Source organism: Carcharhinus amblyrhynchos, chromosome 5 (genome assembly GCF_965287045.1).
Source record: "Carcharhinus amblyrhynchos chromosome 5, sCarAmb.v2.hapA, whole genome shotgun sequence".
NCBI classification, from domain to species: Eukaryota; Metazoa; Chordata; class Chondrichthyes; order Carcharhiniformes; family Carcharhinidae; genus Carcharhinus; species Carcharhinus amblyrhynchos.
In genome coordinates this window covers 36,409,674-36,698,031 of record NC_137328.1, presented here as the reverse complement: position 1 = coordinate 36,698,031, position 288,358 = coordinate 36,409,674, and the positions used below count along the sequence as shown (strand labels likewise).

The 288,358-nt window shown below is 41.8% G+C and overlaps 2 protein-coding genes across 4 annotated transcripts; one reads left to right on the top strand and one right to left on the bottom strand.

Annotated features, from left to right (window-relative positions):
• Window positions 1-19,766: 19,766 nt before the first annotated feature.
• On the top strand, window positions 19,767-22,710 carry LOC145343424 (interleukin-8-like). The gene is made up of 4 exons (XM_080189652.1): window positions 19,767-19,893; window positions 20,638-20,761; window positions 20,990-21,073; window positions 21,407-22,710. The coding sequence occupies exons 1-4, from the start codon at window positions 19,830-19,832 to the stop codon at window positions 21,420-21,422; spliced, it is 288 nt and encodes a 95-aa protein (XP_080045778.1). The 5' UTR covers window positions 19,767-19,829; the 3' UTR covers window positions 21,423-22,710.
• Window positions 22,711-54,262: 31,552 nt separating this feature from the next.
• On the bottom strand, window positions 54,263-271,669 carry LOC145342968 (E3 ubiquitin-protein ligase RNF38). Of its 3 annotated transcripts, XM_080188635.1 has the most exons (12): window positions 271,188-271,669; window positions 216,779-216,849; window positions 110,385-110,578; window positions 108,697-108,910; window positions 90,292-90,459; window positions 85,677-85,847; window positions 78,256-78,417; window positions 71,110-71,213; window positions 66,449-66,533; window positions 65,294-65,415; window positions 58,148-58,247; window positions 54,263-54,435 (listed from the first exon to the last, which is right to left on the bottom strand). In XM_080188635.1, exons 1-12 carry the CDS (start codon window positions 271,645-271,647, stop codon window positions 54,373-54,375), a joined length of 1,914 nt encoding a protein of 637 aa, XP_080044761.1. In that variant the 5' UTR covers window positions 271,648-271,669; the 3' UTR covers window positions 54,263-54,372. The 3 variants fall into 3 exon arrangements, with proteins under 3 accessions (XP_080044761.1, XP_080044762.1, XP_080044763.1); XM_080188636.1 differs by lacking the exon at window positions 78,256-78,417; XM_080188637.1 differs by lacking the exons at window positions 216,779-216,849; window positions 271,188-271,669 and adding an exon at window positions 198,317-198,438.
• Between the last annotated feature and the right edge of the window lie 16,689 nt (window positions 271,670-288,358).

The following is a 288,358-nucleotide window of genomic DNA, read 5'->3' as shown; positions in this document are numbered from 1 at the left end:
AGTACTCGAAGGGTTAGAATCCTTAAAAATTGGTAAGTTGCCAGATCCAGATGGATTGTTTCAGAGGCTGCTGAAGGAGATCAGGGAGAAGATAGCAAATACTCTGAAGATAATTTTCCAAACCTTAATAAACACAGCGGGGTACGTGAGGACTGGAGAAATGCAAACGTCATTCCATTGTTTAAAAAGGAATCAAAGGAAATGCCAAACAATTACAGGCTAGTTTGTTTTATGAGGAGAGGCTGAATAAACTGGGCTTGTACTCGTTAGAGTTTAGAAGAATGAGAGATCTCATTGAGACGTATAAGATGATGAATGGGATGGATAGGATAGAGGTGGAAAGACTCTTCCCGCTCAAAAAAGACAATAGGACTAGGGGGCACAGCCTCAAGATAAAAGGGGGGCGGTTTAGAACGGAGTTGAGGAGGAACTTCTTCACTCAAAGGGTGGTGAATCTCTGGAATTCTCTGCCCGTTGAGGTGGTGGAGGCTGCCTCGCTAAATATTTTTAAGACGCGGGTTGATGGGTTTTTGATAAGAGAGGGGATTAAGGGTTATGGGGAGAGGGCGGGAAAGTGGAACTGAGCAGTGACAGATCAGCCATGATCTTATTGAATGGTGGGGCAGGCTCGAAGGGCTGGATGGCCTACTCCTGCTCCTATTTCTTATGTTCTTATGTTCTTATGTTTTATATTGGTGGTGGGCAAATTTGTAGAATCAATCCTGAGAGATAGGATTAACTGTCATGTAAAAAGGCATGGACTAGGAAGGGACAGTCAGCATGGATTTGTTAAAGAAAGGACTTGCCTCAAAAACTTGACAAAGTGGCAAGTAGGGTTGATGAAGGTAGTGCAGTGGATGTTGTGTACATGGATTTTAGTGAGGCGTTTGACAAGGTCACACATGGCAAATTGGTGAAAAAAGGAAAAGTCAACAGATACAGGGTAAAGTGGCAGATTGGATTAAAAAGTCAGTTTTGGAACAGGAACCATAGGATAATCGTTGATGGATCCCCTTGTGAATGGAAAGTTCTTTCAAGTGATGTTCCACAGGGCTTGGTGCAAGGACTCTCGCTGTTGGTGTTGTATATTAATGATTTGGATATGAAGTTGGGAGGCATGGTTGGGAAATTTGCAGATGACACAAAAATTGGCCGAGTAGTGGATTGTGTAGCGTACAGCTATAATCTCCAAAATGATATAGATGGGTTGGTGGAATGGGTGGTAAAGTGGCAGATAGATTTTAACACCAAGCAGTGTGAAGTACTGCATTTAGGGAAGTCAAACAGTTATAGGAAATACACAATAAATGGAAATATACTAAGAGTGGTAGATGAGGGGTACAAGGGCACAGGTCCCTAAAGGCAGCAATCAAGGAAACAATTTTGCAAAGAAAGTTTATGGAATGCTCTCCTTCACTGGCAAAGGTTTGGAATAGAAAAGTAAGAATATAATGTTGGAATTGTATAACACTGGTGAGGGCACAACTGTGTGCAATTCTGGTCATCACATTACAGGAAGGATGTAATTGCTCTGGAGTGAGTGCAGAGGAGATTTACAGGCATGTTGCCAGGGCTAAAAAAGTGTAACAATGAGGCGAGATTGGAGAGGTTTGGGGTATTTTCCTTGGAACAAAGAAGGCTGAGGAGTCACTTGATTGAGGCGTACAATAAAGAGTGGATAGGATAAAATTGTTTCCTTGGTGGACAATTCCAGAACCAGGGGACATAGATTCAAGATAAGTGGCAGAAGATGTGGTGGGGACATGAGGAAGACTTTTCTTGCACAAAGGGTAGTGGATATCTGGAATTCACTGCCTGAGTTGGTGGTGGAAGCAGAGACCCGAAACTTTTAAAAAGTACCTGGATCGGCACTTTAAGTGTTGTAATCTATAAGGCTATGGGCCATGAAGGTTGGACTAGAAAGAGTGTCCTCAGGCTGATATGGAGAAAATGGGGCAAATAGCTTCCTTTTGTGCTGTAACTTTTCTTTTCTTTTATTCATCCATTTGTGGGACATGACTCTCACTGGCTGGCCAGCATTTATTGTCCTACCCTAGCTGCCCGAGGGCAGTTGAGAGTCAACCACATTGCTGTGAGTCTGGAGGCACATGTAGGTAAGGATGGCAAATTTCCTTTCCTAAAGGAAGTTAGTGAACCAGATGGGTTTTTACAATAATCAACATTGGTTTTACGGTTACTTAATTCCAGATTTTTTTATTGAATTCAACTTCCACCATCTGCCATGGTGGAATTCGAACCTAGGTCCCCAGAATGTTAGCTGAAGTTTCTGGATTAGTAGTCTAGCAATAATACCACTCGGCCATCACCTACCCATAACTCTTTGGTTTCTATGGTAATGATGAACGTGATATCCTTTGTTAGGTGGGGGTGAATCTTATGGCCTCCCAAAGAATCACCAAAGAACCAAGGATGGTACACCCCGGGAAGAGGTCTTTTGGCCCTCCGAGCCTGCACCGATCACGATTACCTATCTAGACCAACTGCTTATATCCCTCCATTTCCTGTTTGTTCATATGCCCATCAAGATAAGTCTTTAATGTGGCTAATGTAACTGCCTCAACCATCTCACCTGGCAATATATTTCAGACCCCCACCACCCTCTGTATAAAAAACTTTCCCTGAACATCTCCACTGAACCTTTCCCCCCTTGAACTTGTGTCCCTTTGTAATTGTCATGTAATTGTACCCCGGGAAAAAGCTTCCACTATCTATCTCTCTCATAGTTTTATAAACTTTAATCAGATCACTCCTCAGCCTCTGTCTTTCCTGGGAGAACAATTCCAGTTTATTCAATCGCTCCTCATATCTAATACCTTCCATACCAGGCAACACCATGGTAAATCTGTTCTCTCTCTCCAAAGACTCCACATCCATTTGGTAGTGTGGTGACCAGAATTGGGCACAGTATTCCAAAGGTGACCTAAGCGACATTTTAAATAACTGTAACATAATTTGCCAATTTTTATACTCAGTGCCCCATCCGATGAAGGCAAGCGTGCCATATACTTTCTTTACCACCTTTTCCACCTTTATTGCTATTTTTAAGGATCTGTGGACCTGTTCTCCCAGATCCCTCTGTGTCTATGCTCCTGGTTGTTCTGCCATTTACTTTATAGCTCCCACCCGAATTGGATCCACCAAAATGCATCATCTCACGTTTGTCCGGATTAAATTCCATCTGCTGTTTCTCTGCCCAATTTTCCCGTGTATTTATATCCTGCTGATTCTCTGACAATCTTCATCACTATCCGCAGCTCCCACTGGTAGATTTGAAGGCAGTGAGGCAGCTATAAAGCAGATGACCAGCACATTGCCTTTCCACGCATCCTTGATTTGTTCCCCATAGTACTGGGTGGGGTAAGGCACTAGCCTGCACATCTGCTCGAGGCCTTTGAGAACCTTACGTTCAAGTGAGGTCAAAGACCCACTCCACTGAAAGAGTATGTGTGGCCAGTGAAGGCGGGATGAAGGCAGCCAGCTCGGCAAGTTTCAATCTAAGCAAGTTGTGAATGAAGAGGGAGATCCTCCTCTGTTTTTTTGGGGGAGGGGGGTGGTAGGTTGGATTCAGTGGGGGGAGTGTCTGCTTTGAACCTTCTTCTTGGCTGTCAAAAACTGATCTCCCCACACCCTCCTGCTGTGGTCTCTGATCCCTCCCCATCCATAATGCATGGAATTATCTGAAAGTCTGGTATCCATGTTCTTCTTTCCTGGGAGCTGTGTGTCCTCCCAAGCAATGACCACCATTTGCATTTGGCACTGCTGGGCCAACTCAGCTGCTGCCCAATTGGATTGGCTGGCAGATCTTGCTGTACCTAAGGAGTGGATTTCCCACTCTCAAGTCATTCAGGCTGCCCCAGAGTATTATCAGATTTATCCAGAGTGTGGGGTAGGCCTGGAAATTCACCACTTGGACCTCTTGCCACTTGGGCAGCACGGTAGCACAATGGTTATCACTACTGCTTCACAGCTCCAGGGACCTGGGTTCGATTCCCAGCTTGGGTCACTGTCTGTGTGGATTTTGCACATTCTCCTCGTGTCTGTGTGGGTTTCCTCCGGGTGCTCCGGTTTCCCCCCACAGTCCAAAGATGTGCGGCTTAGGTTGATTGGCCATGCTAAAAATTGCCCTTAATGTCCTACAGTGCATGTGTTAGTGGGGTTAGCGGGTAAATATGTAGGGATATTGAGGTAGGGCCTGGGTGGGATTGTGGTTGCTGTAGACTCGATGGGCCGAATGACCTCTTTCTGTACTTTAGGGATCCTATGTTTCTATGATTCTCCATTCAGCTTGGAAAACATGGGGTAAGGGCAAATTGTCTAACAATCTGTGGCTATTTGTAATTTATGATGCTTCTCTGAAATCACAAAGTACTGCGTAGCTGCAAACTAAAACATTATGTGTATTAAAATACCCTGCCAAAGCAGGCTCATTTCCTGACTTGTTAAATTCCTGCAAGTTGAAGAAAACTGTCAAAAGGCTGAGTGAAGGAACTAATGAGTGGTTGTTCGAACAATGATTCATATATTGCGGACGTAAAAAAAAGTTTGCTGTTAGTTTGGCATTTGGTTTTCATAATTCAACATAACATTCTCAATCCCCCATCACCAAAATGTCCATTCAAGTGTGCATCCTATCCTGTGGTTTTGCTGAAAGATATTTTCTTTAAAATGTTGAAACACAAGCTATGACGCCTGTATGAGAAAAGACAACAGTCATTCAAAAGTGCCCCATATGTACAACAGGAGGAATTGATGTAATCTAAGCACTCCAATAAAGGCTATTCAGAAATCACTATCCAAGTCCCGGGTTACAAGGATGGTTTTTCAACTGATCTATTCTGTGGGAAGTTAAAAGTGAACAGATTATTTAACTGCTGAGGTCCATCTGCAGCATTCTGCAGGCAGATCAGACATTACCGAAGCCTCATATACTCATGCAAACAAAGTCCTTTAACATAAGTCGGACTCAGGGGCGGCACGGTAGCACAGTGCCTCACAGCGCCAAGGACCCGGGTTCGATTCCCGGGTAACAGCTTGGGTCACTGTCTGTGTGAAGTCTGCACATTCTCCCCGTGTCTGTGTGGGTTTCCTCCGGATGCTCCGGTTTCCTCTCACAATCTGAAAGGCGTGCTGGTTAGATGCATTGGCGATGCTAAATTCTCCCCCAGTGCACCGGAACAGGAGCCAGAATGTGGCGACTAGGGGACTTTCACAGTAACTTCATTGCAGTGTTAATGTAAACCTTATTTGTGACTAGTCAATAAATAAAAACTTTAAAATGGATGTGGTTTTGACCGGGGTCCAAGTGGGAACAAGAATCCAAGGGATGGACGTACAAAATGGAAGAGATACAAAGGAGACACGGTGGCATTAAGGAAAAGAGAAATGCAATGAGGTCTGCAGGGTGGAAGATATAAAGCAGGAAGAGGTGACAGGACAAAGTGGCTGAAAGACATGTGAGCAACAGAGAAACATGAGGGGCATATAGTGGGTAAAGGGGGAGGACAGGGAGAACTGGATTTGAAACAGAAAATGCTGGGAAATCAGAGGGTTGCCGGGGATGCGGTGTGATACTCACAGCCATAAAAACCTTTGTTCAGAAACCTCAAGGTTCGGACAGAAATTATGCTGCAGGATTCACTCCACTTTCTTTCACCAGAACTAACGTCCTTCTCTGCCAACTTCCGATTACTTCACCTGCTCCCACCAGCCCCCCCACCCCACCCTGTCCTGCAACAAACTCCATTCCCTAACTATTTCCTAACTATCGACTTCATCCATCTCCCTGGCAACACTCTGAGACTAAACCTGACTGCAGCCTTGTTGTCATAGATGACCCCAATTGCAGCTTCTGACTACATATTTGAGCCGTCACTTGTTTCCGCCTCTGTTACATTTCCTGACTGCCCAACTCTTCAGCTTGAAAAACTCTCCTGTATGTCTTCATTACCTCCAGACCTGTCTATTCTAATGCACTACTGGCTAGTTTCTCACACTCTGCTTCCCCGTAAACCTGAGGTCATCCAATTCTCTGCTGCCTCTGTCTCAACTTGCTTCAAGTCCCCTTCATCCTCCAGTGGCTTCTGGCCAAGCAACAGTTGGATTTTAAAATGTTCATCCTTGTTTTCAAATTCCTCCATGGCCTCAGCCCTTTTTATTTCTGTAATCTCCTCCAGCACCTCAACCCTCCAAGATACTGGTGTTCCTTTTGCTGTGGCCTCTAAAGCATCACTGGTTTTGATCGTGCTACCCATCAGGATCCGTACCTTCAGTGAGCTAGGCCCTGAGCTCCTGAATTTCCTCCCTCCTCACCGCCTCACTTTCCTCCTTGAACATACTAATGCAGCTCAATGTTATACTTTGTTTTCTAATGCTCATGTGAAACATCTTGGGACATTTATGCTACAAATACTATATTGCTGTTGTTATCTTTGTTGTCCCTACCCTCCCACCCTACCCATGCACTCCACTCCATCTTGTCCATTTACCTGTGATCTTGCTGTTAACCTGTTAATCAAGGGTGGGATTTTGGAAAATTCAGTCGGAGAAGCTGAAAAGGAAATGAGAGGGAGATGGTTCCCGCCAAAAATCCACCTGTCTAATGTCAACAAGATCACTTCTTCCATAATTCCTTTAAGGAACAATTGATAAAGAATGAATGAGAGTTTGGTTTAACCATGTCCATGAAGATGTATCTATGCCCCAATCCTATTCAGGTTCGGAGTCACTTGTCTCGTGTTTTCTGATTGTAGATTTTTCTTCATGCCAGAGCTCAGTGTGATCTGATTTCCACAATGTTACATGATTTTTTCACAACTTAATATTAAATATTCTCACAATGCGACACAGGCCCAATACACTGTCAGTGATCAATAAGGTTAATGCATATTAGAATTCCAATTTAAAGCCCATTGTGAATGCTATCAATTTCCTGCAAATTCCAGACAGGTTAAATAGTTCTCACAGTTTGTGTGTGACATGTTGCACAACAATCTGGCCTTTTGCTGCATGTGCTTTACGTCACTGCGATGAATCTTCATATCATAACTGTCTGAACTTATTTGTCTAGGAAATGCAGTTTGCTTTAGGATATTTGCTCTTCCACCAGCAACTCAGAGATTCAAAGAATGGTCATTTCTGTGTCCTTTTCTTCTCCCTTACCTTGATGGGATGCCACAGCAGCTTCTGTCTGGAAGAGAGTAATCCTGCATTAATATTGAGATTCCTTGAATCCACAATTTAAGATCACTCTGTTTCTGAGAAGTCCATAACAGTCGTGACAGATTAACTCATTTCTGCATTCTGCAAACACTGTGACAGGTAGGGAAAGTTGGCATGGTGACACAGTGTGGTTAGCACTGTTGCCTCACAGCTCCAGGGACCCAAGTTCGATTCCTGGCTTGGGACGTTCTCCCACAATCTGAAAGATGAGCTGGTTCGGTGCATTGGCCATGCTAAATTCTCCCTCAGTGTAACCCAAACAGGTGCCAGCAATAACTTTATTGCAGTGTTAATGTAAGCCTACTTGTGACACTAATAAATAAATTTAAAGTTGAGTAAGGTGAACCATGTTCACAGGAGTTTAAGGATGAGAAGTGATTGTGTTGAAACATATCAGGTTCTAGGGAGATTTGACAGGGTCAGTGGTGAGAAGACTTTTCATCTTATGGGGAATCTAAAACTGGAGATAGAGGGATAGAGATATAGGAATTTTCCCATCCCACCTGCCACGGGACAAGACAATGCAAAAGCCTGTCGACCTTGGGTGGGACGTTCTGGTCTTGGGGCAAGTGTAGCTGGAAAATCCCACCCATGGCTTGCCCATTAAAGAGTTGCCCATTTAAGATGAAAATGAAGAGGAATTTCTTCTCTGAGTGTTGTGAATCTTTGGAATTCTTGCTCTTAGAGGACTGAGGGATAAGTCATTGAATACGTTCAAGACTGAGCTAGACAGATTCTGGACTAATAGAGGAGTCAACAGGCTTGAGGAACAGGCAGGAAAGTGGAGTTAGAGCCAATCAAATCAGTCAAGATCTTATCGAATGGCCAAGCAGGCTCGAGAGGTGATATGCTCTTCTCCAAATTCAGATTTTCTGATGTTCTTAGGTGAAAATTCTGCTTCAGAACTTCCAAACAACCAATCATGTTAAGGAGCTTGACCTAGTGATGGCAGTAATTACACAACACAGGTTGTATAAACAGTCTATGAATCATATGGAAGAGACTGGGCTGGTATTTTGTCCAGATTGCCTGATGCAGGGGTAGCTGCTTTCTATGTGGAAATCAGTAGTAACTGAGAACCCACAGCTTAAAGTTAACGGAGCAGCCAGATACTGATTGTGAAGGGGAACTGGGCTGCATGCAGTGCACATTATATGTTCAGTCTGTTTACCTTTGAAAAAAATTAAGCGAATAAATAATGAAATAATGCAAGTCTTTTAAGATGCTGTGACCGTCGATCACTGTATATACGCAACGTTCCCACTTCTATCAGGAGCTCATCAAAAGCTGATGTTTATTACTGTGATTACTTTTATAATGCTGTAAACTGAAAACACTGCTTTACTGGAGTGACTTCACAGAGTTAACATCTCAACAGGCATTAACTGGAGACATTGTGATACTAAAACTGTATGTCCGCCAGGGGTTTCCATGGAGACCTGACTGATGGTGGCCAGTGATTGCGATAGGGGATATCAGACAGCAGATTAGTGCAGACAGCAAAGATGACCAACCTTCCCGATTAACACTGCATGCCAACAGGCAAAATCTGTGCCCAGAAGAACATAAGAACATAAGAGAAGTCAGTAAACTCACCTATGTTTCCGAGCTGGGCTCCATGGAACACAGTGTATGAGTATAGGGCAGGTTTGTGTTGGCCAGGTAAGCAGAACATGTGCATTCCTTTGGGTTACGTGCAGGGAAAAGGTGGCAAGCTTTCGTTATGTACAAGCCATCCAAGTTCTCGTGTTGATTCAAGTCTGTGCTGAAGGTCAAAATGAATGGAGTGCTGACAGCAACCTCTGGACCCATCCCTATGTTTGATTTTTGTGACCTATCTGCCTCAATGGGTTTTTTTGCAAGTTGTGACCAGGCATAATTCAGTGGAGCTTCTTCTGTGTTACCATGAAATCACAGACAGCACCGGGACATGGTTCTTTGCTTTCATGATTGGACTCTTCAAGACTGCTGCAAGAAGGAAATGTTGGGAATTCCTGCTTCCTTGTCACAGTTGTGGCAGCAAGGTGGCACAATGGTTGGCACTGCTACCTCACAGCGCCAGGGACCCTGGTTCGATTCCCAGCTTGGGTCAATGTCTGTGTGGAATCTACACATTTTCCCAGTGTCCGTGTGGGTTTCCTCTGGGTGCTCCGGTTTCCTTTCACTGTCTGAGAGATGTGCTGGTTGGGAGCATTGGCCATGGTAAATATTTCCTCAGTGTACCTGAACAGGCGATAGAGTGTGGCGACTAGGGGATTATCACAGTAACTTCATTGCAGTGTTAATATAAGCCTACTGGTGACACTAATAAATAAACTTTAAAACTGTCAGGGAGCTAAAATGGTAGATCAGAGGAACAAAGCAGGATAAAACTTTGTGATTCCACCCAGAGGGAGAGGTGAGATTTTCATACAGTTGTCAACTATCTAGAAATGCTAGGGATTTCCTCCAGCGGAGCTTCGTTACATTCTCTCCCTCTTCCAGAAGCTCTGTACATAGTTATCCCTCTCACCTAAATCCACCTGGCTTTCCCAACACCACTGTCTACAGCAAACATGACTTGCTCAAGCTGCTAATAGACTTTCAATGAATTTCATTGCATGAAGCATTTATCTTGAATCACACAGACTGATTCGGATGGAGGTCATTCTGTCCATCATATCTATGCTAGCTTCTTGGTAGAGCTTTCCAATTTGTCCCACCCCTCAGCAAGGGATTTCTTCCTTTTCAAAGTACTTATCTCTTCTGTATATTACTTTGATCAAGTTGCAAGCATCTTTTCAGGAATGCATTCCAAATCACAACTCATTATGAAGAGATGTTTTCTCATGCTGTCTTTGGCTCTTTTGTGAATCATCTCAGATCTGTGCTCTGTCTGAACTTGTGGTTCCCAACTCTTGCCAAGTAAAAGATTTCACAATGGGAAGCCATTTGGTTCAGGGCTATTAGTTTGATGAAATTGATGGAACATTCTTTGCTCCAATCCCTCCCTCACCTCTTTTTCCACTACATTGTATCAATGCCATTTCCTGTTCTCACCTCAAATTGGCAAATCAAATTTAATTAACTTTGCTTCTAATTTGTACCCTTCCCTCACCATCTCCAACCCTCCCTCTCTTCCTTGATTCTCATATCTTCATTTCCTGTCAATTTAATTAAGCTTTATCCCACCAATTTTCTGGGAGGATTCCAGTCTCCCAGTTGTTGAGCTGGAAAGTCATGAATTCAAACCCCATTCCTGGACTTGAGCACAAAAGTAAATCTAGGCTGACACTCCGGTACTGATGAAGCACTGCACTGCCAGAGGTTCTGTCTCCTGGACGGATGTTAAACTGAGGCATGGTCTGTCCTCTCGGGTGGATATAAAGACAGCCATGAGAATCTGGTGAACTGGTGCAACGACAATAACATCTCCCTCAATGCCAACAAAATGAAGGAGATAGTCATCGACTTCAGGAAGTGTAGTGGAGGACATGCCCCTATCTGCCTACGTGCAAATGGTTGAGAGCTTCAAGTTTTTAGCGTCCAAATCACCAACAAGTTGTCCTGATCCCTTCATGCCAACGCTATAATGAAGAAAGCCCATCATCACCTCTACTTTCTCAGGAGGCTAAGGAAATTTGGCATGTCTGCTATGACTCTTACCAACTTTTATAGATGCACCAAAGAAAGCATTCTTTCTGCTTGTACCACAGCTTGGTATGATTCCTGCTCTGTGTAAGACTGAGAAACTACAAACAGTCATGAACAAAGCCCAGTCCATCACACAAACCAGCCTCCCACCATTGACTCTGAATACAATTCCCATTGCCTCGGCAAAGCATCCAGCATAATTAAGGACTCTATGTACCACGGACATTCTTTCACCTCTTCTGTCAAAAAAAACACAAAAGTCTGAGGTCACATACCAACTGACTCAAGCTTCTTCCCTGCTGCTGTCAGACTTTTGAATGGACCTACCTCGCGCTAAACTGATCTTTCTCTACACCCTAGCTATGACTGTAAATGCTACATTCTGCACCATCTCCTTTCCTTCTCTATGAACAGTACGCTTTGTCTGTATAGTGTGCAAGAAACAATACTTTTTACTGTATACTAATACATATGACCATAATAAAATTAGATCAAGTCAAACCATGGTACTATTTTGAAGCAGATCAGGGCAGTGGGATCCGGTGTCTTGGTCAATATTTATCACATTGCTGTTTGTGGAAGATAGCTGTCACTGGCTGCCACTTTTCCTACATTACAGCAGTGACAAAACTTCAAAAATATCTCATTCATTAACTGTAAGGCACTAGGGGAGTCTGCTGGTTTGAAGGACACTATATAAATGCAAGTTTTTCTGTGGCATGTGTATTGACATTGCCATCTTCCATACCAGTGTTTCCAATATGTCTTTACTGCACCTCCCAAATGCGTCCCCTGTGTAAAGAAACTTATCTCATACATCTCCTTTAAACCTTGCCCCTTGCACCTTAAACCTATACCCCTAATAATTGACTCTTCCACCCTAGGAAAAAGCTTTTGACTATCCACTCTGTCCATGCCCCTCATAATCTTCAGACTTCTATCAGGTCTCCTCTCAACCTCTGTTGTTCCATCGAGAACAAACCAAGTTTCTCCAACCTCTCCTCATAGCGAATGCCCTCCATACCAGGCAACATCCTGGTAAATCTTTTCTGTACCCTCTCCAGAGCCTCCACATCTTTTTGGTAGTGTAGTGACCAGAATTGAACACTATATTCCAAGTGCTATATCCAACTAAGCTTCTACAAAGCTTCAACATGACTTGTCAATTTTTAAAATCAATATGCTGGCCAATGAAGGCAAGCATGCCGTGTACCTTCTTGACTACATTTGATAATTTAAAACTCCATAAATGATAATATAAAACTCCACACCTCGTCAGGCTCGGTTCGACAATAATCGATTTAACTCCAGTTATCTTTTATGACGTCGGGTCAATTTTCCATCAAACGTGAGGTGGGTAAATAATACCCACTCCACTGCAGAAAGGCTAACAACTTACTACGATTACACAAAGGACTTATACTCCTTTCCCACTGAAGCGGGCACGAAGGGAACAGCCTAACACTCATTTCCAACACACATTTTCCAGATAAGGTAGTTATGTTCCATTCATACTTATCTCGTATTTAACCAATCACTCCCTGCTGCACATAGCTTCTTCCCACATGGCAGTCAGTGACTGCCTTCAGTAAAATGATCAGCAGTCATTATTCTTTGTTCTACAAAACTTGTAATGGTCTGATTATGTCGACAATATACAATACTACAAAGCTCCCAAAGCACGCATCCACAACACTAAAAAAAACCCCTTTCCATCCTCACATTCCCCATCTGCGTTGCTACTTTTAGTGACCTGTGTATACACGGTATTCGCAGGTCACTAAGAGTATACCCAGACCTCTCTGCCTACCAATACTCTTAGGGGTTTTGCCTTTTACTATATATTTTGCATCTGTATTCGATCTTCCAAAATGCATTATCTCACATTTATTGGATGAATCTCCATCTGCCACCTCTCTGCCCAAGTCTCCAACTGACCTATATCCTACTGTATCCTCCGACAGTCCTCCTTGCTATCTGAAATTCCACCAATTCTGTGTTGTCTGCAAAATTACTAATCAAACCAGTTACATTTTCCCCCAAATCATTTATATATATTTCAAACAGCAAAGGTCCCAGCACTGATCCCTGAAGAATGCCACTAGTCACAGCCCTCCATTCAGAAACGTACCCTTCCTCTGCTAACCTCTGTCTTCTATGAGCGAGCTATTTCTTTATCCATCTTGCCAGCTCACCTCTGATCTCATGCGAGTTAACCTTCTGCACCAATCTGCCATGAGGGACCTTGTCAAAGGCCTTACTGAAGTCCATGTAGACAACACCCACTGCCCTGCCCTCAATCATCTTCATCACTTCCTCGAAAAACTCAATCAGGTTAATGAGACACAACCTCCCCTTCATGAAATCATGTTGCCTTTCACTAATACATCCACTTATTTCCAAGTGGGAATAAATCCTGTTTCAAAAGATATTCCTTGCATATTCATATGTTTATCTAAAATACCCTTAAACACCCCTTTCATATCTGCCTCTACCATCACCCCTGGCAGCTCATTCCAGACATCTACCATTCTGTGTAAAAAACTTGCCACTCACAGCTCCTTTGAATACTTTCCCTCTCACCTTAAGTGCATACTTTCTAGTATTAGATATTTCAATTCTGGGAAAAAGATTCTGACTATCAACTCTATCTATGCCTCTCATAATTTTATAGATTTCTATTAGGTCTCCCCTCAGCCTCTGCTGCTCTAGAGAAAACAACCCTAGTTTGTCCAGCTTCACCTTATAGCTTATATCCTCTAATTCAGTAAGTAACCTGGTAAACCTTTTCTACACCCTCTCCAAAGCCTCTATATTATTCCTGTAAGGTGGCGACCGGAATTGAACAGGTGTGGCCTAACCAAAGCCTTATAAACAACATGTCAAGCAACTTGACATCTTGATTCTTCTACTTGGGTGGCACAATGGCACAGTGGTTAGCACTACTGCCTCACAGCTCCAGAGATCTGGGTTCGATTCCCAACTTGGGTCACTGTCTGTGTGGAGCTTGTACGTTCTCCCTGTGTCTGTGTGAGCTTGCTCCAGTTTTTTTCCATTGTCTTAAGATGCATGGGTTAGGTTGGTTGGCCATGCTAAATTGCTCCTGAGTGTCAGGGGGATTAGCAGGTAAATACATTGTGTTAGGGGATAGGACCTGGGTGGGATTATTGTCAGTGCAGGTTTGATGGGCCAAATAGCCTCCTTCTGCACTGTAGGGATTCTACTGAACACAATGCCCCGACCAATAAAGGCAACCTTGCCTTACGCCTTCTTTACACCCTAATTACTTGTGTGGCCACTTTCAGGGAGCTATGACTCGAGCCCCAAGATCCCTCTGTGCATCAATGCTATTCAAGCACCTGAAACATTAACTCAAGATTTTTTCTCTCCTGATCTGCCCAGTATTTGCAACATTTTCTGCTCATATCTCTGCTCTGAAAAAAAATCCCAGCTTCTCCAATCTCTTCCCATAAGTAAATGGGAATTGATTCTATGTCATTTGTTAATTTTAAAATGGAGATATATAGATTTTTATTAAGTAATAAAGGGAAAGGCAGGGACATGGAGCTGTTCACAGATTAGCTGTGAGGAAAGGCGCAGCAGATCAAATGACTAACTCCTGTTCTGATTTTGCTACGTTTCTATAAGTGAGTTCCTTTATACCATTCTAGTGAATCACTTCTACACTGGAACTCCTTCCTAAAAGGTGGTGCCCAGAATTGAACATAATACTCCAACTGAAATCTAACCAGTGTTTTGGAAATGATTCTTGGCTTTTGTACTCTATTCCTTCATTAATAAACAAAGAATCTGATATTTTTAATGGCCTTCTCAACTTGTTGTGTCACCTCCTAAAGTGAATGTACAGAGCTCCACATTCCTTTGTTCCTGTGACTCCCTTCAAATTGTACCATTACTTTGTATTCTCATCTTCTGACCAAAATAGATTATTTCACGCTTCCTTGCGATATCTTTCACCTGCCACGTGTCTGTTCATTTTACCAGGCTTATACTATATGTCACAATTCTTCTCATTAATTACCATATTTCTGGGTTTGCAAGGAATTCAGCCATGTCTCTAATAGTTCCACACTGTGCTATACTGCCTTGTGAATGAGGGCATTCCTCCTCCTGTTAGCTACCTGTTCATCACCAATCCAGAACCATATGAATGAGCGATGCCAGTCTTACAAACTTTGCTGTGTCTAAATTTGACATCGATGTTGCAACTGAGTAGCCCCTACAGTTTTATTCTTTCGTTCCTTTCTAATGTTATGATACAATAAGTGGTTTCTGGGGTCACTGCAGAGGGCAGTTAAAAGTCAATCACATTGCTGTGGGTCTGGAGTCATGTATAGGTCAGACTGGGTAAGGATGACTGATTTCCATCCTTAAAGGATATTAACAAACCTGTTTGGTTTTCGCCACAGTTTTTCACAGCTTCTCCTGGTAGCAGTTTTTTAATTTCCAGATTGAAGTTTGTAAAACTGAGTTCCAGTCCTCAATGAATAGCCAGAATTTGCTGGAAAAACGATGGTGAATTCAGGCTTTTTGCTATTAGGATGGAACAAACCATGCAATTTCTGGGATGAAAAAGCTGTGCCATAAGGTGAGAATTGACATAAATTTCTGGATGATTTCCAACATTCTGCAATTACAGACCACTGGAGTCATAAAACACTCCAAGAGGTTGTTTGATTTTTTCCTGTAATGCATAATTGGGCTTTTGTGCTGCGTGGTGTTTACTAAAAGGTTGACTCAAGTTGCTGAAATAAAACTCAATCCTGGAGACCCAGAACAACTGAAACTATCGCGTCTCACCCTCTGCGGATGGAATGCTTCCCTGAAACATTTTATAAATATTTTAAAATTATTTTGTCTTTGGGCCTGGGTAATTTATTCCACCAGAGAGTGGGTGCAGACTCGATGGGCCAAATAGCCTCATTCTGCAATGTAGAGATTCTATGATTCCTTCTGTATTCCTCTTTCTGTGTCCAATTTGACATAAATTCTCCTGATATTCTTCTTCATCATTCCCCCCTCTTTCATTCTCTAGTTGTATGTTTTTTATGTGGAGTTATTGGCATTGGACTGGGGTAGGCACAGTAAGTAATCTCACAACACCAGGTTAAAGTCCAACAGGTTTATTTCATAGCACAAGCTTTCGCAGCACTGTTCCTTCATCAGCTGAGTTCTGATGAAGGGTAGCGCTCCGAAAGCTCATGCTACCAAATAAATCTATTGGCCCTTAATGTGATGTTGTGAGACTACTTACTATGTTTTTTTGTGAAAGAAGATAAACTTAATCACAATTCTTTGAGAACAGCTGAGGATCCAAAGATCCTCAGGAAGTTGCCTGGTATGGTGGGAAGGTCTTATAAGGAAAGGCTGAGGGACTTGAGGTTGATTTTGTTAGAAAGTAGAAGGTTAAGAGGTGACCTAATTGAAGCATACAAGATGATCAGAGGGTTAGATAGGATGGTTGTGAGAGCCTTTTTCATAAGAACATAAGAAATAGGAGCAGGAGTAGGCCATCTGGCCCCTCGAGCCTGCCCCGCCATTCAATAAGATCATGGCTGATCTGTCGTGGCTCAGTTCCACATTCCCGCCCTCTCCCCATAACCCTTAATCCCCTCTCTTATCAAAAACCCATCAACCCGCGTCTTAAAAATATTTAGCGAGGTAGCCCCCACCACTTCAACAGGCAGAGAATTCCAGAGATTCACCACCCTTTGAGTGAAGAAATTCTTCCTCAACTCCGTTCTAAACCGTCCCCCCCCTTTATCTTGAGGCTGTGCCCTCTTGTCCTACTGTCCTTTCTGAGCGGGAAGAGTCTCTCCACCTCTATCCTATCCATCCCATTCATCATCTTATACGTCTCGAGATCTCCCCTCATTCTTCTAAACTCTAACAAGTACAAGCCTAGTTTATTCAGCCTCTTCTCATAGCTCCACCCCCTCAACTCCGGCATCAGCCTAGTAAACCTCCTCTGCACTCCCTCCAAGGCCAAAATATCCTTGCGTAAGTACGGCGCCCAAAACTGCACATGGTACTCCAGCTGCGGCCTCACCAATGCCCTATATAGCCGCAGCAAGACCTCCCTACTTTTATATTCAATCCCCCTCGCAATGAAGGCCAACATCCCATTCGCCTTCCTGACCACCTGCTGCACCTGCAAGCTGGGTTTTTGCGACTGATGCACAAGGACCCCGAGGTCCCTCTGCACCATCGCACCATCCTCGGATGGTGATGGCTAACACAAGGGGACATAGCTTTAAATTAAGGGGTGATAATTAAAGGACGGATGTCAGAGGTAGGTTCTTTACTCAGAGGGTAGTAAGGACATGGAATGCCCTGCCTGCAGCAGTTGTGGACTCGCCAACTTTAAGGGTGTTCAAATGGTCAGTGGATAGGCATATGGATAACATTGGAATAGTTTAGGTTAGAGGGTCATTAGATTGGTTCCACTGGTCAGCGCAACATCGAGGGCCGAAGGGCCTGTATTGTGTTGTAATGTTCTATGTTCTATGTTCTATGGTTCCATTCTTCACCAAAGTCCATTGACCTTGAAGGACTGCTATGAATTAACATTTGCAGCTAATTATGGTGCTAAAACAGTGCAACCTAAAGGAGAATAAAATCAAACTAACAATGCAGACGTGCCAATCTGGTGATTTCTAGGTCAGTGGTTCCCAAGATGAGAGTCACAATCTGATGAGACATTGTGGTTGCGAGTTCTGCGACAGCAATGGGGGCTGAGTTTTTGACAACTGTAAGATCCAATAACTCAGTCTGTCCTCAAAGCCCATTTCTGCCAGAACCCCAGCAGAAAGAGGGGTTTTCACTTTTCTCAGGGTGAACGCAACAGTTTTAAATCCCCCCTTCCCCACCCCTGAGTTAACCATTCACTCACCAACCCACCCATTCAACAACTCTCCTAGCCTGAGCCTGCCCCCACCCTGCCTCAATTCTTACTCTGGGATCACATAAATTCTGAGGCATTAGAAAGAGAAAAGGTCTGGTCAACACTATTCTAGACCATGGTGAATGCTTCCTTGTTAGTGTCAAACCTCTTGTAACTCTTTAACTATCAGACCCAGACATCGCACTCTGGTATTTCAACTGTAACGTTATGGAGAGCATTTCAGGAAATCTGCTCAGTCACATAAATAATCCATATCATGGGAGAGCTGTAAATGACAGGTACAGATGTGATTAGACAAATAAGGTTGCATTGCTGGTCAGTATCCAGGTGGCTGGAACGCAGCCAATTTGACTTGGGACCCATGTTAATTTAACCACAGGGTTTCTGGTGAAATTAAATAAAGTCAAAATGCTGGAAAGACACAGCAAGTCTGGCAGCATCTGTAGAGAGGGAAACAGAGCCAAAGTTTCAAGTGCTTCTCTGAATCATACTGGCACAAAATGTTAGCTCTATTTCTGTCTCCATGAATGCTGCCAGACCAGCATTTTCTACTTTTATTTCAGATTTTTAGCCTCTGCTGTATTTTGCTTTTATAGAACATAGAGAAACTACAGCACAAACAGGCCCTTCGGCCCACAAGTTGCACCGATGATATCCATACCCACTAGGCTTATCTATAACCCTCAATTCCAATAAGTTCCATGTACTCATCCAGAAGTCTCTTGAAAGACCCTATCGAATTTGCCTCCACCACTACTGACAGCAGCTGATTCCACTCACCCACCACCCTCTGAGTGAAAAACCTACCCCTGACATCTCCTCTGTATCTACTCCCCAGCATCTTAAACCTGTGTTCTCTCATAGCAACCATTTCAGCCCTTGGAAAAAGCCTCTGAGAATCCACCCGATCAATACCTCTCAATATCTTATACACTTCTATCAGGTCACCTCTCATCTTCGCCTCTCCAGGGAGAAAAGACCGAGTTCCCTCAACCTATCCTCATAAGGCATGCCACCCAATCCAGGCAACATCCTTGTAAATCTCCTCTGCACCTTTTCAATAGCTTCCACATCCTTCCTGTAATGAGGTGGCCAGAACTGAGCACAGTACTCCAAGTGGGGTCTGACCAGGGTCTTATACAGCTGCAGCATTATCTCCCGACTCCTAAACTCAATCCCTCGATTGATGAAGGTCAGTATACCATACGCCTTCTTAACCACATCTAAACCATTTTTTATTTTGAGAGAATTGATCATGTTTCTGAACATTGCAACAACAACTTGACCAATTCTGCAAAGTTTAGCCTTGGCATTTTTGCATTTCAACCTGAATAATGTGTGCAGCCACCGGAGCAACAAATTCAAAATGTTAAAAGCAAATTACTGCAGATGCTGGAATCTGAAACCAAAAGAGAAACTGCTGGAAAATCTCAGCAGGTCTGGCAGCATCTGTAAGGAGAGAAAAGAGATGACCCTTTGTCAAAGCTAAAGAGCACAGAAAGTGGGAGATATTTATACAGCAGGGTGAGGGAATGAAAGATGAGTCATAGCCACAGAAACCAAGGTAAAGGGCTGCTAATGGTAGTCCACAGAGTGACTAAAAGGTGTGAAAGGCCAAATGGCAGAGAAACTGAAACCAGAGGGTAAGCTATGACAGATGAAGCTTTGGGGGGAAGGAGGGCATGGGTGGGAGAGAGGTAAAATGGAAAAAAAAAGAGGTAAGCGGAAGCAAAGGGGGACAAAAGGTAAGAAAGGGGGTATAAAATAAGCTTTGACAAAGGGTCATCTAGACTCAAAACATCAGCTCCTTCTTCTCCTTACAGATGCTGCCAGACCTGCTGAGGTTCAAGATGTTATTCTCTTAATGAACATCAGCAGTTTTTGATTATGTCTGTCCCGCCTTTTGGGATCCTGGCCAATGTGTGGAAATTCCGGCATTGCTAAACCTGCCAGGCTATAAATGAAACGTCTTCAGAGCAAAGGAGCAGAGGATCGGCAGAGTTGTGTTAATTAGCAGTCAAAAGAAGAAACAATGAACTGCAAAATGATCTTCATTGTATTAACCATCCTAATGTTTTCTGGACATTTGACAGATGGTAAGAGATTTTTTTTGTGCTTGTCAAATGTCCTAATCATTTAGTTTACTTGCCGAATCTTCCATTCTGTGCAATATTAGTTACATCTCACCCTGTTAAAGTCTGGAGGCTTGAAACTGTTGTTCTTACTGGTGTTGCCTCATTGATGACAATTAATTTGCACATTGAAACACTAAGATGTGTGTGCACCTAATTTGTAGGTGAGCGCAATCCCGCAGAAGCTTTGGAATCTCCTGTTTTCCTGCTGCTATCTGTCAGGGGTTCCCAAGATGTGAGTCATGACCTGATGAGACACTGGGGTCATGAACTCTTGTTCGCACTGCTGCCTCACAGCTCCAGGGACCCAGGTATAATTCCAGCCTCAGATGACCTGTCTGTTTGAATTGGATTTCCTCTGGGCGCTCTGGTTTCCTCTCACAGTCCTAAGATGTGCAGGTTAGGGTGGATTGGCTATGCTAAATTGCCCCTTAATGTCCCAAGATGTGTAGGTTAGGGAGAATTACCCATGGTAAATGTGTCGGATTACAGGGTTAGGGCAGAGGAGAGGATAAATGCTCCAGGTGCAGACTCGATGAACCAAATGGCCTCTTCCACACTGTTGGGATACCATGATTCTTAACAGTCAAATAGGTGTAAATGCTAATGTGTCATAATGTGGCAAAAGTTCTACAAAGGGCAGATTATGAAAATTACAGAATTATATACTAATATTTCATATTTATGTCTGTGCAACCCAACCCTTAGGTCTAGTGAGAATGGATCTGCGCTGCAAATGCATCAAAACTGTACTGAACTTTATCTCCCCAAAGCATATGAAGGACATCGAAATCATACCTCGTGGTCCACACTGTCCCAATGTTGAAATCATGTAAGTAACTCCAACAGGTATCACCTTTTCTTAAATGCACACGTGAAAGATATTTCATTTCACCCCTTAACATTCCTCGCCATGAATCGAAACAAAAGCAGAAAGAGTGACCACAAAATCTCTACTACGTTTTTCATAGCTTTTGGGAGAATAATTTGTGATCTTCAACTGCACCGTTCTCAGTCCTCTCAAACCATGGGACAAAACTAATCTTGCCTTTTTTTTCAGTGCAACTCTTACGAAAGGAAAAGAGGCCTGCTTGAATCCAGAGGCACCGTGGGTGAAAACGATGATAGAGAGGATTTTGAAAAGGTAACTAAATCTAACATGCTGTATTGCTTTTTTACTGGGGAGGTGCCAGTGTTGGATGGGAGTGGGCACAGTAGGAAGCGTCACAACACCAGGTTAAAGTCCAATAGGTTTATTTGGAATCACGAGCTTTTGGAATGTTGTTCCTTCATCAGGCGAGTGGGACTGAAGGAGCAGCGCTCCAAAAGCTTGTGATTCCAAATAAACCTGTTGGACTTTAACCTGGTGTTGTGAGACTTCTTACTTGTTCTTTGTCAGGGGCTTTGTATTTATAAAGTGTTCCGAAACTGAAAACCAGCAATTCACTGTTACAAACAAATTTATTTTTTTTCATAGAAAAGGAGGTCATTGAGAAAAAATGGACAAGTCTATTCAGAGCCAGTTAACAACGTCTGCTACATTTTCTTTGCCTCTGATGGTGATCTTGGTTGAGCCTTTCCAGATCACATTGCTCGAAATGGTCCCTGTTATTGGTAATAAAACTTGGCTGAAATTGATGAGCACTTAATTTCTCGTCTTGACAGGTCAAGCATTGTGAATAATTTACTTTTATCTGCAGCCCTCCCTACCCTGATTACTAGTGGGCACTTGTTCATAAGATCCTATGTTTTACCTACTATCCACCTGAGAGCTTGAGAAACCCTTTATATAATCAAAGTCCCTGGACTTCTTGGTATGGAAGGAATTGGTGAGAGGGATCACAGGGTCAGTACTGGTAGTGTATTCACATTGTTCACATTTGCAATAGTGCAAGTCCTGCCTGTGTCATTATGTTTTACCCAGACGTAAGAAACAGTAAAACAGGGAAATAAGAATACTGGTCTGAACCGCTCTTGCATACTTTAAAATGGAACACCAGTAAAACGGAGAAATAAGTTTTCTTCCTTCTGGGTTCATGTGTACTTTTAAAAATATTTGTTTTATCATTGAACTTTGCACCTCAGTTTCCAATAAAAAGATATATTTGTCAGTCAATGGACTTAGAATTACTTCACTGCAATGACACCATACTATGCACACTGAAAGTAATGGGTTATTGTATTGAAGGAGTTAGGATAACAATCACACTATTCATCCTACTTGAAGGTGATTTGTGTGTTTACATTATTCTCCATATTTAGATTAGTATTAATTTGCCAGTTGTAGTGGATTAGATTGGTGGAGGGTATTACGGACTTGTAGTCAGACCAGTCAGCTACTCTTTATTATATAGCATGAAAAGTGCAAATGATAATAGTTTACTCCTAAATATGAACAAGCTGTGATATTTAAAAATAAATCATATTGTCTCACCTAACTTACAAAGACTTTAATCATATGATCAGTGATTGTCGATAGCTCTGTTGTCTATCAGATTGAGTTACTGAATACTCCAATGAGTTGTCACTAGTGTACACACCGAACTCAATGGCACACATACGCAATCACATTTACTAACTGTGTGTGGGGGTATACATGTTCATTTATGTTATTCCAGTATATTTTAAAATGAGGAACTCCATATGTATTTAATGTTGTTTTATTGCATCAGGTACACGTTTATGATCCATGGTTGTGTGTGCTTTTGATTATTTGCTGTCATTCATAATAATTGTATTTACTTTCATTTTATGAATAAATGAGATATATTTATTACTTAATTTGTTGTTTCTATTTTTGGTGGTAATATTTGACTCTTATTGGGGTTCTCTAACAATAAGACCAGCTACAGCACACTGAAAATGAACAGACATGACATGAATGCCTTCTGACTTGTCAATGGTGACTCAGCTGAGTGGAGTTGACATTCTGATCCGCCCTTTTCTATTGCGCGACTTCTCTCTCTAGCAGTCTGACTGAATCAGTGTATCATTCTTTTGAACTATTGGATATTAATCATGATAATTGCTCCATCGCTCTGACTACACTTGGGCAATTTTCAGCAACAAGCGATTGTTTAATGGCCAACATTCAGGAGAGAAGTGGATGGGGGGTTTGGGAAAGGATGATACAATTTTGCAGATGAGTGCGCATTCTGTTCACTTTTATTGGAAATAAGTCTGCTTAGATATGTAAATCAGGATTTTACTCCAGTTGTAGAGCTGACTGCACAATGTTCATTTGGAGTCTGAAAATGATATTGTGCATCCCATCAGTCAGCGAGAAGCCTAACCAAGGCTCCTATCAGAATGAGATCCAAGCCCAAACAGGTTAAGACCTCCTTACATCAGGTCTGGGTCCGCTTTGGACAGAAGTTGAAAGTCAGTCCCAGCATCTCTACTAACCCAGTATAATCTGAACAGAGGAAAAAGAAGGTGCGTAAAGATAATGAAACAACTTTGACAGACAAGGGAATCAAGGGTTATGAGAAGCAGATAGGAAAGTGGAGTTGAGATTACAAGCAGATCAGTTATGACTATACCGAATGGTGACCAAATGGCTCCTGCTCCTAAATCCTATGTTCCAAGCACACCCGACCTGGTTCCGCACGCCAGAACCGGTCCCGAACACCTGACCAGATACCACACACCTCACCTGGTCCCCCACATCCAACCCGGTCCCAAACACCTGACCCAGTCCCAGACACCATTCACTACCCGGTGAATTCATCTTGAGGGAAGGTCAGAAAAGAAACAAAACCTGCAATTCACTCAGGAACAAAAAAGTCTCAATGTTCCTTTCAGTCTCTCAGAGCAGAATCGTGTGAATACATCCCCCCCGGAGCAGGAAACAAAGCAGGGCCGGGAATTGTGTGGGAAGCCAGAGGTCAGCTTCCTAATGGTGGGCTGAAAATATGGAACTATGTTACTGGTGGATTGACCAGTGAACCAAGCCCCCGACTCTAAGCGTCTGGAACCTATTAATCCGTTTTCAGGCTCATTCAAATGTAACAAGTGCCTTCAAATTCACGATTGCTTAACCACAGCAAAGTGAGGTACGCTCTGTGGTGGGTTTGATGTGAGTAGTCGCTGCTGTACCTCAAACAGCCTAGAGGAGACCCTGCAGTGTGACATCGCTGAACAGTGGGACCACCCATCGACAGTGCTCGGACAGTTGCGACTTTGGTATGAAGTGATAGCTGGGCCCAGGTGATGAGGTGTGCAGATGGTGCCAAAAAGCAGGTGAGGCCCTGGCTCTGTGTTTTAAACAGATTCTAGTTGGCCAGACTGAGCACTCTCGCTTTATAAAATCAGAATTGGACAGTTAAGGGGTGAGATTCTCCAGCCCCCCAAGCTGCATGTTTCCTGGCAGTGGAAGGCAGAGCGCTGTTTGCTAGTGGAGGGATTCTCTGATCCTGCCAATGTCAGTGGGATTTTCCACTGATGTCACTCCATGCTGCTGTGATATCCGTGGGACGGAGTGCACTGCTGGTGGGACTGGAGAATCCCGCTAGTGTGAGCAGCCAGAAAATTCCAGCCTTGATTTTTTTAAAGCCAGTCTGTCACTGTCATTTTCACCGAGTTGCTACGCTGCTGCCTCTGACCTTCGCAAGCTTCATGAGTGAAACTTCTTTCTTTTTGACTAGTCTGCCAGCAACCCAAAGCTGCTTGAAGGTCAACAGCAGCACAGCAACAATCATTGCTTGAAAAGTGATAAGTGAAATCACTGCAATTTTAGAATCATTCAGATGCTGTGCATGTTCATACATGAGAAAATAAGGAGGGAAGTTGGGGGAGGTTAGAATCAGTGTAAGGCATTCAAGGGAAGGTGTGGTAGGGGTTGGGGGGAGGTTGGAGTGGAGATTGGGGTAGGTTGGAGTGGGGGTTAGGGAAGGTGGAGTAGGGGTTGGGGGAAGGTTGGGATGGAGGCTGAGGTGGGGTTTGAGGAGAGGTTGGGTTCAGGTTTGGGGAGAGGTTGGGTTGCGGATTGAGGAGAGGTTAAGGTGGGGGTTGGGGGGAGGCTAATGACAGAATTGAATTGTTTAGTAAGTGTTGTGATTTCTTTGCTGCCACTTTTCTAATATCAATTGATTGCACAATGATTAATTATCCTTAGGTAATCAGCACTATGCCTTCAATTTCACCATTGCTGCAAACACTCTGCCTAGTACATGCAGGTGTAATGAGAGAAAGGCAAAACTGACATTTATACAGTATCTTTCACAATGTCCCAAATCACTTAAAAACCAATTAAGAATTTTTCAGTTGTAGTCACTGGTATTATGTAGATCATGTGATCAAATGGTGGAGCAGGCTCAAGGGGCCGAATGGCCTACTAATGTTTGTATGTTATTTTGAGAAGGACAAGATAGGTGGCCTTTGCCATCCCTAATTATTTTGCGATTAGAGAGTGGGATCAAGGCTAGAATTCTATTTGTTTTATTGCTGATGAAACTCATTATGAGTTGGATTTGTGAGGTGAAATTGCCAGGACAGGAATGGGTTATGGGCTCATAATCAATCAGTAGATCAGTACACTACACATGATTCTCACAAGTCTGTTTCACTGACTTCAACCTTGTTCTTTTTCTAAATAATGATTATCCCACTCTATCTTGGTGCTATTTATGAATTTTGTTGAGGTATTGAAATATTGTGATAAAACTGTGGTGAGAAGCATCAATTAGCAGAGACTTCAGAATTGCTGATCAAGAAAACACATACAATTGTTAACCCTCTGTCCTTGTCCTCTGGTCCTTAACACCTGTGTTGCACAGAGACACCTGAGGGATCCACTAGATCTTCACTGTCAGTGAGGAGCATGCTGTCCAATCATTCCACTGTGTTGCACAGGAGTCATTTGATCTTTCTACCCTGACACTTTTGATCAAATACAATCCAATTACACCCCTTGCATAAAACAATTATATTAAATAATATTATATCATACACCTAGGCAGAAAAAAAGTCTCATTCTACCCCTACAGAATGGACAAGATCTGGTAAAGTTTATCTGGGTGGCAAAAATTGAATCTTTCCCCCAATCTTGAATTTACTGTCTCCGTATCCACATGGTGTAATGTGCAGAACATGTTAATGAGCGCTGAGTCAGATACCAAAATCAATATTTTTGTCATTATAATCTACACAGTGTTATAAATAACTGAAGTTTAAAGTTTGCAATGCAGGTGGAGAAGGTAGTTAAGAAGGCATATGGCATGGGGTATTGAGTTTAAAAATTGGCAAGTCATGCTGCAGCTTTATAGAACCTTAGTTAAGCTGCACTTGGAATATAGTGTTCAATTCTGGTTGCCACACTACCAGAAGGATGTGGAGGCTTTGGGGAGGGTACAGAAAAGATTTACCAGGATGTTGCCTGGTATGGAGGGCATTAGCTATGGGGAGAGGTTGGAGAAACTTGGTTTGTTCTCACTGGAACGATGGAGGTTGAGGGGTGACCTGATAGAAGTCTAAACGTTACGAAAGGCATGGACAGAGTGGATAGTCAGAAGCTTTTCCCTATGGTGGAAGAGTCAATTACTAGGGGGCACAGGTTTAAAGTGCATGGGGGCAAGGTTTAAAGGAGATGTACGAGGTGCATTTTTTACACTGAGGGTGGTGGGTGCCTGGAACTCATTGCCAGGGGAGGTAGTGGAAGCAGATATGAAAGTGAGTCTTCAGGGATGTCTTGACAAATACTTGAATAGAATGGGAATAGGGGGATATGGTGCCTGGAAGGGTAGGGGTTTTAGTTAAGTTGGGCAGCGTGGTCGGGTCAGGCTTGGAGGGCCGAAGGGCCTGTTCCTGCGCTACAATTTTCTTTGTTTTGTTTTATTTAGTGGTGTCACAAAGAGGCTTACATTAACAGCACTGCAATGAAGTTACTGTGAAAATCCCTTAGTCGCCACACTCCAGTGTCTGTTCGGGAACACTGAGGAAGAGTTTAGTATAGCCAATTAACCTAGCTTGTACATCTTTTGGACTGTAGGGGGAAACTGGAGTGCCCATAGGAAACCCACGCAGACACTGGGGAAATGTGCAGACTCCATACAGTGACCCAAGCCAGGAATCAAACCCTGATCCCTAATGCTGAGGTAGCAGCGTTGTCAAATTAACAATATTGCCTAATGCTTGTAAAGTAAAATCTGTACTTTCTGGTTTGTTTAATAGGCATGGTATGATCATACGATCACTCCAATATATTGTTGCTGCTCTCAATATTAATGACCCAAGTTACATACATGTGAATATTTTTAACCAAATGCCAACAAGTGGATGTCATCATTTTATTAGGACTTTCCTATGATTGTTTGATGAATTGATTGATGAATCTTGAAAGATGTAAAAGGATGATGCACAATTGAGAGGACAAAGGAGGAATAAGGTACCCCAAAACAGGAGAAGCTCAGGGGCCTATGATTTCTATTTCCCTCCCAGGTGGGGAGGCTGTGGCAGCAGCTTCAGGGATCCAAGGATAGACGTTCCCTAAACCTTTTACTCAGGCAGCGAAATTAATTCTCCTTGTTTGCAGAGAATAAATTTCTTTCTGGGTGACCTTAAACATGGCACATGGATTTTCAACCCTGTAAGCTAATGGCAGCACAGCCAAATGACTTGCTTTGCTCCTCAGGCCAGAGTGAGAGTGCATGTAGCCAGTCATCCACCTACAAGTGAAAGTGCCATGCACTTCCAGTCTACCACTGCCAATCTTGTCACAACAGAAAGATTCCATCCTTAAAAATTAATCAACAACAATGATGCCTTGCTCAATGATTGAAGAGTTTACACTTACAGCCAGGAAATATTTTGCAGGAACTTGCATTGACTCCAGATTTACCATAATTATTCTCACTACTGAATAACAAAAGCATAAAACTTCAGTGTTTGCATTCATGTGATCTTGTGTAAAATTAAACATTTGTTCTCAATGAGTGTGATATTGAGATTCGCATTTAGCTTCATCTGCACAGGGCAGACGACAGTTGGTGTGGGATAATGGGTAAAGGTATCACGGGTCAATGGAATCCATAGTGGGCAAAGTGGCACTGGGAATTCTTTTCCAACAATTTGGTTTCCTGTTCAGTGCCCATTCTAATGAAGGGCTAATCCATTTAAAGAGCAGCGAGGCATCCCTCCCCACCCACTGTTAATACATAATCGCTCAATCAACATGACTAAATCAAATTACCTGCTCAATTACCTTATTGATGTTTGTAGGATCTTCATATGGTCAAATTGACTGTCATGTTTCAAAGAGTCAGCACAGACGTGATGGACTGATCGGTCTCTTTCTTAGATATAAATTACTCCCAGTCACCCAGATTGCTCACAAGGTTGGTTGACAACACAAGAATATATGACTAAGTTTAACATAGCTCACTATCAATGTGAGTATTTTTCCATTTTAAAAAAATCGATCCTATGATTTCAAGGTGTCAGATTATCTCACTGCCCCGAGTAAAATAAGGATGCTTAATGCCCTCTTTGTCTGGGGCCAGTTTAACCTGATCGTGTATGAGAACACACAAAATGGTTGACAGCTGTGCCTTATGATATCTGCACTGAAACTATGCCAGGTAGCAATTGAAAGCCTAGCTGGAATTTCTGACGTAGAGACCCGACTTCTTCAACACCAGTACCCCACAAGGCTGTGTTCTCAGCCCTCTACTATACTCCTTATATACCAATGACTGTATGGCCAAATTCCCCTCCAATTCAATTTTCAAGTTTGCTGACATTACCACTGTAGTAGACCAGATCTCAAACAATGATGAGACAGAGTACAGGAATGAGATAGAGAATCTGGTGAACTGGTGCGGCAACAATAATTGAGTGATTGAATGTCAACAAAATGAAGATTGTCATTGACTTTTTCAGGAAGCGTGAAGGAGAACATGCCCCTGTCCACATCAATGCGGACGAAGTAGAAAGGGTCGGGAGCTTCAAGATTTTAAGTGTCCAGATCACCAACAACCTGTCCTGGCTCCCCGCCCCCCCTGCCATGCTGACACTATAGTCAAGAAAGCCCACCAACGCCTTTACTTTCTCAGAAGACTAAAAAAATTTGGCATGTCAGTTACAACTCTCACCAACTTTTACATTTGCACCATAGAAAGCATTCTTTCTGGTTGTATTACAGCTTGGTATGGCTCCTGCTCTGCCCAAGACTGCAAGGAACTAGAGAAGATCGTGAATGTAGCCCAATTCATCATGCAAACCAGCCTCCCATCCATTGACTCTGTCTACACTTCCTGCTGCCTCTGCAATTAAGGATCCCACGCACCCCAGACATTCTCTCTTCCAAGTTCTTCCTTCGGGAAAAAGATACAAATGTCTGAGGTCACGCACCAACTGACTCAAGAATAGCTTCTTCCCTGCTGCAGTCAGACTTTTGAATGGACTTACCTTGCATTAAGTTGACCTTTCTCTGCACTCTGCTATATCTGTAACACTACATTCTGCACTACATCTCCTTTCCTTCTCTACGAATGGTACACTTTGTCTGTATAGCGCATAAGAAACAAAGCTTTCATTGTGTTAATGTGATAGTAAAAACTCAAATTAAATCAAAATTAGGAGCTGTCATGTTAATAATTTAAATCAGGTTACAATAACATAGAGTGAAATTATTTAGGTGGCGCGCTGGCACAATGGTTAGCACTGCTGCGTCACAGTGCCAGGGACCCAGGTTCGTTTCTGGCTTTGGGTCACTGTCTATGTGGAGTCTGCACATTCTCCTCATGTCTGTGTGCATTTTCTCTGGATGCTCCAGTTTCCTCCCACAGTCCAAAGATGTGGGGATTAGGTTGATTGACCATGCTAAATTGACCCTATTGTCAGGGGCATTAGCAAGGTAAATATGCGTGGTTACAGGGATAGGGCCTGGTTGGGATTGTGTCGGTGCAGACTTGATGGGCCGAATGGCCTCATTCTGCATTGTAGCGATTCTGTGATTCTATGATTAATAGTATACAGTCCATTAGTAACTATGAAGCTCATTAGCAGTAGTAAGACTGTTTAATAGCAGTATTTAATAGTAATGGCATGGCTACTCTGACCACTAGGGTACACATCCGTGCTAAATGGGAACTTCAGGACATTTCCTGGATAACCATTAGTGCAGAAGTGTTATCTCAGGCAGCAGCCTGAACTCTAGGTTTCAGAGCTTGAACAGTAGCTGGAGCCAGTGCGCTATATTCATGGAGGTTCAGATCTTCATGGATAGCACGTGTATAGATGTGGTCACCCTGCAGCTTCAGAGTGTGCAGGATAGACAGAGTCACAAAAAAGTAGACAGAGAGCCTATGGGTCCCCTCAGTGCATCCCACTCTACAACCAGTACTCAATTTCATTGTTCATTTTGGGAATGCAGCCAGATACAAGAACATAGCACAACTGATGACTCAGATGTAGACGGGGCATAAAGAAGACTGAAAGACCAATAGCAATAGAATTTATGGAGCTAGGTAGCAAATTAGCAAGCAGGACGCCAGAAGTAATAATCTCTGGTTTACTTCCCGTAATCACATGCAAGTGAATGTAGAAATAGGAGCAGATAGCATAGCTGAAAAAATGGTGCAGGAGGGAGGACTTTGTATTTCTGGGACATTGGAAGCAGCTCTGAGGGAGATGGGGTCTGGTCAGGCCAGGTGGATTTTAATTAAGCAGAATTGGGGCCAATTTCCTGGTGGAGAACTTTGCTAGTGCGACTGGGGAGGGTTTAAACTAACTTGGCAGGGTGCAGGAACTGGGAGGTAATATCAGAGAGGGGATTACCAAGATGTACCGAACACCAGGTGAAACCCCATGTACAGAATACCAGGAGAAACCCCATGAGTATGCAGCAGAGAGCTAAATCTTACCTGCCTCCCTCCTCAACCCCTTCCCCCCGACATATACCCTCACTCCCACTTTTTGCTCCCAGGCCACTTTCTCCGCTTTCTGTGGCTCGGGAGCAATCTGACATGGGCGCTCCAGCAGTGCTAAGCCCTGCCCACAGCACAAATCGGACTGGAGATGGCTGAGAGCGTATGGGGGTGCCTGAAAGCGGATTTCTAAATCAGATCTGTACTACACCCAGAATCAGCACTTAGAATGAAAATGGTAAAATCGGACCCTATATTCCAAGTGCAGCCTAACTAAGATTCTATGAACTAACTAAGATTCTATAAAGCTGCAACATGACTCAGATGAAGGCAAGCATGCTGTATGCTTCTTGACTACCTTCTCCACCTGCATTGCCACTATCAGTGATCTGTGTACCTGTATATTAATTTACTTATCAATACTCTTAAGAGTTCTGCCATTTACTGTATTTTTCCTATCTGTATTAGACCTTCCAAAATGCATTACATCACATTTGTCTGGATTAAATTCTATCTGCCACCTCTCCGCCCAGGTCTCCAAGATCTATATCCTGCTGTATCCTCTGATGGTCCTCATCGCTATCCACAAATCCACCAAGCTGTGTGTCGTCCACAAACTTACTAATCAAACCAGTTACATTTTCCTCCAAATCATTTATATATATTACAAACAGCAAAGGTCCACTGTTGATCCCTGAGGAATGCCACTTGTCACAGCACTCCATTCAGAAACGCACTCTTTCACTGCGATCCTCTTTCTTTGACTGAGCCAGTTTTGTGTCCAGCTTGCCAACTCACCTCTGATCCCATGCAACTTCACCTTCTACACCAGTCTGCCATGATGGATCTTGTCAAAGGCCTTACTGAAGTTCATGTATACAATATCCACTGCCCTACCTTTATCAATCATCTTTGTCACTTCTTCGAAAAACTCGATCAAGTTCGTGAGACACGACTTTCCCTTCACAAAACCATGCTGCCTCTCACTAATATGTCCACTTATTTCCAAGTGGGAATAAACCCTGTCTCGAAGAATCCTCCCCAATAACTTCCCTACCACTGATATAAGGCTCACCGGCCTGTAATTACCTGGATTATTCTTGCTACCCTTCTTAAACAAAGGAACAACATTGGCTAGTCTCCAATCCTCTGGAACCTCCCCTGCAGTCAGTGAGGATACAAAGATTTCTCGCAAGACCCCAGCAATTTCCTCCCTTGCCTCTCTCAGTATTCTGGGGTATATCCCATCAGACCCTGGGGATTTGTCTACCTTAATGTTTCTCAAGGACCTCCTCCTTTTTGATCTCAACATGACACAAACTATCTACACATCCTTTCCCAGACTCATCATTCACAAAGTCCTTTTCTTTGGTGAATACTGATGCAAAGTGCTCATTTAATACCTCGCCCAGTTTTTCTGGCTCCACACACAGATTCCCTTCCTTGTCCTTGAGTGGGCCAACGCTCTCCCTGGCTACCCTCTTGCTCTTTATATATGTATAAAACATGTGTTGTTTGTTAGTACAGAATCTGAGTATTGATGAAAAACGTCACATGTAGTTGAAGCTTTTTATCTTTCACTTAATTTGAAAGAATATAAAAAGTAAAGCAAACAACTTATACTTCATGATGAGCTCTCTTACCTGGCCATGCTAGTTGAGAAGTCTGCATTAGGGTTCTCTACTACCACAAGCTAATCTGCAATGTCAATATATATGTTGTGATTCTGACAGTTTCACACACTATTAGATTGGCTTTATTGGTAACCTCAGAACCTGAGCCCTGACCCATTTACTCACAGCACAAGCCTGATGCTGAAACAGAGAACATCAAAGTCATCCTGTGAGATAATGGCTATCCTGATCAGATCATTGCTTATAATATATCATGCATACTCATGGACAGATCTAAGGCATATCTTAGGTCTGTCCATTCCCTGTCTGCCTGGAAGGGTAAGATATCTCAAATATTTGAGCAACAGGTGAAGCTATCTGTTGCTACTATGCAATATGAGTAGTGTTTTCCATTAACAAGCCAAAAAGACAGTCTATCACACAAATGGCTAATGTAGTATATGAATTTCAGTGCCTTTATGTAGGCTGCATGTTCCAAATATTGCAAGTCCCTTCAGCTGTTCACAATGGACAAAGGGCAACCATACCAAACCAACTTGTGCTTACAAAATTCAAAAAACAAGAGTATCCAACATTAGATGTGATTCTACAATTGGACATCATTTCATAAACAACCTTAAGTTCACATAAGAATTACACTGACAGCTAATTTTAGGTAATCAGTTGGACTCACAGTGCATTCTAGAAGCTACATATAATGTCAATACACAGGATCCTGTTCTTTGTAGACAGAAAATGGGGCAGCAGGGTGGCACAGTAAATAGCGGGTTTGATTCTGGCCTCGGGTCACTGTCTGTATGGAGTCTGCACATTCTCCCTGTGTCCGTGTGGGTTTCCTCTAAGTGTTCCAGTTTCCTCCCACAGTCCAAAGATGTGTGTGGATTAGGTTGATTCGCCATGCTAAATTGATCCCATTGTCAGGGAATTTTCTGGGTAAATATCTGGGGTTATGGGAATGGGGCCTGGCTGAGATTGTGGTCGGTACAGACTCAATGGGCCAAATGGCCTCCTTCTACACTGTAGGGATTCTATGATTCTATGAATAAACATGTACACACATTGCATCTTTTTGAGCTAAACACCATACCATACTAGATACCTGGTTCATTCCCCTGGGCAATGCCTTGATCAATCAGAGTCAACCTCCCTGGTTTGAGTTCAGTAATGCTTAGCAGTTAACTGTAGCCACCAGTTAACTGGTGCGCATTCTCCATGGCAATACCTGTACAAATCAGACGTCATTTCTCAACTAATCAGCACTCTCTTCTCGTGAAGTATAATTTGTTGTTCCCTTTATACTTGGTGTTCTTGTGAATTGTCCTGATTAAATGAAAGTCAAAAAACGTCGACAATGTGTCTCTTTTTAAGCAATACTCAAGAAAAGTGTGTTTACCACAAAAGTCAGGTGGACAGTATAATCAAGAATCAGGCTGAAAATAGAAGATTCAGAGAGGAAGTGAATAGCAAATAAAGGAAACCAAGAGGGAATTCTTCTATATTTATATAAATAGTTAAAGAGTTTGTTAAATGGCCATCATTAATGAATGAATAGCAAGGAAACACAAATATGGGTCCCCCAAAAGACAATAATAATGATCTAACCCCGGCCCAAGGTGTCATCTTTAAATGGTAATTAGGCAATAATTCACAAGTTAGATGGATAGAATGGCAGAAAGCCAATCTGGACATTGTATAAAGTAAGGATTTGGAAGATTTTAAGGGTGAATCTGTCATCATGAAGAAAAGACAGAAAATAAAGTTTCATCAAGAGACAATAAGCCCAGTCAACATGAGATGGAGAAGTGGTATTCCATCATGAATGTGATCACTCACCACTACCCTTAGCTAATTTTGTGCTTACAGTGAAAAACTGAGAAGTCTGTGAATCTTGTAGAAACACCCTAGTACCTGTTTGGTTTAGTAGCTAGTTTGAGCTGGAAGTCCCTTCTCGATTTGTTCTCCCAACATAGTCTGTAATTGCAAATGACCCAAGTTTTACGATCAAATTAAAGCAAACACAAGTCCCTACAGAGGAATGAGGGTGAAAACTTCAGAGGCACCACCCGTAATTTTCCAATCTTCCTTACACATAGTGGCGGAGGACTGGGGAATTGAAAATGTTACTCCCTTGTGCAAAAAAAACTGTAAAGAGAAGCCCAGCAACAACAGACCAATTGGTTTAACTTGCGCGGTAGGGTGAGCTGGATATACAGAACACAATTTCAAAACTTGCAAGTGATGTAAAACTTGGAAGCACTGAACTTCGAGGAGAAATGTAGAACTTCAAAAAGACGTGTTGATGGAATGGACAAATAGCAGATCAAATTCACCGCAGAGAACTGTGGAGTAATTCATTTTGGTGGGAAGTACACGGGGAGGCAATATAAAATAAAGCGCACAATTCTAGAGTGAGCACAAGAGCAGAGAGACATGGGTGTTGTGAGAGAATCTACATTTTGGGAATTTTGTCTTTTATTGATGTGTAGTCATTTTAAGTTAGCAGCTAAGAGGGTGACCTTTGGTTGTCTAAAGGTTGTAACATTTAAGGTAGAATAACATACCAAGAGTTGATACATCCGACTTTGTCTCAGAACTGAAACTGAGCCGTGTTGGGAGATTTCATAGGACACAGATTAGTCCAGACACGAGAAGCCGAGGATGGACAGTGATAGCCAATATTTCAGTGGAGCTGAAGCTCAGAGAAGGCTATGGTAGGCAGTGTTGCTCAGGGATACCAGGCAGCTGAGGGGTTGTGACGCAGAAAAGCTCTGGAGCTGTTGTCAACTCAGTAAAGCTTAAGTGAAGCTGTCTCCTCCGCGAAACTGACAGTCGGGGCACAGAGAGGTCTGTGGTGGACAGTTTTTTCTGCTTGGCTCAGCTAGATGACTTAGATTGTTCAATGAGTAGATACTGTGCATTTGGTGCAGCCTTGTTAATCTTAGGAGAAGGGATTGAGCTACTGGGAAGTGGGCAGTTGTTGGGGAAGTTTAAGTGAGAGTCCTGTTCCCTGACCACTCACTGCAGGCAGAAGAAGCAAGTAGTTTCCAGTCTTTACATCCTTGAAGGAGAGGTGCTTAAATCCTCATGGGGAAGACAGAGTATAAAGGATGTTTGTGACTTGCAGTAATCACTGACATGTGTGTGGATTTCTGAGAAAATTCTTGGTACTTGTATTGGTTACATCTTCCATTTAATGTGCAGTTTGTGGGGTGCTCAACCACAATTTGTCTGTTATTTCCTATTTACCTTATATTAATTCTGGAGGTTAGAATACAATATATTTTATTAACTATTTGCTTTATTGACCCTTGTATATAGTAAAATTGATTTTGTTTGTTTAAAAATGATGGAATCTTGTGGTTTCATTCTCTTAATGAGTAACTGGGATTTCATATGTTATCTGTTTACAAAGCAACTGGTCCCTAACTGGATCCAAACAAAACTGCGGGTCCTTTTGGGGTCTGGAACAATATTGGGGGTTTGGTCTGAGATTGTAACAGTTCATATGTGCTGATGTCATTGGAAGTGACAGGACAGGTTGTGAGAATAGTTACTAAAGTATACACCATCTTGTGCTCTATTAATGAAGGCTTAGAGTACAAGAACAAGGAGTTTAAGTTAAGCTTAAATAAGCTTCAACTGGAGGATTACATTCAGTTCTGAGAGCCACACTTCAGAAAAAATATGAAGATAATGCAGAAAAAATTAATGAGAATTGTTCCTGGGATGTGGAATTTCAGTTAGGAAAATAGATTGGACATGTTGGGACTGTTTTCCTTGATTAAGAGAAGGTCGAGAAGAGATTTGATAATGGTATTTAAAATTATGAGTGCTCTGGATAGATTAGATAGGAAGAAATCATTCCTACAGGTGGAAGGATTGAGAACGAGGGGCACATATTTAAAGTAGTTGTCAAAAGAAGCAATGGAAATATGAGGAGAAATGTTTTCACACAACGAGTGGTTAAGATCTGACATGTGGTATCTGAAGATGTGGTGGAGGCAATTTCAATCGAGGCATTGAAGAAGGAAATTGGATTATTATCTGCGTAGGAAGAACGTGCAGGGTTATGGATAGAAGACAGGGGAGTGTCACTAGGTAAGTTGCTCATTCAGAGAACCAGCGCAGACAGAATGAGCTGATTGGCTTCCTTCTGTGCTGTCACAAATTTGTGTTCATTTGCCTTTCTACATAGAGTTATAGAATCCATACAATGCAGAAAGAGACCATTTGGCCCATTAAGCCTCACCGACAACAATCCCACCAGACCCTATCCTCACAATGCCAATTTAGCATGGCTAATCAACTTAATCTGCACATCTTTGGAATGTGGGAGAAACCGGAGCACCCAGAGGAAACCCACACCGACACGGGAAGAATGCGCAAACTTCACACAGACAGTAACCTGTGGCTGTAATTGAACCTGGGTCCTTGGTACTGTGAGGCTGCAATACTAACAACCACTGTGTCACTGTGACCAAAACATAATCATACAGCATGTAGGAACCAATTGAACAATCCAGCCATTTACACATGGCAAAGACAAAAATCATTTGGACCATGAACAATAACAACAACCACTTACATTTATATAGTGGAATTAAATGAGTAAGGGACTTCAAAGGAGCGTTATGAAACAAGATTTACCACCAAGCTATATAAGGAGATATTAGGAGAGATGAACAAAAGCTTGTTCACAGAAAGTTTTAAGGGCTACATTACAAGAGCTGGAAGAGATAGAGGAGCAAAGAGACGTAGAAAGGGAATCCAAAGATCGGGATGTAGACACTACAAACCATAAACACCAATAACATCACTCAGTAAATCCGAGATATACAAGAGACCACATCTGGTGGAATGCAATGCTTTGGTGTGTAAGGATTTGGGGGTAGGGCCTGCGTGGGATTATGGTCGGTGCACACTTGGTGGGTCAGATGGCCCCTTTCTGCATGTAGGGTTTCTATGATCCTATGTAAAGAAAAGCAGTACAATTGAGACTGCAAATTTCAGCTGCCTTATGTGCACTGTGATTACTTGTTGCCATCCCATGGAAGCATCAGGAATTGCAACCAATTCTTAGCTTTGCACACACTTTACAGCCTTGCTGGAGGGAGACCGGAAATTCCTGCCCGATGTCAACAGAAATTTCTGTTGTATGACCCTTACCTGCTCCAATGCTGTGGTAGGTGAGGTGGTGAAGTACTGGCCATAATGTTGCCTTTACTTGCCTTATTTTTTGGAATCCTAGCCTCTTCATACTTCTTTATTTTGGTAGATAAAATTTCCTGGAATCTAGGCTTCCTTATTTCAGCTTTAAGTATCTCCACAATTATCCTCAATGGCAGTGCCCCCAAGGCTGTGTCCTCACCCCTTACTATACTTATACACCTATAACTGTGTGGACAAATTTCTCTCCAACTCAATTTTCAAGTTTGCAGATGACACCAATATAGTGTGTCGGATCTCAAACAATGATGAGACAGAGTACAGGAAAGAGATAAAGGCTGTGATTCTCCCAAAGTTCTAAGTGTCGAATTCGCTGGAAAACTAGTGTAAGTCAGGATTGTGTTTTCAGTGGGAGTTCAAACTTGAATCTCCCACACTCTGTGCAATAGAGAGGTCACAATCAGGAATCTCATTAAAACCTCATGGACGGGACTGGAGGCTGACAGTTCTGGGCAGTTTGCTGGCCAGCCTGGGGCCCTCACAGTGTTGCCCCTCCACGGCCTGATTGTGGCCCCTGTCCATTCGCGGGCCAGCCCCAAACCTCCTCCCCCATCTTGGAGTGCTCCAGGTCAACTCCCTGCAGTGACGATTGCGCCCCCCCCCCCCACCCCAGGCTAAACCCTCCTCTAGGAGGCAAGACTCCCCCTTCTCCTCCGACAGACCCCCCCAACTGACCATTCCCATCCCCTCCCCCCTCGGCCACCTCTGATCATTGGCCTCCCTCCAGCCCCGAATGATCCCCGTACAGAGCGGCAGCTGGATCCCCCACTTCCACGGATCGCCCTCTAGACCCCGCCCCCAACTGGGCCCACCCCTTGGCACTGCCCCATGCCTGATGGGCAGTGCCAAAGTGCTCCCTAGGCATGGGCACTTTGCCCCTTGGGCAGTGCCAGCGGTACAGGCTGGCAGTACTAGGATGCTCATGCCCAGGGGGACCACCCCCACTGCCAGAGTGCTTGGGGGACCCCCCCGATTGTCCCCTCTTCACTCCAGCGGGGTTGTCCCGTTAGTTCCTTAGAAGTGGGGAGCTGGTCTGAATCACACTGCAGTGAAATTGTACTGATGGGGTGGGAGATGCTAGCAGGCCCGGAGAATTCAGTCCCAGGCCCGCTAATCACATTTAAACTGTATTTAAACACGATTTAAATAGCCGTGCCTCTTGGCTGATTTCAAGCACCACGCAGACACCACTGGAAATTCGGACCTGGAAGGTGCAATCGCGGTGTGAACACTCACGGGAATCCTGCAAATCAGCCGACACACGATTCTCCTGGCCTGCCGTGCTAATGGGATCTGGTGAAATGGTGCGATGAGAATAATCTCTCCCTCAATGTCAATAAAACGAAGGAGATATCATCAACTTCAGGAAGCTTGGTGGAGGACATGCCCCCGTATAGCAACAGTGATGAAGTGGAAATGGTCAAGAGCTTCAAGTTTCTAGGTGTTCAGACCACCAATAATCTGCCCTGGTTCCTCCACGCTGACGCCTCCACTTTCTCAGGAGGCTAATGAAATTCAGCATGTCCACTGCGACTCCCACTAATTTTTACAGATGCAGCATAGGAAGCATCCTTTATGGGTGTATCGCAGCTTGATAATGACTTCTGCTCTGATCATAGAACATAGAACATAGAACATTACAGCGCAGAACAGGCCCTTCGGCCCACAATGTTGCGCCGACCAGTCTTATTTTAAAAAAAAACATTGACCCACTAATCTAAACCAATCCCTTTTCGTCCATAAACCTATCCACCAATCTCTTAAACGCCCCCAAACTAGGCGCATTTACAACTGCAGCAGGCAGGGCATTCCAGTCCCTCACCACCCTCTGGGTAAAGAACCTGCCCCTGACATCCGTCCTATAACTACCCCCCCTTAATTTAAAGCCATGCCCCCTCGTGCTAGCTTTCTCCATCCGAGGAAACAGGCTATCACCATCCACCCTATCTAAACCTCTAATCATCTTATATGTTTCTATAAGATCCCCTCTTAGCCGCCTTCTTTCCAGCGAAAACAACCCCAAATCCCTCAGTCTCTCCTCATAGGACCTCCCCTGCATACCAGGCAACATCCTGGTAAACCTCCTCTGCACCCTCTCCAAAGCCTCCACATCCTTCCTGTAATGTGGGGACCAGAACTGCACACAGTACTCCAAGTGCGGCCGCACCAGAGTTGTGTACAGTTGCAACATGACGCTGCGACTCCTAAATTCAATCCCCCTACCAATAAACGCCAAGACACCGTACGCCTTCTTAACAACCTTATCTACTTGATTCCCAACTTTCAGGGATCTATGTACACATACACCTAGATCCCTCTGCTCCTCCACTCTATTCAAAGTCCTCCCGTTAGCCCTATACTCAACACATCTGTTATTCCTACCGAAATGGATTACCTCACACTTCTCCGCATTAAACTCCATCCGCCACCTCGCGGCCCAGCTCTGCAACCTGTCCAAGTCACCCTGCAAGACCACAAGGGACTACAAAGTGTTGTGTGTATTGCCCAGTCTATTATACAAAGTAGTCTCCCATTCATTGACAATAATAATCAAGTCAAATAAAAGATTCTCTCACAAAGGCTATTTTCACTTGTACAATATTACATTCCCCATTTTGTATCATTCTGTTGCTAAAACCATCATTCACTCCTTTGTCACTTCAAAATTCAACTGTTACGGTAATCTACCTTCCATGGGCTACTCACCTCATAATTCCCCAAATCCGCACAGCTCGCTTCTAATTCCTTTCTACAATCCATAAACAGGACTGCCAGGTAAAGCCTATTGTTTCAATCTGTTCCTAACCCACTGAACTTACTTCTTCCTACCTTGACTCCATTGTTTCTCTCCTTGCCCAGTCTCTCCACAACTACATCCGTGAGTCTTGTCACCCTCCATCTATTTACTAACTTATGATTTTCTGGCCCGAACATTCTCTTCTTCACAGTAGATTTTGAATCTCTCAATATGTCTGTACCGCACTAAGATAGCCTGAGGGCTCTCTGCTTCTTCCTTGAACAGAGAGAGGGCCAACCAGTTACCATTGACACCACCCTCTGCCTGGCTGAACTTGTTCCCTCATTGAACAATTTCTTTTATCCATCCACAGATTAAAGGTATTGCTATGGGTATGTGTGTAGGTCCTAGCTTTAGCTGTCTTTTTGTGGCTTAGGTGATCTAGTCCTACTCTGTGGAACTCTCTGTTCCTTGATCCAGTCCTACTCAAGGCCCCCTCCCCATCTTTTTTCCAATACATTGATAACTGCATTGCTGCTGTGTCCTGCTCTCACCCTGAATTTCTAAGTTACGTTTCCAATTTTTCCCTTCCCTCAATTTCACATGGTCCATCTCTGACCCTTACCTTTCTTTCCTGGCTTCTCTGCCTCAATTCTTGCAGTTGGCTATTTCCTGGAAAGAAGCAAGAGCTGGAGTTTGCAGCCTGATGCTTATGTCGGTGCCTGGAGAATGATTGACAGGATTTGGAACAGACATCCAGCTGCTCGGGATAAGGTCAGACTTTGTACAAAAAGGCCCAATCTAAGAAGCCCCGAGATGCCAGAGATATGTTTCCTTGTCTGAAGCGTTCAAGGCAAACCACCAAGAGCCACAAGCATACCAGCTCTCAATGTTGTTTCTTTGTTGCACTTCAAGGCACAGCGGTTAGCATTGCTGCACCACTGCACTAAGGATCCGGGTTCGATTTCCAGCTTGGGTCACTGTCTATGTGGAGTTTTGCACATTCTCCCTGTGTCTGCCTGGGTTTCCTCTGGCTGCTTCAGTTTGCTCCCACAACCCAAAGATGCACAGGTTAGGTGCATTGACTATGCTAAATTACCTCTTAGTGTCAGGGGCACTAGCTAGGGTAAATGCATGAGGTTATGGCAACAGGGCTTGGGTGGGATTGTGGTCAGTACAGACTCGATGGGCTGAATGGCCTCCTTCTACACTGTCAGATTCTATAAATCCAGATTGAAACCCAAAACTGTTCGCAAATAGTGTGGATAGGAGATAAAAAGAGAAGTTTGAGTTCATTACCTTTCATTCCTGCTGAACGCTGCCATTACTTCACAAACAAATTGGCAACACTACTGATTCAAGACAAGGTGAGCTTCTTAACAGTTTTCTGGTGTTTTGGAGGGTCAACAAAGTCATTCACATTATTTCTTCTGGATAAGCTTTTTTGATGAATATACTTGCACGTTTGGTGCCAGTGAAATGAAGGATCATTGAGCTGGAGCCTTTGTGTGCCTGAGTATTCTTTTCTACAAACCAGTGCTGAGTTCAAAAGACCCACTTTCACTGAAGCAAGATCCGTTTCTGGCAGTGTGAGATTTATGATTTTTAAGAATGGACGTGAATGTGTGTAAAAGGTGAATGGGGTCAGTAAAATTGTTGTTATTTTCAATCCCCTGCTGTTGACACAAGCTTGAGGGCTACCATTGTAGCATTATTGCTACTTGACTGCTTCCACAACCTATTATCAAATGTGTGATGAGGGTGCTGTAAATCCATAGTCTGACTGATAGCTCCAAGAAAGGATTGATAGTCTTTGTTGTGACACTATGAGGACAATGTTTTTATAAGGGATTATTTACTTCAAAAAGATTTAAATAGACTGACTAGGCTTTTGTCAATGAGAATTTTTCTTTTACACAGTGATGCCTGTGATTGATACTTAAAACTTAATTTCATCTCAGCATGGCTCCTGAGATGTGGTAAGAAGTCTCACAACACCAGTTTAAAGTCCAACAGGTTTATTTGGTAACAAACGCCACTAGCTTTTGGAGTGCTGCTTCTTCGTCAGGTGAGTGGGGAGTTCTGATCACAAACCGTGCATATAAAGGCACACAGTCAGTTTACAGAATACTGATTAGAATGCGAGTCTTTTACAGCTAGTCAACTCTTAAAAGATACAGACAATGTGAGTGGAGATAGCATTAAGCATAGGTTAAAGAGATGTGTATTGTCTCCAGACAGGACAGTAAGTGAGATGTTGCAAGCCCAGGCAATTCATAGGGGTTACAAATAGCGTGACATGAATCCAAGATCTCAGTTGAGGTTGTCCTCATATGTGCAGAACTTGGCTATCAGTCTCTGCTCAGTGACTCTGTGCTTCGTGTGCCATGAAAGCCGCCTTGGAGAATGTTTACTCGAAGATCAGAGGCCGAATGCCCGGTGACCGCTGAAGTGTTCGCCAACAGGAAGAGAACAGTGTTGCCTGATGATTGTTGAGCGGTGTTCATTCATCTGTTGTCTTGCGTGGAACAAGACTTCTTCACAGCACAGCACCTTCAACTGATGATATACACTAGATACATTGATGACAATTTCTTCCTTTGGACTCATGGTGAACAATCACTGAAACAACTAAATGATGACAACAACAAGTTCCATCCCATCATCAGACTCACCATGGACTACAGTCTGGAATCGGTTGCATTCTTGGACACATGCATTTCCATTAAGGACAGTCACCTCAAAACTTCACTGTACCACAAGTCCATGGATAACTTCACGATGCTCCACTTCTCCAGCTTCCACCCTAAACACATTAAAGAAGCTACCCCCTACGGACAAGCATCCATATACATAGGATCTGCTCAGATGAGGAGAATCACAAGACACCTCCAGACGCTGAAAGATACCCTCATAAGAACAGGATATGGTGCTCGACTCATCGATCGACAGTTCCGATGCACCACAGCAAAAATCGCACAACCTCTCAGAAGTCAAACACGGAACACAGTGGACAGAGTACCCTTCATCGTCCAGTACTTCCCCAGAGCAGAAAAGCTATGACATCTTCTCCGGAGTCTTCAACATGTCATTGATGAAGACGAAAATCTTGCAAAGGCCATCCCCGCACCCCACTTCTTGCCTTCAAACAACCGCATAACCATAAACAGACCATTGTTCACAGCAAACTACCCAGCCTTCAGGAGAACAGTGACCACAACACCACACAACCCTACCACAGCAACCTCTGCAAGACATGCCGGATCATCGACACAGATGTCATCATCTCACGTGAGAATACCATCCACCAGGTACACGGTACCTACTCTTGCAACTCAGCCATCATTGTCTACCTGATACACTGCAGGAAAGGATGTCCTGAGGCATGGTACATTGGGGAGACCATGCAAACGCTACGACAACGGATGAACGAACACGGCACGACAATCACCAGGCAACACTGTTCTCTTCCTGTTGGCGAACACTTCAGCAGTCACAGGCATTTTGCCTCTGATCTTAGGGTAAACGTTCTCCAAGGCAGCCTTCAAGGCACACGACAGCGGAGAGTCGCTGAGCAGAGACTGATAACCAAGTTCTGCACATGAGGATGGCCTCAACTGGGATATTAGATTCATGTCACCCTATTTGTAACTCCAATGACTTGGCTGGGCTTGCAATATCTCACTTACTGTCCTGTCTGGAGCCAATACATATCTCTTTAACCTATGCTTAATGCTATCTCCACTTACATTGTCTGCACCTTTAAGACTTGATTAACTTTAAAGACTCGCATTCTAATTAGTATTCTGTAAACTGAGTGTGTGCCTTTATATGCACTGTTTGTGATCAGAACTCCCCACTCACCTGACGAAGGGGCAGCGCTCCAAAAACTAGTTGTTGGACTTCAACCTGGTGTTGTGAGACTTTTTACTGTGTTGACGCCAGTCCAATGTCGGCATCTCCACATCCTGAGATCTGCCCATGGATACAAGATGAATTGGCATGGAGGATGTAAGAACAAAGGGTAGTGGTTGGGGTTATAGGTTGGCATGAATTGGCAATAAGTGCTTAAGGTCTATAAGGGATCATGGGGATGGGTAGCTTGGCATGGCTAGGGCATGAGTAGGTGAGGGGCGGGAGCTAGAGGACCTTTTAAAATATTCTTCCCCAGCACTTATAGCCTGTGGCTGCCTCCACATTTTACAGGGGACAGCAAGTCCAATGTCAGAATGGTCATTTGGGAATGTTTCCCCCAAAGAGGGTGCACAAAGATGGGAATTTTCTCAACTTCGCACACTTCCTCGGAACATTCGATCCAGGCCCCTGTATCCATTGGACATTATGATCTCTCAGATACTGCCACATACAAACTCCTGCTTTTTCAGAAGTCAGATTAAAAATAATGCAGAGTTGATGCTAGCTGTAAACCAACAAACTGATTTATTTTACATTACATGTATGAAAGAATGGAATGCAGTTTTTCAGCAATAAATCTACTTCTTCTCCCCCAAAGTACAGAGCTCTGCCTATAATAGTCTGAACTCTCAGATTAGCAGTTCTTGAGCTAACTCGCATTAATCTCCATTCTAAAGTGCACAAATATTCATTTCTCAGCTAGCAGGTCTCTCCTTAAATGACTAGACAGCACAATTTTGATGTGTCTATTTCAGACTGCTCATTCCAGAGAGAAAAAAAGAGAAAGACAGTGATAAAGACTATCCCCAACTCATGACATTGGAAATGACAGGTCCACCACACTGAGTTGAATGAAAATATAGTCTGCTTTTTGCTGCCCATAATGTGTCCCTATTATCATAAGGACACACAACAGCATAGTAATCGTTACTGGGCTAAAAATCTGTAGACATAAATTCAAAGCCCATTTTGATAATTGGGGAATTGAATTCAATTTATCTGGAATAAAAAGCTAGTACTGGTGACCATGAAACTATAGATTGCTGTTAACACTCATATGCCTCACTAACGATCTTCAAGTAAGGCATTTTTTAATTATATTAAGAGCAAGAGGATGACCACGGAGAGAGTGGGGCCCATGAGAAACCAATGGGGAATTCTGCATGTGGAGCCAGATGATGTGAACAAGATCTTAAATGAATGTATTTCTACTGTATTCACAAAGGAGAAAGACGTCTTAGCTGGAGATTTCAGTTGGGATGGTGAAGCTTTAAAGTACATTAAGATTAACATGGTGTTATTAGATGTTTTAATGTACAAAGGTGCATAAATCCTCAGGGCTGACACATCCCAGGTTGCCGGAAAGATGCCAGTGTTGCAGCTGTATTGAAACAGCTTGACTAGGGGTGTGACAAGTTTTGGAACACAAATCTTCAGTACCATTGCTGGAATAACATCAGCCTTTGCACTAACCAATGCTTTCTTTTTTTAATATTAGTTTATGGCATGTTGCTGGGCTAGCATTTATTGTCCATCCCTAATTTCTCTTGAATGTTTTGCTAGGCCATTTCAAAGGGTCATTTAAGAATCAACCACATTGCTGTGGGTCTGGAATCACATGTAGGCTAGACCAGGAAAGGATGGCTGATTTCCTTCTCTAAAGGACCAGATTTTTTTTTAAACAATAATTGACAATTGTTTCATGGTCATCATTAAGACTTTTAATTCCAGATATTAACTGAATTTAAATTTCACCTGTCATGGCAGCATTTGAACCATGGTTCCCATATATCCTGGGTCTCTGAATTAATAGTCCAATAAAAACACCATTGTGCCATTGCTTCCCCACTGACTGCTGATTGATATCATGTGGAGCTAATCAAATTGGCTTAAGACTAGCATCTGTTGCTGGAACAACTGAGGAGGCAGAGTTGGATCATCCACTTGGCATTTCTGGCTGAAGAATGTAGCAAATGCACCAGCCACATCTTTTGCATTGATGTCCTCAGCTCCCTCATTGAGGGTGGGATATTTGTGGAGCCTCTTCCTCCAGAGAAATATTTTAATTATCCACCACCATTCATAGCTGGATCTGGCAAGACTGCAGAGCTTAGATCTAATCTGTTGGTTATGAAATCACTTAAGTCTACCACATGTTGCTTATGTTTGGTACACCAGTCGTCCTGTGTTGTAACTTAACCACATTGACACCTCAGCTGGTGCTGCTCCTGGCTTGGCTTTTTGATTTGATTTATTATTGTCACATGTACTAACATACAGTGAAATGTATTGTTTCTTGCATGCTATACAAAGCATACCATTCATTTTTGATTTATTATTGTCACATGTACTAACATAGTGAAAAGTATTGTTTCTTGCATGTTATACAAAGCATAGAAAAGCAAACGAGAATGCAGGATGTGCAGAGTGTTACAGTCATAGCTAGGGTGTAGAGAAAGATCAATTTTATGCAAGGTAGGTCCATTCGAAGGTCTGGCAGCAGCAGGGAAGAAGCTGTTCTTGAGTCGGTTAGTATGTGACCTCAGACTTATGTATCTCTTTCCGGGCGGAAGAAGATGAAGGAGAGAATGTATGGGGTGCGTGAGGTTCTTAATTATACAGGCTGCTTTACCAAGGCAGCAGGAAATGCAGACAGAGTCAATGGATGAGAGGCTGATTTGTATAATGGATTGGGCTATGTTCACGATCTTTTGTAGTTTTTTTTGCGGTCGTGGGCAAAGCAGGAAATATACCAAGCTGTGATACATCCAGAAAGAGTGCTTTCCATGTTGCATCTGTAAAAGTTGGAGAGTCGTAGCTGACAGGCCAAATTTCCTTAGTCTCCTGAGAAGGTAGAGGTGTTGGTGGACTTTCTTAACTACAGTGTTGGCATGGGGGGACCAAGATAGGTTGTTGGTGATCTGGACACCTAAAAACTTGAAGCTCTTGACCCTTTCTACTTCATCCCTGTTGATGTAGACAGGGGCATGTTCTCCACAACGCTTCCTGTATTGTTGCCACACCAGTTCACCAGATTCTCTTTCTCATTCCTGTATTCCGCCTCATCATTGTTTGAGATAAGACAATACAGTGGTGTTGTCAGCAAACTTGAAAGTCGAACTGGAGGGGAATGTGGCCACACAGTCATGGGTGTATAAAGAGTATAGTAGGGGGCTGAGAACACAGCCGTTTGGGGTAACAGTATTGAGGATGATTGTGGAGGAGGTGTTGTTGCCTATCCTTATTGATTGTGGTCTGTGGGATAGGAAGTTCCGGATCCAGTCGCAGAGGGAGGGACCAATGCCCAGGCCACTGAGTTTGGAGATGAATTTTGTGGAATTAATGGTGTTGAAAGCTGAGCTGTAGTCAATAAATAGGAGTCTGACATAGGGGCCCTTGTTATCTAGGTGTTCCAGGATTGAGTGCAAAGCCAGGGATTTGGCATCTGCTGTGCATCTGTGGCGGTGGTAGGCAAACTGTAGTGGATTCAGGTAGGTTGCTTGATCATTTCAGGTCAATGACATTACTGTGGATCTGGAGTCACATCTAGGCCAGACCAGGCAAGAATAGCAGATTTCCATCCCTAATGGGCATTAGTGAACCAGATGGATTTTTACAGAAGTGAACATTGTTTTCATGGTCATCATTTCTAAACTCTTAATTACAGATTTTTACTGAATTCAAATACCACGACCTGCTATGGTGGGATTTGAACCATGGTTTCAAGAGCATTGCACCAGGTTAATGGATTACTAGTTCAGTGACAGGTATGCCACCTCTTGTAGAGAAACTGGTGTAGAATGGGCAGTATTCCCACAGAATTGTGATGCAATGTGCTTGAAAGGTGATTACAGAAGACTCTAAGACACTTACAAGTTTGTACAGGGTACCCATTAGCAATGTTTATTTACAAGTTACTTCTGTAATAATTTGATTCATTCTTGGGATGTGTGCATCGCTAGCAAGGTCTCTAGTTACCTGAGGAAGTGCTTTGTCTTCTCACTCCTTTCCAGACCCTGTGCCTCAGTGTAGCACTGTGTACATGTTACACTATTGGAGAAGCTGTCCTTTGGAACAGGAATTAAATAGAGGTGCTGTCTGCCCTCTCAGATGGAAGAAAGATACTCCATGGCTCTATTCAAAAAGAGGTGGTGTCCTAGCCAATGTTTATTCCTCAACCATCACTGAAACAGATATTCTGGTCATTTATTTAACTGAATCTTTGTTTAGTCTTACCTTGTGCTAATTGGCTGCCTTATTTCCTTACAATAGTGACTACACTTTAAAGTTCTTTATCGGTTGCAAAGCATTTTTGGATATCTGGATATTGCGAAAGGTGCTATTAGAAGGCAGTGTTGATAAAACTATGAAGGCAATTGAGTCAACCACATTGCTATTGGACTAGTGTCATATCCGTCAGACTGGATTTGGGTGACAGTTTTCCTTCTTGAAGGACACCAGTGAACCAGTTGTGTTTTACAACCAGCAGTTTCATGGTTACTTTTACTGGCATTAAATCTTCATTTCCATATTTTTTTTTTTGAACAGCAATCAAATTTTTGAAGCAATATGATGTGATTTAATCTTATGCTCACACCTTGGAGAACCTCCCTGTGCCCTTAAAATTCCATTTCCCTGCTCTTTCTACACAGCTCTACAAAATTCTCACTTTTTTTACAGAAATGCTCAGCTTGCCAAGCATTCTTGTTAGTCTTTGCAAAAGCTGCCAAACATTATCTCCATTTTGGCATTCCCTTCTCTGTCAGGCTGGTCCCCAGTACTTAAAATTAGCAGGCTTCCCAGAATTACATGATACCTCGAAGATAAATTCTGCACATCTGAATGCAGATTCTGCAGCAGGTCTGGTTGCAGAGGCATATTTAAACTTCCACGCTTGTATCTTAGCAAAAGTGTGACAATTAGTAATTTCTCTGCACAAATTTTAAGGAAGACACTTGAACTATAAGATTATAGTACTTCATGAGAAGGAAGACCACAACAGCAGAGATGAAACTGGAAATTATTTGGTTTGTAGCCAACCACCAGAAGCCAGCTTGCTTGCCTGTCAACAGTTCAAGTCTCCTGGCTTACAGGGGTTGATTCATCATCATTGGCAGAATTAGGAGTGACAGAATCAGCAAGGATGCAGAGAAGAGAGCTGGTTAAGTTTTAAAACTCAATTTGTCTATCTCTTCTCAAATGCTGGCAGCCATTATATGTCAACATTTTTATTTTTCTTTCATAATTCCATTTTCTTTCAATGCTATTGATGCTTCGCTAAATTGTTTGACTGTTGTGGATTGTTACCTGTTGGACCTGATCAGCTTCCATTGCTTTCATATCTTCTGTGAGCAGAAAATAACATGAAAAATCTATAGACATGTGGGATAAAAGACAGAAAATGATGGTTGAATGAGAAGGTCAACAGTCTGAGCAGCCAAGAACACAAATCAACTGAGCAAGTATACATCATACATTTATTAATGAACAACCCTCTCAACTCCAAAATTGGGCACAGGGATTAAAAATAAAAATTCATTGCACTACTTAGTAAAGCATTACTAGTAACTTTCATAAAAAATGTACAAATTTTGTTAAAAATTTATCAAGCCTTCAAATGATTTGGTTACAGATTTATAATACAACATTGAAAACTACTTGTCATGTTAAATGATACAATGCGTGAATGATTTAATGAAACACTCAGAAATGATGACAATATAATTAATTTGCTTCTTTTCTGATTCATTAGCAATTTTTAAATACATTTAAGTGGCAAAATGAGGTAACTGTATATGTACCAAAGAAAAATCCCACTCTAAAATGTCCATTAAGACCTAAAGATGACCCAGATTGTATATGCTTCAGAATTTGCTTCCCCTCAAAATTTCGACTGCTGCTGAAACATGAGCATTCCAGAATCCAATGTGACAGTGTTTACACATTGCACCAAACAATGCTGTATTCAGAACTAAACTTTAAAAAAGTGGATCAGTATGGCAAACATTGTTAAAATTTAGCAGTCTACTGTCAACACTCTTGGCATCTCAAAATAGTGACTAGAACCTGGGGTATCATTAGGTCTTAGTGATTTTTGTTTACAATTAACGTAAGTTTGAAACTATCCACCAAAAATTCATGCAAAACACAAAACGTTAAGTAGGACACAATCGGTAAACCCAATACTTGTGGGGTTGGCCAAGACACAACAAATCTTACTGTATGTTGTTGCTTCTCTTGCATCATACAGACTGTGGGATTAAATACATAAATGCGCATTACAGTTCATGGCAGTAATAGCTCAGCATGAATCCCCATTTCCACCCAAACAGCCCCAGTTGGGCAGAAGCAGTCACAGCCAGTACGGACTGCTTTGATACACATGCACATGTGCTTATTACTCACTGACCACAGAAAGCAAGGTCTGCACACATCTGCTCTAGAGTCTCCATGCAAACAACACAAGAAACATTTCAAAAGTGGTTAAGCATTAAGAGTGCAACAATTAACTTTGCCAATAACCAGACCTAACTGCCACTGTCCCTCCTCCGAGGCCCCAATTTACATCATCAACTAAGTTATATGACAGCTATTCCTCCCCCAAACAAAATTAAAATAAAACTCCAATCCTGCCTCACTTTAATTTCATCTTTCAAATTGGAGTTCTTAAATTATAATGACATAATGATAATAAACATTTCATGAAGAAGAGCCATGGTCTATTTACCAGAATAGGCAGCACTGCTTAACTTAAATATTATCATCCAGGTAATAGTGTATATGCATCTCAGTCTCAACATTATAGCTCGAGTACATTAAGCACAAGAACTGATTCACAGCTGTTTTGAAACGTTTTACGTGCGAGTAGTATTGCAGGGATAAAATTATATAATGCCTGTGTACATTCTGCCTTCTACGATGCATTCATTCTAGAAATGTCATTCTAATGCAACATGGTGTCATGGGGAAGGTGTGAGTTGTGATTTATTTGGTGCTACATAGAACAGTCACAAAAATGGAGGTACATCACCGATAACTGAAAGCGCGAACCTCAATTTAGTTTGCAAGAAGCATACAAGTTCTTTCGGTCAATATTCCATAACTATATTTTACAAGAACAGATATAACATTATCGATGTTATAACTTTTCTTTAAATGAATTCAACAAAGTCCCATAACTTAATTCAGAATTAATTGTGCATGTCCATATTACAATGCTAACAAATTCTAGGTTGCGTTGTAACAATCCAGTATTTCTAAAAGATTTGCACCATCAATTTCTTTCATGATTAGTAAATGTTGTGTTCCATAAATAATTTAACAATAAGAACAATTCACCCAGAATATATTAAACATTCGGAAATTCAGATCACACTAATTATTGTTTACAAATTTTTGTGCAATATTTAAAATCGTCAGCAATTTTTTTTGCGCATCTTGTTTCCATTCAAGAAGCTACACACATTCGGGCTTGATAAGGAAGTCATGACAAAAAATGCTCACTATGTACATAATAACCAGTGATTTTCTAGGCATCTATTTCTGCGTTTTTAATGTCTTAGGCAAATTTCTCAGTGTAAGTCTTTTAGAAACACTGGATTAAACCTTGTGATAAACAGCCTTCAACTCAGGATCAGCAGCAAGTGTGTGAAAAATTAACACTGGTTGGTAACATTTGGTGAATGTTGACAATGAAAAACATAAATCTAAACTATGTCTTCCTTTTCACTGTCTCTGTCAAATTCCAATGACTCCAATTTTATAGCATGTTTCAAAACAAGACTACCATACTGATAGTATTAGTCCATAATGAGAGTAGAGAAGAGAACTTGTGTCCACAGACACGATACATATTTAGTTATTACTAAAACTGAGGTGAAACTCCTGAAATCAATATCAGTTTCAGTCTTTTTTAAGAACATGCTTATAAAATGGGAAGTAACTCAGCGGGTTAGTGGAAGATTTGTTTCTGTTACGTGCCCAATTTAAGGAACAAGCAGTCGGAGGCCATGCCTGGCATGTGGCAGTAGTAGATGCTCAATCATCTCAATAAGCCAAATCAAAACAAATAAATCACCTGGTGCAGCTTTGACCATTAAATAATTACAAACATCATTAAGTTGTATCGTATAATGACAGTTTTCAAATCAACTGATTGCAATCACTGCTTCAATCAAATATTGGATTCAATTTTTACTAGCAAAATGTTAAAAAGTCGACAAGGCTAATCAATACAGATTTAAAGTTGACCACGGAGTAATTACAATTTCGGAGGAGGGAAATAAATATATTTTCTTCATTGCAAATCTGCATTACCTCTACTTTTCTTCAAATTTTTATTTTCAGCAATCAATCCCTACCCGCTATACTAAAAAAATAGTAATTTACTTTACAAAGTTTGCCTAGAATTGAATCAAATATCTGCTACAAGGAGCTCTTCAATCTGTTGATTAATGAACTTATCATCACATAATAGGCCTCTGCTTTAATAACTGCTCTGGGAAAAAAAATCTATGCAATGTTTTCTGACAAATTTTAAACAGAACCCTGCGTACTTCATTTTATGATTAAACTTTCTGTAAATGTAAATAATTTTTGGTCTCTAATTGCAGATATATGCAAGTAAATCATTGACCCTGATTTTACTGGCATGGCCGCTCGAGTCTCCTAAGATTGAGCCTGAAGCCAACAGGGAATGCCGATCTGTGAGCCTCGCCTGCCCTGATTTCAGGCAGCCGTGCTGGTAAAATCAGGGCCATAATATCTAAATGCAGTGAAAATTGATATTATAAAACCAAATATCAAAGAACCAAAAATTGAAAGTTATGTAGAATAAATATACATTTCATCAGAAGTACAACTTTTGAAAGGCTGAGTTGAAGGCTGGTTTAAAATTTAGATAGAATGCCTTCTTATACTGCTGTACTCGAACCAGACTGTTTAAAGAAAGCCAGAGTTGAATTTAGTGTTAGGATAGTGCATGACATGGAGATTAAGAACAAAGCATGAAACAGAATTCAATTTTTCAAGGTAGCAAAATAATTCAACAACCAAAGTTATGTTTTAAGGTGCTTATAGGACTTTGTTGCACACCTGAGGTCCCACATTATTAGACTGGCCAATAATATTTAGCCATAAATAATATTTTTATAGCACACCTAGCTTTCAAATCTGTCATTTTGCTTATATATGATCTCTGTTCCCTGTCTATCACAGGATAGCTAAGCAAAGCATTTCAGCCAATCATTGCTTTGGTTCTCTGGATAATAATACACTGTTTTACAAATCGGCACAATCTTCCACCCCTATTCATTTAGTTTTAGGTGTGTTATAAATATATGTTTTTCTAATTTGCCATTATAAAATACTGAGGGGCAACTGGCTGAAAAAAATTCATAATTGCTACACCCTTACCATACAGTGTGCAACTGCAAACAAAAAGAAAGAAACCAGTGTACAGTACTAGTACTGTATAAATAACACAGCTATACATTTCAGCATAATTAAGACTACAAACATACAACTTACAGCATGCCAGTACTTAAGTTTGTCTGAAAAAGTACATGGCTAAAATACTTGCACGCTTACAATCACTCTCACTCACAGTACCTGAAGGCTCTATAAGGTAGATTGCTAAAACGATTTAACTACTTTTATTACATACACATATATATATATACATACCTATATATGTTATATAGATATATATATATATACAAATAAAAAGCACACATGCTAAAAGATCACATCCATTGTAATCCTGCAGCAACACCTGGAATGATCACACAAAAACCAGGGAATGTTAGTGCACACACAAATTAAGCTGAAAAAAAATCTTTGGAGTTCCAATCACACTGTTAGTATAACAATCCCATAATTGTTTCAATGTGAAGACTATATAAGCTTTATAAGTCATTAAATCACACAGTGCAAAGGGAGGTCAAATGACTGCATCACATTATGACCCTTAATGTAAAGGGAAGGCTGGAAGCCACGATAGGTAAGTTCAATGGATAGTTCATTTATACGTAACAAAGAACACCCAATTTGTGCTTTTAGACTAGTTTCATTCTGAATCACGGTGAACTTCTGAAGCATCAGCTCGACAAATTGGACATGTACGATTTGCCTGAGGGGAAAGAAAAGAAAAATCATGTTTTGTATATCTATATATTTGGAAGAAACGAAATTCAAAGTGTATAAAAAAAATCACAACCATGATTAATTCTGAGAGTTCTGTTCCAAACATCATCATCTTAAATGGGTTCATCTTAACTGCATCACTACTTTATATAAAACATGAATAGATATTAATGATGCATATTACACACCTTTAATGTAGAATGGCCTGTGTATTGGGGTATGACGTGTAATAAACTGGTTAGACTACTGATTAAGCATTATAGCATTTTCTTTTATAAACATGTAAATCATAAACACAACATTTTTTCAGACTGGCAACTGGCAGTGGATTGCCACTCAGTGCCCAATTACTTATGTCAACTTTTTTTATGATGTTATCATGACCAACCTTCTGACTCTGGTTGGGCAAGATCCAAGTTATGCAGCAGGTCCCCGGAACCCAGCATCAAAGTGCAGAGGCCACAGCATCTGTTTTTTTAATGACACGAACTGCCATAACCAGGTAAGTTTAATTACAGGTTCATGGCAGACCAGAGAGAAGGTGTCTCAGGTAAGTGGACAGGATTTGGGGATTGGGAGGAGGTGGAAATTAGAATTTAGGAGTTTGGGGGATTTGAGGGTGAAGAGAAGAGAGGCTGGGGGGGGGGGGGAGTCGAAACAGAGGTGGATGGGGAGTAATAGAGGTCGGCAGAGTGGAACAGAGAGAGTCAAACCTCAGGGATGGGTGGGGGGGTGATGGGGAGCAGGGAGTCAAGCCTCAGAAGGTGGGGGGGCAAAGGTGGTCGGGCCTTGGGGCTGGTCAGGCCTCAGGGGAAGAATTCAATGCGGCCTTGGGGAATCTCGTAAGGGGGTGGTCAGAGTCAAGGGGACTCCCTTGGGTGTGCTGGGAAGTCCTGTGCATGGGTAAACAGGGGAGGGGACCAGCTCTGTACAATACCTAGATTTAGTTTGCAATTTCAATCACATTTTTGGATGCTTCCCAGTTTAGGGCAATTAGGAAGTTTATATTTCTGGGCAACTGCTGTGCAAATCTTACCTGTGAATGTCCAAGAATGGTCCCTCAGCACATCTTCCTCCATCACCCCCCTCTCACACACACACACACACACACAAAATCTGATGCTGGGGATCTTGGGAGTTATGGTACATTATCTCTTCCAAACATATTTACAATGCACTGTCCAATGTTATGATGTTTCATTTATCCCACTTTATTCTTTTATTTGAAATATTCTGGAACAGATTGGAGGACACTGATTAATTACCTCAGTTAGGTTTTTTTTTTAATTGAAATAACTGTCAATTGTCAAATTCTTAGAGCACAATTACATAGGATACAATTGTATAATTTGTGTGGTTAGAAAAAAAACTCAAAAGAATTTACAAAAATCTTCAACAGTCCAATTTCACCAAAACTAACAATTATGTACCAGGAGAAGGAAATAATTGGGGTAGGAAGTATTTGTTTTCCATCATCTTCTTCAGAAATGTTTTTATTAGGAATCACTGGAACAAGTACAACAAGGACAGATGTCTTACAGTTGATGATGCATGCAGAGAAATGCATAAATTACACTGGATACCAATGTCAATTGACTGTAGTCTAATAATTTCTCCATTATCACCTAGCTCTAAGTTGTGATGGTTATCTCTGTATCTCAACTTTTGCACACAGAACTTCTCATGAAATAGATACACAGCACATTTTGCTTTGCTATGCACAGTAAAGCTGAAGTAGAATTAGTACAAGTTCTCAATATGTTGTCAAGATCTTCAAGAAAGGATGCTGTATGTGACATGACAGAGATAAAAAAAAAGCATGTAAAGTTTCAGTGCTGTATTTTCTGGCCTTTTAGTTTGACACTGTGTGCTGGATATATCTGTTGGAGTTCTTGTTTAGAAGGCTGGGCACAAATAAAATCCCAGCAAAGTGATAGAGTCAGTGAGCCAGGTTTTGGAGCAGGCGCCTGGCTTAATAGGGAGATACTCAAGCCTAGAACTCAGAAACAGAAGGTTGCTTCCGTTGAGTGGATCTGTTGATAGTGTGATATACTTTTTTTTAAGATGGGTTCTATAATCAGATAAATCAAAGTGAGTTTTGATTATGATCACTCTTTGCCTATTTACTTGCTAGGTGTAAAATAGAGATTTAATGATTTTATTTAGGCTCACATAGACTGATAAACTGAAGTCAATCTATGAAATGATTGGAGAAGTGTATATAGAGGCATGTGTGAAAGATATGGGGATATGCAAAATTATCTTGGCTGGTTGCGCATTGACCCCCAATTTTTTTACTCACAATTTTCTTTGCTTACTGTATGTAAAACGGGCTGCTTTTTAAACTATTGCCTACTCAAGACTAAATTTCACCCTTCTGATATGCAGCTTGGATCACAATGGAATATAATTTTATCTCCTGAGCTATACTATTATATGACTAAATGTTATGCAATACAGGCACACCCCCAATGCAAGATACTTTTGTGAGTGACCAGCAACACTATACCAAGTTAATGTGCAAGGCAGACTCACAATTTGTAACAATGATGTACTGTCCTATTTCACCTCATTCTAAAAAGTGAAAAACAAATAAAAGTTGAGCAGACACAATTCACCCTGTAGGGATGAACTGGTTGGCTTTACAAAACTGTAAAAATATATCAAAAAGCATTTTAGAGCTAAAAATTAGTTTGCAGATCTTTTAAATTGAAAGAAAGTTTGAAAATCTTCAAGTACAATATTCTAACCATCAACTAGTTGTTTATTTTATTACTGAAAATACCTGCAGATTAATGTACCCTGTTTGTTTTTCCTGTATCATTTGAAAATCCTGAGGATGTGAAAGGCATCTCAGGAGCCAGGAGATTTTTCTAAATCTCAGTTTTTGTGCAATTATACTGTTTAAACAAAAAAGAAGCAAGCCGTGGAATGTGCAAACATAAGTGCAATTTTCTCCAATTTAAAATGTCTTTTGCCACAAACACTAAGTCAAATACCACAACTAACTAACGGAAATGGTTTTAAAATATTTTTAGTCCTAAAGGTCCTTTTTGTTCTGGAATATCTTTACATTTGTTATCTGTCAGAAAAAAATCTATTCACTGGAAAAGAAAACCTCTATTGCCTTTGACTTACTGAGGTAAAGTAAACTTTATTTATCAGCCACAAGTAAGGCTTACATTAACACTGCAATTAAGTTACTGTGAAATTTCCCTAGTCGCCACATTCTGGCAGCTGTTCGGGTCAATGCACCTAACCAGCACGTCTTTCAGACTGAGAGGGGAAACCGGAGCATCCGGAAGAAACCCATGCAGAAACGGGGAGAACGTGCAAACACCACACAGATAATGATCCAAGCTGGGAATTGAACCCAGGTCCTTGGCACTGTGAGGTAGCAGTGCTAACCACTGTGCCATCCCAGATGATAATGAGCAAGGCTTATTATTATTGCTGATTGAGGATTTCAGTTTTTGAATACTACAACACAAACACTGCCACAGTTAGAATAATTCAGATATATCTGTCAGAAACAAAGCATTGGCAGTTTTGTTATAGCACAAGCTGTAGTAAATAAAGAAAATCAATGCAATGCAAATATTTGCACTAGAAATGCTAAGAACAAATTATGAAAACATAGTGAGAGAAAGAGAGAGATGGATATCTGGTCAAAGTGTACAATTATAAATTAATTTTACCTTCAGCCATTTGTCGACACACTTGGCATGAAACTCATGGTTGCAGGGTAAGACTCTAAGTAATTGCCTTAACTCAAAATCACACATGCACACCACGCATCTGCATAAAATATAGAAAAAGGAGATAATTGCTGATTGAATTTTTGACATCAGATTATTAAGTGATGTGGAATTTTCAACTAACTGTGGACTGCAGATATTTGGCTAGTAAAAAGGTGGAACAGCCTCTTATAGCACTTCTTGTGGATCAGGAGAAGCAGCAATGCTCTCCCAGCTCTTCAAGAAAGCCATTAATCTTTCCTTTGCTGATTGTGGACTGCTTCCTTTCCCCCAACCTCTGGCCTTTCTTCATTATTTCTTTCTGCCCGCAAGGAGCCCTGATCTTTGGTCTTCTTCCCTCCTGATTATCTCTCTTCTTCCACCACCAGGCCCGATCTCTGGTTTTCCGTTCTCTTGACTGTCTCTTTGTTAAATTTGCAGGAATCCTGATTGCCTCTCTTCTGCCTTTACCTAGACCACAAACCTTCACTCTCTCAGGATAGTCTTTTCCTCCTATACAAGCTCTGGTCTCCAACATTCCCCACTCCAGATCAGTTTGCTTCTCCTGCAACCTACCAGCCCCAATTTCTGGCCTTACTCCTGCTCCAAATTGGCTCAGCTCCTATTCCTGGAGGTCTGATCTCTGGCAGAGTGCCTCTGTTTTCTTCACCCTTCCCAAGGCACAATCTTCTCTTCTCCCAAGCATCTGCCTTTTCCTTCCCTGCTCTGTTGAATGAGGGGATTCTGTTATTAAGTTTTTTTTAGGATCTCTGCAACTCCCGTCCACTTCTGCCTTTCCTTGCATCCTCCCCATAAATATCAGAAGTAATGAAGATTTTGCTTATTCAAAAAGATCTATTCTTTATAGAATTTCTTCATCAATTGTAATGTTCAGATGCACAAATAAACAAAAATCAGTTGGTTCACGGAGGTATGAGTTAACCTGCCATTTTATTCATCGAAGGGCTAAACATGGCTTGTACAGCCATGACAGGGCAAGTGTTTCATGACCTCTGTAAAGCATTATCTCTTTGTAGGTTCACTTCTTCTTTTGGTACATGTTTTACCTTCCTATGTGTAATTGAATGTTCCAATTGTTTGCATGAGTAATGATTTGGTTTGACAATATGAAATGACCTACTTCGATGCAATCGACTAATTATCAAATATTGGGAGCATATATTGATCTATACGTGAAACATTATCAAGTTATTAATAACAAGTAAACCCTTGCTGGTACCCCATACAATCCAAAAAAAGCATTGATCTTTATGTAAAATGGACACAATGCCTAGAAAAAAGATGAACTAAAATTTTCATTCCTGTCCACATGTGTAATAGCTAAAGTCTGCATTTTGTATACCAATGTACAGTTGATTTGTACCTTTAAAAAAAAAACCTACGCCATTCGAAACACCAAAAGTGACAAATGTAGAAACTTTATCTTCTAATAACACAACTTATTCAACATTAAAAATACATCCAGCTTACCAGGTGGAAAGCTAAAAAGAGCTGGCTAATGAGATAGTTGATGCATAGTGTTCACTTTCCAAAATTCAATAGATTCTATCAGATTGAAAAGTTGCAAATATAACTCCACTATTCAAGATGGGAGAGAGGCAGAAAACAGAAAACTCGAGGCCAGTTAGCTTAAATCTGTTGTGGGGAATTGATCAGTAAGGAGATAATAGCTGGGTACTTGGACAAAATCAAGGTAATTGGGAAGAGTCAGTAGATTTCTTTTTCATGTTTAGCCAATTTATTTGAGTTATTTGAAAGAGTAACATGTGCTATAGATAAAAGGGAGTCTGTAGAAGTGCTGCACTTGGATTTCCAGAAGGTATTTGATGAGGTATGCCCATGTGCCCCTCTGGCAGTGACAGAGGGACACATGGGCATACCACCTACCTCCTTGCTCCTGCTCTGAGTACATGGCACCACGTCAGGGTGTCACTGCCAGAGTGCAGTGCAATGTTGGCACTGGGGGGGTTCTGAGGGGTCTCCATCTGGGAATGTTTCTCTTGGTGAGGGGGTGTTGAGATTGGGACGCGTTTGAAAAGGTGGTCTGCACTTACTCCCTTTGAAGAAGTCAAAGCTGTCAATCAGGCTTGCAGTCAATGTCAGCGTTGCAGTTAGGAACAATGGAGGTATTTTAGAGGAGCACGAAGGAAAACATAAATAAACACAGCTGACTGGAGGCTGAGTAGAAATCTATTAAACTGTCAATGGAAGCCTCTTTCAAGGCACTGCACTTTCAAATTGACAGAGATCAAAGCTTTCCAATGGATAGAGAGAGTTTCAAAGGTTTCAGCTTGCTAGGAAGCCTAGGGACTTCAAAACCAAGCTCTGTGAATACATTGGAGCTGAGTGCACAACTGTGCAGAATGGAAACCTCCCCCTGAATCTCCTCTCCGTTCACCCAGATGAAACTGATATCTCCTCTCTGTCACAGGACGTCAAAACGGTCTGCTCAAACCTGCAGCTTCCGACAGGAAGAAGGGGAAATCTGTGCTGCAGAATGGAGTGTTGCAGTGATAGCAAAGACCTTCTGGGGACCAGGGGACATGGAGGTTAAAGTGACCAGGGCACTTCACATTTTTCACAAGAATGCAGATGTTGATCACAGGGCTGCATGAAATCACTATGTGGAGATGCCGGCGTTGGACTGGGGTAAACACAGTAAGAAGTCTCACAACACCAGGTTAAAGACCAATAGGTTTATTTGTAGCAAACACAATTAGCTTTCGGAACTGGCTGTTCCTTCGTCAGGTGAGTGGGAGTTCTGATCACAAACAGCGCATATAAAGACACAAACTCAATTTACATGATTAATCATTGTAATGTGATTTTTACAGCTAATCAAATCTTAAAGGTACAGACAATGTGAGTGGAGAGAGCATTAAGCACAGGTTAAAAAGATGTGTATTGTTTTCAGACAAGAAAGTAAGTGAAATTTTGCAAGTCCAGGCAAGTTGTGGGGGTTACAGATAGTGTGACATGAACCCAAGATCCCAGTTGAGGCTGTCCTCATGTGTGCAAAACTTGGCTATCAGTCTCTGCTCAGCAACTCTGCACTGTCGTGTGTCGTGAAGGCCGCCTCGGAGAACGCTTACCCGGAGATCAGAGGCCGAATGCCCGTGTCCGCTGAAATGTTCCCCAACAGGAAGCGAAGTCTTGCCTGGTGATTGTCTACCAGTATTCATTCATCTGTTGTCGTAGCGTCTGCATGGTCTCCCCAGTGTACCATGCCTCAGGACATCCTTTCCTGCAGCGTATCTGGTAGACAACATTGGCCGAGTTGCAAGACTATGCACCGTGTACCTGGTGGATGGTGTTTTCAACTGAGATGATGGCATCTGTGCCGATGATCTGGCACGTCTTGCAGAGGTTGCTGTGACAGGGTTGTGTGATGCCGTGGTCACTATTCTTCTGAAGACTCGGTAGTTTGCTGTAGACAATAGACTGTCTGAGGTTGTGCGGTTGTTTGAAGACAAGAAGTGGGGGTATGGGGATGGCCTTGGCGAGATGTTCGTCTTCATCAATGACATGTTGAAGGCGCTGAAGAAGATGTCGTAGCTTCTCCGCTGCAGGAAAGCACTGGACAACAAAGGGTACTCTGTTCTATGTGTCCCGTGTTTGTCTTCTGAGGAGGTCAGTGTAGTTTCTGGCTGTGGCACGTCGGAACTGTTGATCAATGAGTCGAGCGTTATAACCTGTTCTTACGAGGGCATCTTTTAGCGTCTGGAGGTGTCTGTTGCGATCCTTCTCAACTGAATAGATCCTGTGTATACGGAGGGCTTGTCCGTAAGGGATGGCTTCTTCAATGTGTTTAGGGTGGAAACTGGAGAAGTGGAGCATTGTGAGGTTATCCGTGGGCTTGCGGTACAGTGAGGTGCTGAGGTGACCGTCCTTAATGGAGATGCGTGTGTCCAAAAATGTAACCGATTCCAGAGAGTAGTCCATGGTGAGCCTGATGGTGGGATGGAACTTGTTGACCTCATCATATAGTTGTTGCAGTGATTCTTCACCATGAGTCCAAAGGAAGAAAACGTCATTGATGTATCTAGTGTATAGTATCGATTGAAGGTCCTGTGCGGTGAAGAAGTCATATTCAAACCTGTGCATGAAGATGTTGGATATTGAGGTGCGAATTTGGTCCCCATGGCTGTTCGGTGTGTCTGGATGAAGAACTGGTTGTTGAAGGTGAAGACATTGTGGTCCAGGATGAAGCAGATGAGTTGTAAAATTGCATCTGGAAACTGGCAGTTGTCGGCGTTGAGTACTGAGGCAGATGCAGCAATGCCATCGTTGTGGGGGATGCTGGTGTAGAGTGCCGAGCTTCCATTGTGAAGAGGAATGCTCCTGGTTCAACTGCTCCATGTGTGCTGAGTTTTTGTAGGAAGTCCGTAGTGTCGCGACAAAAGCTGAGGGTGCTTTGTACAATGGGTTTCAGGATGCCCTCGACGTAGCCAGAGGTTCTCGTACAGGGTTCCATGGCCCGATACGATGGGATGGCCAGGTGTGTTTGCGTTGTGTATCTTCGGGAGACAGTAGAGATCTCCAATGCGAGGAGTACATGGGATGAGGGCAGGGAGGGTGCTCTGAAGGTCCGGATCAAAGGTCTTGATCAGAGTGTTGAGTTGATGGGTGTGTTCTTTGGTCGGATCTGCAGGTAACTGTCTGTAGTGTTCCTCGTTATTCAGTTGTTGGTATACTTCTTTGCAGTAATCCGTTCTGTTCAGTATGACAATGGCCCCTCCTTTGTCTGCTGGTTTGATGACAATGATGCGGTTGGTCTTGAGAGCGCGGATGGCGTTGCGTTGTGCTTGGGTGATGTTCAGGCTGTTTTGTGAGCGCGGTTGATGAATCTGGTATTGACGCACCTCCTGATACCTTGTGCATACATGTCAAATCGAGGACAGCAGCTTTCCATAGGAGTCCAATTGGACTCCTTCCACTTTGGTGGCTGCACTGCGGATCTCTCCATCCGCCATTCTGGAACAGTGACCACAACACCACACAATCCTGCCACAGCAATGTCTGCAAGATGTGCCAGATCATTGACACGGATGCCATCATAGCACGTGAGTACATCGGGGAGACGACAACAGATGAATGAACACCGCTCAACAATCACCAGGCAAGACTGTTCTCTTCCTGTTGGCGAACACTTCAGCAGTCACGGGCATTCGGCCTCTGATCTTCGAGTAAGCATTCTCCATGGCGGCCTTCACAACATACGACAGCGCAGAGTCGCTGAGCAGATATGAGGATGGCCTCAACCGGGATCTTGGGTTCATGTCACACTATCTGTAACCCCCACGAGTTGCCTGAGCTTGCAAAATCTCACTAACTGTCCTGGCTGGAAACAATACACATAGCGTTAACCTGTGCTTAACCCTCCACTCACATAGTTTGTACCTTTAAGACTTGATTACCTGTAAAGACTCACATTCCAATCATTATTCATGTAAACTGAGTTTGTGTCTTTATATGCCCTGTTTGTGAACAGAACTCCCACCCACCTGATGAAGGAACAGCAGTTCCAAAAGCTAGTGGCGTTTATTACAAACAAACCTGTTGGACTTTAACCTGGTTTTGGTGAGACTTCTTACTGAAATCACTATGCCAGGGGTGATCTTCAGATTTGGATTTTTCAGGATTAGAAGGGGCAATCCAGCCATGAGACCCTCATCCCAGGGGACAGTGACAAGGTCAACTCCTTGCCCCCAGCCCAAGCTCACCCAATCTCAGGACCTTGAGGGACCTGGCAGTGGCAGATGGGCAAATGGCCACTAGACGCACCTCCTTGGCCCAAGGAGCCAAGCAGGGCTGTGGCATCATTGGCAGGGCAAAGGCATACGGCCTGAAGTCTGAGATGCGGGGAGGGGAGAAACCAGTGATTTGGGTGGTGGTGGTGGCTGAGGGGGCAGAAAGGGGAGGCTCTTTTCTGAAGAGTTGGTGGTGCTCCCCTGGACTCTAGCATGCCATATCCACATTAATGATGATTAACACCAAAGCCCGCCGGGTGCTGTCCCCGCTGGGGGCCGGGTGCATGGCGGAGGGGGGTCATGAATGGGCTGACAAACCTGACAATTGTGTTACAATTAGCAGGTTTGCATAATTATCGGATTGCTGCTCACTTTAGGTGGGAACCCAATCGGGGCGAGTCAGGTGGATCCCAATAGCCCTCAGGCCCAGCCGGAAATCTGATTTTAGCCTCACCGCCTGATTCAGCAAGCAATCAGGATCCCCGCCATCAGCAACCAGGGCCAATAAACTCCCCCCTCCACCGTGTGTAGTTTTGGTCTCCTTATTTAAGGAAGGATGTAAATAAATTGGAGGCTGTTCAGAGGAAGTTTACCAGATTGAGATCTGGAATGAATGAGTTATCTGATAAGGCACGGTTAAATAGAATGGGCTTGTTTCCACTAGAGTTTAGAAGAGTGAGCGGTGTTTTGATTGAGGCATGCAAGATCCTGAATGGTCTTGATAATGTGGATGCAGAAAGGATGTTTCCTCTTCTGGATGAGATCAGAACAGGGACACTTTTAAAAATAGGGGGCACCCTTTAAGAATTTCTTTTCTTTCAAAAATGTTTTCTGACTTTGGAACTCTACCTCAGAAAGTTAGGAATCATTGAATATTCTCAAAATGGAGGTAAATGATTCCCTTGCCTAACAAAAATCTAAGGCTATTGGGGTAGATGGAAATGTAGAACTTGAAGCACCAACATACCAGACATGATCTTATTGAATGGTGGAGCAGGCTCAAGGGGCTGAATGGTCTACTTCTGTTCCTATTATGTACATTCGCACATGGTATTCAACAAATTTACAATGATATAAAACAAAAGTTAGACTTTGCTTGTAAAACTATTTATTTTCAAACTGTTCAGAGCTATAGGTTTCCATTAGGTGCAATGACTTATGCAATTATCAAATGCTGAAATATAGGGCAGCCTGTTGTCTCTCCTGCTTTTGAAATATTGGTGTACGGATGACACGGGCACCAACAAAATATAAAAATGTGCTCACTTTAAAATCAAAGATGCTTACCTTTGCTGCATTCCAATCTTACTGCAAAATTTTAATCAGGTATACTTACAAGGTCTGCTCTGACTGGTGGTTGTTAGGGTTAAACCTATAGGATGGAAGTTGTTCAATGTCTGCTTTTGTAAGTCCTCGTGGTTTGGCCTCTCCCAGTCTTTCCGCCAGGTTAAGAAGTGCCTACATATTCAAAATATTCATTTTTAAAAATAATTTATTAAATGTAAATTTTTGCTAGCTTTCAGCACTCAACCAATGTTCTGATGTAATTACAGAATGTTTAACTGATGAAAATTGTTTTAACTATTTGTTCAGCATAAGTATGGTGATGAGTGAAAGATTAAATGACCTTCCACATGAAAGCATGGATATCCATAACCATTATAAAATCAATCTTACTGAATGTTAAACCTCTGCAAACATACTGCTTGATGCATGTATACTTCCTCCATTTATTTGCGAGAATAAATATGAGACACTGATAATCCTTTCCACCACATATTAGATAAGTTACTTCCAACTATAATTCCTATAAATGGAGATAATTATCATGACACTATTTTGCTAAGTTAACAAGCTCATTTGAGACTTTTATAGGAGAAATGAATAACCGAGGGTGATAGTATGGATCACTTACTATGCACTATTAACACAGATTTTGAACATCTGTTCATATCACAACAGAAATAGATATCAAATTCTGAACTTTCAGAATTACATGATTCTTCCAACTTCAATTATGTACAGGTTGTGGTTGTTTTTGAATTAATTTATTAAGGATGAAACATCCTGCTCTGTTGACTAAAAATGAAAGCTGGCTTTTGGAAGGTCTCCAATGCAAAGGCCATGATACTTAATTGACAAATATGTGGGCACCTTGTTCTAGAACCACAGGATTCTACCTCAGCAAGGTATAAATAAGGCCATGATCAGGTGTGTGGGGAACGTCTTGTGTTGTTCATTGCATCACTTGTCTGCTCTCTATTCAAAAGCCTGTTGCTGGGAAAATGTTAATAGCTGCCATTCCGTAATAAAAAGTTCTGTTTTGATTGTAGAATCACAGGAGGAGGCCATTCTGGCAAATATGTCTACGATGGGTAGTATAATCCAAAACTTACCACACCGCCCAGTGCATTACCCACACATCAAAGGGCTGACCTTACCAAAAAGATTCCAAATTTCCTTGGTCTCAGAATTCACATATTATACTAACCTCATAGTTTTCCACTTCACCATCTTCGACATCCAATTCCAAACTAAAAGCTGGTCCCACAGTGGGTGGTACTGGAAGCATTGATCTGCAAAGAACAATATCAGGTCATGAGTTTAAAATGATGTTAATAAAGGCTCCCCTTTACATCCAAGCAGGTTGCAAAAACAAAACAAAAATTGCCGGTTTATAACATCTACGCTTATAACATTCAATGTTAGAATATGGATACTATGTATAATCCACTGAAATATTTTAAACTTTACCATAAAAAGGACTTAGTGCTCAATGCATTAAACAAATCTTCACTTGGAGGTTCAATTGGTCTCAAGACACACTTGGTGCAAAAGGCTAGAGCAGCATTATGGTTAGTGTATTGGACTAGTGCTGCAGAGGTCAAGAGTTCAGATCTTTAGATCATTTCAGCTTGATTAGACTGACTGGAAAGAACCAGGGGCACAAGCTTAAACTACGTAAGGGTTATAAATTAGGCGATTTTATTTTTTCCCACAGAATAATGAGCCTCTGAAATACAATGCCAGTTGATGCCGTGTGTGCTGAATCTCTGTATGTTTTCTGTCTTCTAGAAAAAAAATCAGACTGATTCATAACTAGGCAGAGATTGCATCATGTGGAATCATAGAATCCCTATAGCGCAGAAGGCGGCCATTTGGTCCATCAAGCATGCACTGGCAACAATCCCACCCAAACCTTAGCCCCATAATCCCATGTATTTACCCCCATTAATTCCCCCTGACACAAAGGGGCAGTTTAGAATGGCCAATCTACCTAATCTGCACCTCTTTGGAATGTGGAAGGAAACTGGACCACCTGGAGGAAACACATGCAAACATGGGGAGAACATACAAACTCCATACAGTCACCCAAGGTTGGAATTAAACCCAGGTCTCTGGCGCTGTGAGACAGCAGTGCTAAACACTGTACCACCTTGCCACCCAGAGAGGCAAGTGATTTTTTACACATACAAGATTTGGTAATTGGTCGACTGCTTTCATGGTTATTCGCAAATTTTCATCAGGCAAGAAAACCTGGTCCACATGTAGCTTGAGCACACCACATGCTGTAAATTCTCAATAACATTCACCATCACCCCTTTGTCAAGGCAACTGAGGTTTGATAATAACTTTGGCTTTTCCCACAAGCAGAAAATAAAACATATCAGTTCATGTGAACACATGACTGCAGGCATAACTTAATAGTACAACATGGCAACCAGAACCACAAAAGCCACAAGGATGACTGGTGTTGGAAATAGATTGTTGCAGCAATGTATCAGTGTTCTTCAGAACTAAGAGTTAAGATACACTGTTCAAAAGAGAAAGCTTTGTTCTGCTTTGAAAATAAATACTTGACCTTGGTGTTTGAATTTCAGTCTGTGCCAAAATGGTAAAAGTTCCAATTCCAGTACTCTCAATATTCATGTAGAGAATCACAAAATTCACCAAAAGAAACAAATATAATCTAAAATTGCCAATAATTGTGACTTGTATACTGCGAGAAAGAAGGTTCAGTTCTGCTTTTTGCAGCTACAAGAACTAGGGTAAGGCTTCCTGAGGCAGCAGAGAGCACTACTTTTATTCCAGCTGTTGTCAAGATTCAAACCCTGTCTCCTAAGATCAAAGCTCTGCATGCTTTCAGGATTGCTCTGTTGGTGATCTTTTTGCAATTATAATTTAAAATGATATTTTATGGAGACAATTCTGACTATATTTTAGAATTTAAATGACAGACTTATCTTCACTAGTACTATGCAAACAGAGTTCCAATATTTCCTTTGTTCTCATGAGTGCTTTATAGGCACTTTGGCTTCACTTAGGATATTGCATCCAGTTTTAGTTCCTATGGTTGATGAAAGTGATACTTCAGGAATATGTTTAGAGGAGTCCCACAAGAATTTAAAACTCCTAATTTACCTGAATAAACTAAAACTGGTTTGTATATTTTAAAGAAACTTATAGAGCAGGGAAATATAATTGATGTGTTTAAGATAATGGAAAGAATTAGGCAACATTCATATCAATAGGCTGGATTTTCCAGCCCCATCTTGGCAGGAACTGTTGCAGGGGATTCGACAGCCCATTCAAAGGCCCACTGATGGGAACAGATGATCCTGTCGACTTGCGCAGCTGCAAAATCCCACCCATAGACTATTTAATTTAAACAAGACAGGGAGGACCAGGGGTCATTCATAGCTATAATGGGGTAGAATTAGCTGAGTGATTTTTCTATAGACCCATGGAACAAATTGCTAGCTCTATAGATTTGCTGAATGCTTCAAAAAGAGCCCAATCAATTCAAGACTTGGTGTTCAACATATCAGCAAAGTATTACATAATATAAATCATTCCCAAAGTTGTTTCATGGACTTGATTTTGTTGGCCTCAGGGAGTTGGAGAGGAGCTTTCCAAGTTTTGTTCTCATCAGGACAGTTAGTGAAATTTTGCAAGCCCAGGCAAGTCGTAGGGGGTTACAGATAGTGTGACATGAACCCAAGATCCCAGATGAGGCTGTCCTCATGTGTGCAGAACTCGGCTATCAGTTTCTGCTCAGAGATTCTGCGTTGTCATTGTAATTGCCTGTAAAGACTCGCATTCCAACCACTATTTTGTAAATTGAGTTTGTGTCTTTATATGCCCTATTTGTGAGCAGAACTCCCAGTCATCTGATGAAGGAGCAGTGCTCCAAAATCTTGTGACTTGTGCTACCAAATAAACCTGTTGGACTTTAATCTGGTGTTGTGCGACTTCTTACTCAGCTAATTTAAGACAGGAGCAGTATGGCGCATCGCAATATGCATTGGGCTAGGGAGCGGGAATGAAAAAGAAAGTTAGGATTTGAATTTCTGATTATTCAGTGGCTCCCAACAGAAAGTGGCCATCTGCAGATTTTCACTGAAAACAACATTACTGAAGAATGGTCACTCGGATGCATATTAAGGCCCAAATGGAAATTTAAAAAGTTGGTTCAAAAACAATGTTTCAGGTAAGTGCTTATACTACTTTTCTAGGGATGGAGAAAGGAAATTAGGGGAGAATAGACAGCTTTAATGAAAAATATTAAACTTTAGAGCCAAGAATGTATAAAATCAACTGGATAACTTCAAATTTATTTCAACATTCACTAGAGACACACAAAAGAAGATAAATTCCAGTACAAATTCTAGAACTAGGATACAAATCTGTGCTTTACCATTGCTACTATACTGCTGTATCATATAGCATAATAATAATAATTTATAAGTGCCAGCTGTGGCACAGTGAGATTACCCATGACTGAGTCTGAACACAATATAGGCTGCAAGTGTAACAGCACTGACAGAATCAATCTTTGCTGAAAGGTGTCGGGTATCATGTCAGGTGGACATGAGTGACCCCATGGCACTATTTCAAAGAGAAGGGAAGTTAATTGCATACTTACATGTTTATAATTCAGATCAAAAATATTGGATAATTAGTCCTACTCATAATTTAAAATTAGATCAGAAATCTGCAGCAGATCTCTGCTCAATTGTAAAAGGTGAGACAGTACATAGCTCTGGTGTGTAAACAGAGAATCATAGAATCCATGATTCTGGGAGGAAATCCATGCAGACATGGAGAGAATGTGCAAACTCCACAACAGACACCCAAGGCTGGAATTGAATGCGGATCCCTGGTGCTGTGAGGCAGCAGTGTTAACCACTGTGCCATCCCAAGGAAATTCTGTTTCTTCAGTACAGCAAGAAAGTGTCCACCACTTCAGGTCTTCCCGAACCAAATGAGGAAATTAAGCAGTAAAGGTCACAAAGATAATTTTAATAGTTGCAAGAAAAACTAGTGAGTATTGTGACTTAAGAGAACTACTGGTCCTCAATTTACAATAAAAATCTTGGCCCAAGGGGGATATACATCAAATGAAACAGAAAAAAAAGGAAGCATCTCCAGAACTTACAGGAGTAATAAAGGTTAAGAATAAAACTTGAACCACCAAATACATTTTCTTTCACTATACTAACACCCAATCTATCTACTTTCATGGCACAAATGCAGATGCTTTTAAAAGTTTATTTTTCCAGCACCAAGTGAGACAGCAGAAAGACAGTCCCTTTTGCAACATTTATTATTTGCAATCATAAGTATACACATTGCAAATTGGGAAATGGGCTCAAAATCCCAACATTTCTGGGGTTTGAATGCTTTGATAGTTCACTCAGTAAGTGAGTTATTGCGCCAAGCGCTCCATTTTGTAAGATTAGACCAATTTATACATGATAAATATATGAACTTTTGAGGTTATAATTGTTGATATCTGTCTGAACCATTTAATGGACAAAGACTTATTTGGATTTCTTGATCTCGCAATGTAACTGAAAGTTGGATAACACATTTTATGATATGCAAGTAATTACAAGATATCTATCATATACCCAATATACCAGGTGGTGATTGAAATGCTCTACTCATTTTCAACTTCTTGTAATTTTTTAAAGATTCTTTGTATTCTCTTCATTTCTTCCTTACTGTGATGGAGAGTTTGTACATTGGATGAACCTTTAAATGAATATGATGCAAAGTTTTCCATGTGTTATTTATTAAATAAATACTTAACTGTCCAGAGTACATTAATAGGTTGCATGTCACTTTCAAAACAATAAATTCACTTACAGAAAATATGGCAAGAAGCTAGGGTGATAAGGTGGAGGTGGTAAGGGCTGCTGCGAGCGATATCTGCGTCCTGTCAGTCTTCGAGGCATGAAATGAGGATATGGCTGTTCAGGAGCAAATAACAAGACAATAACATAATAAGTAGGAATTAAAATATTGTCCAACTGCAAATAATAACACCCAGACATTAACTCAACTATTTAATGAATAAAATAACTTCAGAGATAAGTATCATCAATAAAGTGTGCTTACTGGTAGATTATCTCCAAGTTTTTAAGAAGTCAGATTTATAAGACCCTGTACAACCTCTATTCATGCTGTTAAAGGTCAGTACACAGGTATTGAAAAATTGCCTGTAGATCCAATTGTTTTGTAAACTGAAAACTTAATAGAACAAGCTGTCCATACATCGTGCATTTACTTAGCATTTACTTCATGAATAAAATCTACCTTTGTGGCCTTTTTCAGAATTAAGCATCAATACCCATTTCCTGCTTACTGGGAAAGAGAATTGCAAAAATTAATGACCCTGTGAGAGAAAAAAAAATCCCTTATTGCTGTTTTAAATGAGATCCTATACTTTGGAAGTATGACTCCAGGAAAGGAAACATCCTCTCAGTGTCTGGCCTGTCAAGCACCCTCAGAATCTAGCACATTTCATTAAGATCACCTCTCATTCTTCCAATGAGTATAGGCCTAATCTGGTCAACCTTTTCTCGTTAAGATACAGCCCCCTTCCCAGGAGTCAGCCTGGAGTCACCTGAATAAGGTGACCAAAACTGTTTGAAGTTGTGAGCCAGAATCTTATCACCATTCATGCCGGTGGGATTTTCCCATCCTGCTGCAGTGAACAGAGATTTGGCTGGCTGCCAAATTCTCCGACCTCGCGGCAGCAGGAGCATGGCCTGAACTGCAGGTAAGATCGCGTTTGCTCTTACTAATGCTCTGGACAGTTGCAGCGAGACTTCCCTACTTTTTTATTTTGCATCCCTTGCAATTAAGATCAAGATTCCATTTGCTTTCCTAATTACTTGCATTCTAACTACATGCTAACTTTTGTGATTCATGTACAATGGCACCCAGATCCATCTTGTATCACAGCATTCTTTAGATTCTCTATTGAAATAATATTCGACTTTTCTATTTTTCTTGCCAAAGTAGGCAGTGTCACCTTTCATCACCTTCTGCCAATTTTCTGTTCTTAACCAATCCATATCGCTTTGCGGACTCTTTGCAACTCGCTTTCCTACCTATATTTGTATTATTAGCGAATTTGGCTTGAATAGAATCGATCCCTTCATCCAACTTGTTAATATAGATTGTTAGTAATTGAGGCCCCGACGTTGATCCCCAAAACAAGCCACTAGTTTACCATCTTCAAAATGATCCATTTATCCTGACTCTCCATTTCCTATTAGTCAGTCAGTGCTCTATACATGCTAATATATTATACCTAATGCTGTATGCTCTTATCATATGCAGTAATGTTTTATGTGGCACCTCATAGAATGCCTTTGGGAAAAAAATGCAACATCAACTGGTTCCTTTTATTACTTCCTCAAAGAACTCTAATAAAGAACTCTTTGACAAAACCATGTTGAATCTGCTGGTTACATTATGATTTTCTAAATGTATTGCTACCACCTCTTTAACAATGGATTCTAGAATTCTCCCAATGGCAGATATTAGTCTAATTAGCCTTTTGTTTATTGAACAGAGATATTATCTTTGCAGCTTTCAAGAACACAGGAAATGCATCCTCTATCCGTGCAGCTGCATCTCAAAGACCTTAGGATGCAGGCCATCAGGTAAATCAGTTTGATTAGCTTTTCCATTACTTTTTTCTTGTGATAATTATTCTTTTAAATTCCTCCCTCCCTTTTGTCTCTTGATTTTTTTTATGCTTGGGGTGCTTTTTGTGTCTCATCACCTAAACGACCAAAGCTCACTTTGGCTACATTTTCTGTATACTTTGTTGGAGCTTTTACTGTCTGCTTTTTATATATTTTGCTATTTATCTCTCATACTCCAATTTCTCCCTCTACTACATGCTTTGCTGGTTTCAAAAACATTCCCAATCTTCTGGTCTATAACTAATCCTTGCAGTATTGTACATCCATTATTTCAATTTGATAACACCCTTAACTTCCTTAGCCATGGATGATGCATCCCTGTGGTAGAGTTTTGTTTTGATCAATGGAACATATCTTTGTTGAGAATTATGAAATATCTCCCTGAATGTCTGCTATTGCTGCTCTACCTTTTAACCTATTTAACCAGTCTACTTTAGTCACTGCTATTTTCATATTTACCACAAAGGTACTTTGGGTCTTGTGCTGAAAATATTTTAAAATAATTATAATTTTAAGCTGTATTTTGTGTCCTGTTCTTTCTCCAATCCTCCCTATATTCGATAACAAATACTGGGCAATTATTGGTTATTCAATGTAGCCAGATGCTCCAAAATAATTTGCATATAACTCCAATACATAGGTACATAGATTAAAGATAGAATTGAAAATATGGGGTTCTGCCGCTTCTCTGTTAGGTAAGATGGCAGGTTAGTGTTGGATTACCATGCTGTAGAACAGATCTTCTGACCGACATTCCTCACAAGGAAACCTTTAAGCTAGCCATGGTGCCTCACAATTCTAACCCATGTTACAGGTGGCATGGTGGCACAGTGGTTAGCACTGCTGCCTCACAACCCCAGGGATCCAAGATCAATTCTGGCCTCAGGTGACTGTCTGTGAGGAGTTTGCACATTCTCCCCATGTCTGCATGGGTTTCCTCCAGGTACTCCGCTTTCCTCCCACAGTTCAAAGATGTGCAGCTTAGGTTGATTGGCCATGGTAACCTGCCCTTAGTGTCAGAGGAATTAGGACTGTAAATATGTGGGGTTACAGGGATGGGACTTGGGTGGGATTCTTGTCAGTGCAGACTCAATGGACCGAATGGCCTCCTTCTACGCTGTGTATTCTATGATATTAATAGAAATATAGTGTTTGACACTCCAGTGCAGCACGGAGAATGTGTTATATTGTTAAAGGTCCTGCCTGTCTTCTAAGGTGAATTGAAATGTTGCCGTAACATGATGTTTGAATAGTGGGTATTGTTCTAGCCAATATCACTAACAAATAACATCATTAACGAATGACCTGGCCATTTATCCCATTGTTTGACCTTGCTGTGCACAAGCTGGTTGTGGTGTTCGCCACACTGCAACAGTGACTATACTTGTAAAGTACTTAACTGACCATAAAACGCTTTGGGGTATCCTGAAGTAATGAAAGAAACTGCACAAATGCATGTCTTTCTAAGTTTTAGAAGTAGAGATTGAAGAAGAAATGAAATTCTGTTTTAGACTAGTTATGTTATTAATGTTGGAGAACACTTATTCTTTGACTTTCTAGTTGCTTTATTGATGTCTTGTTTTTCTTTAATGTCAAAAACTTGAGAAGTTCTGTGTCTTTAACTGATTTTAATAAACTGAAAATAATAAATCACTAAATAATATTTTGCACCCATTCTGTCTTTCAAACTCTTTAGTTTCTCTATTTTAAATTGCTGTTGTGGGCGTGTTTTAATTCCCTATGATCTCCAGTGCACCTGGCCTTATGATTGTGTCGAGTTACTTTGCCAATTATATTTAGCCACGTCAGCACAAGACTCTCCTCATTTGTGAAAGAAGCAGTGACTTGCAGTGCCTAATTCAAAAACATATGTGTCAATACTGTCAGGAGCCCACTTCAAACATTAATTATGACATCTCGATTCAGTCCACTATGGTCAGGTGGGCATGAAGCCTGCCCTGTCACTCAATTACTTCAGAGCACACAAGAGAGCAAACTACTCGCTTTTACTCTCATCTGCTGTCTCTGCAGAATGAGAAGGAATGGGTAGTGCATTCTGCTCAGTCAGAAAGCACAGGTCTGCACAGCATCAGACATCACCATATGCAATTCAGGAAAGCTCTCACCCAGATTCTGACACCTTGTGAGAAAAAAAATGATGTGCATGGAACAAAAAACAAATGATGCAGGGCTAGCAGAAATGGATACTGATCATGAGGAGGTCTGGAATGCTGTATGCTCTTCTTGAATTGTGTTGAAGAATTCATTGGTCTGCTATCCACTAGTAGGCAAATCCAAGGGATCACATCAGATAATTTCAATCTCAGCTTTGCCTAGTTGGCAGAACTTTCAGTTGAGTCTTAAGTTTGTGTATTCAAGTTCCATTGTAAGACTTGAACAAATATAGAAGATCTTTGGTACTATCTGCAGAGGCAATGTGTTGTTCTGATGTCTTGGTCCACAATCCCACTTTTACTATTATCATTAAAAGTAGATTACCTTATTGCTCATCTGATTTACTTTTGGAGGTCCAACAAATTGATTACTATATTTGCTTATACATAAAAAATCACTACTGCCACAATTAATTATTTGGTTACAAAATACTTTGAGATACACTGAATTCTTAAGTATATTAAGAAATATTTTCCAATACAATGTTTAAAAAAACTTCTAAAACATTATCTGATAGCGGCACTAAAGTGGCTTGCTTATTCTGTAATACAATACTTACTGAACCAGTTCAACATGAAATAGAAGTATTACATACATCATCTTCCTCATACTGAAAGATATAGTAGCCTCAGAGATAATAGCTCCAATAATATTTACTACCACTCTCTAAACCTGCCTTACCAAGCAAGTAATTTTCCTTATTCTCCAAAATATCTAAGCCATGAGTATCTACTTTGAGCATAATCTATGTTCAAAATTGTGCTAGTTTTCAGAAATGCTTTATTTGCTCATGTTTTTGCTTGAATTTGTTTGCATATCATATCTATCAGCAACTAATACTACTGGACAATGTTTCAGGAATTTAAGAAAAAATTGCATTAGAAAATATTCTGTATCTTAAGAAAAACATCTGGTGTAGTAACTTGGTGCATTTTTACTATTAGAATTAAAAACAAGTTATTCACAAAAATAAAGATTTGAATCAATATCTAATCTGTCACCTGTGAGTCAAGTGATTTTAAATAACTGAAAATAACTTTAAGAATCTATTCAGAATCATTTAATGGTACATTAGACTACAGCAGTCAGTTTCTTTGTAAGTTAAAAAGTACTTTTGAACCAATTCATCTCTTTGTGCCTAAAAGCAGCTCAATTTTAAGAGGCTTTTTTTCAAAGCCCCACAATTAGGCATCATTAGTGGCAGCTTGCAATACTGACAAATTCAATCTGGTTTTGTGGGCCAAGGTCAGCCTTTGAAAGAGTGCTAAAGAATATGGAAAGTCACTTTCCCTCGACCATTTTCACAGGTTTGATTGATTTCAGATGACTTGTGCGGAAAAGTCAGTACAACTTCGTGGAAACTCCTTATATTTTCAGTTTCTTGCACTAAAAAAAAGTACATTCTTCAATCTTCCGTAATGGATTTATGGAATTTGTTTTAAGATGCAAATATTTTCCTTTGATATTCTTCTTCCCTGCTCTGATTCAGCTTTTCACATAATTATGGAAGGTTATTTTTCTTCTTGCAGTGTTCAGCAAAGTGTTCCATAAATATCCTTTCTATCTCAAGCATCCATCCTCTTCAATAACAAAAAATCCTCATTCCAAACAACAGTATTAACTCGTCTATTTTAATTTAATGGTTTCATATATATATATATATAATGCTACAAAAATGAAAAGGATTAGATTTGGATGAATTTGTTTGTGCTTAAGTGTTTTTATAACTGTTCTGCCTGACTGTCATGATAAAATCTGCTTCTCCAGGAACATAAGATTAAAATCTACAATCCCAAGATTCTAGCTCTTGCAAACACAATGTCACCAAAGCCTGCAATGCCCCCGCACTTTTCAGATTAAACTCATTTCACACGATGACCTAATAAATTTTTTTTTGGTGATACTTGCAAATACAGATTGCTGAAAATATGAGAAATTTGATTTCGTCTGTTGATAGTGCTTGCCTGTTATTGTTTGGAATCTACCCTGCCCATTTAGTGAATTAAACAGGGTACTTGATTACTTCACATGCAATTGCAGAATATGTGAATCAATTTAATCTGCAAATTTAGCAGATAATAGTTACTTGAGCCCACCACAATATTCTGCCCTATGGATATGTATTTTATGTCTTTGATATATCATGCTGTTGAGATGTGTGAGCCTACAGACTTGTAGAAGAAAAATTTCAATGTCAAATAGGTATAGTTGTAATTAATTAACCCTCCTCCTTTTAATTATTCTTGCAAACAGTAGGAAATCTTCAGGTATAATTGACAATAAATGGAGATCACTATTTTTTCAGATAAAGCTAAGTAAAGGTTGAATTATGTATTTATTCATATCATAAATGAAGTATGATCACAATTAATAGAATATCATAAGTAAAAACAGAAAATGCTGGAAAAATCTTAGTGAGTCAAGCAGCATCTGGGGAGGGAGCATGATAGAGCTAGCAGTACAGGGCAATGACTCTTCTTCATAACCAGTGTCCCAGTATTTTCTGTTTTACCATTTTGCTTTTCAGGATTGGATTGTAAGATCTAACTCGATGCTTGGCGAAGTAAACTTAATTCTATTTTTGAAAATTTGAAGCAGTGATATCAGTGAATTCGTGTCACATCTAAATATATTATTTTGGATAAAACTATTCTTTATAAAATTTCCAATTTGCAGCTGGTATTGAACGAGAGGGATTTATTTTTGTTTCAAGTTTGCAAAATGTAAAACCGCACAATACCAAACCCAGTTTCATGCATATTAAATTTTAATCGCTATTCAGAGCATGTCAAATAATTCAATATTTGTGGATGGGCTAAATTAACTTGGTCTAGAGAGTTCTAGTGCATTAGGTGCAAGCACCACAACTCATCTTGGAAAACCATTCAAAGCCAACTACTTATAATAGCCCAAATCCATTCAATTACACGGATGTGGTAAATTCCAGTTAGTAGAATCAAGAATATTGGACTATTAGTATTTAAAGAAGAATGTAACAAGGAAAGACCTTCGAACACAAATATTCTTGATCTTTCAGTATGGGCAATTGCGGTTCACCCTGCAGCTGTACTCAAACACCCAAATGATAGATAAAGCAAAGAAACTGTTCAGTACTCACTACGCCAAAGGGCAGTTCTTGGTGCAGAGGGTCATGTGGCAGGAACTGGAGTGGTGCAGAAGGAGGAAGGGTAGGTGGGTGTGGTGACGGAGGATAAGTAAAACCACCAACAGGAAGATGTTCTCCCAATAACTCCACCTCATTCTCTATCCTTTGTAAAGGCTGACAAAAGATTTGGAGAATTAATTAAGCATCATTTCTATGGTTATCAGTCATTATGACATCCTGCCTGTTTGTCCAAGCATTTTTGGAACTGTATTTTTTTCTAATATTTAAAACCAAATAGGCAATTTAAAGAAATAATTAGGTTTTGATAATTCATAAAAATATTATGTTGTACACTTCCAAATTGGAAATTAAAAACTATCTGTGCTTTCAAGCTTTTGGAAAACATTAAATATCTCTAATCTGGCTCCCACTGCACCAAATAGCTTTCCTGCTAATATTTCAGGACTGTCAATTATGTATGTGCATTATCGTCTTTTCCCTTTCTCAAGGGTGGACCTTCTGCTAGCATTCTAAACAAAAACTAACAGCTTCAGTACATGTCCTCAGCACAAAGTGGCATCCAAAGAGAAGTCAGATGGTCAATAACTATTTCCAAATGAAATGTGTTGCACCCTCGTCACTATATCAAATATATGGGATTGAATCTTCACATCATTATTTCACAACATGCAATGCAGTCATGATGGAGATGCCTGCATTGGACTGGGGTAGGCACAGTAAGGAATCTCACAACATCAGGTTAAAGTCCAACAGGTATATTTGGAATCACAAGCTTTCAGAGTGCCACTCCTTCACCTACCTCTCCACTCACCTGACGAAGGAGCAACGCTCCGAAAGCTCATGATTCTAAATAAACCCGATGGACTTTAACCTGGTGTAATGAGACTTCTTACTATAATTAAAGGGGCAAGATGATCAACAACTTAAAAAACAGAATATGAAGGTCATAGAGATGTCCGAGAACAGATTAGCAGCTAATATAAAAACAGGACCCAAAAGTCTTTTATAAATAAATTGTACAAGTGTAGTCAATGAAAAGGTAGGCCTGATAAGGGACCTAAAAGAAGTTCTACTTGTGAAGGCAGAGATACTAAATGTGTATTTTTGAAAAATCTGTCTTCACTAGAGAACGGGGTGCTGTAAAGGAGGAAGTAGTTATATTGGATAAGGGTAAAAATGAAGAAAAGGTACTTAAAAAGTTGACAACACTCAACCTGCAACCTGATGGGACACATCCTAGATTACTGAAGGAAGTAAGGGTGTAAATTGCAGAAGTTTTGGTATCAAACTTTGCATCACCTTGAGATATGGAAGTGGTTCTGGAGGATTGCAAATGTCATATCCTGATTAATAAAGGGAAAAGGTACTAAATGAGTACTTTGATCTATCTTAACCAAGGAAGAAGATACTGCCGGAATCACAGTGAAGGTAATTAAGAAACTGAATAGGCTAAAAAATCTATAAAAAGGAGATACCAGAAAGGTTGCCTCTACTTAAAATTGGATAGGTCAAGAGGGCTGGATGGGATACACCCAAGGTACGCTATTGGGAAGTAAGGTTGGAAATTGCCAAAGTACTGGTCATTATCAATAGGTGGTGCCAGAGGACTGGAGATTTGCACAGGATAAACCCAGCAACCACAGTCAGTTTTACCTTGAGGTAAGAACATTTTCAGAAATGATAATCTGGGACAAAATTGGTCCCTTGGACGAGGCTGGGTTAGTTACAGAAAGCCAGCAAAGATTTATTAAATGCAAATCATGTCTAACTAACTAGAGTTTTTTGACGATGTAATAGAGAGGATTGATGAGGGTATTGCAGTTGATGTGGTGTATACGGCCTTCCAAATGACATTTGATAAAATGCCACAGAAAAGATTTCTCAGCAAAGAGGCACAATTGTGGCATGTTTAGTTTAGTGACAAGAAACAGGGATTTTTGCGACTAGAGAAAGGTATGCACTGGTAATCCCAAGGATCACGGATTTTCTGTCTCTACACAAAACCTGGAAGTACTGTAAATTGTGAGAAAGACAATGACAGACTTCAAAAGGACATAGATAAACTTTGAATAGGTATACACATGGTCGGTGAAATTTAATGTGGAGAAATGTGAAGTGATACGTTTTAGTGGAAAGGTGAGAGACAATGGGCAGGATTCTCTGGCTCCGCCACAGCGTGTTTCATGGCAGCAGGTGGCCGCCAGCTGTTGGGTGAGCAGTATGACCTTCAGGTCCTGCCGCTATCAATGGGATTTCCCACTGAATATACCCCTCTCTGCCAGGAAACATGCAGTGGGGATGTGCCATCAGCAGGATGGTGGGAAAATCCCATCCAATATAAATTAAACAGTACAATTTTGAAGTGGAAGCAGAAAGAGGGAGAGCTCTGGTGCAAGTATTCAAATCTTTGAAGGTGACAGGGATCCTGGGCCTCAGTAATAGACGCAGAATACAAAAACAAAGATATTATGGGAAACACTTATAAAAGATTGGTTAAGCCACTGCTTGAGTAGCGAATTCAATTCTAGGCACTAAACTTTAGTTAAGAATAAGAATGAGCAGCGACAGATCAGCCATGATCTTATTGAATGGCGGGGCAGGCTCGAAGGGCTGGATGGCCTACTCCTGCTCCTATTTCTTATGTTCTTATCAAGGTTTCAGAAAGGATGTAGAAGAGATTTACTAGAAAGGCAGCAGGGATGAGGCATTTCAGTTATGTGGGGAAAGTGGAGTAGCTTAATTGTTATCCTTAGAGCCGAGGAATCAAGTAGATTTGATAAGGGTGTTAAAAGTCATGAGCGGTTTTTATTAAAATTTTATTAAATACATAAGGAGCAATTATCTCCAGTGGTAGAAGAGCCAATTACCAGATGAGATGGATTTAAACTGGTTGGCAAAAAAAGGAGACATGAGGAAACATTTTCTCGTTATTCAAAGTTGTGTGGTCTTGCATCCACTACTTGAAAGGATGCAGAAGCACATTCAATTATAACTTTCAAATGGGAATTGGATAAATTCATGAAGGAAAAATGTTTATAGGGCTATGGAGAAGGAGCAGGGGAGTGGAACTAATTGTACAGCTCTACCAAGGTGTCAGTCCAGGCACAATGGGTTGAAAAGCCTTCTTCCACTATGTATTCATTATGTTACCTGTAATTCAATTGGTAGAATTCTCATCTCGGAGTCAGAAAGTTAAGCATAAAAATACAGGTTGATACTCCATTGCAGTACTGAGAGAATGATGCCAGAGCTGCTGTCTTTCAGAGCAGGTATTAAATTGGGATCCTGACTGCTCTCTCAGGCAGAGATAAAAGATCTCCAGGCAATATTCTGAAGAGCAGGGAGTCATCCTTAGTATCCTGGTCAATAAATGCCCCTCAATCTACACAAAAACACATTATCTGGTCACCACTTTGCGGTTATTTATGGGAGATTGCAGTGTAGAATTTGGCTGCCATGCCCTCTGCATTGCACAGTGTCTACACTTTAGAAGTGTTTGATTGGCTATAAAGCGTTTATGAACGTCCTGAGGTCATGAAAGGCACTGTAGATGCAAGTCTTTGTTCTATGATTCAAACCTTAGTTTAGTGAAATGTGATTAGATAGGATAGGCAAAGTGTAAACTGGAAGAAATATCCACTTGCTGTGGGTATATTACTTGGTCTGATAAACCATTATTAATTGAAATAATTGTCTAAAAATAACAACATATATATCTAAGTTGTCACAGTCAACAATTATTTAAAATGTCAAACATTGATAAGTTCAGGATTTCACAGATGTTATTCTGTTATGTTTTTTCTCAGATACTACACAGATTGAGAAGGAATTTGCAACCATTTTTGATCACAAAGTTACATTTAATAAACTTATATACTTTTGATATTTTATAAAGTCAAAATAAATTCAGGATTTATGGATAAACTAAGGTTTTTTTTCCTGAATGAATTAGGTCACAATGGAGACTTCTGCTTGCAAGGCAATATAAGATACTTGGCATCATATGCTTGAGCCCCTGATGTGAGCTAAAGCCAAGAGGCATTAAAAGTAAGCTGCTATAGAGATGTGTCAGAGCAACTGCACTTAAACCAAAGCATGATTTAAAACAAAAAGAATGGGTGATGAATGTGCCTAATGATGGGCATCCTCACTTCACTAATTTTTTTATAATGTAGTAGCGTATAAATTTCCATTATTTCTAAAAAGTGACATGGGCATTAGAAAATATTCACTTTATTTGGTCTGCAATCCTTCATTTAAATTTCCTTTATAGCTAAAACTGTAACTTTAAAGAACATGCTATTAGTTACTGATGACAAAACTGCTCTAATTTGAATTTTCCAATCCCATTAGTTGTTTTTATTATTCCTGCATGAGATTTGGGGCTCGCTGGTTAGACCAATATTTATTGCCTATTGCTAATTGCCCTTGAGAAGGCGGTAGTCAGCTGCCGTCTTATACCATTGCAGTTAATATGGTGACATATACAAATTGTAGATGGTACACATTGCAGCCACTGTGTCAACGGTGGAGGGAGTGAATCTTTGTGGATGGGGTGCCAATCAAGCAGCTCATTTGTCCTGGAGCTTCTTGAACGTTGTTGGAACTGTTCTCATCCAAGCAAGTGCAGAATATTCTATCACGGTCCTGACTTGTGCCTTGTAAATGGTGGGCAGGATTGGGAGAGTCAGGAGGTGAATTACTCGCCACAGGAATCTTAGCCTCAGACTCTACTTGTAATCATGTTATTTATATGGTTAGTTCAGTTTCGGGTCAATAGTATCCCCCAAGATGTTAACAGTAGAGGATTCAACGACGATAATGCAATTGAATATCGAGAGGCAATGGTTGGATTCTTTCTTCTTGCAGATGGTCACCGCCTGAAACTTGTGTGGTGCAAATGCTACTCGCCACTTATTAGGCCAAGACTAACAATCATCCAGATCTTGCTGCATTTTGACGTTGACTGCTTCAGTACCTAAGGAGTTGTGAACCATGCTGAACATTAGCAGTCATCATCAAACATCCCCACTTCTGACCTTATGATGGAAGAAAGTTCATTGATGAAGCAACTGAAGATGGTTGGGTCTAGGACACTACCTTGAGGAACTCTTGCAGTGATATCCTGGATCTGAGCTGATTGACCTCTAACAATCACAACCACTTTCTTCTGTGATACTCCCTTCCCCCATTGTGATGAGGTCAACATCACCAAAGCACTGCATTTCACTACCGTCATGAAGGAAGGCCAGCATTTTGGTCCTTTCCTTGCAGCAAGAAGCTGCTCTTGCAATTGAGCACATCTTCTATGTGGCACATGGGCACTGAGTGGAATCTGATTTGACAGATATTAGAGACGATTCTCCCAAAAAAATTTGAAGTGTCGAATTTGTGGGAAAACTAGAATAATTCACACTGGTTTTTCCAGCACAATCTCCCACACACTGTGCACTGCAGAGGCCACCAGTATGAATATCATTAAGTTTAAGGGAGCGGGGCACATTCCCCCCCAGGAGGCTGAAACCAGCAGGTCACTGCGCATGCTCAGTGGCCCTGAACTGTCAGTCTCTGATTTGCTGGCCAGCTCAATCAGTGGCCAGCCCAAGATCCTCACAGTACTGCCCCCCAATTCCCCAATGGCACGATCGCGGCCCCCCCCTCCATTCACGGGCCAGCCCTGAACCCCCCCATCCCAGCCCTGAATCCCCATTGCAGCCCATGCCCATCTCCAGCATTTCCCCCCCACCCCGACCCCAGTAGTAACAATCCCACCCACAGACATACCCTAACCTCCCCGACAGGCCAACCAGCTGACCACCCCTTCCCCCAGCCCGCCATGATCGCTAGTCTCCCTCCAATGCCGACCAGATCCCAATGCAAGGACCCTCCCCACCCCCATGAATTGTCCCTGGGCACTGCCCTCGCAGCCCCACTCCTCTTGGCACTGCCCCATGCCTGGTGGACAGTGCCAGGGTGATGTGGGAATGGGCATTTTGCTCTTTGGGCAGTGCCAGGGGGCAAGGCTGGCACTGCCAGAGGGCACCACCCTACCTCCGTGGGGCCCTGATTGCTCCAACTTCACTCCAGCAGGGTGGGGCTGTTAGTGGGGAGCTACTCTAAACCCCGCCAGAGTGAAATACTCCTGGCAGGGCTGGAGATGCTTGTGAGCCTGGAGAATTCAGTCCCGGGCCTGCTAATATGTATGCAAAATACTATTTAAATGCTAGCTGTGCCTCCCACATGATTTCTGGCAACGCCGCCAGAAATCTGGGCCTGAGAGACACAAACACAGCATGAATACCCACAGGAATCCTGCGTATTGGCTGATGTGCAATTCTTCCGGCCTGCTGCATTAATATTTTTAGCACTGCAGGATAGGAGAATCACCCCCGATAGTATTAGTCAAACACAAAATACCCAAACAATACTGGCCTTTTTACATTTGTGGGTTGCAGGCATCACTGGTTAAGTCCAACATTTACTGGTCAGCCCTTATTGCTCTTGTGGTGAGGTGCCTTCCTGAACTGCTACAGTCATGTGCTGAAGGTACTCCAGTAGCGCTTTTAGGGAGGGTGTTCTAGGGGTTTGAGTCAGTGACAATGAAGAAACAATTACATGTTTACACGGCAGGTTGGTGTTTGATTTGGCGGTTCCCTTGGAAGTGGTGATGCTCCCATGTATCACCTGTCCATGTCCTTTTGAGAAGAGATTGCATCATAGGAGGAGGCAATTGACATGTGGTGGATTAGTTGGATGAAATGGAGACGTTTGGGTCCTAAAACCTATGATCCTATAACTGGAGTGGCTTTTTGCATTTTTTAATGACCACAGGTAAAAGGTATGGCATAGGTCAGGGGAGGCAATGTCCTAGTGAGCTATCACTAGACTATTAATCCAGAAACTCAGCTATTGTTCTGGGTTTGAATCCCGCCATGGAAGATGGTGGAATTTGAATTCAATAAAAAAAATCTGGAATTGAGAATCTACTGATGACCATGAAACCATTGTCAATTGTCAGTGCATGTTATGCTTAGAGTTTGGTTATGTACAGACCTGGTTTGACTTCGAAGTTCCATCAATACAATACCCTATTAGTCAAGAGACAGTCAGAAAATGTGGAACTGCAGCTCTGAGACAGTCAGTGCCTTTCGTAAAAGGGGCAAGAGAAAGGAAAGGAACTGAAAATGCGGAAATTACGATATCCCTTTTGAAGTTTGGCACTTAATTTCATAGTGATATGAAAGAGATATTTGCTGAAATGTTACTACCAAATGCACTATCTTACCAGACACTTCAACGAAAATTTAGACCTCAAAAAGTCATATTTAAAAATGATAATTTTAAATTGGAGGCAGAAAAAAATACAACTGCTTAAACCCATCCAAAGTCATAAATGTTAAAATATTACTCACCGACCGCGACTGCTGTGTTTGGAAAGGAACGAACTGGCCCGGGGGTGGCACGTGAGGATGATGGTGGGGCGACAGATGTGGAGGATGCAATATAAAGGGATCGCTTGAGATTAAAGGAGGAAATGCAGCATATGAAACTGGCAAATGTTGTACAGAACATGCTTGGAGCATCTGGTGGGAAAAAAAAGCAACATCTCAAATTACCACTGTACTTGAATAGATATTATAGTTTAGGGATAAATTAGATTAATAATCCTCAACTTTTCATTATTTTCTACTCAACATTTCAGTTGAACAAGTGGGATCTTCAGGCAGACAGGGAATAATAACCAATCATACATGTTACTGGTGGAAAAGAGACAATAAACAAAATATAAATGTGCAAGTTAAATATAAAAATGGATGTAAAATGAACAGTCGCCATGTCTGGAAACTCTACCACATTAACTTTGAACAGCTCAACTTGATTTGGTAAAGAGTTAAGCCAGCACATCTGTTTGGTCAGATCCCATAATTACACCTGTTTGCCCTAAATCAACCTCCAGGCAAAAAAATAAGGTGAAGGCGTTAGTGTATGTGCTTGGCTTGTGGGGCTTGGAGAAACTCTATAAATTTAATAGCTCTCATTCAGTAATTCCAATCTTGACTGTACATTTTTGGTTCATTTTAAGTCGGTGAGCTGAGAGTATTGTGGACTTTAAAAACTTACATCGAAACAAATGAATGTAGGCCCAATCATTCCATGTCAGTGTTCACTCTTCAAATGAGCAAATAGTTCCAATCGCATTTTTCCTTCCTAATTCCCAGATCCCTTCATTCCTTTTCCCATCATCCAACTATCTAATTTCATATTGAATGTTGACATAGTTTCTGTCTTAACCATTAACCTTGGAAATAAATTTCACATCTTCATAACTTTCTTAAAAGAAGTCTTTCATTTCCTTTGTTCTAAATTGCTCACATTTCATATTGCATCTAATGCCCCTTGGTCCCAAGCCCTCTACCTACTCTCCGAGCTCTTTACCAAGTTTCATCCTTTCATTGCTCAAAGATTTATATCTTACTACGTATTACAGAAAAAAGCCTCAATTTTCAATCTTTCTTTGCATTTGTATTTCCTCATACCTGGCAGCATGTTGTTTTATTACAGCTTACCATAGTTGTATATTGGCTGATCATTATTGGCTGGATTTTCATGCAATCAGGGACACTCCATAGAGGGGTGAAAATGGTGAATAGGAACCTATTCCACTATCCCTGACCCCATTCCCAGGTTGAGCAATTTTTAGGAGTGCGCGTTAAGGATGCAGGTGGATTTGGGTTGCGAACCTGCACCTTGCATGACAGACTTAGCCAATCCAATTGTGGGATAGGTATGTCCTAGTGCTCTGCAATACTTCCATGGGGTTGGGACAGCTTTTCAAGAGTCATGGTTCACAGGTCCTCAGAGGTGTAGTGATGCACAGTCTACATGAGGGATCCTTTTGAAAAGTAAGTTCAGAAGATCCTCCTTATGCCCCCCAGGATATGACCCCATCACTCAGTCCCTATGGCTCTTTATGCCTACCCATGCCAAGGTATGCTGCCCTCCCAGGACCTACGGCCTCTCATGCAAAGCTCTGGCAGTTCCATGCTCACTCACCCACTACGTGCTGCATAGAACCAATGATTCCTTTGGTGACAATAGGATGTGTAAAATTTTTTTTTAAAGTCATTCATTAATAATTTTGCATTTTCTAAAAAAAAAAATTCCTTTTTAATTTGGGCCAATAGAAGTATCAATTATTCAGATCTTTAACTATCAATAGCTGATACTGCAAGTATTTGAAACCTCTTTATCATGTGTAAATAAACATTGTGAGATTAATAGAAAAGATCAGAGCCACAGCTCTCAATCAAGCAATTTTTTGGGTGGGGACTCAGGTGTTTTAGTGCTTTAATGGATTTCTGGGCTCTTAACCAAGCCTCATTATGCATCCTTAGTTTACTCCAGAAGTTTCCCTGCCACAGGTAATAACCTGGATTTAACAGTATCCCTTTTTAACGTAACACCACTATCCACTTTCTAATCTTCTGACACAGACATGATACATACATACTCAAAAAGAGCTTTGAAGCATAGCTTCTAGACTCTGCAATTTCCTCTCTCATCTCATGATACAGCCTACAGATTTTCACCATGTAATCTATCTCTAGATTAATTAATTTGTTATCTGTCAAAATATTGCTCACCTTACTTAACATCCTCTTCAATATCTTTCGTTTAGAAAAAAGATGCGAAAAACTTAACAAAAAAAACCTTTTGATCTTCTATCTTCTCAGCGGGTTGAACCAGAGTTGAGAGGGTTGAACTATGAGGACAGGCTGAATAAACTAGGCTTGTACTCGTTAGAGTTTAGAAGAATGAGGGGAGATCTCATTGAGACATATAAGATGATGAATGGGATGGATAGGATAGAGGTGGAGAGGCTCTACCCGCTCAGAAAGGACAGTAGGACTAGAGGGCACAGTCTCAAGATAAAGGGGGGGTGGTTTAGAACGGAGTTGAGGAGGAACTTCTTCACTCAAAGGGTGGTGAATCTCTGGAATTCTCTGCCCGTTTGGTGGAGGCTGCCTCGCTAAATATATTTAAGACGCGGGTTGATAGGTTTTTGATAGGCAAGGGGATTAACGGTTATGGGGAGAGGGCGGGAGTGTGGAACTGAGACACGACATATCAGCCATGATCTTATTGAATGGCGGGGCAGGCTCGAGGGGCTAGATGGCCTACTCCTGCTCCTATTTCTTATGTTCTTATGTCACAACCCCTCAACTTCCCGCAGCAATAGGGCAGAGATGCTTCACTGCCTTTTCTGATGTTTTCTAACATGTTTCGTCACACTCTGTCTTAGTTTTCCTTACCCCTAAACTTCTTTTTGCATTCTTATTCAACTGTTTTTATTATTATCCTTATAATCTTCATAGGCCCTCTTCCATTATAATTGGTTTCTAATCTCTGTTTTTCTATGACACCTTTAGTAGTTTTTTTCTTTTAATGGCGTAAACTAACTCTATACCTTTCCTGTAATTGCTGTAGAATAACAGTACGGAATGAAGAAATGCTGTTGCTCAAGATTGAAATTGATTGACATAAATAATCTTGAAACAAGTGCTGCTACTTAGAATAGAAGGATTTCAGGATCCAGCTGTTGACAAAGGGATGTTCTCCAAGCTTAGCCTCAAGCAATGACAAAAAGCCTTTATCTCAGATTGTGCAAGGAGGAGTAATTTGAGATCTAACCTGTCACTCATTATGAGAAAGAGCAAATATGCCATGACCTCATCATGAGGGCGTTGCGGGGGGGGGGGGTAAACATTGAAGGCAGATTAGATGTTTACAGCAAGTGGGGACTTGTCCATTGTATCATAACTGATTAGACATGTGGTTTCCTCTGATCAAAAGACTGCTTGAAGGCAGCAGATTGGACAGATCAATCCAGTTACCAGGAGCCAATCCAAACTCAATGCTGATGATTGTATAGACAAATAGTAGCTACAACTCAAATTACATGAAATGACAAAACCAATTAAACTCTTTAGCAAAATAACTTTATCTGGGCAATCATCTGTCCAATGCCAGTAAAAGCAAACGGTGCAGAAATCATCATTTATATTTAGCATCTCTTGATGCTAAGAGATTAGAACATTGCACATGCTGCATGTCCCTAGTTCACTGGACCACTGTAAATTACCACCCTCACCCTTTAACTTATGAGCTGGAACCATTACCAACGTGGACACTGATCTATGTTAGATCTATGTTATAGGGATTTTGACATATTTTAAAATGGAAGAGGTGTTATGGTAAGACAGTTCCAGAATTAATCACACAGATACCCAAGTATGTCAATTTTATCTCTCAAAATCTACAGAAAGCTCCTCCAGCTTTGTACCAGTCTGGCTCTGTAAGCATTGTTTAGAGCACATTGGAGCAGCAGTGGGTTGCCTGTGTCAGAGATGAGAAGAAAAATTGGTTGCACAGCCTTTATGGTTGGTGACTGCCAAAAGAAAAATAGTGATTATTTTAACTTTTTAAGAATCTCTGTCTTCTCCAGCCAGGCTTAAAATATAAAGAGGAGCACAGTAATGAATGCTGCTTTTGAAATCTAAATTCTGGGAACGGAGTCACTCCTTTCTCATTATATTGATAAGATGTTTGAGGAAACATATCAAATGTTGCTTTCACGTTATTAATCTTCAACTCAAGCCCTGCCAAAATATGGTTGGAAGTCACCAATTCTATTGGGAAATCCCGGAAATATCAGGGGACACCAGCCAGCAGAGCAATTCCCTGGTCACTATCACTGCTGGAAATTGAAATGTTGTGGGCTGAAAAAGTTGTCTCTCTCAAACTTCTCAATCTAAAGGAATTTAAATCTAGATTGCACAATTTTTAACCTATAGAATAATTGGCACAGAGCACTGATACGTTATAGCTCAAAGTATTGCTCTTCATTCAAATTATTAGAACTTGCATTTTGAATCAACGATTAAGAATATCCATAAAAATGTACACAGCGTACTTATTTAATTCCATTTCTGTGTTAATGGTGGGAGTGACAATGTTCATACTGACCGGTGGTGGTACACTGCACACAGGATAATGCTGCCCACTAAATACGACTGAGCACCCTGGAACTTGTTGTGTGTTACATGCTGGGATGTGCTGCCCTGTGCAAAGTGGGATCCCATGTGGTGCTACAGTAGTAACGGTATATGAAACCGGAACTGCGCCCTGATGAATCTGCATAAAAACACAAATAATAACTACATATTATTCAGAAACTGAGAAACAATCTATCATAGTTCAGTACTCTTAGCTCAAACATAAAAAGCTTCCTTCATTAATTTACCTAAAAAGACAGCATTTAAAAGGCGAACCTTACAGAAATACATGAAATCCATAATTATAGGTCTGGTTTTGAACAAGTGCGTTCACCAGAGTTTTCAAAAGTATCATGCTTTGAAATTATAGCTTTTGAGGCGTCCCACCACAGACAATTACGTGGCCAAGGCCTCATACACATCTTAGGAAATATCAAAATTGGCTCAAATAACAATTGGTTATTCGGTTAATTATAAATAAATCAAATTCAGCAGAAAGTATCTGTGACAAGTAAGTAACAAGTAAGAAAGTCAATCAAATCCTTTTTTTTTAAAGTTAACATGATAGTCTCCAAGAAGTAAATTGAAAAAGTTTCATCAGCTCTCTGATGACAGAAATGTGATGTCAGGAGCAGGATCTAGATCAAACTAGAATACAGTTTCATGAACCAAAAACTACAAGTGAACTGCCTTCGGTTTCCACTTTCTACCTCATCGTACACTGACTGAGGAAGGAAATGACTTTATACAATGAGGATTATACAATCACAAATCTATCCACAATATTGAATCTTAAGAACTCATTTGATTGATTACACGATAGATCTCTGAAATAGTTGTCCTCTTAGTCTCAAATCTCCCCGCCTTTTCTGCATACAATTAAAATAAAATTTTATCCACTCCCCTTTTAGAAACTATCATTGATTGTGCTTTTACCAAGGTTTCGGGGAGGTCATTCTATGTTGGTAAAAAACCAAAAATATCTCAACTTTCTGAATTAGGCAAAGTTCTGATTCCACATTGAAGTCCAGCAATTATCACTGAATAGCAGAAAGACAACAAAATTAAGTTTCATGGCAGTATTCCCCATGACCAAAGAGCCTGATAACACTCAGATTAAATATAATCTTATGCAAAAATACAAGAATATCATCAAAGATTCATATTGCTTGAACTGCACTGATGAATTATTTTCTTGTTTTTAACCACATAGAATCCTACAGTGCAGAAAGAGGCCATTCGGCCCATTGAGTCTCCACTGACCACAATCCCACCCAGTTCCTATCTCCATAACCCCATGCATTTACCCTAGCTAGTCCCCCTGACTTCAAGGGGCAATTTTGCATGGCCAATCCACCTAACCCGCACACCTTTGGAATGTGGGAGGAAACCAGAGCACCCAGAGGAAACCCACGCACATAGAGAGAAGTGCAAACTCCACACAGGCAGTGACCCAAGCCGGGAATCGAAATTGGATCCCTGGCGCTGTGAGGCAGCAGTCCTAACCACTGTGCCACCCATGAATTTTGTCAATCGAAGGGACTCATCAGCTGCCCTGGGAAGAGACTGGGGAGGGTCCATCTTACACCAGTCTATGCTGGACCCGAGGCATATTTGCTCCATGGGCTCACACTTATTAAGGTACAGACAGCCCAAACACATCTCAATTGTTAAGCTTATGAGAAACAGCCAATTACAAAGAACAAAGAACAACCCAGCACGGGACACAGGCCCTTCGGCCCAACGAGCCCGCGCTGCCATTTCAACAAAGCATTTTCCTACACCTACCCTGCCCCGTGCGTATGTGAATGGTACCCCTAATGTAGCCAGATCCAGGGGAGAATAGTGTAGGGTCAATTTGGTACACCAATCAGCCTAAGAGCACATCTTTGGGGTGTGGGAGGAAACCGGAGCACCCGGAGGAAACCCACGCAACCACAGGGAGAATGCGCAAACTCCCACAGACACAGGCCCAAATCCATGTATCTGCACAGCTAGCAGTGATAGTCACTGAGCTGTTGTGGTGCCCGTCTGCTGGTCCAGATTTAAGCACACACATTGGCACGAAGTACTAGGCTACTCTCGAAACATCCAAAAGCAGCCCATGCACGACCCACCGTGTGCATGCCCCTCGTTTGACAACAAGGTGGACCGACACCTGTGGATTAAAAGAGACAAAACATTAACATGTAATATTACATTTCCAGTGTTGTCCCGAGGCTCTGACCCTTTTTAATACCGTCTTCTATAACCCTCCATCCCTGTTTCACTCATGTGTCTAAGTAAACCTTAAACAAGTCCAACGTGCCTGCCTCCACCACCTTACTTGGTAGCACATTCCATACCCCCACGACCCTCTGCGTGAAAAACCTTCCTCTAGTATCCAAATTATACTTCTCCCCCCTCACCCTTAGATCGTGACCTCTCGTAATAGTTGTCCCCAATCTAGGGAAAAGCCTGCCACTGTTGACTCTATCTATTCCCTTCATTATTTTATACACATTAGTTTGCATTCAAATCTAAACACACATCATTGAAGTAAAAATAGTTTCCTGACTTCTATCTTTCACATGCTCACCCCATAATCCATCAAGTTTTTTTAAAATGACATTTTACTTATCATTTCAATAACTGTTTAACTGATCTTGTTATAAAATGTTAAGTGCAAAGGTAATTGCTTTTATGGCCTGACAATAATGAACAGAATGGGTTTATGAAATTAATTAGACTAGGATGAATTTAATGCCATATTACTCTTGAACTATAATAATTGTCTTCCTCAACAATTCAACGTCTGCAATTAAGATTTGCCATCACTCACTTCGGGAGCAGGCAGAGGCTGGGGAGTATTTACCCATGAACGCTCTCACTCTGTGCAGCTCATCTCACTCTGTTGAGACTTCAATCTCAACTGTCCTTTTCTACTGTCACCAGTAGCAGACAATTAACTACACAATGAATAAATAGGGTGGCATAGTGGTTTGCACTGCTGCCTCACATATCAGGGGACCCGGGTTCAATTCCTGGTTCGGGTCATGTCTGTGCAGAGTCTGCACATTCTCCCAGTCTCTGCATGGGATTCCTCCAGGTGCTCCAGTCTCTTCCCACAGTCTGAAAGGCTTGCTTGTTGGTGCATTGGCCATGCTAAATTCTCCCCCAGTGTAACCCGAACAGGCGCCGGAGTATGGTGACTAGTAGATTTTCACAGTAACTTCATTGCAGTGTTAATGTAAGGCTACTTGTGACACTAATAAATAAATTTAAATGTAAATTTTTTTAAACCTTGAAAAATATTTAAATAATGTTCTGAAGTGGTTGCAATAGTGCCCATTGGTTTACGTTTTGATTTTTGGCAAGACCCCAAGGGCTGGTGGGGTCTGGTTAGGGGTGCAGAGGTTTTGTTTAAAGAAGATCAAGTGTGAGATTCAAGACACTTGCTCAGTCAATAAAGTCACATATTTCCTCAGAGTTTAAACCAACAAAAATAAAGTCAATTATACAGGGTCAGAAAGATAAAATGATTTACAAGTAGTTATGAGGATGTGAATTAACTAGGCAGCTGTGGTTGAACACACCACACTACAAGTGGCTGATGCAACCAAGGTGGAGTCCATGGATTTCGTGAATGTAAGTAAATATTTTGAGTCACCCAATCTCACCGAAACTCTCTCTCACAAGGCATTCCCGTCTTCACCCTTCAAAAATCTAACTTGGAAATTCTCTTTAAGAGTTGCTCCCACTTGGACAGCATCAATGCCGGCCACCTCGTAGGGTTTTGTTCTTGTGTCTTTAGATTCCATTCTCCTGGATTCCTGATTAAATGCTGAAGCATCAATTCAAGTACAATTTCAGATCTTTGGCTTTGTTGAGTAGAATACTACTGCTCCAAAGGAGTGCTTCTGGCCCAACGTCACAAAGCACTGAGTCACCAACCTTTGGCTGCCTCCTTAGATCTTCAGGGTTTCTCCTGAGTCTTTTTCACTTCAAGTGTGATACCCACCATCCTTTTCTTATTTGGAGTCTTTATTTTACTGCTTTTCTTTCTACTCTTTGTTTGGGGTCTCTCCCTATCCCCTCTCCCTTTGAACATAAGAAACAGGAGCAGGAGTAGGCCATCTAGCCCTTCGAGCCTGCCCTGCCATTCAATAAAATCATGGCTGATCTGATAGTGGTTCAGTTCCACTTACCCACCTGCTCCCCATAGCCCTTAATTCCTTATTGATCAGAAAACTATCTACCTGTGACTTAAAACATATTCAACGAGGTAGCCTCCACTGCTTCAATGGGCAGAGAATTCCAGAGATTCACTACCCTCTGAGAGAAGAAGTTCCTCCTCAACTCTGTTCTAAACTGACTCCCCCTTATTTTGAGGCTGTGTTCTCTCGTTCTTGTTTCCTTTCTGTGGAAAGAATCTCTCTGCCTCTACCCTATCCAGCCCCTTCATTATCTTATATGTCTCTATAAGATCACCCCTCAGCCTTCTAAACTCCAACGACTACAGGCCCAATCTACTTAATCTCTCCTCATAAGCTAACCCCCTCATCTCCAGTATCAACCTGGTGAACCTTCTCTGTACTCCCTCCAAGGCCAATATATCCTTTTGCAAATAAGGGGACCAAAGTTGCACACAGTACTCTAGTTGCGGCCTCACCAGTACCTTGTACAATTGCAGTAAGACCTCCCTGCTTTTATATTCCATCCCCCTCAGGATAAAGGCCAACATCCCATTTGCCTTCTTGATCACCTGCTGCACCTGCGGACTTGAGTTTTTGCGATTCATGCACAAGGACCCCCAAGTCCCTCTGCACAGTAGCATGTTGTAATTCTTCACCGTTTAAGTAATAGTCCATTTTACTATTATTCCTTCCAAAGTGGATAACCTCTCACTTGCCAACGTTATAGTCCATCTGCCAGATCCTCGCCCACTCACTCAGCCTATCCAAATCTCTCTGCAGACTTTCCACGTCCTCCACGTAATTTGCTTTCCCACTCATCTTTGTGTCATCAACAAACTTTGTTACCCTACACTCGGTCCCCTCCTCCAGATTGTCTATGTATATGGTAAACAGTTGAGGCCCCAGCACCGATCCCTGCGGCACGCCACTAGTCACCAACTGCCAACCAGAAAAGCACTCATTTATTCCAACTCTCTGCTTCCTGTTAGATAGCCAATCCTCAATCCACGCTAACACTTTACCCCCAACTCTGTGTACCTTAATCGTCTGCAGCAACCTTTTGTGAGGCACCTTATCAAACACCTTCTGGAAATCCAAAAATACTACATCCACCGGTTCCCTTCTGTCAACCGCACTCGTTACATCTTCATAAAAATCCAGTAAATTCGTCAAATACGACTTTCCCTTCATGAATCCATGCTGCGTCTGCTTGATTGAACCATTCTTTTCCAGGTGTCCTGCTATTTCTTCTTTAATGATAGATTCCAGCATTTTCCCAACTACGGACATTAAGCTAACCGGCCTGTAGTTACCTGCCTATTGTCTACTTCCTTTTTACTTTAACCACTCTTTTCCTTTTCATATATTTGTAAAAACGTTTGCAATCAGTTTTTATATTTTGCGCTAGTTTAGTTTCATAACCTATCTTTATCGCTTTCTTAGTAGTTCTTTGTTGTTTTTTAAAGCTTTCCCAATCTTCTAATTCCCCACTAGTTTTGGCCACTTTGGGACCTGTCCTTGCCCCTGACTGGGACACTTGCCTTCTTGATAGCTCCCAGTCACCTGACCTGGGTTTTCATGCGTTTCCTTATGCACTGGATCTAAATAAAATGTAAAAATGCTGATCCTTGTATGTGTAGCCTGCTCCAGGTCTGTGCATGCACAAAAGCTCTGAGGTCCATCAGGGATTGAAGTTCTCGATCTTTGCACTCTCTAATAAGTTAAGTTTTGGTTTCATAACATTTCAGTTTAGACATTCCATCTCCTCCACTGAGGAGGAGGATGGGGAAACCATATATTTGGAAGGTGGAATAGAAGACAGTTACCTGTGCTAATTTTATCCAGTTTTTAATTTTCTCGGCTGGCATGAGGCCTGGGCAACCTTTACTTCAGCCTAATTAGCATGTGCTAAGGCTTAACTGTGCCTGAGTGTAATGCAATGGCAAGGTGGTCAGAGATAAGAATCTGCAGAAGGCCACCACAAGGGACCTCAGGAAACTATCCCCAAGAAAAGTTAAGTGGTTGAAAGGAAGGTCAGAAGACACCCCTGCTACCCAAAAAACAGCCTTAACAAAGATGAAAAGATTGAATTTATCTGGAACATTACAGAAGCCAATCCAACATCCTGCTAGATTTTGTTCATGAGACCAGCACTGGTCATCACAGCTACAACCAGTGGTTAAAACTGCATCAGGTTCAGAATTATGTCATCAGACCCAAATAATTAAGTATTGCTGAGGCTTCCAGTTGCCTGAAGAGACAACCTCACCCATCCTGGAATGTCCACTAAGTTCAAATGGCATAGGATAGTAACAAATTGGCAATGGTAAGTACACTCACATGATTTTCGAGCAGGAATGTTTCCTGTCAGCGTGATGCTACACCAGAGATTCTGAGGGGGCTGACCTCGCTACTGATACTGAGATGCATTTAAATTAATGCTAATAAGCGAGCAAGCAAGCAAGCTGTGTTCATGCCTGACAAGTTGATTTAAAACTGCCCCCTCTGCTGGATTACTGAGATCAAATATTTTCAGAGGACTTAAGAAAGATGTAGGGGGCGATCTTCCACCTTGTTCCACCCATTGTCCAGTGTGGCAAGGTGGTAAGATAGTGCATGAGGCATAAAGTCAGACGCCCGGAGCCAAACTGTTCGGTATCTTCCTAGCTCCTTTATATAGGTACAAACTGCTTCACACCCAAAATAAGTATGATTAGCACGAATTTAAATGCATCTCAATATCAGCAAAGTCAGCATACTATCACCCCGCTCCCACACCCTCTCGGAATCTCCCTATCTCACCAGCATGATGTCACGCTGGCAGGAATCCTGCTCAATAAAAATGCGGTTAGGTGCAGCAGTAGTGAGGGGTGAATACCAACCCCTGGAGTGTAGCAGAGGTTCTCAGCTGCTGCTGTAGGGTTGGGTGAGGGGCTTGCATTGTTGCAGAGGTTTGGGGGGGGTGGGGGGGGGGCTTGTGCCATTTTGGAGCTATTCAGGTTGGGACTCGTTTCCGGCTTGTGTCGCATGCATTCCGCCTGGCTGCCCAGTGACCCTTGAGGGTTGCTCCTGAGGGTGGTTCCCAGCCCCCCTGACACTGCCATGGTCACCCTGTCATCTGTCTGCCAGGCAGGCTCTGTGACTGACCGCTGACATTCCATCCCAGACCCACTAACAGTGACGGGCACCAGCTCTGCCAGCTGCTGCTCCAATCAAGAGGGCTCTGCAGCTGTAAAGAGGTCCTCACACTGCATGGACTCTGCATTGCTCCCTTTGATGGGAACCCAACCCATGACAGTACAAGGGTGCCCCTCCCCCATCTGTCTGAACTGTGTGCTGCTGCAGATTGTGTATCAGCAAGGAGATAGTGTGGCACTCGTACCATATGCTCACATACCTTGCACCTGGAGAGACCTGAGGGCACCTGCTCCTGGTGGCAGTGAGAGTCATGGCGGCCCTTATCTTTTACTCTACCGGGACCTTCCAGGCCACCTGCAGGACCTCTGTGGCACTCAATCTTCAATTCACAAGTGCGTACAGGAGGTGATGGATGTCCTGTTTAACTGTGCCCAGCAGGCCAGGCTGCAAGCTTCCCCACCATCACTTCCATACCCCATGTGCAAAGGGACATTGACAGCACGGGATGTGGTCAATTGGGTGGGGTACGTTGGGGCCATGCCTCGGCAGGCAGGGATTATGAAAGGGAGATGTCAGAGGGGGTGGAGAAAGGTGCTAGGGAATCAGGTGATGGGAGGCCACAGGGTATAAGGGAGTGGCTTCAACCTGGACATTGTGGGTGTGATAGACTGAACTGATGTCAGGATGGGATAGACACTCACCCTTGCAGTCCAAGTGAGGCTATTCATTGTGGCTCTGGCTGACGGTCCTCCATCCCATTGCGGTGGACACTGATCGCCACTGGTACCAACGCCTAGGCTGCACTGTTGGCCCAACCCTTGGCCTGCTGGCTGTCCCAAGCAAAAAAGATTGTCCTCCTCTCCACCGCAGCATCCACATCTGTCCCAGTTCCCCCTCAATGAGCCATGGGATGCTTTGTGGGGGCCAATATTCCTGGTGTGACTGACAGTGTATCCATCGTTAGTGTTTATCTGGAGCTCCTCCGCTGCTTAACAGCACTCAGCTGCGGTCAGTTTGGGCGAGTCACACGCCTGAAGTCTCCATTCCAGTGAGAATCGCATGGAGACATTTTCATCGCACTAAGTGTTGAATGATTGCAGTGCGGAGTGCACCAAAAAGATTGGTGCAATTTCCCCCCATCTTCAGACTTCTTTGACATGTGGACCGGAATTTTTTTTCTGTTCACATTAGTGGGATTTTTCTATCCTGATGCAGCAAATGGAGATTTGGCTTGTCACCAGAATCTCCATTTTTGCTTAATGGGAGCGTGACGTGAATGCCGATAAGATCGTGCCCTTAGAATCTTTCTGGGAAGATCGCCCACATAATTTCAGATTCAGTGGAAGCATCCTCAACCCAGCATTTCTATTATTCCAACTCCTTTTCTCTATCACTAAAATAACATAGATGAACTTAAGAAATTTGCTACCGACACTTCTGGGCCAGATTTCAGAGTTCTGATATCCACCAAGGAACCTTTTATTTAAAGCCTATGGTAAATTGTGAAAAGGTCTTTTAGATGTAGCCCAAGTACAGAGAGTTCCCAGTGTAAAGCACACGAAAAGAATATGAACAGGACCAGGTGTGGTTTTCCTCCTAGCTGTAATTTACCACAAAACCGATCACTCTCAGCAATGCAACTACTTAAGAATTGTTTGCAATAATAAAGTGATGAAGTAGCTCATTATTGACATCCTTAATGTAATAAGCAAGATAAAAAATAGCTTTACTTTGAAAGCTAAACCTAATTTCCCAAAGAGATGCCTTTGCAAGCAAGGTTTAAGACAGCAAACATGTTGGTTATTCCATGTTTTTTTTTAAAAGCAGAACTGTAACTATCCCAGTTCAGCAGCCAGACTGCATCACTACCTTCAAAGACAACCAGACTCTAGAAGAGGCTTTCATCCTGACTTCTACCATGTGGAAGTAAACCCCTTTGCTTTCACCTTTCAAAATCATGAGTGAATTTGGTCCTCCTGAGAACTTTAGTCGAAATAATCCTAATATTTTGAAAACCTTCACTTTGAAGATTTGCAAGGCCAAGTGAAAAGAGGTTTATCACCATAAATACAATTCATACAGACTTTACATTTCAGTTGCCTGGGTAATTTCATTCAAGTTGTTAGACCAGAATGTTTTACATGGCTGGTTAAAAATCTATGCAGTAAACCCAATTCATTTCTCAGGTTGGTGGATAATATAATTGGGAAGCTCTCTGCAATGTCCACATTCAAAAAAAGCTCACATTAATCATCTCCTGGTATATTAGATTTGACATTGGTATAACAATTGCATCCAGCTTGAAGTGACAAGTTCTACCTGTTCACTGACTATTAGGCTACATGGCACGAGCTAAGACAGGTTCAAACCAGCCCATGGTGGGAACAGATCAGAAGGCTGCATCCACTCCTTCAGGTGTTGAATTTCAAGAAAACCTGTGACAGAGATCAAGAACTCTCGCTCTATGCCTGTGCTTTTCTTAATCTGGAATTACTTGATTCTGGGACATGGAAGAATAGTGGAAGCTTTATTTCACATTCCTTGTCTTGATGGGAACAAAATTAACCAAAAAAATTGAACAAGAGGAAAGATAAAGATTCCATGACTCTGCTGTAACCCCATTGAACATCTAGTCTATTAAGTTATTCTAAACAAGTTATTCTTATGTACATAAGGCAGCGTTATATTAAAAACTCTAAACTGATAGCATGCTGAATCTGCTTCACAACTGAATTTCTGATTTCTGCAACATGGGAAGTGGCGCTGAGCAGAGACCAAACAGTTTCTTTTGGAGAGGCAGAAGGGAAATGGGAATTAGATTGGAGAAGCTAATGTTGAATATCTCTGCCAGCTGATGCAAAGTAATGGCTGAAATGTGAGAGATAATCCCCACCCTGTTGCTCACATTTACTACATGCCTTGGGGAGAATATAAAAAGGTATTCTGTTTTCTTAAAATAAATGCTGAACTACCTTGCTAAGAAAACCCTAAAATGAGTAAACACATACATTTTCTATCATTTTCACATTTTGTCTGTTATTTGATTGGATTGATTAAATGAATAAACATGCTATTATATTCAAACCATATGCTTCAAAAATTCACGGAATAAATAGAGAGTACACGAAAAGTAACGCCATCCCATTTTATCCTGCTGAGGACGATTGCTTAAATAATGTCATTAATTCACAAATTAGTGATGAAAATTTTTTCCAAAAGAATGATTAAAGTAGAATCACTTGTGGCTATTCCACCTATTGTACCAGTGCTTATAAATGCCTTTTAATCTTTTCATTTCAGACAGTTATTTACTTTCGTTAAAAATTTCATGGCTTCTGCTTTCATAACTGTTTTTGGCTGGACATTTTATGTTTTTACAAACCTCTACATGAGAAATAAACACTCCTAATCTTTCTCTTTGGGTGATATTAAATTTGTGCCCTCCAGTCAACTGGCCAATGGCGTCCAACAAGTCGATGAGATGTGTCTAATGCGTGGGTGAAGAGAGTTAGCATGCTTTGTGCTTATGTGTACATCTTTGCTTCTCATTGTTAGCTCATATCCACTGGCTAGCAGCAATGCAAAAGAGAAGTCGAATTGTGTAAATCTTTCCCCATCAGAACATAGCTTCTGCAACAGCAAGTCCTCAGCTCATGGTGACACACAAAAGCTGAGGCTCTCACACTAGGCTAAAGTTTTAGAGGAAGTCAGATAAAGTTTGGTCCCTAAACATGCAGTGTGCAAGCCCATTGGCATGTGGCCATGCCCTGGCACTCATGAACCAAATATCCCAGCTGTGGGTGAACACCTCCGCTGACGTGATGATACCTTGGTAGAGTTGAAGGAAGTAAACCCTGACAAAAAATCTGGAGTAGAAATCAAAAGTAAATTGATATCCACATGTGTAAATTTTCTGACAAATGTGTAAACTTTCTGCAATCAAGCCAGTGCCAAATGTAATGAATGCTGCACACCTTTGGACTCAACCAGCATCTACATAAAATTTGCCCAAGCTTGTGTCCTGAAAAGGATGCATTGGTTTTGCAGCACAACATGGGAGACTTCAGTTGCACAAATGATGAGCCCAGCTCAAATGGCACAGAGAACAATGCTACAGGCTGCCTCCAGTGATGAGAGGGACCATTGTGTCCCACTGGATCAGCCACTACCCTAACAATCAGGCAGCTTCTGACTAGAAAACTGCTGACCATCCACGATCTATCTGCTTCAATGGGTATTTGGAGTTCAAGAGTCTGCGCAACAAATGGATGGAATCCATTGCTTCAGGCAAACAAACAAGAAAGAAGTATGGCACAAACTCTGAGATTGATAAGCTTAAATGTCAGGTCCATGGTCACAGACTGACAGATAACTTGTCAATAACGCATGCAAGACAGCTGTGATCTTTTGGCTGAACATGAAAATAGCAATCCTCCTTGAAACCAAGCTTGTCGAGAAACATCACACGTTCATTTAGCAGAGGAAGATATTAGAGGAAACGTGTGAGCAAGGTATAAGCTTTATTGTTGGGAATTCAAGTTATCATTGATAGAATCTCTGACAAATGGTGAGGGTTTGGAACGTGTTCTCTTCATTCGCTTCTCAACTTACAGTGCCAGTAAATTCCATGAGCATTTATGCTCTGATGCTGTGTCCCATTACAGAGGTGAAAGACCAGTTCAATGAGGAGCTTGACACTGCTATAAATAGAATCCATAAGTCAGGACATCTTTATCTACTTGAGGATTTCAATGAATAAGTGAGCATGAATCATGACGTATGGCCCCCTCAAGCCTCACAGACTACAACACAGGAAAGATAAATGAGAATGGACATAATTGAGCTTTGCTGCCACTACGAACTTCAAGTAACATTTTTTCAGAAGAAAACACATCTCAAGGCACATTAGCGACATCCAACATCAGGGCATTGACATCGGCCGGATCCGATCATCACCAGGCATGGCTCTCTGAACAGCATTCGCATACAGTTACACAGTGCTGGCTGTGATGCAGATCACTCTGTAGTGCTCAAAAATGAGGATGCAATCCTTGAAGATTTTTTGTTCAAAAGAGAAATGCTGACTTCATATCAATGAAAGTCATTCTTGTTCCCTGGATAATCAGTTCCCTAACTTAAATGTGTAAGCATCTCTGGTATTCCCACAAAGTGCTGAAATGACATGGAATATACTTTGAGACACCATCTACAATACTGCTCTCCCAGTAAATGGGAAGCAAGATCGGAAAAATGCTGGCTGGTTCAACGTTAACATCACTGTGATGGAATCTGTCATTGGAGCCAAGTGGTCCCGCTTTCATTAATCATAAAAGGTCAGAGCAAGAATATTTCAAACGGCTCTTTTGCATTCAGAGTTAAGTGAAATAGACTGCTAGACAGTACCATAATGACTTCTGGTTCCAACTTCGCCATGATATGGATATGCCGACATTGGACTGGGGTAAACACAGTAAAAAGTCTGACAACACCAGGTTTAAGTCCAACCGATTTATTTGATAGTGAGTTTACTATCAACTAAATCGGTTGGACTTAAACCTGGTGTTGTCAGACTTTTTACTGTGTCCAACTTCGCCATGCAATCCTGATCTCCTTCAACATAGAGAATGTCAAGAGGCATGTGTGAAGGAATCAGAAGGACAACAAATCCTCCATTAAAGAAAATGGCTTCAATGATAATAAAGGCCGGGGGTGGGGGGGTCATCACTAGTTGCAATAAAAAGTTGGAGAAGGGGTGGAACACTACCTCAGAGCATGTTCTCAGAACAGTACAGTTAACTAAGGAAGCTCTATGCACCACAGCAAGCCTGCTGGTCAAGGCAGAGCCGGACAGCAAACCCACAGTACACTTAGCGAAGCTTGCCATGGGCAAAGCTCCAGGTGTTGATGTTATAGTGCTTGGACTCATCAAGCATGCAAAACTGGCAGAATCCTGCAGAATCTAAATAGGCTTCTCTGTTTCTGTAGAAGGGAGGAGGCAGTGCCCCACAATATGCATGATGCAAAGACAGTGACCCTGTACAAGAACAAGGCCAACCGCAGTGATTACAGTCAACTATCGAGGCAGCGCCCTGCTAAGCACCATGAGAAGAGTATCTGTCATATTGCAAATGCTGGCTGAATGCATCGATGCTTAAGCCCAGTGAGGTTTCAAACTGGAAAATTTAACATTGACAAGATCTTCTCAGTCTGGCAGCTGCAAGAGAACTGTCATGAACAAAGGAGACCACTCTACGTTGCCTTCATCGATCCTATCAAGGCATTCAACCATGTGAGCTGAACATAGAACATTACAGCGCAGTACAGGCTCTTCAGCCCTCGATGTTGCGCCAACCTGTGAAATGAATCTAAAGCCCATCTAACCTACACTATTTCAATATCATCCATATGTTTATCCAATGGCCATTTAAATGCCCTTAATGTTGGTGAGTCCAGTAGTGTTGCAGGCAGTTCCATACTCTTACTACTCTCTGGGTAAAGAACCTACCTCTGACGTCTGTCCTATATCTATCATCCCTCAATTTAAAGCAATGTCCACTCATGCTAGCCAACTCCATCTGAGGAAAAAGACTCTCATTGTCCACCCTATTTAATCCTCTGATCATCGTGTATGCCTCTATTAAGTCACCTCTGAACCTCCTTTTCTCTAACGGAAACAGCCTCAAGTCCCTCAGCCTTTCTTCATAAGACCTTCCCATCATACCAGGCAACATCCTGGTAAATCTCCTCTGTACCCTTTCCAAAGCTTCCACATCCTTCCTATAATGCGGCAACCAGAACTGTATGCAATACTCCAAGTGCGGCCGCACCAGAGTTTTATACAGCTGCAATGTGACATCGTGGCTCCGAAACTCAATCCCTCTACCAATAAAAGCTAACACACCATACGACTCTTAACAACCCTATCAATCTGGGTGCCAACATTCAGGGATCTATGCACATGGACACCGAGATCTCTCTGCTCACCCACACTACCAACTATCTTACTATTAGCCCAGTACTCTGCATTCCTGTTACTCCTTCCAAAGTGATTCACTTCACACTTTTCTGCATTAAACTCCATTTGCCACCTCTCAGCCCAGCTCTGCAGCTTATCTATGTCCCTCTGTAACCTGCAACATCCTTCTGTACTGTCCACAAATCCACCAACTTTAGCATCATCCACAAATTTACTAATCCATCCTTCTCCTCCCTCATCCAGGTCATTTATAAAAATGACAAAGGGCAGTGGCCCCAAAACAGATCCTTGCAGTACACCACTAGTAACTGAACTCCAGGATGAACATTTCCCATCAACCACCACTCTCTGTCTCCTTTCAGCTAGCCAATTTCTGATCCAAACCGCTAAATCACCCTCAATCCCATGCCTCCGTATGTTCTGCAAAAGCTTGCTGTGGGGAACATTATCAGACGCTTTACTGAAATCCATATATACATCAACTGCTTTACCCTCATCCACCTCTTTGATCACCTCTCAAAGAACTCAATAAGGTTTGTGAGGCACGACCTACCCGTCACAAAACCATGTTGACTATCCCTAATCAAATTATTCCTTTCTAGACGATTATAAATCCTTTCTCTTATAATCCTTTCCAAAACTTTGCCCACAGCAGAAGTAAGGCTCACTGGTCTATAATTACCGGGGTTCATTCATTTAGTACCTCTCCCATTTCTTTGGATTCCACGCACAACTTCCCACTACTGTCCTTGACTGGCCCTAATCTTACCATAGTCATTCCTTTATTCCTGACATACCTATAGAAAGCTTCAGGGTTTTCCTTGATCCTACCTGTCAAAGACTTGTCATGTCCCCTCCTGGCTCTCTCTTTAGGTCTTTCCTGGCTAACTTGTAACTCTCAAGTGCCCTGAGCCTTCATGTCTCACCTTTACATAAGTCTCCTTCTTCCTCTTCACAAGAGATCAAAGTTCTTTAGTAAACCATGGTTCCCTCACTCGACCACTTTCTCCCTGCTTGACAGGTACATACTTACCAAGGACACGCAGTAGCTGTTCCTTGAACAAGTTCCACATTCCAATTGTGCCCACCCTCTGCAGTTTCCTTTCACATCCTATGCATTCTAAATCTCGCCTAATCGCATCATAATTTCCTTCCCCCCAGCTATAACTCTTGCCCTGCAGTATATACCTATCCCTCTCCATCGCTAATGTAAACGTAACCGAATTGTGGTCACTACCACCAAAGTGTTCATCTGCCTCCAAATCTAATACCTGGCCTGGTTCATTACCCAGTACCAAATCCAACATGGCCTCGCCTCCTGTTGGCCTAGCTACATACTGTGTCAGGAAACCCTCCTGCATACATTGGCAAAAATTGACCCATCTAAAGTACTTGAACTATAGCTTTTCCAGTCATTTTTGTAAAGTTAAAGTCCTCCATAACAACTACCCTATTACTTTCGCTCCTATTTAGAATCATCTTTGCAATCCTTTCCTCTACATCTCCGGAACTTTTCAGAGGCCTATAGAAAACTCCCAACAGGGTGACCTCTCCTTTCCTGTTTCTAACCTCAGCCCATACTACCTCAGTAGGCAAGTCCTCAAACGTTCTTTCTGCCACTGTAATACTGTCCCTGACTAACAAAGCCACACCTCCCCCTCTTTTACCACCTTCCCTGATCTTACTGAAACATCTAAACCCCAGAACCTGCAACAACCATTCCTGTCCCTGCTCTATCCATGTCTCCGAAATGGCCACAACATCAAAGTCCCAGGTACCAACCCATGCTGCAAGTTCACCCACCTTATTCTAGAGGCTCCTGGCGTCAAAGTAGGCACACTTCAAACCACCTTCTTGCCTTTACATTCCTGTGACCTTGAAACCTTGTTGATAACCTCACTATTCTCAACCTCCTTGGAGCTACAATTCAAGTTCCCATTCCCCTGCTGAATTAGTTTAAACCCTTCTGAAGAGCATTAGCAAATACTCCCCCCAGGATATTGGTACCCCTTTGGTTCAGGTGTAGACCATCCTGTTTGTAGAGGTCCCACTTACCCCAGAATGACCCCCAATTATCCAAGTATCTGAATCCCTCCTTCTTGCATTATCCCTGTAGCCACATGTTCAACTGCTCTCTCTCTCTCTATTCCTCTCCTTGACTAGCACGTGGCACAGGTAACAAACCAGAGATAACGAATGTTTGTGCTAGCTCTAAGCTTCCACCCAAACTCCCTGAATTTCTACATTACATCCCCCATTCCTTTTCCTACCTATGTCTTTGGTGCCTCTGTGGATCATGACTTGGGGCTGGTCCCCCTCCCCCTTAAGGATCCCGAAAACATGATCTGAGACACCACGGACCCTGGCACCTGGGAGGCAACACACCAACTGCGAGTCTCTCTCGTTCCCACAGAATCTCCTATCTGTCCCGCTAACTACGGAGTCCCCAATGACTAATGCTCTACTCCTCTCCCTGCTTCCCGCTTCCCTTCTGAGCAACAGGGGCAGACACCTGTAAGTCGTCCCCCCAACAGTATCCAAAACGTTGCCTGCCAAAGCTGCTCAATGTGATCTCCTCTTTCTATGACAACATGATGAGTAATATCAGCTACATTATGGCAACGGAATCCTTTGAGATCGGAATCAATGTATGCATTGCCAAGCCAACAATGCCTGCACTACCTTGGCTACGTTCATCAGATGGTTGAAGGCCCTATCCCCAAAACCTTTAACCAAAAGCAAAATACTGCGGATGCTGGAATCTGAAACAAAAAAGAGAAAATCTCAGCAGGCCTGACAGCATCAGTGGGGAGAGAATAGAGCCAATGTTTCAAGTCTAGATGACCCTTCAAACAAAGGATCATCTAGACTCAAAATGTTGGCTCTATTTTCTCCCCAACAACCTTTAGTATGTTGAATTGGACACTGGGACACCATCTACTGGATGTCCATAACACCACAAGGACACCAGCAAGTGAGATCTGAAGACAGTGGATTTGACACTAACAACTGGGAGATAGTAATCTAGGTAGAAGGCTATGACTTCTGGAGGCTGACAGTTTGGAAGGGCATTGGAAGAGATGAGTAGAAAAAAATGTTCAGCTGGCCATGGAGAGGGCCCAGGAAAAAAAAACAGAAGTCAACAAATCCTACACCTGCTCAGTCCATAGTCTTCCTCAACAGTGAATGTATAGACTGCCAAGGGACAATGGGGCTCCTGATCCGCACCAGGCAATGTTTAACAAAGAGTTGGCCACCATGGCAAAAAAAAGTCTCATGAGGATGCCATTCTAGGCCAGTGCAAATAGCTTCCGAAAGTAACATGCCCAAAATGCACACAAGCTTCTAGCTGCTGTTTAATTATTTTTCAAAAAAATGAAGGTTTGTCTTAACTGCGAGTGTGTGTGTGTCTGTGCGCACATACATGAGGTCACATGTTTGTGGGGAGAGCATGATGCATGTGTCTGAACCTTTAATCCTCTACTTCTTTTGAAATTTAATCCTCTCATTTTTTTCCTTCCAAAATGCATCTGTCTTCACATTAATTTTCATGCAACATCTATCCGCCCAGCTTTCTGTGCTCCTCAAGTTGCTTAATGTCCACCGTAGTGAACCATATTCCCTAATTTACAAGTTTCCATAAACTCACACACTGATCTGTTGTGTTCATGGTTGCTAATAGAGTCAGGTGAAATGGGATTAGGGAGCAAGGGATAGATACATTTCAGACACTATTGATATATTCAGTTCTTATTTTATATACACAGACGCACACAGGGCATACAAATGAGCAGTGTGTTTTAATACTTGCCACGGTCTGTTTCATGTCTTAAGAAACTGGTGATCATTTATGATTTCCAAATCTATGTAACAGCTGCTGTCAATAGGAATATCCTTTCAAAAACACTTACTCAGCAGATTTGTTCTAGTTATGTTCTACTTGACCACTCAATACTAATGATTAAAGATAAGGATTTATTTGTGGTACAGGAGGTATTCACTAAGAGGCTTATAAAAGAGAAAGCTCATTATCGTCCTAAACCAAGAAACAAAACAAATGCTAATATATCTGAATCAATTTAGCTACCTGTTCATGGATGTCCACCACCACAGCATTCTGCTGTGGAGGGTGTGCAGCAGGGTGGAGCATGCGGGGAGATACATTCGGAGGGTGAAATGCTCTGGGCTCCTCTGCAGCTGGCTGTTGTCCATAAGGATGGTGGTGGTAGTTTTCGTCTTGGCTCACAGAACTATGTCTAGTCAGTCTTTCTCGTCTCCCTCGTTGACGCCTAACAGGAGGACTGTGCAAAAGCAGATCAGAACAGTTAATAGGACAAATATTTATAGTGCAGTGGAGTTGAACAATATCTGGTTTTGATTAGCAGCTTCATTGTTTGACCCATATTATCTACATTACAGGTTTTAACCTGCGATTTACCATATATTGCATGATCTTAACAAATTAATGTAATTAAATTCTTATTTTCAAACCTTAGTGTAAATAAAACCAATGACTGGTATCTTACACTGAATATTTATATAACATTTGAATCTCAAAAACATTTCTGAAAATTTAAGTCTAACAAAATCAACAAACGGTTACTAGGAACAAAGGAGCAAGAGTAAACCACTTGGCCTCTCAAGCCTGCTCCACTATTCAACTAGGTCATCTTCTACCTCCACCATTTTTCTGCATTGTCTCCATATCCCTTGATAGCTTTAATGTTGGGGAATCTATCAATCTCATGCTGTATACTTGGCATCAGGGCTGAGATTTGAGCCTTTGTTCATTTTGGAAAATGTTGGAAGCAAAACCAGTGTTTCACCACTTTATTTTTTTACTCTACTTCTTTCACTGCTACAATTAGCAAAGACAGTAATTTGTATCCCCCAAGTGTATTGGAATGTGTTATTTTTATCATGTTGCTAAAACAAGGTTTATATTTTTAGCTGAAACAGCATCTGCTTCATCATATGATTTGTCCAGTGAAGAATGTTTGGCTCCTGAAAAAAATACTCCGAGCATTGTTCATTGCATGAAGAAAACTACATAATGAAACTTATAACTTCAGCAAAAAATGCAAACTGCATTGTGAAAGAATAACACCTTCCCACCACACCTTGAGCAGGAACAAAAATTTATCATTGCTCTTTGAAGTCCATCTTCAAATAAACCAAATATTGCTGAATCTTTGCTTCCTTGCAATATCCAAATCATTAGGTGTATAAATTCCTCTATGTCTCTATCAATATGTCTGCCAGTGTGTTAGCATTAGGCTGCTTTATGCTCAGTTATGACAAGTGGCTAGTACATTCATTTTGAACTAGTTAAGCAGTGCTCTAAGAAAAGCACTTAGTGGAATTTTAGGCTTTAAATGATAGTGTACACCAAATAGCATTTTCTTCTAGTCCTGGTTCTAAAGAACATTAGGAAACATTTTCTTTAAATCCCTGAAGTATTTTCTTCTTTCTGCTTTATAGAACTGACATCTCACTCACCTTTGAAGATGAACAGTACCTATTAGAATTAGTGAAATATATGGAAGCACATTTTTCATTGGTGGTATCCTTTGGACTAAAAATTGTGACAATATTTTTTTAAAATGACACCACAGGTTCAAATGTTAACTTCAGTTTGACACATTTCAAACAGGTGTAATCCCATAAAATGCATTACAATATCATTTTTATTTGAAGAGCCAATGCAGCTTAAACACTGTAAAATTGCAATACATAGAGACCTCCTTAATGGGCATCTAATTTGCAACTATTTACCTTCTTCTGTTTCGTGCAGGTGTATTGCATCTTTCCCCTGAGAAATGATGTTGATTTGGTCGAGCTGAGGGAGGTCGCCTATTAGATGTCATCTCCCATGGTCGCATTGGTGGTGATGGGGCAGGAGATACTGCCGTATATTCAAAAAACGAATGAGAGAGGCGTTGGCGCTTGGGACTTGGGCTTTCTTCACTCTGCATCATCACAAAACAAAAACAATTCATTAATAATATTCTTTTCCACAAAGGCATATAATATGGTTCCTTACTAATCTGTAGAACATGGCCCTGCTCTGACCGAGTCAGTTTAATGAAAGTCTTCCCCAAACACTGGCCCGATTATTAAAGGAAGACAGGAACGGGAGGGGTGAACCATTGGCTGCAGGGAAATCCAAACATTTCAGGAAAGTGGCAGTCCTGTTAAATTTTACTGCAAAATTCTGCAGTATTCTGTTCCTTAAATGGTTAGATTGAAGGATATCAGATCAGAAAATCTGTGCTATAATTCAAAGAATTGAGGGGCATGTAGGAACAAAATGTATTATTTCACAGGTTTGAATCCACTGACTGAAATAGCAGATGCACAAAATTTGCAATGGCAAAATATGATTTGGCTCAACATTCTTGTTATGGCTTAGTGAACAGATCATACTTCAAGGAAGATGACAGGCTAACGGTTTCCATTTGTTTTGCCAAAACTGTTCCAGGATATTCACACTATTTTGTGCTTTATTGGGCTGAAGGAGGCCAAACTGTACGTAATTGGCAACATTTTCCAACTAGCAAGTGGCAATAGATACCTTATCCATTATTCCTCCCAGTTTTTGCCAAATAAAGCATCACTTAACCACTTCAAATATATGCAGTGCACTGCCTGACAGGCTTTTTAAACTTTTAACAATCCCAACCATCATAGGGCATTGTTTAGCCACATGCATGTGCTAGCTTTCCTCACATTTGCTCCTGATTTAATATGCTTGGCAGCCTTGAAACATCTTTCAAACGCCAATTCTCCTTGAAATTGCTCCAAATGTTTGGTTGTGTTACACAACTTTTATTTCCAAACTTCAGCTTACAAAATAAACTACCATGCAAGGCTTTAGAAATTCATGGCATGTTATTTTTCCTTCTGGGTTTATCTGCTTTTAGTTACATTTAGGAAAGATTAGAGAATTACAAAATGTGTACAATACTCAAAAGTGTGAGTTGTGCCTGGGTTTTCAGTTATGTTGTGATGAGTAAGGTAGCACCTAACGTAAATCTTGTTCTTTAAAAAAACATTGCAACATTGAGTTTAAGATGTTCCAAAGACCTCCGAACTTATTATTCAGCCCATCTCTAACTTTCAAATGGAACCTGACTGCGGTAAGAAAACATATATTGACAACTAAATCATTTTAAAGTATCTTTTCTCTTGGAGCTCATCTTAAACCATCCATGGTTTCTAAGATAAATTTTATCCTAAGTCCAGCCTCCTCTGCATTGGATTTAACAATACACTCCAAAGGGATTTTTCAGAGCTCATCTTTAATTGGCATTCTGTTTGCAAACAATGATTGGTAGGAGGCTGAGCTTGAAACGTGCTGGAAGGGCAAGTGGGAAAGATTATTTGGCTGGGGCAGATTACCACAAGATCATCAAGCATACAAAGGCTGAAATTACAGGTTTGCCAGGTGAGCCAGGAGGAAGCTCTCCTTGCCATCCTAGCTCACCAGCAATGGTGGAAAAGTACTTATCTGCTGAATCTGGCAGATACTGTTTCCTTTTGGTGCAAGGTTTCCTGATCCCTAGGATATGATGTGGGTATGCCGGCGTTGGACTGGTGTAAACACAGTAAAAAGTCTGACAACACCAGGTTTTAGTCCAACCGATTTATTTGATAATAGACTCACAAGCTTTCGGGGTTAGCCCCTTCGTCAGGTGAATGGAGGCCAGTCTGAGGCCAGAACTCTCCATTCACCTGACGAAGGGGCTAACCCCGAAAGCTTGTGAGTCTATTATCAAATAAATCGGTTGGACTAAAACCTGGTGTTGTCAGACTTTTTACTGTCCCTAGGATATGTGCAGTTGAGGCATTGAATCGAAGCTGCTGTCAAATTCTGAACTTTCCACTCACCTGACAAAGGAACAGTGTTCCGAAAGATTGTGGGTTTACTATCAAATAAACTTGTTGGATTTTAACCCGGTGTTGTAAGACTTCTTACTTTGTTTACCCCAGTCCAACGTCGGCATCTCCATGTCAAATTCTGAGGCACGGAGCCTTATTTAAATACAATAATTATTAACCTAACCCTCAAAAGCGGGTTGTTCACCAATCTGAAACTCATCCAAGTTGAACAAGGAGTGTTTATGGTAGGTTGGATTTTAACAGTTCAAACCTCCTTTCCCCCAGCATCATCTCATCCATCTAGATGAGATTAAAATTACCCCCAAATCTAAATCATACATCTGGGTCCCAAAAATGCAAGACTATTGGCAGGTGCCAGAAATCGGAAATAAAAATGGAAAGTATTAGAAATACTCAGCTGGTCTAGAAATGTGTGCAGAGAGAGATATGTGCGATTACAGGGATAGGGCCTGGGTGGGATTGTTCTTGGTGCAGGCTTGATGGGCTGAATGGCCTCCTCCTGCATCGCAGGTATTTTTTGAAACAAGTTAACATTTCAAGTCATTTACCTTTCATTAGAACTGAATTCAACTATTTCAGATCATGACGTTGCTCATATTTTTAATTGCTGATAATTTTAACCTGTCCTATTACAACACTATCCTAGTTGTAAATACAAAATCCAAAACTACCAGTAGTCTGAAATTTTTTGAACAGACCCACCCCACTCAGACTCACCCCTAACAGCACTGCAATAAATCATGAAATAGTGAATGTGATAGCCTTTCTGATTATTCTGGTGCCCTCCTTCTAAGTTGCATAGTATGACATCTAAATTACAGCATTTAGGAGGGGAAGGAGTCAAAGCTACTCTTATATGAGTAACAGCCTTTGGTTATTTCAGTGCGAAGACAGCAGGAAAAAGAGGGGGATGAATGAAGGGAAAAGTTAGCTAATTAGGTAGGAATCAATACTGGCTTAGGCATTCTAATGTTATTCCATATTCCAGCAAATTCTGAAATCAAGAAATGCTTTGACCCCAAGCATTTCAGACTTGAGAGGCTGCAGTTTACGCCTTTTTGCAGTGCCATGTCACACCTTTCGTCCTTGCACCATTTCTGTCTCTCACTATATCACAGACATTCCTTTATGTTCTTTTCACCCTCCCCCAGTTTTCCCAGTCTTTGTAGTTCCTTAAAACCCATTGTTGCATTTCTAATGTTTTCCAATTTTGATGAATGCCAACCGTAGTTCAAGCTGCAGCCGTCTCTTTGCAGAGGGAATAGAGCCAATGTTTCGAGTCAGATGACCCTCTGCCAGAGCACTGACGAAGAGTCATCCAGACTCGAAATGTCGGCTCAATTCTCTTTCCACAAATGATGTCAGACCTGCTAAAATTTTCCAGCATTTTCTGTTTTTGTTTTAAATTCCAGCATCCACAGTATTTTGCCTTTATTTTATGCAGCTGTAATTTTTTGTATTAGAGTTTATACTAGAGGTGAAGGGCACCCAAGATAATATTCCTTTTGATGTCAGCAATGGAAAAAATGCTCTCTTGATGGAGGAACTTGGGGTGGATTTGGCTGAGGGGAGGGGGCAGCAGAGTGTATTTGCATCAATGTTTACTTGTAGTATTTCAGGGTTTTTCTAATACATTTTCTGCTGTTGACCATTTTCAATAAGAAGTCTTACAACACCAGGTTAAAGTCCAACAGGTCTATTTGGTAGCAAAAGCCACTAGCTTTTGGAGCGCTACTCCTTCATTAGGTGAGTGGGATTTCAGTTCACAAATATAAAGACACAAACTCAATTTACAAAATAATGGTTGGAATGTGAGTCTTTACACGTAATCAAGTCTTAAAGGTACAGCCAATGTGAGTGGAGACAGGGTTAAGCACAGGTTAAAGAGACGTGTATTGTCTCCAGCCAGGACAGTTAGTGAGATTTTGCAACCCAGGCAAGTCGTGGGGGTTACAGATAGTGTGACATGAATCCAAGATTCCGGTTAAGGCCGTCCCCATGTGTGCAGAACTCGGCTATCAGTCTCTGCTCAGCGACTCTGCGTTGTTGCGTGTCATGAAGGCCACCTTTGAGAATGCTTACCCAAAGATCAGAAGCCAAATGCCCGTGACCGCTGAAGTGTTCCCCAACAGGAAGAGAACACTCTTGCCTGGTGATTGTCGAGCAGTGTTCATTCATCCATTGTCGTAGCATCTGCATGGTCTCCCCAATGTACCATGCCTTGGGACATCCTTTCCTGCAGCATATCAGGTAGACAACGTTGGTTGAGTTGCAAGTGTACGTACTGTGTACCTGGTGGATGATGTTCTCACGTGAGATGATGTCATCTGTGTCGAAGATCTGGCATATCTTGCAGAGGTTGCTGTAGCAGGGTTGTGTGGTGTCACGGTCACTATTCCCCTGAAGGCTGGGTAGTTTGCTGCAGACAATAATCTGTTTGAGGTTGTATGGTTGTTTGAAGGCAAGAAGTGGGGGTGTGGCCTTGGCGAGATGTTCATCTTCATCAATGACATGTTGAAGGCTCCGGAAAAGATGTCGTAGCTTCTCTGCTCTGGGAGAAGCTCCCACTCATCTGACGAAGGTGCAGCGCTCTGAAAGCTAATGGCTTTTGCTACCAAATAAACCTGTTGGACTTTAACCTGGTGTTATGAGACTTCTTAGTGTGTTTACCCCAGTCCAACACTAGCATCTCCAGATCATTTTCAAGCCAGATCCTATGCCCGTGATTAACCGACATTAGTTGGGTGCAAATTTCTAGAGTATTTAGGCCAAGCCTACAATGCAGGGTCAGGGCAGCATATGTCTTCCAATTGGAAATTTGATGTTCACACTTGCAAGTAGCATGCACATGTGCATGTCAGGGCTTCTGCTAGTTCCCAATGCAAAGCAGCAGCAGGAGTCTCAGGTTCACCATTATTTCAATCAGAACATCTGGGTCTCCACAGATGCTATCTGACCTGCAGATCATTTCCAGCATTTTCTCTTTTTACTTGATGTGGCTCATATTGCTCCTGCAGGATACATTGCAAAATGCACAAAAGTAGCTAATGTACACTTGACTCAGTTTTGCACTTGGTAATATATGAAGTGCATATAATCAACAGCTGATACTTTATTATTAACTTCTATTACAATACTGACACTATTATTGACTTCTACCATAATGGTGTCATTTTGAGCGCACAAAAGTAAATGAAACAGAATAACCATTTGTGCAGTTATAACAATGTTCCCATTTTGTGTTTAAGACTAAATCCTGGCTAATGTTTCACTCAATGTTAATACATAACCAAAAGTTTAAAAATATTTTTTGACGCTTGGTTCTCAGGGGCTCCTTGAAAGTAAAGCAGATCTTAAGAGTTAAATTAGAAACTAAACTGTTCTTGAAGCAGGAATTTACAAATTTGCTTCAGGTCTCCATTAAAGAATATTGAAGAAACAAGAGATGTTGGTGCTGAACAGGCAACGAAGAATCCAATAACTACGCACTGTCCCTTATTCAACACCCCACCCCTCCCAAAGAAAAGTCGGTTGTCCTCCTCTGTAGCTGATATTAAAGCAAACTCAAGACCTGGAAGGACAGGTTTTTCTGTGTTTACAGGTCTCCTGATTTACAAATCATAATCTTCTTGAATAAAAGAAAACATGCATAAACATAGCCAAAAAAGCTTTAGAAACATTTAAAGGAAACCCTAAGGGGAACAAGAGAAACTAGATTTTTCCCACAATATATTTTATTTGATTAAGTCATTGGAAAGGGTCTAACCCTTCCCTTTCTCATTTGATCATTATGTTCAAACAGTAGTTTGTAAACTTGAAACCCAGGACCAGAGATTAATTTCAGAAAGAAAAATTAAGATTTTTTTTTAAATTGGGAAATCATACAGCTTATTTTGTTTATGTATAAGTTGTTAAAGTGAGCAATGTTACCCTCTCTCAGCCCCCTCTCTCTTGCCTTGAGTCTTTTTTCCCCCCAATCCTCCCTCTCCTTCCCTGAATGTCTCTCCCTCCCTGCTCTCTCACTTACAGTTGTTCTACCTGCACTGGTTCTGCCACTATCTTGGGCTCTCTCTATTCCTTGGATCTGCTGACGGCAATGCCAAGATCCCAACGCTCTTGGATTGTAACTGGAGACAGGTGGGAAGGGGACTGATTTTATTTATAAAATATTGAAAAGACACAACCATAATGGATGCTCCATGACAGCTATCAGATAAAGCCCCATTCCATCCCAACAAAAAACACACAATGCTAAATGGATTTTTTTTTCAATCCTGAGAGGAAACAAACATAAATTATCTATTGACTCCTGAGTTGAGGTTCTGATCTGAAAAGAATGGCTTCCATCCCTTTCTTTCTCTATCATCAGAAGAAAGTTTTTTTTTGATTTTAATTCGCCTGTCTCCTTCATGCTTGCTGCTCTAACTCCTCCAATCACAGGTTCTTTCCCTCTCGCCCTCGCTGTTCCTCCAATGATAGATTCTGGGCAGGATTTTCCAGTTGTGCTCACCCCAAAACCAGAAAATCTTGCCCAAGATCAATGGACCTTTGCATGGTCTGCTCCCTACCTGCTATGATTCCTGTGATGGACGGCATGGAAGAATTCCAGTCTCTATTTCTGAAGGAACAGCAAATGCCAGGAGGCGGGAACCTATGATTGGAGGAGATGGAGCAGTGAGCATGGGTGAAATAGGAGTTGTGATTGGAGAAGCAGCTCTTCTCCAATTTCACTACCATGCTCATTGTTCCTACAATCAAACTCTGCATTATTTTCCAATTCTCAACAAGACACATGCGCCTGCAATTGTTGAGCCCCATTTGGACTATAGAAGAATCTCAATGTAAAGTAACAAGCATGGGACGACCTTTCTTGAATTTCTTGCCGCCCGCTTTGATTTTTTTTGTAGGCTACCTTGAAGTTGAGTATTTTGAACTTTGCTGCTCAAAATATTAACTTTTTCTCTTTTGGATCTGCTGCTTGTATCTGAAGATTTCCAGTTTTCTTTCAACCTTCATACGAGAAATTAATTTAGTGATTTTATAAAATGACAGATTCTGAAACTGCAGCAACAGGAAATACAAAGTCATACAAAATTCAGGCAAGCATGATTCAAATATATGGCGAATATTAGGAGTATCAAACGATAAAGAACATGAGCTTCTGAGGAGCACAACTCAAAATTCAGGCTATTTAAAAACTCTGTTTACAGGACGCGGGTATCAACGGGTAGGCCAGCATTTATTATCCACCCCTAATTGCCCTTGAAGTAATGACAAGCCACCTTCCTGGCCCACACAGCTGTTAGGGAGGAAATTCCAGGGGGGTTTTGACACAGCAACAGTGAAGGAATGAGCAATTTAGTTCCAAGTCAGGATAGTGTGTGGCTTGGAGTGAAACTTGCAGGTGGTAGTGTGCCAATGTATCTGCAGCCCTTGTTCTTCTAGGTGTAGAAGGCATAAACATTTACAAGACAGATTTATGAGATTTTACATAATTTTTCTGCCAAATATGAAACAATCCAAAGCTTTAAAGCATATTAGTGTACTGCAAGTGAGAAATCCATACAATTTCAATGCTTTAGACATCCTGCAAATATTTCTTTGTAAATATTTTGAAAAGCACTTGGACCAAATTTTCCGACTGAAAATATCAAAGTCATGAGTAACCCAGTGATATTTGTGATTCTCAGGGCTGTTAGGAGCACCAGGCCATGCTCAAGAAAGCAGTAGCAAGTCTGCACAAAAACAGATGAAAAAGTAATATCACTCCTTTGATCATGCCTGTTACTGTTAATGCCAGAAGAGGGTGAGCAATGTTGGCACACATTCCCCCTTCAGCTAGTTAAATGGCAATACAATTCTTTTATGGAGTAACACTGCAGATTGCCAGGCGTCTGGTTGAATCATGATACCTACCTGTGCAAATCCAGGAAGAAAAGCAGCCACTCTGAAAGCGATGTCTGGTGGGTAATATTTAACTGGATTGAAAATCATAATATTCCCTTGCCAAAAAGAAAATTAATTTTATTTTTAAAAATAAACATAGGCAATTTTGTGTTGAGTTAGAGCTATCTAAAGATGCAGGTCTGACACCTTCCTGCAAAAGAACATTGAGATGCAAATTTACAGACCTAAAGACACAGATGAGGCAATGGATTAGAATTTCCGAAGCAAATAAAGTCACAGAATGGATATTGCCTTACTTTAGAACATTACCATTTCATGATCACTATTACTAAAGAGGTAGTGCTAGGTAGGCTAATGTGACTAAAGGTAGACAAGTCCCCTGGTCTGGATGGAATGCATCCCAGGGTACTAAAAGAAATGGCAGAAGTGCTGGGGCCTCAGCTATTTACCATTTATATAGATGATCTGGAGGAGGGAACCGAGTGCAGGGTGTCGAAATTTGCTGATGACACCAAGATTGGGGGAAAGGCAAATTGTGCGGAGGGTGTGGAGAGTCTGCAGAAGGATCTAGATAGGCTGGGCGAATGGGCCAGGAAATGGCAAATGGAATTTAATGTTGGCAAGTGTGAGGTGGTCCACTTTGGTAGGAAGAATGGTAGGAAGGACTATTACTTACGTGGCGAAAAACTGCAGCAGGCGACGGTGCAGAGGGACCTCGGGGTCCTTGTGCATGAGTCGCAAAAACCCAGCTTGCAGGTGCAGCAGGTGGTCAGGAAGGCGAATGGGATGCTGGCCTTCATAGCGAGGGGGATTGAATATAAAAGTAGGGAGGTCTTGCTGCAGCTGTATAGGGCATTGGTGAGGCCGCAGCTGGAGTACTGTGTGCAGTTTTGGGCGCCGCACCTGCGCAAGGATATTTTGGCCCTGGAGGGAGTGCAGAGGAGGTTTACTAGGCTGATACCGGAGTTGAGGGGATTGAGCTATGAGGAGAGGCTGAATAAACTAGGCTTGTACTCGTTAGAGTTTAGAAGAATGAGGGGAGATCTCATTGAGACGTATAAGATGATGAATGGGATGGATAGGATAGAGGTGGAGAGACTCTTCCCGCTCAAAAAAGACAGTAGGACTAGGGGGCACAGCCTCAAGATAAAGGGGAGGCGGTTTAGAACGGAGTTGAGGAGGAACTTCTTCACTCAAAGGGTGGTGAATCTCTGGAATTCTCTGCCCGTTGAAGTGGTGGAGGCTGCCTCGCTAAATATTTTTAAGAAGCGGGTTGATGGGTTCTTGATAAGAGAGGGGATTAAGGGTTATGGGGAGAGGGCGGGAAAGTGGAACTGAGCCACAACAGATCAGCCATGATCTTATTGAATGGCGGGGCAGGCTCGAAGGGCTAGATGGCCTACTCCTGCTCCTATTTCTTATGTTCTTATGTAATTTATCAAAATTCGCTAGACTCTGGGGAGGTGCTAGCTGATTGGAAAACAGCTAATGTAACCCCACTGTTTAAAAAAGGAGGCGGACAAAAGGCAGGTAACTACAGGCTGGTTAGCTTAACATCCGTAGTTGGGAAAATGCTGGAAACTATCATTAAGGAAGAAATAGCAGGACACCTGGAAAAGAATGGTTCAGTCAAGCAGACGCAGCATGGACTCATGAAGGGAAAGTCATGTTTGACTAATTTACTGGAATTTTATGAGGATATAATGAGTGCGGTTGACAGAGGGGAACCGATGGATGTGGTGTATTTAGATTTCCAGAAGGTATTCGATAAGGTACCTCATAAAAGGTTGCTGCATAAGATAAAGGTACACGGAGTTAGGGGTAATGTGTTAGCATGGATTGAGGATTGGCTATCTAACAGAAAGCAGAGAGTCAGAATAAACGGGTGCTCTTACGGTTGGCAATCAGTGACTAGTGGCGTGCCGCAGGGATCGGTGCTGGGGCCGCAAGTGTTTACCACATACACAGATGATCTGGAGGAGGGGACTGAGTATAGGTTAACAAAGTTTACAGATGACACAAGGATGAGTGGGAAAGCAAATTGCATGGAGGACACAGAAAGTCTGCAGATAGATTTGGATAGGCTAAGTGAGTGGGCAAGGATCTGGCAGATGGAGTATAACATTGGTAAGTGTGAGGTTATCCACTTTGGAAAGAATAAGAGAAAAATGGACTATTATTTAAACGCTGAAAAATTACAACATGCTATTGTGCAGAGGGGCCTGGGGGTCCTTGTGCATGAATCACAAAAAGTCAGCTTGCAGGTGCAGCAGGTGATCAAGAAGGCAAATGGAATGTTGGCCTTTATCGCGAGGGGGATGGAATATAAAAGTAAGGAGGTCATGCTGCAATTGTACAAGGTACTGGTGAGGCTGAACCTAGAGTACTATGTACAATTTTGGTCCCCTTGTTTAAGAAAGGATATATTAGCTTTGGAGGGGGTACAGAGAAGGTTCACCAGATTGACTCCGGAGATGAGGGGGTTAGCTAACGGGGAAAGATTGAGTAGACTGGGCCCGTACTCATCGGAGTTTAGAAGATTGAGGGAAGATTCTATAGAGACATATGAGATAATGAAGGGGCTAGACAGGGTAGAAACAGTGAGGTTATTTCCACTTAGAATGGAAACAAGAACTAGGGGGCATAGCCTCAAAATACGAGGGAGTCAATTTAGAACAGAGTTGAGGAGGGACTTCTTCGCCCAGAGGGTAGTGAATCTTTGGAATTCTCTGCCCAATGAAGCAGTAGAGGCTAACTTGTTAAATGTGTTTAAGTCACAGATAGATTTTTAACCAATAAGGGAATTAAGGGTTATGGGGAGCAGGCGGGTAAGTGGAACTGAACCTACTATAAGATCAGCTATGATCTTAGTGAATGGCAGAGCAGGCTCGAGGGGCTCGATGGCCTACTCCTGGTCCTATTTCTTATATTCTTAGGTTCTTTTGTATTAAAAGTCAGAACCCAAAAAACCTTTAGCTGATTGAAGCGAGGTTCTATGTATGGATCAGGATTTCTGTAGCAACTGTGAAACAGAACAGCATGCTGGAATCCTATATTCAAATTACAGCTGCTGAGCTGCGATGTTGTTCACTTCAAAACTTCTTCAATACTCTCTCTGAACACACTTGTTCAAATACAATACATGATTCTGAAGCAGTGAGTGCACAAGCCTTCACTGTCAAGTTTAAACAAGATTCTTTAGCAATAACCATAAAGTCTCATAGTCACATCCAGTCTTTGTAGTTGGAAGACTTTCCCTTTCATGTGTTCCCTTTTATTAGTATTTCAAGCTGCTGTCAATAAAAAAAATGATAGCACAAGTCTTCCTCGAAAAGATGTGCTGTACAGGGTAGTGCTGGTGGAACACACCCTTCTTTTGGAAGGGAGCAGGATAGTACATTATACAATGAAACAGTTATATCAAAATTCCACACTGCTCAAGACATTTATTCCTGATATATTCTGCGGAATGTTCCACAATTTGTATGAAATTTAGAGCACTTTAGGTATATAGTTTTACATTTGCAATATTAAATATACATTATATAAAATAATATTTTTGTAAAAATTAGCAATGAAAGCAACATTGTGGGGAGGATGGAAAAAAAACAAGGTTTACGTATTATGTATTTCACAGTACACGTTGCTATTATGACTGCCTAGCCCTCACAGAGATTGAACAACACAGTTACCAAATATAGTAGATAATCTAAAGAGCAAGTTTTATTTTTATTGCAATACAAACAAGAACAATAAGCAATTCTTGTCATTCTGCTTCAGGGGAAAGAAATCCTTCAATTTCTAAAAGAACAATCAAGTTATCTCCTTTTACAACCCACTTCATGGCAGCTTTCCTAGCCCACTCCCTTCAATTAGAAAGACAGGACAGTCATACCACGAACTATTCTACAGTGTACAATCCAACACTTTATCTCAGCAGAACAGTAATTCCGGTTTTAACCCTCTGTGTTACTCTCTGTCAACTTGCTGGTATTAAGATCGCCATTCCATCATGACCCGCACAAAGCCTGAGACTTTCACAGAAACCCCTTCAAACACTTCCATTCTTGTCCTTCTAAAGGAACAATGGTGGTTAACATTACAAAATTATTTTTTTTTGTTAATAGCAGCAGCAGAGATTAATGAACCAATAAATCTCAAGTACAGAAAAGTACAAATGTTAAATGAAACTGGATGACTTTGCTGATCATAGTTTTGAAAAACTACGCAAGATTTCCTTCATTAATAATGGACTCACTTATATAGAATTACCGAGAACGTACAACACCAAACTAAACAATGTTTCACGTGGGCCTTCTCCTACTCTTCCTATAATACTCGCATAACATACCTTTCTCCATAAGATGTTTATGTAGCTTCTCCTGAAATGAATAAATGCAAAACTCTTCACCTACTTCTTGTGGTAAAGCTTTGTATATTTTTATTTTTTGGGTGACGAGGTTTGCTCCAAAATTCCTGTGAGATTTATTGGTGACTCTTTCACATTCAGAGTCCCCATTTTTCTTCTTTCCAGTAATGGAAATGTCTTATTTATTTCAGAGACAAACACATCACCAATGTGTGTCTGTCATGCATTTCAATAAATATTTTATCACTTCAGTCCATGATAATGCAGGGTTTTTCCAAAGGCTGCTGAATACAAATCAAAAGATCACATAAGTGCCTAATTTTAATATAGTACAAGTGACTTTTTATATTAACAATAAACAACCACAAGGCCATGTGTGCAAAGTACTCTCACTGTCAATGGCATTGTACTATAATGCAGGAGTCAAATAACTTGCAGAGTGGAGCTTTTCCTGGATCTGCAAAGCAGCTACTGGTGATAAAAGTAGAAGTATCTCCTTTCCTATTGGCCATCAAGTAGAATCAGCTGCAACTGAAGGCACCCAGCACAGCACAAGCAGGAAGTCAACGTTTTCATTTCATACAACAAAGTGCCTTCAAAGTGAAAGTAGAAATTCCATTCAAGTCCTCAGAGTCCCAGTGTTGAATATCCAATTGAAACTAGCCGACATTCATGTTAATGTCACAGCAAACTTGATCATATATATTCAGATTTTTAATAATTTGAGAAGGTTCACATTGCAATATAGTTGTGTATTTGTTTTTGAAGAGAAATTTCAACTGGAATTTAAAACCAGTATCAAGTGTCATCTTCTGGGAAAACTGGTTAGTTCAAATTAATATATATATACTTGTAGAAGTTTCTAAAATTAAATTTTTAGCCAAAAGCTAGGGGGTTGACTTTTCCATGAGTAATGTCAGAAGGGTTGAAATCCTTCTCCCAATACCAGAATTCCCGGTAAGAAATTGTTCCCATTAACCTCACCCTCAAAAGTAGCACAAAAGGAACCAAAAAGTATTTATATTATTCAGTTTTAATATATAAAAATAATCTCCATGGAGACAGACATTAATTTCTGTACACTAAATTAATAAAATTCAAAAATCAAAAGCCAGAAATTGAAATTGATGCAATTTTATTCAGTTCTTTTTCATGGCCAGTTGTCTTCAACAATATTGCTTTCTCTCCAACTTTGCTCATGCTTTTAATGAGTTGGCATGTCAAAATTAATGGGGGTTTCATCCATGTTCCCAATACAGGTCAATCTATATCCTTTTTTGTCAACATTTGATTATAAAACACTGAAATACAAAAAGCCTTTCATCAAGTTCTGTAGGAGATGCTGTGAAATCTTGGTCCGCTATTACTATATAAAATTATTTCTTTTCATAAAGCTGGTACCATCCAGCGCTGGCTTTGAAATCTGCAATGCCTAATTTTCTTGTTTGTTTCAGGGCAAGACTAGATAGATTTTGAGAAACAAAATTTCATTTGAGGCATTTTGAAACTTAATTTTCCAGCCACTTGCTAGGCTTTCCTCTGTGCATTTATTCGGGACATCTGCCTAAGCTGTTCAAAGAGCTTCCTCCAATCTTTAACATTCTTCCCTGATATCGAATTGCCTTGATGCTGCACAATTATTTGTCTGCTCTGCAATCTCAACAACTGTAAGTTTGAACAGGAATGTGTACTTGCCATTCCTCCTTAATACCTTGTTGTCATATAAAAAGGAAGCTTGGCAGCGTGCACCAGTGAGGTTATAGTCTTAACAGCGTGTGTTGATGTATGCTGACACGAGGAGCTAACAGCTGACGTTAATATAATGCTAGTCAATGGTGGTATCAATGAGTAGGTTTGCAGCAGCATGAATTTGATTTCAGCGGTGAGCGGGTTGTTTATATCTGTTGACAATGTAACACTCCCTCAGTATTGCAACTGAAATGTCATTTTAAGTCTCTGGAGTGGAACTGGAACCCCTGAACTCTGAAGCAACAATTGATGAGTCAAGGCCTTGAATGGTTCCAAGAAGGAAACAGATATATTTCTAATAAAAAAGGGATAAAGGGATATGAGGAACAGGTGGGGAGGTGGATTTGAGGTGAGGATGAGACCAACCATGATCTGATTGAATTGAATGATTCGATCAGATCATGGTTGGAGCAAGCTCAAAAGTGCTGAATTTGCCTACTTCTGCTCCTAATTCCTATATTCCTATGTAAACCTAGTTTTGACTTGAGTGTTTTTTCCCTTGCGGAACTCTGATTTAAACAGCTTTGTAATTCATAGTAATGTTCATATATGGGAAATGTTAATCTCTGTGGCTGGAATGCCAACCTGTCATTTAGGCTGCCAGAAGCAGTATTTCAGCCACAAAAATGACAAAATATCCTTTAGTGAAAGTAGCAAACTCAAAATACCTCAAAAACCTGAACTTGAGTAGCCCAGTTTCCCTGCTGGGAGATGACTCACCAATTTTGTAGCAAGAAGGGATGGAGTGGTAGCTCCAAACAGTGAATTTGTCAGCCTTAAGCCAGTGCAATAAATCATTTGAAACTCAAAGGAAAGATGAAGACTTCATCAGGTGAAATATACATACATATACATTCTGGATAACCACCACAGTTCCAGGTTCTGTGTTATTAGGGGATTAAGTGATTCTTCACATCCTTTCTTGTTTTGTAACCAGAAACAGAGCTTTAAGCTGTTAAGTCACTGAAATTGTTTATGGAAACTTCTTGCTACTATGTTATTTCAATTTTTGATAAACCTCAATTCATAGAGTGCAACTTAACCACAAGGTGACACAGTGATTATTATTCCATCATTTTGAGATTAGGAGGAATGAGGGGGAGCACGCACAATTCCCAATGAACAAATTACAGAAGCAAACGTATTCTGAGCTAGATATTGCACAGGAAGTTAGTGCTTTCTAATGGGTGTAGTCCTTGGCAATAAGCACAAAAGAATTTCTGCAGTTATAAAAGTAACAATCCATGTTGGTGAACAAGAATGTGAGATTACAGGTATAAAAAATGTAAATAACCTGTAAAAGAATAGAGCATTCGTTTTCACACGCTCACACAAAATCATACATACACATAACCTTCCTGTTTTGAATCCATCCAGCATCATAGATATCTCCAGGATATGCAAATATTCTCGAACTGCTGTTTTTGCCACATTCTCAGTGCCAAGTGCTGCCGTGTGTACCCACTCACACTCTCTCAAACTGTCCTTGTCCTCAGTTCCATTTTATTATTCGTCTCATCCAGCATCTGAACAAGAAGAAGCCTTTTCTCTTCCTTTCAAGTGAGAAGGAAACAAGGTCCAGCAAATTATGAATATCAATGCCCATCTGGAGCCCTCCATACCTTGCCATCCCTCTGGCCCCATCATTCTTCTAAACCCAGCCCTTGCCACATATTTACCATAGCCTCCGACCTGCCCCTCTCTGATGCTAAACATCCTGTCATGAGCAAAGGACTCATTTCAAGTCCTTATGCTCCCACACCAATGACTTTCAGGCTCAGCACAATGCTGAACCCTTCTGTCACCTCCATCTGTGTTTATTTCTTTGGGCAAGAGTCTTTTCCCCATTCAATGGATTTTTTCATCCGCCCCCCCCCCAGTATCCTCCCTGTACCTGGACCTCACAATCTAGCCTCCTATCCTGATCTTTTCATCGAGAATTAGCAGCGCAACATTGGCCTTCTAAATTTCTCTACCCCTCGCAACCACTCAAATCTGTTTCCATCTGAACTTGCTGCATTCCATTCTCTTAGGCCCAACCCTGACCTTGTAACCAAACCTGCCAACAAGGGTGGTCCTGTTGCTGTCCAGAATACTGATGTTTGGCTCAGAGGCTGAGTGCCAACTCTCTGATACTATCTCCTACCTCCCCCTGAACCATGATCCCAACCGTGAACATCAAGATATTGTTTCCAGGACAGTCACTGGCCTCATTACCTCAGCTGATCTTCCATCCACAGCCTCCAACCTCATACAGCCTGCTTCTACCTGCTTCCCAAAATCCAGAAACAGAGATGCCCTGGAAGACCCATCATATCAGCCTGTTCCTGCCCCATGCAACTCATTTCTTCCTAGCTTGACTCCGGCCTCTCACCCCTTGTCCAGTCTCTTCCCACCTACAGTTGTGATTCATCTGATGCTCTCTCTCATATCAACAATTGCCAATTCCCTGGAGCTAACCACTTCCTCTTTACTTTGGATGTCCAACCTCTCTACACCTCCATGCCCAACCAGGTCTGTCTGAAAGCTCACTGCTTTTTCCAGTGTCCACCACCATTCTCCTCTGCCTGACTAAACTTGTTCTGTCATTAAATAATTTCTCCTTTAACTTGTTTCACTTCCTGCAAATGAAATATGTGACCATGGGTACCCACAAGGCCCCCTGCAAAGCCTCCCTTCTTGTGGGTTATGTGGAACACTCCTTCTTCTAATCCTACTTGGCAGCTGCCACAACTCTTTTGCTGTTAGGAGGTGCCACTTCATGCTCTCGTCTGAACCTATAAATATTTATCAGTTTTGCTTCCAATTTCCACCCATCACTCACCTTCACATGATTCAACTCCGGCACTTCCCTTCCCTTTCTTGACTGTGCTGTTCCCAGTTCCGGTGACAGACTGACCACCATGTTCATTACAAACATACTGACTCCCACAGCTACTTCGACAACAGTTCCTCAAACCTCAATACCTGTAAGGACTCCATTTCATTCTCCCAGTTTCTCTGCTTCATTAGCATTTGTCCTGAGGCTTCCCTACCACCTGCGGTTGAAAGGGCATGCAACTGGATCCAAACCATTTCCTGCACTTCTGCCTTCATCCCTTTCTCCTCCTTCCCAGAATCTTGTGTCCTCACTTTCCACCCCACAAACCTACAGATTCGAAGGACTGTCCTCTGCTACTCCCCCCCAACCCGGTCAGCATTCTGCAAGAACTGCTCTCTCAGTGACACCCTGGTCCACTCCTCCATCATACTCAACTCCTCTTCCCCTTCCCACAGCACCTTCCCTTGCAATTTCAGAAGGTGCAACACCTGCCCCTTTATCTCACTATTCAAAACTGCAGACAGCCCTTTCAGGCTAAGCAGTGTTTCACTTGCTTCAATTTGATTTAACTTTGTATTTGCTGCTCCCAATACAGTCTCCTCTATCTTGGGAAGATTGAACACAGACTGGGTAGCCACTTTGTGGAACACCTTCGCTCAGTCTGCAAGCATAACCCTAATCTTCCAATTGCATGCCATTTTAACACTGTACCTCATTCTTATACCAAAATGTTCCTCCTTGACGTGCTGCAATATTTCAGTGAAACCAGGCACAATCTGCAGAAGCAGCATCTCATCTTTTAGTTGGGAACACTGCAGCCTTCGAGACTCAATGTTGAGTTTGACAGCTTTAAATTGTGTCCTTTCTTCTCTACCTAAAACCCCCTTTTCAAATATCCCAATCAGGTATTGCCTCACTGCAAATCTCCATCTCCCACTCCCACATCAGGCCATCTGTCATTTGTTCTTAAAGTTGCGACATTTTGCTGCAATCTCTCACAGCTACACTTCAATATGTAACACATTTCTCCCTCTCTTCAGTTCTGATGAACAGCCAAAGAACTTGTAACATTAACTCTACTTTCTCTCCTTCCAGATGCTGCCAGACCTGAGTTAATCCAGCATCTTCTATTCTTCTTTCAGATTCCAACACCCGCAGTGTTTTGCTTATATTTCTAACTTTGCAATGACAGCATGAGTAATTTAGTAAAAGCTGTCACATAATTAGATGAGCATCAATGACAAGAAGGTTACTCTATGTAGTACTGTAAATAAGTACTAACTCACATGGATAGTGTGGTTTAGTTGTACTGTATAAACAGTGAATATATATGTTAGCATGACTCTTATACAGCACAACACTAACACAATACTCCCAACATTTGGAGTCACACTATTATAGTCTTATAAATGTGAAAATTATGGATCACTTTTACCCACAATTTCCTGATATTTACTGATAACAGAGATGTTTGTAAATTATTAAACAATTCCAAGCCTGTTTTGTTGTACCAAATCCCCAATTTGCTGTTCATCAGACATAGCTCGCTTGATAGCAAACTCACCTGAGTCACCAGATTCTGGATTCAAGAACAAAATTCACAGCTGCTTGTCACTCCAGTAATGTATTGACAGAGTTTTGTATAGTTAGCAATGCTATATTTGGATACAATATTAAACTGAGACCTCTTAAGTACACATAAACAACCTCAAGGCATTATTTTGAAAAAGAACAGGGGAGTTTATCCCCAAAGTCCTGACCATTATTTACTCTCAACCACTACCCCTTAAAACAGATTAGCTGGTCATGATCAGTTTGCTGTTTATGGGAGCCTCTTCGCTGCAAATTGGCTGCCAGCTTTCCTTCATTACAACAGTGACTACACTGCAAAAGTATTGTATTGGGTGTGAAGAGTTTTGCGATGTCTGGTTGATGTGAAAACAATAATATAAATGCGAGTCAGTTGCAATAATAATTTTGGCTCACCAGCTGGGTATGAAACAACATACTATCTTACAGAGTCTTGAAGGTTAGTAGCTGTCAGTCAGCATCCAGGATCGACCTCGTTTACTAGGGTGAACTCCCATTTAGGTTCCCTGATCATGCGCCTCCACTGGCTGATCGCCCTTAAAGGGGCTAGACACCACGGTGGCTTAATTGAAAATTACATTTTCTGAGAGCAAAGAGTGGTTAGTCATTAGATGTAGACAATAAATTCTAGTGGCAAAGTTGAACTGTCTAAATGTCACAATCATACAGAAATTCCCCTTTGTCAGAATCAGTTCAGTACACAATTGGCCAGCAAATGCTTATCAAGGGCCTGAGGTGTAAATATTTGAAGGCTTAAAATTTGAAAGTACACACAAATTAGTTACAGAAGTAGGCCACTCACCCCTTTATCAAGAATCTATCAACCTCCTGCTTTAAAATCATTTTGCTTCCATTGCCTTTTGAGGAAAGGAGTTCCACAGACTTACTACCCTAAAAGAAAAAAATTGTCGTCTGTCTTAAATTGGTTACCCCTTATTTTTAAACTGTGACTCCTAGTTCCAGATTCACCCACATGGGGAAGCACCGTCTACACATCTACCCTGATAAGACCCTCAATGTTCTTAAATGTTTCAATCTTCTAAGTTCCAACAGATATGAGCCAGTTTGTCCAATCTTTCCTCACCTGCCCATTTCTGATCTTAGTCTGGTAAACATTCTCTGAACTGCTTTGAATGCAATCATATCTTTCCTTAAATAAGGTGACCAATACAAAACAAAATACTCCAGATATGGGGCAGGATTTTATGGCCTCGCTCGTCCCGAAACTGTAAAATCCTGCACAACGTCAACTGATCTTCCCATGCTCTGCACCGATTCATGTAGCAGGCAGGCCAGTAAAATTCCGGTAATAAGAACATAAGAACATAAGAAATAGGAGCAGGAGTAGGCCATCTGGCCCTTCGAGCCTGCCCCGCCATTCAATAAGATCATGGCTGATCTGTCGTGGCTCAGTTCCACTTTCCCGCCCTCTCCCCATAACCCTTAATCCCCTCTCTTATCAAAAACCCATCAACCCGCGTCTTAAAAATATTTAGCGAGGCAGCCTCCACCACTTCAACAGGCAGAGAATTCCAGAGATTCACCACCCTTTGAGTGAAGAAGTTCTTCCTCAACTCCGTTCTAAACCGCCTCCCCTTTATCTTGAGGCTGTGCCCCCTAGTCCTACTGTCCTTTCTGAGTGGGAAGAGTCTCTCCACCTCTATCCTATCCATCCCATTCATCATCTTATACGTTTCAATGAGATCTCCCCTCATTCTTCTAAACTCTAACGAGTACAAGCCTAGTTTATTCAGCCTCTCCTCATAGCTCAACCCCCTCAACTCCGGCATCAGCCTAGTAAACCTCCTCTGCACTCCCTCCAAGGCCAAAATATCCTTGCGTAAGTATGGCGCCCAAAACTGCACACAGTACTCCAGCTGCGGCCTCACCAATGCCCTATACAGCCGCAGCAAGACCTCCCTACTTTTATATTCAATCCCCCTCGCGATGAAGGCCAGCATCCCATTTGCCTTCCTGACCACCTGCTGCACCTGCAAGCTGGGTTTTTGCAACTCATGCACAAGGACCCCGAGGGCCCTCTACACCGTCACCTGCTGCAGTTTTTCTCCACATAAGTAATAATCCTTCCTACCATTATTCCTGCCAAAGTGGACCACCTCGCACTTGCCAACATTAAGTTCCATTTGCCAGTTCCTGGCCCATTCGCCCAGCCTATCTAGATCCTTCTGCAGACTCTCCACACCCTCCGCGCAATTTGCCGTTCCACCAATCTTGGTGTCATCAGCAAATTTCGACACCATACACTCGGTTCCCTCCTCCAGATCATCTATATAAATGGTAAATAGCTGAGGCCCCAGCACCGACCCCTGAGGCACTCCACTAGTCACCAACCGCCAATCCGAATAGCACCCATTGACCCCCACTCTCTGCCTCCTATTTGACAACCAGTCCTCTACCCACGCTAACACCCTACTCCCAACTCCATGTCCCCTGACCTTCTGCAATAACCTCTTGTGAGGTACCTTGTCAAACGCCTTCTGAAAATCAAGAAAGACCACATCCACCAGCTCTCCTCTGTCCACTGCCCTAGACACATCCTCATAGAGCTCCAGTAAATTTGTCAGACACGACTTCCCCTTAACGAAACCGTGCTGCGTCTGCTCTATCAAGCAATTCCCCTCAAGATGCCTCGCTATTTCCTCCTTGATGACGGATTCTAACATTTTACCTACAACAGACGTTAAACTAACCGGCCTATAATTCCCCGCATTTTGCCTGGCACCCTTCTTAAACAACAGCGTAACATTAGCCGCTTTCCAATCTTCCGGCACTTCCCCGGAATCCAGCGACGTCTGGAAAATAACCACCAAGGCATCCACTATCACCTCCGCCATTTCTTTCAGAACCCTCGGATGCATTCCATCCGGTCCTGGGGACTTGTCCACAATCAGCCCCTCCAGTCTGTCGAGCACCACCGCCCTGTACAACTGAAGCTTAATGTCCCTACTACTGTATTCAATCCCCTTACAATAAATGATAACATTCTATTAGCTTTCCTAATTAATTTCTGTGCCTGCATACTAGTCTTTTGCGATTCATGCACTAAGACACCCAGATCCTTCTGCATCTCAGAGCTCTGTAATCTCTCACCATTTAGCTAATATGTTTCTTTTTATTTTTCCTTCCAAAATGGACAATTTCACATTTTCCCACATTATACTCCATTTGCCAGATCTTTGCCCACTCACTTGTCTTGTTGTAGTCTCCTTGTGTTCTCTTCACAACTTACTTTCCCACCTTTCTGTGATGACTTCAGCCAGGCAATTCAGGTTGGATTGCTGGATTATGAACTACCTGTCCTAATTGAGTCCTAAATCAGGGAGCCTCATGCTCCCTATTTAAAGTAGGTGTGTCAAAGTCCCAGCCTGCATTCAGCAGGGAGATACTGGAGAGCTGGTTGTGTACAAGATATACGGTGTAAATAAAGTAACTTGATGACAAGAGACTTTTGCCTCCGTGGAATTATTACACTATTTTTGTATCATCAGCAAGTTTATCAACCTTACCTTTTTCCCTTTGTCCAAGTCATTTATACGATTTGTAAAAGTTGAGGCCCCAGCACTGACTGTTGTGGCACACCACTAGATACATCCCGCCAACCAGAAAAAGACCCATTAATGGCTACTCTCAGTATCCTGTTAGCCAGCCATCTTCGACTGATGCCAATATGTTATCCCTTACACTGTGAGCTTTTGTTTTCCACAATAACCTTTGTTGTAACATCTTGCTAAAGCAAGAAACACACTTTCTCAATTTACAAAATTCACGTATTAATTTCCCTTTGACTTTATGTAACCTCTTTTCCTCTCTGACAAGATAACTCTCCAAAGTTGCTTCACGTAATTGGAAATGCCAGCTGCTGTGGTGGACAACACACACATACATGTGCACCGCACGTGCTTTACTTTGTAAAGATGATATATATCAGGGCAATGGTGGGGAATTTCTTATGTCAGAATAACACAAATAGCTGCATCAGAACATCCAGCAATGTGACTCATTACTGGACTGAGAATTAAATTTATATTCAAAACCTTTAAAAACACAATCCAAGGCATCTAAGACTACAAACATGATATTAAAAAAAATACTTCTTTTCTGCCTACTATTCCAACTGAGTACATCAGGTAACTTTTAAAAAACAGAGCAACGCCATTTGATAAGCTTTCATACAAGAGATTAGCAAAAAGAAAATTACATGGAATTAGCCAAAATTATACGACACAGGTTGATAATTGGTTGGAAAGCAGGAGTCACCAGGCAGTAAAGTTAAAGGAAATATGCCCGAATGTGACAACCCAGGGATCTCTACTGGAGCCATAGCTTTCACCAACCATGACTTAGATCAGCACTTCCCAAACTGTGGTTTGCAATTCCAAATGGAATTACAGAAACAGCAAAGAGGGCTGCTCCTCCAAAACTGCAACAATATTGGTGCTGAGGCTCAGGCAGCTTACAGCATGCCCTTTTTCTGTTCATTTATCAGTCTCTCTCCTCCAGAAAGAGCATGATTGTGATCTGCACTTTATAGCTGCAGTGTTGGAGTGAAGTAAGCTCATTCTGTGGAATAACATTCCACTCTCCTCTCAGTGAACCTTTCAACTGGATTCATCCTGGCACTGGCTACATTCTGAGGGCGATTTCACAATGTTGCCTGCACAGCTACAGCCGCACACGGGTTCAAGCTGCAAAAGCTGCCGCACTCCCCACTGGCTGCTCCTGACTAGGTGACCTGCGTATACAGGGAAATGGAGGGAGGGAAAAAGAGAGGTTGATTATACTGTTTGTGTGTTTGTCTGATGGTGGAGATGAGCAGGAGAAAGACTGCTTTGTGTGTGGGTAGGAGGTCGAGAGCAGGACTGGAATCCTCAGTAGAAAATGAAAGTTTATTTCACTCATTTCTAATCAATGATGTGAAGATGGCCTGTATGGAGCCTTGTTGTGATACTGAAGATCATAATACTCATGAAAATGTGAACATCAATAGTAGCCATTATTTCCTAACCAAAACCCATGAACTGCACAGGTGAAGTAATGGACTGCTGAGTACATAAAATTATGACATTTTACAAAGTATTTTAGATATATAGGCTTTCATATTATATGTAATGTGCTAATCTGTAATACTCAAACTTTAAGAACTCTATACTGATTGTTCCTTGCTGCTTTGATTTTGTTGACGTGCAATTTTCAAGTGCTGAAATGGAGTCACACAGGAAGCACTGACTTAGATGAAATAATGTACCACTGTGTATCCAAATTTGTAGATTGCATTAAGTTAGGAAGCACAATAACCTGAAGCAAGAAGGATCAAAGGACACAGACTAAAAGTGACTGGGCAGATTTGTGGCAAATAGGGGATCGCAACAGACACCTCCAGACACTGAAAGATGATCTCAGAAGAACAGGATATGGCGTTCGACTCATCGATCATCAGTTCCAACGCACCACAGCGAAAAACCGCACTGACCTCCACAGAAGACAAACATGGAATACGGCAGACGGAGTACCCTTCGTCATCTCTGCTACGACGCCTTCTCTGGAGCCTTCAACATGTCATTGATGAAGATGAACATCTCGCCAAAGCCATCCCCACACCCCCACTTCTTGCCTTCAAACAACCGCACAACCTCAAACAGACCACTGTCCGCAGCAAACTACCCAGCCTTCAGGAGAACAGTGACCACGACACCACACAACCCTGCCACAGCAACCTCTGCAAGACATGCCGGATCATCGACATGGATGCCATCATCTCACTTGAGAACACCATCCACCAGGTACACGGTACATACACTTGCAACTCAACCAATGTTGTCTATCTGATACGCTGCAGGAAAGGATTCCCAAGCCATGGTACATTGGGGAAACCATGCAGACGCTATGACAATGGATGCATGAACACTGCTTGACAATCACCAGGCAAGAGTGTTCTTTTCCTGTTGGGGAACACTTCAGCAGTCACAGGCATTTGGCCTCTGATCTTTGGGTAAGTGTTCTCCAAGGCGGCTTTCACCCGAAAGACCTCCCCCCAAACCCTCCCCAAGGCGGCTTTCACGACACACGACAACACAGAGCTGCTGAGAGAGACTGATAGCCAAGTTCCATACACGAGAACGGCCTCAACCGGGATCTTGGGTTCATGTCACATTATCTGTAACCCCCACAACTTGCCTGGACTCGCAAAATCTCACTAACTGTCCTAGCTGGAGACAATACACACTTCTTTAACCTGTGCTTAGCCCTCTCTCCACTCACATTGTCTGTACCTTTAAGACTTGATTACCTGTAAAGACTCGCATTCCAACCATTATTTTGTAAATTTGTGCCTTTATATGCCCTGTTTGTGAACTGAAATCCCACCTACCTGATGAAGGAGCAGCGCTCTGAAAGCTAGTGGCCTGTGCTACTGAATAACCTGTTGGATTTTAACCTGGTGTTGTGAGACTTCTTACTGTATTTACCCCAGTTCAAATCCAGCATCCCCATAAAATGGAGTTCAAGCAGGGAAGTATGACGTCATCACTTATCGATGAAACATTTGGCACTAAGGAGCAAAATGGTTTGGGGTGCCCATGTACACAGTTCACAAACAGCTAATTCAGAGGTACAAAAACAATAATCATTATTGCAAGGGAGGATAGAAGACAAAGGGAAAAAACAAGCTTCAGTTGTACAGCCTTAGTCAGATGATCTGGAGTACAACATTCAGTTTTTGGCACCTCACCTCAAGAACATATGAATTAGGAGCAGAAGTAAGCCACTCTGCCCAGTGAGCCTGCTCCACCATTCAGCACAATCATGGATGATTTGGTTTTTAAGCTCAGTTCCACATTCCACCTACTCCATCACCCCTTGCTTACTTAGCAAGAATCTATCTACCGCTGCCTTAAAATATTCAAAGACAGTGTCTTTTCAGAAAGAGAGTTCCAAAGACTCATGACCAAGAAAAAATTTCCTCAGCCGTTTTGAAAAGCTTATTTTTAAACAGTGACCTGTAGTTATAGATTTTTCCACAAGAAAGAGATTTTCCTAATTATTTGCTGTACCTGCATACTAACATTTTGCAATTCATACATTAGAACACACAGACCCCTCTGCATCACAGTGCTCTGGAATCTCTCATTATTTAGATAATATAATTCTAATTTATTCTTCCTGTCATAATGGACAATTTCACATTTTCCCACATTATACTCCATTTGCAAACTCTTCGTCCACTCACAACTACCTAGATCTCTTTGCAATCTCATTATGTCCTCTTCACAACTTACTTCCTCACTTATCTTGTGCATCATCAGCAAATTTAGCAAGATAGGAACATAGGAATTAGGAGCAGGAGTAGGCAAATTCAGCCCTTCGAGCCTGCTGCACCAATTAACACGAGCATGGTTGATCTTTCCTGTCTGCTCCCATAGCCATTTATCCTGTTTTTCACCATCCTTCATTCCCCAGCACTGATTACTGTAGCACATTATTTATTACATATTCTCATTTATGGCTACCTTCATTTTCCTATTAGCCAGCCAATTGTCTGTTCGTTCTAATATTTTACCACCTGCACCATAAGCTTTTATTTTCTGCATTCACCTTTGATGTTGCACTTTATTAAATGCCTCCCCTTTATCCACAGCACATGTTACTTCTTCAAAGAAATCCAAAAATTGGTTAAATGTGACTTCTCTTTCACAGAAAGGATATACGGCCTTGGAGGGATTGCAACTCAGATTTATCAGAACAATGCCTGTGTGTCGAGGATTAAATTAGAAGTTGGATAGCTAAAACTTTGTATGCATTTAAAAGGTTAAGGGGGTTAGCCAATCAGGTGTTTAAAATATTAAAAGAATTGATGGGAGAATGAAGAGCCCCTAATCTGAAGTTTGGTCTTCCAAAATCCTGGATGGGATTGTGGTCAGTACAGACTTGGTAGGCCAAATGACCTCCTTCTGCACTGTAGGATTCTATGATTCCATGAAAAGCCTGTGAATGCTGGACAATTTGAAGCTTTCAAAACTGAGACTGATCATTGAATTGGGTAAATTTATCATGGGATATGAATCAAAGTGAGTGGATTTGAAACGCAGGTGGAACAGACTTGAGAGGCTGAATGGTGACATAAGACAACAGTAGGCCAATGCTTAGTCTTTACTATTACTGACTATCATCATATTTGAAAAGCATTTTCCATTTTCAAATACCAGTCAGTCATCAGTTGGTCAACAGAAAATAGCAATATCTGAAGTATATTACAATTTAATTATCTTAGGATAGATTTCCAGAAACTATTCTTCTATTACCGGCAACAATGTTTGACACCCATTACACGGGACCCCAGAACATATTAGGTTCTACAACATCACCAGGCATCTACCTATATAAATACCCATGAAGAGCATGATGACATCAACATGCATTCTTTGTAATGCGTTGAGGACAATTTTGTATCATATTAAGACAGTCGGAATTAGAATACAACTCTGCAATTTGTTAGTGATCTCATTCTTTCCTATTGTAAATGGCTTCTACTGCAGCGCCAGTAGAAAGTGATTTACCATTAATTTCAAGCATGCAATTTCATTTCTTTGTCAGCTTTTGAATCCGTCAATATCATGGATTGAATTGTTACACAAGCCTATTTACTTTTATTTTATGAACTAGTTTTGTTGTGTGGTTTTGTAACAAATAGAAAAAAATCATGTGCCGTTCTAGAATTTGCTGATGTGATAAAACCAGAATTTAACTGTTCATGTCAGCCTGAAACTAAATCTGAGCACGAGTTTCATGACCAGATTCTCTGATTTGTCAATTTTACACACAGCTTTACTCTGCTGTCAAATCTGATGATGTTATAGGCAAATTGCAAACATATAACCCTTTTGCCTTATGCCACACTGTTTTCCAGCATATTATTGAAAAAATTCAAAGCCTAACTGACAGGCTTGACAACTGTAAATATACTGTGCAACTCTTCAGCTAAATAAAGCAATTCCAAAGACGTTGAGTGCATTATTAAGCAATTCTATTGCAAAATGAAACAAGCTCAGCCAAAGACAGGACCTAGCTTGCAAGAACAAAAGGACCCTTCTCTCTTGCAATACACAGAGGCAGAAAACTTACAGTTCATCCATAACACAGGAATTTGTTGGCTTAGTTGGTAGCACTCCTGCCTCAGAGCCAAAGGGTCCATTCCAAGAATGGCCAAGGAAGGGTTGTGCACACAGCCCACCAGGTTATTCATTTATCTGCAAAATGCTTTCAACACTCCACACAGGAGAAGAAAACATGAAGAACACAAGAATTAGGAGCAGCCTCTTGGCCGCTCAGACGTGTTCCACCATTCAGTAAAATCACGGCTGATCTGATTGTGCTCTCAACTTCACTCACCTGTGACACCCTTGCCAATCAAAAATCTGTCTAGTGCAACTTTAAATATAAACGACCCAACTTCCATTGCTCGCTGTAGAAGAGAATGACCCCGAGAGAAGGAATTCCTTCTCATCTCCATCTTAAGTGGGAGACCCTTAATATTTAAACTGTGCTCTGAGTTCTAAACTCCCCGACAAGGGGAACATCCTTTCGGTGACCACCTTAACAAGTCCCCTCAGGATCTTATAAGTTTAAATAAGACCTTCTTTCATTTTTCTAAACTCCAACTGATAAAATCCCAATCTGCTGAAGCTTTGCGCATAAGATAACCCATTCATTCCTGTAATCAGTAAAGTGAATCTAAACAGCTTTAATGCAAATCTAGCCTTTCTTAAGTAAGGAGACTTAAGCTGCACATAGTGCTCCTGATATAGGTTAGGGCCCTGTACAATATTCGTGACACTTCCATACTTTGATATTCAATTCCTCTTACAATAAGCAGCAACATTCCATTTGCCTTCCTAAACATTTGTTATACCTACTGTTGTGGCATGAAACATAGTAAGTGCCAGGCTGCCAAAAACGCAAAGGAAAACTTTGACCAGCTGCCACTCAATTTTGCAATTTGTTATTATGAGTTAAATTCAAGATAAGTAACTCTGAAATCAATTGTGATGATTTTATATATTAAAATTAAACAATTCTTAGAATAAAAAGGAAAATAGTACTGAAAAGAGTACATGACAGACACTTCCTAAAATAATTCAGCTTTAATTATTTCAGAGGTAAACCCTTATTTGATGGCAGTGGTCCTCATACTTTATCTTACTCCATAGCTAACTCCAATAATATTATCTCACAATGCCCTGCTGCTCTTAGGGTGCTCTCTGAGGATAGCAGCAAACTGGTGTTCACCTTTAACATACACATCTTGCTCAAGATCTCATAGCAACACACCACAGTCTTCAGCTTTACTTGGAATACATTTCCCCTTTGTTTTGCCACACCATTGTTTTTACAATCTTTCCGAAGTTTACTTCCCTGAATTGAGCATCCGTTTTTTTACTTTATGGCTACTACATTTTAAAAGTAAACTTAGACTATTTTGCCTCATCTACTTATGATCTTCCAAATCCGTATGTTCCTTCTGAAATACAACAGCCAACTTTAAATCACTTATCTTTTGTAAATTCCGATTCAAGGTCTCCTGTCTCTCTGTCCATTACCATTTCAAACCACTTGCCTTCATACCATCTTTATCGATATTTTGGCCTTTGCTGCCTACTGTCTCCAGTTCAGATAAATCAGTCACACCCATACAGGCGTGTTTCCTTGTATGTGACAATATAATGATATAGAAAAAAACTAAATATTAAGACTAATTTTCCTCACACTATATAATAACCTTTTGGGATTCACTTACAAGGACACACAGAACCTTCTACACTGCAGCATTCTGGTTTCTCTCTTTACTTAAATGATATCCTTTATGACTACAGACATGATAGCCAAATGGCCTCCTTCTGTACTGTAAAATTCTATAATTCTAATTGACTTGGATAAAGGGACTGAAAGTAAGGCTGCTAACTTTGCTGATACCACAAAGATGGATAGGAAAATAAATTGTGAAGAAGATGTAGGGAGGGTATAAAAGGACATAGATAATGGGAAAAATTTGGCAAATGAAGTCTGATGCGTGTGAATGTGAAATTTTCCATTTTGACAGAAAAAGTAAAAATAATCAGTTTATTATCTAAAGGATAGAGATTGCAGAGTTTTGAGATGCCGAGGAATCTAGGTGAATGAATCACAAAATGCTAGTCCACAAGTACTGCAAGTAAAGCTGATAGAATGTTCTTGCTTATTGTGAGGGGAATTGATTACAAAAGTAAAGATGTTATGCTTCAATTATGCAGGACATTGGTGAGACCACATCTGCAGTATTGTGTAGAGCTGGTCTTCTTATTTAAGGAATAATATAAATGCATTAGAAGCAGTTCGCAGACCTGGAACGGATGGGTTGTCTTATGAGGAAAGGTTAGAAAGGTTTGTTTGTTTCCACTACTGTTTAGAAGATTAAGAGGCAACTTGATCAAAATGCTTAAGATCCTGAGAGGATGGATATGGAGAGAATGTTTCTCCTTGTCAGAAAATCCAGAACTAGGGGACACAGCTTAAAAATAAGGGGTCACTTATTTAAGACATAGATGAGGAGAAATTTTTTTCTTTGGAACTCACCTCCTCAAAATACAGTGGAAGCAGAAACTTGGGAAAGCAAAGCTAGATGGCAATTCTTGATTAACAAGGAGGTGGAGGGTTATCGGGGATAGGCATGAATGTGGGTTTGAGGCTACAATCAGATCAGCGATGATTTTATTGAATGGCAGAGCAGGTTCAGGGGGACCAAGTGGCCTACTCCTACTCCTAATTCGTATGTTTGTATGGTAAACGACTCTAACATACAGGATAGATTACATTACCCGAAAGCTAACAAAATGCAGAGCATCTTATAGTGACATTGTGGACTACTTAAATGTTTCATACAGTGCGTGCCTCTCTCTCGGCTGGCAACTCCAATGTAATTACAGCAGATTAACTAAATATAGCTGTCGGAAAATGCGGTAAAAACAGATCCTCTGAAAGGTGGATTTAGTGAAGGCAGGAAAATAACAGCACAGATAGTGCCAGTCACTGGAGAGTTGTGCTTCAAAATCTGGCAGAATAAACATTCCATTTGCACCAATATAAATAAGGGCATTGAAGATTTCAATAAAACCATTCCCAACTACTTACTGCTTCTTTATAGAAGAACAAAAAGCTCCTATTTTAGACAAACATAATTCACAATGCCACACTGGAACTTCATCATCTGGGCTCCTTATTGAGCAGGAGAAACTGATTTAAACCAAAACTCTCATCTACAGCTTGCATGTTTATCAGGGAGTCATTACACCAAGAAAGTTCAAATATATACACTGCTTGGTTTAGAACACATTTTGCCTAGCATACCTTGGTCTAATATTTGCATCTAATGAACTTCAATTTTGTATTCATAAAATATTAACAATAGCCTCTGGAGCAACATGCAAAGTAACAATCAAAATAAAAAAAAATTGGAAGACTGGCAAAATTACTGTTCAGATCTTTGAAATGCAAGAGAACTTTAATTCAAAGAATTACACAGAATCTCCAGCACAAAAACAAGCCATTCTGTTCAACTGATGTATGACACTTTCTTACTCACTAATTACTTTTCCCACTGGCTCCCTTATTCCTTTATTTACTTCTCAATCATATTATGGCCTTTCCTTAGAAATGTCTGTGCTCGTCTTAACCCCTCCATATAACAGCTGCATTCCGCATTTTCACCTCTGCAAAGATTTCCCTATAAACATTATTTGATGTTAGCCAATATTACTGCCCTCTAGTTGTGAGCTGAACAGCTACAAGTTTCTCCACATTCACCCTACAAAATTCTCCAGAGAAAAAGGCCCCAGTTTGTCTAAGCATTCTTCACAGTCATGCCCTTTCAATTTTCCTAATGTCCTTGTAAATGTTTTCTGTATTTGCTCTCTCAAAGAAAAAGAAATACTTGCATTTACATAGTCCCTTTTACAACCTCACTATGTCTCTAAACAGTTTACAGTCAACAGAGAATATTTAAAATACAGTCACTGTTGTACTAAATGTGGCAACAGGTCACCCAGGAGAGAACTTTCCTGTTCTAATGCTTCATTCTTCTCTAGCTGTTCAATATTCTGCCCTAGATTTAATTTTATAGTAAGACGCATCATCTTGGGACTTTGTTAAGATACTTTGAATTATTCAGGACAGTGACAATACGCAAGCATATGGAACATTTGAGCTGTTAGCATTGGTTAAAATATAGAGTCATCCATTTATGTTGAGACAGCAGGTTATGATTACTGATATCTGGGGCGTTTCCTTCTTTAGAGGGTGACTAACGTGAGTTGGCAGTGAATAAAGGCTCTGTGGATCCTAAGAAAAGCACTTAGATAGATTTTTGGAAACATGGTGATCGCAGTATATAGAATGTAAGATTTACCATTCTGGAAAATAATGATGGGTTTTGGGGACTTCTGGGCGTATTTAATTGACTGAGACCTGTGATAGATATTATGAATAATGGACTCCCAAATTGAATGCAGGTCTTTATATTTTAGCTTCTCCCAAGAGCTGAGAGGGTCAGCCAGTTACATGGCACATAAACAAACAGATATGGATCTGGTGGCCTGGATACATAGTTAACATTAACATTTCTTACTCTGCAATTTTGCAGTAAACACCTAACATCATTTGAAGTTAAAGGCAGTGGAGTGAATTTTATTATATCATCCAAAACCGCAACAAAATATTTTGCATGTGTAGGTATTACAGTGATGAAATTATTTGACCAAAGACAGATTGTGCACAGATCAATCACTTTTCAACCACAGTTGGTCTTATGGTTCATTTTCTTCTTAGTTCAGAATCAAATGTAATGCTCAAAAGTAAATGCTGCACATTAGAACAACTAACTATTACAGACAATGAGGCATATACAGATAAATCATTGCATGTTTTGGAGCAAATGGTGTGACCATTGAAGAAGTCACATTAATACGAAGAAAACTAGTATCGCGATCTACATTTAACAAAGTTGAACAACATTTTTCATGTTGTTAGTAATTTTATTTAATAACCTCAATATAAGTACTTCATTGGCTGTAAAAGGTGCTTTGAAATATCATGGAAAGCACTCTGTAAATCCAAGCATCTTAATTACACATTGCATTAATCTGAAAATCCATTGCGCAAAATGCTTCCTGATTTTGTACTACTATTTCAGTCAAAAGAAATAAATTATTCCTACGTACATGGAGGGTATAAAAAGAGGCATAAAAGTGAAAGATACAGCATATTTTACTGCAGGTGTAAATAAGCAATAGAAATCTATTTAAGTGGAAATTACCATTGGAATAACTATACAAAAGTGAAGAAAACTGTACTTCAAACAAATCCATATGTAAGAATGTATTTGCATGCTCTATTAAAACAGCTTCAACAATAAAGCAAAGGATTAAATACCGACAGTCAGGATCAGCTGTTTGGCTGCACTGCACTACAGCAGGAAAGGAAAAACTCCACTAAAAAAGTGGTGCAATGATGTGTAACTAGAGAAATTAAGAGACGGCTTTAGATTAAAATAAAAGGCTTACAATGTCATCAAAAAAGTCACAAACCTAAGGACTGGGAGGGTTTTGAGTAACAATTCAGCAAAGGATGACCAAGAAATTAGCAGAGAGAAAATAGATTATGAAAGGAAACTAGCTAGAGACATTGAAACAGATTGTAAAGGTTCCGACAAGAATGTAAAAAGGGAGGGATTGGAGAAACTAAACAGGTTTCTTAGATGCAGTGATGGGAGAAATTATGATGGGAAATAAGAAAATGAGAGAGATATGAAACAGCTATTTTGTGTCTGTCTTTACAGTCGAAGATGCAAAGAACATATCCTAAATTGTGAAGGACGAAAGGTCAAATGAGAATGAATGCTTAAAGTAATTAACATTGTAAAGAAACGTTACTGGAGAAATTAAGTAGGACTGTAAAAGCTAACAGATTTCTTGGACCTGATAGACTTTTAAGCGGTGGCTGAAGAGATAGTGGATGTATTATGGGTTTTCTAGAATTATATAGATTGTAGAAAGATACCTGTGCATTGGAAGACAGCAAATGTAATCTACTATTCAAGAAAAAGAGAGAGAAAACCAGAAACTAAAGCCAGTTAGCCTAACATCAGTGGCAGGAATATGTTACAATCTATTATTAAGGATGTGATAATAAGACATGAAAATCATAATATGATTGTGCAGAGTCAAAATGGTTTTCTGTGCCAAATCTACCAGTCTTTTGAGGGTCTATCGGGCAGGGTGGATAATGGACAACTAGTGGTTTTACAATGTTAACATTTTCAGAAGGCTTGTAAGGTGCGACACAATATGTTGATGATTAGGGTTATTGGCAAGGAGTGAAGAATGATTAAAAGAGCAGAATACAGAGTAAGAATAAACAGGTTATTATAGAGATGACAGGGTCTAAGCAGTGAAGTGCCACAAGGATCAGTCAGCATAGTCCTCAGCTACTTTCAATCTATATCAATGGCTATGAAGAAGGACCAAATGTAATGTATCCAAATTTGCTGATGGTACAAAGCTCAGAGAAAAGTTAGCTTTGAGAAACACATAGGGTCTTATGAAGGGAGATCTTACCAGCTTGCCACACTGGTCAAGGTCCTCACTGGCGGTGATCACAGATGGTCCCCACCAACGAGATCGGAGGTTACTGAAGTCCCCAGATGATCAGGGGCAGGGTCAAGCAATATTGACTAAACATTTATTTCCTGGAATTTAGTAGAGAATAAGAAAACCATTTATCCAAAAAAGTTCATTTGCCCTGGAAGGCCCCGCAGTTTATCTCAGCTCTGCATTTAATTGTTCCTTAAATTGGAGTGGCACAATTGTTAGCACTGCTGCCTCACAGCTCCAGGGACCTGGGTTCGATTCCCGACTTGGGTCACTGTCTGTATGGAGTTTGCACATTCTCCCTGTGTTTGTGTGGGTATCCTTCAGGTGCTCCAGTTTCCTCCCACAGTCCAAAGACGTGCAGGTTAGGTTGAGTGGACATACTAAATTAACCTTCAGTGTCCCAGGGTGTGATAGGTTAGAGGGATTAGCAGGGTAACTAACTGGGGATAGGGCCTGGGTGGGATTGTTGTCAGTGTGGACTTGATGGGCTGAATGGCCGCCTTCTGCACTGTAGGGATTCTGTGATTCCAGTTTTTACCTTCATCATTCTATCTAGCAGTTCATTCCACAAGTTAATCATTCTATATAAAGGGCAGCTTCCTGATATCAGTCATAGTTATTGATATCATCTACCTGTTTGCTCCACTTCTATAATTTCAATGGAAGTAGTATCCCAGATTAAGCTTTCCCATATTGTTTGCTGTTGTACATCTCTCAAAAGGTCATCCCTCAGTCACAGTTTTCACAGGATGAACAGTCAAATCCCATTGGTCTCTCTTTATAATATGGTCCTCTAACGCTTAGAATCAAAATGTGGAGATGTGTGGCGATTGCTGTAGAGCTGGTGTATGACGTGGTTGAGGAGTGTGAGAGAGGTGTGACATCAAAGTCTCTCAGCATAGTCTGTGTTATAGGTTGACCTGAGTGGGTTCATGATCTGTAGTCCTTTTGGTAACTTGTCTGCTTTCTTGCATCTTTGTAGAAACTTGATGTCTGTGTCAATACGCGTGATCTTCTTGAAGATCCTCTCCACTTGGAGCTCCCACTCACCTGACGAAGGAGCAGCAAGCGCTCCGAAGGCCAGTGGCATTTGCTACCAATTAAACCTGTTGGACTTTAATATGGTGTTGTGAGACTTCTTACTGTGCTTAGAATCAAACTCAGAGTTCTTCACAGCCCTCCTCCCAGCACTTGAATGTTTCCCTTTTGCCTCAGGAACCAGACTAAATGCAGTACTAAGTGCCATCCCACAAGAACACAATACAGTTTGAGTACAGCCTGCTGCAAGTAGCATTCTCCCTTTTGATTGGTATTGCAACAGCTCTGATCACACACTATAGCAACATAAATGTCAGGCTGGTGTAAATGAACTTGAGCGAAAAGATTTGCATAAATATCAGAACTGAGAGGTTAAAACTATCTGGAAAGATTGGACTGGGTGGGTCTCTTTACTCTAATAAAGAGAAAGCCAAGTGGCGATGTGACAGAGTTCTTGGGGTAGACAATGTTTTCACTTTTGAGAAGTCCTAAATAGGAACGTGAGTTCCCTATTTGGTCAATCCAATAGGGAATTCGGGAGAACATTCCTTACCCAGAGTGGTTAGAATCTGGAACTCATTATCTTAAATAAAGTAAAATAAGTCCTTGCTCATCGTTATTATTACGTTTTTGAGAAATGCAACTTTGAGTGAAACAACGTTAAGCAAATTAGATTTCCCCATTACAACCAACGTAAAAACTGTAGTTACAGTCACAGAATCATACAGTACAGAAGAGGATCTTAGGCCCACGGAGGCTGCACTGCCAAAATGAAACTAAACCTACATTAATCCTATTTTCCAGCACTTGGCACAAGGCCTTGACAAGTGCATATCCATGTACTTTTTAAAGGTTGTGAGGTTTCCCGCCTCTACTGCCCTCCCAGGCAGTGCATTCCAGACTCCCACTACCCTCTGGCTGAAAGAAAATTTCCTCAGATCCCCTCTCAACCTCCAGCTTCTCATCTTAAAATGGTACCCCCTCATTACTGACCTTTTAATTAAGGGGAACAGTTGATTCCCCTTAAAGAATAAAGCTGTCAAACCTGCTGAGATGTTCCAGCATTTTATGTTTTTGTTACACATCCTTCCTTTAGTCTGGCAACCAGAACGGCACAGTTCTCCAGGTGTGGCCTAACCAAAGTTTTGTACAGCTCCAGCATACCTCCCTGATAAAGACAAGACTCCCTTATGCCTTCTTTATTGTCGATTAACCTGTCCTGTCAGCTTCAGGGATCTGCGGACAAATACCCCAAGATTCCTCCAAGCTTCCGAATGTCCTGCCATTTATTGAATAATCCCTCGTCTTGTTACTCCTTCCAAAGTGCATCACCTCGCATTTCCCCAGTTAAATTCCATCTGCCACTGATCTAGCTATACTTTCCTGCAACCTAAAACCTTCTTACTCACTGTTAACCACTTTGCCAATCTTTGTGTCATCCACAAACTTATTTATCATTCCCCCACCCACATTCTCATCTATATTGTTTACGTTATGTACAACAAAGGACCTAGCATTGATCCCTGTGATATGTGTTGGGTTCTGAACAAAAAAACAGTAAAACGTTATAGCTTGGAAGTTGAAATACTTCACAATGCTAAAATCCTACACTCATAAATGAAATAACATTCAAAAACAATTTAAGAATAAAGAAGGACTATGCCCTTTCTGCCTCCAGTTTGCCATACCTCCAGCTCACTGCCTCTCTTGCTCCCTGACCCTCCCAATTGCTGCCACTCATGCTTGCTTAAACTCCCACTCGCCATACATCCTGTCTCTTGACCCTACCTCTTGTTGCTTCCCTTTCTTGAAGCCATGAGCAGGGGGATGGGAGAGGAGACGTGAGAGATAGGAAGAGGAGGTTATATTTACATGGCTGCAGAGTAAGTCACAGGCTGGAAAAGTAGTGAGTAGGAGGAAGGGTCAACTGCAAATGGGAGGGTCGGAGAGCAGGAGAGGCCAGTCCATAAGAACATAAGAAATAGGAGCAGGAGTAGGCCATCTAGCCCTTCGAGCCTGCCCCGCCATTCAATAAGATCATGGCTGATCTGAAGTGGATCAGTTCCACTTTCCCACTTTCTCCCCATAACCCTTAATTCGCTTGTCTTTCAGAAATCTATCTACCCGTAACTTAAATATATTCAACGAGGTAGCCTCCGCCACTTCAATGGTTAGAGAATTCCAGAGATTCACCCCCCTTTGAGTGAAGAAGTTCCTCCTCAACTCCATTCTAAAGTGCACCCCCCCTTATTTTGAGACTGTGCCCTCTAGTTCTGTTTTCCTTTCTAAGCGGGAAGAATCTCTCTACCCTCTACCCTATCTAGCCCCTTCATTATCTTATATGTCTCTATAAGATCCCCCCCAGCCTTCTAAACTCTAACGAGGACAGGCCCAGTGTATTCAATCTCTCCTCATAAGCTAACCCCCTCATCTCTGGTATCAGCCTGGTGAACCTTCTCTGTACTCCCTCCAAGGCCAATATATCCTTTCTCAAATAAGGGGACCAAAACTGCACACAATACTCCAGTTGTGGTCTCACCAGTACCCTGTACAGTTGCAGCAAGACCTCCCTGCTTTTATATTCTATCCCCCTCGCTATAAAGGCCAACATTCCATTCGCCTTCTTGATCACCTGCTGCACCTGCAGACTGGGTTTTTGCGATTCGTGCACAAGGACCCCCAGGTCCCTCTGCACCGTAGCATGCTGCAGCTTTTCACCCTTTAAATAATAATCCCTCCTACCATTATTTCTACCAAAGTGGATAATCTCACATTTGCTAACGTTATATTCCATCTGCCAGGTCCTCGCCCAGTCATTCAGCCTATCCAGATCTCTCTGCAGACTTTCCGCACCCTCCATGCAATTTGCTTTTCCACTCATCTTCGTGTCATCAGCAAATTCTGTTACCCTACACTCAGCCCCCTCCTCCAGATCGTCTATGTAAATGGTAAACAGTTGAGGCCCCAGCACCGATCCCTGCGGCACGCCACCAGTCACCAACTGCCAACCAGAAAAGCACCCATTGATTCCAACTCTCTGCTTCCTGTTAGATAACAAATCCTCAATCCACGCTAACACTTTACCCCCTATTCCGTGTATCCTAACCTTCTGCAGCAACCTTTTGTGAGGCGCCTTTTGGAAATCTAAAAACACCACATCCCACCGGTTCTCCTCAGTCTACCGCACTAGTTACATCCTCATAGAAATCCAATAAATTTGTTAAACATGACTTCCCCTTCATGAATCCGTGCTGCGTCTGCTTGATCAAACTGTTCTCTTCCAGGATTCTTGCTATTTCTTCTTTGATGATGGATTCTAGTATTTTTCCAACTACGGACGTTAAGCTAACCGGCCTATAATTCCCTGCCTTTTGTCTGCTACCTTTTTTAAACAGCTGCGTAACATCAGCCATTTTCCAATCCTCCAGCACTTCCCCAGAGTCCAGTGAACTTTGATAAATAATTACTACGGCATCTGCTATTACTTCTGCCATTTCTTTCAGAACCCTGGGATGCATTCCATCCGGTCCCAGGGACTTGTCTACCTTCAGTCCCGTTAGTCTACTAAGTACTACCTCTCTAGTGACAGTAATTGCACGAAGGACCTCATCTCCTACCATCCCTCTATCTTTAATATTCGGTGAGCTATTTGTGTCCTCCTCCGTGAAGACCGACACAAAAGACTTATTTAAAGCCTCAGCCATTTCCTCATTACCCACCACTAAATCCCCCCTCTCGTCCTCCAAGGGTTCAACATTCAGTCTAGCCAGTGTTTTCTTCTTTACATAGTTGTAAAAACTTCTACTATCGTTTTTTATATTTAGAGCTAGTTTAGCTGCATATTCTATCTTTCCTTTCTTTATTGCTTTCTTAGTCAGTCTTTTTTTAAATCTTTCCCAATCTTCTAAATTCCCCACTATTTTTAGCTGCTCTGTACGCATCAGCTTTTAATTTAATGCTCTCCTTTATTTCCTTCGATATCCACGGCTGGTTATCCCTTTTCTTACAGTCCTTCTTTACCATCGGAATATATTTCTGCTGAGTACCGAAAAAGATCTCCTTAAAAATCTTCCACTGTTCCTCAGCTGTCCTACCAACCAATCTGCGCCCCCAATCTACGTTAGGCAATTCCACCCTCATCTCATCATACTCCCCTCTGTTCAAACAGAGGACACTGGTTTGGGACCCTACTATCTCATCCTCCATCTGCGTCAGAAATTCAACCATACTATGATCACTCGTCCCAAGAGGATCCCTCACAAGAAGATCCATAATTCTACCTGCCTCGTTATACACTACCAGATCTAAGATAACTCGCTCCCTCACAGGTTCCGTTACATACTGTTCAAGGAAACTATCCCGACAGCATTCCAAGAACTCTTCCTCAAGCCCAGCGCGTCCGACTTGAGTCAACCAATCAATATGCAGTCCAAAATAATGGTCAGGTCATGCAACTATACATTAGACCCCTGAGTGAAATGACTTTAAAAGGGAACATCCCACTCCTGAATGGGAATGCAGGCCCCATTAGCTGATCAATATTAAAAAAGGATGGCTTAAAAATGGGGCAACTTAAAAAGGGACTTACAGTAGTTAAAGTGACAAGCATAGTTGCATTGTTACGGGGTTGCGTCCTATTATGTACGAAATATGAAAAAAACATTTTTCAACTTTAAACTGGCCAGAAATGTTGCACTTTGATCCGTGACAGAGCAACCTGCTTTCAAATGGAAGGCCACATTCAAAAATAGAGGTGAGAAACAAACTATCTGCAAGTAAAGTGTGAAGAGAGAATTATTTCCTCTAATCCAGATACCCATAGAAACTTGTAACTGTCTAACAAAAAGACATTCAAAAAGAAAAGTAAAGGATATTGAAACAATGGCTGCATAGAGGGACATATCCAAAACCTCTTGCAAATACACAATGCGTGAATATTAAGGCAAAGTTGCCCTTTCAAATATACACCAACCCAACTGTAATCTATTAACCTAACACAATACTGTGACAATGTGTTCAGCAGGTTACTAACCTCATAAAAACTATTTGTCCATTTATTATACTAGCTTTAAATGATAAATTGGTGAATTGGCAAAGCAATGCCCACAGAAACTGCTTGATCAGACATTATTGCGCCATCGCCCTACATGATAGTAAGCTTAATTTCATATTGATCTCACTGGAGATTCAAACAATTAGATTTTGAATTCAATTAATTTAAAACGTGTGTTCTACAAAATATGTCAGTTCTGGGGAATGTTGCACATTGTCAGATGAAGCATTGAAGAACCAGATACCTGTAGTTTTCCCCAACATCCCTCAAATCCCCACTGACACCAGTGTATATACTTAAATCCATACTAAACAAAACGTGCAACTTGCTGTGTGTGACACCCTCGCTCATTTAATGTCAAACACAAACCCACTTTAGTTATGCACAAGCTTTATCTGAGCAGATCAGCCTTGCTAACACACTTTCCTTTTTCAATGATAAATTCCAATGCTGCAATTTGAAACACTAAAGTAACAGAATGTTTTAAGTAATAGCACCTTTTACTGATTAAGCTCAGTGCAAAAGTTCGAATGGGATTTTTGAAATTTTGAATACAAATGAAAAAAAGAGTCTGAAAGAAAGTCAACAATACAAGCACATCCGATTAGCTTTTTTTTTCTAGTGCGAACTCAAACAGCAAATCATTGAATGATAACAGCAGCAGCCATGGAAAATTCCACCTTGGATATAGGAAAGTGTGGGAATCAACAGGACAAAAAATGTCTTTAAAGTACTATGTGAGAAATAGCAGACACTAAAACACCACATGGGGATCTAGAAAAAGATGGTAGCTATTAAATACCATATTCTTCTAATTGAGTTAATGCATCACAATAAAGACACTTTAAAAGCTAGTCTGTATAATTTATAAATGAGTAAAAAGAAATGAATAAACTGTCAAATTTAACATTGCATATCATGCACTTCTCTTCCTCATCTTTAATAAAATCACTACAAAGAAATCCAGCCAGTTTGCATTTTGGTAGACAGGTATGCATCCGCAACACAAAACAGAATCATTTTCCAGACACCAAATACTATTTCTAGTGTAAAATGTTTGATGTTAAAGATGACTTTGGCAAGCCATAATCTAGATATGTAATTAATAATAAGTATGATGTTAAAATATCTTCTCAATTTTTAAAATTTATCTTTTTATTTTTACAAATATTGCTTTAAAAGCAAGGTGAAATCTTTGTCACACTCAGGGGAAAACAATGTAGAAATCATTCTATATTTTTAAGTTAAATATTTTGCCACATCAGAAACATATTATAAAAAATATGTGCATTTCTTTAAAACGGGTTCTAATTGAATGATATTACTGGGAGGAAGTGTCCCACCCTTAAAATATATTGAAGTTACTCACCATAGTTGGTAACATTTGCATCTCAGATCTATTAACAGTCACTACCTACAATGTAAAAGCAAGATCCGGTGGGAGTGTTCAACATGTTTCTTTTTTGTACACATCAGATAAAAAAAAATGCATCATTCTGTATTTTCTCAGGTAAAGGTATTTCAGGTGTGGTTACAGGACTGCACACTACTGCATCCTAAACACATGATAGATAATTTTAAACTGCCAGCCTTGTCTTATTGCAGATGGCTCAACAGATCAGAATTAAAGGCCATAAATGGCCTACCTATTCTAATAATTAGAATTTAAGTCCATCAGAAAAATATTCAGAAAAACTTAGACTGCCTGGTCTTTAATGAGGTGTAGGCAGTCAAAATTATGGCTTTATAAAATGCACAAGTAGCCCCAACTTCAACTCCAATTAACAGAACTCTAGACCATTTCAATTTCCTGTTTATATCTCTCAAAGCAGCTGAAGCTGACTTCCTGTGAGGCAACCTGACCACAACTCTACAGCAGGTTTGCTCTACAGCAGAAAGTATGTAATTAGATAAAATATTTAGGTTTTATGTTTCATCTCTCTGAGAAAAACTGTTGTTACATCAAATTGAATACAAAACAGTGATTCAGATCTTTAACATGAAAGTTAGAGGAAAAAAACATGGGTTGAACAAAAATATTCAAAATATGTTCTTCATAGGGGAATGGATCGAGAAGGGAGATGGATCGAGAAGGGAGAGTGCTTAACAAAAGTAACAGGACACCAGAAACTACGGTGACATCAGAAGAAAATGGAAAAAATATAAAACTAAAGGCATAATTTCTGAATTCACCAAACATTTGTAACAAAATAGATGACTAGCACAGGCAGAAATAAACAGGTTTAATCTAATAGCCATTATGAAGAGTGGTTGCAGAGCGACCCTTCTTGCAGCTTATTTTCCTGCCTAACATTGTATCATCAGGAAAATTTCCACTCAGTTGCCTGATCTAGGTTCTTGATAAAGATTAAGTAGCCAAAGCCCAAGCATTGATTGTCATTTTTTTTCTACCGTCAACTTTTAACCTGGTTTTCTAATCTATTTAAGCCAACTCATGCCTCGTACCGATGTAGCTTGCTTTGTTAACATTTAGAATTCGAGTATATCATTCTCAAGCTCAATGTGAAGTTTATCATATAATTACTATCCTATCTCATTACACAGTACAAATCACTTTGTTGGTTCCGAACATACTGTAAAGAGGATGCTAAGAGGCTGAAATAGGCACAATCAGGTTAAGGGAGCGGACAAGAAAACAGCAAAATGAATATAGTTGTGCAGAATTGTGAACTACGATCATTTTGGTTGGAAGAATAGAAAAGCTGAACTTTTAAAAATGGTCAATGATGAGGAAAGGTTGGTATTCAGAGGAACCTGGGTATCCTTGAGCAAAAATCAAAGTTAACATGCAAATGCAGCAAATAATTAGGAAAGCTAGTGGCATTTTGTACTGCAATCCCTTTTACTAAAGGTCAAGATTAAAGGCATCTTACTGCAATTATTTAGGTCTTTGGTGAGACTACAATGTACATTAACTCCAGAAAGGAAAAATAATCAAATTAATCTTCACGAGATGGATTCTATAAATGAGAGAATTTTTCTATGAGGAGCAATTGAGTAGGTTAGGCCTATGCTCCCTGGAATTTCGAAGTCACCTGATTAAAATATATAAAATTCTTAAAGGGCTTGATGGTGTAAATGCTCAGAGCATATTTTTCTTGGCTGAAGAATCTAGGACAAGAGGTCTGCCACTTTGGACTGAGATGAGGGAAATTTCTTCATGAGAAAGAATTGCGAAATTTTGGAATTGTCTACCTGAGGGGGCTATGGATGCTCAGACATTGAGTTCATTCAAGGCCGAGATGGATAGATTTTGAATTACAAAGGGAAAGAAGGGGTATGGGGATAGCACAGAAGAGGTGATGTTGAGATAAAAGATCAAGAAGTTGTTGAATAGTAGAGCTGGCTCAAAGTTGAGAATCAGCTACTTGTTACGCTCACAACCAACCGAAACACTTAAATCATTTCAAATAAATCGCCAGTCTGCAAGTTACCTCACTTTTTCAATTTCCAAGTAGGATTTGAAATTTTTATTGCCATTTTATGGTGGGCTTTACTTTCGAAAAATGCTTTTAAATTAGAAATCTTGATTTTGAAAATGTGGATTAAATATGTGCATCTTTGACTAAAACTGATTCTACAAATTAAGAATCAGGCTCGTTGATGGCCTTTCCCCCTCTAAACATTTAGAAAACAATTTACTAATAAACAGCCTCTCAATTCAATTTAATTAATTTATGTCAACTAGCCAAAATAAATTTATCATGTCATGAAAGCAGATTGCCAATGAATTGCAAAACAAACTTTTAATCCTCTTGCAACAGAACAAGCATTAGGCTGTGCTTTTCAATGAAAAGAGTCAAAATATATAACAGAGATATGGTAGGCATGTCAAAAAAACTGTTCAAAAACTCACTTTTTTAAACTTATGAATTATGTGGAATTAAATGATATTTTAATACATTGCTTCTTTAAAACCACTGCTCACATTACGGGAATGCGAATCTCAACTCGGTTTAATGTCAAAACATGTTACCAAACTGCTGAAGTCCTGATACTAGAGACAACATAATGAACAAGATGGTGGTGGTGCTATCTCAGAATCTTGCATACACACAACCATAAGAGTTATTGTCAAGGGTGTCCCCCAACAGCAACAGGAATAGATTTGGCCCTGTTGGAAGTTGAGGCAGCCATGTTTTCAAGACACCAAAAAACTCAGCAGTTTAGCTCACCTACACTGGCCAAAGAAGCCGCTTTTAGTTCTTTTGATTTGATTTTATTATTGTCACATGTATTAGTACACAGTGAAAAGTATTTTTTTTTGCATGATATACGAAGTATGCTGTTCATAGAGAAGGAGACAAGAAAGTGCAGCGTGTAGTGTCACAGTCATAGCTAGGACGTAGAGAAATATCAGCTTAATGCAAGGTAAGTCCATTCAAAAGTCTGACGGTAGCAAGGAAGAAACTGTTCTTGAGTCAGTTGGTATGTGACCTCAGACTTTTGTTTCTTTTTCCCAAAGGGAGAAGATAGAAGAGAGAATGTCTGGAGTGCATGGAGTCCTTAATTATGCTGGCTGCTTTGCCGAGCCAACAGGAAGTGTAATCAGAGTCAATTGATGGGAGGCTGGTTTGCGTGATGGACTGGGCTACACTCATGACCTTTTGTAGGTTTTTTTACAGTCTTGGGCAGAGCAGAAGCCAGACCAAGCTGTGATACAACAAGAAAGAATGCATCTGTAAAGGTTGGTGAGAGTCATAGCTGACATGACAAATTTTCTTAGTCTTCTGAGAAAGTAGAGACGTTTGTGGGCTTTCTTAACTGTACTGTCGGCATGGGGGGACCATAATAGATTGTTGGTGATCTGGACACCTAAAAACTTGAAGCTCTCCACCATTTCTACTTCATCCCCATTAATGTAGACAGGGCCTATTTTCCACTACGCTTCCTGAAGTCGATGTCAATCTTCTTCAATTTGCTGACATTAAGAGATTATTGTCACTGCACCAATTCACCAGTTCTCTATTTCATTCCTGTAGTCTGTCTTGTCATTGTTTGAGATCCGACCCACTAGGTGGTGTCATCAGCAAACTTGAAAATCGAGTTGGAAGGAGATTTGGCCACACAGTCGTAGGTGTATAAGGAGTATAGTAGGGGGCTGAGAACATAGCCTTGTGGGCACTAGTGTTGAGGATGATTGTGGAGGAGTTGTTGTTGCCTATCCTTACTGACTGTGGTCTGTGGGTTAGGAAGTTCAGGATCCGGTCATAGGGGAAGGAGCCGAGGCCGAGGCTACAGAGTTTGGAAATGAGCATCGTCAGGATAAGTCTGACATAGGTGTCTTTATTATCTAGGTGTTTCAGGGTTGAGTGCTGGGCCAGGAAGATGAAGTCTGCTGTGGACCTACTGTGGCAGTAGGTGAATTGAAATGAATCGAGGCAGTCTGGGAGACTGGAATTGATTCGTGCCTTGACTAACCTTTCGAAGCACTTCGTAATGATAGATGTCAGAGCCACCAGACGATAGTCATTAAGGCACGCTGCTTGCCTTTCTTTGGTAGTAGGACGCTGGCCATCTTCTTGAAGCAGATAGGACCCCAGATCATTCGAAAGTAAGGTTGAAGATGTCTGCGAATACCCCTGCCAGTTCATCCACGCAGTATCTGAGCGCTCGTACAGATATTCCATCTGGGCCAGTCGCTTTCCGTGGCTTGATCTTCGATGAAGCTGCTCTGACATCTGCAATGATGGCCTCAAATACAGGTTCATCTGAGGCTTCCAGAGTGAAGAGGTGCTCTCGCTGACCTCTTGCTCAAAATGGGCACAGAATGCATTGAGCTCATCAGAGACGGGTGCGCTGCAGCCGGAGACTTTACATGCCTTCATCTTGTAGCCTGTTATGTCTTGCAGACCTTGCCATAGTTGGCGGGGGTGTGGCTAGCCTGGGACTCTAGCTTGGTCTGGTACTGTCTTTTGCCATCTTTGGTGGATCTTCTTAGATCGTATTTGGCTTTCTTTTACAGGTCAGGGTGACGACTTGAACGTCTCAGACCTAGACTTCAGCAAGCAGTGGATATCTCTGTTCATCCATGGTTAGATTTGCTTCTTTGACATGCAGTCTTCTACACACTTACTAATGAAGTCAGTTACCATGATGGCGTACTCGTTCAGGCTGGTCGCAGAGTTTGTAAATACTGACCTGTCCACTGACTCTAATCAGTTCCGTAAGAGATCATCTGATTCCTCAGACCTGGTCCAGACTTTGGGGTAACTACACTGCCTATTTGGGTAAAGCAATTGTTCCTCTGCAATATGAAAGAGGCTGTTTACTGGGCATCCAGAAACTAAGGTTCCAGAATAAATTTGGGCAGCTTGCTGGCACAGTGGTTAGCACTGCTACCTCACAGCGCTGGTGATCTGGGTTCAATTCTGCCTCGGGTGACTGGCTGTATGGAGTTTGCACATTCTCCCCGCGTCTGCATGATGTTCCTCCAGGTGCTCCAGTTTTCTGGATGTGCAGGTTAGGTGGATTAGCCATGCTAAATTGCCTCTCAGTGTCTGAGGGAAACTAGCAGGGTAAATACATTGGGTAATAGAGATAGGGCATGGGTGGGGTTGTTGTCGGTGCAGGCTTAATGGGTTGAAAGAATCCCTGCAGTGCAAAAGGAGGCCAATGATTTTAAGAAATCTTCAATATAAACTGACATTAGCATCACATATAGCTTACTTTACTTACACAATACAATCTTCGCACATGTAATGAATACATACAAATTCATACAAATACTCTAAACCGTTTGACATTTTCTAGTTAGCTGGTGGGTAACAACTCTTCATGTAAAACATACTATTCCACAGCTAAAACACAAATATGCAGAAATTGGTTCATAAGGTATTACTGAAACTTCATGAAATCATTGGTTAAGGTTATAGAAGGTGTTATTTCAGCAGTTTGGTTTTGTGTCCTTGTGGACACTGAGGAACCGTGTACAAACTGGAAGATAATGGGCGCGATTTTCCCGACTCACTGTGCTGTTCAAATAGTGCAACAGGCTGTGAAATGTTAGTGGGGGGCCTGTAGCAGGAATCGCAACTAGTCTCCAGCCCGTCGTGACTTTTCTAGGCTTTTTTTTTAAACGCAATCAGCCTGCGCTGGAATTCAGCACGAAGCTGATTACAATGTGGAAATTCTGCCAAGAGAGGTTCCCACCAACAGGGATTAAAGGTGGTCCCCATTAATGGGGACCAGGTGTGATCACCTCGTTGCTGGGGACTGATATCATTGAGGCCCCTACGGGAGGTCAGGGGCAGGGAGGGGTGCCCCTCGGGTAGTGCCACCCTGGCAATGCTCACTGACACTGGGTAGTACCAAGGGGGAAGGGCCAAATGATGGAGTGGGGGGGAAATCCCTGCACGTCTGCATTAGGGATTGGTGTGATTGGGAGGGAGAGTGATGGGACTGACCATGCCATGGCAGGCTGGCTAGGCAGGAGGGGGTCAGGGAAGCAGGCCATCGATCAGAAGGGTCATGGAGATAAGCTGTGGTGGTCAGTCCGTATGTTCCAATTTCCCTACTAACAGCTCTGCACATGTGCAATAGCCCGCACAACATGCTGATACCGGCTTCTTGGGCAGGATTAGGCCCCGCCTCCTCTACTGGCGTGAATCCCCAGCCGTCTCTGTGAAGCACAGAATGCTGGAAATCCATCCCATTAAGTACACCCAAAAAAGGCAGTAAAATCTCCTGTTTTTCCACCCATTGAGCACTTAGATTTTTGGGGGGAAATATCCAAGTTTGGAATGGGCATTTCCCCAATTTTCCCCCCTCTTATCCTGGAGACTCCAATCCTTGCAGGATACTTATCATGCCTGTTGCAGCTGCAACTCAGCATTCTTCATTTATGCTCTTATATGCGAACAAACCTCATTATAGTCTAAATTAATGAAAATGTAATCAACTACATCTTACACAAAAGATTTCAAGCACAAAAACAGTGAATTGTCAAACAGATCTCCACCAGTGCTTATGGTCCATGCAAACATCCACATCCCCTGCTTCATGTCATCTACCAACATCCCTTGATATGTTTCTCCCTCATGTATAAGTAACTGCATGCATCTATGCTATTTACCTTAACCACTCCAAGTGATATACATTTTCACATTCTTACTGGTCAAGTTCCAAGCCAAGTTCCATTCAAGTTCCTCCCGAGTTCCTTATTGAATTTTTCAGTGGCTACCTTACGTTTCTACTTCTGGATTCACCCAGGAGTGAAAACATTCTCTTTAGCTCTACCCTATCAAGCCACTTTATAATTTTAAAATTCTCTAATTAGGTCACTTTTTTTTCTACAGGAAACAGCTCCAGTCTGTTCAGTCTTTTCTGATGGTTGTAATTATTTTTGCACATTCTCCAGTGCTCATATACCCTTTTTTATAATATGGTGATCTGAACAATACACGATACTCTTAAGTGAACATTCAATACAAATTTAACATAACCTCTCTGCTATTGAATTCTATTTCTCTAGAATGGAAACAATTTTTTTTTGGCATTTATTTTTTGCTTTGGAAGTCTGCACTGCTGCTTTTAATTGTCTGTGACCCTAAATCCCTATTCTCCTCTATCCCATTTCAATCTTTATTTTCCAAGGTAGCCTCCTTAATTCACTGATCAAAATGCACCACATGGCAATTGCCTGTACTGAACTTAATTTGCTATTTACACAGTCATGTCATCATGTTAATGTCATCTTGTATTTTGTCGCAGTGCTCATCAGTATTAACAACAGCACCCTGCCCTTCCCACAAAATTAGGTCATTTAGATAGATTTCTGCTTCCCAGAATCCAAATCATAAGTTGTGGACAACAGTGGGCCCAGCACTGATTGTTATGGAATAACATTTCCCATGTTCTATAAATCCGAATGCATATCTTTAACCCCCTACCTTCAATTTTCTGTTTTATATACAAGTCGTCTATTTTGATATTTGTCCCCAGGCTCCACAACATGTTCTGATCTTGGTAAAGAGTCTACCATAGAGAACTTGAAGTTTATAACACAATAAGCAACAAAATTATCAAAACACTTTAGGATGTCTGAAATGTGTAGGATGAAAGCGTTTCCAACTTTAACAACAGTCTCCTAGGCATTTTGCAATGCTATTTACATTATGCTGAACATACAATATGAGTTCACTCCATTAATGTTGTATTGTAACATGATCTGCAAAGAAATAGGAACCAATTGTTCCTGGATGCCACATTTTACTACTACACTGTAGTCATATACCAAGAAACAATAGGCATGAATCAGTATCAGAGTGTCAGCATTCCCAGATTTTTTTACCTTCAGTTTATTTGACCCCATCTTACCTGACCCTCTGACTTAGGTTGGGAGAGATGAGGGCAGCCTTGGGCCTTGTATCTAAGCTGAGTTGAAGAGGGACCCCCCCCTTTTTTTTCCAAACAGCACTGGTTGCCATAAACAAGGTAAGCTAAGGGTCCATTGTTTCAAGGTCCTTGGAAGGCCAGGATCTTGATAAGTGTCTAATACAAGTGGATAGGATTTTGGAGATAGGAGGATAATGGGAAGTAAGGGTCATGGTCAGAGGTCAGGAAGCAGTGTTTGGTTGGAGCTGAGGGAGGATCGGGGTTGCAGATGAGAAGCGGAGTCGCAGCCAAGGGCGGGGTGTCGCAGACAGGGGTGGGACGATCACATATGGGTGGACTGGAGTTGGGGACATAGGAGAGATTGAGGAGATCGGAGGTCACAGGGGTTGGAGGTTGTGGGTAAGAAAGAGTCTCAGTAGGTGGGTGAATCCCTTGAGTTGGGAGTTCCTATTGAGGGTCATAGTCCACTGGAAGTGGGGAGGGTAATTTGGGGTCTGCACAATAGTTACCCAGAAGTTAGGAGTGGTTTTAATCGTTCTAACATTTTCTGGGTAACTATTGTTTTTTGAGTCAAACAAATTAACAATTAAAAGAGACATCTGGGTAATTATTGGTGTAACTCACTTGGAGCCATCCAAAGTTTGCAATTTAAATTGCAATTTTAGATGATTCCCCGTGCAGGGCAATTACCATATGGAAGTCTGCACTTTTGGGCAATTGCCATGCAAACCTTATTTGGAAAGATCCCAGTGCAGCTTTGGGATACCCCATAATAATACCTCCTGGAGCTTTAAAGTTACAGGCCAATGTATCAGTACATCAACCATACAAAGAGCAGAAAGAAATTAAAAAGTTCCAGAATTTTGAGTGGCATTTATGGTCCCATCACAACTAGTGTGGGGCCAGAAAATGTGGCCAGCAATTCAAAAGTCCATTGACTTCGGCGAGACTGGGAATTTCTGCTCACCAAGTCTAAGAAGTGAGACTGTTTCCAACTTATAGGAAGCAGAACTCAATAGTTAGATAAACCAATCCGGCAAATGATTTTAAAATGATGGAGGAATACCTGGCCCCAGAGAGTGACGGCAGAGCTGTCCGGTAAAATGACTGCGGGCAGGGATTAACAGTTGGTATTGGAGTGGGATCAGAAGGCTGTCAGGAAGGAGGCAGAGGTCTGGAATATTTAGGGAAGTGATAGTGGTTGGGAATGCTATTGGGACTGAGAAGCTCAAAGACTGAAGCCAGGAGCTAGGCCAGAGTTGGGAGTGAGACTGGAGATATTGGGACTGGCAACAATGGTGATTATGGTAAATACTTTAGTTAATTCCTTCCTGTTACTGTTAGTTTTCCCTAGAGGTGATCAGCACTGATGCTGGCCAACTAAGGTGTAATCTGAAGCTGCAGGCCTTTAGGTCCCATATTTGCATCTGTCAATGGCCCAACATCTGCTACAGATATAGGTAAAAGTCACCTCTCATCTGGCTTTTATCAAAATGGCATCTGGTGTGGCCTGTGCAAAAACTGTGCACTTGCTCATGCACAGGTGGAGGCCACTGTAGATACAAAACAGCACCTGTAGCGATGGAAACCTGGGTACTACAGTGCCCAATTTCTTGCCCAGAACTGTGGTCAGGTCAGGTTGTTAAAAGGTGATGCTCTGGATCAAATTAATTTTATTTCAAGTGCTCTCCTTGAGTTTTTCTTGAGGGTTACCTTTTGATTTTTGGGGTCTATCTTTGGTTTCCAGGGGCTCCTTTATGTTCTTACTTACTCCTTTGTTAGAAGATACAGTCAAGTATTACAAGGCACAAGGCAACAGACATTAAGCTAGCAACAAACCTTTTTTTTAAAAATTGACATTTCTATAAACAAAAAGCCACCACCTTAAAACAGTTTCCACAGACTGGTAAGATCACAGCCGATGCATTTTATTCACGTATGCACAAAGCTGGAAGACTTTAACCACACAGCTTCTACCCTTTTACTGCATCTCAGATCTCAATCTCAGATTCAAATTTAACAACTGATCTAGCAGCGGTACTGATCTAGCATTAATTAATGTTTGTGGAATAGAGTTTCAATTTTCCGACACCTTTTGTGTTTATAAGTGTTTCCTAATTTCACTCCTGAAAGATCTGGTTCTAATTTTTAGGTTGTGCTCCCTTAACCTAGACTTCATCCAAGACTCCCATAAATCAATTGATCATTTACCTTGTTGTATTTCCTTCATTATAACAGCAAGCAAACTTTCAAAGTATTTCACTAACTGTAAAGCACTTTGAGATTTCCTAAGCTCATAAAAAACACTATAAAAATGCTAGTCATTCATTTGGAATCCTGCTATATGTAAAATTGTTGCAAGCTGTCTTCAACAATCATTTCACTTCCAAGTAATTCACAGTATGTGAAGCACTTTGAGATGTAATAACGCATAAATGCAAATTTTCTATGAAATAAAACTGTTATTAAAATTTAAAAATGATATTAAATTATTCGATTAACACTGTTCATTACAATAACTGCCATTGCATTTTTCCTCCTGTAATAGCACTAGAATTTAAGCAGCCTTAAGCTACGAGACTCCATATTCATTTGCAAGGAATTCATTACGGCAGTGACTTCATGTATTTCTGCTTCCCAGTCAGCTAAGAATTCACTTGTTGACAAAATTAAAACTGTTCTCCCCCTTTAACAGCCTCTCTGTTGTCCCCCTCCACCCCAGTAGCCCTGCTCTTCCCTGGCCTGGCAGCCTCACTAACCGCCACCATCTACTTTTCTACTGCTTGTCAAGCATGGGACAGGAAAGACCTAATTAGAGGATTCTGTCACTTCCATGTACAAGGGTGACTTTCCTTTGATTAGTTGCTCCATGATTGAATTTTCTATGGCATTTTGGGACTTTCAGGGGTGAATTTGTCTGCCATCCCCATTTTGAACACTGATGATGCCTCACAGCCAGTTTATTCAGACAGTAATACCGTAACCTACTTGTCAAAATTTATTCAGTGTAGCAGCGATTAAGTACAGTATAGTGGTAAAGATTTTCTCAAAAACTAAATAGATATCAATAACATTCTCAATATTCAATCACAAAGTGGATAAATTAATGTCTAACAAAGAATACAATAATTACTGATTCTGTGCTATGTGCAACAGGCTCTGAGGCTTCCTTTGTTTTAAGATTTCCTCCATTTAATATGAAGCATTTTCTGTTCATTACACACCATGGTCTTCACTTCCAATGCCCATACTTGGCCATCTTTCTCTCCTTAACTGTATTTAGGAACCTTTTTAATTCCTGATTTTAATTCTACTCTTGATCTAACTGACCCATTTGTCTTTCAATCCATCCAGCGGATTCTGAGCATCCTCCACCATAGCCACATTTCAAAAGCTATTATCCTCCTCTTTATCCTCTATCTTCAGAATTCAATTCTTGGATTCACGGAGTGCAATACTCCATAACGGCGATTCTACAAAAGTTTTTTCAGCTTCACATTGACGCTTTTGGACTTCCAGATGCTACTTAAGTCACTGGTCACTCCTTTTGCCATAGCTAAGCTAACTGGATTTCATTCTTGATTGTAACTGTGGTGTTTATCATCCAGCTAAGATATTTTAAATTGTCCAGTATCTCTAATTTGGTGCTTTCAATCTTGACTTTTCTATTGCCATTTAGAGCCAGGTTGGTGATCTTTATTTCGTTTATGTTCAGTTCAAAAGACTGACTGAGACCTATCTTGAGAAAAGTTTGAAGAAAGCCAGAGAAGAAACAAGACAATGCCAATGATCAAGTAAGGCTTTAGTGAAAATTAATGAATTAACACGCTGTGGATGATCAGTAAGTGCAGATGTGAGCAGTGTTGTGACATCCAGTAATTACTGTAAAAATGCTGTTTGCTCATTCTTTTCTCCAAAGTACATACTGAACTTTACAAAACTAGAATTAACTGTAAACAAACAGCCTCAGAATAAAAAATATAAGAAATTCATCAGAGTGCTCACCTACAGCATTTTTTCCTACAAATGTTAACTTGAAAGCTTTAAAATATATAAATTACCAGGCTACTTTGTGAATGTGGCAGACTTCATTTTTAAAATCAGAAATCTAAAACAGAATACTCAGTAGAAATATAACCAATAGCCTTTAGCTCGAGTTCAAGATCCATCACACTGCACAAGTATACAGAATCCTTTTGATCAAAACTACATTATCTTCAATATTGGCATATGTTTCATCAATTGAAATTGAGCTGCCTTATAAACAATGCATTATAATCCTTATTTGCATGTGGTAAACTATACAAGCCCTGGACGTATTTGATAATTAAAAGATCTGCATTCTTTTGTAACGCTAAACTGAAAGATGAAATACATGTAAGAATTGAGGAATGAAAAACAGCAAAGTGAAATATAAATAGCACAGTATTAACATCTCAAAGAAATGGGTGTTTGGATGATGTATGGATCCAATTGTAAAGTCTTTCTCATGCCATGAATTTTCAATATACAACATTAAATACAAGTCATTTCTGTGAACTATATTTTCAAGAGCTAGTCATTTTGCACACAAACGCACATAAGCAGATGGTTTCCTTTTGAGCCATAGATAAATGCTGCTAAAAAACAAGATGAAATGTGTTTGAATTCCACAAAAATTCCGAGACAATTTCCATTGTTACAAATGAAAATTAATCTGTAATATTCTGGCAAGCCAGGAAGGCACAACAATTCAATGAAGGATATTGCAACATAACATCTATTAGCATAATACATGTGACACGATTTGCAACTGTAAAACCTTGTCTATAGAGATTGGTAAAATAGTAATTAATAGACTAGCTCTGAAGTCCCTTTTAGACACCCATGATTTTACATCTTTGATCTGAGTCTTTTATTAAGTTTTATGATGTCCATCTGTAACATTAAGTCTTTTTGTTTAGCTTTAGCATACTTGAATTAAGCAAGCACAAATCTGATATGCAACTGCTTTAAAATGCTCACAGACGTAGGTCTTCACAACAGATTATGCTAATTTGAATTCTCTTTCTTCAACCCTCACAACACATGGCCATGAGTGCGGCAATTCTGTTCAATGCTGCAACATAGGCTAAACAAGTTTAAATATATTTAAATAATGGTACTATATCTAGCTTTTTCGATATAAAATTTTCCACTTTTGACAGCATTATCCACATCAAACACTCTCTAACTCAGGTACAGGTGTGAAAGCTCTGTTTTCTTCATCACAGCAATGTATCCTAACAATGCTTACAAGAGTGCCCCAATGGTACATCAGTGGAATGGCAAATTTCTTCTTTCTTTTCGTTCATGGTTACACTTCTAGTGTTACTAGTAGTTTTAATGTTTGGATTTTGTCAACAGGACCTAGATCTGAATTGTCCAAAGTCATTTCACTTTCACCTCATCAGCCTGGGATTGATTCAAACCCAGGTTCCAGAGAAGTGTTGTCCTAATGCAACAGTATTCACTCTCCTGGAAGAACACTAACAGTAACAATACAACTGGAAATACCAGAAATTTGTTGTACACTTAAAAAGCTTGTGCAAGCATAAATAACTGATGCAATGTCTGCTTATCCTGAAGTAAAGCCATTTCAAATGTTATACCCTCCTGGATTCTCTTGCGAACAATTATAGCAATTATACTACAGATAACCTTACCAAAAGTTGCATTTTCAAACTAGTTTGGTCTAAGCATTTGACTTTCTGATTCTGTCATGTAAAAGGTGCAATATTCTTTGGTCTATATCATATCACACAACTTTCACGCAGTACTGGAAACAGCACTGAATTACGAGAAAATTAAGTTAAAAAATAAATGTACATTATAACAAAGAAGGCTCTATTTACCTAAATTGAAAGTGATAATCTAATATTATTGTTCCAATGATGTTCATATGATACTGAAGATTCACTCAATCTATTACATCATCTGAACCATTCAATTCAATTGCAGCTGTCTAGCTCAGGTACAGGTGTCCATTATCTATAAAGTCTCAAGAATATTTTCCCCACACATGACACAGTTCAGCTCACCTGTGAACGAACAGCAACATTTTCAGTCTATCAGTGACTGAGAAGAACATAAGAACACAAGAAATAGGAGCAGGAGTAGGCCATCTGGCCCCTTGAGCCTGCCCCGCCATTCAATAAGATCATGGCTGATCTGTTGTGGCTCAGCTCCACATTCCCGCCCTCTCCCCATAACCCTTAATCCCCTCTCTTATCAAAAACCCATCAACCCGCGTCTTAAAAATATTTAGCGAGGTAGCCTCCACCACTTCAACGGGCAGAGAATTCCAGAGATTCACCACCCTTTGAGTGAAGAAGTTCCTCCTCAACTCCGTTCTAAACCACCCCCCCTTTATTTTGAGGCTATGCCCCCTAGTCCTACTGTCCTTTCTGAGCGGGAACAGTCTCTCCACCTCTATCCTATCCATCCCATTCATCATCTTATACGTCTCAATGAGATCTCCCCTCATTCTTCTAAACTCCAACGAGTACAAGCCTAGTTTATTCAGCCTCTCCTCATAGCTCAACCCCCTCAACTCCGGTATCAGCCTAGTAAACCTCCTCTGCACTCCCTCCAAGGCCAAAATATCCTTGCGTAAGTACGGCACCCAAAACTGCACACAGTACTCCAGCTGCGGCCTTACCAATGCCCTTTATAGCCGCAGAAAGACCTCCCTACTTTTATATTCAATCCCCCTCGCTATGAAGGCCAGCATCCCATTCGCCTTCCTGACCACCTGCTGCACCTGCAAGCTGGGTTTTTGCGACTCATGCACAAGGACCCCGAGGTCCCTCTACTGCAGAGGTGGAAGAGCAATTCTCAAAACAAATTAAAATTAAAATTATGGAATTCTTCTGGATAGCAAAACAATGAGAAAATCTGAGCTACGTCACTGGGAAAAGAAATGGTGTGAGTCATCACTTTATTTAATGCCAGTTACAGTTGCACTGGAAGTAGAATGAAGGAGAGAAGGAAGGGTTTCTGTCCTCCAGTGTTAAAATGCCGCAATAATGAAATAATGAATCCCTGCTGGGAAAATAGATAGCCAAATATCACTCCCACCAGTAAAACAGTCAGTCTCTGAGATTTGCCAGTGAAATAGCAGGAAGTTTCATCAGTGCATCGCCTGGACACATCAGATAGAATTGGTTTAAAGGTACTGAATACTGGAATGAAAGAATGCTGAGAGAAGAAAATGTGTCCAGTGTACCCTGCAGTACACTGAACGCTCCGGGCTGCCTTCAAAAAGAACTGAACTATCACATCTGGTGGGCGCCAAAACAGATTTTGCCAAGAAAATACGTAAAAGCAGATTAACCCAACCAATTGGAACTGACCAATTGAAGTAAACAATCAAGACACTGATTGGTTAATATGCCCCGAACAACTGACGCCATGAAATAGAAAATGGTGTTGTTTGCCTGAAGTGTGTTTTGTTTAATCCTTTTTAGACACGATGGTATGTTCAATAAACAGGGCCTAGAGGATTGACTTACTAACCATGTAAATGCCTTCTTGCATATGCATTTTAAATTGAGGTAGAACTGCTACTAGTTTTAGCCTGGTTTAGAATGAACATGTCAGAAGGATAATGGTGTAAATTTAGAGCATGCACAATGGGCACAAAAAAACCATACCCTTCTCCTACTCCCTACAAAATCACAGGAGAATGGGTTTTTCACTTAGTTTTCATAAATTCATAACTTTCCTCAAATAGCAAAATGATTTAATTTCAGGACAAGAACACAAAGGGCAAATATGTAATTGCTAAGAGAAAGGAACATAGCTGGCTAGTGTGGGTCCCAAAAAGAAAATGTTTCCAAAGTAAACATTAACCAATTTGAAAACTGATGATTTTTGTGCTCAAATGTTAGAACATTAATCTATTGACCTTTGTTGTTACAAACCACTGCCCCATCTCCAATCTCCTTTCTCTCTTCTAAAAACCATGAACATGTTGTCATCTCCCAAAGTCATGCCCATCACCCCAGTAAGATTTTCACACCAGTAAAGCAATAAACTGACCCTCATTGTGATCAATGACCTTTTCTGACTTTGATCATGGTTCATTATCCCTCCTGAATCTAACGCCACTCTTCAACATGCTTGACCATGACCTGATTCCACTTCCCTCCAATACTTCTGGTCTATTGTCTTGCTTTGTGGGATAGCCCTTGATTTCATTCTCCCCTATGAATCAGAGCATCTCAACAATGGTTTCTCATTGTGCCACCACACCATGGCCACTAGAATTCCCCAAAAAATCTACTCTCTTCTTCATCTCCATGCTGGCCTTTAGGGAGAATAGTACAGGGTCACAAGCACACTGATGAACCCCAACTCTATCTCCCCAACAACGCTTGCCATCTGCCAATATGCTCTCTGACAGCTTGTCCAACTGCATGAACTCCAACTCTGACAAAAGGACAGATATCTACAACACATATCACTAATGCCATACCTTCATCATCAGTCCATCCCTTGCTTTGGCCACCGACTCAGGCAAAAATCTTACCCATTAATGCTATCTGCACTGACCTATACTGGTTCCCAGTCTTCCAATATTTGCAATTTAAAAGTCTTTCCTTCATACTAATAGCCTCAACCTTCCCATCTCTGATCTCCATGCTGCACTTTCATAACTCCTCCCTCCTCCTCTCCCTAACCCCAAACAAAATTCATGTTTCTTCAACCTTAGCTACTTGTGCATCCCTCCCTCTTCTCACCCCAACTTCAGACCTGTGCCTATAGCTGTATGCTCTGGCAATTTCTGCTTTGCATCTCCCCCTTAAAGCCTATTTCTGTTACAATAATACTTTGGTCACAATAATAATGTGGCTTTCTTGACATCCATTTTAATTGCACTTTTCATAGTAACTTCATTGCAGTGTTAATGCAAGCCTCCTTGTGACACTAATGAATAAACTCAAACTTCTATGAAGTGCCTTGTGATAAAGCATATCTACATAATAGCTTTAGCACCAGCAATAAGTGCAAACAATGGAATTGTTTTTCACTTTGGACCTTGATTGTTAGCATTAGGCACTCCCTACATCATGGGGCAGACATGGAGTAAAGTGTCTCTGAATTATCTTAATATTTTTAACCAAATCTTTAAAATGATGCCCTCGTCCAATATTATGGCATTTTCCATACCAGCAAATTTTTACATCAACTGAAATTGTAAATTCAATGCCATCAGTGGAACAATGTGGAATTTTGTCCCATGTGTCTGCAAACCTAGTACTGGATGAAAATATCCCAAAATTAATTTCAACCACCAGAAAGAGGGATTTAAATCCAGTTCCTAAATCTGAAAGAACACTATAGAACCACAGAGTCCTTACAGTACAGAAGAAGGCCACTTGGCTCATTGAACCACACCAACAACAGTCCCACCCAGGCCCTATCCCTGTAAGCCCATGTATTTAGCTTGCTAATCTCCCTGACACCAAGGAGCAATTTAGCATGGCCAATCCACCTAACCCATACATCTTTGGAATGTAGGAGGAAACCGGGGCACCCAGAGGAAACTCCATACAGTTACCCGAGACATAAGAACATAAGAAATAGGAGCAGGAGTAGGCCATCTAGCCCTTCCAGCCTGCCCCGCCATTCAATAAGATCATGGCTGATCTGTCGTGGCTCAGTTCCACATTCCCGCCCTCTCCCCATAACCCTTAATCCCCTCACTTATCAAAAACCCATCAACCCGCGTCTTAAAAATATTTAGCGAGGCAGCCTCCACCACTTCAACGGGCAGAGAATTCCAGAGATTCACCACCCCTTGAGTGAAGAAGTTCCTCCTCAACTCTGTTCTAAACTGCGCCCCCTTTATCTTGAGGCTGTGCCCCCTAGTCCTACTGTCCTTCCTGAGCGGGAAAAGTCTCTCCACCTCTATCCTATCCATCCCATTCATCATCTTATACGTCTCAATGAGATCTCCCCTCATTCTTCTAAACTCTAACAAGTACAAGCCTAGTTTATTCAGCCTCTCCTCATAGCTCAACCCCCTCAACTCCAGTATCAGCCTAGTAAACCTCCTCTGCACTCCCTCCAAGGCCAAAATATCCTTGCGTAAGTGCGGCGACCAAAACTGCACACAGTACTCCAGCTGCGGCCTCACCAATGCCCTATACAGCTGCAGCAAGACCTCCCTACTTTTATATTCAATCCCACCAGAACTGAACTCAGGTCCCTGGTGCTGTGAGGCAGCAGTGCTAACCACTGTACCACTATAATATCATACTATACCACCAAATCTTAACACATGGTATACGTATGTTTTGTATCATTCCATGTTTGGTTTCTGGGAACACGACCATCTGCAAACTCCCCTCCAAGCTTGAGCATCCTGACTTGGAACAATACTGCAGTTCCTTCACTGCCGCTGAATAATAATCCCGGTGAACGTTCCTGAAACGCAATGTGGGTGTACCTCTACCACGTGGATTGCAGCATTTCAAGGCATTTGCTCACCAAACCTTCTCAAGGGGAATCAGGGATAGACACTCCAGGAACAAATAAGCAGGGGAAAGTAGCAAGTTCACAGGCACCATAACTGAAGTGTTTAGAGTGTACACAATACACTCAGCTATGGGTGACTTTGTAGTGCTAAATAGTTGCAGTAGTGGCACTATTAAATCATTAAATCAAGCCAAAGTTGTAGGCCAACCAGTACAACAAACAATAATTTGTACTGATAGAGAACATTTCATGTAGTCAAACATTCCACGTTTCACAAGAATGTTATCCAACAAAATCTGACCAAGTCACATAAGGAGATATTGTATTAAGGCTGATGATTAGAAGCTTGATCAAAAAACTAGAGTTTAAGAATTTTCTAAATGAGGAAGAAGGTGTAAGGAAGGCATTCCAGAGCTTAGGGCCTTGGCAGCTGAAGGCATGGCCAAAGACAGATGATTAAAATTGGAGATCTTCAAAAGAATTAGAAGAACGTTGATATCTACAAGGATTGTAGGATGAGAGAAGGACACAAAAACAGGGGGAGCAAGACCATACAGAATAAAAACAAATTACTGCAGATGCTGGAATTTAAAACCAAAAGAGAAAATGCTGGAAAATCTCAGCAGGTCTGGCAGCATCTGTAAGGGGAGAAAAGAGCTGATGCTGAGTCCACATGACCCTTTGTCAAAACTAAAAGCCATTGAAAGTGGGAGATATTTATATTGTAGAGTGAGGGATTGAAAGATGAGTCATCGCCAAAGAGAGAAGCAAAGGGGGAGAGAAGGTAAGGGAAGGTGGATAAAGTAGGTTTAAGACCATCCAGAAACTTGAAATCAAGGATGGGAATTTTAAAATCGAGGTGTTGCTTAACCAGAAGATGATTAGGTCAGTGAACACTGGATAGTGTAAAGTCTTGGTGCGGTATAAACACAGGCAGCAGTTATGGATGATCTCAATTTTACCGATTAGAATCATTAGGATTTTAACAACAATTCAGGAGTGGCAGGAATGGAGTCAGGCAGAATCAAATAATGTTAGAGATGGAAATAGGCAGTCTTAATGATGGCGCGGATGATGTCAGTAGCTCATCACAGAGCTAAACATACCAAGGTTGTGAACAATCTCGTTCATCCGCGGAAAGCTGCCACGGATAGTGTGGAGGGAGTTGGTAGTTTGTAGTGGGGACTGAAGATAATGGGGGCGATCTTATCGGCTCGTCACGCCAATTGACTGGTGAGGCAAGCCAGTAATATCGGGAGAGAGGCAAAAAATTTAGGGAGTTTTCCAGGAAGTTTGGCCTGCTGGGCTTGGGGAAGGAAGGAACTTGGTGATGCAGCTGATTGAATGCTCTGAATTAGTGACAAAGAAGTCCATGAGCTCTTTGCACATGTTGTTGCAGATAGTTTGCATTTAGAAAATAAGCCAAGGATTATCTTGGAATAGCAAACAGTTTGGGCAGATAAACACAGGGTGTTTTGGTGCTTTATGCGGTGAATGGCTAAACCAGTTGTCTATAATGTCTGTCAACATCACCAAAAACAGATATTCACTCAGTCATTCATGTGTGATCACTTGTGTGATTGTGTGCAAATTGGTCACATTTACCTACATAATGCCAAGGTTTTGATCTCCTTATTTAAGAAAAAATGTAACTGATTTAGAAGCAGTTCAGAGAAGGTTTGTTGGACTCATTCCTGGGATGAAGGGGTTACCTTATGAAAAAATATTGAATAGATTAAGTCTATACCTGTTGATTCATATAAGATCCTGAGGGCAATTGATACCCAAAGGGTGTTCCCTCTTGTGGGGGTAGACCAAAGCTAGAGGACGTAGTTTAAAAATAAGAGGTCTTGTTTTTTTAGCAAAGGTGAGAAATTTTTTCTCCCAAAGGGTGGCTTTCAGAGCTCTGTGAACAAACACACCAAGATCTCTTTGTTCCACAGAACTTCCAAGTGTCCTGCCATTCACTGAGTACTTTCTTGTCAAGTTACTCCTTCCAAAGTGTATCATTTCACACTTTTCGGGGTTAAATTCCACCTGCCACTTATCTGCCCATTTGACCATTGCATCTGTATCTTCCCGTAGCCTAAGACACTCCACCTCACTTAACCATTTTTGTGTCATTCAAAAACTTACTAATCCTAACCCCCACGTAGTCATCAATGTCATTTATATAAATGATGAATACTAGGAGGCCCAAAATAGATCCCTGTGGTAAGCCACTGGCTTCCAGTCACTAAATCAGTCTTCAGTCATCATCTTCTGTCTCCTACAATTGAGCTAATTTTGAATCCACTTTATCAAATTATCCTGTATCCCATGTGAATTTACAAATCTCCCACATGGGACCTTGTCAAAGGCTTTGCTGAAATCCACACTAACTACATCGACTGCACTACCCTCATCTACACACCTGGTCACCTCCTCAAAAAAGTGAATCAAATTTATTAAGCATGACCTCTCTCTGATGAAGCCATGCTGACTATCGCTGATCAAACTTTTGCCTCTCCAAGTGGAGATAGATGCTCTCCTTCAGAAGTTTCTCTAATAGTTTCCCTATCACTGATGTGAGACTCACTGGTCTGTAGTTTCCTGGTTTATCACTACAACCCTTCTTAAATTGCAGAACTACGTTAGCTGTTCTCCAGTCCTCTGGCACCTCTCCCATGGCCAGAGAGGAATTGAAAATTTGGATCAGCGTCCCTGCAATCTCCTCCCTTGCTTCCCACAGGAGCCTAGAACACAATTCATCTGGATCTGGATGTTTATCCACTTTTAAGGCTGTCAACACCTCCAATACCTTGTCCTTCTCTATGTCAATTTTCTCAAGAACCTCACAGTCTCCCTAAATTCCATGCCATCGTCCTCATTCTTTTGGGTGAAGACGGATATGAAGTATCCATTCAAAACTCTACCAATGTCCTCTGGCTGTACCCAGATTGCCCCCTTGGTTCCTAATGGGCCCTAGTCTTTCCCTGGTTATCCTCTTCTCATTGATATACTTATAGACTATCTTGGGATTTTCCTTACCTTTACCAACCAGAGCTTTCTCATATCCCCCCTTTGTAGTCCTAATCGCTTTCTTAAGCTCCACCCCGCACTTCCTTTATCTCACTAATGCCTCCACTGATTTGCTCCTCTTGTATGATTTAAAAGCCTTTATTTTCTTTATCATTGTATCCTGAATATTTCTGGTCATCCACGTTCTCTGCACTTGTTATTCCTACCAGAGGCAGCATGCTGGGCTTGCATCCTCACCATTTCCTTTTTAAACGTCCCCCACCGCTCTTCTGTAGATTTTCCCATTAGTAACTGTGCCCAGTCTACCTTAGCCAGATCCTGTTCAATATTACTAAAATCTACTCTCCCCCAATCCAAAACTTTTTTCTGCAGCTTATTTATTTCCTTGTCCAATACAAGCTTAAATTGTAGCATGTTGTGATCGCTTCACTAAAGTGCTCCTCAACTACCTGTCTGGCTTCATTTCCCAGAATCAGGTCCAGCACAGCTCTCTCCCTTGTTGGACCTGTACACAAAGTTCTCCTGTACACAAAGAACAAAAAAGATTACAGCACAGAAACAGGCCCCTCAGCCCTCCAAGCCTGCACCGACCATGCTGCCTGGCTGAACTGAAACCCCCTACCCTTCCGGGGACCACATCCCTCTATTCCCATCCTACTCATGTATTTGTCAAGACAGTCCTTAAAAGTCACTACTGTATCCACTGCCACTGCTTGTCCTGGCAACGAGTTCCAGGCACCCATCACCTTCTGTGTAAAATACTTGCCTCGTACATCTCCTTCAAACCTTGCTCCTTGCACCTTAAACCTATGCCCCCTAGTAATTGACTCTTCCACCCTGGGAAAAAGCTTCTGACTTTCCACTATGTCCATGCCTCTCATTGTCCTGTAGACTTCTTTCTCCATTGTTCCAGTGAGAACAAACCAAGTTTCTCCAACCTCTCCTCATAGTTAATGCCCTCCATACCAGATAACATCCTGGTAAATCTTTTCTGTACCCTCTCCAAAGCCTCCACATCCTCCTGGTAGTGTGGCAACCAGAATTGAACACTATATTCCAAGTGCGGCCTAACTAAGGTTCTATAAAGCTCAACATGACTTGCCAATTTTTAAACTCAATGCCTGGCCAACAAAGGTAAGCATGCCGTATGCTTTCTTAACTACCTTCTTCATCTGCATTGCCACTTTCAGTGACTTGTGTGCCTGTACACCCAGATCCCTTTGGCTATCAGTACTCTTAAGGGTTCTGCCATTTACTGCATATTTCCTATCTGTATTAGACCTTCCAAAATGCATTACCTCACATTTGTCTGGATTAAACTCCATCTGCCATCTCTCCGCCCAAGTCTCCAACTGATCTATATCCTGCTGTATTCTCTGATGGTCCTCATTGCTTTCCGCAAATCCACCAACCTTTGTGCCATCCGCAAACGTACTAATCAAACCAGTTACAATTTCCTCCAAATCATTTATATATATTACAAACAGCAAAGGTCCCAGAACTGATCCCTGAGGAATGTTACTTGTCACAGCCCTCCATTCAGAAACGCACCCTTCCACTGCTACTCTCTGTCTTCTTTGACCGAGCCAGTTTTGTATCCACGTACCCAGCTCACCTCTAATCCCATGCAACTTCACTTTCTGCACCAGTCTGCCATGAAGCACCTTGTCAAAGGCCTTACTGAAGTCCATGTAGACAACATCCACTGCCCCATCCTCATCAGTCATCTTCGTCACTTCCTTGAAAAACGCGATCAAGTTTGTGAGACTCAACCTCCCCTTCACAAAGCCAGGTTGCCTCTGACTAATATGTCCACGTATTTCCAAGTGGGGATAAATCCTGTCTTGAAGAATCCTCTCCAATAACTTCCTTACCACTGTTGTAAGCTCATCGGCCTGTAATTACTTGGATTATTCTTGCTATCCTTCTTAAACAAAGGACCAACACTGGTTATTCTCCAATTCTCTGGGACCTCCCTTGTACACACAGTAAGAAGTCTCACATCACCAGGTTAAAGTCCAACAGGTTTATTTGGTAAGCTGTCGTGGGACTTCTTACTGTGTTTATCCCAGTCCAACGCCGGCATCTCCACATCCTGTCCTCCCCTGTAGCCAGTAAGGGTGCAAAGATTTCTCTCAAGGCCCCAGCCATTTCCTCCCTTGTCTCTCGCTCAGTATTCTGGGGTATATCCTATCAGGCCCTTGGGATTTGTTTACCTTAATGTTTCTCAAGAACCCCAATACCTCCTTTTTTATCTCAACATGTCTCAAACTATCTACACATTCATTCCTGGACTCATCATTCACTAAGTCCTTCTCTTTGGTGAATACTGACGCAAAGTATTCATTTAATACCTCACCCATTTCCTCTGGCTCTATAAGAACATAAGAACGGAATAAAGTGGATGAGCTGGTGGCGCAGATCGACACAAATGGATACGATCTGGTGGCCATTACAGAGACGTGGCTGCAAGGTGACAGGGACTGGGAGATGAATGTACAGGGCTATCAAGTGTTTAGGAAGGATAGGCAGGAGGAAAGAGGGGGTGGCGTAGCTCTGCTGATTAAGGATAGTATCAAGGTGGTAGCAAGGGATGATATCGGAGCCAAAGAGCAGAACGTGGAATCGTTGTGGGTGGAGATTAGGAACAGCAAAGGGAGGAAGACGCTGGTGGGTGTCGTCTATAGGCCCCCGAATAATGATCTGGAGGTGGGGCAGGCTGTTAACACGCAAATAAGTGCGGCGTGCAGGAATGGGACGGCAGTAGTTATGGGAGATTTCAATCTGCATATTGATTGGTCGACCCATGTTGGACGAGGTGGGCTCGAGGAGGAGTTCTTGGAATGCTGCCGGGATAATTTCCTTGAACAGTGTGTGTTGGAGCCGACGAGGGAGCGAGCTATCTTGGATCTGGTGCTATGTAATGAGGCGGGTAGAATTAGGGACCTTGCGGTGAAGGATCCTCTTGGAGAGAGTGATCATTGTATGGTGGAGTTTCTGGTGCAGATGGAGGAGGAGAAAGTGGGTTCCCGGACACGCGTCCTTTGTTTGAATAGAGGGGAGTATGGTAGGATGAGAGAAGAATTGGCAAATGTGGACTGGGGGAGTGCGTTGGAAGGTAGGTCTGCTGAGGAGCAGTGGAGGATCTTTAAGGAGATCTTTCTTGGTGCTCAGCAGAAATTTATTCCGATGGTTAAAAAGGACAGTAGGAAGAGAGGTAATAAGCCGTGGATAACGAAGGAGGTGAAGGAAAGTGTTAAATTAAAAGCGGAGGAATTTAGAGTAGCTAAGAGCAGTGGGCGAGAAGAGGATTGGGAAAGGTTTAAATGTCAACAAAGATTGACAAAGAAGTTGATAAAGGAGGGTAGGAGAAGCTATGAGGCTGGGCTAGCACTTAATATAAAAAAGGATAGCAAGAGTTTTTATAAATATATAAAAAGGAAGAGGCTGGCTAGGGTGAACGTTGGTCCTTTAGAGGATGGGAAAGGGGAGCTAGTGGTAGGGGATGGGGATATGGCTAAGGTCTTGAATAACTTTTTTGTTTCTGTCTTCACGGAGGAGGACGTGAATAATTTGCCGGGTGTTAGCGATGGAAAGGTAGTAGGAATGGAGGGTCTTAATGACATTACTGTTACTAGAGAGGTGGTGCTCGACAGACTGGAGGGGCTGATTGTGGACAAGTCCCCAGGACCGGATGGAATGCATCCGAGGGTTCTGAAAGAAATGGCGGAGGTGATAGTGGATGCCTTGGTGGTTATTTTCCAGACGTCGCTGGATTCCGGGGAAGTGCCGGAAGATTGGAAAACGGCTAATGTTACGCCGTTGTTTAAGAAGGGTGCCAGGCAAAAGGCGGGGAATTATAGGCCGGTTAGTTTAACGTCTGTGGTAGGTAAAATGTTAGAATCCGTCATTAAGGAGGAAATTGCGAGGCATCTTGAAGGGAATTGCTTGATAGGGCGGACGCAACACGGTTTCATTAAAGGGAAGTCGTGTCTGACAAATTTACTGGAGTTCTATGAGGATGTGTCTAGGGCAGTGGATAGAGGAGAGCCGGTGGATGTGGTCTTTCTGGATTTTCAGAAGGCGTTTGACAAGGTACCTCACAAGAGGTTATTGCAGAAGGTCAGGGGACATGGAGTTGGGGGTAGGGTGTTAGCGTGGATAGAGGATTGGTTGTCAAATAGGAGGCAGAGAGTGGGGGTCAATGGGTGCTATTCGGATTGGCGGTTGGTGACTAGTGGGGTGCCCCAGGGGTCGGTGCTGGGGCCTCAGCTATTTACCATTTATATAGATGATCTGGAGGAGGGAACCGAGTGCAGGGTGTCGAAATTTGCTGATGACACCAAGATTGGGGGAAAGGCAAATTGTGCGGAGGGTGTGGAGAGTCTGCAGAAGGATCTAGATAGGCTGGGCGAATGGGCCAGGAAATGGCAAATGGAATTTAATGTTGGCAAGTGTGAGGTGGTCCACTTTGATAGGAAGAATGGTAGGAAGGACTATTACTTACGTGGCGAAAAACTGCAGCAGGTGACGGTGCAGAGGGACCTCGGGGTCCTTGTGCATGAGTCGCAAAAACCCAGCTTGCAGGTGCAGCAGGTGGTCAGGAAGGCGAATGGGATGCTGGCCTTCATAGCGAGGGGGATTGAATATAAAAGTAGGGAGGTCTTGCTGCAGCTGTATAGGGCATTGGTGAGGCCGCAGCTGGAGTACTGTGTGCAGTTTTGGGCGCCGCACCTGCGCAAGGATATTTTGGCCCTGGAGGGAGTGCAGAGGAGGTTTACTAGGCTGATACCGGAGTTGAGGGGATTGAGCTATGAGGAGAGGCTGAATAAACTAGGCTTGTACTCGTTAGAGTTTAGAAGAATGAGGGGAGATCTCATTGAGACGTATAAGATGATGAATGGGATGGATAGGATAGAGGTGGAGAGACTCTTCCCGCTCAAAAGACAGTAGGACTAGGGGGCACAGCCTCAAGATAAAGGGGAGGCGGTTTAGAACGGAGTTGAGGAGGAACTTCTTCACTCAAAGGGTGGTGAATCTCTGGAATTCTCTGCCCGTTGAAGTGGTGGAGGCTGCCTCGCTAAATATTTTTAAGAAGCGGATTGATGGGCTCTTGATAAGAGAGGGGATTAAGGGTTATGGGGAGAGGGCGGGAAAGTGGAACTGAGCCACAACAGATCAGCCATGATCTTATTGAATGGCGGGGCAGGCTCGAAGGGCTAGATGGCCTACTCCTGCTCCTATTTCTTATGTTCTTATGTTCTTATAACATAAGAAATAGGAGCAGGAGTAGGCCAACTAGCCCTTCGAGCCTGCCCCGCCATTCAATAAGATCATGGCTGATCTGTCTTGGCTCAGTTCCACATTCCCGCCCTCTCCCCATAACCCTTAATCCCCTCTCTTATCAAAAACCCATCAACCCGCGTCTTAAAAATATTCAGCGAGGTAGCCTCCACCACTTCAATGGGCAGAGAATTCCAGAGATTCACCACCCCTTGAGTGAAGAAGTTCCTCCTCAACTCCGTTCTAAACTGCCCCCCCACTTTATCTTGAGGCTGTGCCCCCTAGTCCTACTACCCTTTCTGAGCGGGAAGAGTCTCTCCACCTCTATCCTATCCATCCCATTCATCATCTTATACGTCTCAATGAGATCTCCCCTCATTCTTCTAAACTCTAACGAGTACAAGCCTAATTTATTCAGCCTCTCCTCATAGCTCAACCCCCTCAACTCCGGCATCAGCCGAGTAAACCTCCTCTGCACTCCCTCCAAGGCCAAAATATCCTTGCGTAAGTACGGCGCCCAAAACTGCACACAGTACTCCAGCTGCGGCCTCACCAATGCCCTATACAGCCGCAGCAAGACCTCCCTACTTTTATATTCAATATTCCCTCCCTTGTCCTTGAGTGGGCCAACCCTCTACCTGGCTATCCTCTTGCTTTTTACATATGCACACATTTCAAGAAATCTACTCCATCCAAGCCCTTAACACTATGTATATCCTAGTTAATGTTGGGAAAGTTGAAATCACCTAATATTGTTTTTACACGCCTCCATAAAATGAGTACATTTTTGCTCCTCAATATCCCTCTGACTATCTGGTGGGTCTATAATAAACACCTAACAATGTGGCTGCCCTTTTTTTACTCCTAAGCTCTACTCACAAAGTTTCATTTGATGCCCCTTCCAAGATATTATGTCTTCTCACTGTAGTAACTGACTCCTTAACTAATAACACAATGTCTCCTTCTCTTTTACCACCCTCTTCCCCTGTCTCACCTGAAGATTCTATATCCTGGAACGTTGAGTTGCCAATCATGTCCTTGCTTCAATCATGTCTTTGTGATGGCTACTATTTCACACTTCTGCCTGCTAATCATTGCCCTCAACTCATCTGCTTTACCTGCAACACACCTGGTATTGAGATACAGGCCATCCAGCCTAGTCATACTCCCTTGAAACTTAATACAGAAGCAGTCCCTCTAATTTGTTTGTTTTGCTATATGATTCCGTGCCTTTATTCTGCTAACAGTCTGTCCCCTCAAAAAGTAATGGAGGCTGGGTCATCGAATTAATTCAAAGCAGGGTTAGTCAAGTTTTTGTTAGATAAGGGAGTCAAGTGTAATGCAGGGGCAGACAGGAAAACAGAGCTGAGAGTATAAGCAGATCAACCATGATCATGCTGAATGGTGGAGCAGATTTTAAGGGCCAAATGGTCTCCTACTACTCTGATGTAGATGTAGCACTAAGATTTTGGAAGATGAAGGCATCAAATACAAACCTTTCTTACTTATGCACTGCGTACAAGAGTCTTGCAGCTGAGGCAAGACAGTTCTGAATCATGCACTGAGACAAGAGTGAAAATAAATTTGGCCAAAATTAGCTAGAATAGCATCCACAATCCAGTAAAAAAAATTGATAAATTTTTGTTAAGTTTAGAAAAGATGAAACAATATTCACCTGATTTTAGAAATCCCCGAAGCTCAGTTATGAGTTAAATGAGAGCACTGCCTTAGTTAAATAAAAAGCATGGAAGTCATGGTGTAATCTTTAAGTGCTGCCAAGTGCATATAAGACAAAGGGAACAATAAGACAATGACAACTATAGCAGCTCATGCTCACAAGAACAGAGGAACAGGAGGATGCCATTCAGCCTATCAAGCCTACTCTGCTATTCAATATGATCATGCTGATCATCCACTTCAATGCCCTTATCTAACACCAGCCCTGCATCCTTTTAAAAAGTTTATTTATTAGTCACAAGTAAGGCTTGCATTAACACTGCAATGAAGTTACTGTGAAATTCCCTTTGTGGCCACAGTCTGGCACCTGTTCGGGTCAATGCACCATGCCCTGCATGTCTTTCAGAATGTGGGAGGAAACCAGAGCACCCAGAGAAAACCCACGCAGACATGGGGAAAACGAGCAAACTCTACACAGTCAGGAATCAGACCTGGGTCCTTGGCGCTGTGAAGCAGCAGTGATAATCACTGTGCTACTGCGCCATCTGTTTTATCATTGGTATGAAGAAATCTGTCAAACTTTGCTTTAAACAAGCTTAACGACTAAACTTCCATAGCCCTCAGGAGTAAAGAACGCCAAAGATTCGCGACCCCATCTAAATAAAAAAAAGATTTTCCTCATCTCGGTCCAAAATGGCTTCCCCCTTACTTTATAATTCTAGACTTCTCAACCAGGGGAGCTATTTTACCTGTCTATCCCTTTATAAGCATTCTGCAGGTTTCAATGAGATCGCCAAATGTAAAATTTACATTGATGGCACAAAAAAACTAGGTGGGATTGTGTGCTGTGAAGGAGATGCAAAGTGGCTTCAAGGGGATTTAGACTTAGTGGGCAAGAATATGGCAGATGGAATATAACATGGAAAAATGTGAGGATATCCACAAGGGGAACAGATGTGCAGAGTTTCCTAAATGGTGAGCAAACATTTTATGGTACAGAGTAGATTGCATCTTTCATAATAACGCTATGAAACACTACAGTGAATTCATGCCCAGGCCTAATCTCTCTTCACAGGACGGTCCTGTCATATCTAGAAACAAGTCTGAAAAATGTTCATTGCACTCTCTCTATGGTAATAATATTCTTCCTAAGGTAAGGGAACCAAAATTGCACACAGTACCCCAAGTGCAGTCTTACCAACATTGGAAGCAAGACTTCCTTGTGCTCAGACTTTCTTGCGATAATGGCTAACATACCATTAGCCTCTTAATTGCTTGATGCACTTGCATGTTAGCTTTCAGTGACTTATTGACAAGGACACCAAGGTCCCTTTGTACATCCATACTTTCTAATCTCTCATCATTTAGGAAACTCAGCACATTTGGGGCAGCACGATAGCACAGTCGTTAGCACTGCTGCTTTACAGCTCCAGGGACCTGGGTTCGATTCCCGGCGTGGGTCACTGTCTGTGTGGAGTTTGCACATTCTCCTCGTGTCTGTGTGGGTTTCCTCGGGTACTCCGGTTTCCTCCCACAGCCCAAAGATGTGTGGGTTTGGTTGATTGGCCATGCCAAAATTGCCCTCAGTGTCCTGAGATGCGTGGGTTAGAGGGATTAGTGGGTAAATATATAGGAATATTGGGGTTGGGCCTGGGTGGGATTGTGGTCGGTGCAGACTCGATGGGCCAAATGGCCTCTTTCTGTGCTGTAGGGTTTCTATCTGTTCATCTTACCAAACTGGATAACCTCACATTTTTCCACACTATATTCCATCCACCATATTTTGCACACTAAGTCTGTCCAAATTCCCTTGAAGCCATTTCACAACACACATTCCCATCTAGTTTTGTGTCATCAGCAAATATGTAAATATTACATTTGGTTCCCACATCCAAATCATTGATATGGACTATGTACAGCTATGGCCCCGAGTACTTTTTAAAAATTCATTCATGGAACATGAGTGTCGCTGGCTGGCCTGCATTTATTGCCCATGTCTAGTTGCCCAGAGGCAGTTGAGAGTCAACCAACATGTAGGTCAGACGAGGTAACGACGGCAGATTTCCTTCCCTAAAGGACATTTGTGAACAAGATATGAGTTTTTACAACAATTGACAATGGTTTCTTGGTCATCAGTAGATTCCTAATTCCAGAATCTACTAATGACAATGAAACCATTGTCCCCATCAGGCTCTCAGGTAAAAGTGAAGATGTCCGTGGCATTGCATTGTAATACTCAAAAACTTGTTTACATAATTTACTGATTCTAAAGAACTCTCTGCCATGTGAAATTAAATGTTTGGTTATTATGATTACAAAAATCACAACATGTATTCCAGCAATCAATCTCAATCAACATTAGTGGAAGATGACACTGCAATCTCAATAGACTTGCATGCCATTTCAGGGAGAAATGCGTTACATAACTAGATTTGGTGAACATTTTCTAAACGCTGTAAGTAGCCTCACAACACCAAGTTAAATTCCAACAGGTTTATCTGGTAGCACAAGCTTTCACAGCGCTGTCCCTTCATCAGGTGAGTGAAGACATCAGTTCACAAACAGGGCATATATAGACACAGACTCAATTACAAGAAAATGGTCGTAATGTGAGTCTTAACAAGTGATCAAGTCTTTACAGAAGCAGACAATGTTAGTGGAGAGAGGATTAAGCACAGGTTAGAGAGGTATATATTGTCTCCAGCCAAGACAGTTAGTGAGATTTTGCAAACCAGGCAAGTCATGGGGGTTACAGTTAGTGTGACATGAACCCAGGATCCTGGTTGAGACCTTCCTCACGTGTGCGGAACTTGGCTATCAGTTTCTGCTCAACGATTCTGTGTTGTCGTGTGTCATGAGGCTGCCTTGGAAAATGCTCATTCGAAGGTCAGAGACTGAACGCCCTTGACCGCTGAAGAGATCCCTTAGCGTTTGTCAGGTGGCATCCATTCATCCACTGTCGTAGCGTCTACATGGTCTCGCCAATTTACCATGCCTCGGGACATCCTTTCCTGCAGCATATCTAGGATCGGTTGCATTCTTGGATATACGCATCTCCATCAAGGTCAGTCACCTCAGCACTTCACTGTGCCGCAGTGGAGAATCTCACAATGCTCCACTTCTCCAGCTTCCACCCTAAACACGCTAAAGAAACCATCCCCTATGGACAAGCCCTCCTCTGCACAGGATCTGGTCAGATGAAGAAGATCGCAACAGACACCTACAGATGCTGAAAGACGCCCTCGTAAGAACAAGATATGGCACTCAAATCACTGATCGACATTTCCGATGTGCCACACAGTGAAAAACCGCATAGACCTCCTCAGAAGATAAGCATAGGACATGGTGGACATAGTACCTTTCGTCGTACAATACTTCCCTAGAGTGGAGAAGCTACGACATCTTTTCCGGTCCCTTCAACATGTCATTGATGAAGACGAACATCTCATCAAGGCCATCCCCACAGCTCCACTATTTGCCTTCAAATGACCGTGCAACCTCAGACAATTGTGTGCAGTGAACTACCTAGCCATCAGGAGAACAATCACAACACCACACAACCCTGCCACAGCAACCTCTGCAAGACATGCCAGATCATCAATATGAAATCCATCATCTCACGTGAGAACACCATCCACCAGATATACGGTACATACTCTTTCGATTCGGCCAACGTTGTCTACCTGATAAGCTGCAGGAGAGAATGTCCCAAGGCATGGTACATTGGGGAGACACTACAATAACAGATCAACAGACACCACTCGACAATCACCAGGTAGGAGCTTTCCCTTCCTGTTGGGGAACACTTCAGCAGTCAAGGGCATTCAGCCTCTGACCTTCGGGTGAGCGTTCTCCAAGGCAGCCTTCATGACACATGGCATTGCAGAATCGCTGAGCAGAAATTGATAGCCAAGTTCTGCGTACGAGGAAGGCCTCAACCAGGATCTTGGGTTCATGTCACACTATCTGTAACACCTGGTTTTCAAAATCTCACTAACTGTCCTGGCTGGAGACAATATACACCTCTTTAACTTGTGCTTAACAGGTTAACCTGTGCTTGGGACATAGATAAGCTGTAGAGCTGGGCCGAGAGGTGGCAAATGGAGTTTAATACGGAAAAGTGTCAGGTGAATCACTTTAGTAAGAGTAACAGGAGTACAGAATATTGGGCTAATGGAAGGACTCTTAGTAGTGTTGACGAGCAGAGAGATCTCGGGGTACATGTGCATAGCTCCCTGAAAGTTGGCACCCAGGTTAATAAGGTTGTTAAGAAGGCGTACGGTGTGTTAGCTTTTATTGGTAGCGGGATTGAATTTCGGAGCTGTGAGGTCATGTTACAACTGTACAAAACTCTGGTGCGGCCGCACTTGGAGTATTGCGTACAGTTCTGGTCGCCGCATTACAAGAAAAATGTGGAGATATTTGGAAAGGGTGCAGAGGAGGTTCACCAGGATGTTGCCTGGTATGGTGGGAAGGTCTTATGAGGAAAGGCTGAGGGACTTGACGTTATTTTCATTAGAGAGGTTACGAGGTGACTTAATTGAGGCATACAAAATGATCGAAGGATTGGATAGGGTGGACAGTGAGAGCCTTTTTCCTTGGATGGTGATGGCTAACACAAGGGGACATAGCTTTAAATTAAGGGGTGGTAGTTGTAGGACGGATGTCAGAGGTAGGTTCTTTACTCAGAGGGTAGTAAGGACGTGGAGTGCCCTGCCTGCAGCAGTTGTGGACTTGCCAACTTTAAGGGCATTCAAATGGTCAGTGGTTAGGCATATGGATAACATTGGAATAGTTTAGGTTAGAGGGTCATTAGATTCCACTGGTCGGCGCAACTTCAAGGGCCGAAGGGCCTGTACTGCGCTGTAATGTTCTATGTTCTAACCCTCTCTCCACTCATATTGTCTGCACCTGTAAAGACTTGATTACCTGTTAAGACTCGCATTCCAACCATTATCTTGTAATTGAGTTTGTGTCTATATATGTCCTGTTTGTGAACTGAACTCTTCACTCACCTGACAAAGGGGCAACAATCCAAAAGCTTGTGCTACCAAATAAACCTGTTGGACTTTAACCTGGTGTTGTGAAATTACTTACTGTGCCTACCCCAGTCCAATGCCAGCAACTCCACATCATTTCTAAACAGCAGTAGAGTTCAGCCAAAATACTCAAATCAAAGGTAGTAAAATGTTTTTTGTTTCCCTTCAGAAGTAAACATTTATGCATCAGCCTCAATTAGGTTAGGAGCAGGGAAGTAAGGAGGCTGCCAAAGGGATAACTATTTCACAATGAGGTGAAGTCAATTTGTGGCCAATTGTTCTGACTTGGTTAGATTTAGTGGCTGATGACAGAGAGAAATAACTAATCCTTCAAAGCTAGCACTGACGTTATACTGCTGCAATTTATTGCCAGAATGAAAGACCAAGACAATTTAATATGACAGTTTACATATTTAGAGAAGCTTGCTACTTTGTGTGGTTCAGAATCTGGCCTCTATGTCACAAAAACATTATCAATTGAAACTGGAGAATTGATGAATCGAGTTAATTGAAAGTGAACAAGTATCAATAGAATCAAAGATATGATTTCAGACTATATAATTAACTAACAAGGAAAAAATGGAGATACAAGAATAACAGAAGATGCAACTTAAAATCTTCCTGTATCAGTACTCGGCAAGATCTTTTACTGCTCCTCTGAAAATGGTCTGTAGCGAAATCCTTAGAGGACTTCAAAAGGATTTAATTTGTCCTCAAATGCCTACTAGTTGTGTTAAAAATGAAATCCAGAAGACAATGATTTATCGGGTCATCAACTTGCGATGATAAATACCTGCCTATAATTCACAAACATTTGGAACTGTATCACAGCAGAGTAAAGATGTTCTATGTGGGTGTTTGACAATGGAACAATTTCCATAGATGTACAAGGCGTGACGTATGTGATCTAGGAATGCCTCAAACTGGGATTTTTATGCATGTAATTAATTATAGGATGAAATTACCAGATCGCTCCTGCATTCACAGATGCACAATGTCATGCAACTTGAAAATCAAAGCCAACTAATTTTAGAAGTTTTAAAAGTGGATGCTGGAAGTCAAATAAAAACAAAATGCAGAAAATACTCAGCAAACCCAATAGCATTTGTGGAGAGAGGAACAGAGCTAAAAGTTTAGATTGATGATCTTTTGTCATAACTGGCAAAGTTAGAGATGTGTCACTCTACCCACAGCTGATAATAACAAGCTGTGACATGAAGAGGAAATGAGTTTGAGTTAGCCATGTAGCATTTATCAATACCATTTATCAGTACAAATGAAGTTTACCATTACAGTATAAGTTAGCCATAGTCAGATTCACAAAAGGCACAATTACATCTAATGATTTTGTTTGTTCAGAGGATGTGGGCATCACTGGTCAGGCCAGAATTTATTACCCATCCTAATTGTCCTTGAGAAGGACAAAGACAAGCAAAGTGAAGATTGTTCTAAAAAAACTTATACAATTCTCACCCATATTTGATTTAATTAAGTAGTCCACAACTTATAAAACAGAAATACTTTGAAAAGTAAAACGTGGTACACAATACAGGTTGGAGCTTGAATTTTTGGAAGAGTTGCAAAATACCTGATCTTCACGTTCATGTTTCAGAGGCTTGTTGAAACATAGGAATTAATTTCTAGGAGAAATTAAAAACACAAACAGGTTGCTTAACTCAACGACTCTACAAAAGTAGGTCTTATAATTCCTGTTCCCTTCTGACGTTATTCCTTTAAATTCATTCACCTTTCTAACCTATTTTAATTGTTGACATGGTCTTTGCTACAATTGCTAATGTATTCTAGTTTCATAACCCTATATAAAAAAACCTATCTGCTCTAAATCTCCTAAATGTAAACTATCATCTATGCCTGCTCATTCTGGACTCCTGTATCAACCACCCTTTATCATTTTAATTATCTCTGTCAAATTACCCTTTGTTCTCCTCTGTTCCAATGAAAACAATCCTATTTTCTTACACCTGAAAGCAGTCTTATGGATCAGCACTTCACACTTGCTCAATTTATACCAGCAAATTATTTTCTAGACACAGATGTGAAAATATACATTATATTGATCAATCATTTTATTTTAATCTTCAGTCTGCACAGAAAGGATACTCTAGCATTTTCACATTTTGCCTGTGGAGGTTACCCTTCATAGCAGGCGCATGGGGTCTGAATGGCCTACACCTTGTTTGTACGTTCTTGATGCATTAAGTAACTTCTGTATTCATGGTCTATCCTATAACTTGCTGCATTGTGAAATGAGATGGGTTAATGGAAAAATGTTCTTTATTGCATGTGACTGCTGTTTACTGCAGTTAACACTTCAAACCAGTATTTAGAACACAATGTAAATTGGTAGGAACATCAATTTTCATCACTCAATAATATCATATCAAGATTTAATTGAATTTAATTTATTTGAAGATTTTCACATTTCACATTATAAAAAGCATATACTTTATATTTTACAAACATTAATCAGTTTTATTTCCATACGTATACATAAGAATGATTGAATCTTTCTAAAGATCTGGTTGGCAATGAAAATAAGTACCATAAATTTATTAAACATCCCATAAACAGTTTATCTGTGCATTGCTCTGACATCAGTAACAGGGATAACCAGCTTTAAATCCAATTTGTCATGCTCCTGTAATTCTATACACTTCAATCTTCACCAATAGTCTGCAATGCAAAACGCCACAGAAAATAAATGGATAAATTAATAGTCTAGCCAATAAAAATCTTTCACAAATCATTTATGTCTTATTTCTAAACCATTTTGCTAACTAAAAATGTATTTCTTCTCTACGCAATCATTGTTCAACTCATGCAAGTATGATCATATTTTATACATCAGAATAATGTACATAGTCTATTAAGTTTATATACTGTTATCCCTGTCACTATAAAGAATAAAGAACAAAGAAAATTACACACAGGAACGGGCCTATCGGCCCTCCAAACCTGCACCGACCATACTGCCTGACTTATCCAAAACCCCTATTCTTCCAGGGATCATATCGCTCTTTTCCCATCCTATTCATGTACTTGCCAAGACGTCCCTCAAAAGTCACTACCGTATCCACTTCCACTACCTCCCCTGGCAACGAGTTCCTGGCACCCACTACTCTGTGTAAAAAATCTGCCTCATACATCTTTAAACCTTACCTCTCACATCTTAAACCTATGCCCTCTAGTAATTAACTCTTCCACCCTGGGAAAAAGCTTCTGACTTTCCACTCTGTCCATGCCTCTCTTAATCTTGTAGACGTCTATCAGGTCACCCCTCAATCTCCATCGCTCCAGTGAGAACAAACCAAGTTTCTCCAACCTCTCCTCATAGCTAATGCCCTCCATAGCAGACAACATCCTGGTAAATCTTTTCTGTACCCTCTCCAAAGCCTCCACATTCTTCTGGTAGTGTGGCGACCAGAATTGAACACTATATTCCAAGTGCAGCTTAACTAAGGTCCTATAAAGCTGCAAATGACTTGTCAATTTTTAAACTCAATACCCTGGCCGATGAAGGCGAGCATGCCATACGCCTTCTTGGCTATCTTCTCCACCTGCATTGCCACTTTCAGTGACCTGTGTACCTGTACACCCAGATCCCTCTGCTCAGTACTCTTAAGGGTTCTGCCATTTACTGTATATTTCCTATCTGTATTAAGCCTTCCAAAATGCATTACATCACATTTGCCCAGATTAAACTCCATCTGCCATCTCTCCGCCCAAGTCTCCAACTGATCTATATCCTGCTATATTCTCTGATGGCCCTCATCGGTACCTGCAAATCCACCAACCTTTGTGTTGTCTGCAAGCTTACTAATCAATTCAGTTACAGATTCCTCCAAATCATTTATATATATTACAACAGCAAAGGTCCCAGCACTGATCCCTGAGGAACCCCACTTGTCACAGCCATACATTCAGAAATACATTCCTCCACGGCTACCCTCTGTCTTCTTTGACCAAGCCAGTTTTGTATCCACCTTGCCAGCTCACCTCTGACCCATACAACTTCACCTTCTACGCCAGTCTGTCATGACGGACCTTGTCAAAGGCCTTACTGAAGTCCATATCGACAACATCCACTGCCCTACCCTCAATCATTTTCATCATTTCCTCGAAACACTCGATCAAGTTCGTGAGACACAACCTCCCTTTTGCAAAACCATGTTGCTTCTCACTAATACGTCCACTTATTTCCAAGTGGGAATAAACCCTGTCTCAAAGAACCCTCTCCAATAATTTCCCTACCACTGATGTAAGGCTTACCAGCCTGTAATTACCTGGATTATTCTTGGATCCTTTTTCAACAAAGGAACAACACTGGCTATTTGCCAATCCTCTGGGGCCTCCCCTGTGAGGATACAAAGATTTCTCTCGAGGCCCCAGCAATTCCCTCCTTTGCCTCTGTCAGAGCAATGCACAGACAAATGGGTTATGGGACATTTAACAAATTTAAAGTACACATTTTCACTGCCAGTCAGATTTTTTAAAAAGTTGCAATCATTTTTAGCACATGAATGTGTACGTCAATTAAAGCGACTGATGTTAGTATAACATACAGTATATACTTTTTATAATGTGAAATGTGAAAACCTTTAAAGTAATTAAATTCTACTTAATACTGTTGTAATAATATTGAATTATGAGAATACTGATATTCCTACCAATTTACATGATATTCTAAATATTGGTATTAACTAGTGTAAAAAATAAAATTTCTCCAATACTAACCCCCTCATTTCACAAAGTAACAAGTTAAAAGATGGATGATAAATACAGATATAAATGCTGCAGTACCTTGCACATACAGCCATGAACCAACACGTGGAAGGCCATGATTATTAACGCCCTCTTAGTGCATGGTGCCTGAAGAGAGGGAGATGTCATTTGCAAATGAAGAAATTACACTTTTTGCAATGTTGTATTTTAGGAAGGGTTAGACTGTGTGACATTTGACAAATAGCAAATAAAGATGCGTTGATTAAATACAAATTACCAATGCTTTTTTTCATTTTTTGGAGCACTGTGTTGCATTTTCTCAAAAAATTTCCTTGCCTTTCAAGTTATATTTAATGTAAGGATCCTGTTGCATTCAGTTTCAAAAATGTTGGTTCTGTAACTACATTGAGAATGCTCAAAAATGCATACTTCCATTTCTAGCCACTGACCTTTCCTCAATAACTTTGAAGTACCAGGTGACTGGTTGCCAGTGGGAGGGTAATATGCTCAAACAACCAAGTTAAATATTTTCTGAAGTAACAAACCTTTGATCTTCAAGGAATTTTGAGGGTGAAGACTTAGGCAAGCACTGAAGACATGAAGTGTAAACAAAGTTTCAAGGCAGTGAAGTGTTGCTTTAGGCCACAAAGCTGTGGTCAGCACAGAATCTCCAATTATTGTATTCTACATAAAGTACATAATTATAGAATGTCATAGTAAGAATCTTTCTATTTGAACATACATACTGATGTTTGTGCATACGCGAATGACATCATCCATAACACAGGCTTTCATGGGTTTAGTTTTTCCACGGGGGACTTGTGTAACCAGTTGCCTTCAGTTCTGAGTTCATGCTGTACTGTATTTTGATATTTTTATAAGAAGATTGAATGTCACAACGCAATCAACTATCTTTTGTGGCCAAGTTATCGCATTCTCACATTACGAGAAAATGGTAAAATGAAAGGAAAAACAAAATCAAGCATGGCACTCCAAAATTTTCCAGTGAGTAGCTAGTTTGTAACATGGGGAGGGCTATGAGTTTGAGAACGTACTAACAGAAAACAGGATAGCAGCAGGATACCCTGACTACGTTCAGGACTATCAAAGAGTTTGTTTATTTTTTATTTACTAGTGTCACAAGTAGGCGTACATTAACACTGCAATGAAGTTACTATGAAAATCCCCTAGTCGCCACACTCTGGCAACCTGTTCAGATACACTGAGGGAGAATTTAGCATGGCCAATTCACCTAGCCAGCACGTCTTTCAGACTGTGGGAGGAAACCAGAGCACCCAGAAGAAACCCACGCAGACATGGGGAGAACATGCAGACTCCACACGAACTGTGACCCAAGCTGGGAATCGAAAGCTGATCCCTGGCACTGTGAGACAGAAGAGCTAACCACTGCGCTATTGTTTGCATTTGTGGAAGAGAACGGGGATTATACTGAATATGTGGAAGAGTTGGCGCACTTTTTCTTGGCAAATGGGATTGAAGATGAGGGTAGGAACTGCTCAATTCTCCTGTGTGTGTGGGGCAAAGACTTACAAGCTGGTGAGGAACTTAGCAACACAATAGGGACCAAGAGGACATTTAATTTGTGGATTTAGTTGCACTTGTTCAGAATTACCACAATCCTAAGACCTTACACTCAGTGGTTCAAATTCCACAGTCATTTTTGGAAGACAGGCCAGTCTGTAGCTAAATTTGTTGCTGAGTTATTTTAGCTCTCTGAACGTTGCGAATTTGTAGCAGTATTAAAGGACCTACTCCGGGACAGACTAGCCTGTGGCATTAATGAGGACAGCATCAACCAGAAGACCAGCATCACCCATAGCAGTGACCTAATTGTCTGTGGTCGAGACTTCATGTGGACTTTGCAAGTCTTTTATGAGTTATATGTTTCTATTCATTGTAGACTCACATTCTGATTGGTTTGAATTACACATCATGAGCAACATTACCGCTCCCATTACAATAAAGAAGCTATACCAGTTTTCACAACTCATGGTTTACCAGATTCTCTTATTACTGACAACGGTAATGGATGATTTGTTCAAAAAAATCGCGCAAAACAATGGAATCAGCTGTGTGCATAGTGTGCCTTTTCATCCAGCTTCAAATGGTTTAGCGGAGCAAGTTGTTCAGACACAAAGAAGGACCGAGGAGAATGGCAGATGATACTCAGGGAATCAAGCTCTCCGGGTTCTTGTTCCAGTGTTGTTTCACACCATAAAAAACAACGGGACTGTCATGAGCTGAATTACTGATGGGTAGGAAAGCAAAGTCTTACCTGGGTCTGCTACATCCAAATGTCAAAGCAAAAGTGGGAAGGAGACAGGAAAAGCAGAAAGAGAGATATGCCTATATGCTAAAGAGAGAAATTTCAATCCGAATGACTACGTCTATGTAAGGAATTTTGGCAGTAACCAACGTTGGCTGCTTGGAGTAATTCTCAACCGCAGTGATCCAGTATCTTTGGTAGTGAAAGTGACCAATAAACAAGTTGTTCGCAGATACCGTGCCTATGCCATGATTCGGAGACAACAAAAGTTCCAGACAATATGACAGAAGGAAATGCTGCTGTGAACATTCGACAGAAAATAGTTCCTGATGTGCAGGGCCATCCAGTGGACTCTATTCCAGGAGACGATGAGGGATATTCTTGCACAGATACTCAGCCTACTCTGTGCCCACAAGTCCAGGACCACTGAAACAAGCCTCACCAAGGTCTATTGAGTCAGTAGTAGTTCTGCACATATCACAACATAGTTGCAACGCTCCTGAAAGACTGAATATAGTTGAGACATGAATTTCATTATGATTCTTTCCTGAAGGGGGATTTAAGTTAAGAGGCGGGGGAGGTGTTATAATAAGCATCTTCCTATTTGAATGTATATACTGATGTGGTTAGAAGGTATGAGCGTACACGAGTGACGTCACTGGTAGTATGGACTTTCCCAGGTTTACTCGTACCATGAAGGACCTGTGTGACCAATTGCCTTCAATTTGGACTTCATGTTGCACTGTATTTTGATACTTTAATAAGATTAAGTATCACAATTGTTTGACTACCTTTTTGTGGCCAAGTTACCACATACCCGTAAATTGATGGGGTAAGTGTGTGGTTATTTTGAAAGGGGCGAGTTGAAAAGTTTGCAATAATGTTAATGCCTTAAAATTGTTTGATGACCATTTGCCCAATAGTTTGGAAAGAAATTACGTTAGTATTGAAGGACAGATCGCAGCCATCAGCAAAAAAATTATATAAATGCAGCAGTCTACAATGTATCATTTGCATTTTTATATCACATGCCCAAGAGCGCAAGCACAAATAAATCCATCAACCCCACACAGATGATACCGATTGCACAAGTTGAAAAAAGGACAGAATTTGAAGATCTAACCCTGCAAGTCTATTATGCACAAATCCTTGAATTTGCCACAGACACCTTCTGTTGATCTCAAACTAAGTAACAATAACCAAAATAATTATGAAAATGTTTTGCTGTTGTGCTCTTTATCTGGAAGTTAAATATGCTTAGTACCAAGAATACCAACCTTTTCTTACTGTGAAACCTTATGGACAAAGCACTGAAAAACAGTTAAGGCACACTGCATATTAAACCAAGATAAAATATCAACAGATTGTTAGCTAAATCATAGGTTGTACAGCTTACAGAATACAATAATTCTCCATAGATTAAATTCTTGACTTTTCAAAAAGGACAGAGGAATAATGAGTGGTGGGGGTGCTATCTGGACAAAGTAGCCTACAGCTGTTCTTTTTAATGAACTGAGGCACTTTATTGAATGATATGAAGATCTGTTCAACAGATATTTTTGTATGACTTTGTTTGTCCAATCTTAAGAGGTAAATGCCTCCACTACAAAAAAGGAATATCCTGATCTTGTTCAAACATCTGTCCTTAAATATCAATTATAACAATTTGTGTCAATACACATTTTCAATGTTATGGTGATCCTGCCATTGCTCTCCTACTGGTGCCACAGGACTTGCATTTTGGAGCACACCTTATTCTGCATCACTGACCAATTCAGCACAGAGGGGATACCTTAAATTCCAAATTTCCATGGGTCAGAAATATTTCACAAAACCAAAGCCACATCCAACCATAAAGGTGATATGATCATTTATTCTGCAAAGTATGGCAGATTTCATTATATATGCTTTTTATGGAAAATTCTCTTTTTGAGCAGTTCCATTTCCTTTACAATTTAAAAGTAATTCAAAGATTATTTTTCATGATCAGGTTTTCAACACGTACAGAAACCAATCGTACGCCCAGCAGGTTCCAAACCAGGTTACTGATAAACCCATACAGAGTTTATTTCCCAATATACAGTGTGTATTCTCTCCCAAAGGACTCCCAGCTCATCTAAATCTTAATATTTTAGGTAAAGATCAGTAACTGGCAAGTCCTAAGGATGTGGAGATCCCAGCGTTGGACTGGATCAAGTCTTAAGGATTGCAAAAGGCATTTAGTACTGCTTGAACTTAACCAATACAAAGATTGTGCAGGAAAAATAGGTTGAGATCAAGGGTCAGCAGAGCAGATAGTTTACTCCTATTTCTTAAATAGAAGTAGACCAGATGGTCCCTCGGGCCTGCTCCACCATTCAATATAAACATCGCATTTTTTGTGCCAGAGGTTCACTTACAAATCCCCTCCTCATATCCCTCAATTTCCAAGAAATCAAAAATTTGTCTCACAGAGCGACATATACTTCAAATTATCAATGACTTTTAAGTGGCTGCAAAAATGGCCATAAAAGTCTGTGGATAGCTGTAAGTATAACGAATGGTGAGTGGCATTTGTTCACCGCTGAAATTTCTGGTCTATGTCTTCATCTCATTTTATCTTAAAGAAGCGAATCATCATCATAATCCATTTAAATGTCCAGTAATGTTTCACCAATATCATTTGGGAACCAGCAGGAATTAATGAACCTGGCCTATTCTGTGACATACTCTCTTCCACTGTCTTCTGTCAGGAAAGATACAAAAGTCTGAGATCACGTACCAACCAACTCAAGAACAGCTTTTTCCCTGCTCCCATCATACTTCTGAAAGTACCTTACATTAAGTTGATCTTTCTCTACGCCCTAGGCATGACGATAACACTATATTCTGCACCATCTTATTTCCTTCTCCTGTACGTATCCTATGAACAGTATATTTTGTCTGTACGGTGCGCAAGAAACAATACTTTCACTGTGTACTAATACAAGTGACAATAATAAATCAAATAAAAAACATACTACACATTTAGATTTTGAATGGAGTTTCTTCAGTTTAAGAACATAAGAACATAAGAAATAGGAGTAGGAGTAGGCCATCTAGCCTGCCCCGCCGTTCAATAAGATCATGGCTGACCTGAGGTGGATCAGTTCCACTTTCCCACTTTCTCCCGATAACCTTTAATTCCCTTGTCTATCAAAAACCTAACTACCCGTGACTTAAATATATTTAGCGAGGTAGCCTCCACCACTTCAACGGGCAGAGAATTCCAGAGATTCACCACCCTTTGAGTGAAGAAGTTCCTCCTCAACTCTGATCTAAACTGCCACCCCCCTTATCTTGAAGCTGTGCCCTCTAGTCCTGCTATCCTTTCTAAGCAGGAAGAATCTCTCTACCTCTACCCTATCCATCCCCTTCATTATCTTATACGTCTCTATAAGATCCCCCCTCATCCTTCTAAACTCCAATGAGTACACACCCAGTCTATTTAGTCTCTCTTCACAGTTCAACTCCCTCATCTCCAGTATCAACCTAGTGAACCTCCTATGCACTCCCTCCAAAGCCAATATACCCTTCCGCAAGTATGGCGACCAAAACTGCACACAGTACTCTAGCTGCAGTCTCACCAGTACCCTGTACAGTTGCAGCAAGACCTCCCTGCTTTTATATTCTATCCCCCTCGCTATAAAGGCCAACATTCCAATCGCCTTCTTGATCAACTGCTGCACCTACAGACTGGGTTTTTGCGACTCGTGCACAAGGGCCTCCAGGTCCCTCTGCACCGTAGCATGCTGCAGCTTTTCGCCTTTTAAATAATAGTCCCTCCTACTATTATTTCTGCCAAAGTGGATAACTTCACACTTGCTAACATTATACTCCATCTGCCAGGTTCTCGTCCACTCACTCAGCCTATCCAGATCCCTCTGCAGACTTTCCACACCCTCCACACAATTTGCTTTTCCACTCATCTTCATGTCAACAGCAAATTTTGTCACTCTACACTCAGCCCCCTCCTCCAGATCATCTATATAAATGGTAAATAGCTGAGGCCCCAGCACCAATCCCTGCAGCATTCCACTAGTCACCAACCGCCAACCAGAATAGCACCCATTGATACCAGCTCTTTGCTTCCTATTAGACAACCAATCCTCTATCCACGCTAACACCTTACCCCCAACTCCGTGCACCCTAACCTTCTGTAGCAACCTTTTATGAAGCACCTTATCAAACGCCTTTTGGAAATCTAAAAACACCACATCCACCGGTTCTTCTCTGTCTACCGCACTAGTCACATCCTCATAGAAATCCAATAAATTCGTCAAACACGATTTCCCCTTAACAAATCTGTGCTACTTCTGCTCTATCAAACATTCTTTTCTAGGTACCTCGCTATTTCTTCTTTGATGACGGATTCTAGAATTTTTCCAACTACAGTTTCATTGCCACTTTAAAGGGCTGGGTCAGAATTATGTACAATATTTCATTACATACTACTTCAGGTCAAATTAAAGTATTGTATATTTATAATTAATACTGGGTTGCAGTTTTGCTACACCAATGGTAAGTCAAACATTAAGTGCAGAAACAAGAACTATTTTCTTCCCATCCAAAAAATGTTTTACCCACTCAACTGGGCACCACAGCTGCTGCCTCACAGTGCCAGGAACCTGGGTTCAATTTTGGGCTTGGGTGATTATGGGGTGTTTGCACGTTCTCCCCATGTCTGCATGGGTTTCCTCCGGGTGCTCCAGTTTCCTCCTGCAATCCAAAAGATGTGCAGATTGGCCCTGCTAAATTGACCCTTAGTCTCAGGATAAATACACGGGCTGAGCAGGATTGTTGTGGGTTCAGGCTTGATGAACCGAATGGTCTCCTTCTGCACTGTAGGGATTCCATAATAATACTATGATAATTCAGCAGTAGAATAGCCACAAGAGTGGGAAATTGTGCAAATTATGCACAACATTCGAGGGAAAGGGGTGGGGGGAGTGTAGCATGCACGCAACTAAGATTTAATACTCCAGGTAGTTGAGCAAACTGGTAACTACATTCATTCAACTCCCAACTTCACAACCTCCAACGAGACAGAACGAACGGGACAAGAGGCCACCGCCACTCCCCATGGTGCACACGTGAGGCTCATCCGGGACACAGCAGCGGGAAAGGGGGCGGGATCTCCCTTCTCCCAACAACAACCACCAGAAGCGGCGGCAGTAGCTCACTCACTGCTTCGCGCTACCTGAGGGGGAAGAGGATGCGCGAGCGCCTCTGCCCCCTGCACCCCGTCTCCATACCTCCGGGGAGCACGAGCCCCCTTCCTTACCCCCCACCCACGCGCTCGGAGCCGTTAACAACTTTAAAAAGGTCCCCACACAACCAGCTCAGAGCGGACACGGCTTCCGATTCCTAAACAATGAGGGATCAGCGCCAATCGGCCGTGTGCTGATTGTGTAAGGAGTTAAAAATACCGATTTTTGTTTCAAAAAAGGGGGGAATGGTAAGGCCAAGCCCGAACTCGCTCGGAAGAGTTAATTCCATTTATTTTCTTGTTTTAATTATGAAGCGGGACAGACATCCGACCGAGTCCGTTAGCAGGGATGCGACGACCGAGAGCGAGGGAAAGAAAGGAAGGGAGGAGATGGGGCGGAGAGCCGGAAAGTGGGCTCGGTTTTCATTCCGCCGGGGTTTCCGTACCTATTGCATACAAGTTAGTGCTGCTGAGATCGCTCCCCTCATCCTGAGCTCCTGCATCCTATTCGAAGCGGGCAGCAAACACAGCCGCGGACACCACTGCCGTTTGGTTCACTCCAACCTTCGGAAAAACTCCCACTCCCCGTCACGTAATGGACTTGCCCAGGGAGGATGGCCAGAGGTAAGGAACAGGCAACTGGGAATAAGTTACCTCTCCCACCTCAACAGGTCCCAGAGTTTCTGCACTCAACTACTGGTTTTTTTTTGCAGTGTATTTCACATGCTATTTAAGAGGCGCATAGCAAGATTCCAGAAACAACAATGAAATACATGATCAGAGCTCTTTCGAGGGGACCTTTCAGATCTTTTGGGCCCACCCAAAAAGGAAGAGAAAATAGGACCCTAATTTAACTTTGCATCTGAAAGACCTCCAGTGCAAGACTTGCACAGCATGAGTTACAGCCTAGAATCAAATCATAAAAGGTTGCTACAGAAGGTTAGGGTGCACGGAGTTGGGGGTAAGGTGTTAGCGTGGATAGAGGATTGGTTGTCTAATAGGAGTAAAAAGTCTGACAACACCAGGTTTTAGTCCAACCTATTTATTTGATAATATTCTCACTAGCTTTCGAGGGGACAGCCTCTTCGTCAGGTGAATGGAGAGTCCAACGCCGGCATACCCACATCATGTCTAATAGGAAGCAGAGAGTTGGTATCAGTGGGTGCTATTCTGATTGGAGGTTGGTGACTAGTGGAGTGCTGCAGGAATCGGTGCTGGGGCCTCAGCTATTTACCATTTATATAGATGATCTGGAGGAGGGGGCTGAGTGTAGGGCGATGAAATTTGCTGATGACATGAAGATGAGTGGAAAAGCAAATTGTGTGGAGGGTGTGGAAAGTCTGCAGAGGGATCTGGATTGGGTAAGCGAGTGGGCGAGAACCTGGCAGATGGAGTATAATGTTAGCAAGTGTGAGATTATCCACTTTGGCAGAAATAATAGTAGGAGGGACTATTATTTAAAGGGCGAAAAGCTACAGCATGCTACGGTGCAGAGGGACCTGGGGGTCTTTGTGCATGAGTCGCAAAAATGCAGTCTGCAGGTGCAGCAGGTGATCAAGGAGGCAAATGGAATGCTGCCCTTTATAGCGAGGGGGATGGAATATAAAAGTAGGGAGGTCTTGCTGCAACTGTACAGGGTACTGGTGAGGCCGCAGCTAGAGTACTGTGTGCAGTTTTGGTCGCCGCACTTGCACAAGGATATATTGGCCTTGGAGGGAGTGCAGAGGAGATTCACTAGGCTGATACCGGAGATGAGGGGGTTGGCCTATGAAGAGAGGCTAAATAGACTGGGTGTGTACTCGTTGGAGTTTAGAAGGATGAGGGGGGATCTTATAGAGACATATAAGATAATGAAGAGGATGGATAGGGTAGAGGTAGAGAGATTCTTCCTGCTTAGAAAGGATAGCAGGACTAGAGGGCACAGCCTCAAGATAAATGGGGGGGGGGGGGGGCGGGGTGGTGGAACTTTTTCACTCAAAGGGTGGTGAATCTCTGGAATTCTCTGCCCGTTGAAGTGGTGGAGGCTACCTCGCTAAATATATTTAAGTCATGGGTAGATAGGTTTTTGATAGACAAGGGAATTAAGGGTTATGGGGAGAAAATGGGAAAGTGGAACTGATCCACTTCAGATCAGCCATGATCTTATTGAACAGCGGGGCAGGCTCGAAGGGCTAGATGGCCTACTGCTCCTATTTCTTTCTTTTTCTTGATCTCTTTCCACACTGGTTGGATGGGTTTCTGTATTCATTTGTGGGGCATGGGTGTCACTGGCTCCCTGGCATTTATTGCCCATCCCTGGTTGCCCCTGTTCTGAGGGCAGTTGAGAATCAACCACATTGCTGTCGCTCTGGAGTCATATGTAGGCCAGACCAAGTAAGGATGGCAGATTCCCTTCCCTAAAGGACATTAGTGAACCAGATGGGTTTTTCTGACCATCAATAATAGCTTCAATGCCATCAGTAGATTCTTAATTCCAGGTATTTTTTATTTGAATTCAAATTCTACCATGTGCTGTGGTGGATTTGAACCTGGGTCCCCAGAACATTAGCTGAGTTTCTGGATGAATAGACTAGTGATAACACCATTAGGCCATCACCTCCCTCTAAGATGTTTTTAAATGGCTGATGAATCCAATCTGCCATCTACAGACTCTGCCACTTGCAGAGCAGGTGGTACTTCAAGGGGTGGGTAAATGAATTGTTGGGAAGTTTTTGTGCTCTTTGGATGCCTCAACTTTGCCTCCACAATGTCCTGGTGTGTTCACTGCCTTCCTGAATGAACATTCACAATGTTGGTTGATTACAAGTTAGACTCCCATGAGTAAGTGGGGATGGTTTGACCTCTTCAGAGATCCTTTGAGGACATACCTGAAGCATTTTTGTTCTGCTGTGACAGAGTTTTGACTAAAATAGTTGACATACCACGTATCAGATATGTTAATGACATGCCCTGGCCAGCAGAATTGTTCCAAGTGATGCTTGGGAGGAAGACACTGCAGTTGGATTGCCCTTCTTGCAAAGGCATCATTGGTGGTAATTCTCTAGTCCTTTGCCTGTAGTTGATTGTCCCAAATTTCTGGAGGATGTAGGCATGCAGGGATCAATGCTGACCTGTAAATTATGACCTTACTCCCTAGCTGGAGATTTTGATCATGAAGTACACTTTTACTCAGTCAGCCAAAGGGTGAACTGGCATACTGCATACAATGATGAATTTTGTCATCCGTGTCTGCCTTTCTTGAGAGGAAGCTCCCAAGATGTAGTAAATGATGCACATTTTCCAAGATCTTGGCCGTTCATTTTACTTGATTGGGGTGGGGATTGCTATGCTGTCAGATCTGGTTGGAAGAGTACGTTCGTTTTCAGGTGTTTTTAGTGAATGGACCAGCTTTTCATATGCTTTGGAGAAGGAGCTGACAAAGAATTGGAGCTCAGAATCTGAGTGAGCAAGTGCACTATTCTCATCTGCATAATGCAATTCAATGAATGAAACAAAATTAGAAAATGTAGAAAAAATTCAGCAGGTCTGGCAGCACTTGTGGAGAGTAGCTCAGTGTGAGTCACAGCAGCTCAGGGACTTGCATACAATTCCTCTCCCCTTGGTATACTTTAGTTGAAAGGTCTTAGACAATAACCTTTCTCCATTGCACCACTCTGGCAGCTGCCCTAAACTTTAATGCATCCTGCAACAGGTATTCCTGGGCTTTGGAATGTGCTGATTTCCAACACTCAGTCAGGGACAACTGCACTGGAAAACCAACCATTTCGGACAGACCAAACAGCATCTTTCATTGAGTTGATGATCTTCCAGCAACAGTGTTTTTCTCGGTGAGCTTCCCTGGGAACGGCCCATAGAACACAGTCCAGTGTCATGGAACTACAGGATGACTCTTGACATAAACCACCTCACCTCTCTAGATCTTTCTTGCAAAGACCACGAAGAGGTGAACAACAATCTCCTTCCCATCACGGTCACCTTAAGGATAACGTGTGGATGGGATGAGACTCCGAACATGTAGGAAGAATCTGATGGGGAGGGCCCTTCTCACTACCAGCTGAGCTAGGTGTTGGTGCTTGTTTTAAAGTTATGGTGATGTGGCATTCTGTCAAGTGACTTTGACGATCTGCCTAGGAACCACTATCTCCTTCTCCCGCACTGCCTCTGGGATGTTACATGCAGACCACTGACAAATGGACTTGTAGTTAAAGTATTTTTCTGCATAAATATTTCCATGAGGGACAGCTGGTACAGCATGGTCTAACTACTTGGAACATTCTACAGCAGCGTGGCCAGACCCACTGGGGACAGACTGAACCTCAACATGACTCAAGAACAGCTTCTTCCCTGCTGCCATCAGTCATTTGAATGGATGAACCTTGTATAAGTTGATCTTTCTCTACACCCTAGCTATGATTGTAACACTACATTCTGCACTTTCTCCTTCCCTATGAACTGTATGCTTTGTTTGTATAGCATGCAAGAAACAATACTTTTCACTGTATAATACATGTGACAATAATAAATCAAATGTAGTGACACTTGATGTTTGTATGTCGAGGGTCTACACTTTATGCAGATTTGCCCCTCGTTCTTCTAACTTCCAATAAGTAGACCCCCAACCTGTTTAGCCTCTCCTATAAGACAATCCTTCCTTAGTGGGGATTACCTTGGTGAACCTTATCTAAAGTATCTCCAATTAAATAATGAGGTCCCCTTGAATAAGGGGACCAAAACTGCTCACAGTGCTTCAAAAGTAGTCTCACCTGTATCTTGTACAGTTGCAACAAGACTTTCCTACTCTCATACTCCAACCCCCTTGAAATAAAGACCAATATTCCATTGGCCTTCTGTTAACCTGCTGCACCTGGTTGCAACTGTCTCAAAGGTCTAATAAATTAGACACGATTTCCATTTCATGAAGATATGCTGACTTTACTGTTCAGGGATTGGAATACATGAATAAAGCTGTCTTGCTAGACTTATACAGGGTTTTGGTGAGACCACACCCAGAGTATTGTGTGCAGTTTTAGTCTCCATGTTTTATTAAAAAATGCATGCATTAGAGGCAGTACAGCAAAGGTCCATTTAATTGGTCCCTGAGTTGAGTGAATTGTCTGATGATGAAAGGCTTAGCAAAATCTGCCTACATTCTCTGGAGTTTAGAAGGATGAGGGGCAATCTCATCAAAACCTACAAGATCCTGTGAGGTCTTGATAGGATAGCTACTGTAAGAGTGTCTCTGTTGTTGGGGGAATTTAAATGGCAGGGCACGGTTTTGAGATAAAGGGACTGATCTTATCTCAAAACCGTGAGATAAAATTGGGAGAAATTACTTCATTCAAAGGTTTGTCAATCTTTGGAACATTCTGCCTCAGGGCTTTTGGATGCTTCATCATCAAAACTTGGATAAATAGGTTATTGTCTCAGGTAATCAAGGAATATAGAGAATAGACAGGAAAGAAAAGTTGAATCCAAGATCAGCGATGACAGTTTAGAATGGCACAGCAGGCTTGATAAGCCATATGGTCTATTCCTAGTCTTTGTGTATTCTGTTGGTGAGGGAAAACTGCATGTCTTTGGTGTCAAATTTCTGAGGGTAGCCAAATTTGAGGTGTACACCCCATAAGCTTTCATTGTTGATAGTCAAAGGCTTTTGTGAGATAAAAATCAAGTACAGTGATTAGCGCTGTTCCTTACAATTTTCTTGTTTACCACGCAATGAAGATCATGATTGTGGTGCCCGTCAATGGGCAAAAACAATTGAAGAGGATCCTTGAAATGGTCTTCCCTGTATCAGATAGACTCCTCCTGTAGTTACCACAATCAAGCTAGTTCCCCCTACTTGGATTGAGTCATTATAGTGTAGAGATGCCGGCAGTGGACTGGGGTGAACACAGTAAGAAGTTCTGGCCAGAACTCTCCGTTCGCCTGACGAAGGGGCAAACCTTGAAAGCTTGCGCGTTTACTATCAAATAGGTTGGACTTAAACCTGGTGTTGTCAGACTTCTTATTGAGTCATTATAGTCATGATCACAGTATCCCAACATCCCCTAACAAGTACTCCTTTTCCCAGAATAGGGATTAGGCTGTGCAGCTGTGCCAGGAAGGGATGTCTACTCTATTTCAGAATTTTTGTAAGGATTCTATCAGCTCCTGAAGCTTTATTGTTTTCCTGCTTCAATCAAGGTCGCGCCAAGACTGAACCAGGTGGGTATTGAGAAATGGAGTCTAGGGCATTGAGATTTGAACCTGCAACATGTAACACGGACGACAACAGCAAGCACAAAACCACAACCGACTAGGGTGAGCAGAACAGCAGTCAAGTGCCCAAGGCAGCCAGCAAACTGCATCCGCTGTCGTTGTTCAAAGTGGTTTTAATTCAAGATATGTACAAGCATTGCTTCCCTGGCTGATATGACATAGTGTACAGTTTATTTATTAGTGTCACAAGTAGGCTAACATTAACACTGCAGTTACTGTGAAAATACAGGACAAGAAACCAGCCTTTCAGTCCAACTGGTCTCCATCTAAATTTATGTTCCAACCAAGCCTTCTCACCACACCTGCCTTTCTTTAGCTAACACGAACCCCACAGCATATCCTCTATTCCTTTCTTTTGGTTATGCTCATCAGCCTTTCCCTTGATTGCATTAAATCCAATTGCTTATAATTGGTGAGGAGCTGTTGCTTTCAAGCACATTGTGAGGACGAGTTGGCAAAATGCAAGAAATTAAAGTGAGGAGATACTGTAAAACCCTGTCCCTTTCTTTTAAAAGTATAAATAGTAAAGCCATTTATTTAGTCTCCCAATTATTTATCAAACCTTATAGTACAAATCTAAGCATGTTATTTAACTACCTGTGGCACAGCCACTCCTGCTGACTGTAATTTCTTTCTTAATGCTTGCTCCCTCATTATTGTCCTGAATGCTTGGATACAGTTCTTTGGGTGCCAACAGTTCTCTGGAATGGATTTTCATTTGAGACCCTAGCCAGGTTACTCTTGGAGCATTGCCTTAAGTGTAATTTTGTGCCATCCCAACAGCAACAGCCATGCAGTTTCTCAGGCATCTCAAGATGTTTACATTTTTCCACCAGGATGGTAGGGACAGATTATAATAACCCCTTACTACATTGACCAAGACAAGATAATTAACATAATACATATGAACTTTAGTTCAGTACCAGACCTAACTGTACTTTCACCAACTTGATGAGAGGGTTATTCTGGGTTTTAATTTCATGGTTTACCAAAATGTGAGTAGTTCAGCTATACTGCTAAACAGCTACGGCCATCAGCCTCTGGAACTAGTTCACACTGCTAACTATTATACCCCTTAGAACATAGAGTACAACCAAAGGCTTTGCAATTGCATCACAAAGCATTTTTTTTACACACAAAAAAGAACACATCTTCATAACACCATATTGTGGAAATTACCCATTTACTGAACATGGTAAATATTATCCATGTACTGTTTTTTCCAGTCCAGATTGAGGCGTGTATCCTTTTAAAAAGTATCTGATTCCATTCGGTTTTAATTCTGAGGTCCTGACAAAATACTAACTTCAAAAACAATTTAATAGAATGCCCAAAACTAACTGCAAATATGACTGCATTCCCCATCAGAAGGCCATTAAACACCACAAAGATTGGCCTTTTTGTTCTTTCTGCTTCAATCTAAAGCCGTTAGATAAATTAAGCTTCACAACAAATATTTTCAGATTTGAGTAGCATTTTAAAAAAAAATCAAACTCTTTAATCACATTCCCTTACAATTTCAACATAGCAGCACAATCAGGCCTCAAAACCTGGTCCTTGACAGCAGGAATGGTTGTGAATTTCCTCCTAGCCCTTAGGGACAGCACATTTATTCCATGGTAGAAAAAGTTCCACTTTTAGTTTCTTTATGAATAGTCTCTCTCTAGCTAATTGCTTACTGAATCCATAAAAAAGTAGTGCACTGAATATGTTAGACTCAGGTTTACATGGCAGTCAACTATTAGAAAGGTATGTTCAGTTATATGAGGTTGATTTGATATGGTTTGAGCAGAATATGTAGGGAACCAGTCCAGATTTGGGACCTGCAAAAAAATCAACGTTGTCTCTAAATGAGCTAAGAACAAAAAAGAGTCCCATCAGGATGTGTAGGGGGAATGCCTTCTGAATCTGTTTTACAACAAATGACTGGACATAAAATAACACCAGAGGCTATGATATATTTTGCACTGATTAAGTACAGTAGAAAGGATCCAATATGTTTGTCAAGCATAGCCAGGAGAGATACACACATTTTAAAACCAATATTAGAAAATATTATGCTGCACTAATATGGCATTTCCACTTGGATACCATCCTCCGCCAAACCACCTTTATCCTGTGGTAAGTATGTTAGTTTCCCCCACACCACCCATGACTGCAAATCCCAACGTGCACCCATAGTCAATTCTGTTACTCCACTTGGAATCCAAAATGCCCTGTTCCTCCCTCCCCCAAGCCTCTTCACACTAATCCTTGTTGTCCTAGTGTTCCAGCACCCGAAAATTTGCAATTCTCTGGTGCCAGCCATATTATCTAAGAACTGTTGAGATTTCCTCCCTTATTTTACTCCTGGTAATGGTCCTAGTAACTTATCAATTTTAAATACAGCCAGCCTTTCTAATATTTCCTTTATCAATTTGTCAACTACTTCACCTTTCAATATGACTTCAGCCACATCTTATTCCTTCGTAAAGACTGATGCAAAGGACTCATTTATTGCCCTAGCCATGCCCTGTGCCCCTATGCATTGGTCTCCTTTTGATCCCTAATCTACCGTATCTCCTACTCCCCTTTTCCTGTTTATAGAGGTTGTGAATTCCATGCCCAGTAAGGCAGTTGAGCTACCTTATTAAAGGTTTTTAAGGCAAGGATCGATAAATTTTTCAACAATAAAGGAATTAAGGGTTATGGTGAGTGGGGCTGAGTACACAAAAAGATCAGCCGTGATCTTATCGAATGGAGGAGCAGGTTTGAGGGGCCAGATGCCCACCCTGCTCCTAGTTCTTATGTTACAACCACTATCTCCTTTAAACAGAACATTCTGGAAAGGGAATGAGAGTTCATACTAAACAACTTATTTAGGAAATACCTTCATACAATCTGGTTGCTAAGGGGAAAGTAACTCAAACAGAAACTTAGTGAAATGTCAAATGACAGTTTTCACAGCTGGGACAGCTGCTCTTTGAGATAGAAACAAAGCAAATGCTGCCGAGTGAAGGAACAAAGTAGCTATTATTGTGAAGAGCAGAAAAGGACTGTGTGTGTGTTAACAACCCAGCAGGATGCTTGTGAGGAATTGCATTCTGTTTACAAAGGGTCAGAAGTAAACAAAGAACGTTACAGCACAGGAACAGCCCCTTCGGCCCTCCAAGCCTGCACTGATCATGCTGCCCGACTGAACTAAAACCCCCTATCCTTCCGGGGACCATATCCCTCTATTTCCATTCTATTTGTGTACATGTCAAGATGCCCCTTAAGTCACTACCGTATCTGCTTCCATTACCTCCCTTGGCAACACTATTCTCTGTGTAAAAAAAAACTGCCTCATATCTCCTTTAAACTTTACCCCTTGCACCTTAAACCTACACCCCCCTAGTAATTGACTCTTCCACTCTGGGAAAAAGCTTCTGACTATCCACTCTGTCCATGCCTCTCATAATCTTGTAGACTTCTATCAGGTCGCCTCTCAACCTCCAGTGAGAACAAACCAAGTTTCTCCAACTTCTCCTCATAGCTAATGCCCTCCATATCAGGCAACATCCTGGTAAATCTTTTCTGTATTCTCTCCAAAACCTCTACATCCTTCTGGTATCCTCCTTCTATCCCCTTTATAGCGAGGGGAATAGAATATAAAAGTAGGGAGGTCTTGCTGCAACTGTACAGGGTACTGGTGAGGCCACAGCTGGAGCACTGTGTGCAGTTTTGGTCGCTGCACTTGCGCCAGGATATATTGGCCTTGGAGGGAATGCAGAGGAGGTTCACTAGGCTGATAGCGGAGATGAGGGGGTTGGACTATGAAGAGAGACTGAATAGACTGGGTGTGTACTCATTGGAGTTTAGAAGGATGAGGGGGGATCTTATAGAGACATATAAGATAAGGAAGGGGACGGATAGGGTAGAGGGAGAGAGATTCTTCCCACTTAGAAAGGATAGCAGGACTAGAGGCCACAGCCTCAAGATAAGGGGGGGGGGGGGGGGGCATTTTAGATCAGAGTTGAGGAGGAACTTCTTCACTCAAAGGGTGGTGAATCTCTGGAATTCTCTGCCCGTTGAAGTGGTGGAGGCTACCTCACTAAATGTATTTAAGTCATGGGTAGTTAGGTTTTTGATAGACAATGGAATTAAGGGTTATGGGGAGAAAGTGGAACTGATCCACTTCAGATCAGCCATGATCTTACTGAATGGCAGGGCAGGCTCGAAGGGCTAAATGGCCTACTCCTGCTCCTATTTCTTATGGTGGTGTGGCGACTAGAATTGAACACTATATTCCAAGTGTGGCCTAACTAAGGTTCTATAAAGCTGCAACATGACTTGCCAACTTTTAAACTCAATGCTCTGGCCGATGAGGCAAGCATGCCATATGCCTTTTTGAATTCCTGCATTGCCACTTTCAGTGACTTGTGTACCTGTGCACCCAGATCCCTTTGCCTATCAGTACTCTTAAGGGTTCTGCCATTTACTGTATATTTCCTATCTGTATTAGACCTTCCAAAATGCATTACCTCACATTTGTCCAGATTAAACACCATCTGTCATCTCTCTGCCCAAGTCTCCAACAGATCTATATCCTGCTGTATCCTCTGGTCCTCATCGCTATCCACAAATCCACCAAACTTTGTATTGTCCACAAAGCGGTTACATTTTCCTCCTAATCATTTATATATATATATTACAAATAGCAACGGTCCCAGCACTGATCCCTGAGGAACGTCACTTGTCACAGCCTCCCTTCAGAAATGCACCCTTCCACTGCTACCCTCTGTCTTCTTTGACTGAGCCAGTTTTGTGTTCACATTGCCAGCTCATCCCTGATCCCATGTAACTTCACCTTCTGCACCAGCCTGCCATGAGGGACCTTGTCAAAGGTCTTACTGAAGTCCATGTAGACAACATCCACTGTCCTATTCCCATCAATCATCTTCGTCACTTCCTCGAAAAACTCGAGGACCTCCCTTTCACAAAACATTGTTGCCTCTAATCTGTCTACTTATTTCCAAGTGGGAATAAATCCTGTCTCGAAGAATCCTCTCCAATAATTTCCCTACCACTGATATAAGGCTTACCGGCCTGTAATTACCTGGATTATTCTTGCTACCCTTCTTAAACAAATGAACAACATTGGCTATTCTCCAATCCTCTGGAACCTCCCCGGTAAGAAGTCTCACAACACCCTGTTAAAGTCCAACAGGTTTATTTGGTAGCAAAAGCCACTACCTTTCGAAGCGCTGCTCCTTTGTCAGATGAGTGGGATTTCAGTTCACAAACAGGGCATATCAAGACACAAACTTAATTTACAAAATAATGGTTGGAATGCAAGTCTTTACAGGTAATCAAGTCTTAAAGGTACAGATAATGTGAGTGAAGAGAGGGTTAAGCACAGGTTAAAGAGATGTGTATTGTCTCCAGCCAGGACAGTTAGTGAGATTTTGCAAGCCCAGACAAGTCGTGGGAGTTACAGATAGTGAGACATGAACCCAAGATCCCAATTGAGGCCGTCCTCATGTGCGGAACTTGGCTATCAATCTTTGCTCAGCGATTCTGCATTGTCGTGCAAGGCTGACTTGGAGAATGCTTACCCGAAGATCAGAGGCCGAATGCTTGCCCGAAGATAGAATCCCAACACTTCAGCGGTCATGGGCATTCATGAACCCCAATGCTTCTTCCTTTTTGATCTCAACATGACTCAAACTATCTACACAGCATTTCCCAGATTCATCATTCACCAAGTCCTTCTCATTGGTGAATACTGATGCAAAGTATTCATTTAATATCTCACCCAGTTCCTCTGGCTTAACGCATAAATTCCCTCCCTTGTTCTTGAATAGGCCAACCCTCTCCCTAGCTACCCTCTTGCTTTTTATATATGTACAAAAAGCCTGGGGATTTTCCTTAATCCTGCTGACCAATGCTTTTTCATGACCCCTTTTAGCCCGCCTTACTACTTGCTTAAGTTTCTTTCTATTTTCCTTGTATTCCACACTTGCTTCGTGTGTCCCCAGCCTCTTAGCTTTGACAAATGCTCCCCTTTTCTCTTTGAATAGGCTCGCAATATCTCTTGTTATCCAAGGTTCCCAAAACTTGCCATACTTATCCTTCATCCTTACAGGAACCAGTGGGACTTTTTAATATTTAAGGAACAAGGAGTCGCTGAGATGGGCCTTGCTGGTGAAAGTTGGATCTGGAAGATATCGTCCGAGTGTCTTTAAACAACATTTGAAGTTTCAACATTCCATCATAAACAACGTAATTAATTGGACCCATAGTTCTGATTTGTAATATTTTCACTTTGGGAGAAATGGGGAAAATGAAACTAAAAGGACTATTTGGTAGCTTAAGTGCCACTTTGGATCTCTTAACGACAATCGTAAGTTTTGTTTTTCTCCCACTTGTACTTAATAAGTCTCATTAGCCCTATTCAGTAGGTAGTCTGATGTTGAAGGTTAAATTATGCTCCTTTACAGAAGGCCAGTTATTGTGGGGTGGAAGGATGGCAATGTAGTGGCAATGTCACTGTACTCATTATCCAGAAGCCCAGACTCTTGTCCTGGGGACATGGGTTCAAACTCCACTTCAGAGGCTGGTGAAATTTAAATTCAATTCATAAAACTGGAATATAAAGCTAGTCTCAATATTAGTGATCACAAAACTATAAACTACTGAACCCATCTGGTTCACTAATGACCTTTAGAGAAGGAAATCTGCCCTCCTTATCAGGTTGGACCTACATTTGAATCCAGATACACAAGGTACTTTAGCAAACCTTGCATGTGGTGTGCATGTTATAGATACATTAATGTTTACTTGTGTGTATGTATGCATGTGTATCTAACATTGGTAGTGCATTTGATACTTATAAAAATATGAAATATATACATATACAGTATGTGTACATACATACACACCATACATTATGCACACAAACACATACACCACATATTTACACACATACAAACGTTATTGCATCTATAACATACATATCACATGCAAGGTTTGCCACGCGTATGTCTGGCGTCAAATATAGACCAGACTAGGTAAGGACAGCAGATTTCCTTCCGTCAAGGTTATTAGTGAACCAAATGGATTTTTATAACAATCTATCCTAGTATCATGGTCACTATTATAGAGACTAGCTTTAGACAGATTGAGACTAGCAGTAGAATTCCTATGGTAATGAGTTTTATGAAATAGTTATAAGCTATTTTCATAGGCACTGACTTTATTAGTATTACGGTGACACTAAGACCTGGGAGCACTCAAGGAAAAGGACCCAAAGGCCTAGTAGTACTGGGGTAAAGTCGCAGGGTTGCACAGACATCCAGGGCAGAACTTTCCCAAAAATTGTCATAACGCTGAAAAACATAGGGTGAATTGCACCGATCTTCAGAGCATCTGGCCATTTCACAAGGATGCCCCGATCTCACGGTGCACTGGGAGAACCCCACCGACCCTCCATGGGCAGCGGCATGTTCCCCCGCTGCCGCCCCTCCCTCCCCTCTGGAAACCCTGACATGGGTCACCTGAATCAGGGCCCTCCCAATGAATCCCTTGGTGGCCCCTCCCTACTATTATGATCCCCTTCATATCCATCCCTGCTTAACCCTACTGCATGGCCCCTCTGCATATCATCTGTCCCCACCCAGACCCCATCCACTGCCATTGGCACACAGGTAATGCCTGATGTCCACTGCTGGGATGTCTGGCCAGGTGGGCACTACATGATGGACACTGCCCAGCTATGCCCCCAACCACCCAGGGGCTTCAATAGCCTCTGAGCCTCTCAGTGGGCCCATAGCTTGCCAGGTGTGCACTAATGCAGACCAGTAGCAATTCACGCTGGCATACACCTCACCTGGGAGGAAGCATGCTTGCTGAACTCCCTAATGATATCGAAATCCGGTTAATTTCATGCTACTAATCTTTGTACCTTTTCTGGGCACGAAGTTTGCGCCACTTGGAATTGGCTGGGAAGATAGCAAACCATTTCATGTTGGATGTGAATCAGATTTTTAGCGTCGGACTTTACTTTCCTAATGCAGCTCGCCATTTGCCATGCACAATGGGGTGGTAAGATTGTGTTCCTGATGAGGGCTCAGAGCATGGAAACACCAGATGAATCACAGAGATGTAAGAACAGTAGAGAGTGAGGCTTTTAAGATCACTGGAAATTTGATCTTAAAATATGGGGGAATTGTGCAGCTACTCCAGCATCTCACCAAATTTATTCAATGAATAATTGAGGCATTCAGATCATGAAGTCCCTGGGTTTGAAATATGATCTCTCTGCACTGAAGTGGCTAGCCTCTGGTGCGTTTCTGATATATTTAGTCACAGCACCTAAGTAAATTGAGATATCCAGTACAGTGGAGGGAGTTCTCTAGGTCTTTGCGTCAGTTTTAAGGATCACGAATGCACTTTAAGAATGCACCCCAGGGGTTTATGAAGCCTGATTTATATGGGAAATTTGGAAGCAGTCCAGTGGACTGCAGAAAATCTTATGGAACATTGGAGACAAGAGTCTGGCAGTACTGTTGATAAAATGTGACAATATTATGGGCACAGGAGAGTCTATTCAAACTGCCATCAGCTATCAAACCGATTTCTCTTCACAAGTCCATTCACCACCCTCCTTGGCATCCTCAGGTATCTTGCCACCACTTTCCACATTGTCATCATTTCTGCCTTTATGTTTTTGTCTTAAAGCATTATAGTTTGCTTCTTGAAATTAATGAATGGAAAAATCATGGCTTGGAGCATACAGTAGGAGCACGTAAGTAGAAAATCTAGTGTACTGAGAATATAGACTTCTACAGTCTTTCACAATCACAAATTTCCATAAGCACAAGACCTGACCTTTTCAAGCAGGCTCTTAAAGGGTCAATGTAAGTTTTTCATTGATTTTCTTTTTTGCATTGTTCTGCACTTATTACAACATTCACAGCTCTACAGTAGACATTATCAAGCTGAATTTCATTAGCTCCTTGCTTAAATAAACATCACACCATTATTATCTGGATAGCATCTTTACTTCCCAATTATCTAATTAAAATACAATGGCTCCATGGATTGCATGATGTGGAGATGCTGGCATTGGACTGGGGTAAACACAGCAAGAAGTCTCGCAACACCAGGTCAAAGTCCAACAGTTTATTTGGTAGCAAACGCCGCTAGCTTTTGGAGCGCTGCTCCTTCATCACCTGCAGCACTCCAAAAGCTAGTGGTGTTTGCTACCAAATAAAGCTGTTGGACTTAAACCTGGTGTTGTGAGACTTCTTACTGTCCATGGATTGCAACAGATCTTTTGTATGTACTGAATATGGTGATCTTGCATATGTGCTCTCTTCAATTTAATCGAAAATCTTTCTCATGAGTGTTAGGACATTGTGATAAAATGGAAAATAAGAAATCCAATAGTTGAGAAAGTGTTAAAGGGAAAATAAACTATTATTTTTAAGATGGTGAAAAGACTGAGTTGGTAGAACTAAGGTTTTGATTTGCTGATTAGTGTAGCAACAATGGGAACAAGCAGTTTGGTAACAATGAAAAATGGGAGTTGGTTTCACATTAACATTTTAAACAGCTCATGTACTAAAGGTACTTATGGGTAACTTCAAAGAACATTAGTCAGATAAGAGGTGAAAAAGAATGACTGACAGTATATCAGAGGTAAATTGATCCCATGCAGAAAGCTGTTTTGAGATTGCAGTCTACACAGCAGGAAGCTGTGTTCACTCCCAACAAGTTCTGTCTCGAGACAGCCTGTTTTGAGAAACTAGTTAGTTATCTCTATCCAAATTGGAAACAACCCAAAAAGCTATAGATGCCTATTGCAATAACTATTGCTGGATTTTGCTTATAGTTCTAAAACTTATGGGATGTTGTCTGGGGAGGTTTAGTTTTGAAGTCGGGAAGAAAGAGGATTTAGAACTGGGTAAATTTAAGGAATATTATCAGTATCCATTAATGTAGGTTTCATTGGCTTTCTTATTGGGTGTTTAACTGTTTAATAAACATTTGTTTGAAATCATCACAAGAAAGTCTGGGACACGCTTCATTGGTCTTCACACCTTTCCTCATATTAAATGCAAAAATACGGTTAACAGCAGGCATTAAATGAATGTACACAAAGTACATTTATCTGAATAGAGTGAATGTAAACAGAGTTTTTAAATCAACACAAGTGCATGTGACTAAACTACTCATGTACAGCACGCTCCCAGTTCTGACTGGTACAAAAATAACTATGCATTTCAAAACAAATATTTCTAACAGATTTTTAACAACCAATTGTGTGTCCTGACATTTTAAACAGGGAGTTCTACGCTTACAAAGCAGAAATATCAGACCCATGAATATCTCCAAGTACTAGTGGCAGAATTTCTACACAATGGATGAAAGTCACAAAATACATTATTAAGGTCATACTGCAAAGATACTCAAACAGTAGGAATTTAGGAAATTATTTTGTCTGGAAAAATTAATTGAACTTATTTCAACGAACTAAGTGACACAAAAACTACTTATTTTCTGCATATTTGCATTGTTTTTCTTGAAACACTGAATGCAGCAATGACATGCTATAAAATACGTACACACCATTAATAATCTCCATATTAGGATAAAATTTTTTGGTTGAACCACACAATCATACTACAGGTATGAAACCACAACTGATAACCTAGTGAATCTTGAAATATTCATATTTAATGCAACTAAAAACATCACTGTCCCAGCTCTCCCAGGAATATATACATGAGGGTGAGAATCTGTTCCAGTCCTTTGTTACAAAAGCTGTTTGATAAACAAGATTTTTATATTATTTGAATGCCATAACTAAAAAGTTCCTTGCTGTCTATTTGCAATTTTAGGTTATATGAGCACTTTGCAAAAAGTTGCTTTGCAGCAAATTATACACGAGTTTTCACAATATATTTCGCAGAGCAGACTGACTTGGTAACGTAAGTTACAATCAGTATCACAATTCACATGTATATCGGTATAAGTTATGCGTATACGTGATCTTCATATCTCTCCTTCATTCCATACACAAAGTAAAATAGTTCACACACTTTAGGGGAGTTGCTAGAATTTGATCTTCCCCATGTAAAAGCAGTTCTCTTAAAAGGTAACATGAGAAAGGTTATTTTCTGATTATGCTTCTGGCTATGAGCTGTGATCAGAAACTCCAGAACTTTGCAAAGCCAGAATATTGCCTCATATTTTTAACTTTTAAAATGGGAGCTACATTTATAAAATAATTCAAGAATGATTCCAGTGATGTCAGGGTAAATTTTAATTGAATTTTATTCTCAATGTGATCATTATGAAGTACAATATATATTTAATGTAGGTAATTAGCCGTGGTATGATTAGTTTACTGTCTAGTTATGAGATGAACAATTGTTAGCCAGTGCAGAAAGGATCATGCCTAAAAGAACATAAGAAATAGGACTAGGAGTAGGCCATCTAGCCCTTCGAGCCTGCCCCGCCATTCAATAAGATCATGGCTGATCTGTCGTGGCTCAGTTCCACATTCCCGCCCTCTCCCCATAACCCTTAATCCCCTCGCTTATCAAAAACCCATCAACCCGTGTCTTGAAAATATTTAGCGAGGCAGCCTCCACCACTTCAACGGGCAGAGAATTCCAGAGATTCACCACCCTTTGAGTGAAGAAGTTCCTCCTCAACTCTGTTCTAAACTGCCCCCCCTTTATCTTGAGGCTGTGCCCCCTAGTCCTACTTGTCCTTTCTGAGTGGGAAGAGTCTCTCCACCTCTATCCTATCCATCCCATTCATCATCTTATATGTCTCAATGAGATCTCCCCTCATTCTTCTAAATTGATTGTTCATCAGTATAAAAATTACAAATTAATACTGCATGTTGCCATCACAGACTTGAATTTTATAACTCATGTAAAAGCATACAGGATGAAAACAAGTTTATCTCACCATATGCTCTGGCAAACATATTCTCCCTCAGAATCCAATCTTGGACATAAAATGTTGAATGGAACATTGGATCTAAAGGTTCTGAGCAGTCTGAGATGCTATTAACTGTGAAACCAAGCAAACATACCAAAATATCTTGTATACAGAGGAGGTCTACTTTGCACAGTTAATACCTATAATGCATTTTCTGAACCTAAACATTTTCATTACACAAAGATTGACCTGCTCTTCATGTCATGAAACATATCAGTAGTAATTAGCATTTCTTAATGGAATTTGAGAAAAAAAATCAAGTATAAAATATGTTCAGTTTATTTTATTGGTGAAACACTTAATTTTTAGTCATTTTCATCTTGGTATGTAAAAGGGCATACTTTTCTACACCATATTTAAATTTTTATGTTATTCTCATTAAAGGAGCATCCTCCTGCAGTCTGACCCTGTTCTCAAGTAAGTATGTGCAATAGTCCAAGACACAACAGTTCATTATCACATGGTTCACTGTCACATTCATCATTCCAAGTGTCGGGAGTTGTCTTGAAAGCACTAGAGCAACTATTTTAGAAAAAATTCTCTCCTGGAATGAGGTTACATTATACAGAATTTTAAAAGAAGCAAATTAGCTATACCACTGGATACTGTGCACTTAAAATCTCGTAGAAAGAAAAGGCTGAAAGTCAAATATTTTTTTAAAAACTCACCTTATCACTGTCCTCATTGAAAGGAGGGTCACGTGGACTTGAATGATAGGGATAGGAAGGAGCCAAGCCACCTGTAAAATTAGACATAAAAATTAGTCAAAATAACAACCAATTCAATTTGTTCATAATGTCTCAAAGACAAGATCATATAATAAATCTACATAATGCAATTATTAATAAACCAGAATCTTTATATTGGCCATTGGCCTACCTTAGACCTTCCACCTATCTTGAAGTTAATAAACCTTACAAGCCTTATCTAATTTAATTTAAGAGAAACCAGATAATTAAATTATATAGCAAGAACAGAACACATAACAGAAAATTGGGAGTAATCTGAAACAGAATCAAATGTACAGACTTAGAAGGAAATACAGCCACTTAAGAAAGAGGCAGATATAAAAATATAGATCAATGCAACGAAGTGTAAGATACGGAAGCACTCTTTTCAATGGGGCACTCAGTAGAGTGCCCACCTCTGCCACACTGTGTTCATTCAATGTTTTTACAATTAGGTAGATCTTTCTAGAAACTTTTCTCTGCCCAGCTAATGCTTTATAACTACAAAGCTGAAAAATAAATACTTTTATTAAGAGTTTTCATTGGACTGAGGAGGCGTCAGACCAATTCAAATCCACCAGCCTGCCCCAAAAACTCTGCTCACATTTTGATAAGCTGTGACAAGTTGCACCACAACAGCCAATACAATTCACAGCATTCTAAATGAATCAACAAAATTCCAAGCAACCCACAACATTCTAAAAGAAAACAACAATTTGACACTTCAATATTAAAAAATGGATCCTTTAAAAAATTCTGTATCCAAATCTTCATAAATCAGTTCTTCCTTGAGCTATACACCACATATGGAGATCTGGGATACATTTTCAGACAGACTTGGCAAATTAACAGGGGCAAAAATAGTAGCTCCATTTAGCACAATAGTTTTGTGGTATTTTCTTTAACTCATGTATTGATCAAATTTGAAACTATCCTTATTCGAGTTAATTGTTTTTTCTTTGCAAGACTCAAGGATTTTTAAATCTATATTGTACTTGGTATTAGCAATAAGGTATAATTTTAAGTAAGCTTATGTTTTTGTATTTGAAAGAATTAATGACTTCAGTTTGGTTTAGATGGATGCATGGTAATCAGAGTTAATGATATGAAAGCAAATGAGGCTTAAAGGAAAACTAGGTTGTTGCTTAGCAACCAGGGTCGCCGGAGGACTGAAATAACTTTTGAGTTAGTTGTAAGCAGCTAGTGCTAGAGAAGCTGGACACAAGGCGAGGGAATTACAGGGAACAGACATCTCAAAAGAACAAGAGAAAGTCCCCAAAACCAGGACAAAAGTGTGTCTCAGGAAGACAGTTTTAAAGGAACAAAAAAGAAGTTTAACAAGGTCCTGTTCAGTAGAATTCAAGTAAAGAGTGAAGAAAATGCTGAGTTAAAGAGACAGCAGCAAGAACCATATTTAAAATCAGCCAGATGAGAAGCCAGACATTGAAGGTAAGTCAAAAGTTTAGTGATGTCTTAATATAGCCTGTGAAACAATATTGTTCCATTGGCATGGCTGGTATCTGAGAGATTGTGTGGAAGCTTAAGTGCACGTGGCAATCCAGAGCACAGGAATACTGAATAGAGAGATTGAAATTCTGGAGGTGGATCCTTAGAGGAGGCATCTGAAAAAAGCTATGTTTTGAGGAAGCTTCTAAGTGTGTTCTTTGACAGTGAAGTTTGGAAACACTCTTGTGGACGTCCGAGTTCCAATGAGACTGGTTGGCTCACAGTATGACAATCATCTGAGGGGATTTAATGACAAATCCATAGGAGTTGTATTGAGTAGTATCTGTCATTTGGTTTCACAGTGTGGTGTGCATGACCACAGTTGGCCTGTTGGTTTACATGGACTATGTAATTACTGAGAACATTAGAGTATAAGATATATTTTGTAACTTGAGTTATCGTTTCAAATCTATGAACATCTGTAAAACTATAGGTGGGGTGCATTAGTGTATTATCATTAAGTTTTTTTCTTGTTCACTCAAGGTTTTATTCTTTGGTTTAAAGTTCTGCAACTTGTTCTCCTATGCCAGTAAACTAAAAAATAAAAATTATGATCTAGCGAGCCCGGATTCCATTCTAGGACCTGATTGTCCAGTCGTGTCAGCCAGGATTGTGACAGATGTAAGGATAAGAGCAGCTAATATTCTATCTGCCTATTACCTCTGCCTTATTTTTGATAATCTGTTGGTCTGTAAGCAATAAATCTAAAATATTAATGAATGGATTACAACAAAATTTGATACACAGATAAAGGTAAGTAAGAATTTCTTTTTAAGAAAGAACTCATTTTTGGCAGAGAAGTGGAGCCAGATCTGGATCCTGGAATTTTTTTTATTTTAAAAGGAACTGCAGACGTTGGAAGACAGGGTAAATTGACATTTTTCAAAGAACGCTGTGGGCTGGTTTCCCTAAAATATTGAATACAGTTTTAGAATGTTGTGGATTGTTTCAACTGCTGTGAGTTCTTTAACTGTGATTAGAGCTTTCAAAGTCTGTTTTTGGGTATGAACTGACCTGAACCACCTCATTGAGATGGAAGCTTCCAATAAAAAAATTTTTTTCTCAGCTTTTCAGTTACAGAGCATCAACCAGACAGGAAGAACCCATTCAGGCTCGAAGGGCTGGATGGCCTACTCCTGCTCCTATTTCTTATGTTCTTATGTTTAGTTAACACAGTATGGTGGAGGCATGCGCTGTACTGAGTTCCCTCTTCACTTGCTTTTTGTCATGTTTCCGATGTAAGGCATTTCCTGTCTTTTTTTTGTCTTTTTTGAGCTCTTTGCTCACTACTTGTAGCTAAACTGCAGAAGAAAGTTACATTTCCATGATGAACATAACAAGCAACATGAAAGTGATTTTTTCCAGTTAATTTTACATATCTTTCACAATGCTTAGAGCCCATGATCGAACATATAAGTGTTTGTGGCACATTAGCGTTTTGGGAGAGGGACTGTAGTGCTGGGAAAGTTTATTGAGATAGGGATGGCAAGACCATGAATAAATTTAAATGTAGTTCTTTTGAGATGTTACTAATTTGGCATGTTGAGAGTTCAACTCGATAAAGCAGTTGGATTTGGACTATGAAGAGAGGCTAAATAGACTGGGTCTGTACTCGTTGGAGTTTAGAAGGATGAGGGGGGATCTTATAGAGACGTATAAGATAATAAGGGGATGGATAGGGTAGAGGTAGAGAGATTCTTCCCGCTCAGAAAGGACAGCAGGACTAGAGGGCACAGCCTCAAGATAAAGGGGGGGGGGGTGCGCAGTTTAGAAGAGTTGAGGAGGAACTTCTTCACTCAAAGGGTGGTGAATCTCTGGAATTCTCTGCCCATTGAAGTGGTGGAGGCTACCTCGCTAAATATATTTAAGACACGGGTAGATAAGTTTTTGGTAGGCAAGGGAATTAAGGGTTATGGGGAGAAAGCGGGAAAGTGGAACTGAGCCACTTCAGATCAGCCATGATCTTATTGAATGGCGGGGCAGGCTCGAGGGCTAGATGGCCTACTCCTGCTCCTATTTCTTGTGTTCTTATTTCTCTCAGCTTCATCCTTAACCATTTCATGGAAACAAAATTCAAGCCTCCATTGATGCAGCATCCAAATACTGACATTATATCTATGTCTATTGAATCGGCATGTTACAGGTTTAATTCATGTCGTCTGCAAAGGAAGATTCATGTCCAAGCTGGAAAGTTTTGAAAAGCAGAGTGACCTTGTATAGCTGCCAGTTTAGTCTCAAGATTGTTACTACTTCTCTGCTATTTTAGCAGTCTAAACACACACCAAATGGATTATGTTATATACTATAGGTTAGGGATCTTCAAGCATTTAGTCAAATGCTTTAAAGAAAGTACACTGCTATTATACTCAAGGCTCTTAAATATTTACTTTAACAGTATACTTAAGAAGCCTATAATAAATTGCTTAAAATATCAGAACTCAGTATAATTTCCTGAATCTAAATAACTAACTAGTTTTAAAAAGAATAGCTTATTTCCTTTTCTAAAGCAAGCAGGAAATCAAATGCACTGATAGCTGCTATTCTTGCACAAGATCCGAGAAATATATTCCTATTAATTTATTTGAAAACATAAATAGAGGCAAATGGTGTCCAAGCAAATCAATTCACTCTATTCAGCATAAAAAAGAATAAAGTCCATACATTGGTTTTAAGTCCACATGATATCTTCCTAGAATGCACATCTGATTTCAGAAAGTGTTTGGGAGGGTGAATGCTGCTAACGTTCTGCAAAACTGCAGCATATTTCAATATTTTGCACAAGATGTCTCTGTGAAAAGTTGAGAGCAAATGTCCATGTTTTTAATGTACTTAAGCCCATTACTGTATTATCTTTTTCCTACCAAACTATCCTTTCACTCCACTAATTAAAACATGCTGACAGAGTACTATATTATTGGAGGTGCCATTTTTCGCAGGAGACATTAAACCAAGGCCCCATCTGCTCTTTCAAATGGATGCAAAAGATCCCATAGTGCTATTTGAAAGAACAGCAGGGAAGTTACCCGCTATGCCACAGCCAATATTTATCCCTCAATCAACATCACAAAAACAGATTGTTTGGTCATTTTCAAATTGAACACCTGCACAATAAAAATTCTTCAGAACACGTATGTTAGAAAATAAAATGATAGGATGTTAGATCCTGAGTGCTAAGGTTAGACACAGTTGAATGGTAGCTCAGCAAATGCTCATGCAATTTGTAGATCATCATGGATCTACAAGAAGTGGCACAATTGTACTAAATGTGAGAAACAGTTTCTGGAGTAGAGGATTTCTGTGCTGAGGAAGCAAATCAGATAGTCACTGCAGAAAGGACAAGTCAATTCTGCATTGCATTCTTTGTCCTTTGGATAACCGCATTTTGGAGTTAGATCATTCAGCACAGAGGGATAACACAGAAAAAGAAAGTGAAATGAGTGACTGTTTTAAGAAAAGAGACTGCACTTACATGCAAAGAAGAGTTCTAGATCTGTCCACAGACAAATATGAGGGGAATAGCAATTCAGAGGAGGTTGTACCAGCACGTTGCAAGGACTATCAGGTTAAACAGAGAGGAAGGAATATCATGAACAAGAGAATGATAAAGTGGAAAATTCTATAGCCTTTATTCTATAGCCACCTGAGGCAGCCTTTATTTCCAATCAAGACCAGAATTCCTGATTGGTATGTCAAATGTCAGGATGAAGAATATCAAGATTGGAAAAAGACCTCAATCTCAGGATTGTTTTAGGTGGCATACTTTGGACAGCTTGACAGGAAAATTACTGTGTTGCTACATAACTGGTTTAGGGGAAAAGGATTTCATTTTTATGGAACGGGAGAAAATTCTTGAACAAGGACGACCTTCAAATGAATTAAAATAGTACTAATAGTAATGTTGATAATCAGCATAAATTAATTCAAGCAATTAAATTCCCTACATTACAACAGTGACTTCAAAAATACATAATTTTCTTGGTTCTTTCATGGCCACTTGAATTGATATCAAGGCTTTTATTACTTTAGGATGTCTCAAAGTGCTTCACAGAAAAAAAAGTACTTCTCTGAAATGTAGTCAATACTGTAGGGAAATGCTCTAGGACACCCTTTGAATCAAGGTTTGTTTTTCAAATTACTCAAATCAAAAATTGATGTCACTTCTCTAAAGAAATAAATAACTTGGAAACCATTATTTATTTGTTACAATACCAGGCTAACAATCTGGAGGTCTTTTTTTTAATCCAAAGAATCCTTCACATTAGTTTTAGAATTTGAATTCATTTCAAAAATCTGAAGCTAGAATGACTATCAGTAAAAGTGATCATAAGACTGTCAGACTATCATAGTCCAATTGGTTTACTCATCTCCTTTCAGGGAAGGCAGCCGATCATCCTTCTCCGGTCCGGCCAATAAGTGATTCTAGTCACACTCCAACTTGGTTGACTCTTATCTGAAATGGCTGAGCAAGCCATCCCATTTTATCAGGAAAGGGCAATAAATGTCAGCCTTGCCAAAGATGCCACACCCTGAGAATGAGTAAATAATAAGTTATATTGCACCTTTCAAAACTTCAGGATGTCCCAAAGTGCTACATAGCTAAGTGTAATTATTTTTGTAATGTAAGGAAATGCAACAGCCAGTTTGTGCACAAGGGACCACAAACTGATAAATGTGCAGATAATCTATTTTTATGATGTTGGTTGAAAGAAAAATATTAATCATGACACACAACTCCATTCTCCCCTTTGAATAATGAAGTACAGCAGAGGAACAGGCCTTTTGGTGCTCCAAGCTGGTGCCAATCATGATGCCCTAAGTAAACTGAAGAAAACCTACAGGCTTTGCTCAGCCTTACTGTATAAGACTCTGGTCAGAGCCCATTTGGGGTACTGTGAGCAGTTTTGGACCCCCATATCTAAGGAGGGATGTGCTGGCCTTGGAAACAGTCCAGAGGAGGTTAACAAAAATGATCCCTGGAATGAAGAGCTTGTCGTATGAGGAGCAGTTGAGGACTCTGGGTCTGCATTTGTTGGAGTTTAGAAGGATGAGGGGGGATCTTATTGAAACTTATAAGATACTGTGAGGCCTGGATAGAGTGGACGTGGAAAGTATGTCTCCACTAGTAAGAAAAATTAGAACCAGAGGGCACAACCTCAGATTAAAGGAACGATCCTTTAAAACAGAGACAAGGAGGATTTTCTTCAGCCAGAGAGCAATGAATCTGTGGAACTCTGCTGCAGAAGGCTGTGGAGACCAGGTCATTGAGTGTCTTTAAGACAAAGAAAGATAGATTCTTGACTAATAATCAGTGCTTATGGAGAAAAGGCAGGAGAACGGGGATGAGAAAAATATGAGCCATGATTGAATGGTGGAGCAGATTCGATGGACCGAGTGGCTTAATTCTGCTCCTATGCTTTATGGTCTTATGGCCTTATGGTTTGTATCCCTCTATTTCCTGCCTATTCATGTTCCCATCCAGGTTTTACAGAGTCTTGAGTTTGTGTCTTTTATATGCCCTGCTTGTGAACAGAACTCCCACTTACCTGATGAAGGAGCAGTGCTCCGAAAGCTAGTGGTGTTTGCTAACCTGGTGTTGTGAAACTTTTTACTGTGTTTACCCCAGTCCAACACTGGCATCTCCACATCATGGCTCCAAAAGCAGGTCAGAGACTGAGAATTCAGCAGGCAATAACTCACCAACTGAATTCCCAAAGCTTGTTCACCATCTACAAGGCACAAAGAAGCAGCATGATGGATACTCTCCAATTGCCTGGATGAGTGCTGTTCCAACAACACTCAAGAAGCTTGGTCCAAGACAAAACAGCCCATCTGATTGTTACCTCACCCACGCATGTTAGCAGTATTGTGTACCATCTACAAGATGCAATGAAGCAACTCACCAAGCCTGCTTCATCGCACCTTCCAAAACCGTGACCTCTACTACCTAGTTGCGTGAGAACACCACCACCTAAAAGTCCCACATAATCCTGACTCAGAACTATAGGATGTGGGTATGCCGGCGTTGGACTGGCATAAACACAGTAAAAAGTCTGACAACTCCAGGTTTTAGTCCAACCGATTTATTTGATAATAGACTCACAAGCTTTCGGGGTTAGCCCCTTCGTCAGGTGAATGGAGAGTTCTGGCCTCAGACAGAGCATATAAAGCACAGACAGTTTAGAGATTACTGATTAGAATGCGAATCCTTACATCTAACCTGCTGTTCAAGACCTGAAGTGGCTGACAATGTGAGTGGAAGGAGCACTGATCACAGGTTACAGAGATGTGTATTGTCTCCAGACAGTACAGTAAGTGAGGTTTTGCAAACCCAGGTAAGTCACAGGGGTTACGGATAGTGCGACATGAACCCAAGATCCCTGTTGAGACCGTCTTCATGTGTGCGGAACTTGGCTATCAGTCTCTGTTCAGCGACTCTGCACTGTCGTGTGTCGTGAAGGCCAACATTGTCTACCTGATACGTTGCAAGAAAGGATGTCCCGAAGCATGGTACACTGGGGAGAGCATGCAGACGCTACGACAACGGATGAATGAACATCGCTCGACAATCACCAGGCAAGACTGTTCCTTTCCTGTTGGCGAACACTTCAGTGGTCACGGGCATTCAGCCTCTGACCTTCGGGTAAGCATTCTCCAAGGCGGCCTTCACGACACACGACAGCGCAGAGTCGCTGAACAGAGACTGATAGCCAAGTTCCGCACACATGAGGACGGTCTCAACAGGGATCTTGGGTTCATGTCGCACTATCTGTAACCCCCGTGACTTACCTAGGTTTGCAAAACCTCACTTACTGTACTGTCTGGAGACAATACACATCTCTGTAACCTGTGATCAGTTCTCCTTCCACTCACATTGTCAGCCACTTCAGGTCTTGAACAGCAGGTTAGGTGTAAGGATTCGCATTCTAATCAGTAATCTCTAAACTGTCTGTGCTTTATATGCTCTGTCTGAGGCCAGAACTCGCCATTCAGCTCACGAAGGGGCTAACCCCGAAAGCTTGTGAATCTATTATCAAATAAATCGGTTGGACTAAAACCTGGTGTTGTCAGACTTTTTACTGTGTTCAGAACTATATTACCATCCCTTCACTGTCATTGGATTAAAATCTTGGAATTTCCTTCCTAACAGCACTGTGGGTGTTCTTAGGACACATGACTGTAGTGGTTCAAGGAGGCGGCTCACCACCACCTTCTCAAGGGCTAAAAATGAAATTAATATTTTATATTTAATTGGGAGTTTTAAATCATTACAATGTAAGAGTGCCTTTATATTTTTATTCATTTATGCATTCCTTCCAGGAATAATTCATTTACAAACTTATCCACAGTTGTTGTCATGGTGATTATCCAGTACTGTCTCAGAGAATGATGTACTCCATCTAGTGTCTGGCAACTGCAGAGTGGTGCAAGCGTTCTAGCTACTATGTGATTATGGAAAATTCAGGCCAGGGATTGTATGGAACATTCCCAACCCACCATTTTTGCTAGTGCTCACAAAATCCAAATGCAGACAATCGAAGACTGGGGAAAAAAGGCAGATTTAATTTGTATATTTGTTGAGGTACATTTCTGTTAATGTGTGACGTACTGGAACTGCAGACCACATACAGTCTATACACTGTTCTGCAGTAAATTTTCTTTCGCTGTATTCTTTGAATAAGAAAATCCATGTTATTTATAGTACAGCCATTTATAAAGCATGTCAATTTTACCAATTTTATCCAATTCCATTCTCAGTAGTGTCATGCTTGCGTTATTATCCCGTACCTAGAGTTATTTGGTGAAAACTTTTAAATTTGTGAACAAATAGTTTTGAAAATGTAAATAAGCAACAGGAGTAAGAACATCATTCAATCCCTTGAGCCTGACCTGTATTTCAGTTAGATCATGATCTAGCTGTACCTGTACTCCTTTTCCTCTCTTGATACTTATCTTTAATACCCTCATCAAACGAAACATCAATCTGATCAATAGCTTTTTTAAAGAATATTCCAGATTTGGAGTACTCTTGTGTGAAGAAATGCTTCCCAAAGTTTCGCTCTAAATCTAAAATTATGCATCCTTGTCCTGGAATCACCCCCACTACAGGAAATTGGGTACAGAGAGAGAAGAACTAAATAATCATCTTAAATAACTTGGTTAGATCACGCTTAATCTTCTGTACTCTGAAGAGTAAAATGTTAGTCCACGCAACCAATCTTTATAAATAAACCCTCAAAACCCCAATTTCATTCTGCTGAGTTGATACTGTATCACCTGCAAGGCCAATACATCTTTCCTGAGGGACTGTGCCCAGAACCAAATGCAATCACACTGATGCAGTCTAAACAGAGATCTATGTAACTGTAGCCTAATCTCCACTCTTTTACATTTCAGCTCCCTTGAGGCAAAGTCTAGATTCCTTTAGCTATTGTTATTTTTTTGTACCTTTCCACTTGTTTCTGGTGACTTCTGTACATAGATCCTAAAATTTCTGCCCCTCCATAACTCATAATTTCTCATAGTTTAAAAAACAATTTTGCTTATCTTTCTTGGTGGATAACCTCAGTCTTCCAAATTGAACTATTTCTGCTACAGTTTTTTTTCACAAGAGTACTCCCTAATCTACTGATATCTCTTTACAACTTTCTGCTTCCATCTATATTCCTTGTTGTGCCACCATTTGATATTGTCAATTTACTTCATTTGAATCTTTGAAAAGTATAATCAATAGGTAATGTCCTGGTATAGATCCCAGGGAGACCATTAATTATATTCTACTGCTTAGAGTACATACCTATTATCCCAGCCTCTGCCTCCTAACCTGCTCCTTATTGATTGTCTCTAATTCCATGCATTTTTATTCAATATCTTCTGGAAGCTCATATAAATACCATCCATAGTAATCTATGTTACCTAGATATGACTTACTTCAAACAAATAGGTGCTGGCTCTCTCGTTTCATTTCAAATTTCTGAAGGGTCATGATTAAAGCATCCACAATTTCCCCAACTACTTTTTTTAATACCTTAGAGTGGAAATTATCAGATTATGAAGATCTTCAGACTCATTCTTTCTTCATTGGGACGTTTGGTGGCATGCAATGTAACAGTGCTTGCAATGGGAAACAGAAACTATGTACAGACCATTATGTGGCATTCAGTTAAACAAACTGACAATGCACATATATAAAATATATATAGTGGCACTGATTAAATAAGGCTGACAAAAAATTCTGAGTCATGTGTTTTCCGGACAGAGGAGGAAAAAGATGACTCTGGGATAATCCTGAAACAGTTTGAGAACATCTGTCTCCTGATTTTGAAAAAAAACAATATTTGATAGACATGTGTTCAATACAAAAACCAAAGAGCAGATGAGTCTCAATCTTACATGGCCACCCTAAAAATATTGGTTAAAAAAAATGTGCTTTTGGACCTCTCATTGAAGGCCTAATCAGGGATTGAGTAGCTGTAGCAACTAGTGCGTAGCCCATCATGTCTCTTTCCCTTTCTCCACCACCCCACCTCCCCCCCACACACCCTTTTATGTTGGAAATACTAAAATTCAAAAGTCATTTCTAAGCAAAGTAGTAATAAGGACATGGAATCTTGTTTTCGGCCTGCTCAGGTACTCTGAGCATGTGATTACACCAGTTGTGTTTTTGCAGTCTTTCTGTCGCCAGTGTCTTTGCTGTAAACAATACAGGGCATTTCATCTGTGTGTTTATCAGGTGCAGGATATGCTGTGTTGGTCTCTGTAACAGTCTGCATGACCACTGGTGCAAGGGGCTGGTGCCATAGGCTGGATGACTGAAGTGCTGTGTTATCTGTTGGTGTTAATTCTGCAATAGTTGGAGTAGGGCACCTCTGATATTGTAAATACCTGTTTTCCATCTAATTCTCTGCTTTATTTCTCTGATTGTTTGTTTTACAGATATTTCCTATTATTTTTGTAATGTTAAGTCTTTCTCACAACAGTTGCTTGTAGACTAAATCATTGCATATTCCACAAACTACTCAATCTCTGATTAGACCTTCAGTGAGGGTTGCAAAAGTACACTTCTTTTAGCAATATTTTTAAGGCAGCCAGGTAAGATTGTACTGACTCATCTGCTCTTTGGTTTGTTGAATTAAATGCATGTCTATTAAGGATTATGTTTTTCAGGATTATCCCAGGGTCTTTTTCCTCCTCTAGAAAACAAATGACTCAAATATTTCGTAAGCATTGTGCACCAACAAGGGCAAAAATATAGGGTAAAAGGCTGTACCTTTTTTGATCAGAATGTGCACCATGCCGTAAATATGCCACTCCTTCTGTATCTTTCCAAGCTATCAGCGATATTTTCATCAAAGACGAGTGGGTCGATGCAGCCATGCTGCCAACTCCTGACATCATGTAGAAAGGTGTGGGTTCCTTAAGTCACCGACAACAAGGATTCCCAACAAAGGTAGTTTATTCTTGAGATCAACAGCTATATACACTTGTGCTCTGCCCATATTTCCAGGGTAACTCCAGCATTCCCATCATGTCACATCTTTTGTAGCCACGTTATCACGTTCTCACTATTCAATCTACATCCATTACCACCTTTTATCTGGTAAGCCTCTATCCTTGATTTATTTTTAATTTTTCACATATCTCGCGTATTAAAAGTTGAACCAAAGCACAAAACTTTACATAATTTAATATTTCTTGTATATACACTGCAATGAATTGTAAAATATCTCTCAAAGTTGCATTGAGAACATGGTTTCAGCGTTGTGTCTGTGGTAGAATACTCACCTGAATCAGAAGTAGGTTCAAGTTCCACTCAGAGACTGGAATACATAATCTATGTTGACGTCTCAATGCAATACTGAGCGAGTACTGAATTATTACAGATGCCACTTTTCAGCTAATATGTCAAATCCTGGGCCTCGTCTGCCGTCTCAGGTAGGTGTAATAGACCCATGGCATGATTTGAAGAGCAGCAATGGAATTTTCCCCAGTGTCCTGGCCAATTTTTAACCCTCAACCAGCTTCACTAAGTACAGCTTATCAAGTCATTTCGTCATTGCTATATTTTGGACTTTTCTGAATACAAATTGGCTGTTGCATATTCTCTGTTAAGTCAGTAGCTACACCTGAAAAATGTACTTAATCGAACATAAAATGTTTGGGAATCCTGGGCTTCTGAAGGACACCATATACAAGTTCTTTCCATTCTTTAAATTAATGTCTACAATTATATGACCGTGTAGCTTTTACTATATACTTACTAACATAGCAGGCAATATTCTGGTAACATGGGTTAATTGCGTTTTGTAACATATCCATGTGTATTTATGTCTGGTGAAATACTGCATAAAGTTGAGTAACAAATAACTGCTGCAAGCCCACAGGTTGAAATCATTCACTGATTTGTACGAAATGTGCCATGGAATTACTGTTTCAATCCTAAAAGGATTCTGATAATAAAAGTTATTTAATACTTTTTTTTGCAAATCAGTCCTGATTGTTATAGAAAAATACAAGATTCCAAAGATACTGTGCGCGCAACCTAGCAAATTTATTCAGCAGTATGTACAGTGATCAGCACTGTGCCAAACAACCTGACAAGAAGATATTCAAAATCAAGCTGTAGTAAAACAAAATAAAAAGCTAGTCAGCACGGACAGTTTTCCAATGTGGTATCTTGCTTAATTCAGTTCCATATTTGATTACAATCAAATTAATAAGCAGGCTTCCTTTTGCCATTTGCCTCCAAATTGAATTTTGAAAACAGCAGTGGTCATGGCAAATTTTGATAACTTCAGTTTCTGTAAAATTTTATGTCTTCCATTTAATTCAACAAAATGAAAATAAATCTCATACTGTACTTTCCACTCCTAATATTTGGTTAATTTGTTAGAAAAATACCATTCCTAGATAATACACTTTCAAATTAGTATACCAGTACTGTGTATAGGACATTCAGAATGAATGTACCACAAATTAGGATTATCATTATATTTTCTCTGACTGAAATTTGGAGAAATATAAAGTTTGGATAACCACATTAACTTTTCTGTCCCCCAGTTTTTATTTCCAGAAATAACTTTTCTGGGGCACATGGTTCACTTATCTTATTTCTGCAATAATCAATGTGATGTAAACTTTATTACATTCTTGCAGAGGTAGGATCAGAGTATTTTGATACCTGAAAGTGTTAATGTCAACTCTTCCATTTTGTTTCCAAATTTCTGAACTTTCACTGGAGTACAGCCAAAGCAACATTGTTTGAGGTTTGAATCATACCAGTCAGACTTCTTTTATTTACCAGTCTGGTTAGTTTCCAGTAAACATTTCAAGTCAAAACTCCAGACAAATACTTTACTAGGAAACCTGAATTTAAAAAGCTGCATAGCTCTTCAAGGCAAAGGTTGCATACAATGATATGCAGCTACTATCCTTCCATTCCAATTGGTTATTTTATAAATGCATTACTGATAAAATCTCATGAATACAGAAATGTTGCAGTTTATTAAAAAAATCTGAGCTAGTAAGGTCTTTTTCTAAGTATTCCATGGTTAATAAACTCTACGAAGACCAACAATCTTTTCAGAGTATATGCTTTGAATCCTGCCCTTAAACCTCTACTGAAAAGCATTGGGAGAAATTATTTTGCAAATGGTCAATTTATTTTTTTAAAAACATTTTAAGTAAACCACAGAGACAGCTGCCATTAGTTGGTGCATATTTCTGTAATAACAGAACAGCTTTAATACAAAAGTAGATGAATTTGGGGAAGTAAATGATAATAATGAAAGTACCAAACTTAAGTTTCAGACAAATGAGATGCCAGAGTATGAGAAAAAAATCAGCCAAAGTACTACCATAGGAACATAGGTCCACAAAGCATTCCTTTAACAAGAACAGAAACTGTAGGCCCATTGAAATCCTTATGGAATTTCTGTTATTCTTAACGAACAATTTGGAAATGTAAAGAAGATGATTATTTCAGTTTTTTATGAAAATAAAAGCTCCAACAGCATGCTGAAGTCAAGATAAACAGATGAACACTTTTTAAACATGGAGGTTTAACCTCCATCATTAGTTAATAAATTATCAGATATATTTGAGGCACAAAACAAAATTCAACTTCTATTGTCCACCTGCATCATTAAATCCTATCGACAAAGTTGAGATATTATGTGATAATAGAATATTTCAATTATGCTTTCTGCACTGTGGTATACTTTAAGTATCAATGTAACTACACTTTGGCTCAAAGCCCCCTAATAAAACTCAGACTCAGCAAAGCTCAATAGCACACAGGGGTTTAATGATAAATATATGCATTTGCATAGATAATAGAATATTGATTCTGGCTATAGTATTGTAGTGGTAAGTAGAAAGGAACTTAGAATATAAAAGATGAACATGCAATTATGAGACAAAGAAGTCAAAATATTTTATGAATGCTAGCAGATCCCCCATGGTGGTAGTCATGGTAAGTTGGCGTATGCATTGTTTTATAACAATAGGGGTATTTATGGCCATAGTGAATAACGTTATGGCCACTGATTTACTGCATATATCAAATTGCATCTGGTCTGATCTTGAGAAGCATGTATCAAAATGAGTCCAGCAAAGACTTCAGCGCAACAGCTAATTGCTGTAGTATTTTATAAAATGGAAATGTCTTCTGGTGGAGTGGAAGACCAAGATTGCTCACAGACTACCATAAGATCTTGATGCCAAAATAATGAGTTTCCAGCAATACAGTGGCAAGAGCCCAGTATGTCACATCGGAAAGATCGATGAAATGCCCATAAATATCGATATGCCCAGCAACCAAACTATAGAATAGGAAGGATTGAAAACAGTTCTAGTGAAACCACAGGACATGAGAATACCTGATTTGCAGTGGTAACAGCCTGCATAACTGATGGCAGGAACAAAAAAAACATATGGTAACTTTCAAAAGTAAAGCCGTGCTGAAAATCAAGTTCCCTGTGGGGGTGTTTGTGCGTGTTCATGATAGTGGTTGGCTGGATGAAGATGGAATGAAAGTCATGGTCCGGTAATGTTTGGAATAGGCATCTTGGCAGCCTACAGAAAGAATGCAGCTTAGTATGGGATATGTTCACATCCCATATAACCAATGATTAAGATCTTGGGGAGGGTTCAGAGATTTGCTATAACAAAGGAAATTTAGATCATTTTCTTTTCATTCCTTCCTGGGATTTGGGGGTCACTAGCTAGGTCAGCATTTGTCACTCATCATTAATTGCCCTTGAGAAAGTGGTGAAGAGCCACCTTCCAACCACTGCAGTCCAGTGGTTAACAATTCTATTAAGAAGGATTTTGACCCAGTGACAGTGAAGGAACAGTGATACCCAAATCAGGTTGGTGTGGGCTTGGAGTGGAACTTGAAGGTCACGGTGTTCCTATCAATCAGCTGTCTTTGTTCTTCTCAGTGATAGAAGTCACAACTTTGGAATGTGAGTCAAAGAAGCCTTGGTGAACCACAGAAGTACATATTTTATATGTTACACACTGCTGCCACTGGGCGTTGTTGGTGGACAGAGTGAATGTTGAAGGTGGTGTATGGAGCTGCTTTGTTCTGAATAGTGTCAAGCTTTTGGAGTGTGGTTGGAGCTGCTCATTCAGGCAAATGGAGAGTATTCCATTGCACTCCTTGTAGATGATGGACAGGAATTAGGAGGTGTATTACTCTCCATAGTCTCTGACCTGCTCTTATTGTCACAGTATTTACAGACCTGATTCTCCCATCATGACATGCACGTTTTTTTGGCACGCCAGGATTGGAGAATTGCACGTCAGCCATTTCATGGGAAGCGCATGCGTGTCTCCCACACACGGAGAGCAGGCACAGTCAGGACTATTTCAATCTGTTTTTTGATGTATTGTAAATGTGATTATTGGGCTGGCACAGAATTCTCCAGGTTTGACAGCATCTCCCATTCCACCAGGAGTATTTCATAAGAACATAAGAAATAGGAGCAGGAGTAGGCCATCTGGCCCTTCGAGCCTGCCCCGCCATTCAATAAGTCACGCCAGCAGGATTTAGAGTAGCTCCCAACTTGCAGGGAACTAGCGGGAGACCTCGCTGGAGTGAAAGGGGGAGCAATCAGGGTCCCCTGAAGGGTTGGGCAGCAAGGGGCCAGTATGCCTCCTGGGGAGAGGGCGAATCGTCGTCACTGCTGGAATGGGACAGGGGGTAGGGACTGGCCTGGAATGCTTGTGGGGGCCACGATCAGGCCGTGGGGAGTTGTTGGGGGGGGGGGAACAGCAATCGAACTGGCCAGCAAACAGGAGGCTGACTGATTAGGGCCATTGTGCGTGCGCAGAGGCCCAGAACTCTCGTGAAGAGGCCCCGTTCCCCCAAGTTTTTAATGATGTTCACAATTGTGATGTCTGCATTGCAGAGTGTGGGCGTTTCGAATCTGAAGTTGAACTGAAAAAACCGTGGTGACTTAAACCAGTTTTCTCACCAATTCAACACTTCTGGGAGAATTGCTCCCTATATTGCTTGTTCAGTTCAGTTTCTAGTCAATGGTAACCTTCAGGATGTTCAGCAAAGGCAATATCATTGCATGTCAAGATGAGATGATTCTCTCTAGTTGGAGATGGTCTTTGCCTGGTGCAACTATTGCTTGCCACTTATAAGCCTAAGCTCAAATGTTGTCCCAGTCTTGCTGCATATGGACATGGCTTACTCCGGTATCTAAGGAGGTGCAAGTGGTGCTGAACATTGCACAATCCCCACCAAACATCCCTATTTTCTGATCTTAAGCTGGACAGAAGGTCATTGATGAAACAGCTGAAAATGGTTAGACTGACAACACTATCAAGGAACTCCTTCAGTGATGCTCCTGGAATGTCAACATAACCATATTCCTTTGTAAAAGGTATAACCCCAACCAGTGGGACAGTTTCACGCACTAAGTAGTCCTAACAGAACCATGAGAAGGTTATTGCGGTGTAAATGCCACTTAGTGGCATTGTCACTTGCTTCTCTAATCACTTTTCTGATAATGGAGAGGAGACTAATGGGGTGTATTTGACCAGGTTGAGTTTGTCCTGCTTTCTGTGGACTGGACAGATCTGGGTGATTTTCCACATTGCCAGCATTGTAACTATAATAGAACAGCTTGGTGAGGGGCGTGAAGCACACGTCTTCAGTACCACTGCCAGAATGTGGCCAGGGCCCTTAGCCTTCATGGTACTCAGTTCCTTCAGCCATTACCTTATATTACAGAGTAAATCAAATTTGCTGAAGGTCAACATGTCTGATGCTGAGGACCTCAGGAGGAGGCTGAGATGGAGTATTCCAAGAATTATATTGATTAATTTTTGCTGCAATCCTTCCAAGGCCAATATACCCTTCCTTAGGTGTGTACGCAGCTCACAATACTACCAGTTTGGTCTGACCAGGGTGTCGTGTAGTTGGAGTATGACTTATAATCCCGTGCAACACAGTTCTCTAGATATAAAAGCCTCCAGTACATTAACCTTTTTTATTATTTTCGTATTTGTACATGCTATTTTCTTGATCGGAGTAGCTGGACTGCCAAGACTCTCAAACTCTATTGTTTCTAGCATCCATCAACTAGAAACTACCCTGTCCTGCCCTTTTTTATGTTCAAGTGGGTAATGTCACATATGGCACTGTTTTGCCCATTATTTCATTCATTAATAACTTTATCCTTCCAGGAGAGACTGAGGGATTTGAGGTTGTTTTCGTTAGAAAGAAGGCGGCTAAGAGGGGACCTTATTCAAACATATAAGATGATTAGAGGTTTAGATAGGGTGGACAGTGATAGCCTTTTTCCTCGGATGGAGAAAGCTAGCACGAGGGGGCATGGCTTTAAATTAAGGGGTGGTAGTTATAGGACGGATGTCAGGGGTAGGTTCTTTACCCAGAGGGTGGTGAGGGATTGGAATGCCCTACCTGCTGCAGTTGCAAATGCGCCTAGTTTGGGGGCGTTTAAGAGATCCGTGGATAGGTTTATGGATGGGAAGGGTTTGGTTTAGGTTAGAGGGTCATTGCTTTTTAACTGGTCGGCGCAACATCGTGGGCCGAAGGGCCTGTCCTGCGCTGTAATGTTCTATGTTCTATCTACACTATTTGCAATGATGCCTATTTTTGTGCCTTTGTCAAATTTGGATATGTGGCTTTTACATCATGTAAGCCTTTTGTGAATATGGTAAATAGCTGAGGCCCCAACATGGATACTTGCAGGATACCAATTGCCACATTCTTAGTCGGTCTCCTGCCATTCATCCAATTTTCTAACCTAGTCAATAGTTTGCCTTCAATTCCATAAGCTTAGACCATTAGCTAACAGTTTCATGTAAAGGGACTTTATCAAATGCCTTCTGGAAGCCCAGATGAACAACATCTGTAGACACTTCCTTGTCTACCACTTTAGTCACCTCTTCAAAAAAAATCAGATTCATCAGGCATGATTATCCTTTACAAATCCATGCTTGCTGTCTCTGATCAGCTGAAAACGTTAAACATGTTCAATCTTAATTACCTTAATTATAGACACCAGTAACTTGATGACTACAGAGATAAGGCCATATAGTCCAGATTCTGTCACCTTTCCTAAATAGTAGAGTGATATGCAATTTTCCAAATAAAAGGATCAAATGGAGAACTTTGGAAGATCATTGCTGTATCATTCTTCAGTGCCACTAATTGCTTCATTGCTGTTATCTTGCTTATGCTAATTTTGTTGAGTCCCTGTTCCCTGGGATGTCTGGCACGCTGACCTGAGAGGAAAAATAATTATTCAGCCTTTTTCCATTTCCTTATTTTGATACCATGATGAGACTTCACTTAAGTAGACAGATTAAAGCTAGTGATCATTCTCTTCTTAGAACACAAGACCATAAGACATAGGAGCAGAATTACACCACTTGGCCCATCAAGTCTGCTCTGGCATTCAGTCATGACTGATATTTTTCTCATCCCCATTCTTCTGTTTTTTTCCCCATAACCCCTGATCCCCTTATTAATCAAGAACTTATCTATCTCTGTCTCAAAGACACTCAATTGGCCTCCATAATCTTCTGCAGCAAAGAGTTCCACAGATTCCCCACTCTCTGGCTTAAGAAATTCCTCCTCATCTCTGTTCTAAAGGATCGTTCCTTTAGTCTGGGGTTGTGCTCTCTGGTTCTAGATTTTCCTAGTGGAAACATCCTCTCCACATCCAGTCTATTCAGGCCTCACAATATCCTGTAAGTTTCAATAAGATCCCCTATCATCCTTCTAAACTCCAACGAGTACAAATCTAGAATCCTCAACTGTTCCTCATATGACAAGCTCTTCATTCCAGAGATCATTCTTGTGAACCTACTCTGGACCCTTTCCAAGGCCAGCACATCTTTTCTTAAATATGGGGCCCAAAACCGCTCTCAATACTCCAAATGGGGTCTGACCAGAGTCTTATATAGCCTCAGAAGTACATCCCTGTTCTTGAATTCTAGCCCTCTGAACACGAATGCTAACATTGCATTTGCCTTACTAATTGCCAACTGAACCTGCATGTTAACCTTAAGAGAATCATGAACAAGGACTCCTAAGTCCCTTTGTGCTCCTGATTTCCTAAGCATTTCTCCATTTAGAAAATAGTCTATGCCTCCATTCCTCCTTCCAAAGTGCATAACCTCACACTTTTCCACATTGTATTCCATCTGCCACTTCTTTAGGACTATTACTTACGTGGACTATTAAGGACTATTACTTACGTGGCGAAAAACTGCAGCAGGCGACGGTGCAGAGGGACCTCGGGGTCCTTGTGCATGAGTCGCAAAAACCCAGCTTGCAGGTGCAGCAGGTGGTCAGGAAGGCGAATGGGATGCTGGCCTTCATAGCGAGGGGGATTGAATATAAAAGTAGGGAGGTCTTGCTGCAGCTGTATAGGGCATTGGTGAGGCCGCAGCTGGAGTACTGTGTGCAGTTTTGGGCGCCGCACCTGCGCAAGGATATTTTGGCCCTGGAGGGAGTGCAGAGGAGGTTTACTAGGCTGATACCGGAGTTGAGGGGATTGAGCTATGAGGAGAGGCTGAATAAACTAGGCTTGTACTCGTTAGAGTTTAGAAGAATGAGGGGAGATCTCATTGAGACGTATAAGATGATGAATGGGATGGATAGGATAGAGGTGGAGAGACTCTTCCCGCTCAAAAAAGACAGTAGGACTAGGGGGCACAGCCTCAAGATAAAGGGGAGGCGGTTTAGAACGGAGTTGAGGAGGAACTTCTTCACTCAAAGGGTGGTGAATCTCTGGAATTCTCTGCCCGTTGAAGTGGTGGAGGCTGCCTCGCTAAATATTTTTAAGAAGCGGGTTGATGGGTTCTTGATAAGAGAGGGGATTAAGGGTTATGGGGAGAGGGCGGGAAGGTGGAACTGAGCCACGACAGATCAGCCATAATCTTATTGAATGGCGGGGCAGGCTCGAAGGGCTAGATGGCCTACTCCTGCTCCTATTTCTTATGTTCTTATGTTCTTTGACCACTCTCCTAGCCTGTCCAAGTCCTTCTGCAGCCTCCCTGCTTCCTCAATATCCCCCATCACTCTACATATCTTTGTATCATCTGCAAACTTAGCAACAATGCCTTCAGTTCTTTCTTCCAAATTGTTAATGTAAATTGTGAAAAGTTGTAGTCCTAACACCAATCCCTGAGGCACACCAGTAATCACCAGCTGCCAAGCTGAGAAAGACCCCTTTATCCCCACTCTCTGCCGTCTGCCAGTCAGCCAATCCTATATCCATGCCAGGATCTTACCCTTAACACCATGGACTCCTCAATCTTCTATGTGGTACCTTGTCAAAGGCCTTCTGGAAATCTAAATAAACCACATCACTAGTTCTCCTTTATCTAACTTCATTCTTACCTCCTCAAAGAACTCTAACAGATTTGTCAGACATGACCTCTCCTTGACAAAGCTGTGTTGACTCAGTCCTATCTTATCATGCACTCCAAGTACTCCAGGATCTCATCTTTAATAACGGGCTCTAAAATCTTGCCAATGACCGAACTCGGGCTAACTGGCATACAATTTCCTTTCTGCTGCCTCCCTTCCTTCTTAAACAGCAGTGTTACATTAGCTACTTTCCAGACCTCTGGGACCCTCCCTGCCCCCAGTGATTCCTGAAAGATCAACACCAATGCCTCCACAATTTCCTCAGCTATCTTTTTGATGTTCCAAATTACGAATAGTTTTGATACGAGTAAATAATGACAAACTGTTTCCTTTGTAACAAGAATTTGAAACCAAGAACATTTGCCTTTAGTGTCCAAAAGATGTGTAGGTTAGGGGGATTAACCAGGGTAAATATGCATGGTTACAGGGATAGGGCAGGGGCATGTGTAGGTAAAATGCTCTTTCAAAGAATCAGTGCAGACTTGATGGGCCAAATGACCTCCTCCTGCACTGTAGGGATTCTACCAAGTCAATTCAGGTAATTTGCATTCTTATAGTTCTCTAGAACGTGCTTTAAATTCAGTCAGTAGTGAGGAGTTAAAAAAAATGCTGGTCAGAATCTTTTGTCAAACTTAACTTGGTACAAATGCTATGGGCTTGAGGAGAAAGTAAATCTGTTTTCTTTAAAAGGCAGACTGTGATTTGTTCAGTTATGTGAATGACAAACAACTGTTCAAATCCAGGCAAGCCCAATAAATGTTCTTGGGATAATCAAGATATAACTGTTTGAACCAGAGTCAGCTTGGAAGTTTCCAGAGTTGTAGCTCAGACTAACAAAGCTCTTGCTACGGTAAGAAATAACAGGAAACGCTGCACACAAACATTACTGAAAATAGTTTAGCATTTAGATGGAATCATTTTACTGTCTTGTTTCTGGAGCAGGATGGTAGGGAATGCCCAGGGCGGTGGGGGATGATCATGGAATCGGGTGGAGTAGGCCAAGTGAGAGGGTAGAGGGTCCTGGACCTCCAGCACCCAATGGGAAGGGTGCCCCATCCCTCATTTAGAATGAGGCTCAGCCCCCATTCCCACTTGAGATGGGGAAAAGTTTAAATGTCACTTTCCCAACTTAGCCACACCTGCCGGGCTAAAAATTAAGGCCAAACAGGATAGTCGATAAATGGACAGGTTTCCTGCCCAAGATCTTGTCTGCCCAAGTGTGAAGTTGCATCTAGGTTTGGGTGGATGGGTTCCCAGCGGAATCCTGTCCATTCTATTTTATGATTTTACGCTCTCCCACTCCCGCCTCAGGACCCACCTGGGGGAGCATGAAATTCTGCCCCATGTCTACCTGTTTAGAGAAAAGAACAAGGCTGATGTGCTGAGTTACAAGAGATTGAGCTGGTGGCGCAGATCGACACATATGGATACGATCTGGTGGCCATTACAGAGACGTGGCTGCAAGATGACAGGGACTGGGAGCTGAACGTACAGGGCTATCAAGTGTTTAGGAAGGATAGGCAGGAGGGAAAAGGGGGGGGCGTAGCTCTGCTGATTAAGGATAGCATCAAGGTGGTAGCAAGGGATGATATTGGAGCCAAGGAGCAGAAAGTGGAATCGTTGTGGGTGGAGATTAGGAACAGCAAAGGGAGGAAGATGCTGGTGGGTGTCGTCTATAGGCCCCCGAATAATGATCTGGAGGTGGGGCGGGCTGTTAACGCGCAAATAAGTGTGGCGTGCAGGAATGGGACGGCCGTAGTTATGGGGGATTTCAATCTGCATATTGATTGGTCGACCCATGTTGGACGCGGTGGGCTCGAGGAGTTCTTGGAATGCTGCCGGGATAGTTTCCTGGAACAGTGCGTGTTGGAGCCGACGAGGGAGAGAGCTATTTTGGATCTCGTGCTATGTAATGAGGCGGGTAGAATTAGGGACCTTGCGGTGAAGGATTCTCTTGGGGAGACTGATCATTGTATGGTGGAGTTTCTGGTGCAGATGGAGGAGGAGAAAGTGGGTTCCCGGACACGCGTACTTTGTTTGAATAGAGGGGAGTACAGTAGGATGAGAGAAGAATTGGCGAATGTTGACTGGGGGAGCGCGTTGGAGGGAGGGTCTGCTGAGGAGCAGTGGAGGATCTTTAAGGAGATCTTTCTTGGTGCTCAGCGGAAATTTATTCCGATGGTCAAAAAGGACAGTAGGAGGAGAGGTTATAAGCCATGGATAACGAAGGAGGTGAAGGAAAGTGTTAAATTAAAAGCGGAGGAATTTAGAGTAGCTAAGAGTAATGGGCGAGAAGAGGATTGGGAGAGGTTTAAATGTCAACAAAGATTGACAAAGAAGTTGATAAAGAAGGGTAGGAGAAACTATGAAGCTGGGCTAGCGCTTAATATAAAAAAGGATAGCAAGAGTTTTTATAAATATATAAAAAGGAAGAGGCTGGCTAGGGTGAACGTTGGTCCTTTAGAGGATGAGAAAGGGGACCTAGTGGTAGGGGATGGGGATATGGCTCAGGTATTGAATAACTTTTTTGTTTCTGTCTTCACGGAGGAGGACGTGAATAATTTGCCGCGTGTTAGTGATGGAAAGGTGGTAGGATTGGAGGGTCTTAATGACATTACTGTTACTAGAGAGGCGGTGCTCGACAGACTGGAGGGGGCTGATTGTGGACAAGTCCCCAGGACCGGATGGAATGCATCCGAGGGTTCTGAAAGAAATGGCAGAGGTGATAGTGGATGCCTTGGTGGTTATTTTCCAGACGTCGCTGGATTCCGGGGAAGTGCCGGAAGATTGGAAAACGGCTAATGTTACGCCGTTGTTTAAGAAGGGTGCCAGGCAAAAGGCGGGGAATTATAGGCCGGTTAGTTTAACGTCTGTGGTAGGTAAAATGTTAGAATCCGTCATTAAGGAGGAAATTGCGAGGCATCTTGAAGGCAATTGCTTGATAGAGCGGACGCAGCATGGTTTCATTAAAGGGAAGTCGTGTCTGACAAATTTACTGGAGTTCTATGAGGATGTGTCTAGGGCGGTGGATAGAGGAGAGCCGGGGGATGTGGTCTTTCTGGATTTTCAGAAGGCGTTTGACAAAGTACCTCACAAGAGGTTATTGCAGAAGGTCGAGGGACATGGAGTTGGGGGTAGGGTGTTAGCGTGGATAGAGGATTGGTTGTCAAATAGGAGGCAGAGCGTGGGGGTCAACGGGTGCTATTCGGATTGGCGGATGGTGACTAGTGGAGTGCCCCAGGGGTCGGTGCTGGGGCCTCAGCTTTTTACCATTTATATAGATGATCTGGAGGAGGGAACCGAGTGTAGGGTGTCGAAATTTGCTGATGACACCAAGATTGGGGGAACGGCAAATTGTGCGGAGGGTGTGGAGAGTCTGCAGAAGGATCTAGATAGGCTGGGCGAATGGGCCAGGAAATGGCAAATGGAATTTAATGTTGGCAAGTGTGAGGTGGTCCACTTTGGTAGGAAGAATGGTAGGAAGGACTATTACTTACGTGGCGAAAAACTGCAGCAGGCGACGGTGCAGAGGGACCTCGGGGTCCTTGTGCATGAGTCGCAAAAACCCAGCTTGCAGGTGCAGCAGGTGGTCAGGAAGGTGAATGGAATGCTGACCTTCATAGCAAGGGGGATTGAATATAAAAGTAGGGAGGTCTTGCTGCAGCTGTATAGGGCATTGGTGAGGCCGCAGCTGGAGTACTGTGTGCAGTTTTGGGCACCGTACTTACGCAAGGATATTTTGGCCTTGGAGGGAGTGCAGAGGAGGTTTACTAGGCTGATACCGGAGTTGAGGCGGTTGAGCTATGAGGAGAGGCTGAATAAACTAGGCTTGTACTCGTTGGAGTTTAGAAGAATGAGGGGAGATCTCATTGAGACGTATAAGATGATGAATGGGATGGATAGGATAGAGGTGGAGAGACTCTTCCCGCTCAAAAAAGACAGTAGGACTAGGGGGCACAGCCTCAAGATAAAGGGGGGGAGGTTTAGAACGGAGTTGAGGAGGAACTTCTTCACTCAAAGGGTGGTGAATCTCTGGAATTCTCTGACCGTCGAAGTGGTGGAGGCTGCCTCGCTAAATATTTTTAAGATGCGGGTTGATGGGTTTTTGATAAGAGAGGGGATTAAGGGTTATGGGGAGAGGGCGGGAAGGTGGAACTGAGCCACAACAGATCAGCCATGATCTTATTGAATGGCGGGGCAGGCTCGAAGGGCTAGATGGCCTACTCCTGCTTCTATTTCTTATGTTCTTATGTATTAGAGAAACTCATGCTACACCATTTAACCAAAAAAGTGGTCAGGACACAAATTTTAAAATAAGTAAACCTGGAATATTACAAACTAGTTAGGCCAGTAGGGCCAAAGGAGAAATCAGTGAAAGGCAAATTTACAACATAAGTTTAAAAACTTTTACTCAAAAGATGATGCATGCATTATTGAGCAATTTCTCACTTGAATTCAATCTATTGCCTTCCATCAACTGAAGCATTGTTGAAACATGATGGCTGAACAAATGGAGGTGGATTTCTGTATTGTGTGCATAAGCATGAACCAGTATCAGATATAGACATTTCTTCAAAAATAATTCTCAGCACCATTATGATAATACAGAGTCAGGAAAACTGAAGCAGACAACAAAGCAGAAAGGAACTTCAGACAGCCAGGTTGGTTGTACAGCATTGTTTGCACATACCTTTTCTGTTTAAGCACTGCCTGAATTAGTGGTGATTGCTACAGTTCAGTTACAAGCTTCCAGCTTCTTAAAAGATATTCCTAATGTTCAGGTAGCCTTGAATTCGATGGGCTAATTTTTGAAACAGTCCATTTATGAAATAAGTTATTAACAGCTGTTCAGCCGATCTCAGTTACACATAAGTAAATGGACAGATGGCCAAGGGCATTTATAGAAACAAGTTCTTCAGAGCTATATTAGAAAGTAAAGGCAAGTTTTTGATCTTCACAGTTGATTCCAGGCTTGTTTGCTTCAATTCACAGTTCCCTGCATCAAAAAAGCTCTAAAATCCTGATGGCAATGATCACTCAAATATTACTGATCTAAGAATAAAGGAAGCGTTTCCAAAAAGTAACTTTTATACTGAGCCTTTTTTTTCGTTCAGATAGCAAGGTATGTTCAAACAGCCCATAGTTATAGAAGCACTGAAGAAAGTGCAAAGTAAGTTTACAAAGTTGATACGAGAACTGAGAGTGTACAACTGTGAAGAAAGACTGAAGTGGCTGTGACTCCTCTCTCGAGAAAAAGACTGAGAAATGACTTGATGGAAGTCTTTAAAATTGTGAAGGTGTTCAATGGAACTGATGTGGAAAAGATGTTTTCATATATGGGACGTCCAAAACCAGGACAATAAGTATGATAATCACTATACAAACTCCAGGAGAACCTTCATTCATCCAAGTGGTGAAAATGTGGAATTTGCTGCCGCATGGGGTAATTCAGGCAACTTGCATTGATGCATTTAAGAAGCTAAAAAGGAATCAGAAGAAACAGTGATGCAAAGGTGGAGGGGGCGCATATAGAATATTGGGCCAACTGTTTCTGTGCTGTAAATTCTAGATATGTAATTATGATTCAATTACTGCAGCGAATTTTGTGGATGAGCAGTGGAAAAGACCTCATCCTGAGTGAGACACAGCCAGAGTGAATGTGGATATCAAGAATTTGGAACACAGTGGGAATTGAACTGTTAAGTCCTTCTCTTTAAATTTTCTATGTTCAGTAGTCTAGTTAAAAGTTTGACAAGGTAGCTGACTCAGCTCTGACAAAGGGGTCATCCAGACTTGAAACATTGGCTCTGTTCTCTCTGTACAGATACTGTCAGACCTGCTGAGATTTTTCCAGCAATTTCTATTTTTGTTTCAGATTCCAGCATCTGCAGTATTTTGCTTTTAGCTGAGTCAGCTGACTGAGTGACAGTCAACTGTCAATCACCTGAAGGCTGATTAGGATCTCAATAAGTGTTGATTACTATTGAAACTTAACTAGTGTGTGTCATCTCAACTCACCTGAGTTCTATTTAAGAAAGGGAGTATTGAGAGCACATGATTGGTGGGAGAGACTTCATCCTGAATGAGAAACAGCCAGAGTGAGTTGGGAATTTGGAAGACAGTGGGAATTTGTTGCAGATAGGAAAGAAGTGTTTTTTGCAGAAAATTAGAGACGCATGTGATTAAGAAATATCTGTAATTATGGGGAACTTTACCTGCATAGAGACTGGACAAATCAAATTAGTCACACTACTGTAAAGCAGGAATTCCTGGAATGTATATGGAATGGTTTTTTTTGGACCAATACAGTGAAGAACTAACAAGGGAACAGACTATCCTAGAGTGGGTATTGCTAAATGAGGGAGGAATATTTGGCAATATAGTTCAGACCCCTCTGAGACGAGTGACAATATGACAGAAATTTTCATCAAGATGGAGAGTTATGTAGTTGATTTTGAGACAAGGATTCTGAATTGTAATAAAGATTACAATAATATATCGTGTGAGTTGGTTATGATGGATTAGGAAACATTATTTAAAGGAATGACAGTGGATAGGCAATGGCAAACATTCAAAGAGCATGTCAGTGAAATGAAACAATTGTTTATTCCTGTCTGGCTCAGAAGTAAAACTGGAAAGATGGTGAAATCATAACACACAAGGGAAAATAGGGAAAGAGAAAGAGAAAGCGAGACATTCCAGAGTACTTAAGTGGTTGGAGAAATAGTGGATGCATTAGTGGTCACCTTCCAAGATTCTATAAGCTCTGCAACAGTTTCTACAAATTAGAAGGTAGCTAATGTAACCCCACTAATTTAAAAGTGAAGTAGAGGGAAAACAGGGAATTCTAGATCAGCCAGCCTGACATTGGTAGTGGGGAAAATTCTAGACTCCGTTATCTAAGCAGGGGTATTTGAAAAACAGTGATCGAATCAGACAAAGTCAATATGGATTTATGAAAGGAAAATCATACTTAACCAATCTACTGGAATTCTGTGAGGATGTAACTAGTAGACTTGAATTTTAAAGTTTATTAGTGTCACAGGTAGGCTTACATTAGCACAGCAATGAAGCCACTGTGAAAATCGCTGAGTCGTCACACTCTGGTGCTCGTTTGAGATGATGTGGGTATGCCGGCGTTGGACTGGCGTAAACACAATAAAAAGTCTGACAACACCAGGTTTTAGTCCAACCTATTTATTTGATAATATTCTCACAAGCTTTCGAGGGGACAGCCTCTTCGTCAGGTGAATGGAGAGTTCTGGCCTCAGACAGAGCATATAAAGCACAGACAGTTTAGAGATTACTGATTAAAATGCGAATCCTTACACCTAACCTGCTGTTCAAGACCTGAAGTGGCTGACAATGTGAGTGGTAGGAGCACTGCCAAGTTCCGCACACATGAGGACGGTCTCAACAGGGATCTTGGGTTCATGTCGCACTATCTGTAACCCCCGTGACTTGCCTGGGTTTGCAAAACCTCACTTACTGTACTGTCTGGAGACAATACACATCTCTTTAAACTGTGATCAGTGCTCCTACCACTCACATTGTCAGCCACTTCAGGTCTTGAACAGCAGGTTAGGTGTAAGGATTCGCATTCTAATCAGTAATCTCTAAACTGTCTGTGCTTTATATGCTCTGTCTGAGGCCAGAACTCTCCATTCACCTGACGAAGAGGCTGTCCCCTCGAAAGCTTGTGAGAATATTATCAAATAAATAGCTCGTTTGAGTACACTGAGGGAGAATTTAGCATTCACCTAACCAACACATCTTTTGGACTGTGAGAAAACCAGAGCACCTGGAGGAACCCCATACAGACATGAGGAGAACCTGCTGACTCCACACAGACAGCGACCCAGGCCGGGAATCAAACCTGGGTCCTTGGCACTGTGAGGCAGCAGTGCTAACGACTGTGCCACCATGATGAGGGGAAGCCAGTAGATGTGATTTATTTGGATTTTCAGAAAGTTTTCAGTGAAGCCCCACGTGGGCGATTAGCATGTAAAATTAAAGCACATGGGATTGGGAATAGTATATTGATGTAGACTGGAAACTGGTTGGCAGACTGGAAACCAAGAGTAGGAATAAACTGGTAATTTTCCAAAAAGCAGACAATGACTAGTGGGTTACCGCAGAGATTGGTGCTCGGACCCCAGCTATTCACAATTTATATTAATGATTTATATGAGGGAACTAAATGTAATATCTCCATATTTGCAGATGAGACAAAGCTGGGTGGGGAGGGTGAGCTGTGAGGAGGATACAGATATGCTTCAGTTTGATTTGGACAAGCCGAGTAAGTGGGCAAATGCACAGCAGATGCAGTATTATGTGGATAAATATGAGATTGTCCACTCTGGGAGCAAAAACAGGAAGACAGATCACTATCTGAATGGCCATAGTTGCTGAAGGTAAGCATGCAAATGCAGCAGGCAGTAAAGAAGGCAAATGATGTGTTGGTCTCCATAGCAAGAGGATTGGAATATAGGAGTAGGGATGTCTTGCTGCCATTATATAGGACCTCAGTGAGGCAACACCTAGAATATGCAGTTTTGGTCACCTTACCTGAAGAAGGATGTCCTTGCTCGCTGGAGCGAGCGGAGAGAAGGTTACACAGAGTAAAGGTAAGTGATTGACTTTGTAAGGTTTTTCACGGGCTTTTTAACAGAATTACAGCTTTAAAAGTTAAACAGGAAGTGGGCCGCAGGGTCTTCTGGGAAGGGATTTTTTACCGCGTAAAGTATAAAAGGAGGGTTGCAGTAGATAGCAGGCAGCGGAGTGAGAAGGAAGCAGAGTGAGCTGTAAGGGCTTTGGCTCACAGGACTTAGGCAAAAAGGGCAAGGTAAGTTTAAATTCTTTACTGGGTTTAGAATACACTAAGTGCCTGAGATGGAGGGACATGTGATGTGCTGTTTCTGCACGATGTGGGAGCTGGTGGACCACAAGGTCATTCCCAGTGAGCATGTCTGCAGTAAGTGCTGGTTGCTTGAACAGCTACAGCTCAAAGTAGGCGAGCTGAACTCCCAGCTTCAGACACTGAGACTCATCAGGGAAGGGGAGTGTAACCTGGGTAATGTGTTACAAGAGAAAGTCAAACCCCCTAAATTGACTAACTCTGAGGGTCAGGAAGAAGAGGGGGTTGCTGAGGGCAGAAAGGGTGAGAGGAAGGAGGGGGGTGTGGGGAGGAAGGACGGGGGTGGGGGGGTGGGGGGGGGGGGGGGGGGGGGCCATAAGCCTCAATCCCTGAATCTGCACAACAGGTTTGAGATTCTTGCTCCTAGTATGGACAAGAACGAGGGCTGCAAGGTGGACAAGCAAACTGCCCACGGTACAGTGGTGCAGACAGAGGTCAAAGCAGAAGAAGTAAAGAGAAATGTAGTGGTAGTTGGGGATAGTGTAGTTAGGGGCATAGACACTGTCCTTCGTGACAAGGATAAAGAGTACCCAAGGGTGTGTTGCCTGCCTGGTGCTCAGGTCCAGGATGTCTCATCTAGGCTGCAGAGGAACCTGGAGTGGGAGGGTGAGAATCCAGTCGTTGTGGTTCATGTGGGTGCCAACGATATAGGCAAAATAGGAATGAAGGATCTGCAGAGGGTGTATGATAATGTGGGAACCAAATTAAAAAGCAGAACTGACAAGGTGGTTATCTCTGGATTACTACCTGAACCATGTGCAAATTGGTGCAGGGTAAATAGGATTAAGGAGATGAATGTGTGGCTCAAGGATTGGTGTGGGAGGGATGGGTTTGAATTAATGGGGCATTGGCACCAGTATTGGGGCAGATGGAACCTGTTCAGATGGGATGGTCTTTGTCTGAATCGCGCCGGGACCAGAGTCCTGGCGAATCGTATAACGAGGACTGTAGATAGGGCTCTAAACTAATTCGGCGGGTGGGGGGGGAGGGATTACAAAATCTAAAGTAAAGGAGAGGGAACGTGTGCAGGTAAATGTTGAGGATGTTCCACTAATTAAAAGAGTAGGGGGTGTGAGAGAGGTTAGTAGCATTTCTACAAATAAGGTCCAGATAAAGGCTGGTATAAAGACACTTTACCTGAATGCACGAAGCATTCGGAACAAAGTGAATGAGCTGATGGCGCAAATCGGCACAAATGGATATGATCTAGTGGCCGTTATGGAAACGTGGTTGCAGGGTGACAGGAACTGGGAACTGAATGTCCAGGGGTATCGGGTGTTTAGGAAGGATAGACGGGAGGAAAAAGGGGGTGGGGTAGCTCTGTTAATTAAGGATAATATCAGGGCAGTAGTAAGAGAAGATATAGGCTCCAAAGAGCAAAACGTGGAATCGTTGTGGGTGGAGATAAGGAATAGTAAGGGGAGGAAAACGCTGGTGGATGTGGTCCACAGGCCCCCAAATAATAACTTTGAGGTGGGGTGGGCTATAAACAAGCAAATAATTGATGCATGCAAAAACAGAACGGTGATAATTATGGGGAATTTTAATCTGCATATTGATTGGATGACCCAAGTCGGATGCGGTGGGCTTGAGGAAGAGTTCTTGGAATGCTGTCGGAATAGTTTCCTTGAACAGTATGTAATGGAACCTACGAGGGAGTGAGCTATCTTAGATCTGGTACTGTGTAACGAGGCAGGTAGAAGTAGGGATCTTCTTGTGAGGGATCCTTTTGGGACCAGTGATCACAGAATGGTTGAATTTCTGATGCAGATGGAGGATGAGAAAGTAGGGTCCCGAACCTGTGTCCTCTGTTTGAACAGAGGGGAGTATGATAGGATGAGAGCGGAATTGGCGAATGTAGATTGGGGGCGCAGATTGGTTGGTAGGACGGCTGAGGAACAGTGGAGGATTTTTAAGGAGGTCTTTTTCGGTACTCTGCAGAAATATATTCTGATGGTAAAGAAGGAATGTAGGAGAAGGGATAACCAGCCGTGGTTATCGAAGGAAATGAAGGAGAGTATTAAATTAAAAGGTGATGCATTCAGAGCGGCTAAAAATAGTGGGCGTTTAGAAGGTTGGGAAAGATTTAAAAAACAACAAAGAATGACTAAGAAGATGATAAAGAAAGGAAAAATAGAGTATGAAGCTAAACTAGCTCTAAATATAAAAGAAGTAAAAATTTTTTAAAATATGTAAAGAGGAGGAGACCGGCTAGAGTGAATGTTAGACCCTTGGTGGACAAGAGGGGGGATTTAGCGGTGGGCGATGAGGAAATGGCTGAGGCTTTAAATAAGTTTGTTGTGTCAGTCTTCACGGAGGAGGTCACAAATAGTTTGCCAGATATTAAGGATAAAGGGATGGTAGGAGATGAGGTCCTTAATGCGATTGCTGTCACTAGAGAGGTAGTGCTTGATAGACTAACGGGACTGAAGGTAGACAAGTCTCCGGGACCGGATGGAATGCACCCCAGGGTTCTGAAAGAAATGGCAGAGGTGATAGTGGATGCCTTAGTAATTATTTATCAAAATTCGCTGAACTCTGGGGAAGTGCCAGAAGATTGGAAAACAGCTACTGTTACACCACTGTTTAAAAAAGGTAGCAGACAAAAGGCAGGGAATTATAGGTCGGTTAGTTTAACGTCTGTAGTCGGAAAAATGCTAGAATCTGTCATCAAAGAAGAAATAGCGAGACACCTAGAAAAGAATGGTTTGTTCAAGCAGATGCAGCACAGATTCATTAAGGGGCAGTCATGTTTAACAAATTTATTGGATTTCTGAGGATGTGACTAGTGTGGTAGACAGAGGGGAACAGGTGGATGTGGTGTTTTTAGATTTCCAAAAGGCGTTTGATAAGGTGCCTCAAAAGGTTGCTACAGAAGCTTAGGGTGCAGGGAGTTGGGGGTAAGGTGTTAGCATGGATAGAGGATTGGTTGTCTAATAGGAAGCAGAGAGTTGGAATCAATGGGTGCTATGTGGCAGTTGGTGACTAGTGGAGTGCTGCAGGGATCGGTGCTGGGGCCTCAACTGTTTACCATTTACATAGATGATCTGGAGGAGGGGGCTGAGTGTAGAGTAACGAAATTTGCTGATGACACGAAGATGAGTGGAAAAGCAAATTGCATGGAGGGTGTGGAAAGTCTGCAGAGAGATCTGGATAGGCTGAGTGAGTGGGTGAGGACGTGGCAGATGGAGTATAATGTTAGCAAATGTGAGGTTATCCACTTTGGCAGAAATAATAGTAGGAGGGATTATTATTTAAAAGGCGAAAAGCTGCAGCATGCTATGGTGCAGAGGGACCTGGGGGTCCTTGTGCATGAGTCGCAAAAACCCAGTCTGCAGGTGCAGCAGGTGATCAAGAAGGCGAATGGAATGTTGGCCTTTATAGCGAGGGGGATAGAATATAAAAGCAGGAAGGTCTTGCTGCAACTGTACAGGGTACTGGTGAGGCCACAGCTGGAGTACTGTGTGCAGTTTTGGTCGCCGCACTTGCAGAAGGATATATTGGCCTTGGAGGGAGTGCAGAGAAGGTTCACTAGGCTGATACCAGAGATGAGGGGGTTAGCCTATGAAGAGAGATGGAATAGGCTGGTTCTGTACTCAGAGTTTAGAAGGCTGAGGGGGGAATCTTATAGAGACGTATAAAATAATGATAGGGTAGAGGTAGAGAGATTCTTCCCGCTGAGAAAGGATAGCAGGACTAGAGAGCACAGCCTCAAAATGGGGGGGGGGGGGGGGGGGGGAGTTTAGATCGGAGTTGAGGAACTTCTTCACTCAAAAGGATGGTGAATCTCTGGAATTCTCTGCCTGTTGAAGTGGTGGAGGCTACCTTGCTGAATATATTTAAGTCACGGGTAGATAGGTTTCCGCTAGACAAGGGAATTAAGGGTTCTGGGGAGAAAGTGGGAAAGTGGAACTGATCCGCTTCAGATCAGCCATGATCTTATTGAATGGCGGGGCAGGCTTGAAGGGCTAGATGGCCTACTCCTGCTCCTATTTCTCATGTTCTTGCTATTGAAGGAGTGAAGAAAGGTTTACTAGTCTGATTCTTGGGATGCTGGAACTGACACATAAGGAAAGGCTGAGTTGGTTAAGATTATATTCGCCAGAGTTTAGAAGAATGAAGTGGGAATTTCATAGAAACCTACAAAATTCTAGAAGGACTATACAGGACAGATACAGGAAGGATGTTTCCAATAATCTAAGGATATGGGGTAAACCTTTTAGGACTCAGATGGAGAAATTTCTTCATGCGAGAGTGGTAAGCCTTGTGGGATTCACTACCACAGAAAGTACTTGAGGCCAAAACATTGTATGTTTTCAAGAATTGGTTAGATATACCTCTTAGGGTGAAGAGGATCAAAGTCTATGAGGGGGAAGGTGGGATCAGGTTATTGAGTTGGATGATCTGCTATGATTGTACTGAACAGAGCAGGCTCTACTATTGTTTCTATTTTTCATACAACATAACTGCAGACAATATCAAATACAGTTTCTACTATCCCCGCCCCCTGGCCGAATCCCCCAAAATTCCACTCCAGAATTACGTTGAGTAATTCACTGTGGACTCTCTCCATGCGGTGTAACTGCACACTATGAATTGCAAAAAAATAAACTGCACAAGAGTGCAATTTGCCCTTCGAAGATACCAGGTGTTATTTCATTATGTATTAAATGAATTTGCATGTCCTGTGTACAGGCATCTCTTTGCAAATTTAAATAAGCTTTGTAAACAAAATTATAAAAGTCTGTACAGACTAGAAAGAAAATGAATCAATTGATTATGTTGTCTAGGTACTTGAATTTCTGCTGCCACTTTATATTAATATTAATTTTAAATTGGTTAGAACTTCCTATGTTTGCTGTTTTTCTTTGTAGTTGAATGCACAGCAAGAAATTAGCCAGGGTGTGTGAAAGCTATTTTGGAACTTTGTTCATATGCTCAGTCAGGTTTTTTTTATTAGTGTCACAAGTAGGCTTAAATAAACACTGCAATGAAGTTACTGTGCAAATTCCCTAGTCACCACAGAGATTTAACAGAAATATCTGTCCAAGTCTGGAGTTTTTTGAGGATGTAACTAGTAGAGTTGACAGAGGAGAACCAGTGGATGTGGTTTATTTGGACTTTCAGAAGGCTTTCAACATGGTTTCACATAGCAGGCTATTACGTAAAGTTAAAGCACGTGGGATTGCAGGTAATGTCTTGAGGTGAATAGAAAGCTGGTTAGCAGATAAGAAGCAAAGAATTGGTATTAATTGATCTTTTTCTGATCGGCAGTGACTAGTGGGGTTCCACAAGTGATCTGTGCTAGGACCTTAACTATTCACGTTATATATTAGTGATTTGGAAGAAGGAACTGAAAGTATCATTTGCAAATTTGGAAATAATACAAAGTTGGGTGGGGGGGGTGAGCTCTGAGGAGAATGCAAAAATGCTTCAGCATGATTTGGATAGGCTGAGTGTGTGGGAATGTGCATGGTAGATGCAGTATAATGTGGATGAATGTGAGGTTATTCAGTTTGTTGCAATAATAGGAAGACAGATTATGACTTGAGAGAAGTGGATCTCAATAAGACCTTGGGTTCTCATCAGTCACTGAAAGTAAGCGCGCAGGTACAGCAGGCAGCAAAGAAGGCAAATGGTATGTTCACCTTCATAGCGAGAGGATTTGAGTTTCGGGATAGGGATGTTTTGCTGCAATTGTATGGGGCGTTGATGAGGCCACACCTGGAATATTGTGTGTAGTTTTGGTGTCCTTATCTGAAGAAGGATGTCCGTGCTTTAGAAGGAGTTCAGCGAAGGTTTACCAGGCTGATTCTTGGGATGGTGGGTCCAACATATGAGCAGAGACTAAGTCAATTAGGATTATAGTCACTGGAGTTTAGAAGAGTGAGAGGGGATCTCATAGAAATTTATAAAATTCTAAAGGGTTAGACAGGGTAAATTCAGAAAGAATATTCCCAATGATGGGGGAGTTCAGAACTAGGCTTCATAGTTTGAGGATAAGGAGTAAACCTTTTAGAGGTGAAGATAAATTTCTTCACCCAGAGGATGGTGAATTTGTGGAATTCACTAACTCCAAATGTAGTTGAGGCCAAAATGTTGTCTGATTTCAATAAGAAGTTAGATATAGCTCTTGGGGCTAAAGGGATGAAGGGATATGGGAGGGCGGAGGGGGTATTCAGCTATAATCAAAATGAATGGCTGAGCAGGCTCAAATGGTCTACTCCTGCTTCTAGTTTCTGTTTCTATGAATGATCTGTACTCATGGAATTTTTTCAGATTGGTCATTGACAGAAGAATCAAAAGTAAGATGAAAAGAATTTATTACATGCAGTGAGTCACAATTACCCTGAAGAGGTGGTAGAAATAAATTTAATAGTGATTTGCAACTGAGAATTGAATATAAAAGCTTAAAAAAAGGAAACATTTTCAGGGCTATGGGGAGAAAACAGGGGTGTGGGATTCATTGGATAGGTCTTTCAATGAGCCAGTGCATGCACAATGGGCTGAATGCTGGAAGAGTCCAGAATTCTGATTGTCAGATTTCCAGCTTTCTGTTTTTTTTGAAAGCATGATGAATCACAACTGGAAAATTATAGTAGGTTGGAATAGTAACTTTAAATTACCTTAAAGACTCGGGGCATAGCAAGTAAAAACCTTTCAAAGTCTCCCTGGTTATGAGACCAATCATTGCTTTTCAAAAGATCAAACGACTTGTATGAGCCTACTGTGTAACTAAAAATGATTTAAGCCAAATTCATACACTCATTCAACCTACAGAAATATTTCTCAAGCATGTGAATTTTCAATAGCATTAAGACAGTAAATGCCCCATCTACACAAGCATATGAATATATAAATTTTTCATATTTGGTTTAAATGAAGTATACAGGAGTTTTCTTGGATAAAAATGAAGCTACATGTAAACTGATAGCAGTCGTCAGCATGGATCACATTTCAGTCATTTGAATACAAACAAAATGCATAGCTATCAGTACAGTATTAATAATCGATGTTTTGTGCAACTTACCTCAATACAACTCCAAGATACCTTTATGATCCTCCACTTATTGCATTGATATTCTCGCCCTAAATCTGAGTTTTTCAACATCTTCATTAGGGCATTCTTGGAGAACAGATTGCAGTCAACAAAATCACATGACCATTGCAATGTATTGTAGCAAAATTGCCAGACTTGTCCCTTTTAATCACTTAAGAATCCTACTTACATGAGCATTGCAAATCAGCATTCTAATTTTAGCTTACACGTATTTTTTAAAAATCTGAATTAAATGACACAAAATATTCTTACTGAAGTCAACTAAATCACTGATTTAAAATGAAAAACCTATTTATTAAGTTGATGATCAGGCTGATCTCAGTATCTAATAGATCAAAGGTTACCACACTTGTGGTCAGAAAAGGACTAGCAAATCTTGAGGCTTATAACAAACTGGTGACAGAAAAGACACAAGAACAAAACAGGCTTATCACAATGGCCTGGTTTTCTTATGCTCGAGTGACAGACTTGCTGCTCATTTCTGGTAGGTTCCAGTTTATTTTTAATTTGACATTTTTGTTTTTTTTTATACCTCTGTACTCTCAAATTTTGTCTACCAGTATTCTCTTTCCAAAGAAAATGTTGATCCTAGCCACTCAACCCCATTAAGTACTTCTTGGTGTCTAATTCCCCCAACACTTGTTTCGTTTAGTCCTATAAACTGACATCTTCATTTTTGACGAAAAGTGCAAATGCAAACTTTCTCAAAAAAAGAAATTCAAATGCTATCAGAATTATGCACTTTTGGTAGATCTTTAATTTTAACTTTAGACTTCCGGTATAGTTTTGGTTTTACATTTGTGTTCATTAAGGTCTTTGCTCAAAATGTTGAGAAATGCTCAGTTACATCAGGAGGTACGTGGCATAAGCCAAGTGTGTAAAAATGCTCCCCCTCCACACTGTCAGACACACACACACACACACACACACACAAAGTGCTGCCACAGACCTGAAGAAATGTGAAGTGTACCTGTGAGAGTGACGCAGGAAGCTTGACTGTGGTTCACTTCATGAATAGAAAAGTTTGTGCATTTAAACAGAAAGTGCTGAAAAAACTCAGCAGGTCTGGCAGCACTGCACTCAAAACAAACTTTCTGCCCACAGATGCTCCTAAGTTTTTCCAGCACTTTCTGTTCCGTAATATTTTTTCTTTCAATTTACATATGAAATGTGTACTAGGCAATATATATACACATTTGTACAGAACAGGCTGGTATGCAACTTGCGACAGACAGTAAATCATCACTCTCGCTAGACTGCCAAGTATAAATGTCCGAGATGAAAGGATCACAAAGAAACAAAATGCAAAATAATTTGATACCTCACACTTGTGGCTAATTATGTGACACTGATGGCTAACAGTGTAATGAAATCATAGAAATTATATTTTAAAAATCTCCAAGAATTTTCTGCAATAGGTTTGGTAACATGGATAACAGTAGAATTCTCCAGCATTTAGCAATGCCAATGGACTCCTTTATCCCTCATCCCAACGTGTTTCTGAGACAAGAACATCCATAGTAAGGCATTTTCAATCAATGTGACCTGAATTACACAGACAGCTGCAAATGAACAATGTCATGTTTTTCCATCAAGTTTGTGTTCAAACTAAATATAAACTGTTTGCTTTTTATACCCTCTTCCAAATTGGAATTAATGTCCTTTTTTATTGCATTCTGATAACATCAACCTTAAATGTTAAACACATAAGAAAAAATTGAAACACGTAAGGGGTTTCATAGTTCTGGATTCGCGGCAAAGAATGGGTTGCAAGGAGTCTTGATTTCAACAGTGTTGATATAGGCAGAAGCTATCGAGAGGACAGCAAACTTAAAACTGAGACAGAACAGCAATGTTCAAAGTACTGATCGTGATGGTGATTAATAGAAAAGTGACACACTGATAGAGACGACATTAAAGACTGGAGGCAAGAATCAAAATTATCCATCAACTGGCAAGGTTTTCCTTCTATCCTATTGAGGCTGTGAGGCAGGTGCTTACAGAATCTTCCCTGACATTAACTGTTCAAATCTTCGACAAACTTAATGTTGAAGTCCAAGGTTCAGAATACAAGAAACTAAAATGTCTTGGAGGCAGTTTGGGCAGCAAAGATGTGGAGGTACTATTTGAGGTTAAAGAAGATAATGAGGAAAGAACATGGACAGATGAAGGTGGATTAAGGGTGAAAAGCCACTGGCAGCAAGAGAAGAGCTGCCACCTAGACTTGAGAGCAGCAAGGATTTTTATTGCTTTGTTCCAGTCCAGCTCAAGGTACAGTGATTCAGTTACTGCATAGCGAGGATTGCAGGCTGTGAGCAATAAAGCTTTGCATTTTAACAGAGTGAAAATATTCTGTTGTACAGTTTATAAACTAAAAGAAGTTCTTTTCTGTCAAACGTAAGAGTTTTACAATTCATAAATGGAAGTTTGTGGAATTAAGTATACACACAAGGATTACTATTGAGAAATGTAATGTAGGAGAACATGCAAGTTGCAAATATACCACAAACACTCATTTAGTCGGATGCTAGCTGTGCGCACACTATATAATATGTGAAAGTTAGTTGATAAAATACATAAATTACACTTGTGCTCCTTTTCTCTATTTAACCCCAGTGCAGTTTCACAGGCTCCAGCATCCTTCTGACACTTTGCTCTCGTGGCCATTTACTATATGTGTGCCTTAACTGCAAGTATTAACAGGTCATTTGGCCGCAATTATATTATTTGGGCCAGATCAGTCCTCACATGAGCTCGGACAGATTTACAATGACATACACAGGGCCACCAAATGATAGGGGACCCAAGAATGCAGCAGTATAGTCCTTCCAAATAAAGGAAGGCAACAGGATGCTCACTGGGAGAAAACAGTGACTACCTGTTCTTTTCTTTTTAAACCTTGGGCCTCTTATTTAGAATATGCAATTTTTGTTTGGTCAGATTGTGATGAGCAGCAGCTGTTTGGTTTTCACCTGATGGGATAAGAGTGGGAAAGGTGACAGGACCTAGAAGGTATAGAACACAAAGTGTGGAAACAGAGCTGCAATGCCACATTTTCAGCATTAACCCTGTGCCTCTGTCACTTGTGCAGGTGAATAGCAAACCAGCAGAATTTGCTTTTTAGCAATCTGTATTGAGGCCAGAACAAAATCCATTTCCATTCAATTCCCACAATGCAGCATTCTGCTGGAGTCCTATTCACTGATATCACCCCACAGAAAGACTGCTTTCGATTGAGGTGCTATGAAACACCTCTGATGTTGAAAAGGAGGTAGGTTGTGATATTATCACTAGACAAGTCATCCAGAGACTCTGAACAAGGGCCAGGGACCCAGGTTCAAATCCCACCATGGATTTGGTGAAAATGGAATTCAATAAATAAAAATCTGGAAACAAATGACAATTAATTGAATGTCATAAAAAAATTTGGGTTCACTAATGTCCTTTCGGGAAGAAAATCTGCCATCCTTCCCCAATCTGGCCTACATGCGACTCCAGATCCACAGCAATGTGGTTATATCTCAAATGTTCTCTGAAAGGGAGGGCAATCAGCAATGCCCACATCTCCAAAGCTGATTAAAAACAAAGGAATCTCTGGTTTCTCTACCATCTGTGAGAGAGAATATTTAGGATGAGGAACTGGAAATGACTGTGCCACAGGATAAGGATAGGAAGAGTGTAATAATTCCGCCAAAGCCAGTCTTCCATCACTAAAAATCCTTCATTGATAGCATAAGAAAGAGGTGCACTCACAGCTTACTAAATGCAAGTCAATACATGGAGCCCTGCACAATATAGGTCTGGATTGAAACAAGGGGCTGCTCATTTCCTATTAGACAGGTCTCCACTTGCTCAATAAGGGGGTTCATACTCCACCAAGCCAAAGGGGAGATTTATTGAACACAGGAACATTGGAATTAAGAGCACAAGTAGGCAAATTCAGCCCTTTGAGCCTGCTCCACCATTCAGTCAGATCATGGCTGATCTCTCCCTGGTCTCAAATCTACCTCCCTACCGCTCCCTATCCATCCTCCCCATGTCCCTTTAATCCACTTTCTTACATCAGAAATATAGCCATCTCCTCCTTGAAACCATTTAATGATTCAGACTCCAGTGTGCTACAAGGCAGTAAATTCCACAAATTCACCACCCTCTGTGAGAAATAGTTCCTCCTCATCTCAGTTTTAAATCTACCGCCTCTCAACCTATATCTGTGACCTTTTGTTCCAGATTGTCCCATAAGGGGAAACATTTGATCTATGTTTATTCTACCAATCCCTTTTAGAATTGTATATACCTCAATCAGATCCCCTCTCATCCTTCTAAACTCCAGTGAGTATAAGCCAAAACTGTTTAATCTTTCCTCATTCATCAATCCTTTCATCCCCAGAATCAATCTGGTAAACCTCCTCTGACTTATCTCCAATCCCTCCAAATCCTTCCTTAAAGGAGACCAAAACTGGGCACAATACTCCAAAGGTGATCTCACCAACACCCTATACAACTGCAACAATATTTCTCTACTTTTATACTCTAGTCCTTTTGCAGTAAATGTCAACATTCCATTTGCCTTTTTTATCACATGCTGACGATCCTTTGTCCCTCATTCCTTAGGTCTGAGTCTGTGCCAGTTGCTTTTTCATGCCTTTTTTTTAAAGTTAGCACCATCTGTTCCACCAATCCATTTGACGATGATGGGTGATAAGATGCTGTTCAGATGTGTCGAGAACCATTGGAAAGCACAAAGTTGTCACTGTCAGAAACCAAGACTTCTGATATTCTGTGAATGCAGAAACTTTGTCGTAAGCTCTTGATCATAGCATGAGAGGCTGTAGAACCCATGCGATGCACCTCCGACCACTTGGAGTGTGCATCTATCATGAATGCTAAAGGACCCAGCAAAGCCCACATGCATTTTTACCATGGCCAAGTCACTCTTGTGGATGTAAGGCAGGAGGTTTCAATTTTCTTGAGATACGTCGCAACACTTTAATGCTGTAATGTCTGGTGAGCCACCAGACATAGCTCCATTCCAGCGTTGTCATCTTAAAAACTCCATTATGGCCATTATATAGTTCTGTTAGTATTGGACGCCACCCTGGATGAGAGACAAGCACTTGGGACCCTCAGTGAATAGTCCCGTCCTCTACTGAGCTCATCGTTCTTAGCCAGATAGGATTTCATTTCTTCTGAGTGTTGTGTTCAGAATCCACCACATAGGTTCATATGCCTCATTTTAGACCAGATTGGATCCTTTTGTGTCCAGGCCTTAATTTGGCTTCCAGACACCAGCAGTCTCCAAAGAACTTAGAGTCAACACAACCTCTTCCGATGCTGGTAAAGGAGCCCGGCTTGTGGACAGTGGAAGGCAACTCAGCACGTTTGCACTGACTATCCAAGTTCCAGGGCTGTGTTCTAGAAGGTATTCATAGGCCACAAGGAACAAGGCCAAACACTGTATCCAATCAGAGGCAATGTGGTTGGGGGAAGGGGGAGGGGTGGGGGTTGGGGGGTATTGCCTTATTATCTTTGAAAACTGTCAATACGTCTATGGCAGATGTTTTATCATAGTTACTGACCATGATAACTAAAATGATACATCTGCCAAAGATGTATTGATAGAATATTTTCACACCAAATACGACTGCCAAGTCAGCTTTCTCAATCTGAAAATACCTCTGTTTGATATCCAAAAGGGTCCTGGGTGCATATCTGATGGGCTTTTCTGTCCTATATTTCCAGCAATGTGAAGGTACACCCCAACCCCATACGGAAAAGTGTTGCAGGCCAAAACAAGTTCTTTCTTGGGATCAAAATGGGCCAATAGTTAGATGACAGCAGCTGTCATTTTAATTTTGTCAAAAGCCTCCACCTGTGACACTTCCCAGGGCTACTTTTAGTATTTTCTTGGTAGGGTATGCAAGAGGGCCAACATGGAAGCCAAATTTGGGATACATTTTTTTGTAACGATTTACAAAGCCCAGGAAGAATTTTAACTCTGTGGTGTTCTATGGAGTTGATTCTTCCTTGATGGCCTTCATCTTATCCTCTACTGGGTGTAAACCTTGGCCATTTACTCATTAGTCTAAACAGGTCACTTCAGTCACTTGAAAGATGCATTTTTCGCTCTTCAAGCATACTCGAGCTCTTCAGAATCTCTGCAAGACTTCTTTTAAGTTTGCCAAGTGCTCTTGTTCTGAAGCCCGTGACCAGGCCATCCAAGTAAACTGCCGCTTTGGATAGTCCTTAAAGTATGTTCTTCTAAATTGTCTGGAATATGGCTCACGTTGATGAAACCCTGAAAGGTAAGTGAGTATACTTGTAGTCCCTGGTGCATGTTGATCGTCCATATTTTCAGGAAGATTCATCCAATTCAAGCTGAAGATTGGCACAGCTCATAACCAACTTGAGAACATCTAGCCACCTTGTAACTTAGCGTACAGGTCTTTGATTCAGGACATGGGGTACCAATTAAGTTTGGAAACCTGATTAACTGTCAGTTTATAGTTCCCACAGAAATGGACCAACCTGTTCAGCTTAAGAATGGGGACTACAGATGTGGCCCATTTTGTAAAGTCTTCTGCAAATCATCCGTCACCAAAAACCCTTTAATGATGATACAAGCAAGAGCCGCACTCCGTTTACAGCATGCAAGTCAATATCAGGGGACCCGCAGAATACTGGTCCAGCCTGAAAACACCAAAACATCACAACATATTTTCATCAGATTTCAGGCCTGGAATATTTATTTTTATGTAACAATTATAACTATCATAAACATTAAGCATCATTAAGATCACACACAACTATGTTGCATATTAGGAAGTGAGGTGGTCAATCCACTAAATATTTTGTTTTCTTCCCTAGATGTTCATTCATACTAACACACTTTTAACCAGTAGTTTTGAAGGTAAATAGAGAGCACACTGTTTACTGCAATGCATTCTGCAAATACTCTCACATTCGCATTCCCAAAAGACAGCTTAACTTTAATGGCATTTCTACAAATTAATTATATATAATTTTTGTATACATAGAATCTTGATTCTTAACTTTGGATATCGTCATACCTATCTTAACACATCATTGTGAAACATATACAAATATTGTCATTGTCAACATACATACAAAATCTGGAGATAGTTTTGTTAAAATTTGGACAATGTACTTTCATCACTGGCCACACTCATTGAAGAAAGCACACTGCCTATTCTTTTGTTTCCTGATCTATTGATCCAGTTAAGAAATCTTTGCTTCCCCTTTAATTGAATATCTGAAAGACAAGCGACTTGTCTTTTTTATACATATAGTTTATTTCTGGATGAAAGATTAAGACCGTATTCATATTTTCTTCACTTGCTGACTAGTTGTGTGGACAAAAGCCGACTGTATATGTACTCACAGAACAGTAAAGCAATCTAGAACAACAGCAGTTGGATAGAGCACATATTCTCTCCATATTAAGCCATTTACTTAAGCACTTCCATACAATTTTAAACATGGCTCCTGCATAATGATTGCATGTTTTTATTTGTCACAAAGATATTTGTGATTCAGCACCAGATCTGTAAATAACAGGACCTCACGCAGATTTCAACTCTGTTCATTTGACATCAGCAGTAACTTTATGAAGGAGAAGCATGTGAAACAATGAAAATCTTCAGAACTCCCATCCATTTCAATTAACTCTCTATCAAGTTTGCGCAATAAAGAAGCACAGCATTGCATGGACTCATCCCTCCTTAACTGTAACTTCCTCTGGCTCTAAGAGTCACTGAGAACTATGCATTCCTCCAAAGCTGGCCACTTGTGAATCCCTTCCCCCAGCACAAGCAGCTGTGCTTTGAATTATCTGTGCCCCAAGCACTGGAACTCTTTCCTCAAACATCTTTCCCTCACTATAACACTTTTCAGATGAACTTTTAAGACATACCTCTCTGACCAAGCTTTTTGGTCACCTGCCCTAATGTCTCCTCCTTCAGCTTGGTGTCAATTTTTGTGTGATCACACTCCCATGAAATCCTTAGATTTACTGTTTTGGTGATGCTATATAAATGCAAACTGTTATTGAGTTATTAGAAAGTGGCAGTCTGGCCAATTTTTCTTTTATTGACAACACTGGGCTGACTGTAGCACACCCTGCCACTACATAGACCAAAATCAGCCAACTCAACACAAACTGGGCAGTGGCCTAGTGCTACTAGCTTAGTGTTAATTCTCTTTACCCACCAGCTCATTACAGATTCCTCACTTTTTTAATCCTCCCATTGTGTTGCATCAATTCTAAGGCTGCTCAAACCTCACTAAATCTGAGTTTGTATTGTTGGACTTGGCATCATTGACTGGGTCAGACTACAAAACCATACTGCTCCTCATCCTCATCTTGGTGGCTAGCCTGTAGATGTATGTTGAAGTAACAAATGAAACAGTGCCTGTTGGAAATACTTCAGGAGTTTAGATATGCAAAAACATTATCCATTAACCTGATTAACAGCAACTTGCATGGAGGTAACCAAGTAAAAAGAGAAAGAACTAGCTATTGTATAATGCTTTTTATGACCTCACACTGTCTTACAATCCTTCACAGCCTATTAACTGAAGTATAATCACTATTGCAATGTAGGCAGTCAGGGATTGGCAGTAGCAGAATGACTCGGGATACTCTTTTGAGATGGAAAACAATATACAAACCTAGGAATTAGGGACTGGGGTAGGCCACTCAGCCCCTCAAACCCCTCTACCAATTAATAAAATCATGGCTAATTTGATTATAATATTTTTAGAAACAGTTCTAATCAACAAAAGTTTGCTACTTTATTAGTTAATACATTTTTAATATAAGTAACAAGAAGCTGCATGAAGATTTATTTCCATCCATATTAAACAGAGGATTTCTGTTTAATAGTAACACCAGAGATTAAACGTGAAATCAGACTGAGAATGCCCAATCAAAACATTTCAGAGAACTGAAAAAAGAAATAATCTTGATACTTGGAGCAAATTATCTAGCCTAGAAGTTGCATAGCATTTCCCATACTCAAGTATAGAACATTCTTTACACTGTTATAATGTACATGACTGGTTAGTTTGTAAAAACAATTTCCTTTCAGTTAGGACTTACAGCAACTGCGCATACCATTTTCCCATGATCCCTTTAAATCAATAAACACTGACTCAATTTAAATCAAAAACCGACACGCTCAACAGTTCTTTCAGAAAAAGATGAAAAAGAAACTGAATGAAAGTCTCTGGATGAAAGTAGGCAGCAAATGGATCAGGCAGTAGTACCTATTATACAATTTAGTTCTGTGCATGGCCTTCACCTGCTATCCCAAATCCCTCCAGCTTCATTTCATTTGCCTAATCCCAGGGTGTGAAATGGAAGGAATGGGGGAAGAAAGTGTCTCAAACCAAAAAAAAGGTATTTCATGATTGGAAAAGCCACCCTGGATGCTAAGGCAGCTTCCTGAGCCTTACATATTGGCTGGGATCAATCCATGCCTGGATAACTGGGTAGTGGTTTGGCCTATCCAAATTCCATGCTTGATTGGGTATGGGGCTGACCACTTTAAATATATATGTGAATCTAAGAAAACTAAGATAAAAGGTGACCCATAGTGAATGAGCTGTGGGGAGAGATCTAACATCATGTACCAGTCAATAATTTGAAGTATTACAAACAAATAACTGAAAAAGTTTAATATTTTATGCTTTCTTTACATCTTAAAGGTAAAGCTAAAGGGAATCATACTTTACTGAAGTCCTGTAGCATAGGTGGTGTCTTGTTGAATAACTGATTATTTAATACCCCAGGGCAGAGACTTAAATAAAAGGAAAATATTTCTCTGTATGATTTATATTAAAAGATAAAATCTGATGGTTGTTCTGCTCAAATGACTCAATCTACATATAATGTCACTTTGTTTCTACAGTCCACTTGTCCATTTCCATTCTGCTTGAAGGTTCACACCGACAACACAATAATGTGGCGATGCACTCAGACAATAACTTGGATACTGAATTCCACAAGAGATTGCCAAAGGAGTAATCTGATGTATGCAGGAGCAGGCAGTAGCAGAGTAAACAACATTGTGATTTTACCAACAATTTACCAAGAAAAGTACTTTAGTCAATACTAATACAAAAGTCTCGAGACTGACTAAAACGTATACATGAGGCCCTCATCAAAACAAAAGCAAGTTACAGAAAAGCCCCATACTTTTTCAAAATAAAATTCTGTCAAAGATTGTTAAATAAATCCAATACATTATAATCTATAGCCATCATTCCTGCAACTTCCACGTCTGAATCTCTCCAAATATGTTTCTGCACGTGCCACACTCAAATGGCCCACAAATGATATCCTCCAACACCTTATGGACTTTGACAAAGGGTCATCTGGACTCAAAACGTCAGCTTTTTTCTGTTCTCACAGATGCTACCAGACCTGCTGAGATTTTCCAGTATTTTCTCTTTTGGTTTCAGATTCCAGCATCTGCAGTAATTTGCTTTTATCCTCCAATACCTTGATTCATCACAGTGGTTGCATTTACTTCTCCCCTCTATAATCTCTCTACAGTCCTCAAATACATAATTGTCTCCTAACATCTTTGCATTAATTACCCAGATCACTGGGACTGTCTTCCTTGACTCCATTGTTAACTTCCAAATCTTAGCCAAACCATCTCTGTCCTATTTCCACACCATTACCGCTGGAATACCTCAATCATCTATCCTTGAATCCTTGTCCTTTCCTCAAAAACATGCAGTCACTTAGTGACACCATTTACAATGTGGGGTCAACTTCCACATTTATCTGACATGCAGCCTTGGGTAAGACACAATTTTCTTAAGTTAAATATTGGGAAGACCAAGCTCCCTATCTTTCACCTATGTCAATGCTGTAGCCTTGCCATTGATTTCTTCCTCTTCCTTGCACTGTCTCAGACTAAACCACCCTGTACACAATCTGTGTCCTGTTTGACCCAGAGTTGAACTTTCACTTCCATATCCACTCCATCACAACATAAGCTCCAGAGCACGTGCATAAATGGATTGTTGTATGATTGACAGGATTTGATGAGTGGAGTCCCATAAGGGTCTGTGCTGTGGCCTCAAATTTTTACAATTTACATCAATGATTCAGATGATGGGGAACGAAGGCACAGTAGCTAAATTTGCAGATGACACAAAGATAGGTACACACAGAGATAGGTAGAAAGTATGTTGTGAAAACGACATAAGGAGTTTGTAGACTCAGGTTGAGAGAGCGGGCAAAAATCTGGCAGATGGGAATATAATGTGGAAAAATGTGAAGTTGTTCACTTTGGCAGGAAGAACAAAAAAAATTAGTTAAATGGAGAACTACTGCAGAGTTCTAAGTGTTCTAGTCTGAGTCACAATAGGTCAATATGCAGGTGCAGCATATAATCAAGAAGGCTAACGGAATACTATAATTTATTATGAGAGGAAGATCCCACCATTGTCAACGGGGCTTCCCATTCTATTAACCTCTTCCCCCCCGCCGCCATTGCCGGGAAGCTGGTGGTGGGAGATTGCCATTGGTGGGATTGGAAGATTCCATTAGGGAGAATGGCTGGAAAATTCTGGCCAAAGTGTCTGCAAAGGAACATAGTTTAATAAGTGGGCAGAAGTTTGTCAAACGGAGTGGGACGTGGGAAAATATGAACTTATCCACTTTGGCAGGAAGGATAGAAAATCAGAACATTATTTCAGTGAATGGACCCGTCAGAAATCTGTGGTACAAAAGGATCTGGGTGTCCTTATGTGCGAATCACAAAACTCTAGCGTACAGCAACAGTAAGGAAGGCAAATAGAATGTTGACCTTTATTATAAAGGTAATGGAGTACAAAAGTAGGAAAGTCTTGCTACAGCTGCATAGGGCATTAATGAGGCCACATCCGAGGTACAAGTGTACAGTTTTAGTCTTCTTAAGGACAGAAATAAATGCATTGGAAGCAGTTCAGAGAAGTCTCACTGAGCTGATTCCTGGGATGAAAGGGGTTATCTTATGAGGAAAGATTGAGTAGGTGAGGACTATACTTATTGCAGTTGAAAAATGAGAGGATAGTTGATCTTATTGTATGTTCCAATAAAATTCTATCCAAATTAGCTTGAAAATATTCAATTACCCTGCAGGAAAGTGGAGTGAAGGCCACATCAGATAAGCTATGATCTTATTAATTGGCAGGTCAAGCTAAATGGCCTACTCCTGTCCTTATTTACTGCAATCTTACAACTGTAATATTCTAATTCTCTCCAATCTTGTATGTTCCAAGATTGCAAGGGAACTTGACAGGATGGATGTCCTTGGGAGAATGTTTCCCCTCAAGGGGGAACTGGGGGCAAAGTTTCAAAATGAGATGTCTCCCTTTAAGATGAGGTGAGGAAGCATTTCTTTTCTGGAGGATCATAAATTTTTGGAATTCACTTCCCCAAAGAACAGTGGAGGCAGTCATTAAGTATTTTCAGGACTGAGTTAGATAGATATTTGACCAACAAGGGAGTAACTGGTAATGGGAAACAAGCAGGAATGTGGAACATATGACTTAGGAGAAGGAGTGAGCCATTCAAGCCTGCCCTGCCATTCAGTGAGATCGTGGCTGATCTGGTTGTGGCCTCATCTTCACTTTCCTGTCTGTCTCCCCATCTCTGTAAGCTTTGACCCTTTTGTCTATCAAAATTCTATCCAAATTAGCTTGAAAATATTCAATTACCCTGCAGGAAAGTGGAGTGAAGGCCACATCAGATAAGCTATGATCTTATTAATTGGCAGGTCAAGCTAAATGGCCTACTCCTGTCCTTATTTACTGCAATCTTACAACTGTAATATTCTAATTCTCTCCAAATGGTGTCCTATATCTATGCTTTGCAAACTTCAGCTTATCTAAAAATATGATGCCCAGACTCAAGCACGAGATTCTGCACATCCATGTTTCATGACCTACACACACCCAGTCCTAGCAAAGCTTCAAATATAAAATTCTCATCCCTGCATTCAAATTCCTTCAAGACATCACCTCTCCCTTTCCCAACTCTTCCAGCACTACACCCAGCTCCACCCTTCCCTCACACACACACACACACACAAACACAATCCCAGTACCTCCGTAGCTCTCCATCAGTCTGCATCTGAGCTTTTGTGCCTCTCCTCTCCCTTTGCCCCACCACTGGAATGCTACACACTCTGGAATTCTCTCTATAGATATTCAGTCATTGCAAAATCTACCTCTCACAAAACTTTTGGGCACTCTGCACTTGCTGCAACCCATACTTCTTTTTAAACCAGCATCCAATTATTATTTGATTATGCTTTTATGAAGATCTCTGCATTTTTTTACTCAAAAGGCATTACACAAATTCAAGTTCTTGCTGGTAATCTGGACATTGCAAAGCCAACCAATCAAGCAAATCTCGGTTCAAAGTGAAAAGTATAACTGTTTGGATAAGGAATTCAGGACAACACCTTTGTAGCTATACCCCAGCATGATTCATCACCTCCAGGACAGGAACAAAAAATGGCAAAAATAATTAATTGAAACCCTAATAGCTCTTGCGGTGATAGCCTGCTCCAATTCAAAGTCATGTATGCATTTAAAAAGCATGAATTGGCCAATAATTTGACAGAAAAGTGGGACTTTGGTGCAAAAGAATTGAATGAGGAGAGCATCTGAATTACATTTTTGAGAGAAGATTACACTTTCAATGTGGTTGGATGGGTAAATTGTGACTTTAGGTCTCCACTGTGCTGTAGCATGATCCCATTTGTTAGACAACAAGCATTACGAAGACAAGATACACTCACTCATTGTCAAACCGACATTTTTAGTCATCTCCCAGTTTCTCTGTTTACAAAAACATTGATTTCTTGTTGGGTGCAGTTCCAGAAAACAAAACACGACAATTTTTCCCATCCTTAATTCAGGACTCCTAAAGTCAAGCATAACATCAATGGAGGGAATTAACTTAGGACATACTGGAGGTTAAATCAGGGACCCCATTGGTTTGTATGGCTCAGCAGTCTGTGCTTACTAAGTTCTGGGAAGCCAGCCCAACCTTTATTATAAAACAAACTAACTTTTGTTTTGAAAACCAGTAGTTCTGCTTTTGACATAGAAATCTAGAGTGAGCAACTTAATGATAACTGAGTCACATTAAATGCAAGTTAAACCAATCTTGTTTATTTCAAATTATATGGGAGAGGCAACTCAAACCACAACGAATCTTGATCCAGAGTGTAAAGCAAGACACTTGCTATATAGTTGTACCTAAAGCACAATATGTCATTGTACACTGTAGTGACATGCTATATTAACATGTGTCATCATATGATGCCTTTCAGGATACAAAAGATGATTTCAGTTTGGATTCTCAAAGTAAATGCAGAACAATGCACATTGAGTCAGTTCTGGGCTGGGAGCAGTTTTTTCAGGAAAATAGTGTAACTGCACCCACTAGAACATTACAGCGCAGTACAGGCCCTTCGGCCTTCGATGTTGTGCCGACCAATGGAACCAATCTAATGACCCTCTAACCTAAACTATTCCAATCTTATCCATATGCCTATCCACTGACCATTTGAACGCCCTTAAAGTTGGCGCGTCCACAACTGCTGCAGGCAGGGCATTCCACGCCCTTACTACCCTCTGAGTAAAGAACCTACCTCTGACATCCGTCCTATAACTACCACCCCTTAATTTAAAGCTATGTCCCCTCGTGTTAGCCATCACCATCCGAGGAAAAAGGCTCTCACTGTCCACCCTATCCAATCCTTTGATTATCTTGTATGCCTCAATTAGGTCACCTCGTAACCTTCTTCTCTCTAATGAAAATAACCTCAAGTCCCTCAGCCTTTCCTCATAAGACCTTCCCACCATACCAGGCAACATCCTGGTAATCCTCCTCTGCACCCTTTCCAATGCCTCCACATCTTTCTTATAATGCAGTGACCAGAACTGTACACAATACTCCAAGTGCGGCCACATCAGAGTTTTGTACAGTTGTAACATGACCTCACGGCTCCGAAATTCAATCCCTCCACCAATAGAAGCTAACACACCGTATGCCTTCTTAACAACCTTATCAACTAGAAATCACTGAGAAAGGGAACTGTCACATGTAAATTATTTTCGTGAAGAGGGGAATGTGTTTAGAACAGAAGCTTGAAGAAGAGCTGACAGGCAAGACATTTTCTAAAGTCATAATAATTGAATTCATGCAAGCAGCATGAACCACCAGTTCTGGACAGTTGGTAACGAGCAAAATGTTACAGAATTAATACTGGCCAAGAATTGACGGAATTCTGATTTTTTTCATAATGTAAAACAATCTATTAAATTCCAAACAATTTTATCTTATGCAAGTAACTTCCAAATCCTAATTTTCTGTTTCCTGGTGTAACAAGTTATGGATAGTTCAAATTTAAAAAAAAGCAAATGCAGACAGTTTGCTTTCTTCAATGAGAAGATCTCTGAAAGCAGGTTTTCAAGACCTATTTCTCATGACAAAGTCGATGTAAAACCATATCTTGCCAAAGTGGTAGAGTAGACCAAGCCACAAATCTCTTCCAGATCACTACTTGTTCTGTTCTGTATCACTCTACATAATAAGCACGGGATATTAATTACTTTTCCTGGAGATACAATGGGTCTCACCCAGCAGTCCACCCAAGAAATGAGGAAACACTTCATAAGTTGTAAGTGGTACACCAGGAGCAAAACCCATAACCACCTATTGTAATTAGAAACTATACACCCTTAACACTTACAATAAGTGGACAGTTCAATACATGATTAATTTGTGTGACACTATTTTGTGATGTTTCTTTATCATTAACAGAACGATAGGCAAATCAACTTCTGTTTTTCTAATGACTGAAGTAAACACAAGATAATTATATTTTTAATTGTGCTACAATATTCTTTATCTATAGGTACCTCTCTCCTTTAGCCAAGGAATAAGTAAAAGTTCTGCAGATTCTGAAAATCACATCTGATGGTAAGTCCTGAAATGTTAACTCAATTTCTCTCTCCACAGATGCTGCCTGACCGTGGGACATTTCCAGCATTTTCTGTTTTTTATTCCTTTAGCTAGGTGGTTAACTGCTTTTAAACCCATGTCTTAACTCGTAATAAGTCCTGTCCCCTATCACCCCTGTACTCGCTGAAGAAAATTGGCTCCTGATCAAACATTTTAAAATTCTTATTTTTGTTTGCAAATTCTCACTGCGCTAGCCCTTCCCCACTTTTGATCTCCTTCAGGCTCATAACCGTCAGAGGTATCTGCGTTTCTCTAATGCTGGCCTCTAGCGCATCCTGATTTTAATCACCACCAGTGGTCTCAGCCCAAGCTCCACCTTGCACCTCTCCATCTTGCTTCCCTCCTTTAAATAACTCTTTGGCCAAGTTTTTTTTGAAATCTAGTCTTAAATTTCCTTATATGGCTCGGTGTAATAGGTTGTTTCATGATGTGCCTGTGAAGAATGGGACGTTTTGTTATTTTGAAGGTGTCATTCTTATTGCTTTGGACGTGGATATCTCAGAAGCTCTTGCAGCACCTCCCTTCAGAAGTAAGGTCTGCCTTTTAGAGGACTATACTTCTCCCTCCTAAATGCAGAAAGGAGAGGCTTTCTTTATCTGCACCTCCCCTCCAGTGCCCCACTTCAGCAAAGCTTTCCCAAAGTGCCTGCATTCTGAACAGCAGCCAAACCTGGAGATCGAGATAGAGATGTTTATCTCTGCCACAGATCCACTTTTAATACTGGGCTATGTTGGAACAATATACAGACCGTGGCGTTCAAAGCACGGGAGCAAGTTATATATCCGGATATCTCACGCATGCTGCACAGCAGCTCTCTGGGAAGGCACCACAAGTTACAGGGTGTCCCAGCTCCCCTCCCAGTCAGCCTGAGCCAGTGCCCTTTACCTGCTGCCCGGGCTCCTCCTGTCGCTGTGTCCATAGCCCCGTGGCCCAGAACCGGGTTGTTGCTGTCACTCTGACAGGCGGCTTGGCTCCTCTCCTGAAGCTGGAGGCCTCCAGCCCCCGGCTGGGGCGAGTCGCCGAGTCCTGATCTAGATCTGGAGCGTGTCCGAGGAGGCTGGGCTGGAGGGTGCGGGCCGCCCAGGGGGAACCTGCCGCCGCTGCCAGCGCCCCTGTCCCGCGGCTCAAGGAGCTCGGAGCCCGGGCTGCCCAGCGCCTGCCTTCCGCCGCCGCCGCCTCTTCCAGCTCCTCCCGCCTCTGGGCGGCTGGGCGGCAGCCGCTCCTCGGCGGAGGCACCGTGTTCTCTGCCGCCGCTGTCCTTGGGCGGAGGCGCCGCCGCTCCGGCCCGCAGCCGCGAGAACACACAGGATTCTTGTGCCGAGTGAGCAGTTGAGGCGATCGGCATCTGCTGCCGGGGAGAGAGAAGAAGGAGGGAAAGAGGCGGAGAGAGGAGGAGGCGGGGGCAGAGGACGGGCAGAGGGGGGGAGGGGGCAGAGGGGGGGAGGGGGCAGAGGGGGGGAGGGGGCAGAGGGGGGGAGGGGGCAGAGGGGGGGAGGGGGCAGAGGGGGGGGAGGGGCAGAGGGGGGGAAGGGGCAGAGGGGGGAGGGGGCAGAGGGGGGGGGAGGGGCAGAGGGGGGGAAGGGGCAGAGGGGGGGAGGGGGCAGAGGTGAGGGGAGGGAGGGAGGGAGGGGGGAGGGGGGGCAGGGGAGGGAGGGGGGAGGGGGGCAGGGGAGGGAGGGGGGAGGGGGGGCAGGGGAGGGGGGAGGGGGGGCAGGGGAGGGAGGGGGGAGGGGGGGCAGGGGGGCAGGGGAGGGAGGGGGGAGGGGGGGCAGGGGAGGGGGGAGGGGGGGCAGGGGAGGGAGGGGGGAGGGGGGGCAGGGGAGGGGGGAGGGAGGGGGGAGGGGGGCAGGGGAGGGAGGGGGGAGGGGGGGCAGGGGAGGGGGGAGGGGGGGCAGAGGGGGGAGGGGGGGCAGAGGGGGGAGGGGGGAGGGGGGGCAGAGGGGGGAGGGGGGAGGGGGGGCAGAGGGGGGAGGGGGGGCAGAGGGGGGAGGGGGGAGGGGGGGCAGAGGGGGGAGGGGGGAGGGGGGCAGAGGGGGGAGGGGGGCAGAGGAGGGGGGAGGGGGGGCAGAGGGGGGAGGGGGGAGGGGGGGCAGAGGGGGGGGGAGGGGGGGCAGAGGGAGGGGGAGGGGGGCAGAGAGGGGAGAGGGGGGGGGAGAGGGGGGAGGGGAGGGGAGGGGGGGAGAGGGGGGAGGGGAGGGGAGGGGGGGGAGAGGGGGAGGGGAGGGGAGGGGGGGCAGAGGGGGGAGGGGAGGGGAGGGGGGAGGGGAGGGGGAGGGGAGGGGAGGGGGGAGGGGAGGGGAGGGGGGGGGCAGAGGGGGGAGGGGAGGGGGGGCAGAGGGGGGAGGGGAGGGGGGGCAGAGGGGGGAGGGGAGGGGAGGGGGGAGGGGAGGGGAGGGGGGGGCAGAGGGGGGAGGGGAGGGGGAGCAGAGGGGGGAGGGGAGGGGAGGGGGGGCAGAGGGGGGGAGGGGAGGGGGGGCAGAGGGGGAGGGGAGCGGGGGAGGGGAGTAGAGGGTGGGGGAGGGGAGTAGAGGGTGGGGGAGGGGAGCAGATGGGGGAGGGGAGGGGAGCAGGGGAGGGGAGGGGAGCGGAGGACGGGGAGGGGGAGAGAGGGGAGCGGAGGGGGAGGGGAGCGGAGAGGGGGGAGGGGAGGGGAGGGGAGGGGGGAGCGGAGAGGGGGGAGCGGGGAGGGGAGGGGGGAGGGGAGCGGAGAGGGGGGAGGGGAGGAGAGGGGGGAGGGGAGGAGAGGGGGGAGGGGAGGAGAGGGGGGAGGGGAGGGGAGGGGGGAGCGGAGAGGGGGGAGCGGGGAGGGGAGGGGGGAGGGGAGCGGAGAGGGGGGAGGGGAGCGGAGGGGGCAGAGGGGAGGGGAGGGGGGAATGGGGTGGAGGGGAGGGGAAGGGGGTGGAGGGGAGGGGTGGAGGGGAGGGGGGCGGAGTGGGGGCAGGGGGGAGGGGAGAGGCAGAGGGGAGAGGAGGGGGAGAGAGGAGGGGGAGGAGGAGGGAGCAGAGGGAGGGGGAGGAGAGGTGGCGGGGAGGGGGGAGAGAGAGGCGGCGGGGAGGGGGGAGAGTTGGAGAGGCGGCGGGGAGGGGGGAGAGTTGGAGAGGCGGCGGGGAGGGGGGAGAGGTGGAGAGGCGGCGGGGAGGGGGGAGAGGTGGAGAGGCGGCGGGGAGGGGGGAGAGGTGGAGAGGCGGCGGGGAGGGGGGAGAGGTGGAGAGGCGGCGGGGAGGGGGGAGAGGTGGAGAGGCGGCGGGGAGGGGGGAGAGGTGGAGAGGCGGCGGGGAGGGGGGAGAGGTGGAGAGGCGGCGGGGAGGGGGGAGAGGTGGAGAGGCGGCGGGGAGGGGGGAGAGGTGGAGAGGCGGCGGGGAGGGGGGAGAGGTGGAGAGGCGGCGGGGAGGGGGGAGAGGTGGAGAGGCGGCGGGGAGGGGGGAGAGGTGGAGAGGCGGCGGGGAGGGGGGAGAGGTGGAGAGGCGGCGGGGAGGGGGGAGAGGTGGAGAGGCGGCGGGGAGGGGGGAGAGGTGGAGAGGCGGCGGGGAGGGGGGAGAGGTGGAGAGGCGGCGGGGAGGGGGGTGAGGTGGAGAGGCGGCGGGGAGGGGGGTGAGGTGGAGAGGCGGCGGGGAGGGGGGTGAGGTGGAGAGGCGGCGGGGAGGGGGGTGAGGTGGAGAGGCGGCGGGGAGGGTGGAGGGGCGGAGAGGTGTGGGGAGGGTGGAGGGGCGGAGAGGTGTGGGGAGGGGGGAGGGTGGAGGGGCGGAGAGGTGTGGGGAGGGGGGAAGAGGGGGAAAGGTGGCGGGGAGGGGGGAGAGAACTGGATGGGAGGGGGGAGAGAGGCGCAGGGGAGGGGGGAGAGAGGCGCAGGGGAGGGGGGAGAGGGGGGGATAGAGGCAGCGAGGAGGGGGGAAGGGTGGAGAGGAGGGGGAGAGGGGGAAAGATAGGGGAGAGGGGGAAAGGCGGTGGAGAGAGGGGGAAAGAGGCGATGGGGAAGGGGAGAGAGGTGGAGGGGAGGGGGGAGAGAGGCTGACGAGAGGGGGATTGTGGGGAGGGGGAGAGAGCCGGAGGGGGAGGGGAGAGTGGAGAGGCAGAGGAGTGGGAGAGAGAGGTGGAAGGGGCGGGGAGAGAGGCAGATGGGAGGGGAGAGAGGCGGAGGGGAAGGGAAGGGAGGAGAGGGGGATCGGGTCAGAGGAATTGAGAGGGATCGAGTCAGAGGAGGGGAGGGGGGATAGGGTCAGAGGGAGAGACGGGGGTGGGGGGGCTCCGGGTGTCCTGAACGATTCGAAGTTTCGATAGTTTGTAGCAAGCGGCGGTGATTGGAACAATAAGCCGGAGGCAGCGAGTGGGATGGCCCAGCGGCCGCTCTCCCTCTCCCTGTCCACAGGCAGCGAGTCACAGCCCAGCAAAGCCGCCACTTCACTTCCTCAGAGAGGAAGAAGCGGAGCCCTGGCTGGGTTTTGTCCGCTGTAAGCTCCTGTCTCTGTCCCTCTTATGTTCCGTCCCCAAGAATCGCTCTTCGATCTGATCGACGACTGATTTTTTTTAAAAACGCCAACAAGTTTCTGTAATCTGGTATTTTTCTTCCTGTATTTTTTTTGGGGGGGGAGGAGGGAGACTGTTGGCTTGTTTTGTTTTTGTTTCTCTTCCTCCTTCCCGTCCGTGGCCCCCGGACTCCTCTCCCTCTGTCTGTGTCTTGTACCGGGGGCCGGGTTATTTACAGCGGCCTCATGTGCTGCTGACTCAAACCGCTCTCATGGGTTGCGTTCCTCGCCAGAGGGAGGGGAGGAATAAATAAACGTTTGAGAGTCATCGGCTCTCAGCAATCACCTCCCCCTCCTCGAATAACACAAGAAACCCCAAACATATTACCCCCAAAATAGACTGGACCCCACTTCCATTCCAGGGGACGCCTGACCCTCATTCAAACGACATTTTAACCTACATCTAAAACAGATCCAAACCAAAACCAGTTTTGATCCCACTCTCATCCAAGTCAACCTCTGACCCTGATCCAAACTACATTCCAACCCAGATCCTGACTCAACTACACATACATCCTTAACCCAAACCCATTCCAGTTCCTGCTTTAACCCTGTCCAAACCTAAATTAGAAATGATCTGATCCTTATCCAAATAGTAACTGGACATAAACCAACTCCTCTAAACCCGGTGTTCGGGCTTGGCTGGTACAGATGATGTATTTGGGTAGTTATGTGTGTGTGCGTATGGAGCTAGCCAGTGGAGTGCCCGTCGCCTGTCAGCCTGCCCGCTCCTTACTGTAACTCTAGCAGAATGGGTGCGACACTCCGAATGAATGTGAAGGGAGATCAAAGAGCTTTTCAGCTGCAGACTCAACCCATCAAACCAGGACCAGAGCAGTAGCAGGAAATGAGACATCGACAGCCCATAGCTGTTCGCAACCCTGACTGCGTCAAATACAACTTGTACTCTGCTGGGCTGTTTTTTCTCGTTTATTTTACTGTTCACCCTTAAAAGAAATGAAGGTGGACGAAGCTGCCTTTTGCTGTCCTGTTTGTTCTTTTCCCCAGTTAGCCTATCAGCTCCAAAGGCTTCGATCGACTGTTTGGTGTCGATTGCGACGGGCTGGGCTCCACGAAAAGGAGGAGTGAGCAACGCAGCTGCCTGTTATTTACTAACACAAGTAAAAGCTGGGGGCTGTGGCTGTTCAGATGACTGATGGGATGGTTTGTGAATTGATGTTTGAAATCTTTTGTTTAGTATTAGCAAAAGAAAAGGCGCAGAGCTTTGTTAATAGATGAGTAGTTCTGGTTATTTCCATGAGTAACGAATCCTGTTTGCACTTACAGTATATGCTTCTTCTGATCTTGGAAGGGGCAGTGATCAAAATTACCGTCAATTTTGAAGTTTTTTTTGGGGAGAATAGTTATCGTTCAGGACTGAGAGCAGATACTGATTTATCCGGAGATAACCCAAGGGAGGCTGATTCGTTTTCCCAGATAGGTTCCCGTGGAATACAATTTTCCTAGTTTCACACAGTAATCTCGCGATTTTTCCCCTCGTGTCTTTCCCTACAGTTATCTTTCCCGAATTTTGCATTTGGAACTGGGGAGGAGAAACGAGCATTGCGAGGAGCGGAACTGCAGCTCCAGATGTCTGGGAATACCTTTGTCACACATTGACGGAATGCAAATATTAGCTGTGCGGTTTCGTTCTTTTTTAGAGAACTAGACACATGAACGGACAGTTTAGTTGCGTCGTTCTTAGGTGAAGGAATATGTGCCCAAGTTTGAAATTCAGGTTTGGGCAGATAGTGTGAGCTGACATTTCGCTGCAGTAGCGGGAAATGCTTCCACTGTTCCGTAATGCTGGCCTTAGAACGGATGGGTGGTATCCGCCTGTTCAAATGCACACGAAAGATTCTCTGGCATTATTCAAAGAACAGGGAGTTCCTGCAGGCTCCTGGCCGATACCTCTCCACCCTCCCCCCAGCCCCAGCCACAGTAAAGCTAACTCATTGTTTTTGTTGGCATATGATTTATTCACATTACGGTTTTTTCAATCTTAAAATAATTAAATCCTAGGAAAGTTTAGCCATTTTGATGTATTAAAAAGGAACAATATAACTATGTATAACCATATTAATCACTATGTATTTAGTCATATTGTGTCCCTGTTCATAAAATACAATAATCTATCAGTGCTTATTATGGTTTTGTTTTTGATTAGTAATTTTACAGCAGTTTATGGGCATTATTTCTAAAGGATTTAAGGGTGCAATATCAACTTTGGAAGCTGGGCCCAACTTTAAACTAAAGCTCTATTAAATTTAATATTAAAACTGCCACAGTAATGAACTGAAATGATGATCAAACACCTAATAACAGTGCCATCTTATAATTGCACAGGAAGTTGACTATCAACATTCAGACCATATTCTATCAGACGTAGCTCATAGGAAAGCTAGCTGTTAGGTAGGAAGCAACAGATTTATGTTCATAGATGCTCAACATAAGAACATAAGAAATAGGAGCAGGAGTAGGCCATCTAGCCCTTCGGGCCTGCCCCGCCATTCAATAAGATCATGGCTGATCTGAAGTGGATCAGTTCCACTTTCCCACTTTCTCCCCATAGCCCTTAATTTCCTTGTCTATCAGAAACCTATCTACCCGTGACTTAAATATATTCAGCGAGGTAGCCTCCACCACTTCAACAGGCAGAGAATTCCAGAGATTCACCACCCTTTGAGTGAAAAAGTTGCTCCTCAACTCTGATCTAAACTGCCCCTCCCCCCTTATTTTGAGGCTGTGCCCTCTAGTCCTGCCATCCTTTCTAAGCGGGAAGAATCTCTCTACCTCTACCCTATCCATCCCCTTCATTATCTTATATGTCTCTGTAAGATCCCCCCTCAGCCTTCTAAACTCCAACGAGTACAGACCCAGTCTATTCAATCTCTCTTCATAGGCTAACCCCCTCATCTGTGGTATCAGCCTAGTGAACCTTCTCTGCACTCCCTCCAAGGCCAATATATCCTTCCGCGTGTGGCGACCAAAACTGCACACAGTACTCCAGTTGTGGCCTCACCAGTACCCTGTACAGTTGCAGCCAGACCTCCCTGCTTTTATATTCTATCCCCCTCGCTATAAAGGCCAACTTTCCATTCGCCTTCTTGATCACCTGCTGCACCTGGAGACTGAGTTTTTGCGATTCGTGCACAAGGACCCCCAGGTCCCTCTGCACCGTAGCATGCTGCAGCTTTTCGCCTTTTAAATAATAATCCTTTTTACTATTATTTCTGCCAAAGTGAATAACCTCACATTTGCTAACATTATACTCTGTCTGCCAGGTCCTCGCCCACTCGCTCAGCCTATCCAGATCTCTCTGCAGACTTTCCACACCCTCCATGCAATTTGCTTTTCCACTCATCTTCGTGTCATCAGCAAATTTTGTGACCCTACACTCGCCCCTCCTCCAGATCATCTATGTAAATGGTAAACAGTTGAGGTCCCAGCACCGATCCCTGCAGCACTCCACTAGTCACCAACTGCCAACCAGAATAGCACCCGTTGATTCCAAATTTGAGACTGGGATATGGTGTACCCCAGGGCTCGATGCTTGCTCCACTTTTGTCTTTAATGTATGTACATGATTTGGACCTGAACAATTATATCAAAATTTCCTGATAACAAAAATAGGTTTTGACAAACAGTGAAAAGGAATGTAAGAGATTTGACATCAATAGAGACAGGTTAGAGGGCAGTACTTGGCCGATAACATAGAGAAACATGAGGGAATAAAAATTAGCAGTCGGCATATAATGCTCAATGGGCTGAAGGAAGTGGAAGTTTGTGATAAATAGACCTAGAGTTCATATGCACAATGCTTTGAGAGTGCAAGTATAGGTGTATAAAACCATATAAAGGACAACATCGTTTGGGTTTTATGAATTGAGGCACAAAGTGTAACAGTAAATAAGTCATAAGTTAGCATTGGGCAATATTTAGGCTTTTATTGCCCTAGATTGTTCCTTGATTTTTAACATCATTATGATACAATGAATTCTGCAATGAGCCTCTTCTGCTCCAATGGATAAAATCCCAGCTTCTTAAGTCTGTTCTTGTAGCTATAGCTTCCCATCCTTGGCAACAGCCTAGTGAATCTATGGTAGTGAAGCTATGGAAAAATAGCTTTTCCCTCTGATAATACAGCTACAGAGAACGTACTACTATAGATTCACTAGGCTGTTGCCAAGGATGGGAAGCTATAGCTACAAAAACAGACTTAAGAAGCTGGGATTTTACATGTTGAAGCAGAAGAAGCTAATTACAGAATTCATTGTATCATAGTGATGTTAAAAGTCAAGGAACAAACTAGAACAATACTTGATTGGAGGAGGACCAATTTCAGCGGGTTGTGAATGGATCTTGCAAGCAAAACTGTATGAGTTGTCTTTAAAGTAGAGATGGGTCTGGCATTCCCAGGTAACCAAAGCTTGCAATTAGGATCATTTATGCTTCTGCACTATCAACATGGGCTGCAGTTAAATACAAGTGGCACTGGGTGAATATAACAGACTACTAAAAAATCCTGCATAAGAAACATCACACAAATACATTTGTTAAAGGTACTGTATCATCTTACAAGAAAGAAGATGTGAAAGGAAAGGTAATTAAGATCTTAGATGGGCTAAAACTGATAAAAAGGAGTTATTAAAAAGACTGGCTTTACTTAAAATAGAAGAGAGATGAAAATCAGATGAGATGCACTCAAGGATGCTGATGGAAGTAAGGGCAGAAATTGCAGTGGTTCTTGTCAAATCTTCCAATCCTCCTTGGACAGAGAGATGGTATCAAAGGACTGGCAAATTGTAACTATGGAACCCTTGTTCAAAAAAGTGTGTAAGGATCACAGAATTATTACAGTACAAAAGAAGGACATTTGGGCCAGAGTGTCAACACCAGCTCTCTGAATGAGCAATTTACTGGCTGCCATTTCCCTGCCTTCTTGGTGTAACCCTGCACATTCTCCCTGTTCAGATAACAGTTTGATTCCCTTTTGAATGATTTGGCTGAACCTACACTCTCCTGCAGTGCAGTCAGAATTTTAACTACTTGCTGCATGACTTTTTTCTCCTCTCTTTTGCTTCTTTTACATATTACTTTATGCTGGTTCGGCCAATAATGGACACTTGGAAGAAGGCTCTAGAGAGAGTGTAGGATATATTTACGGTTCCTGGAATGAGGGACTTCAGTTACCTGGATGGATTGGAGAAGGTTGAGAGGAGATTTAATTGAGACGTTCAAAATCTTAAGCGGGTTTGGAGAGGATTGATAGAAACTGTTCCCTTTGGCAGGAGAGTCAAGAAGTAGAGGACATGATGTAAGATTGACAAAAGAATCAAAAGTGACATGAGGAAACATTTTTTACACAGCAATATTAACTAATGTTAAACAAAAATTGAAATGTTTCAACAACTTTGAATTGAACTAAGTTTGAACAAAATTTACATTTCCCAAACATGGAAAGGGAGAACTCCGGGAAGTGTCATGCTGACCTATGTAAAGGTAAAGGAAGGGTGGAAAACTGAAGCAAAATAATTATTATATTCTCCAGAATCTGTGCAAAGCAGCACCTACATAGTTGTTGTGAGTAGAATATTAGAATTTGGTGTTTGTAAATTATTAAAAAATTGTAAAATGCTAAGAGGTTAAATGTTGCATGGCCTATAAAAAAAGGTCATGTTTTTCTGTGCTTTGAAAGTAAAAACAAATGCCAGTGCAAATGGGGTCCCAGATTGAAACATTTATATTGAAGGCCAAGTAGTGGGGTTGCTTTGGTAACAGGCTTTTAGGAATATTTTGAATGTAGCTAATCAGTTTGAATCAGAACAGACTTTTGACTTTAGCCAATCAATTTGAAATAGAACAGGCTTTTGAATTTAACCAGTCAGTTTCAATCTGGCACTTGGATATCAGCAACCTATTAGATTTAAATTTGATGGTTTTGGTGACCTGGGACCAATCCTATTTTAGGGGATGTTGATATGTCATCACAGGTATAAAAGAAGGCAGCAGTGGGACATTAAGCAGGGAGAGCAACTGCTATATGCTAGAGTAACAGCTTCATCCATGCCTCGGAGAAAGCTCCATCTTGATAGTGGAGGTATCAAAGAAGACAGAAGTTCCAGAGAGAAGGATCAACAGAGAAAGCCCAGAACATTCTGGAAGACAGCAAACCTGGTTGAAATTAAGAGAGTGACTAAACTTCTGTTTTTTGTTAATAAGTGGGATAGTTTATCTAAATAGAATTGTGTTTTATTCAGTTTGTTAATAGTTTAGTTAACTTGTTCACTGTTAGTTAGATAAATAAATTGTTACTTGTTGACTTTAGAGAGTCAGGGAATTATTTTGATTTAACCACTAAAAGTTGCTGAAGTGCTTATTGTACCGCTTCACACTCACTTTAACAGATTATGACGCGAGGTGCTCCTCGTTGAGTGGTTAGGTTTTAGTTCTCAAGGGGGGGATACACCTTTGCTTTGTAACATAGTCAGCATTGTTATGAAGAGGTTATGAAGGTGACGTGACTAGGAAAGGAACAAAGAATATTGCTGGAAAAAAAAGATATGATGGTAAAGGTTTCTTCTTGCATTCATCAGGACAGACTCACAAGACGGTCGCACACCTCCTTGTGGAATGTGTTTTTGCAAAGAAGGTCTGGAATGAGATGCAGTGGTATTTGTCGAGGTTCGTCCCGAGCAGCTCGGTGACACAGGACTCTGTGCTGCTGTACGGGCTGTTTCCGGGGATGCACACCGAGACAAATATCAACTGCTGCTGGAAGGTCATCAACTCGGTGAAGGACACACTTTGGTCCACCTGAAACTTGCTAATCTTCCAGTTGAAAGAACTGTCCTCGACCGAGTGTTGCAGACTGGCGCATTCCAAGGTCCAGGACTACGTGCTGAGGGATGCGTTGAAGCTTGGGGCAGCTGCCACAAAGGCACTATGGGGAAAGGCCACACTGTAAGGCCTTGTAACGGAGGCAGACCAAGGGACCGGGAACTGCAGAATACCCTCAACCTGCGTAACTGTGTGCCAATCTGACAAATAACGGCACACAGTAAATCCTGAGGCATGTATATAGTTTTAAGTTTTAAAATGTAATGACTGTAATTTGTATAGAACTGTAAAAAAGTTTTAATTCTGCACTGTTTGCAATTTAGAGACATGTAGATTTGCAATGGTTTATTTGAGGTTTTTATGAATAAAGTATATTCTTGGAAAAAAAATTCATCGGGACAGACTCGAGATTATCAAGTTGCAAAGGAAACAACAGTTTCTGCTGCATGAGAAAAAGGGTTGCTGATTAGTTGACAAGTGGATTCGGGTCCAGGTGTTGCCATATACAAGGGAGCTGTTGTCCCCCAAGCTTGAAAAAGGCCCAATGCCTGGAAACGTGTTTTCTGTTTGCAGATGACTGGGCCCTGCATATGAATATATGTTTTTAGCAACATAAATGAGCCACAATGCAAGCCCAATTGATAGGCTGTTAGGGTCATTCTGAATGAATTCAGGGTTGTTCAATAAGTGTTGTCCAATTACAGAGCACATCTAATCGTGGGCATTATAAGAACATAAGAAATAGGAGCAGGAGTAGGCCATCCAGCCCTTCGAGCCTGCCCCACCATTCAATAAGATCATGGCTGATCTGAAGTGGATCAGTTCCACTTTCCCGCTTTCTCCCCATAACCCTTAATTACCTTGTCTGTCAAAAACCTATCTACCCGTGACTTAAATATATTTAGCGAGGTAGCCTCCACCACTTCAACGGGCAGAGAATTCCAGAGATTCACCACCCTTTGAGAGAAGAAGTTCCTCCTCAACTCCATTCTAAACTGTCCCCCCTTATCTTGAGGCTGTGCCCTCTAGTCCTGCTGCCCTTTCTGAGTGGGAAGAATCTCTCTACCTCTACCCTATCCATCCCTTTCATTATCTTATACGTCTCTATAAGATCCCCCCTCATCCTTCTAAACTCCAATGAGTACACACCCAATCTATTTAGTCTCTCTTCATAGTCCAACCCCCTCATCTCCGATATCAGCCTAGTGAACCTCCTCTGCACTCCCTCCAAGGCCAAAATATCCTTGCGCAAGCGTGGCCACCAAAACTGCACACAGTACTCCAGCTGCGGCCTCACCAGTGCCCTGTACAGTTGCAGCAAGACCTCCCTGCTTTTATATTCTATTCCCCTCACTATAAAGGCCAGCATCCCATTCGCCTTCTTGATCACCTGCTGCACCTGCAGACTGGGTTTTTGCGACTCGTGCACAAGGACCCCCAGGTCCCTCTGCACCGTAGCATGCTGCAGCTTATCACCCTTTAAATAGTAATCCCTCCTACTATTATTTCTGCCAAAGTGGATAACCTCACACTTGATAACATTGTACTCCATCTGCCAGGTCCTCACCCACTCGCTCAGCCTATCCAGATCCCTCTGCAGACTTCCCATACCCTCCTCACAATTTGCTTTTCCACTCATCTTTGTGTCATCAGCAAATTTTGTTACCCTACACTCAGCCCCCTCCTCCAGATCATCTATATAAATGGTAAATAGCTGAGGCCTCAGCACCGATCGCTGCAGCACTCCACTAGTCACTAACCACCAATCAGAATAGCACCCATTGATACCAACTCTCTGCCTCCTATTAGACAACCAATCCTCTATCCACGTCCCCAATCTTCTGAAGCAACCTTTTGTGCGGCACCTTATTAAACGCCTTTTGAAAATCGAGAAACACCACATCCACCGATTCCCCTCTACTGCACTAGTCACATCCTCACAGAAATCCAATAAATTTGTCAAACACAACTTCCCCTTAATGAATCCGTGCTGCGTCTGCTCTATCAAACCATTATGTTCTGAGGTTTGGAAGGATGGGCTCTTTGAGTGCAGTAAATATTCTGCACACTGTGAATTGCCAAAGGGATGTGGTATTTGATGCGATCCACCAGCCATTGGGGTGTACGGCATACATATATGGCATCATACTGGCACTGAAATTCAGACATTATTCTTTTCTGTGGTAGGCAGAATGTCTTTATGGCCTGGAGACCGCAGCCTATTAGTGGAGAATACCACTTGTGCTGCTACTGTATAGTAACAGCATGCAATAACTAACTTTACCTATTTCCCAAATTTTTGAGATACCTTTCTAGGGTAAGTTGAATTAAATTGGACATTTTTCAGGATGGAAAGTGGCAGCTCTAGGCTCATTCATAGTTTTCACAATATACAGCACACAATTATCTAATTGGGGTAACCATTATTCCTTAGGATAGCTTTGAAGTTTATTTATTAGTGTCACAAGTAGGCTTACATTAACTTCAGTGAAGTTACTGTGATAATCCTCTAGTTGCCACACTCCATCGCCTGTTCAGGTGCACTGAGGGAGAATTCAGCATGGCCAATGTACCTAACCGGCAAGTCTTTCAGACTGTAGGAGGAAATCAGAGCACCTGGAGGAAACCCACGCAGACACAGGGAGAATGTGCAGACTCCACACAGACAGTGAACCAAGATGGGAATTGAACCCGGGTCCCTTGTGCTGTGAGGCAGCAGTGTTAACAACTATGCCATCATGCTGCCCTATTTTAGTTTCATACTTACACTATGAGCTAATTGGTCAGGCCTTATTTATAAGGTAGCAAATTTCTCATTTGAGAAGCTATAGGAATCCCAACGAGTATTCTGATCTGCTTGCACAAGACAGTCATAGACATAGCAGGTTGCCCAGCAGCAAGTCAAGAAAAGGTACCTTGTGAAATGATTCATTTCAAAGGTGAATTTGAGTGCAGGATGGATGCCATTAAGGTTTGTAAGGAAACTTTTGCATGTAACTACAGATTCAAATATACTTGTTATGGACAGGAGGGGGGTTAATGTAAACAGCACTAATTTCTCCACTCACTTCCAGTGCATAAATAGTAAGGTATGGTGCCTCTTTATAAGAGGTGGCGTATTTCCCCAGCCGCTTAGTTTTGATGTAATCTATTTTTTTACTAATCCCACAGCAAATTTGAGATAAGATGAACTCAAAGAATTTATTTGCTCACAATCAAAATGCGGAAAGAGTATTTGCAAAGTCCCCTCACTTCAGGAAATAAAAAGAGGGAGAGAGAAACGAAAGATTTACAGTACTGAGACCACAGAGGAAAGAAATATCTGCCGCAATTCTACCACCACACCCGCCAGGGGAATTGGAACGGATGAAGGGTAGACAATGGGAAGGTCAGTTGACCTTGGTCTCAAGTCGAGTGAGGCTGTAAAATCTTGATATTTCACGTGGGGTCCAGAGTCAAAATCCAATGAGCTATTCCTTCGCTGAGGTCGATAAGTGAAAAGCAATCAGAGGCTGATTTCCAGTGTCACACGCTGTGCCCGGGCACAAAGCTCTGAGCAGCGGGGGAGGCCCACATCAGCCGGTATCTGTGGACACCAATCAGAGCCTGATAACTCTGTATTTGCTGAGAAGAGCCTATCGGCAAGCACCGCAGAGTGACATTAGACTCTGATTGGCTGAGCCCCCTTAAGCAAGGGAAAACAAACTGGTCCAAACCGCGAGGAATGAGAGGCTATTCGACAAAGAGGGAGAGAGATGAGTAGGTAAGGACGGATCCTGTGTTTTACTTTTGCAAAAAAAAGGTGCAGCCAGCAGGTTTCTCAACCCAGAGCTAAGAGCAGGCTAGCCAGCAACAGCTTGGTGAGGTGTGAAGCACTGAGTGAAAGACATGAAGTGATGAGAAAGCCAGTTAAAAGCTGTCAAATGGCGAGGGATGGTTTGACCCAGTTAGAGCTGAGGAGAGCAGGCCCAGCCAGCAACAGTGAGATGCAAGGTGCTTTTCCAGTAAAAGTTGACTAATGAAGCAGGAGGCTGCCTTGAAGACCCTAGGCAATCGAGGTCAGTGAGTTTGTGAAAAAGGGAGAGTGTGAAGGGCGGGGGCAGCAGGGGAGGAGAGTGTGTATGTTTAGGCGGTCGGGATTAGCCAGGGTTGAATATTTGCAGGAGGGAAAGTATGTCATTTCACTTTAAAAAGTTCAAAGTATTGAAGAATGCACAAACTGCACATTCTCATCAAAAGTATGGTTGAGTTTCTGATCACTTAAACTTGCCAATTTCCAAAGATACCACATCACCTGAATAGCTTGAACAAGAAATGGACCATGAAACAGTAATGGAATTACTGATTCTTCTGCTGATGTGAGGGAAGAAACCCACCCTGAACACATTGCCTTATGGCCAAAATCTGTTCCACTGGGTCTGATAGAGTATCCATACTAAATAAATCAGAAAACATAGGTAATATGGAAAATTTGAGAAACGGGGTTAGAAGTCTTCATAGAAAGAACATAGAAAAACTACAACATAAACAGGCCCTTTGGCCCACAAGTTGCGCTAATGATATCCATACCTACTAGGCTTACCTATAACCCTCAATTCTATTAATTTCCATGTACTCATCCAGAAGTCTCTTGAAAGACCTTATCAAATTTGCCTCCACCACTACTGATGGCAGCCGAAAAGACTGAGCTCCCTCAACCTATCCCCAGAAGGCATGCCACCCAATCCAGGCAATGTCCTTGTAAATCTCCTCTGCACCCTTTCAATAGCTTCCACATCCTTCCTGTAATGAGGCGACCAGAACTGAGCACAGTACTCCAAGAGAGGTCTGACTCGGGTCTTATAAAGCTGCAACATTATCTCCCGACTCCTGAACTCAATCCCTCAATTGGTGAAGACCAGTACACCATACGCCTTCTTAACCACATCCTCTACCTGTGAGGCCAATTTAAGAGTTTTATGGACCCGGACCCCAAGGTCCTTCTGATCCTCTACACTGCTGAGAGTCTTACCTTTGATATTATACTCCTTCATCCCATTTGACCTGCCAAAATGGACCACTACACATTTATCCATGTTGAAGTCCATCTGCCACTTCTCCACCCAGCCTTGCATCCTATCTATGTCACACTGCAGCCTCTGACATCCCTCCAAACTATCTACAACACCACCAACCTTCGTGTCATCAGCAAACTTACCAACCCATCCCTCCACTTCCTCATCCAGGTCATTTATGAAAATTACAAATAGCAAGAGTCCCAGAATAGATCCCTGGGGCACTCCACTGGTGACCGACCTCCATGCAGAAAAAGACCCATCTACAACCACTCTCTGCCTTCTGCAGGCAAGCCAGTTCTGGATCCACAAGGCAACAGCCCCTTGGATCCCATGCCCTCTCACTTTCTCAAGAAGTCTTGCACGGGAGACCTTATGGAACACCTTGCTGAAGTCCATAAAAATCACATCTACCGCTCTTACTTCTTCAACGTATTTAGTCACATTTTCAAAGAACTCAACCAGACTCGTAAGGCACGATTTGCCTTTGACAAAGCCGTGCTGAATACTACTGAGCATACTAAACTTCTCTAAATGTTCATAAATCCTGTCCCTCAGAATCTTCTCCATCAACTTACCAACTACTGAGGCTAGGCTCCCTGGTTGGTAATTTCCTGGGCTATCCCTATTCCCTTTCTTGAATATAGGAACCACATTCGCAATCCTCCAATCCTCCGGAACCTCTCCCGTCTCCATCGATGACGCAAAGATCATCGCCAGAGGTTCTGCAATCTCTTCCCTGGCCTCCCACAATAACCTGGGATACATCCCATCCGGTTCCGATGATTTATCTATCTTGATGCTATTCAAAACTTCCAACACATCCTCTTTCTTAATGTCCACATATTCGATCTTTCCAGTCTGCCGCAAGCCTGCAGTACAACCACCCAGATCTTTTTCAACCATGAATACTGAGGTAAAGTATTCATTATGCAGCTCTGCTATTTCTACCAGTTCTGTACAAACTTTCCCACCTTCACGTTTTATAGTTCCTATTCCTTTAAATCTCATCTTTTTACTCTTCACATATTTGTAGAACGCCTTAGGGTCTCCTTAATCTTACCTGCCAAGGCCTTCTCATGACCCCTTCTGGCTCTCCTAATTTTCTTCTTAAGTTCCTTCCTATAAGCCGTATACTCCTCTAGATCCCTAACATCTCCTAGCTCTCTGAACCTTTTGTACGCTTTACTTTTCTTTCGTGCACCACGGTTCCCGTAACCTACCAAAACCTCCCTGTCTCATTGGAACGTTGTCATGCAGAACTCTAGAAAAACATTCCTTGAAAATCTGCCACCTTACTTTGGTACTTTTTCCCGAGAACACCTCCTTCCAATTTACTCATCTAATTTCTTTCCTGATGGCTTCATATTTCCCCTTACTCCAGATAAACACTTTCCTAACTTGCCTGATCCTATCTCTTTCTAATGCTAGCGTAAAAGAGATGGAGTTATGATCACTATCCCCAAGATATTCACCCACTGAGAGATCCTACAGCTGTCCAGGTTTATTAGCCAGTACCAGATCAAGTACAGCTTCTCCTCTTATAGGCTTATCCACATACTGTGTCAGGAAACCCTCCTGAACACACCTAACAAACTCCTCCCCATCCAAACCCCTTACTTCATAAGTCTCATTTTCT

Excerpts from the sequence above, each read along its gene's own strand:
- LOC145343424 (XM_080189652.1), top strand. The coding sequence starts at position 19,830 with ATGAACTGCAAAATGATCTTCATTGTATTAACCATCCTAATGTTTTCT. Across the intron at positions 19,894-20,637 it reads TTCTGGACATTTGACAGATG|GTCTAGTGAGAATGGATCTG; the intron begins GTAAGAGATTTT and ends CCCAACCCTTAG. Across the intron at positions 20,762-20,989 it reads TGTCCCAATGTTGAAATCAT|TGCAACTCTTACGAAAGGAA; the intron begins GTAAGTAACTCC and ends CTTTTTTTTCAG.
- LOC145342968 (XM_080188635.1), bottom strand. The coding sequence starts at position 271,647 with ATGCCGATCGCCTCAACTGCTCACTCGGCACAAGAATCCTGTGTGTTC. Across the intron at positions 216,850-271,187 it reads AGGAGGAGCCCGGGCAGCAG|GTGGCTTGGCTCCTTCCTAT; the intron begins GTAAAGGGCACT and ends CTAATTTTACAG. Across the intron at positions 54,436-58,147 it reads GTGTCGACAAATGGCTGAAG|GCAAATCGTACATGTCCAAT; the intron begins GTAAAATTAATT and ends CTTTCCCCTCAG.